The sequence below is a fragment of the Hippoglossus stenolepis genome, chromosome 23 (assembly GCF_022539355.2).
Source record: "Hippoglossus stenolepis isolate QCI-W04-F060 chromosome 23, HSTE1.2, whole genome shotgun sequence".
Lineage (NCBI taxonomy): Eukaryota > Metazoa > Chordata > Actinopteri > Pleuronectiformes > Pleuronectidae > Hippoglossus > Hippoglossus stenolepis.
Window position 1 is genome coordinate 8,344,852 of NC_061505.1, and position 288,358 is coordinate 8,633,209.

General features: G+C 43.3%; 8 protein-coding genes and 1 long non-coding RNA gene across 18 annotated transcripts; 2 read left to right on the top strand and 7 right to left on the bottom strand.

Moving 5' to 3' along the window:
* Positions 1–8,093: 8,093 nt before the first annotated feature.
* Positions 8,094–8,730, bottom strand: LOC118102802. The gene is made up of 3 exons (XR_004694754.2): positions 8,474–8,730; positions 8,309–8,381; positions 8,094–8,157 (listed from the first exon to the last, which is right to left on the bottom strand). It is a non-coding gene; the product is annotated as an uncharacterized LOC118102802 (long non-coding RNA).
* A 2,697-nt stretch (positions 8,731–11,427) lies between these two features.
* LOC118102641 (inactive ubiquitin carboxyl-terminal hydrolase 53) lies at positions 11,428–44,089 on the bottom strand. 3 transcript variants are annotated; one of them, XM_035148972.2, is made up of 17 exons: positions 43,615–44,089; positions 35,016–35,690; positions 33,802–33,894; positions 33,469–33,603; positions 32,115–32,225; positions 31,022–31,104; positions 30,791–30,875; positions 30,483–30,629; positions 28,383–28,532; positions 25,435–25,579; positions 24,151–24,297; positions 22,233–22,379; positions 19,271–20,051; positions 18,331–18,386; positions 13,785–13,827; positions 12,972–13,699; positions 11,428–12,883 (listed from the first exon to the last, which is right to left on the bottom strand). In XM_035148972.2, the coding sequence occupies exons 2-17, from the start codon at positions 35,157–35,159 to the stop codon at positions 12,807–12,809; spliced, it is 3,072 nt and encodes a 1,023-aa protein (XP_035004863.1). In that variant the 5' UTR covers positions 35,160–35,690; positions 43,615–44,089; the 3' UTR covers positions 11,428–12,806. The 3 variants fall into 3 exon arrangements, with proteins under 3 accessions (XP_035004863.1, XP_035004866.1, XP_035004865.1); XM_035148975.2 differs by lacking the exon at positions 43,615–44,089 and adding an exon at positions 43,453–43,500; XM_035148974.2 differs by lacking the exon at positions 43,615–44,089 and adding an exon at positions 42,556–42,728.
* Positions 44,090–50,805: 6,716 nt separating this feature from the next.
* On the bottom strand, positions 50,806–57,836 carry myoz2a (myozenin 2a). Of its 2 annotated transcripts, none has more exons than XM_035148880.2 (6): positions 57,645–57,836; positions 56,847–56,936; positions 55,917–56,083; positions 53,902–54,043; positions 51,901–52,087; positions 50,806–51,337 (listed from the first exon to the last, which is right to left on the bottom strand). In XM_035148880.2, the coding sequence occupies exons 2-6, from the start codon at positions 56,926–56,928 to the stop codon at positions 51,109–51,111; spliced, it is 807 nt and encodes a 268-aa protein (XP_035004771.1). In that variant the 5' UTR covers positions 56,929–56,936; positions 57,645–57,836; the 3' UTR covers positions 50,806–51,108. The 2 variants fall into 2 exon arrangements, with proteins under 2 accessions (XP_035004771.1, XP_035004770.1); XM_035148879.2 differs by having other exon boundaries at positions 57,616–57,836.
* Positions 57,837–60,716: 2,880 nt separating this feature from the next.
* LOC118102267 (synaptopodin-2) lies at positions 60,717–63,625 on the bottom strand. Its single transcript, XM_047338916.1, has one exon. It carries the CDS (start codon positions 61,793–61,795, stop codon positions 61,277–61,279), a length of 519 nt encoding a protein of 172 aa, XP_047194872.1. The 5' UTR covers positions 61,796–63,625; the 3' UTR covers positions 60,717–61,276.
* A 145-nt stretch (positions 63,626–63,770) lies between these two features.
* LOC118102266 (synaptopodin-2) lies at positions 63,771–80,074 on the bottom strand. Its single transcript, XM_035148335.2, has 4 exons — positions 79,952–80,074; positions 72,444–72,595; positions 70,579–71,360; positions 63,771–68,897 (listed from the first exon to the last, which is right to left on the bottom strand). Exons 1-4 carry the CDS (start codon positions 80,057–80,059, stop codon positions 64,939–64,941), a joined length of 5,001 nt encoding a protein of 1,666 aa, XP_035004226.1. The 5' UTR covers positions 80,060–80,074; the 3' UTR covers positions 63,771–64,938.
* A 2,540-nt stretch (positions 80,075–82,614) lies between these two features.
* On the top strand, positions 82,615–98,666 carry sec24d (SEC24 homolog D, COPII coat complex component). Of its 2 annotated transcripts, none has more exons than XM_035148902.2 (23): positions 82,615–82,691; positions 83,641–83,848; positions 84,289–84,391; positions 84,729–84,865; positions 85,063–85,347; positions 85,725–85,846; positions 86,182–86,293; positions 87,224–87,351; positions 88,790–88,928; positions 89,072–89,187; positions 89,831–89,955; positions 91,597–91,788; positions 92,038–92,131; positions 92,872–92,988; positions 93,167–93,337; positions 93,889–93,985; positions 94,088–94,233; positions 94,322–94,460; positions 94,991–95,109; positions 95,263–95,442; positions 95,735–95,926; positions 96,305–96,394; positions 96,751–98,666. In XM_035148902.2, the coding sequence occupies exons 2-23, from the start codon at positions 83,698–83,700 to the stop codon at positions 96,889–96,891; spliced, it is 3,096 nt and encodes a 1,031-aa protein (XP_035004793.1). In that variant the 5' UTR covers positions 82,615–82,691; positions 83,641–83,697; the 3' UTR covers positions 96,892–98,666. The 2 variants fall into 2 exon arrangements, with proteins under 2 accessions (XP_035004793.1, XP_035004795.1); XM_035148904.2 differs by lacking the exon at positions 82,615–82,691 and adding an exon at positions 82,727–82,962.
* Positions 95,828–210,272, bottom strand: kcnip4a (potassium voltage-gated channel interacting protein 4a). 6 transcript variants are annotated; one of them, XR_007032386.1, is made up of 10 exons: positions 210,095–210,272; positions 209,197–209,351; positions 110,301–110,425; positions 104,387–104,456; positions 103,837–103,907; positions 102,880–102,987; positions 101,542–101,646; positions 101,349–101,411; positions 99,891–101,229; positions 95,828–95,911 (listed from the first exon to the last, which is right to left on the bottom strand). XR_007032386.1 is itself a non-coding variant. In XM_035148906.2 (9 exons), the coding sequence occupies exons 2-9, from the start codon at positions 209,333–209,335 to the stop codon at positions 101,182–101,184; spliced, it is 729 nt and encodes a 242-aa protein (XP_035004797.1). In that variant the 5' UTR covers positions 209,336–209,351; positions 210,095–210,272; the 3' UTR covers positions 98,957–101,181. The 6 variants fall into 6 exon arrangements, 5 of the variants coding, with proteins under 5 accessions (XP_035004797.1, XP_035004800.1, XP_035004801.1 ...); XM_035148906.2 differs by lacking the exon at positions 95,828–95,911 and having other exon boundaries at positions 98,957–101,229; XM_035148909.2 differs by lacking the exons at positions 95,828–95,911; positions 209,197–209,351; positions 210,095–210,272 and adding an exon at positions 183,133–183,839 and having other exon boundaries at positions 98,957–101,229.
* A 17,247-nt stretch (positions 210,273–227,519) lies between these two features.
* adgra3 (adhesion G protein-coupled receptor A3) lies at positions 227,520–256,757 on the bottom strand. Its single transcript, XM_035148992.2, has 19 exons — positions 255,755–256,757; positions 247,177–247,248; positions 242,026–242,097; positions 237,295–237,366; positions 237,128–237,199; positions 236,716–236,876; positions 235,937–236,150; positions 235,655–235,819; positions 234,847–235,048; positions 234,537–234,686; positions 233,871–234,029; positions 233,612–233,779; positions 233,244–233,448; positions 232,913–233,121; positions 232,587–232,711; positions 232,155–232,278; positions 231,018–231,163; positions 230,037–230,132; positions 227,520–229,345 (listed from the first exon to the last, which is right to left on the bottom strand). Exons 1-19 carry the CDS (start codon positions 255,967–255,969, stop codon positions 227,878–227,880), a joined length of 4,095 nt encoding a protein of 1,364 aa, XP_035004883.2. The 5' UTR covers positions 255,970–256,757; the 3' UTR covers positions 227,520–227,877.
* Positions 256,758–258,909: 2,152 nt separating this feature from the next.
* On the top strand, positions 258,910–263,240 carry gba3 (glucosidase, beta, acid 3). The gene is made up of 5 exons (XM_035149659.2): positions 258,910–259,106; positions 259,784–260,008; positions 260,123–260,922; positions 261,856–261,979; positions 262,972–263,240. The coding sequence occupies exons 1-5, from the start codon at positions 259,052–259,054 to the stop codon at positions 263,175–263,177; spliced, it is 1,410 nt and encodes a 469-aa protein (XP_035005550.2). The 5' UTR covers positions 258,910–259,051; the 3' UTR covers positions 263,178–263,240.
* Positions 263,241–288,358: the final 25,118 nt, after the last annotated feature.

Consider the following 288,358-nt stretch of genomic DNA (forward strand, 5'->3'; position numbering starts at 1 on the left):
TGGCTACAGCCATAACGGCGTTTCTTAACGTCAGCAGACATTGCTCTGCTCATGAGATTTAAAAGTATGGCTCTGCAGTTTCTACGTTAACAAAGCTAAAACACACACACACACACACACACACACACACACACACACACACACACACACACACACACACACACACACACACACACACACACACACACACACACACACACACACACACACACACACACACACACACCACTGCCTTGAGGCATTGGGGAAGATGAATTGCCACAGAAGACTTTTCGGAATCATATTACAGTCCATAGATTATGACCATTATAGGTAAACCTCCTGGCAAAAAGATTAGTCTAATTAGTTTTCTCTTCAACTAAGCTCGTCTTTGGTTGGACACGTTTCGTGATGCATTGCCTCTTTAAAATTTAGAGAAGCGAGTAGAATGCCACTTTAATCGAGTGTTTTACATCTTCCAATCTGTTTACCCTTGTCATCCTAATGAGACTTGAAATGCTTAAATGGCTCTCCAGACGATTTATTGATGGCGATTTGCTAAATATCTGGTTGAGGAAGCCGGGGCCGCGAAAAAAAAACAAAAAAAACAAGAAGGAAAAAACCCGGGAAACAGTCGAGCTGCTCTGACTTTTCTACATCAAAGACATCTTCCATCAACTCTGAGCCATTCCTCCTCCTCAAAATATGGATTTGATGATACTCATCTCTCACGCCTAAAATAAGCACAGACAGATGCCTGACAAATGTCCCGATATCTATCAAAGCACTATCTCCTTGTCTTGTTTCCCCTATCCATACAGCTGCTGGAAATATATCACTGCCTCTGATCCCAACTGTCGACATGTCTGCCGAATGTCACACAAGGTTTCAGACAGGCTGTCAGTGTGTGTGTTGTGTGGGCAAACACTGTGCGCGATGCATGTGGGGCTGTTGTATGATTGCCTACAACACACACACACACACACACACACACACACACACACACACACACACACACACACACACACACACACACACACACACACACACACACACACACACACACACACACACACACACAGACAGAGAGAGAGAGAGAGGAGCAGGGAGCGCTACTGTATTTCTGTGTGTGTGTGTGTGTGTGTGTGTGCGTGTGTGTGTGTGTGCACGTCTGAACGCGAGCCTTATCCAGAGAGGGATAAATCCAATCCATTACCTGGCGGGGCTCAGGGCAGCTCAATCGATGGCACTCTCAGTGGCTGCTGATGAACTTCCCTCTCTGACAAGGTGTATCATTCAGACCTGTCGCAGAGCAAGACCGTCTGGAATTTCAAAGCACCGAGGAAGCCCAAGGCCAAAAATTTGACTGGAGGGAAACTCGGCGCAGAGTCCACACACACACACACACACAAAGGCACATGCACACGTTTGTGTTTATAAAAGATAGCTCCCCTCACCACTTAGTTGAAAGGCTGCAAGTAGAGCTGTGTGTGAGCATAACGTAAAAAATTGCAACACCCTTAATTCAGCCCTCAGAGCTACTGAGCGCGGGCATGGATTGAATTCAAACTGTAATTATACTCGCACACAGGAAAACAGGGAGCAACAGTCTTTGTGCACGTCAACGTCTCCACTCTCCTCCAAGTAAGGTTTTCTTATCGTCTGGCTGCCACTTCCCTCTGCTCTGAAAGGGGAAAAAAACGAAGGGATGGAGCGATGGAGGAGCACTCAGTGTAGAGGAGGAGGAGGAGGAGGAGGAGGAGGAGATCAAATGGCAGGGCGGTTATGAGATGTGTGTCTGATGCCTTTTCAGACGGCGTTGTTTTGGCCGCCGCACCAGTCAATCACGATTACAATGGCGAGGAGAGATGGGAGCAGTGGTGCAGAAAGAGCAGGAGTGATAATTACAATGCAAGGGACAAGATAATGAGAACACGCTGCACTCTCCCAATCATTTCATGTATCAGCTGCCGAATGACCCCCCCCCACCACCACCACCACCACACTCCTCCGACAACCGGCAATCACAGGTCATATTTGTGGGATCCAAAATGAATTAATTTGATGACAGCGGTGGGGGTTGTGATCCGTTTCTGTGTACGCACGTGTTGGTCTGTGTGCACGGTTCTGTCAAATGTCAAAGAATATTTACTCGTATACTTTTCCCCCATGAAATAAGCACATGAGCGTTCTCATTGTCGGGCGGAGGAGAGAAGCTGGGAGCAGGTTGTTGAGGGGAGGACACGAGGAAATTCCTGATCGCCGAAGGGATTCATATTTGTGCCGTTGCATTTTCAATATTTTAATTCATTGCAATAATAATAGATTTAAATCAATACATACTATGTGACTCCATATCCACGTAAACATCCAGCTGCCGAGTTCAGTATCAAAATAAAAACTTCCAAATCTGGTGATAATTTCTTTACTTTTAACCAAAGTTTCTTTCTCCGGTGTTTATCACAACAATGAACCCCCGATTACTATTCGGTGCATTCCCTCGTTGGGCTCAGAGCCGTGCACGCTGTCCCACCGCTCCACTTAAGCACAGTCAGCTGAGAACATTAATCAAACCATGGTATGAATTACATTTAACAAAGAGCATAAAGAGGCTTAATGGAAATTAAGTTGTTTATAATTGGCATGATTTTCAGGGTAACTTCTCTTATAACTGGAGGAACTTGAGATGGAGCTTTGAGCCATTTGGAAAAAGACAAATCAAAAAGAATAAAGTATAAAATGTACGACTGGAAAATGTTTTGCGTAACTCAATGTAGATATTTAACAAAACAAAACTTTTATTTGTCAGTGTTTAGGCCTTTAGTCCACATGCAAACAGTGTTTTAAGTTAATAAAACTAAACAACTCACGATATCACAGCTAACTTTGCACATGCACGCCCCGGAAACAACAGCAATGGCGGCTATATACCAGTGTCTCTACGTTTGGTTAGTGCCAGGTCACTGCACCACATCGCCAGCATCACAGGCGTCTGTCTCACCTCATATTACTCGGACCACAGCGTTCTTTCTCTGGATTGTTGATGTAGACTTTAGCGCCCCCTAATGGCCTGGTTTCTCTCCTGTTCGAGTTGTTTTTGAGATATTTTGTAAAAGCCAAAAGGAGAAAATATCCATCTCAGAAGAATAAAACGCAGAAGTGCAGACGAGGCCTGAATGTTTCTTTGTGGTCTTGTTGAGTCTTTAAAATACTGGGTCAACTCCATTCATTACATCATTTGGTCCCGGCACAGAACTTTATTTATGACTTCATATTATAACCCTAACAAGTGAAGTGCTCGCAACAACATTTCCAGTGGTTGCTGTAAAAAAATTAATAAAAAGGAAAAGCTTTGTACTTTGAGAACAGCAGAGCCATAAGCTCGATGACTTGCAGCGTGCAAAAGGAACAACGGCACGGGGGGAAAAAAACGGCGACTCTGAAAACCCAAAGTCTTTGAGAGCATTAATTGTGTTTGCTTGCACAATGTCAATCAACTGATCCTTGCAACCAAAGCTGTTCACACAAATGCACGAGGAGAGGATGAGGGAGATTACAAATTATATGCATCCGTGGTCTGTTTAAACAGGTGTCAAAGATAAGGTTGCGTTTCCTCCTTGGCATCGAATGAATGACAGAGTTGCAAAGCCCCCCCACCACCACCACCACCACCAACACACACCCCCCGGATGCTTAGCAGGACTCAGCATTACCTTGAGGGGCTGCGGAGTAGATTACCTCGTTGACCTCATATTCAAGGTTCCACTCTTGCGCGGGGCCTTTGCTGTTCTGCCTCAAGGTAAACAAACTTCAGAATCAATCTATTAATTAATATCAGGGCAGCCGAAATATTTAGTATATAAATAAGCAGTGGGAAAGACCCGGATACGACACAACAAATATTATAAAAATGACATTTATAAAAAAGGTGAAAATTCTCACAGATACATTAGCCCCATTGCTCTTTGTGCACACGTGCATTTCTACATAGTGTGAGAACAGACAAAAAAAAGGAGGAAGGTTGAAGAGAAAGGGACCACACAGTTAAAAGCTGCTTGAGGGAACAGGCAGAGCTAATCCATGGTTATCAACACTTTTAAGCCTGCAGACTTCAGAGCCATTTGCAAACGCTCCCCCCCCCACCCCCTCCATTTCTACTTTGCCTTCCCTTTTTTTTTCCGCTGGCACACTGAGATGCTCGCGTTTCCACCTGAATCCGTGACAGACTGCACGCGAGCGGCGGCAGCGGCGGTGCGGTAATGGTTTCCAGGGAGACGGCGGCGGCGAAGGCTCCGAGGTGTGCGGGGAAAGGGGATACAATGCGTTTCGCCCCCCCCCCCCCAATTCCTGCTCCCAGGCACGAGCCACTGAGTCCTCTATCCGGCGAGCTCCTACTTGAACCCATGTTTAAAACATCATCTCGGGCAGTAACAAGTGAGGATTGCAAACCACTGGTGTGTGTAGGAGTAATTCCACCATGCACGGGGGCCATTCTGACCAACAATGCAGAGGCTGGTATTTAGAACTTTACACATGCAGGAGATTACTGAAGGTGCTCTTGTTGTGCTCCGATTCTGTAAATCCTCCTCTTACAGATACGAGGGGTGTTTGAAATTGTTTGTCCTGCTGTTGCAATCGAATTCTTGTCATCGGGTTAACGTGTACGGCTCCAGTGACAAAAGCAGGAAATGCAACTTCTTATTTTTTAGCCTCAATGTCCTTTTGAAGAAGGTAAACAAGGCCCACGACTGACCTTAGATGTCAAACCTTTTATTTCCATCAATTACCTGGTGCAAACAAGCAGGGTCATACGTCTTGTTTTTTAAAGGCATTTGTGGAATCGTTTTGTGAGAAACGAAAGTGTTAAATTCTTTGGAAACACAAAGCTACACGGTAAAAAAGAAAAAAGGTGGACGAAGTAAAAACAAGGATAATGATGGACAGATGTGATATGATAGATATTAATAGAAACCTCACTGAGCCCATCAAAGTAAAAGTCACTTTTTCCATTCAAGTGACAGCTGACGTCAGTTTTTGTATGAATATTTGGTTTAATGTTAACTAATGTAGGGGGGGGGGGGAGCTTAGCGACCCCGGCAAAAAAAAAAGGGATATGAACAGTTTCTCAATTAGTTTGAAAAGAAAACTATCAGCTGGGGTCAAACCCCTAACATGCAATCAGCGTGGCCTCTGTGCAAAATCAGGAAGATTAGGGAGGGCACACAAAAAAAAAAAAAAAAAATGGTTTCTCAGCTAAAGAAAGGATTAGAATGATTCAAATTGCAATTAAAAAAACACTCAAAAGTCACAGGGAGGGAAAGTTAACGGGGAGACGCGCTCGAGAAGTTCAGCGTTGTCTCGCTCTTGTGCTGCACGTTTTTTTTTTTCCATCATTCTAATCCTTGTAATAGCTTCCAGAGCATTATGGAGTCTAAGCTTCCGTCTTGCATGATATTGATTTGCTGCAGGTGAGGGAAGCCGATAGTGGTTTTCGTTGCAGGGGCGGCAAACGGAAACAAACAGGGCGGCGGGATGGCGTCAAAGGAAACCATCTTGGGGAGAATTGGACGTACGGCAGAGAAGGAAGATGCAGAACAGAGAAAGACGGGAGGAACGTGCAGCGGGTGGAATATAATTCATATCATGCTACAGATCCATGTCCATGCCAAAGCCTCTGTCATTATAACCTTTTCGAGGGGACTAATCTCAACATGTGTCCTGCTGGTGAGGAACAGAGTCCCCTGCTCCACCACTACCAGAACCCCCCCCCCAAAATAAATAAATAGAAAACTGGCTGCCATGTTTTTTGTATTTCCCAGAAGACAGCTCTTCCCTCTCGATCTGGTGTGCGACCGTTTTTCTCTGCGACGAGCCGTCATTACGGTGATTTGGTGTCATGCAGGCGAGTGGCAGAGGCTCACAAGTGGAAGTTGTGGAAACAGCCCTCAGGACGGATTGGAGCAAAACAAAAAACAAAAAACGATGCTTCAATGCCCCCTAGTGGCGAGTTATGATAAAGCCAGAGGAGACTTCCCCATGTGTCAGGTGTTTCATCTCAAATCATGTTTTTAAATTAAACCAACAAATATCAGCATATATGCGCCGTTGCTAAAACTTACCACACTATTATTTTGTGACATATAGCTGCTGAATATTTAGAACCAAAACAACAAAATATGATCTACTGAGTTAACTGTATTGAATTACCCCAAAAAACATTTAGCAGGAGCAATTGCCATCTATGCACCGTGCAGCCGCTTCTCCCTGTCCTCTCTTAAGCCAGCCTCTCAAGTTGGAAAATTTGGTAAATCCCCGGAACAGACTACACCCTGCTGCTATACTTCTCCGGCGTGCTCATATTTAGGATTCCACCGACCTCACAGGGTCCCATTTTTTTAAATCTTCCGCGGCAATCAGATTTCACACTCTCTTCTGCTCCAAGTAAGAGGGCCTCTACCCGTAATCCTGTTCCTGCTGCTTGTCAGGATGACAACAAGAACAGAAGCCCTGTGGGCTGCGTGTGTGCACACTCGGTGCCTGTGTGTGCGTGTGTGTGTGTGTGTGTGTGTGTGTGTGGTTGCACGCATATCTACACAACTGGGCACAGGGTGGTTTGCTGAGCAAGAAATACAGACAAGATAGGAAAATCTGGAAAAAAAACTGCTGAGGAAGAAATTGTGTGGGGAAGGAAGAATACGCGCTGATAACAGAAATACAGCACATATATACGATTATGTTTTAGTTTGAAATGAAAAATACATATCCTAAGTTTTAATCATGTGTCCCTATGTTAATTGAACTCATTATTTCGCTAATATGTCAAAATATCAATATTGTATTTTACATCGAAATCCTTGTCTTTTCTTCCACTGCAAAACGGTTTTAACTGTTCCAGACTCATCCTGCACTCGGGGGCCTTTACTCATTTCATGTCCGGTGATAATGCTTGCTGGGATTTTTAGCGAATTTACATTTTTTTATCTCCCTCCTCGAGGCGACGAGTTCTGCCATTTCCAACCGGCCCACAGGGACCTGCCCCGGTCGGTTCGCTGGTTAAATCTGCAGACGCTGGCCAAGGTGGCAAGAGAAGACCTTGACGACAGAGACGCCTTTTTGTCGAGGACTTTCCATTTTGAGCTGCTAGTTACTTTCACTTTTATTTGTGTAGGTTCATCTCACGGAATATTGCAATGAAAGGTTGAGACCTTACAATATTATATAAAGAAACCCCACAATTTCCACACTCAGTGACATTTAGTCATCGATAAAAATTTTATTTGAGGTGTAAAGACGATAATTCACCATTTTCCAAATGTTATCCCGCCCTTCAGCAAGAAACAGAAATACTGCAGCAACACCTTCTGTGTGCAAGCTACAGGCCAATATAAATTTCAAACTTTGTACAAAGCAGAACCCAACATCACAGTGTGAACTACAGTCGTATCTGCACTGGACAAATCTGAGAAGCAGCAAGTACATTTGCTTTTATTATTATGTTCCCCCCCACTTATATCTACGAGAGTATCGGCTAAATAACAGAGACACGTCTCTGCATGATGTTACACAGGTAAACAACGACACCAACTACTCTAACTACTCCAACTACTCACGCTAAATCAACACCAACAAAGAAAACAACTTACTGAGGTAGAGCAGTTACACGGTTTACTTATGAACTGACAACTGAGTTTTCAAACAGCAATCATAGCTAAATAAAGATTGAGTTCATCAGTGAAAATGTCAGAGTCACAGGCTCTTCACAAGACAAGACAAGATATTATTCTAAGAAGGTTCGTAATATGACCATAGTTCATCTAGTTCATGACAATAGCTTTCATTTGTTTTCAATTTAATATATATTTATATATATAGATATAGATATAGATATATATATAGAGAGAGAGAGAGAGAGAGAGAGAGAGAGAGAGAGAGAGAGAGAGAGAATATATATCATTATATACAATGATTAGCAAGCATCCAGCTTTCAAATTTCATCTAACTTAATTGTTCTTGATTTTGTTGTTGTTGTTGTTGTAAGAGGACTATGACACAAACTTTGATTGTTGACTCACCAGTGGAGGACACTGCAGAGCTGGTTTCTGGTTGTTTTCCATTTCCTGGCTCCAAACTGGTTGAGGGGCCAAAGAACTCCTCAAACTCGAACTCATTTACTCTTAGCTAAAAACAAAAAAATTAAACTCAATGAACACAAAATTATCTGGGTTCAAGTTAATAAATATATTATTATTATTATTTAGATATTTACGTGATAAAACTCCACTTTAAAGAAGTTTATCTTTGTCCATTGAGTTGGTGTCGTTTGACTCACCTGGTATTTCCAATTAGCAGCCGTGGTGCGTTCAAGGACTCCTCGTCATTTTCCCACGAACCCAATCGACGTCCTGAAACAAACAAAACGTCACATTCGCGAGATAAAAACGAGATAAAAACGCGTGGACGTCATTCAGAAACCAAACAAGTATTTCCTTAGTACCTATTAGCAACGCACATAACAACGTTCAGGTACAGAGGCCATGTTGTCTCAGATTGTGGTGATTTGGCACCTGTCAGGTGTTTCTGTGTAAATAAAGGTTGTTCATGGAATAATCGTGGAGATTAAAACCCAGCAGGCGGATGATGAGCTTCTCAGCGTCGGTTGAAGACATCGATCTGTGGTTGGTGATGATTTAAATCACATTTAAAACCTATTTAACGTCCAACACGTGCCACAGTCATGTTGGTCAGAGGCTTTCTGCTCAGTGCTGCCATCTGTGGTCAGACACTGTACTGCAACTTAAGATGGATGGATAGATAGATAGATAGACAGACAGATAGATAGATAGATAGATAGATAACAGACAACAGATAGATAGATAGACAGACAGACAGACAGACAGACAGATAGATAGAGATAGATCAGTAGATAGATAGATAGATATGCAAGACCTAATATCTACCTTTTTTATTTTCAACACTTCAAACCACAATATTGTGTGATCTACAATATAACAGAGAACACATATAACCCTATGTTGTATTAAAGTAAGTGTATTTCGTGTATTTTACTTTCTGTACCAGCAGGACACTGTGCGAAGACAACAAAGGCACTGAATTGGATTATTATCTGGAATAAAAATCATGTGCAACCAACAGCAACACAATTATTACAATTATGTGATATCTCTGCAAGAACATCGAGGCACATGTAAGTGTATATTCTGAAGCACTGATTTAAAGGGGGGATAATAGGAGAAAAATCCCTGAATAGAAAGAAGTAGGAGCTCGACTTTAAAAAAAAAAAAGAAAGAAAGGAAGGAAGGAGCATGAGGAGAGGAGACGGTGCAGAGCGAGGACATGGGGGGGTTAGCAGGGAAAGGAAAAGACTGAAGTGAGTTGACAGAGTGAGAAATCATATGAGGATGAAGGATGTGAGTGAGCTTGAGGGACAGTTAGTGAGAGAGGGGTGGGGGGAAAGAGAGAGAGTGAGAGAGAGCAAAAGGAGGAGGAAGGAGAAAACAGAAGTTTGACTCTGACAGTGGAGCACTGAGCTCAGCTGATGGCCCCTAATGAAGTACGGCAGCTGCAGAGGAGGAGCCCTCACTGACAGGCCGAGTCCCAGTCTGACGGATGGTGGAGGAGACACACACACACACACACACACACACACACACACACACACAGGGGGAGACAGCAAAGATTTAAGCTCACTAAATCTGTGATAGACGTGCCATGCAGTGAGGAGCAGAGGGTTGAATGGCAGAACATTGTCAGGATTGTGTGAATACAGTGAATACGATGCATTTCCCCTATTCATCTCCCAGTGAACACTGGAAGAATTATTTTTCTGGTCCGGGGCATTTCAAGTTCAGGGAGACATTTCTTTTTATTGGAATTTATGAGTTCTCCTTTTTACAAGTGGTCTCAAATTGATTATGAGGGCGAGACTTAATATTTCTATTACTAATAACCACTATTGCTAGTGCTTATATTGTGCTGCTGCCATCTTGGATTCAGTTTCATTGTATTCCCACATAACCGTGTGTGTTAGAACCAATTTCTTTTAATATTCCCAGCTCTGGTGATGAGTCAATAAAATCCTGAAACACCTGCAGTGAATCGGATTCGTTGTCTCTGCTGAAAGATGAAAACAAGTCGGGGTCAGTGTCCTAGAAAATTAAAAAGTGGTCCCAAAGGGAGATGATGCTAAAAATATTTTTTTTTTTCACACCTGCGACACCGACAAATTAAACCATGTAGAGAAAGTTGCTCAACATTGAAATTAAGTTCAAATCGTACAGTGCACATTCCTGCAGATTTTCCAGATCAAGTGGTAAATTTGACTGTTTGCAAAGTCCTCTACTTCCCTCTGGAGGCTGGGGGAAGAAAAGACTATAACAATAACAACATTCCACAGAAAAGGTTTATTCAAAACAGACATTTTGACTCGTCACAAACGTTCCTGATAACATTAATGACGGCTCTGCTCTATTCAAGAGTCACAGTAATGATTTGTATTATTTTCATTTGTGCTTGTCCTACTGTGACATGCTATTAAACATGTTTTCATCATTTTTGAAAATCCTACATAGTTCAATCAAGTTCATCAGAGAAAGAAAAAAAACATTAGTTGTATTTAAACCGTTGAGTCATACAACTGCTCGTCTGCAGATTCTGTCTGGAAGGAGCTCATAGAAGTGTCAGCATGGTCTGATCATATGATACAAATAAATAATAAAACAATACAAATAACTTCCCATCACAACATGATATTTTTATTAGTTCAATGAGTCGTTTACGTTGGTCAAATATTCTGTGGGAAAATCATATAATGCTCAAAGAAGAAAATTTCATGTTTATTGTAATAATGTGAATTCCACAGCAGCCACATGTGATCATTTTATCAGAGGAGGCTCGATACTAAAGCCAAACCTTAATTCATATGATTAGTAAAAACCTCTGTTTACATTCATAATGGCTGCCGTGAAAAAGGTCTATAGCCAAGTGAAATTAAAAAATATAACATAATATATAATAACAGGTCACAAGGAACTTACCAAAGTGAATATAAAAGGTAAGAGGGTTTTAAACCACATTTCAATGTAGTCAAAGGTGGAAAAAGTCTGTTGTGTTCTAATTATTATCTAAACATTATTTCTGAATAAGAGCAGTTGATAATTTACAGCCTTAATCGTAGACAATGCATTTCTGATTTTTTGACAGCAGATGGCAGCAAAACACCATATTTCCTGGCATGCGCTGTAAACAATGTGCTGCATGTGTTGTTCAGTGGAAACTGTTCATTCAGTAAAAACATTGTATTTTATCAGAGCTCCATGAAGATACTTTTAAAGTTTTCATATTGATCAGTTTTCCTCTTCCTGAATCATGAGGATTTGAGGTTAACACTCGACGCTGTGCTCTTGAATACAACATGACTGGACACACATGTATGGTTAAATAAAATTGTTTATTTAACTGTTAATCGTTAAAAAATAAAATAAAATGTTACAAAAATTCTTCTTAGGTCAAACAATTGTACAAAGCATGGCTCCAATTCAATCTTGTCTTGACATAGAAAAATACAAAAGGCACTGTGCATTCGAGTCTGCTGCATATAGAAAACATTTGAAACCAAGAAATAGTCCAACTACTCAGGTTTAGATCAATGTTAATAATAATGACCCTCAAAAAAAAAAACAGCCGGCCCTGTCTATTTCTAAATGAAGCTTATAAATGTCCAAGTCGTCGCAGTGCAGACTTGCTGCTAATAGAAGTTACTTTAAGAAGCGAGACGGGAGTCTGTTGATTTCGATAAAGATAAAAATGGAAGGATGTAACTGTAAGGAGTGTGAAAGGAGAAATAAACAGAAATACAGTGTAAAGACATTAAGAAAACACAGTGTATGTGCAGGTGATGGAGTGTGCAGGTGTGCATTTGAGGAGAAAGGGACGCGTCTCATGCCGCGATAAGAAATCAATTTAACATATTTACCGATCACGTTATAACCCCCGGGAAACCCACACTGGTTCTTTTAGACTTCCTCTTTTCAGTTTGACAGAAGTGTGAGACCAAGAAAACCCTTCGCTTGTTATTCGCAGAGGTCATTTAACACCGCGTGCCGACAAGAATCGAAGTTTTGACCTTTGTCGCCATAACGTGCCAGAGAAGACCAAAGAAATAACCAATGTGGGTGTCCCTGCTTCATATTCCCACAGATCCTTGGGATCCATTTTTAAGTCGTGACAAAAGAGTGCCCAGTGTTTAAGATGCACCGAAAATATATTATAATATCACTGGAACCTTGTCTTCTTCAAAATCCAATTCTTAACAAAATACAGAAACGGGGCAGGCACCTTATAACACTGACATGGGAGAAGCTAAACAAATAGAATCAATCCCTAGAGAAGGAGGAAGTAGAAACTGCAAGACATCGGATAATTCTTCATGTAAAATAAATCTTGTAATCTGTTGTGTGGTAAAGTGACGTTTTGTGATACATTCTCTTCTAACCCGACCATTTGCCCCGGAGCACACAGCCCCAAAACATAACAGCAATCTACCGTCGGGTATGTTTCTGTACCTTTATGGTGCCGTGTACTGTGCAAATTCTATTTTCATTCAAAAGCTTTTCATACCGAAAAAACGGCCACATGGCTATTAAGGACACCTGTCGTTCGTTTTACAATCTCTTTGGCACCCACTTCCCGTCCAGCTCGCGGTTGGGAGCAGCTCATAAGCGAAGACACATCCCAGTTGGAAGGAGTCAAACTGTGCGTGACGACTCCTCGTGGCGTCCGGTCAACGTCCATTGATGCTTTTGCTATAATCATAGGAAACCATGCTCGTCGAGTCCTTTTGGAGTAACTGGATTCCACTTTGCGGTCGTCTTAGTGGTGGAGTAGCCTGCGAGACAAAAGACCAAAGAATCAAACCATGCACATATGAACAAAAGAGCTAAAAGGTACAGTACTAACACTGCGCTGTAGGGTACCTGATTCTGATCGGGTTTTGGAAGGCTCCGGTGGTTGAACATCTGGCAACGTCAGCCCCCTCCCTTCGGCATCACTCTCCCCCGATGACGCAGGCTCCTCTGCTTTCGTGTACACGGCCGGCTTCTTGTGGTATTTGGCCCGGTAAGTGTCTGTCATACAGTTATCAACAGAGAAGTAAGTGGTGGGAAGAACCCTTTCTGAGAGAGAGGGGGAGCGCGTACCATCAGCGCGTCTGGGCTTGGGACTGGGTAGCCTCTCGTCGCTCTCGCTGGCCGACAGATCGTTCCGGTCCTGGTCCGACGACCCCGACTTGGAGCTGGCCCCGGATGAAAGCCTGTGCTCGGCCGGTGTCTCGATCCACCGACGGAGGAAGGTGTGCGAGAGCGGGGACGAGCCGTTTTTGGGTTCGTTGCGGGCGCTCGACCACGTTGGCACCTCCGGTGGTTGCGAGTGGACGGCAGATGGGTAATTGTGACTGTTGCCAAAGGTCTTGAGGGGCAAGGGAGGGGGATGGTTGTGCATGAAAGGGTCGGTGGCAGTGCCCGTCTCCTCTTGTTCAGAGAAGGGCCCGGCGAGGTCATCGGAGCTGTTCCACTCGGAACTGCTGGTCTTTGCTAAGTAAGGGGGCACGGGACTCGCAGGGCTGCCGTCGACATTTTCCTCGTGTTCGCTGTCCAGGTCAAGGTTCTTATCCAAGATCCCGGGAGTGTAGCGGAAGGCTCCTCTTCTGTCACGGAGCAAAAAACACAACCGTCAACTGTTTAACTTGCACTTATGCCACATCGGCGGAGGAATTGTACTTAAAGTTTTACCTTTGTATGAGCTGAGCAGTGAGGATGTTTGCATCTTGCAGATCTAGAAAGGAAGGAATGACACCTTGTGAGCATTTTGTATCACTAATGTGTAAACTCATGATCATCACAACCAGATGTTAGAAAAAAATAAAATAAAGCTAGGTAACATCTGTCATGGGGTTTATATTTAAACACAGCTAGGATATTTTTTTTTCTCTTCTTCCTCCGTGCCTCTCCAGCAAAGACATGTTATCTAACAGGGTCACGGTGAGGCCCTTTGCCCGGTGCGGGGAGAGGAAGTATCAAAGCAGCCAGTCTGGCACTGCGCCCTAAGGCCCCCTGTGAACCACCCTGACTGTCTGATCCAACCACAGAACGTGGCCCCTCAAAGGGGAATTCGGGTTCATGTCCAGGCCCTGTTAGCTTTGAGCTAATGAAACAATAAAAGGACCCTGCGTGACCTCCTGCTGGTTTAGAAGCTGGAACATGCACACACCCCTGAAAACAGAGTGAAATTCTATTAACCTATTAAGTCCAGTCGAGCCGTGATGTAACACCCGTGAAATTATGCTGCGGATAATAGGCGATCTCGCCCATTAGATCAACACAAACACATGTGTAAAAAACAGGTGCCGGGGATGGGGGCGGGTGTGGAGCTTAGCCAAGTTAGCGGGGCGGGTGTGATTTACAAGGCCCGAGACAGACAACAGCTGACTAACAGGACGAGGAAGAGAGTGAGTGGTTGAGGACCATCTGTGATGTGTCAGCATACACTCGTTTTTTTTCCCCCTGTGCTCTCTCAAAGCATTAGTGGCTAAATCCTTTGTGCTGGCATGCAATTACACAGAGGTCAGACTCCAGACTCCAGATCCCCTCCACAACACTATTGCAATTTTAAGCCGCTAAGTCCATGTGGCGATTCACAATTTGATGCCGCTGATCTGCGATGTTGGCAAGCAACTGTAACAATATCGTGTGGGAAAAGAAAATAGGATGCGGTCGGCGGCGTGTTGTCCCCCTCGACTTCGTGGTCGCGTGCGCTGTTTTCGAGATAAAGCTTGAAGGAGACAACAGCTGGACATCGAAGAGGCGAGGCTGTAGGAATCATAGAAAACGTTCTCAGAGACAAGCTACTAAATAATCACTATATCTCCGTCTAAATGTGAGTATTCTTCAGGTTCAGGGTTCGGCTGAGATCCAGAAAACATTCATTGGAATTCTTCCTGTGAGCGCCAAAAAAACATGTACTCAAGGTGTCCTGCTGTTTACACGGCCTCCTGCACTTGTCTGGGAAAGCGTCCATGTACTGCAATTCCATGGATTACGCTGTGATTCAGCAGCCTTCAGTGTACTAAACTGCATCAAGTGCTGTGCAATAAAATGTCCCTTCCTTTCCCATGCGAACAGGAAAGCATCGCATTGTTAAGTAGGATTAAGGAAGGTGAAGCTGTTGCATATGCGGGTTTCTCCGCACTTCCCGAAAACGTGTGAACAATCAGCGGGTGATTTATGAAGTATTAGGATTCTCTGCTGATGCAAATCGCTCACAGACCCGTCCCTGACCCCGTTCCAGCAGGATTAGTCTGAGAAAGTTCAGGAGAGACACCTGTTTGTGGGCTGTTATCCGCCACAAAGTTATCCAGGACTTTAAAAGCGGAGGGAAGTGATTTGACATCATTTCAATTATTCCAACTGTCAAAATGAGACACTCCCAGAGGAAACGGAAAATGTTCCCTCCACGCAGACCATGAAAGCAAACCCTTAACTAGGTTTTGGGAGAAATTGTACATGCAAAATTTCCTGACAGCCCTTTGAAGTTTTGTTGATGTGACAACAACAAACAAAAAAAAACTCTACACACTTCAGTTGCTGTCAAGTTGAGATTTGTAGTTCTCTGCGTTCTGCTGTCTGGGGTATTTCAAATTTGTGAACATCAAGCAGACCCGCGTGCATATTTGCAGTTGAGCTTTTCATCAGGACCCGAACTCCTGGGTGCATCCTGAATGTGGGGAGGAAATACGTTTCAAACTATTTCATCTGTGGAGTCCAAAAAGTTATTTAAATAATCAATAATTGTTTGGAACAGCCTTTGTGTCTCTCTGCATTAACCTGTCATCAGTCACTGGCTTGCTACATATAGCATCAATGCAACAACTATGCTAAGCTAAGACAACTCCATTTAAGATAACGTTTATCTTATACCAATAATTTGGGTATGTACAGATATTAGGGCAAAGTTAAGCACACAAGTCTTCTGTACATAGACGCGTCTCATCGTGTTTTATAGCATTAAATAACTTAATAAAACAGAAGAATAAACACTTGGACATGAATCAATCTGATAAGGAATTAATTATTATCAGAGAGACAAACTTATTTGACGTGGACTTCGACTTTGGTCCATTGTCCCATCAACTGACATGGAGGAGGCAGGGTTTCGGACCTAGGACACTTTGGCTGTGCTTTCGGGGAACAGTCATGTTGACCAAATTAATTTACAGTCTGTCTGTAAAAAGAGCCTTAATAGCTCCTCTAGTGTGTTTCTATTGATCTGCAGGAGCCACCAGGGCCAATCGGGGGAATTGATGAAAAGGTGGGCTGACGTGTCTGGAATTCTCTTCCCATCTCCTGACAGCTGTGACCTTTCAAAACCACGACACGTTCTACTACCATCTCGACTTGGTCCGATGTAAATCAGTGAGATTCATCCACAACGAGATCCAAAGGTCACCACTGAGCTGATCAACAACAGGACCCCACGACCTTAACTTAACTTCAGATCTATTCTTTGATGCAGCAAACCATCACGAGGGTAAACGCCTGCGGTCAAAATGTCAACTGTGCTCATCACTGCTCCCCTCCCACATGAGTGTTTTTAAAAAAAAGGATTTGGGACTTTAATGGACTCCTGGAATCTGCTCAGGCCTCTGCCGAAGCCTCATGCCAGACAGTCACAGCTGAACTCGGGCCAAATTGACTTTGGACACTGCAGCTTGTCGATACAATTTGCAGACAGCGTAAATATCCAGCACTGATTTTAAAATAGCCACCGGAGAATAGACCTCAAACGGCCCACAGAGATATTTTTAGCCAGGTTTGGGTTAAACTACTAACAAGTCAGCATTTCAAAGTAATGCACAGGAGCGCAAAGCACAGCTGTGGATACTTTTAAATGACGTTTCAGATATTTTGCAAGTCAAAGAGGAGGCAAATGAGGGAACCTGGTTTAGTGTGTGTTCATTTTCCCTTAAAGACACTAGAGGGCAAACAGCTTGAGTTAGTAAATGAGATAAAACATAAATGTGATTTGTTCAACATACATCTGTCAAGAAAATGTAGATGTGGGGAATCAAATATACACAGAAAAACAATCACGTAAAGAAAAGCAGGAATAATAACAAAGTGATAAGGAAGGAGAAGGAGGAGGAGACTTTTGAGACCTCGAAATAACTGCAGTGCAACAAAATGGGATTTTATTTGCTATGTGTTTGAACACCACATTCTGACAGTCCCGGCGCTGGAGGTTTCTGGCCGACTGGGCACAGCTGGGTTGCCCCTACAAACTCACTCCCCCTCTTATTCAGGATTAACTCAGTATTCCCAATGCAGGAATTCGTGGGGTCATTTTCGAGACATTTGTTGATTTATAAGTTAATTTCTTCACTGCTGATAATGTGGATCGCAAGCGAGCATGTCCTAGATGAAGAAACGTGGAGGGTGTCTAGGCAACAAACCACCTCGCGCTATTCATGTCATCTAATCTCCCTCCTTCCCGTCTGCAAAATAAAAATAACACCTTCAAAACACGACTAATATTTGAGGCTCATCGTTGAGTTTCTTTTCTAAAAGTTATTCCAACCGCAAGTGGATATTATTCACTGCAGCTTATGTCCTTCAAGTTCCTTCTCACAATTTCCCCTTTGTGATGTGTAAGGAAGAAAGAAAACCTAATACAAAATATTAAAAGTAGTTCATACATTTAAATAAGTTGGAGAAGTTTAGATTTTTGTTTCCATAATACTAACAATTGTGCAATTCAAAGCCTGTTCATGACTTCAGATGACTTCAGGCCCCATGTACTTTTTATCTGCGTGCTGCATACGAGGACGCTACTCAGGAAAAAAAAAAGGTCAAGGGCAGTCAGTGAGGACCCACAGCACACTTATTTCCATGCCGTATCCCTTCAATCAGGCTGTGACCTTAACAGTACTGATGGAACAATAAATCAAGGAAATTGCTGAGTACTATCTTAATGTTTCAGATCCTTACAACACACGGAAGTCGGCCAGAGGAAATTTCTTTAATGTCAGGGCCAAGCCTTTGTGATGGAATGATACTTTACTTTTGTGACCCCTTTATACTGGATGTGGGAAATAATGGCTCAATGTCCGACATGTTCCATACTTATTTATGATTCGTTATTTTTAGTCCTTAAATTGCAGGCTTTAAATTCTCCCTCTCTCTGCCGGGGGGAACCCACATGCAAATAAATATGAGCAGACAGTGTGTGTGTGTGTGTTTGCAGAGATAAAGGACAGGTCAAAGTGAGACTGATTTTACTCACCAGTGGAAAATGTGGAGGGCAGAATGTCATCGCTGCTTCGGTGAGGGAAGTGATCCCTAAAACACAAAATAAATTGAATTATTCACGCAATGTAAACAAGATATGCCGGAGCTTGAACTTTTTTTCCAACCACTTAGAAGGACCGAGTTGGACCCCTGCTCTGAGCAAAAGCCTAAATATACATTTATGTGATGAATGATTTATAATGGTGTAACTTGATGCCAATCCCTGTAACGTTATTTCTTAAATGTGAAAACAAGACATCTTACTGTCAAAACAACTCGTGTGAATTTTGTTTTCTTCCCTTGTTATGCTCGATTACTATCTGGCACCTGCTCTTTAAGTGCAAAGCTGTGTATCTCCTGTAAAATATATTAAGATGTTGCACTAAACTTAATGGAAACCGGTGCATAAGATGTTCTATATATATATATATATATACACCCAGATCAAAATAGCAAATGTTGCACAGTGTCAGCGAATCCAGGTCTGAACCCAGTCGACATCGTAACCATATGTTAAAAGAATTAATAATTAAAACAACACTTTACTGATATACTATCAGGAGACCGGCTTGAATAATGCACCAGCCGTTGAGGAAGTTTGCTATCTGCTGGCTCCGAGCACAGGAGTTGTCAGCTGGTTGGGATCATTATTTCCAAACAAGACCCGCACTACAAAGCCGACAAATGACAGCGCGGCATAATAAGATTGGCGTATCTGCCTTGTGTGCATTTATGTCAAATGGGCCCCGCTATTCTTAGAACAGTTTGTTTGTAGTGTTTAATTATTTAGAGATGGCAGCACTTTTGAGACTGGAATAGGGAAATGAGCGGGCCACGGGATGACAAAGCATCACACAGCAGAAACTGTGTCTATTTCTGTTTCCCTCTTCGCAGTTGTGGGATTTCGAGTCCTCAGATGCAACAGTGTATTTTACCTCGTCAGATGCAGCTCGGGTATAGGCCGCAGGTCCATGGAGGAGAAGTTCTCCACCACAGGTGAGTCGAGATTTGCTGAGCCGTTGCTTAGTCTGTCGCTGCTCTCGTATCCAGATTCTGTTCGCTGGATCTTCCAGTTGTCACTCCGCACTTTCAAAGCCGCTGGGCCCTTCGACCTGTCCTTGTCACTGTAGCCGCCCCGGCCATCCGAGTCCAGCGAGCTCCGGCTGCCACCGGTTTCATGCCTCTGCTCATCCTCGTAGATGGTCATCAGGCTCTTGGGTTTGCGTTCCTCCCGGCCTCCCCATGTGAACTCTCGGTCTCGCTCGCGGTCACGGGACGGCGACTGACTGCTGGGTCTTCTCCGTGGGCTGTGCTGCCTCCGCTCTTGAATTGGCGAATTTCCATTGCCAGCGCCACTCAAAACACTGTCCACATTTAGCGCCTCCCGCATGGGTTTCCACGGGCGACTGGCCCTGCTGCGACTGTTCGCTCCACTTCCAGGACGCTCTCTGGACTCTTGGCTGCTGTCTGTATCATATCCGTTGGAGACCTGGTCAATCCGCCGGCTATGATGGCCACCGCTGACACTGGGAAGCACTTGGACTCTGGAGTGAGAGCGAGAGGGTTCTTGGGAGGATCGTCCACCCAAGTGGGGCGTCCGCTCAGTCCGTGTGGGACCTTTTCCTTGGCTGCTGTACAGGCGAGTCTCCACGTGCTGTTTGAAGCCATTCTCTGGAGGGGAGACGGAGCGGGAGTAGGTCCTGTCCTGGGCTGCATCTGAGGACAAGTCAGATAAGGTTTCATGAATGGGTTGAAACATGAGAAATTGAATGGCAAAGTATATTCTATAAAGACACTTCAAGTCACAGATTGAAGAATACTTTCAAAAATGTAAGGTACATTAGGATAAGACATTTATCCAATTAACCAACATAATAATAAATAACCAGTTATACTAATCAGATATTCTCACCCACATAGGCTGAGGTTCCTTATCAAGTATAAAAAGATTTATGCATCAAATTTGTAAACAAGTAAATGAACCAATTACCCCATACACAAACTCAGGCAGCAATCGAAAAAGCCATTTTTCTCCAAGACTAGAGCGGATTCTTCCCTGCATGTTACCTGACCTTTCTGTCTTTCCTGACGCACCTGATGCAAAAGGACAGCATCATTAATAACGTGGCCCGAGAACCCAAAATTGCCTTTCGCTGAAAGTCAAAAAGCTACGACACCAAGACACAAAGCTGTCGTAAAAAAAGAATAGAGCAGGTCGGGTGGAGCGCGAGGGCACAACAACAACAGGGTTACAGGTGACGTCTGCACATGACAGGGAGGTGTGAATTACGACCAATGTGTGCTGTGCAGACAGAGGCTAGACAGCTTGTATCGAGGACACCATGTAGGTGTCATTGGCAGAAAGGTTGCACTGTGGTGTTTTATGTATGCATGTGTGTGTGTGTATATCTGTGTGCATGCATGGATTAGTTTCCCCGTTGGACACGTCTGAACATGATAGTGAGGGTACGGATGTGCGTTTGCTATTCCAAGGACTGTGCGAGCGACTCTCAAAATACATCCGTCCTGAAACCTGGTTCACTATATAGCTATAGGTGCCCCCGCAATATTTATTTAATTCTCCATCACAGAGAACACACGTAAAAACCATGTCAACAAAATCAAAATAATGTTTTTTTAAAAGGTGGGAAAATAGGTAAAATAAGTAGATTTCCCTGCATGTTAGCAAACCTTAAAGACAAGGCATCATTTAATGTACAGGGTTCATCAATACAACGTTATAGTCTACAGCTGACACCGCTTTAGTCAGAGGCTGTGTCCTTTGTCCCGGAGTCACCATCTAATTCACCACGAAAAGCAATCTAAGGTAACGTGTTTTCAGGTGAAAACAAAAAACTAAATTTAGTACTACACTAAACTGTCAGTGCTTTGGACTTAAGCCCAAACGTCCCTGTTGCTTGGGATTCTGCTGACTGTGTGCCAGAGTTAAATCACAACCAACATCCCTGTCTGTGTTTTTGCTTGTGTGTAAGATACCAGCGTGTTTTCTGCCAGCTCGGTGTCGTCAGCTCAACACGAGGCTGTGGATCATTTTTTTTGGGAAGAATGGTATCAGGTCTGAATCGATCCAGTCAGAGATCATTTAGAAATTCCTGGGGTTATCCCATAGTCCATTATGGGTAAAAAAGTTGCTTCGGCTATTATTTAAGAAGTCCTTTTTAGAAAAGTGCTGTCCTGGGCATGATCCGTGCTGTGGTCGTTTACATAAACTGTGGTGTCACCTCCCGCCTCGCCATTCATCACGGCAGTGACACTCGCCCTCCCTTAGTCTCCCTGCATTCAATCATAATGTGCTGTGAGCTCGGTGCTAACCCGGGCTACTGCTGTTGACATGGCGGATTTGGGAGTGTGTTAGAATTGGGTCCCCATAATCCCCCTCACTGATACTTAATTGAAAGTACTGATGTACTAAAGGAGTCTTAAAAGAGCTGACCAATCGGCCCCCTGATTAGAACAGACACACAAACTCAATTTGGGAAGAACAAGGAGGAGACGTAAGAAAAACAGTGGCACAAATATGAGTTTTTGGAGTTAAATGCATCCTTTGATCAAATCAAACAGTGTTTATCACTACTTGGGTTGACCTGTTTAGTTTATTGTGTGTATTTGCTGTCCATGGTCATGCACAGCACAGCGAGGGGAACCAATGGCTCTGAATATGAGAGAGTGGGATCAAGGCAGGCTCCAACAGACGTCAGCACTTAATCCCCTTTCTGACACATTGCTCCCGAACCGAGGGTTACGTAAGGGATGGGGAAGCGGAGGGGCTAGCCTTTTGTATCACACACCCTTGAGGTTCTCGTGCGTTTGTGTTGCAGTGTGTTAGTCTGCTCTTATCAATGCACATGCTGTACAGTGCATCTGCAACCTACGTACCTCTGTAGCGCGTCTCCACCCTCCGTTGACCGCTCCTGTCAGGCTCTCGTCTGGATGGATGCATCCCCCGCACCTCTCCTGCTCTCTGGGCGACTTCCCGAGAAATGTCCCTGAGGCGGCTCTTGGGATCACTGGTGCCAATGTTCACTACAAAACAAACAAATGGCAGGTTTTTACCATCGGGAATCTGGCACAATTGAGAGGAATGCAGCCAGTATGTAATTAATGCAACTTCTGCTGAGTCAGGAGGGGATTTCCACCAGTGCAGACACCATTAAATGTATTTTTATCTCAGTGAGCATATAGATGTGTACCCTCCTTTTCACTGTCACTGTTTTCCACCTCTTAGTCCCAAGCCCCCCGCCCCCCGAGGCACTGAGCACTTGCTGAGTGTGTAGACGGAGGCTAACTTTACAACACATCATTGTGCTGATGTATACAGTACATTTTGTGCTCCGTGAAGGGAAAGGCAAAAGGGTGGAAACGTGGCCGCGCGGAGAGTTCATCTCCTCCGTGTCTGGCAGACATTCACTTTGAAACGCAATGATTAGTCACGGCCCTGGAAAACATGATCATGCTGTGGTTCTGTTAGCTGTCTGAAATGTCAACACAAACAACTGTGGGCAGAGGCTGATGTGTTTGGAAAAAAAACAGCTCTTTTTTAGACTGTTTTTGTACCTCAATATTCACTCCAGCACTAAAATAGAGAATATTTGGTCGTTGACAAAATGCTGAATCACGACTTAATAATTTCCCTTTTAACTTGACTTCAGTTTCTTACTTTTATTGCGCTGACTGCAACACTCCCTCCCCACACCGCAGATTAGCAAAAAAGTTTCCAAAGCTGTTTTAACACATGCACTGAATTCTGGGTATTTTCCTGATATTTCCAGAGGGGCGGTATGTGAGAATGAAAATGTCCAAGTCAGTTGCTCCAGATATTTCTAAAAATGTGATAGATGCAAATCTGAGACAAAACATACACGAAGAAGACACGGACAAAGGTGTCAACTTGGAAAGACAATGGCACTTTTTGCCGATAAAAGCCGACACCGGTATCGATGTGCTGTAAACAAGCAGAATTAATATGTGATGTTTTGCCTCCTGTATGTTCTACCCGGTCACCACCCCTGGCCTGAATGTTCTGGAAATGTTCCAGTTGCTGTGAAAGCGTCTGACCCGGCCAATCTCCTGCTGTTATCCACAAGACAAACTCGGGTCGTGTCTGAAAACAGCTCAAGTGAAGGGAAACAATGACAAAGACCTTCACAGCTTCATGCAGACAATGAAACTTGCAATAATATCAAAGGAGATTCAATTTCACCCGCTTTGTGTCATTTTCTAGAGCCACTTCCTTATCTTAACAAAATCTCTCCTCCTCAATTTACACTCTTCCTCTACTTGGGCTTAAACATGTGGTGAGCAGGCAGCTCTTAGTGACCTCTCTCTTCAGCAAGGGTCGCTAATCCCCTTCTGTGTTACTAGCATAGCTAGGTTTAGTTTGACAGCAAAGACATTTAATCATCTCTTCCTCTGTCTTCGTCTGGTCGCTGTACCAGATCTGTGTCACCACTCTCTGTGGACAGAAATATTTATAAATGAAGCCGTCTTTCAAGGCCAAAACTACAACCAGTACAAAAGGTGACTTATCTCTCTGTGGTTTTTATTTATCACTGCAAGACACTCCACTTGCACATGGAAATACTGTGTTTTATTTAGGCTGATACTGGTAATGTTGGAACAATTTCCTTCCTTATCCTGCAGTGGAAAACAAAACCTTGAGCACAACAGAGTTTTCCAGTCCTAAGCCCTTAATTAAACGAAATGTTATAATGGAAACTTTGATGTGTGTTCCTCCACATGTTGGGTTTTAAATCTCTCACTACCACTTTCACCGTTTCCACCATTTCTCCCTTACCTGGTCCCCGTCCTCCGCTGGTCTGAGCGCTGCCCCTGCTGAAGGTCGAAGGGGTTTTCTGTTTGAAAGAGCCTTGGCTCAACAGAGCGTTCAGGTTCTCCCTGGTGAGGTCCAGTTTCTTGGGGGCTGACACTGGAGAATCAAAGCCTGCGAGGGAAAAAAAGGAAATATACAGGATTTTTTTTTCAACCATACAAAACAAATATACAGATACACATGAGACCAAGAAACAGAAATTACTCAAATCCACATAGTGTTTTTCTTGGTTTTTTTGCAGGATCATCTAGTTTGGTCCGGCGCCCTGTCAGCTCTGATGGGCAGTGAGCGGCTGCCACAGCTTGGACCTGGGGCTCGGCCAGCATGGAGAGTTGAAGGAGGATCTTTAAAGGGGATAAAAAACCTCCCCAACCAAACAAATCCAGGGATATATAGTCCAACCAGAGGAGATGTTGTCATCAACAAATTTTCATTACTGCCCTGCGAACGCAACTAATATGATCTGGGATTATACACGTCCTGTAAAGGGTTGTTTTTGTTTCTCTGGATTGCATTTCTATTTAAAATGACTTGTAAATGAAGGGGAATTTTATTTATAGTTAATTATATGTTTGCTGGGGGAGTTCTGCCCAAATTAACCAACAGCATTTTAATTCTAGTAAGTTTTACATTTTTTTTTTACATTCGGTCTTAATAAAACACTCAACTCCAGCTGGGTATATAGAGGAAAATCACACTTTGACTCACCAACGAAACATTCAACTCAATCTCCAGCCTCTGAATTTCGATTACGACGCAGAACACTTTGAATTTAACACCAGAAACATTTTGGCTGCTGTTACATTCGACCAGCCTATAATGCCAAAATCCACTTCAGTTTTCTTTTATTCCCTCCATATCCCGCACTGGTTTTTACATCTATAAAGATGAAACAAAGAGGTAGCTGCACACCTCAGCGTCATATTAATGAGTGTTTTATGATATAAAATTATCATTAAATGGGTCCCTCGGGAGGGGATTATTGTTTCGCAAATGCAACAAAACAACCCATAAAGCTCAACAGCACTAATAAGGCTGATAAATGCATCTCAAAGGAATTTGATGTTGTTATTTCCAGAACAAGACACTGAATCAACTCTCCATCTGACCCACTGTAGTAAGGCTGTTTAGCTAAGAGAACTTCTTCAGGGGCACAGCGAATATTATTCATGAAGAGGATTTCTACCGTGAACAAATACAGAACAAAAACAGATTCTGTAAAGACCCTGATGGTTTGTTATATCATACCTTGTCCTTGTGACTGGCTGCTGTTTGGTCTCGAGACATCATCCGCGGTGATAGCACTCCCGTCAGGGTTGGCGTAAAAGAGGAGGAGAGGCTGGAAGTGGCCTTTGATACATTTGGTGACAACATCTTTCCACCTAATGCCGATCTACACCGAGCAAAACAAAGAAAAGATGATCAACACACATGTAGAAATCTAGAAAAGAGCTTCCGCAACTTTATGAGCGATAATAAAACATAGTGGAAGAAAACATCTGTCATCTTTATGCTTTTGGAGGATTAGTAAATTTGAAGTTATTAAAATGTTAAACAACAAATTTAGCAAATGGGAAACATTTCAGCTTGTTTCACTGTCGGCCGATCGAGGATGTGTGCAAATCAAGTCCGACTCTTGTCCAATTTGATTTGGAAAAGCAGATGGTTTGTACGGATGAAATGCGAATGCACTTTCTTTCTTTCTTGTGACTCCATCTGTTTTCATTTTATAAAGAGGTATCAAAAAAAAGCTTTGTTGAACAACTGATTTGAGTGAACAATTTCTTCGAAAAACCAGGTCTACTGACATCACTAAACCAATTTAATCAAACAACGTTTATGAAATCCACTGGCAACTTTGAAACCAATAACCACCTTTGTTGTGCAATGTCTACTTTGTACATGAATACAACAAACCGAGGTCAAATTGCACGATCACAATTAGCTACGTTGTGTGAGGTGTGCGTCTCGCCACAAAAGGCACCACAGAGGCAAGCTGCAGGCTAACAGATGCTTGTGTGCTCCTTAATTAAGCAAATGACGGGGGGGTGGGGGGGTGCGGGGGTTCGTGGGAGGAGGAGAGATAGAAGACTAGTAGATGAAGTGAAGAAGAAATAATACTGAGCAAAAAAAAAGCTAAAGAAAAGGAAAGATAGAAGTGACAGAGCTGCAGAGATGGATTACAAAATATCATGGAAAATGGATTGTAGTTGAAGAAATATACGTGAACACAATCTTCAGTATATGCTGCATGTTTTCTTTAAGTAAATTCATTAAAAAAAAATTGATCTGAGTAATCTATTCTAGTAGTTTGTACTGTAAGTAGTTAACCTGGGGGCTCAAATCAATAACTGTGCTATGGGCAAATGAGGATGTACTGATCTTTGCGCCTGAATGTTTTCTGTCCATAGACTTAATGTACAGCTATGACACAAGCTTCAATCTATCTAACTTAATTCAAAAGCACAAAGACCTGAGGCATTCGCTGCATCGCTGCTCTCTCCGTCTGGAATCCTCCTCCAAAACAAATCAGAGACAGCACCGACCAGTCCACTTTCAAAACATTACTCAAAACCCACATCTGCAGAACGGAATTAAATCTGTGAATATTTTTAGTTATTGACTTTCTCTGTGTCTTTGAGCATTGTTAAAATCTCCTCATGAATAAAATGTAATATTAATATTATTGTTATTATTAATCTGCTCCAGTTTTGATGTTGTCTTTACCTAACAATGATGCATTGATTCAGAATAACAAAACACCTATAAATCTGTGTCAGAGGTGTATGGATATTCTGTCAGTTACAAGAAAACAACACCAGTCAGCCACTCGGAATCGAGAAGACTCAGTGGCCATGATATAGGTATAATATATATAAACCTCACTATTGCGAATGTTTTGTCATTTTTTTTACTGAATAATGTTTATGCGTTTGGAAAAGCAGAGATTAGGTGACACTACAGTCACCATTTTGCAGCTGGGATTTGGGGAGTTACAGAAATGCTGGCAAGTTTCGATCCAGGTATGGACTTGGCAGGCGCTGAGCACTGGGGCTCCTTCATCTCAGCCGGTGGTGGCGGGGAGTAGGGGGGCCGGGGGGGGCTGCACACGCAGCACAAGTGGCTGATGGATTGACACGGAGCCAGCCAGCCGCTGCACCACAGTCCCCCGGAAAATTGTTTGAATGCGAGACAAAAGGTTTGCGCGCATGGTGCACCGCCACAGAAATGAACCCATTGTTGAGGATAAGAGGAAGAATGGATTCGCAAACTATATACCTGTACGTACACACACACACACAAAACCACTAACCTGCAAAAACACAAACACAAATAAATCTTTCTCATGCACACACAGCACATACAGTATACCGTGCATCTCAGCATTCTCACTGACCCTTTAACTTTTACCCAGTGAGAAGAAGGATCTTTACTGGTTTAGCTACACTTCACTGCTGCAGTCAGGGTTGGGGAAATTGCATTGGAAATCTGGGTGGGGGGTTGCGGGGAGGGGTTAGCTGACTGTTCAGTGCCATAGAGGCTGATCAACCCACAGGATTGTGAAGGGGCAATCCATGTGGTCCTCTTTGGGAGATAAAGAGAAGTGGTGATGGAGGGAAGTGACAGAATCTCACTAAATTCTGTTGCGAGCCATGATTTATAAACTCACGATAGAACGTTTTTATGAAAACAGATGTCCACGTTGTCTGTAAACAAATAACCTGATGCCCAAACTGTGAAAATTGTAGAAAAATATGGACATATATATCTCAACTTTCACGAAAGGTTTACTGTGACAAGATGTAACACGGCAATTCAGGTAAAGACTGATGGCTAAGCATTCTATTTTCTCTTCACTGGATCTTTATATTCCTGTATAAGAACATTAAAATATTTTGTTCTCTTTCGTTGGAATAGTTCGATGTGATCATAATAACTGTGTTGCTTCTTAAAACATTATAAATATTTTTTCACAATACATTTACAAACATTTTCACAAAGTACTTGTAGTGTTTCCCAACGCACACTCTGTGATATATTCAGATTAATTGTACTGTGAGTACAACAGTCCAAAATCAAAAGATAATCAATTTACTTCACCAATTATTTGTTTCATTATAATAGTTATTGGTTCACTAATCTGTCAATAAACCGATTAAACTGACAATAACTTCTAACATTTTAAATTTTCTGACCTCTTTTACGGTTGCATCATCAAAGAAGACCCATTTGGAGGACTTGGTGTGGAAGGCGAAGGCACAGTAGTGGCGGCTGGAGTAGCAGATCATCCCCACGAGCAGCAGCTCTCCCTTTTTGGCATGTTCATCAGTTACCCTGTAGAAGAGCTGCTCCCATACACACACACAAAACACATAAATACATACTTATCAGCATCAACGCTGCAGTAAGTGGGCAGGCAAGTGAGTGATGTTGATAGCTGGGGGAGGATCAGTTACTCCATCGGTTAATAGATTGTGGTCTGAGGGAATGAACTGACAATCAGCGTGAATAAGGGCTGGTTTAAATCAGTACTGTCATAGCAACACTTAATATCAAGACTTATACAACAGTGTTCCAAAGTTGTCTTGGTAATGACCTAAATTCGAATACACGGGGATGATTTCTAATTTTAATTCTTACGTAATTTCAGAGAGAAATAAACGAATTTGTAAAGGATTTAGCAGATATATGGTGAAAGTGTGAGTGAGACTATCACTTGTTTCTCCCTCACACATTTCCTGCACAGGCAGTTCTCCGTTTCCCCCCTTTGTCAAACAATAGATTTCAAAGCAGATGAAGGGGTGGGAGGGCTCCCTTTAATAAAGAAAAAAAGTCACATGAAACGCTCCCATAATGAATCAAGGCCTTTGTGCCACACTAGAAAGGGAGGTGTGTGGGGGGGGTCGTCTGACAAATTCTTCTGATGGCATGGCTTTGGAAACACACAAGAGGGAGCTGTCAAGTAAACTGTTTGAATCTTTCAATAAAGACATTATGCAACATGTGGAGCAAATGAGCATGCCCTGATCTGAACGACACCGATTGATTGTTTGGGGTTTTTTTGCACAATGGACTGATGTGATCAGGCTACTGAGGGAAGTCATGTGGGCAGAGGAGTACACGTGGTCACATGTTTGCATACTTCACACTACGGGTGGGATTCTACAGGCACCTCAAGATTTGATTCCGATTCATTGGGCAACGATTCAATGATAAAACGATTATCGATACACAATTTATTTTTGTATCACTGTGTGACTACTAGCGGTGTGCATCTTCACTAGCCTCCTGATTCGTGCTTTAAAAAAGTATTTGAGACTCTTATTACAAGTGTCTTTCTGTCGCTATTTAGTTTTTGATCAATGCCAGATCATGAATCCAGATGTTCCGGTCACTTTAACCCTGATGTCCTGGCTGTGCACATCTCGTGCTGTGTGTAGCAGATGAACTACCTGCGCACTTGTTTTAATACTCAGACAGGAGACTGACACTGTAAAAGATGACAAGACCTCAAATGTGCATCTGTCCTGATCCTGAAGCAGCGATTATAATTATGCAGCGACGGGACATCGCTAAAAAATGAACATAGCGGCAAACAGGAATGGATTATGTTCCGTCTCTGCATCGACGCAGTCGTCCACATCCGCAGCGCGATGCATCGAAAAAACGATTCATTTCCCCACCTCTACTTTCACACCAACAATAAGTGAAAATGAGCAGTGCAACAACAGCAGTCTGGAATACATGCTTTTTCCTCCCTGTCTCACTGACATCTCTTCTGCCCACATGTTCCTTCAGGCAGGCATTCACACACATGCCCAGGAAAACACAGAGACAAGGGGAGGGGCTTTTTTGACCAGCTGACCAAGGCCAGCAGGGGCTTTTTGATCAGTGGTGTGGGCCAACTGGGCATGGGCCGCTGACTGCTTATGCAACAGGCCCGACTTACAGAGAAATAATCCCCACTTTATTTCCCACATATGTTCGATTGCACCAAAAACAAACTGACCCTAAAACCCGCACAAAAAGCACAAAATGGTAGCTGTGTGAATGGCTTAATTCCAACAAGAGCCACTGAACCATGTCTGGAGGGAGTTATTTGATGATATGTTAATTACTTCATCTAAAAAGATATCAAATCTGACCATCTATTCTTTTTGTGAAAACATCCTCTCACTCACAGGAATGTTCATACTGATATTACAGTACCTTACAGGTCACAAAATATAAAAAGGGAGTAAAAGAAAAAGGTAAAAACAAAACTCATCAGTAAATTATTTATAAATTCTACTCACTGCAGAGAGACTGAGATGAGGTCCCAGGGAGCGGATAACATCCTCGGTGAGGTCTGACTGGTCAGAGTCCCACACGAAGCCGATGGTCACTATTTCTGGGGAGTTCATGAGGACCCGTCTGATCTTAATCCTCTGACCACAGTTGCTCTAGGAAAAAAAAACAAAAACAAAGACTACGTTTAAGTAAATAATCATACACAAGGAATATCGAAAAATGTAATGTTTGAGATTCTGAGGTCTGCCTAAAATGGCTCATCTAATTTAACAGCCATTCAACCACCATGAAAGGCTTTTGCAGCACAACTTACAGGACAGTTACGAAGGTCCCCTATCGTACTCGCTGCTTGTAACAGATCCCCGAAGGACTCGTCTCTGCGCTGAAGCGTCTGTTGACTGAAGAGATGCAGAGTGATTGATGTTTGTTGGGAGAAAAAACAAAAAAACCCTGCTGTGTGTACATACAGAAATATGCAGGACGTGAAATGCAAAAACAGAGTAGAGCAAAAAGGAAGGAAAGTTTCACGTTGCCTTTGCCTTACCAGAGTGCGGTGGTAGAGACATAATGCACCAGCTCAGTAAACGGCAGCGGGTCGGATGACGCCCCACAGCTACGGCACACAGACTGCAAGGGGGAGAGAGGCAGAGAGACCGGGGGGGGACAGACACAAGAAAGAGATACAAAAAAAGATAAATTGGTGTGAGTTCAGCAGCCACTGCCAAGGACTTCGCCAAGTCAGCATGTCATCAGAAAATGTTACGCTCCTACAAAAGTCTTTTAGTTGTATAAATTATGGCAAGAGATTAAGACATGCCGGTTTTGCTGCTTTTCCTTGTGTAATAAACTGTGGGTTTATGATTGGCATTATCAGGCATTCAATTTAATTTCTGAAGTTATAAATCTCATCACTGACACATGCAATCCTCATTTAGGCCTTTTATATTTGCTGGTGTTGGGAGCCCTGAAGTAACGGTGGAGCAGAATCCACTGAGGGATTTAGTGCACAGGCACATTATCTGCTTGATTCAGAGATAGAACCGGTTTGGGACGCTGACAGAGTCGGCGATGGGCATCACAGCCACAGGGCAGGGTTGTGTCTGAGTTGTGCTGGAATTTATGTGTGCACCATCTGTGATTTATCTGGTAGTGCTGCTGCTGTAGCACAGTGGAATCTGACCAGAAACACCCTCCTTATTCCACTGGGGCAACCCAGTATCAAAACATGACGGATTGGATTTCTACTGTCTCAGACAGTGATTCATGCACCTGTCTCTCTGTGTGTGTGTGTGTGTGTGTGTGTGTGTGTGTGTGTGTGTGTGTGTGTGTGTGTGTGTGTTGTGTGTGTGTGTGTTTGTGTGTGTGTGGCTGATGTGTATTCAGCTTTTGCAATACTGTAGGGGCTGTGCAAAAACGCCAAAACAAACACTGTATGAGCAAAAACATCGACAACAAAAAAGACAGGCACATTAAAATCATAATTAACGTCGCTCCCTTACATTAAAATAAAACACATCAGGCTTAATTAACACATTCCTGACATCACTTTTTTACAGAATGATGCAGCAGAAAAAAAACATTACTATGTTGAGTAAAATGACATAAAATACTTATACGAATGCTGTCCCTTCACTGACCTGCTCATAAAGTGACATAGCAAACTTCTGATGCGTGATGCAAGACTTTGAAGTGCAGGCATCTGTCTCCTCAGGCACAATGTGCAGGTGGATCCTCTCCAGTATGTTTTCCTACGACAGAACAGGGGATCTATCAGGTATGAGGCAAATATTTCCAACTCCTTTCTTGGAAAAAGAAAAGCTCTTTACAATTACCACAGGCTATTTATTTTTTTACTCCAATACACACATTACCCAGAGCTAAACTGCAGCGCAATGGGACACAACAATTTGAGAGTCTTTCCGTAAAACCTAACATTGCAAGGAAACACATTTAAAGAGCAACACCATTTTAGCTCCCTCTTGTTTCTATGGAGCACTGGTGAGTTTATAAAATATTAAGGGCTGCAAGGTAGGCCTGCAAAAGGTTACAGGCACAACTTCACAGCCTGTTAATATGGCACCGGCCAACTCCTCATATTAATTCTCCCCCGGCGTGCTGCAGCCAGTGCGTCACATGGCAAACACTCGAGGCAAAGATCTTTGCCGGATTAAGAAATAAGATTGTCGGGAAAAGATAACAACTTTGACAAGTTTACTGGTGATGTTTTGCAGGAAGGGAGCTTGCAGACAGAAAACACATACATAAGTTTTCTTTGCATTTAAGTGGTAGGTTTGTGGCTATTCTCTTCTTTGGAGGGAGTAAATGCTCACACTTGTTACCCAGTGTTCACATACAGTACAGTGCATTCCACTTCTGTTCCAGAGGAATAAGCTGCTCGCCTTTGTTTATCCATTGCTGTGTAATTGAACTTCCTAAGAGGATAAACAGTGGCTGTGGGATAAAATCAGGATACATCTGTGCTCGCTGGGTCTACTGTCATTAAGCAGAAGTTATCAACGTAATTAAGCCTGATGGACAAAAGAAGACATGGATGGAGAATAAAGCTGCAGCGTCTGTTTTGTGTTTGTTGGTTGGACTCGAAATAAAACTGGAACAAAAAAAACAACAAAAAAAAGAAAAGAAAATTAAACTGCAGAACAATGCTTTGCTTTGCCAAAAAAAGAGCCGATATGTAAAAATGATGAAGGATGCATGAAATCGACTAGTGCCAAAAAAAAAGGGGGAGATTCAAACACAGCGTCTTTGGCCCTTATATAACCTGTCATGATAATATTTAGAGGCAATGTGGCAGGGGTTGATGAGAGGGGAAGGGAGGGACAGAAGCTCTTTCAGTGACCTCGCCAAACAGTTTGTTGCAGCGCATTCCCCCGAAACTGTGTGGCAGCGTACCGCATAAACATACACACATCCCCTCCCCATACACTCGTCTCACTCCCCCCAGGAGAAGCTGGGGTTGCCACAGGAACTTACAAAGCACTCTGCGGCATCATCCATGAAGCCCAGCTGGAAGCGCTGCTCGTCCTTAAAGGTCTCTGCCAAGGCGTGACGCAGGTTGTCAGAGGGCAGGGCTCGCTCCCGGCTGTGCTGGAACTGGGAGAAAATGCCCTGAAGAAGAGAGCAAGGACTTGTTTGCACGTGGACTGTGGGACATTGTGTTTGTTAAAAGCATTTGTGTCACAATCGCTGCTGAATACACAATGGTCTCAATAAGTGACTAAACAAGTTGCAGAATCTACAAAACCAACAGACTACACAGTTTCTTCTCAGTGTTGGCTCCTATCAAACATTCTGACCTCCCCTTACCTTTAATGCACAAAAGATGCACGACTCTCCTAAACAGAAGTGTCCAGGAAGCTGCCTCAAACTGCGTCTGAAGATGTCCAGCTGCCATAGTACCTATACAAAGGAAAGAGGAGGGCGTCAGGAGTTTTGTAACTAACATATCTTAATTAATACCCTTGTATTGGAGCGTTTCTTATAAATATTAAAGCAAAAAAAAAGGCATCAAAACATGAGAAACTCCAAGGCTCATCTTTTTAAACATGTTGCCCTTTTAAAAATAACAAAGAATAAGTACAGAAGCATTTTTTAAGCGAACGGATGAGGCGGTATTTCTTATGTAAGGCATGTGGACATTGGGGAAACATCTACAAGGTCACGAGAATGAGCACTGGGCGACAGCAGCAACTTGCTCACAGAAACAAAGCCCGGAGGTAACGATCATCTTCACCCAGCTCATCGTCGGTTGTCTCACCCACTGAGTCACAGTCTCAGAGGGTGACTTCACTGTGTGGCTGACTGCAGTGATGAACTAACTCACCAGCCAGTATCCCACTAGTCAAAAGAAACCTTCAAGTGCATCAATAAACTGCTGGGAAGCTCTGACAGATTTGGACAGTGACTAAGCTTCGAGCGGTCTCTGAATAAGCGATGGTCGAATCTTAGAGGGTGGAACGTGCACCGCTCCTAAAGGAAGGGAGCAACAAGTCAATAATTACAAGCTTACGAGCGCTAAAATAAGTTTGGAGCAACTTATAATTTAAAACAATTAAATATGATACTTTCTGCAATCATTACTATTTTGTGCAGCTTTGAATATTTTAAGCAAAGAAGGTATATTTGTACAAGATTATATTCAAAATGATACATTCAATTATTACTGGTTCATGAAGATAGGGCCATATAACAGACTCTGGCCTCACTTCCTTTGTGTTTTTGCATTGAGTTTAAGATTTTATTGATCCACTGATTCTTTTGAAACTTTACACAACCAAGCCCCTATGTATATAAAGGATTTACTAACTCCCTGTGAGTTTGCGTGCCATCTTAGATCAGTGAATAATGGTCCTGTGGAGTCTAATTGGTGCTTTGGCAATTTCATTTCATTGCTATTTAATTTCATTCTTGTTTTATCTTTTATCACATTGTAACTTTGTTCGGAAAAATACTTTACAAACCAAGCTTATTATTTTTTATATAATTAACAATACTAAGAATAATTGACAGAGCAGACCTACCTGCACAGCGCTGTTGAGGAAGCAGCTGTTCTGGCCCGGCTCGTTCAGCAGTCCTTTGGTCGGGGCCAGAGACAGCATGCTCCCCGGCTGGTAAGATTTCCCCAGATTGCCCCCCGGCTTCCTGAAGAACTTGACCCATGCCATTGGATAGCGGGGTCTGCCTTCGGACAGGTGGGATGGTCAGATGACAGGGCAGGTCGGGGCTGGGATCAGATCCCTTGGGCCCCCCTGAGGAAGTGAGTCCCCAACAGTCTGGGGCTACGTTATTCCACAAGCTGTGACAGCTGTCCTGCTACACATGGGCCTCTAGTCCATTGCTGCGGCTCATGTAGAAGATTCTTTTACTCAATCTGCAATTCGAAGGTCGTTCCCGTGCAAAAAATAACAAAATAAAATAAAAGTCAGTAAAAATAAAATTACAATCCAAGTCTTTGTTTTGGGAAACCTCTGATGATCGGCGGTCTGATACTGTTGACGAGATGTGTATTGACCACGCAGGAAGACACCTCATTCATCCTGTCGTCTTGATGGCTTTGCACAAAGCTTTGCAACAGCTTCACTAGAGATGGTGAAAACTGTATCCAAATGTTGGTCCTGGTGCTATTGAAGATAATCAGCTGCAGTCAGTCTTCACTTTAAGAGGTTCACCCATGGTGAAGTTGTATCCAGGCTGGGCTGTGTTAGAGAAAGAAAGAAATGAGATTAAATAAGAGTTTAACATTTACAGAGATGATTTTCAGATTCCTGCTTTTCCTGGCAACCCTTTATTGTCTTTTTGTCTGTTTAATTGCTCTTTTCACTGAATGTTTTCATACAAGAATGAGGAAGTGGTTTTACAATAACAGAAATATATTATGCATCTCACAGTGCTGCTTCAGTGTTCTGGGTTAGATGTCAAACTGGACCTTTCAATATCCTGTCCACAAAGCTTATACATTAACTTTTGCAAAACACCCTTTGCACTTGAGGTGTGTCAAGTGTGTCAAAGTTGCACATCAACATAAACAGATATATTTCAATTTCTTAAAAAATAGGGACAATAATACTTGCAAACTGTACATTAGGAATACAGAGAGTAGAAAAATACAACACAGCAGTAACACTCAATCGACAGTGAAAGTGCTGTTAGGTGCAGCTTGACTCCATTCGCTTCCAATTACTGGTGCTCAGGAGAAATAAACCACTGACAGTACCTGCTGTAAAGATCCGCTGTCACTACTGACAACGGTCTTCCCAATCTCTCGGTATTGATACATGCAGAGCGCTGTCTATGCCAGTTCTCAATATTGATCGCTCAACCCACAGTGCTACAATCCCCAATTACACCAGATTTTCAGATTCATTATTTAATCTCAAATACATCAGCTACAATAACAAACAGCCGTCACGAGTCATCAGAGGCTCAAATCCTTAAAAAAAGATCAGATAAAAAATAAAAAACAAACTATGTAGCCTTAGATCTCGTAGGGAAGTTTGGGTGTAAAGTTGTTGTTCAGCAACTCACTGTGCCTGACATTGTCATTCTTAAATAAACAAGATAACAAAAGAGCAACAGCCTGACCTAATTCTTAACACAGGTCCAGCAGTGGAGGGAAAATATAACAAACCACTGAAGATGCAGTTCAATTTATGAAACCTGCAGCCCATGCATCTTTAAACAATATAATGAGTAACACCGACAACATTTGCAGTGAATGTGCACCGTGCACCGATGAAAGCAGCGCTGAACACAAACGACTCGGAGGGGTTTGATGGATGAATATGCTTGTGCTGAGTGAGGTGGAAGGATGCTGTGTCTAGCTTATTACATTAGCGAATACCCCGAGAGGCGCATGCAGACACAACGTGTATTTGGATTTTTATAGGATATTCTTTTATGTCATTCTAAATGATTACAAAGCTGGAAGTGTGAGTATATGGTAAGCTGAGGTTGTGGCAAAGCAGATGTACTTCAAGCCCACGAAAAAAAGTACAAAGAAGCAACAATGAGCCATAGTTTCGTTGTGTGATACGCGGTGATTCATCCAGCTTTCGTCCCTCACACCTAAAAAAAACAACCTCAAAGAAAATAAAGCCTCAAACATTTTGTTATTCGGAGTGAGGACAAAAATACTGCCCTACTTTGTAAGAACAATGAAACTTCCCTCTCGTAACAGTCTCCAGATTAGAAACCAACAAAGTTTCAGCCAAAACCAGTCGGACAACATTGCCATCCTGGTATTTCAGGAATCCTCAATGGATGGTGATGTCGCAACACTGTAAAGTCACAGTAGCTTAATGGTGCAACCTGAAGTTCCGTATTAACATGATGCATTCACAGGCAGCTCTGCATGATTTGTACAACAACAACATGTGCTCGTCTGTACAAAAAGAACTCCATAACAACAGCATTCCTCTGAGCCCAGTCCAACTCGCAGTTGCCCAAGAGCAGTTTTTTTCGGATTAGTTTCGGGGGTGGAGGGACAAGTGGAAAAGTGTAGACATCCCAACTTTACCTGCCCCAACATGTTGGCACTATATATACATACGTGTCTGTTAAAGCTGTCTCCAAGCACGCATGGACACATCCATGTAGGCATTTAATAAAATAGAATCAATATTACTCACATTTCTTTGACAGGAGGAACTGCTTACAAGTCAGGAGCTTGAATACATTTCTTTAATCCATCATTCCTTTATCAGAATAGGATTATTATAACTGGAACTTACTGCATACCTCCGCCATCAACCCCCTTTTAATTCAATAAAGTCGCACCAACTTGCACAAACTCAAAAATATCTCCCTTAATGTGGTTGATTTGTTTTTATCATGATCTATGGATTATTACCTGGGAATGTGGTCTCAATGCTACATAAAGAGATTAAAAAAATGCCTGGATACGCACCAAAAAGTTACTGGGTCTCCTTCTTGTTCCATTCCCCACTCTTCCACCAAGTCTCAATACAAATCGGTTCTGTAGTTTTTGCGTAATCCTGCTAACAGCCAAACAAACAGCAATAAAAAACATGACCTCCCTGGCAGAGTATCTTATCTGTTCTTATTGCAGGGTGTCAACAATCACTGCGGTTTGCTACTCACTCCAGGTCAAACTAAACACTGATCCAGGATACAAATCACTTATACCTACAGTTAAAGAATAGTATTTACTACCATGTTTTAAAGAGCAATACCACACAGCCCCAGGTCCCCCAGTATTCAACGTCTGTCAGTCTGATGGCACAGAGAATGAAGCATCCTTTGCATTGCGACACTGCTGACAACGGCGGAAGCAAATATTTAAAACTGTATAAAACTCTCTGCTCCTTGATTGCATTACGGCGGTCCAGCTGAAAAACTGCCAACCTCACTTACGCTAAAGTATCTTTTAGTCTGAATGAAATTGCTGACCACAATTCAGTGAAGTGATTTCACAAGATGATGCTCTGTGGCTTTGAGGCAAAGGGCATCATTTCTACACAGAGGGGGGAAACCATATCAGTTTTCCTTTAAGCATGTTTGCTTGCAATTAACAATAACATTAATGTCACTGTCACTTAGTTTTCATTTGTGATATGATCAGACCAAGTTTCTCAATGTCAGCATGTCGGCAAACACATTATTACTGCAGTTCATATGCAGATGTTTTAGAATACAGAATTCATTTAAAAAAGGTAGAAATAGATCATTCATAATGAATTGCAAATGAAGACAGTTTCTTTTGTTTACAAACCCAGGTGGAGAAAATGACTCAACTGGTTGGTTACAACATTGTCCAGGAGCCAGGATTACGTCACCGACTCATGTAACTCAAGGTGGCTGTTGACACCCTTCCGTTTCAAGTGTTTGTGGTGAATATTATAATTTTCTTCAGGAAAATCTTTACAAAATTCAAGTTGTTTTTGTTTCTTTTTTACTTTAAACCCACGTGGCTTCATTTTGACAGGTAACAAACACGAGCCCATGTTGATTTGATATTGACACTGAGGAGCAACGGACTGTTGACCCTTTTTCAACTCAGTTATATGCAGCTGGGTTCAGTCACATGCAACATTTTAATATGAAGAGCAGTGTATTTGATATGAGATAAGATGTTATCGTAAATCCCTGTGGGTGAAATGAATACTCAGAGGTTAAATATATATATATATTAAAATATACATAAATAGTCTAATCACAGCAAAAGGCACCATTATAAAGAGCTTAAAAAGGGCAAAAATCAAAGACCAAAAGGAATAGAATGCTAAGTGTGTGAAAATATTACATGTGCTTTCTTTTTGTCATTTTAGTGGAAACATAACCATAATTAGAAGTATTTTTAAAACATTTAACTGTTTGCTGGAAAGTTGTTCTTTTTTTAGTGCACTGATTATTTTCAGAGTATAAATATCCATTCTTTGTTTTGTTATTTAACAGTTAATCACTTCCTATCATTAAAGGCATGGCGATACTTTGTATTTACATGATTTCATAACAGTAAGTATATAAAAAGTATTTTCTGATCACAAAGTCACTTCAGGTTCTGAGGGGCTGCGCTGACAGAACTGTAGAGCAACAGGCTGCACTGAATCATCAGAGACATAAAATAATGAAATTAATATGTATATTTTATGAATGAATCACTACTCACTGACAATTTGGTAATGGTCCTTTTGTATGTCTGACAGTGGGACACTGAATATATCTCTGATTTCCATGTCTCTGTATCTGTTTCTAAAAAAACCTGTGCTCCTTGAGAATTCAACGTGAATGTGTTATTTTTCCCCCCGATATTTATGAGTTAGTGGAACAATTCAAACCACAGTAAATTTACAAAATGTTACTGCTTCACACTGATCCTACGCAGGGACAGAGCCTGTATCTTTACAATTTAAAAGCCAAACAACTTAATGTCACTGTCACCCCTGACCTGCCCCAAAATAAAAAAGGCGACAAAAACATTGTAATATTGTCCCTGGATAATATACAGAAATGAATTACAGGTACAAAACAAAATCTACGTCTCACTGCATTATGGAAGTCTGTAGTATAGATCTGACTAGAGGCCAAACAAAAGAAGTCATTTCACTTTTTCCTCTCAGGAGCACCAGTACAGGAAGTCCAGTCTTCCTTTGTAAACAAAGGCTTGCTCGGTCTTGTCAAGCAAAGTACAAAACTGATTTCTTTTCCCTTTGTCATAAGGGAAAAATGCTCGGGCTAGCACCTCGGAGCAATCAGCCAAACAGTGTGTTGTGCCTCAGCAGCTCTGACAAGCTCGGGGAGCTGGTGAGATGTGGACGTGCTCGGTGTTACGGCACGGGGAGCCCGATGCTATAATTTATCTATTAGTGATCTGTTGATGGATAGCCTCATTAAGAATGATTCAATTGATCTCCTTTATATGGTAATGCCAAGAGCAGTTGATGAATCAATCCGTGGGAAATTGAGTCACCCTAATTCAGTGTCTATAAGATGTAAAATTAGAAACACGTCGTGGGAATGGCACACGAACAGACGGAGTACTTGATACATATAAAGAGGCCTTTGTCAGACTGATTAAGCTTGAAATTTCACTTCCTAAAACACAAAGTTGGTAATTCCCTCAACCCTTTCAAATAATTATTTTAATCCAACTCGTTGAGCAAACACAATGTGCTCCAAAGCACAGCAAAACTTTCCACCTCTCTAAATATTCGGAGAATTTATGAGTTAAGTCGAGGTGCAGTCTTCCCTTCACTCGAATGCAAATCGATGCCATCAAGATGGTGTATTATCCACCTGCATGACAGAAGAGTGTTTCTCCTCATCTGGTGTCTTTTAAATAGAAAGTCTGCTGTGCTGTGGCTTGGCTTGTTAACACAAAGCTGGTGTATAGCTGCCACAGTGTGTGATTTAAGAGAACATGTCTGCGTTCAGAGGTGTTACGTGTAACAAAACAGAATCGGCATCTGTCCCATCACGGCAGCGCTGCCTTTTACACAGACATCAATTGGGCTCTGTGTCTACCTCCACTAATGGCTTCTAGATGGAAAAACAATGTCCATCCATTCTGCGTTTGTACTTTTTACACAGAACCGCAAAGTGATATAAGAGCGCAACAATTTCGGTGTGAAAAAGGCGGCTTCTGACTCACTGTTTAAAAATGGCTTTTGTTCCAGGGAATTAGGTTCAAAGTCTGGCCTTTTCAAAAAGTTTTTTAAATGCCAAACTTTTAGTAAAATAAAGATTTGTTTCCCTGTGCATGACACCATCAGCTTACAACAAAACAAAAACACAATTCTTGAGTCTTGAGACAAAACCTCAGCGCTTTGTTGTGTCATACTGTGTCATACCTTGACAGTTAAATATGAGGGGGAGAAAAAAAACAACCTATTTCTACTTCTTTCACACCTCCAGTTGAAAAGCCCACGCAGTTTTTTTGGGGTGAAACACATGAACTTGAATGTCTGCCTGGCGACATAAATAGATATGTAGAATCAAGATAGACTGTTGCTAGAGAAACGAAGAAGTTTGAGATACAAACTTGTATCGAAAAATAACTCTATGAGCGACCTTTTCGGGTGATTTCTCAACTATTTGTAACGTCAGAAAAAGCTGAAAGAACTGCTGAACAAATTAACTGATTATATTTAATTTGTTGTTAGAAATTGCATTTTTAAGGTTCTGCTCTACTTCCGTTCTGTTAAATTTTCTCTTGCAAAGTTACAACCGATGAATAGAAACCATTCAGGCCGACACTAAGATTTAACAAGTGGATGATAACTGACTTTATTATGCCTTGACTTAGCCTTAGTTCTCTATTTTGGGTGCAGTCGTGCAAACTTCTCAGAAGACTGACTCATATTTAGATAGAATGAAGTCACGTCTCTTTATAAATGTTATCTCACAGCATTACTTTGTTTGGAGTTTTTATTATAAAGTGACTAGCGTGTCTGACAGGAGAACGAACATTTCCTCTCCACCGTTGACATCATGTTTACATTTTCTTGAATTTAGCGGACCGGTTTTCCCCGATTTCCCCCCCAAGTTATTCTGTTTAACTTGATTTAGAGTTGAGACAGGGTAAACAGGGAGAAGTCTGAAAATACTCAAGAGTGTTAGAATATGCAGCCACTGCACAGGGGGGGGAGGAGGAGAAGAAGCAATAAAACGTGACCCTGCGCTCCAAAGCCCTGAAACAACACTGAAACTGTAAAATTCCTTACGGGCTGCAGACATGGTTTTAAGCCTCGGGGCATCAACGCAACGGCCGGTTCCTGTGTGGGCTTCCTGCTCGGAGGCTTGCCGCTTTTTCAGCACATGGTCACCACGTTCAACTGCGTGCAGCTTAAGAGGTCACCTACACTGCACTGAGTCACCCATTATTCCTTGCAGCGTCCAACAGAGGAAAAGGGAGAACAAAAGCGCATGTTCCTGGATCCCACACTGAGTGAAATACAACATCCGCCTCTTAGCCCTCAAAATTGCTTCCTTAATTTCCTCCCACTTGACTATGATGATGATGACCACCACAATCATCGTGTCCTCTCCAAACCCCTGAATCAAGCCTGATCAACACAAAAGGGAAGAATAGGCCAACGATACCTCATAAAAGTGCACTTCTTCCAAGTTTGCTCCTTGACACGCTCGCATACAAACAAAACAAAAAGAGGTGACACAAGGCTTTTCCTGTCCAAACTGGTTCTCCGGCATGCCTCCGTACTGACTTCGCCATCGCCGGGTCCTGGAGGAAATGTTCCACAAGCATGACTGTGAAGGATGAGTGTGCATGATGTTTATAGGGCTGATGAGCTCACTCCCTCGTCATCGCTGTGCTTATGGGGCTGAGGTCTGCTGCTCTGGATTGGGGGATCTTATCACTGGAATGAATTAAAGAGGGTGGGTGGTGGGGGAACCAGTTCACTGGGTGCAGTGGATGAGGTGAGGTGGAGGCTGCCAATTAGTTTCCAATGAGATCCTATAAACTTCAGAGTGGTTTTGGGCAGACGTACAGAGGAAGGGTGTGCAGCAATTACACAACCTCTCAGTCCAAGTAGCAAAACATGGCAGGAGGCTTAATGTGGTTGTGATACAACACTAAAGAAATATGTATTTTTTTACACAATAAAAAAAAAAAGAAGCATGTAAATGTATTTAAGAGTTTTAAAAAAAACAACACACAATTCAATGAGAGTGAGGTGGAAATAAAATGTAAACACAGGAGGAGCTAGCACTTTAGCCTTATTTTGCTGTTAGCTAGCTACACATTAATTTTACATGACAAAAACAACACAGCTCGACTTGTAGCTAGCTGTCAACAACAACAACAGTGGGACCAGGGGGTGGGGGGGAGACTTTCACGAGAAGACACCGGCGGTAAGTTACACGAATGTGTTTTTAAACATGTCGCACAACACATCCAGGAACTCCAGGGGGGGCTCGGCGAGGCTACGTGACCGAGGGGAAGAGGCTAAAACTCGGCCTACCTGGTTTCCGACTTACCTGAGTCTCCAGGTTCGGCGACATTTCCGCCCCCACGTTCACTCTCTCTCTCTCTCTCTCTCTCTCTCTCACACACACACACACACACACACACACACACACACACGTAAAAACCAGGAAAGTTTTGAGGAAGTCAAATGAATTGAAAGGAAACAAACTCACCTCAGTTTGTGGATTGTGAAATAATATATATTTTTTTTAAATGCCGGTGTGGGGGTGAGTTAGTTTCCCGGTTGAGTTTCGGTCGAGAACGCGACTTCAGGCTGGAAGCGGCAACACCGAGAGAAGCAGTGAAGCGGCGGAAAACTTCACTCTTCCTCCTTCACCTCCTCCTCTTTCTCTCTTTTACTCTCTTTTCCCGAGTCTTTTCCTCCTCCTCCTCCTCCTCCCAGGAGATTCCCGACTTGTTCCTCCGCAGCAGCAGCAGCTGCGTACGTCCACTTGCCGTAAATCCCCCCGGTCAGTGGCGGGCGAGGCGTGCGCTTCCCTCCCCGCTGCGGCTCGCTGGTGCGCGGCGGTAGTGGCTCGCTCGACTTCGGCACCTGAAATACTGGATTAGAGATGTTTTCTGCGCCGAGATGTCAAACCCCGCCTCTTCAACACTGTATTTACTGCAGTCTGCCATGCTACTGTACAGCGCGCACACACACACACACACACACTCCAGCAGTGGTTTGCACGGTGCCAACTCTGCTGGCAGCCTCGTTAATGTTGCTTTATGGTGCAGGGGGCTTGTGCAGCTCGCAGCTTTTTGTTAGTTTGCACTTCTCCCCAGCGAGCGATGTTTGTTCCATCGCTTATCAAAATCCACTGAGGAGGTGTGTGTGTGTGTGTGTGTGTTTGCAGAGAGATGCAATAGAAACGTGCTGGGCAATGATTAAGCAGAAGGTGTGGATGATTCACCTGCAGCCACACCACCACCACCACAATTATGTGTTTGGTAATAATTATGAACTAACTGGGAAGTGATGTAAGGGTCGAGTTGAACCCCAAACACCATCCAAATCATTTTCTCCTTCATTCTTATTTGGAGTTATTATATAAGTCAAAAATACGTGGTGTGGATTGAATCTTCAAGGAGGTTTATTACATAAGTTAAATGTTTATAAGTATATTTTAGTGGAGATATTCATTTATTTTCTAAAACATTCCTCAGTCGTAACTTTTTAACTTTTGACATGACTCACAAATGAGAATTATATTATAGCATGTGTGTGTGTGTGTCTATGTGGAGGCCCAGTTTTAGTCTAAATAGACTTTGATATATTGTTAATTATCACACTGTATGTGATGTAATGTCCCATTAGTATTATTTCTGTTGGGTTTAAAAGCTGATTATTTTTTGGCTCCTGAGTGAATGTTGTGGTTTTAAACTCTTCTTGATGAGCAGAGAAGGACAAACACTTGATAAACAGCAAACAAAAATCTACAAATGTTTTATTGCCCAGCCCTAATTTGTAATCAGCTCAGCTCAGTCCACTTTCTTTTAATTTTAAAATTTTCTCAAATTAAACTAAATATTGATTGGATTCTTTTAGATATACTTTATACTTTCTATCCATGCTACTTTATATTTATACTAAATATTGAAGTAAAGTTTGTGCCTTGGACAATGTTCTCTTGTAAAGTCGTGCCCATGGCATATGTCCAATGAGATTTATGTTCCGGGGGGGGGAGAATCCTCTGCTCTCAAAATAATCAGCGCAGTCGCTCGTCCAAGTTGAGGAAACCGTGTGCGGTGATTGAGTGATCGGTGAGGGGTCACAATGTATCAGCGTTGTCCAGCCTTTCCTCAGGAAGTACTTGAAAGGGCCCATTGAGGAGACAATGCCATTTCCCTCCACAACATGTTTCCTCGGGGGACACATAATGCTTCCTAATAAAATGTATTAAAAAAGTTTTTACCCATCACATTTAGGGGAATAAAAATAACCCAACACACTTTTTTCAGCGGGGTTGACAAGATTTTCTTTTCTTTTTATTTACAGAACCCGTATTTTGTGCTTGCATTGGAGAGGTCACACATTATCATGGTGGACACTGGCTGTAGGGCCTCCTTGCTTTGAAGCGCGTGCAGCCACTGAATATCTTATACTCCCTGTAAATTATAGATCAGACGGCTCAAACAGATCAGGTATTTAATGAATTCCACAGATGTTAAGCTTTTCTTCTCTGACCTTGGTGGACAGTTTGCAGAAACCAGCCGTCGAATCTGACAATATGTGCCCACTCGGAGCGGAATTTTTCTAAAAATGACTTTAGTTTCACTGACGCATCGCTGGCCGGCTCGGAATGAACTTCGAATGACTTCTGCAGAACGGTGGCTCATTGGTTTCTGGACATTGTTTATTCATATTCAACCCTCGCTACATCTCTCTAAGTCCTCTCTACTTTCTTTGTATCTGTAACTCTGCAAATTCATGATGTATTTCAATCAGGACTGTCCTTGATATCTCGCTGAATATGAAATTCAATTATTCATGCCTTTAAATGTAACAGCCCGCCGAGCCCCTCGTCGTACACAAGTCGTGATTCTGCCGTGAAGGACATTCGAATTTGGGATTAATTAGCGAGCCTTTGCCAGCTCTGCAAAGAGACAGTGCACATAGTAAACGTCCCACAGAGAGCTGGTGCCACGGCCCTGACTTCTCACCTTGAGAAGCCCCAACGAGCAGCACACGATCTGCTGAACAGTGGATAAATACAGCTCACATGACAAACCTGTGTCCTCCCTCTGTCTTTGTCCTTTTCAACAACAGCTCTATTGTGGTTCCGCTCTTTCTTTAGACCCGGACAAATTGACCTGATTATACCCAAATAATCAGTTCCTTGACTCTTTTCTATTAGTATAAGTTTAAGTAAATATACTCTTAAATTAATAGAGCTACAACTTCGTCTACTGCTTGTCTCCTCTGTAAAGTTGTAAGTGTCTTATTAAAATGTAAACTTAATCTGCCCCCTGTCTCAGTCTCGGTAGTAATAAACGCCCTAGTTTGCGTGCACGTTTGCGTACGTGCACGAGCGCTCTGATGTGCGCGGCGTCATGGGAAATGCAAATAATTCAAATGGAACAGCTTGTACTGATGAAGCGATGTGAGGACGCGACTCGTCCCGACCATGCACATCGACACAAACAAATATGGGCTATTTGTCAAGAGTGGATTCTGTGAGTTCAAAGTTACGGCCTTTTGTCACTCTCCGCAGAAAATGTTCAGATTCTTGGAACAGCTGAACAAAGTGTGAGCACCGTCGATATTGAATTACTATTAATGAGGAGCCACACAGAGGAGCCTGTTGTTAGGTAAGAGGTTAGACATGCTCTAATCCCCCAATTGGAGCCATGGGAGGTGACGCCCCTGAAGCAGCTCTGACTGTATTTAACTTGGGATTAAAATCAGGTAATGATGAGGTTTGTTTCCTGAACGAAACCGCTCCTCAGGTTTCAGAAAGAAATATGTCAGAGGTTCTTCGCTGAGAGACTTTCCGTTCAATCGCCTCTCAGCTGAGGCGTCAGGTCAAATTTCAAAATAAGAGCCTGCGGAAAACTCAAAGAAACACTGATTCGATTCAACAAAATACCCAGTAGTACATCGTGTCTGCACTGTGCATTGCTCACTGAAATGGTATGTGTGTGCTATCATGGTGACTTAGCATTACTGCAAACGCAACGTGATGTCCCAGCATGTGGTGTATTTCATAATCCACCATGGGAGGCGAGTGAGAGATTTCGTCGGTCCAAAATAAAAAAAAAAGGACTCCTCTGTTTTTACTTTGTTATTCATTTGTATTCATTTACATTTTCCTTTCCAACCCTCCAGGGCAGAACTGGGCTCGCTGTTTTACTGCAGAAAAAGTGGATGACATAAGCATCATTTTTTCTCCTGGCGATTCACCAAGCTGCATTAATTCTGGAGAGCGGCCAAAGTGGTGACGGTGATATATTTCGCTGCTGTGTTTGCCATATCCGTGGTTACCGCAGCTCACGGGAGAAGCATGCTATGGCCTGAGAAGTGTGGGTCAGGGAAAGAAGTACCCTTCACGGACAGAGATAAGACACATGAATTATACTTTCCCGCCGCTGTCACCACATTAAAGATATTTAAAGCTATTTTACATGACACAGGAAGGTCTCATTGCTTCGTGTTGCTTATTTAACAGGTTGTGTTAGCAGTTGTGAGTTAATAATTCTTAACTGACGATGAACGAAACAGGAGTGTTTAACATGTATTGACCAGTCAGAGATACAGATGAGTCCCCTGAGGTAAAAGTCAAAGGCGGGAATACTGTGAGACAACAAAGCAACTAATTGGTCTCGAGGGATTTACCAAATACATAGGAACACGATCTTGAATGTTCATTTGTCCAAATAGGCTAATGACTGTGTGCATCCTTCCAAACAGTGGATTTTTGTGTACTTAACCTCTCTGCACTTGATGGAAATGAGCGCGTTGCTTAAAAGTTGTTTGCACCTAAAAGATGAGAGATTCATTCACCTCGGGCTCCTGTAATGCTCCCAAACTCTCACACACTGAAACTGGCATGATCACCACCGAACGTGCACGTACGCACGCAGGCATCCGCCCTCTCACACACTCTGTTGACATTTGACGGACTGAAAAATGTTCTCGACCTGAAACATAGTTCAACCCGTTGCGTCATTTCACCCCCTGTTCCACAATTGGAATGCGTGCCCTCCCGACACCTTTCACCTCACCTCGCTGGCAACCCAACACCACCACCACCCCCCCGGCGCTTCCTGACCCCTGGGATGTTTTATTCCCGCTCGTATTTTTAGATATCCCATTGAGCTTTGCACTTTCCTGTGAAAATAACCACCTGCTGCGCACATCCATCAGGCTGAGCGAGTCCATCATGTCATCGGACGAGAGAGTCGTGAGCTGAAACATTAACACTCGGCGGATTAGCCGTGCTTTGCGGTAACCTGTTTTTCGTGTCAGGGGGTCGCTTTAACACAATACTCCAAGGTTAATCCCAGATTTCCAACATGTCTGGTGGAAAATGTTGAACTCCACCTATAATCTGTGAAAAAAAAAAGGGTCTTTAATGCTAAAATCTTACTGTATGACCCCCCCATCAAAGTGCAACTCAGTGCCCTTGCAGTTTTTAAGTTTGTTGTCTCATTTGACCCATGCATACTTAAAGAAATCCTCCTGGGATATTGCCCGGTCATGTGGCACAACCTTTAAGCGGTTGTCTGTGTCAGCAGCGTGCGGCAGACCCTGTGTTCGCTGCTGTGTGTGCAGATGGAAACCCGAGGGACCCGAAGGTTTAAAACATGACAAGTGAATGCAACAACAGCAAGAGAGTCCATCGTTTAACGCTGATAAAGACAGTGAGGACCAGCTGCTCGGTTGCGGCCCCGGCTCGGAGTGCAAAACAGAAGATGAAATTTAATCAAATCGGACTTCTGTCTGGCTCCGTGCACACTTTAAAAAATTGGCATGATCCCATCTTATCAGGCTTTTTCTTTCTTCCTTCCTCTTTCTATAAGCACTGCACTGTATTTGAGCTCACAGCACGATACCCCTACACTCTCCCCGGTGCTCTTCCCCAGAGGGTCAGAGTAAACCCTGCACCTCACAGCCTATAATCCAGTGTCCAGGGCCGAGTGTGCCATCCCATGCCAAGGCAAACACGCCTGAGGGGAAACCAGTAGCAGTTACAGACTAATAATTGAATTGTCTGGCTCCCCGACCCTCAGCCCACGCCGCACTCCCTGCCAATAATATTTCCGTTGCTGCATTTTGATAATGGCCACAATCAAAGTTCAGATAGAGTTCATGTCTGCCCTCGATAAACAGTGCTCAATATTTACAATGGTGCTTGGCAGAGCGACGAGAGCCCCGCTGGATGCTGGGTCACATGGGGCGGGTGGTGCGGCGGACACACCGTTCTCCCCGATGAGGCTGGGGGAGAGGAATTCAATAGGGCTGAGAAAGGGAGTGGCACCGGGGGCTGCGCATTCCAAAGGGTCTCTCCGACAGAGGCGAGGAATGCTGATGCTGGACTCGCTCACATGGCTGTAGGAAATCGGAGAGGCATTTCCCTTATTCATTCTTGGAGACAGAGAGGACTTACACGAAGTTAAACACATCCCCACATCCTTTAAACAAAGATACACACACTTCTAGACAATCAAGATTTTATCAAAAGAGCCACGCTGCCGATATTAGAAGTAATATTGTCACTTTCCACTGTATTTACTCGGGTGGAAATTTTGCACATGGCAACTTTTTGTATTTTATGACCATCAATATCTGACAGCACAACACAATGTGGTGACAGTGAATCACTTCACCAAGCATTCTGGAACAAATTCCAGATCCATCTTTTAAAATCAATTTCTTTCATCCACATCGGCATCACGTCTTCAAACCAACTCTGTTTATTAATATTAATATATTATATTATATTATTAACGTTATCTAACATATGACACTTTCAGAATGATTCACAGCTTCACCTACAGTGAGATCTGACTCCTCCTATCTGGTCCTTCATTTTATTTGATGCATGTATCTTCCTTTATTATATAATATTATTATATTCATATTATATTCTGATGAATACATGCACAAACTAACACTGTGGATGTCAAAGTGAAATATTTGACCTAAGATAAACATTACATTTACAAGTTTTAAAGAGACAGTAGAGACACATTAGTGGTATGAACTCACTTTTATATTCCTCACTCAGGAAAACATGTAGAAGACATCATCTGACCCCTTAACTGCAATTGGCACTGACAGCAAAAAGCTAGCATGTTAAGATGACGGCACAAACCAGTTTGTGTTTAATTAGGAAATAATAGATAGATTATTACACTATTATAAATTACAAATGAGAGAATACGAAAGACTCAGAGTATCTCTTACTTTAATTAGTCCCGTGTGTTTGCTTGAGCCGGTTGCTGGTGCTGTGGTACAATAAACACACAGGCAGATAAGGAGTGGGCCAGCTCATCCAGCCGCTCTCCCATCAATCCCACTCCTGCGACTGGGCATTGCCGAAAGGTGAGAGACACATCACTCAAGCCGCCCGTGTCAGTGAGGCAGATTTGATTTGTCAGGCAGTGTAACCTTGAGGCGTGTTACAGTGGCTCGCGTGTATCTTTGGCCTCTCGCACGATGCGGTAAGTGATGGGTTTGCATACGACTATGGCACGCGGGCGAGCGCCATCATTCACTCCAATGAGGCTCCGTTGTAGCTCAGACCCTCTCAATGTGAAATGATTACCTTGTGGGGGCTTGTCTGTGGAATATACGTCCGTAATTTTGTTGGTAGGCAAATGAAGCTCGAGCATGAAAAATGAAATGCTGAGAAGAATAATGAAGGACTTGTTGCATGACACACCTTTTTATTGTGCAAAACTTGTGTCTGCATGATAAAATACTCTTATGCACATTAATATACAACAAATTCCATTTATTACAGTAGTGTCTCTATGTGCTGCACATTAACTCATGATTTATGCGTCCCAGTGAAATGAAGGGATGCTGCACACACGATAACCTCAACCCGGACACTTTCTCTCACCCTGACTCTGTTCTGACCGAAAACGTTTCCCCCCCGCCCTCCCTAACCTTGGATGCAAGGAAGTTGACAGCATCTCTGTGTGACTTCATTACGGGTTCAAAGGTCGTCTGACTCAGGGATGAGCGTGGGCTCAAGGGAAATGGTGAGGAGGGGGACCGTCCCGCCCGTCGACACCCACCCCAGAGCGGATCTGTTGAAGGAGGATCGGTTGATCGGTGCGCCCCCCCGGAGCTCAGGGAAGTCGGGTAGGGCCTCGGCCTGTTCTGGCTTGTTGGGAGCAGGTCTGCTTGGTGTCTTGCCGAAGCCGCGAAACGGGGTCGCCACCCTGGATGTGACAGAGCGATAGTGTTAACGGTAGCTGTGGTGTGTGCTAGGGACTGCAGAGAGATTTTAAGTGACACAACTAATTAAAGTCAAGCAGAGAATCAGACCACGAGACACAGTCCAGGGGACAGCAGCTCAGAGTGAGATGCATATGTACATTATATGAAGGATGATACTTTGTTTGCACAGTGAGCACTTGCATGCATGATAAATTAAAACTAGGTAAACTCTAAATATTAAATACAAAAACTACCTTCTGCTGCAAAGGAAAAGTTGAAGTTATAAAACACTTTTTGCTGCTGTCAGCCTCTAATTTAGCTTACAATGCCTAATGCAAGCAACCTGAAGATCTAACTATACTTTCCAAATGTGTTCACAGTGGCCACTGTTTACCAAAACTTATAGTCTTGCTTTAAATTACAAATATTCATCCGTGTTAGCTTCATGACATTTGGCTCTTTACAGCCGGTGGTGTTCTATGACACAATCCTCCCATTATGATCCAGTTTATCATGACTTGTTATATTTCATTGATGACCTGCTGTTCATCTGTGTGCTCGTTACCTGTTGAAACTCTTGTACCCCGGTAGGTCTGGCTGGGCCTCGGGCTCGGGCATGCAGCTGGTGAGAGCGCTGCTGGCTAAGGCCGGATCACTGTTGATGGCCTGGTCCCAGGGTGAGAAGTAGGACTTTGGCACAGCCGTACAGTTGAACTTCTCTGGAGGGATGTCTTTTAAAGGACCTCCGTACCCTGTGGTGGGGTTACACAAAGCAGACAGAGATTGAGCAGGGGGCTTTTCTGTGTCAAATAAAGAGTAGACAGTAGTTTTTCTTTTTTAAATACACTTTTTCCCATCATTTATTCTTTTTATTTGTGCAAAATTAACTACGTTGAGGTCTTTAAACTCAAACTCTCTCTCTCTCTGTGCTATTAAAATGTAAATCTTTCAGTCTTAGTGCTTAACATTGTAAAAACCCTCCACAGTTTTTTTCTTCAGCCCTTTATTCCTCGCTCACAGCAAAACAAATAACGGCGCAGCCAGCGTCCCTGTGTGTGTGCGCGCCTGCGTGAATGTCTCCCTGCATAGTCTGTGTGTGTTGATGGGAAAGGCCGATCCGAAGCACTATCCTTCAAACCCAGCGCTTCACTCAGGGGGGGCTCGCAAGCTGAGGCCTTACATAATGCGAGGTGTCACGGCCTAACCTCTCACAATGAACAATCCCCCTTCCTGAGTTTATGTTTTGCCCTGAGGAGGAAGCAGAAGAGACCAAACAGACCTGCGGGGGAAGTTTACACATTTTTGGGGGGAATCTATTACAAAACATTGTATAAAAGATTTTTCTGAAGCCCGGGAACATTGTTCTTGCAGTCGGACATTTGGCTGGATTGGATATTTTTGTGGGTTGAGGAATGTCCCACACCGTGATCTAAGGCGTATGTGTGCAGATAAAAACATGATCCCAAAAAGACAGCAGGCTGGGATTTTGTACATTTTGTACATGGTTTTCTAGTTTTTATAAAAACATTTAAATGCTGAAATATAATCCTATAAAGACACATTTAACTTTTCTGTATGCTTTGAATAAAGCAACTCAAGTGCATGAAACAGTATATTTTTGCCAGTTGTACTATGCTTTCTTTGCAAGACTATACAATGTTTTTCCCATATATTCCCTGCCAATTACAAGTTATTATAAGTAATATAAGTTGTTGTAAGTTTTCTCTGTATATCAATCGCCTGGTCACATATTTTGCCGTCAGTACACGGACATAGAAGACGCACCCCTGGGTGATGAGTGTGCTATTTTAAGGATTCTTACAATTCGATACCTAATGCACTTTGGCCTGATTTCTGCTACAGCTGGAGTGACTTCATTCAGACAGTTATGGGTGGCGTCTGTTTGCGTATGCTCATCCCTCAATCAGCGCCGGATTTGTGTCAACTGGGCACAACTGAGACGCGAGGGAGGATGTGTGTGCAAAGCTGATGGTATCAGTGGCACGGGAGGCACAAAGGAAACACTTCCCGTTGGTAAACTCAACAATTTCTCCTTTTAAAAAGATAGCCGTGGCCGATTGTGACGAGTTTGGGAGAGGTGGGGGGTTGGAGGAGTTGCGATAATGATAGAATGGGAGGGGATAAGACAGGCGGGGAGACGGAGAATAAAAACGAGAAATCATATTCCGCTCTCGTCCAGCAGATTCCAGACGAGAAGAAAATGTTTTCCTTCATGATCAGAGCCTGCGTAAGTGCAAACAATGAGAAACAGTGGAATTCTTATCTAAGCATGAGAGGAGAGCACGTTGATACAACAAGAATACCACTTCTCCTGAGCTGCACTGTACATTTAGTCCATGTTTAACAAAATACAAAAGTGAGACAAAATCATACCAAATGTACTAAAAGACACTGGTCAGGACATTCTAGTGCATCGTGGACCAAACAGGGACCAAAGAAGGTCACTTGGTTTGTCAACTCAGCTTTACTTTATCAGTGCCGCAACAGTCTTGAGTCCTTGAAATGTGTTGGTGTTCCAGTACAGTGCATCACCAGCGTTACCCACCCGGGGCAATGCTGTCTGGATTCGGCTCCGCTCTTCCATCTGGTGTGTCACACGGCTCCTCTTTGGGTGGCTGGTTGTCCCCGGAGTTGTTTTCGCCACTGTGGCAGTCCGCGGGATTCTCCGTCTGAGAAACCACTCCGTTCTAGAAGAAAGATCGAAGAGGTGAATCGAGCGCAGAGGTAAAGTTGAACTCAAAGTGTGTTGAGATTAAGAGTTCACGATATTGAGCACAGATATTAAAGTTTCCATTTTTCTGAGCAACTCATAATCTGCATTAACATGAAAATGTGTTTGCCCATAGACTGTATTTAAAGATGGATGACATGACGGCTCCTCAAAAGTGAAGCCAAATTGTCTCAATCGCCACCTGGTGGTCAGCAGCAGTTAAGGTCCTAAATCGTATTATCGTATTAGTATTAGAGACTCCCGATTGGTTGAGTGCGCGTATCGGTGGAACCTCGTTTCCACTGCTCCACGTCCCAAACTCTACTGCAAAGATTCTGTCTCCAAATGGGCAACAGGGCAGCATTCGTATCCAGGATGATTAACTTCCTTTCTAGATAGTGGAGACATGTCGTCCATCTTTATATATAGTCTCATCTTTTGGCCATTTTGGGGCTGAGGAAAGAAGTTGTAAATATGTGATATTTATAGCGAGGGGTCCTTCAAGTGCTTTGAAAAGTTGAGCGTACATCTGCAGTTGCACTAAACAAGAATCTATTTTTCCGAGGAAGATTGTGTAATATGATTGAAAGCTGCAGGACAGACAGTATGTGAACCCTTGGACTGTTATTTGACAGACCGCAAAATTAATTAACAACAGTTTCCATTTTTTCCCCCTGTTTTATGGACACACAATAAATACAAAAGTGATGCATGCACAGTAAATCTGGAGCGTGGCGGATTCTTATTGAAACCAAATGTTTCACTTTTCAACCCTGCTTTGCTTCATGCAGTAAATGTTTTTATTTCTCCAGCAGCAGAGAGACTGTCTGCCTGTCCATTTTCTCTCTCTCTCTCTCTCAGCACAGGAGACATTGTCTTCTGGGCTGGGACGAAATGTACCGCAGCCCGAGCATCCAGCTTTCATCCCTCTGAAAGATATTTATGATGATTTACTGCAGGACTTCCTCAGGAAATGTTGACAACTTGAAACAAAATCCCTCCGTTGCCCTGAGCAATAAACAAACCAGAGATATGCGAGTCCGACTCACTTCAAAGATGAGGAGGGGAAAAAAACAAAACTTCCCTGGAGCATAATAATAATTTTATCTATGGGCTTCAAGACGGCAACGAAAAGTACACAAGGCCACCGCAAAACTAAATGAAAGAGGATTTAACCAGTGTTGCGAATGAATTAAGAATATAACACAGAGACACTTAGATATTTTAGCGTGATTCAGTTTTACTGACAGATCAGGCTAAGCCGCTGGGAAAAGGAAATGCTGAGTTGGCACACTGCCCATGCACACACAAAGGGCAGCTGGAAGACTTTCACTGCTACTATTCTGTGCCACTCCACGCATGTAGCACGAGTGGTGGAAACACCTCAAGTGCTTAATCTTTCCCACATATACTTAGTCAGGATGTAAGGTATTGTGCAAATATTGTTCATGTGATTGAGAGCAAAGACGTGGTGACAATGAGTGACAGCACATTACCACCGTATGGAATTCTTACAATAACCTCTTCATCAAAGTGAATTTCATTTGCTTGTTATGTCCTTATCTCGGGCACTATAAATTTGTATATATTAAAAAAAACTGAACTTGTAACCGCTTCCCCTGCTTCCAGCCTGTATGATATTTTATATTTTAACCGTACCTTCCTGACTCTCAGACATTTGAGTGCTATTGATCATCTCATCTAAGTTTTAGTCAGCGATTCAGTCTCTATCTACTCCTGTAACAAACAATTTAGACAGGAGTGATTCGATTTCATGACTCGAGAATGAATTCCGAATGCTTGTGTGCTTTTGTGTTTGCCCCATCACGCACTTCATTGTTTCTGCTTACACTGATCTGGTTGTTGTTGTGGTTCTGGATGCTCTCGAAAGTGTATTTCTCCGAGCGTCGCTGGCGCATTTTGAAGAGACGGGAGCCCCGGTTGGAGGCGAGCGACAGCTCCTCCAGCATGATGTCCTTAGGCACGCTCACTTTCTTCCCAAGATCCATCTCGATGTCTAGACACAAAGAAACAAACAGAAGACTGAAGAGAATGTGTGTATTCGCTGTTTGCCGGTCCACGCTTGATCAGACTTCTAACATATTTCTTTTTTCGTATACTCCCATCGATCAAACTTCATTCAACACAAAAAAATAAATTATGGTCGTTGAACACGGTAGGAAAAGTGCTGCTGCAGCAGAAGGGGCCTACTGCACGGCAGTATAATGAATGAGGCATCATCTCCCCACATAATCCACTCATGTCCAGATCTTGTTTTGTGGTTAGCGCCGCTACTGCATGCTGATCACGGATATGTCACAGGCCTATATCCGAGTGTGAGAGGTGTAATTTGCCAGGATATCTTTCAGCTGTCAGTAGCCTTCAGACGCTCCCTATCCCACTGAACCACGCAGTTGTCCTTGCCCAGAAATAGCTTGTTCAAAAGGACAACGACAAAGGGATTAGTTTCTTTGGCCCATAAAAGTATTCATTTGGTTATTTATAGTCAGGCAACTGCTGGACTGGCAAATGTTGAACTCACACCTTCCACAGTGAGTGTGGCAGTCATATTAGACACCCCAATATGTGTGTGGAGGGCAGGGTGTGTGTTTACAGTGAAGTTAATATGTGTGTGGATTACATACTGTAAGATATAAAGTTTAAATCCATCTTGATATGTGAAATAAGACAGAGGGTTGTAAGGAGCAGGATGTGAGGAGGTGAGATGGAAACCTAGCGGATGAGAAAAAAGGCAGGTGAAGAGGAAATGATTCATCTACCTTCCTGCGCTAGAACCTCCCTGCAGATCGCTGCCGCCTGCATTTTCCGCTCGCTGGTCGTCATGGTGGAGAACTGCGACATGGCTGCCCCTGGAGGGGGTTGGGGATGAGGCAGAAAGTCTCAGGAGACAGTGCACATCAGTACAACCTGTTCAAACGCACAACAAGACACAAAGGCAAGACAAACGCGGCCGCATGTTGGCCATCGATCGGCCAAACATCAGGCATCCACGCCACGCACAAAAAACCCACCCAAGCAGACAGAACCCATCGGGGCGGCGAAAAGGGCAAAGTTAGCACATCCCTTTAAATAACCTTGGCCTGTTAAACGCCAAGCACATGCTCTTCAGACATGGCAACCAGCTGTGTCAGGGGGTCCGGGAATCAATATGTTTGAAATTACCCAAGTGGGCTGAAAGGACACAGATAGAAACATGCCGCTGTCACAGCACACACGTGACGACGGGCCGGATGAAATAGCACAGCGGAGGGTTTACACCAAGGTATCAAGTGGACACAACTCAAGTGTTATATTCCATTCCAAAAATAGTTTTCTTGGGGGACGGGGATGGAACAAAGGAAGCCACTAGTCACCAAACATGTCAAACAGGTAAGTAGACTTTAAGCAGCTTTATGCATTGCACTGTTAAAACCAGGTTAGGTTCTCCACATAAAAACATTAAGATAAAAGCCATTATGGAAAACACATCAAGCTGAGACTCAGAGAAAACTGGGAAGGGGGACGAACGTAAGAATCCTGGACACGTACCTGCGGAGAAGCCCAAAGCGATGTCTTACCTGTCCTGAGGGACCCTCGGGGAGTGGTGGCGGTCTCAATGTGTGCCTCGGGGTCAGAATTCAGAAAGGGGGAGAGGCAAGAGGGTCAGACTGGTGTGGTTTGGGTGCTCGTGGCTCCCCGGCACTGGGGCTCGTCGTGGGGAGGGTGGGCAGAGGGGGCTGCGGCCGGACCCGTCTGCCTGAGCGGCTGAATGAGTGGGTGGGTTGGTGTGAGTTTGTGTGTCGTCATTGGTATTTAGTTCACAAGCGGAGGGGGGGGGACTAAATTTAGAGCCCTGTCAGGATGGCTTGTAGGCTATCAGTGATTACCAACCAGGAATGAGTTACTTCTACAGTTACTAGTGTATGAGGAAGGATTGTAAAATAACTCATTTGATCAATGAGAATTAACGATTTGATTCAAAATAAATATCCACACTGAGAAAGCTATAACACCTGAACATTATTATGATCAAAAGTGTCTCACAACTAGTTATTAAGGGGGCAGAAACACAGAAATCACATACTATGAGTAAACAGTTTTATCGAAAAGTAAGTTAAAGATATAACATGTTGTAAAATGTAACTTTGGCCACTAGGAGTCTCTTAATCAAAACAACATCAGAAGACATAATTTTATGATGTTGCAAAGCAGCGTGGGATCATGGGAGTTATTGTCTTCACCTCCATTACTGATGAAAATCTACCAGATGCGACTCAAATGGATGAGTAAATTGCATATATGATGGTAGCAGAAATGTACTCTTACCTAAACCAACGTAAACATGTATTATGTAGTATGAAAAAACAATATTACATCATCTGTGATATGTTTCTATCATTGGCAGTTAAATAATATGCAATTCAAATTAATTCAAATAAACCCGTTTGTACGATGATGGGAGGTGTTAATTAAGGGGTACTTGAGTTTTCTGACGAAACGAAAACAACACTTATTGATATGACTACTGCTTCAGCTATTCTATATCCCCCATGACTGCCTGAGCTTTATCTGTGGCAAAAGACAGATAGTGACGTACAGTACAAAGGCCAATGATCTGTTTGCAAATATACATGAACTCTGAAAGCACCACGGGGATACAAATTTTTTTTAAAAAAGCACCCTTGGAAAACACTGACAAAGCTTTAGCATCCAAAATAAAGTTGATTCAGCTGCCTCTGTATTTATCAGCTGCTGTGGACTTGCAGTGCACAGCCAACAATAAATACATTCAGTGACAGGCAGCACGGGAACATCGCCCCCTCAGGGCCCGCAGACCAATCAGATACTATTTGCTTTAAAGGCCGTCATGTGATATAGGAGAGACAGGGGCTTAATGGGATGCACTCACCTTATAATCCAGTCACAATGTTTTAATTGACTTTGCTGAATTTAATTTAGCTCCTATATATTTATTTATTTGGCGGAAGAGACAAATAAAGGGAGACAGGGGAGAATCTGCTCAAGCATAATGCTGGATGTTCAGGGGTGCAGTGTGTTTCCTTCCATACAGGAAACTATACCAGACGCCTCATACACAAAATGAAATATCGTCCCTATTGCGATTCACGCTTCACCATTTGAATACTCTGAAGAGTCTCTTCCAAATCTAAATTGCCGGTGGGGGGAAATAATTTCTGTTTATCGTCTCCCTCCCTGTGCCCTTATCTCTCATTCTCTAATGGTGCGGCTACAGTAAGCACCCACTGTTGTTATGTAACATGTGGTCACCATGGGAACAATACCCCCTACCCCCTAACCCAACCCCTTCCAACCTAACCCCCCCCTCTGCTGGATATGCAGCCAGGGACTGTTGAAGACAACACGTCGCACAGAAAAGCTTCCTGGGACGGCACAGCGAGCAACGAATGGCCCGGAGCAAAGTATTTCACGCTGGGAATAAAAGAGCAAAGAGCACAGAGACACAGTGGAGTTGGTGAAGAAGTGTCATTTCCGTGTATTTATTCTTGAAAAATGTGAAACCATATCGGAGTTAGGTCGGAACAGATAGGTATTGATTATTGGAAATCGCATCAGAACCACAAGTCATGCTCGTATGCAAGCGATACAGTGAAATGATCACAGATGCACAAAAACACGACAGGAGGCTCAACACACACAATGTTGTGTGAGGAGTCGTATTTGTATTTATGAGATTATGTACACACTGTGGGGGGGGGGGACAACCTTGTCTGAATTGGAAGAGATGATTGCAAGTCGCTAGCAAAAGCCCAAACCAAACTCAAGCCTCAAACTCATTAAACACTGTAAGCAATCGTCCCGCTGCCACTAAACCATAATAAATCATAAAACTCTCTTCTGCAAAATAAGAATTCAGAATTCGATTAATAACCAGTCGTTGGTTCTACTTTAAATCCAAACTAAAATACTACTGTCCTTCTACGTGCTAGTTTTCCAGGCGGCAAACCAAAAAAAAAGTGTTGGAAAACTCTTCTTCTCATCTTCCCTCTCTCTGAGTAGTTGGTGGCTATATGCTAATGCAATAATTAAAATGAACCAGGTAAATTAATCTCACTTATTCACACTTACGTAACCACACGTCTCGCCCACAGCGAGTTAAGCCTCACCTCTAAACGCCATCCTGACCTTGGAAGGATTTTCCCGGTCTGAAAACACCACCCCTCGAGTTTCGTGGATTGAAAAATCAAAAAAAACAAAACCAGCAAAAACACGAAAAAAGTCAAATGTGCACGTTCACTGCAAGAACCAGCATGCTGAATACATACATCCACAGCAGAAAATGAAACCGGGATGAGCCACAAGCTCGGGACAATTCTAGAGACATTCTGTAACTTACTAAGGGGAACGTAGGTTTCTTCATTTTCTCTGTCATCATCCCCTCATATCTCTTTTCTCAGGACACCATCATTACCTCCGCCAAGGTTTGTTTGTTTGAGTTGAGGATTATGGAAAAAGCACAAAATGGAATACCGCGAAACTTGGTAAAACAATTGAATGTGGAACAAGAGAGAAGCCATTACATTTCGGGGAGGATCCGGAAAAAGTCAGGAATGTTTTATCACTTTCTGTAACATTGCGAAATAGGGTGTTTGACAGTTAAAAAAATATCTTTGAGTGAAATAAAAAAAAATCGGGATCGAGATGTACTTTCATAAGGCGACTGTTGGACCTTGGCGGAGGTATGCGCTCTACTGAGTACTTCGAGTTACTCGTCTTCCACATTCTGAAAGTTTAACTGAACACTCAGCTATCGTCATCTCCAGACAAACTGTTTCTATATAATCATCCGAACCCTCCACTCATCCAGCACATGATTCACACTCAGTGCGTCCGTTCCATAACAACATGCTCACGGCTTTTTATGATGAACTAACTTCAGTGTATCCACCAATCAATTCACCGAGTAAACTCTCCGAACATTGTTAAAGTCATCATCGGTCTTCACATTTGATTGCTGCATGCAAATATTTCATCTAAATCTTTTCAAACTAAAGATTTAACAGGGGAAAAAAAGGTGAAAGTGTTTTTTTAAAACACGTAGTAGCATGAAAACCAGGAGAAATTCAAACAAGCCTTTCCAAATGTCCATATCATGTTTCGCTCACTGCTCACTCAAAACTGCGATGACGCTCTAACTTCACTTGATTGCGTCACAAGGTTGAGTTGTATCCTACCGTCTCCAATTCCAAGTGTTGCTGGTGTACACAGACTTGTAAGTTCCCAAGGGCCTCTTATACTCAAAGGAAGAGGCAGAGGGCCCAAGGCTGGCCTCTGTCACAGGCCTCCGAGGCTGCCACTGTCTGGGCAGAGACCGGTACCCGGCCGGACCAGCGACAGAGGAGACAACGCTCTTTGCTGGGGACACAAACGATGGCAGGGGGGCCTGACTCTGACTGCGGCTCTGGCTCCAAGTCTGGCTGCCAGTTTTCTGAGGGGCTTGGTAAGAACTCCCGGCCTTCCATTCCGCCGGCGGCTCGGGCAGCAGTTTGCGCTGGGCTGCCAAACGGACGTTGGAGGCGAGGGTTTGGTGGAGGTTCCGGAAAGAGAAGGCATCATCCACCAGGCCCAGGGGGTGTCGGGAGGCCGCCTCCCAGGGGGAAAGGGGCTTGTGGCCCTTCTCCAGCCGGGATCCCTGCCTTGCTGTGGGAGTTGCGAAGGCCCGAGTCGGAGGCCTCGGGGAAGAAGTCATCGAGGCGGACGTCTGGCCTCTGAATGGTGTTCTGGCTGGTGGGGAAAGAGAGTAGCTGCCAAGTGCCTGTAAAGAAAGATCCAGACATGTTTGTTTTAGTAAGGGTTCAGGTTTGTTTGGTTGACTGGCTCCTCCAGCCAAACCAAATCCGCTCGGAAAAAAATGATGGAAAACAGAGGAGCACTACGTCAGCACATTTCCAGGGCGATAACATTCTCATATTGTATTAAAAGGAACTCGGCTTAACATTGTATGTTAAGAAAGAAGGCAAAGATTTGAAATAGCCAGAAAAATAAACTAACAGTTTTATGACTTATTATTATTAAACCTATTGAGGAGCTAATAGTTCATTCCACCTTAAGCCTCCTCAGTGTGTGGACTATACTTCTCAGAACAACTGGCTCCATGAGAGTATTACCAACGTAAGCCACATTCAGCTTATCGTCACTGGATCTGATTTTCTACATGGCAACACATCTGAAGTAAAGCAGTGAGATGGTGAAGCTGCTAAATGCTTAATAGTAAAAACCTCCTCAGGGCTGCCCACAGATCCCAGGGTTACGTGGGGTGAAAAAGCACCTCTGACAACACAGTCTGTGGGGGGGAGAACAAATGCAGAAAAAAGGCAGTGCTGCCATCATCTGGCCAAAGATGTGTAAAATCAGCAGGTGGAAATGGAAAAAGAGCAGAATAGAAAAGAGTGCAGACATAAAAAAAAAGAAGTGTAGCTGAATGAGTCAATAGGGGGAATTAAATCTACGCTGACTCAGGTATCTCAAAGGCCTAGAATGCTTATGCCTATCCTGGAGTGAGGCAGACACTAGAATAGATCAGTAGATTAGCAGACAATCTGAGGTCACATATTTGCTTTGTGCAGTTTATGCCTGAAGCGCATTCAAGAGCGGAAGGTTGAACTGAACTAGGATCTTAATCTGATTTTTACAGAACATCAGCAACTTCCACGTTGGGGTTAAAACAGGTGGCGCACAGAATTGGTCACATACATATATTTAAAATTGAATGTGGGGTACCCATTTTGTCTGTTATCTGCAATTTGATTTTCCATTCATTGTTTTTATATGCTTCATTTAATTCTATGTACATGGTTATCTGTTAATACCAACTTTTCTTATAATGCTATTACATTTTTATTGACATGCTTTTATTTTCATATATTTTTTTATATCTTTATGCATCTATCTTTGTGTGGAGTGAAGCCTCTTGTTATTTAATTGCATCTAAGTATAATGACGAGACTTTTCATTTATTTATTTCCTTTTTAATTCAGATTTCAATTCAATGTCTTGTCTTCAGAACGCATTAGAAATTAAATATGGTTATTAAAAATGTGCGTGTAAACAACCAATATGGCGATATCGGGGGTCAACTCCAGCCATGTGAATAGGGATCAGCTTCCTCCAGATATAGCTGCAGAAATCTCTAGAATTAACACACCATTTGATATGAAAATTTCCACCGTACAAATAACTGCCCTTTCTCCAAATGCATGACATGACATGGATATACATTTCAGCAGGGGGCCCACTCCCTTGACCCACAGTTATCCAGTGAGGTCTCCTCCCTGGTGAGATCACCGGTCTAAGAATACCCTTAATGAATACATCACCAGGTAGTCATTCTGCAGGAATGTGCTGCTCAAGCATTCGCCTCAATCTGCTGAGAAAGTAGGTGATTCCTGTAATGAGGTGTTGGAGAACTCTTTATTGCGTGTCAGCTGTATTTTTGTTTTACTGTTAAGAAGTGATTGGTTTGTGAAAGACAGTGGGTGCAAGTGATACTTCAGTTGAAATCCATTTTGTCTGTGCTAATGCAAACATGATCTTTATCCGTATTTATAGTGCAGGTGAGAGAAAGTGGTGAAAGTCAGCGACACAAAACTATAAAAAGAAACCAGAAATAGAAGAAAACCGTAAAAAGCATGCAGAGGTGAACAGAAAGAAAGGGAGAGGAGAAACAAGGATAAAAGACATTTTAATGGCACTGCAGTGAATCATACAGAAAGTGCACTATGAAGAGAAACACACACGGGAAAAAGAAAAGAACACAAAGAACAGAGGCAGCCCTGTACCAAAAATATATAAGTGAACATTACTGGGCTGGTCATCGTTTTAACAATCCTCCTTTTTGGATATTGTCTATTCATATAAAACAAAAAAAAAAGGTGAAGATGTATTAAAGAGTTAGACGAGGACAGTGGGCAATAATACTACATTACACTATACATTTTTCTGTATTTTTTTAGAAAAATATTATAGGGGTCCAGGAGATTGTAGCTTTCACTTGAGGCTTTAGTTGAAATTCAAGCCGTCTATTCCTGGACCTCGGCTCTCCCTCTCATGAGGCAGTTTAAATATAGGACCTAACATGATGCAACAGTTGGTAAAAAGCTTAAAATAAAACTAACCCACTTCAGCGGGCGCTATGGGAGAGAAAGCACTGAAGAAAAAGTGTTTACTAATCAAGCATTTAAGCAAGCCACTGTTTGGTTGTCACTTTAAAGGAGTATTGCCGTTTTCTCCAGTGTCGTTACATAATCCCTGTACCTTGTACCAACATCACTAAGATTACAAACTTATAGCCCTCTGCTTACCATCCCCCTCCACCACTTTATTACTATTTTTCCACTTTTTTTATTTACTGTTTTTAGGCACATTTAGTGTTTTCTGCTTTTCAAAAATCAACTTCCTGTTGTCACAGTCGAGAACCATTCACCGTTTTGATTTCTTTTTTTCTTTCAACTTGCACTGAGTACTCCCCTACATCCTTTCTTCCTATTATTCTTTTGCATATAATTACATTTATTAATAGTTATTTCTTTAGTCAATTTATATAGTATATATCCATTTCTAGTGAACTATCCATATGCATAATCTTATATAAAAATGCTCCTCTGTGTCTAAAGAGCTATACTTACATCCTGTTCTTATTCTTATGCTCCTAATATTTTATGACACCATTCACATTATCTCTTTGAGAACCACCAAGCTCTGTCCAATGTCAAGAGCAGGTGGAAGTGTACAATGTCATTACAGCACTTTTATGTGCTCTAAATGCTCCACATGCCAGTGGACTGTAAGAGCACCAACGTTGCGATTCAAGCCGACACATTGCATGTAATGAAATCACTCTTTATCAACTGCTGTCGGCTTCCACACCTGAGCCGTGCTCTTTTTGGCTGTAAATCTAGGCTTAGGAGCAGCTACAGGGTTGCCACCTGATGCAGATTCAGGCCTAGCAGCCACAGGGAAACTAGGAACCACAAAGCTACTGGGAGGCAGCGGCTGGTAAGGCACTGAAGGAGCCGCCATGTAGGGAGGGCTGCTGGCCGGTGGGTAAGGAACCTGCGGTGCCTGTTGGTAGGAAGGGTTTGAAGGTTGAGGAGCTTGGGGATGATAAACAGGTGGGGCAGGTTGTTGATACTGTGGGTTATATGCTTGCTGGTAAGGGCCAGCAGGGGGTTGCTGATAAGCAGTAGGGTTGGCATAAACATTAGCTGGGGTTTGCTGGTAGTGGCCCTCATGCATCATTGGCTGCATGGGCATCCCATAGGCCTGCTGGGGGTATGGAGCATTAAGTGGTCCAGTTGGCTGGATGGGAGCCATTTGCTCATAACTAATTGGTTGGTTTTCAGCAGGGGGGTTAGGAGGGGAACTGTCGGGCTTAGGCGCAGGGGGCTTGGGAGCCACCACTGCTGGACCAAAAGTAAAGAGTGAGGAATCAAGTTGATATGGTTGATGCTTCATCACATCTATAACATTAAGTTTAGGGGCAGGTTTCCCTTTGGCTTTTTTCTTATCTTTGGATGCAGGACTAGATTGAGGGAGCTGCTTTGTCGCTGCTGGGGGATAAGAAGGGGACTGCATAGGATTATACGCCCGCGAAGGTGGAGCACGTACATTAGGACTATATTTCCACTCATTTGGTAAGGAGACAGTTGGTGATGTTGACCGGCACGCCTTGTTCGCTTCCACAGTCTCGGAGTCCACAACATACTTCTCCATACGAGACTGTCTCTTGGCAAACATATCAGCTCCCTTCCCTCTTACAATTGGCATCTCATAAGCTGGACCTGCAGAAGATGGGTTTAAGATAGTGGCCATCGGGTTGATTGGTGGTGAATCTCTTTGACGTATGGTAAAAGAGTGCATCCGCTGGGGTGGAGAGGGTGGAGTGCGGTTTTGTGGGGCATTTTGTGGTGGAAGCCATGGTTTTGGAGAAGGATGAGTGTTCACCATTGACGTGGAAACATTCACAGGTGTTTGCTGTGACTCTGGTGCCCAATGTGTCTGAGGCTGAGTCTGAGCTGGAGGCCAGGCTGTATTCGTTGATGGCTGTGGTGGAGACTTTGCAGTGGCTGGTTGCCAGTTTGGCTGTGGTGTGGACTGGGGTGGAGCTGGTTGAGCCCAATGTGGTTGATGTTGGGCCTGGTTTTGCTCTTGAGCCCAAGAATTCATTGAGTGCTGTCCATGCCCTAGAGGTTGCTGGGGCCATGATGGTTGGGGCTGAGCCTGGGCAGGTACTGGTGCCCATGGATTCAAATTGGCTTGAGGCTGCACTTGAGGTTGTGCTTGGGCTGCTTGCATCCACGGTGGCTGAGCTTGGGCTTGAGCTTGTGATGGTGGCCATGCATTAATTGAAGGCTGCTGTTGCTGCTGAGGCTGAGCTGAAACCCAAGGTGGCTGTGATTGACCGGGTGCCTGGGCCTGTGGCCAAGCTTGTTGTGGAGCCTGGTTCTGTTGTTGTTGAACCCATGGCGACTGTGGCTCGGATTCTGGCTGAGCCTGTTGAACCCAAGGAGGTTGTACTTGGGATTTCTGCTGGGATGGTTGCATCCATGGTGGTTGAGGCTGTGTATCTGCCTCTAATGGCTTTGCCCATGGGGCCTGGGTCTGCTGCTGCACTGGTTCTTGAGGCTGACCCCAAGTTGGTTGCATTTGCTGAATGTGTGGCTGCTCTAGAGGCTGGGCCCAGGGTGGTTGGACCTGTGGCTGAGGCTGTGGTTGCTCTAGAGGCTGGGCCCAGGGTGGTTGGGCCTGTGGCTGAGGCTGTGGTTGCTCTAGAGGCTGGGCCCAGGGTGGTTGGGCCTGTGGCTGAGGCTGTGGTTGCTCTAGAGGCTGGGCCCAGGGTTGCTGAACCTGTGGCTGAGGCTGTGGTTGCTCTAGAGGCTGGGCCCATGGTGGTTGGACCTGTGGATGAGGCTGGGGTTGCTCTGGAGGCTGGGCCCAGGTTGCCTGAGCATGTGTCTGGGCTTGTGCTGGTTCTTGAGGCTGACTCCAGGATGGCTGAATTTGAGGGGTCCAAGTGTTTGTGGGGGGTGGAGGCTGGGCTTGGGTCTGAGTATTTTGTCTTGTCACCCAAGGTAACTGTGGCGGGGACTGACTTGGAGGTGGTTCCTGTGGTTGCACTTGAACTGGATGCCAGGAATTGGTAGATGCTTGTTGTGACTGTGATTGTGCTGGAGCCCAGGTGGTTACAGGTGCAGGCTCAGGCTGCGGATCAGAATTAATTTGACAATTTTCTTCTTGAGTTGTCACTTGGAGAGGCTCTTTTTGAGATTCAGGCTCTGAGAGAGTCCACGTGTGCTGCTCTTCTGTATTGGTGCTGGCAGCAGCCTCCGCGGGGGCAGGAGGGGGAGAGGGCTCAGGAGCAGGTGCAGGGGTTGGCTCTTGCTCTGGAGCAGGAGTAGTGTCTGTGGTGGGGGCAGCAGCAGGTGTGGAAACACTATTTTCAGCACACTGAGCCATGTCCTGGTTGTTCATTTCTATCTGTGGGGACCAAGGAGGAGAGCTGGGGTCGATCGCAGGCTTTGGAGCCACTGGTGGAGGATTCTTTTGTTTAGCTCGTGGAGACTGGAGGAAATTACAAGCCTCAGCCCCAAGGCTGAGGTAGTCTTCCTCAGGTCCTGACTCGAAACCCAACTTCTTATCACCCTTGTTGAGGAGGTTCAGTAATGCTGGGTTAGGTGACACTTTTGGGGCTTCCTTAAATGTGAACATTTGCTTGCCAGTATTTCTTTTCCTTGCATCCATCAGAAGGCCAGTCCTACTAGCAGGGGTAGCAATGCGCTCATCGCGGGATGCTAGCTCCTCTCCTTGGCCCACAGAATCTTCATTGGCCCCACACATTGCGGGAGAAAAAGGGGTAGCCGCCATTTTTTCAACTGAGAAAGGCTTTGCAGTGCGATTGCTGAAAGAACTCTGCATTTCATTGGCTTGATGTTGGACTGTGCCATTGACGTTTGAAGAATACTGCTGCATTTGCTGGTGCTCTTGGTGATATTCTTGCTGCTGCTGATACACTTGCTGCTGTTGATACACTTGCTGCTGTTCATACTGCTGTTGCTGGTACTGTTGGTATTCTTGCTGCTGTTGGTAGTTCTGTTGCTGCTGTTGATAGCTTTGTTGTTGCTGTTGGTAGCCATGTTGTTGCTCATGGAACTGTTGTTCTTGATACTGCTGGCACTGGTGTTGCTGTTGGCTTTGCTGGTGTACATTTACATCCATGTAAGCATGGCCCTCTGTTGTTGACTGCATATAGGACTGCTCCATTGTCTTCTTCTCAGGCTCCGGCACTGCTTCCACGGGAATCCCCTGGCGCCTAAGCTCATCGTGCTCAGCAGAAATCTCATCCATCCTCTGACGCCGCTGGACAAACATAAGGGCACCCTTTCCCTTGGTATCAGGCAAACACTCCATCTCTGCTTTGTTGTTCAGGTTCCTTTCAATCTCAAGGAGACCCTTGTCCCAGTTGATAGTCAGCACACCTTTGCTACTGTGGACATTAGTAAGGAAATGCTTATCTAGGTCAGAATCGTTCGGAGCCACAAGGGTGAATTCAACAGTATGGGTTTCTTGTTTTTCGTCTTCCTCGTCCTCGTCGTCGCTGTTCTCTGGTTCGTCCTCTCCTGTGCCGTAGCTCACAAGCGTGTACTTCTTGGCCCTTTGCCGATGTTTCTTGAACATCAACACCCCTTTGTTGTTGGGGTTGGGCGGAGCAGCCGTGAGGAGGAGAGCAATACGTTTACATTTGGACTTGTGGTCCTTCACCTGCTTCTCGGACAGACTCTCGCTACGCCTGAGCCCTGCGTAGAGAAGGAAAAGAGAGAATTCAGTGTTTAGAAACAAGGGTCCCAGACAAAGAACAAAGACTTTACTTTGAAAACAGCTTTCTTTTTATATGTTTCATTTATTTCACTGAGGTTGTAACAAATGGTAACAGTTTTGTTTTTACATTTCAGTTCTTTGATCACTGAGTGAGGCACAGGCAGTTGTTGCGGACGGTATCTACACTGATCACAATTGGAGTTCACTAAATTACTTTACATCTATTTTTGTTATATGCCTATGAATATCAATCTGAAAATAAAATCATATTACATTATATAACTCCTATTGGTTCCAGCATTCATTTGAAGATAGATCATGCACATACAACATGGTGACAAGGTAAAAAAAAGATTAAGTTAAGAAAGTAACAAAGCTTTTATTTGTAAAAATACATCCTTTGTGTCCAGTAAAAGCAGAAGCAACAGACTTTTATATAACTAGTAAATGCTAAATGTTATACATTCTGTTGTTGATCTGATATGATTGCACGACAAATAAAAACTAAGCTATAAACTGATCCCTTCACAAGGAAGAGAAATACGTTTTATATTCTTTGTCCACACAAATTCTATCCAACCATAGCCGTGTACTTTTCCTCATTATTCCAAATTTGCTCATTCGGTCGAACATAAATCATCTTCCCACAAAGCACTTACAAAGTTCTCTGACCCATATCTAATATCCTCATTTGTTCATCGAAAATTGCGCTGCATTAAATTGGTTATTAATCCCCATAACGCATAAAGCCGGGAACAGGACCTGAGAAAGATTAAAGATAGGCTCCATGCAATAGATTCACCAGGACCAGAGCATCTTTGCCAGCCAGCTTATCTACAAGTTCATAAACTGTCACCTCAAAGCTGAAATCTATCACATACACTCATACTTAAGCCAATTTGATAACAGACACCACACTACGAACACACTCTCAAACCAATCCAGCAAGTTAGCGCTGCGATACAATCACAAGTAGCCTTACTGTTTTTATATTGCTGCAAGACTAACCTGAAGGTGGAGGACACAGCGGGAGTGAGCGACGGACTCACTTTTTTAGCTCAGTTAAAGCACTCAGTATGAAAGGATCAGGTAACGGGCTGGGGGGAGCACATGCTAGTGTCTGTCAAAGGGCCACTTCTGCAGGCATCATCAGCGGGCTGGTGTTATATTTATGTCTTCTACACAGCCCAGAGGAATGCCTCGGTATCCATATTCATCATCGAGCCTCTTCAAAAGTAACATAATTGGTTTATAAAGAGCAACATATTCTCACATATGATCGATTCCACATCCTTTTGTTTCTCTCCAATCAGATTCTGTAAATTTAACCTGCGTCACCATTCAATCCGCTCCCTGCTGCCCTGCCGACACTTTGTGTTGTAATTCAGATCAGACCCGGATGTATCTGCTCCCATTCAAAGGAATGAGCACCCTCCTCCAACTGCACTGAGAGATAAATCCTATTTTGAGGGGTACACACACTAGACCATCAGGCTTTGGAATGCACACATGCTGTTGACAAATGCAATCCAGTGACCTATTGGCTTGTAGAAGATCCCTTAAAGAGTAGATGCTTATAATCCACACACTCAAATGCATTGAGGAAAAAACAATGCACACACGATTATGGTACGTAATACAAATGGAAATGGTCCTTACTGGAGTGCCTTGCCCGATGCTTGTTAGGTTTGTCTGGATCCCCCTCAGAGTCAGAGTCCTGCTCTGCTGCCTGTGACGCCTCATCTGTGGGAATTCCAAATGAGACCGTAAAAGACCCAGGGTCTCCCTCGCAGTGCCCTCCTCCTTCTTCCCCTTCACTTTGGGATCCAACGCTTCCACTGACCCTGGGGCCACCCACGCTCAGGATGCCCCTCCCTGCCCCGGATGCTGATGGCTGCTGCAAAATGACCTCCACCTGCCCCAACACCGAGGGGGAGCCGAGCACCACCCCATGCTGGCCCAGTGGCTCTCTCACGGGGCACGGCAGACGGTGCGATATGGTGGAGGTGTGGATGGTCTCGATAACCTCCCTGTTCGAGAGTCCCCCCTCGACCCCGAGTGCACTCCCAAGAGAGGAGCAGCCCGCGCGGTCCGACGTTTGCTCAGACAGGGAAACCTGGAGCTCCACCACGTTCCCAGGGGAGAAGCACTGTCGTACTTCTTTCTCCCTGAAAACAGGCTCTCGGCCTCTCTGACCATCAGACGGGGGAGCATCGAGCTGGGTGCAAAGCAGCTGGGGTCCCTTGGGGGACTCTGAGTTGCTGTCCAGCTCCCCATAGTAGGCCTCGTCCTGGGACTCGGCTATGTAGAGTTCCCTCGGGCTTTGGGATCTGTGCTTTGGGGAGAGGATGTGGAGGGTGGTGCTCGCTAAAGCATCAGACGAAGATTCCCTCTCACCACAATATGTGTCTGATTCATCGTCTTCAGTAATGGAGCCGTATCTGTCAGAGAAGAGGGGGGAAGAACAGCAATGAGTAATAAGGACAACTTCTCTTAGTTCAATAAATAAAATTGATCATTTAAATATGAGATTATGCCATTTTGGGTCTTGGTGAAATTGTGAAAGTCTGATTTTACGGAAATAAAATATATTTCTTTTAGTTTTTCTTCTCAAGTAAGACTTAAGAATCAAATCATCACAGAGGATTGAAGCCATAGGAAGGTGAAGCCTGTCCTCCACGGCTGAAGTTGTTGTTATAAAGTAGATTTCATCTTTAAACAGCAAGTGAAATGAACGGGTCAGGCCTCTGAAGTGGAAAATAATCACATTTCAACATCGCTCGACCTAACATTTACGTTCAAGGTAAGGAGGAGCCTGAAGGCCATATAATGCTATTATCCGTGACTGGTATCATTGAATTTAGGCCAATTACATCAGTGACTAATCCTTTTTTAGCCACAAGGTCAGCTGCTCTCCATGTCTGAAGAGATCCTCGCTGTCATAGAAACACTTTGAATACAAATCCTGCGCTGAGATCATAGTCCTGTTATAGCCACACTAAATTAGATTCAACTACTTGGTTCAACTTCAATGCGCCATCAAAAAACAACAGTCTCCCCCTCTGTAGGTTTAAATGCGGACACACTAGGGCGCATGCAGCAATATTTGAGGAGATCTCACCCTGGTAAACACACTGGCAGTGCCCACTGAGTAATGGCTGAGCAGCTGCACGTCAATCACGCACACAAATCTGTTGCACCTTGGCCGAGCCAGCGGGAAGGTCACCATGGCTGACACACGTTCAGTCACCAGTACACACACACAGGCATAAATACCAGTGTATGTACACGTATAGGGTCACTGAGCTGTGCAAAAGGATGCAGGCCATAAAAGAAAGACAACAACACGCTATCTAAATGCTAATACAGTGCTGCTGTAATGATTTCTGCACTGCTGTGGTGAACACCAAGGACCCACTGCAGGGCCCATTTGTCACGATACACAACATATTCCACGGTTATTGATTTTGCATGTATACCCTCCTCCAATTGTGAATCTATTGGGGCAGCATGCGGAACTACACCTTTTGAGAAGCAGCTGCAGGCAGTCGATTGACGTCTCGATGAGGGCAAGGGCCCGTAAGAGGGTGAGATCAGCGCACGGCTCTCCGTTCAGCGACACCACCTCGTCACCCTCCTGCACTCCGGCCGAGAAGGCGCGGCCTCCTTCTTCCACCTGTGGACGACAGTGGTGAAATTACTTAATAGAAAGAAAAAAAAGCATGTCCATTACAACCACACATGAGCTCTTCACAAACAGCACCGGAGACGCATCAGTTAATCAGCTTGTGACCCCAAAATGCAAATGTAGGCCATATATATATATATAATATATACACACTATGACTGCTGCTATTTTCAGGGAGTCACAATTAATGTTCTTACTGAGGTCATAATACAGAAACCCGCCCCCTCCATTTTGATCTCGGAAAACAAGAGGACAATAGTATTTTTTTTTCAATGGAGTTAAGATGGATTATGCATTTTCATGAAAATAAAAGGAGAAAAACATAAATCAGTGTTATATTTAAAGATAAAACGAGGCTTTCTAGTCATGGCAGTCGGGCAAGAAACAAATAAAAACATGTTAGACTGGATTATTATTCTAGAGCTATAAAAGGAAAACAAGGGAGATGTAGTTGTATGTGCATTTTATATTGAATGAATTCAAAACACTTTACTCAATAATCTCTGCAACAGTTTGCACCATTCACACGAGAATATACACTTAGGGTCACGACAGCATCGAAGGCGTACAACAATAAAGGCCAGCTCTGCCCGGATCCATGTAAAGGGCACCTCCTTGCACAGTTGAGCTAATGATTGATGGTTTTGTTCTCTTGTAATTGGTTCCCGAGTCCGATAAAATGGTTCATTAATAAGAGGATTTAATAAGGAAGAAACACCTCATACATTTTTGCACAAAAGGCCACTTATACGAAGCGAGGGGATAAATGATTACTTCAGTTCCATGCAATTAGCGGATACGCTCTCGGCGAAAGATATTTAGCAAATGCTACAAATAAACAGCTTTAGGTGGGTTTGTAAGGTCTGCAGTGCTTTTCTTACTTCTTGAGCAACACTAGAGGGTGTTTCATGTGCTGCGTGACATCTTGTCATAAACAATCCCTCCCACTCTTCTTCGTGTTTCCTAAATATTAACGGTCAAATAAAGACAAAATGCCAAAAAAATATAATCTTCAAATATCGGTGGGGATAAGGCACAACCTCACCGCTCAATTCATTCCAGCAAGTTCCTGGTTAATTCGCCCTGTAGGATGAATCTGCACATTGACCCAGTAATGTTTATGATAGATCACAGTCAATACAGTTTAACCTGAGGCGATACTGAACATGTCGCTCTGCCATCGATCACACTAATGTTCTCCCCTGCTCTTCAAGTTGAGTCAAACAATAACAAAACCAAAACAGTCTCCTTGGTTTCTCATATTAAAGTGACACAGGAAGACATCCTGACGAGCAGCAGTGCACGTTCATTGTGTAACAGCTCAGAGAATTTCAAACTGAAAACTACCAAGGTTTTCCAGCTCTCTATCCTTTAACAACACACGGAAAGATTGTGTAATTTGTTATTATTCCGTCTCCTGCCTAAAACAAAACAGAAACTAGATTTGCAATATCGATTTTAAACAAATAAACCATCCTGACGATATAGAAGGTAGCCAACTTTTGAGCATTAGAATTAAACAACCATTCCATTCTGTCGTCGTCAGTGCACCACTGGATTTCAAACATATATTTCATGCAGTATAGATATTCTTAACTCATCATTATAGGGGCAACGTAGAAGAAAAAGCGATTCTCAACCTCTCTTCATTCACACAACCAGGGATGTGTTTAAATCGACCCACTTTCAGAGCCAGAGGAAAGATCCCTGTTCTCAGCTCCTCGATAAGTTTGCTGTAACATAAGATTCAAGTGTGCTTGATTTAAATATAAATATGTTAACGTGAATCATATATTTGTTCTATGTTTATTCATGGGAAAGCTATATTTTTAAAATTATAAACCAAGTTGTTGGTGTTCAAACCTGAAGCCACTGGAATGAAATCTGGAAAAATGATGCCATTCTTTTTACTATAAATTTACTTTATTATACTGTTCTATTTTGATATTGGAATTTGACCCTTGCTGGCAGCTGTACCACCTCCATTGACATGCGTTCAACTCTCAAAACCTGCAGTACCACAATCTTGTCACTAGATGGCAATGTCCACACATACATCTTTAGTTGCTGATTGAAGTAGAGGAGAATCCATGGATAGACACAAGAGGAAACCAATGCAGTTTACATCCCAAAATATCCTAATGTTTTGTGATACAAATCGATGAGCATACTAAGCAATTAACTCTGCAACTCTTTGCATCCAGGTACTCAAACACAAATCTTGAATTGGACAAAAAGCCAGCCGGGACAAACAAAGCGAGACTACATATACAAACAGATTTTATGAGTTACTTTATAGAGCTGGTAGCTTTCAGGTAAAACCTCCTGTGAGTCCATCCCTGAGTTTATAAGAGTGAACCAGCACACACACAGGCCCTATAAGGCAGCCTGGGAGCCCGTCCATGGGGGACGCACACCTCACAACAACAGGGACGCTGGGTTCGCCTGCAGGGCCACACAGCAACCAGCCGTGCTCCAAAAAAGGAGGGGAAACATTTGTCGTCTTCTCCCCCTCGCAACACACAGAGACAATCGTGCAACGCTCGAAAGGAGGCGAATACCACCTGGTGTTTCGATCCTGCTGCTCGTAAACTGCTTGTAAAGGGAAACCCCAGTTTGCAGTAATTGGGCTGGAGAGGAAAACAAACGAGCGCTACTGTAGGTGACGGACGAGAGGGGTCATAAACAGTGTTGGAAAGTTTCAAATTCGAATAAAGTGCTCTCCCCGAAAATTACCACCAGAACCCCGATCGTCTGAATTCACATCATGTGGGGGTCACAATTAAGACAACATTTATGCCCGCATTATCCTGGGTCGGCCATTTTCGAATTATCTATTTAATGGGCTTAAGCACAATGGAAAAGAAATCGCAGGAGAAGCGGGACCCGAGTAATGTGTTCGTGCAGCCCCCGGCGGTTCCTGCCCTTCGCAGCTTAAAGCAATTATGTAATTTTTTTTTTGTACATTTGAGGGAAATATTTTCCAGCTGTTTACAGGTACCACTTACACCGTGTAGGGAGGAGAGTTGTGTCTAATGTTTTCATTCACTCATCCAGTCCTCATTCGCTCGGGGCACAATACTTAATGGAAGGCCAGAAACTGGACTGATTGAAAACATATTGCATTGTATCTACTGACTTGTACTGTAACAGAGAAACCCCAGATCCCTTTATTATTTACTTTAATTTGGGTTCAACAGCTTTATCTAAACGTGTCTTAATTTGGGTTTTCTAATGTAGATTCATTTTGGAAAGAAGCCTACATGGATAATAGGTTGACAGCATGGATATTATCAGTTATATTGACGATTGACAGCACTGATATTTACTTTAACTCATTTATATAAGCTATATTTGAATAGAGTCAAACTTCAGTTCCTCTCCAAAGAAAACAATATCTGACATTTGGGGACACATATGTCATATTAGAAATATTAAGGATCATTGAAAATGCCATACATACTATATCCAGTCCATATGTGGAAATTGTGTTACTAAATTATCACTTGTTCCTTCAGCTGAGAAGGAAAAACATGAATAACCCATGTTTTAAAGTGTTAAAAAAGAAGGCAATGAGCATCCACAGCCAGGAGCCCTGCAGCTCGTTCCTATATAATCCAAATGTTTAAGCTGTTGGCCTTAATTTGCATGAATGATGTGAGAGGAAAAAGTCTCACAGTCATATCTGCTGCCTCCCTGGACTGGGACGTTAAAAAAAAAGAAAACCAACACAATGCCAAACCTCCAGTAACTGTGGAGCACTTTGTTTACTCCGGGAAAAAAAACTGCACTGGATGAATGAGGCAATGGCATTTTGCTGATTGCTTGGCAGCTTAATAAGGTTCCTATGGTGCCGTGTTAGAGCTGAAACATCAGCAACAAGAGTCCTCTTTACTCCGCAAAAGCCAGGATAATCCAGGCAAGGAGGACTCCTAACTCAGCCTGTGAATACGATTTAATGGAATTTAGATAGGATTCTCATTAGTTGCCGTAATTAATATCAACGTGCAGGCTCCAGCCCCAAAAGTTAGAAACTGTGCAGACTTGCATTAAGATTACATGTTGCTATTCAGCGTTCCAGAACTGACCTGATGCATGTTGACATTCCACATACCAAGATGACATACTTTGGTAATTAGGAGGCCGAAAAATGTCTCCTGCTCTGATTCTGATGATTAAACAATTTCTAATTCTGAAAGTCTGTCTCGTACCAATGCATATGACATCACCAGGTCTTTTTACTTGATTTCTGTAAGACGTCGAAAAAGTGCGTACGATAATTCTTCCATGTTTTCTTCTGAAGGTGTGTTGGTGAATTCGCAGGTCAGGACTTGTAAAAAAAAGTTGCAGTTTCTGTAGCTTTAAAAATAAGGTGACCTCATCAACTTTGTACTCGGGCCATGACTCCAACTAAGAAGAAAAACACAGCTTCCCTTATATGGAGAGAACCTTTTAAGAGTGGATACCCCGTGCCCCCTCGCACTGCACCGCCTGTCAACGCGCGGAACAATCACTTTCTCCCGGGGAAACAAAACAGTTTCTCTCTTCGCTGCATTCAACAGAAGCGTTTAATAGAAACGCACTTCCATCAGACACACACGGGAGAGAAACTGTGGCTTTACAGGCCTCCATCTTGGCATGTTCTCCTCTTTCGACTCTCGGCAAACACACTCTGCTCTCCCTCCAGAAGAGTTTGGAGGTATGTTCAGAGTTATGCCTTCCAGATGAGGTGGACTAAAGCCCCCAGATGTCCGAGAGTGAGGCAAACGCATCATATGCGGCTACCACTGCCTTAACAGGACAAACACTCAAATCCAGTGTATTTACAGGAATCTTGTGTGGGGGTGTGGAGAGAAAATTAAAGCTTAAACGGGCATTAGATGTAGGGGGTATTTTCCCATCAGGGCAAGATGACTGTTACAGTTGGTGTGCTTACTAGAGCTCACGGATGCTGCGACCTTTTGGCAAAGCCTTTCATAAGGGTCATGTTGACTCATGCAGAACTTCTTTGCCCTACAGTGAACATAACTTAGTGGGGGTATTCGCTCATCGTACATTAGAAGTAACAGGCTTGTAAGATTGCCCTGAAATCAAGGGGAATAAGTTTGTGAAAAGCATTTGATTGGTCCTATTGTTTTAAATAAATATTTTTGGGCCTTTATTGGTAGGACAGAAGTTAAGCATGAAAGGTGCAGAGTAAACGGGGAAGACTAAGGCCTATATTGTTGATATACTTTAATATAACTTATGGAAGTAACTTCAGAAACAGTGAGTATACGGGCATATACTTCTTTTTTATGTTGTTGTCTAAATGCCAGAACTCCATGATAAATTCATCCTTTCAGTCCAGATGTTTCTGAGGTGGCTTTACATTCACTTATTCAGTCTGCAGAGACTTATGCAGTGAGGTGTGGAGACAATATCTACAGCCTTACTCAAAAAGAAGTGTATCATTATGTCGTTAAAATGATCAACGGATGCTTTCAGGACGCTTTCTTCTGCCGCAGCTTTGATGTCACAGGAATGCAGCTGAAGAAAAACATTTACATCTTCAGTGCGCCGACGACAAGCTGATGAGAGACGTGTGCGACCCGAGTACTCGTGAACATGCATGACTATATATAGGCTCCACTGCTCTTCAAAATAAAAGCACCTGGCTTTACCTTCCTTAGTGCGCACGTACAGTGCATTAAAATGAAATGTCCTGAAACTTAATCATTCTGCATCACATGGGAAGAAAAATAAGAGAATGATGGTTTTATTGGAGCATTTTATCTGCCTTCAAAGTTAATAGTGAACATGATTTAGAGGTTTATACAAATGCTCATTAAATCTAACAGTAGATGATTAAAGTGTCATAGCTTCAAGAGAAATAGTGACATTGTGCATAGTTTAAATGTATAATGTAATGCTCCTGAGGTCCAGAGGATGAAGTTGGATAATGTCATCGGAGCCAACTGTAGTTACAACCCAAAAGCAGCCTGTTACTCTTAGAAATAACAGTCACACATTATTGCCTGTGTTAGAACAAGAGGAGCAAACGACACGAGTTAACACGGAAATTATTTGTCCAACAGGATTATCAATCAACACTAAAGTTCCTCTTACACCATGTATGCAAATGCACCATCACAAACGTGGCTTCATCACTTGCAGTGTGCAGATGAAATCCTCTGTTGTCATTTCTAAGGTTTATTACCACACTATCAGCCCTAAGCAAACGCCATTGAGCTGATATGTTGATATAACAGCACCTACATTTGTCTAACCTCCTGTAACCATCTGCATGTTCTTCTTGCCCTTCTTCCTACATTACACACGTACGCTTCACTCTTCAGGTCGATTTGCACGTCCGAATGATGTGTTGCCTTCCTGCTGTAATCTTTGTGAGTGATAACAGATCACACTGGCCTCAGCTTCACACTCTCCCTCGGCCTTGACCATATAAGGGTCCAGAGGAATCTCGCACACCAAAACACAGCCAACGCACAAAAAAATGCAGGGACACACACACACACACACACACACACTGCTCCGAAGAAAAAAAAAACACTTCTCCCACCGGGGACTGTTTCACTTAAGATTTCTCTTTTCTCCAGTGAATGGCTCAGAAGGAACTTTATCCAAACTTAAATAGATAACGGCTCTCGTTATCCAAACTGAAGGGGAATTTATACAGTCTCCAATATCCAACAGTTAACACGAGGAAAACTTTCATCATATTTACAGACAGAGCCAAACTTGCTCAGATGATACATTTAAATAATAACTTCATATATCAATTATTGATATAGATATATAGATTTATATATTGAGATAAACAGAGGAAGTTATATCGAGAGAGATGTATATACAAAGAGAGAGGGAGCTATATCAAGATAAAAAGTTATATGGAGAGGGAGACATACAGAGAGAGATTGAGAGAGTTATAGAGAGAGATAGAGAGAGTTATAGAGAGAGGGAGAGATATAGAAAGAGACAGAGAGTTATAGAGAGAGGGAGAGATATAGAGAGAGGTAGAGAGAGTTATATTAAAAGGGGGAGATAAAGAGAGATAAAGACGGAGTTATAGAGAAGGGGAGAGAGATATAGAGAGATGGAGAGAGTTATATAGACAGGGAGAAAAACAGAGATAGAGATAGTTATACAAAGAGGTAAAGATGTAGAGAGAGGTGGAGAGAGTTATATAGAGAGGGAGAGATATAGAATTATAGAGAGAGAGATAAAACTATAGAAAGATATATCGAGATTGAGATAGATAGAGAGAGATAGAGGGTGATAGAGAAAAAGATGCATATAGAGAAACCGAGGCATGGGGATATAGACAGACAGACAGACAGATACCTGTGAAATGAGGAAAGGTCTGTAGGTGTCTCCCTCTCCCTCTGTCAGGGTGAATCCCCAGGGTGCACCCCCACGCAGCGTCACGCAGATGTAATCCCCGGTGCCCATGATGCTGCGCGCCGCTCTTCCTCATCCACACAGCAGCGCTGCTACCACCGAGCTGACGGCCGCGGCAGCACTTTGCACGAACCACCTCTCCACCGCCGCTCTGTATAATCCCCATCATCCCAGTTCTGCCCGAGTCCAGCCCGCTGCTGCAGACGTCACGGCGCAAGGACCCGCCTGCAGGCGTCGGCGTGCAACTGGTGGTTTGAGTCCTGCATGGGGGAGGGAGAGAGAGAGTGAGGTGGGGGCTTGAGTTGGAAAAAAAGTGAATATTATTGTGTATTAATACACATTTTTTATACTTATATTACTATTTTATTCACCCACATACATTATTGTTTTACTCCTATTATACTCTATGAATACTGGCAGTACTCAGAGTATATTACTTCCCTTCCTCTTCGTCCATTATATACTCGTAATTCTCTTACTTCCTCCTCTTCTTCTATTACATATTCTTATTACCTAAATACTATAGTACTTTCTCCTCCTCTTTTATTACATAGTGTTAGTACTCATATACCCTATTACTTCCTCCTCTTCGTCTATTACATAGTCGTAATACTCATATACTACATTACTTCCTCCTCTTTTATTACATAGTGTTAGTACTCATATACCCTATTACTTCATCCTCTTCGTCTATTACATAGTCTTAATACTCATATACTACATTACTTCCTCCTCTTTTATTACATAGTGTTAGTACTCATATACTCTAGTACTTTCACCCCCTCTTCTTCTGTTATTGTACTCACAATATTTTTCTTCCTTCCTTCCTTCCTTCCTCCTCCTCCTCTTCCCTACTTCTTCCTCGAGATTAAAATCAGGGGCGTAGGCCTATGGTCAGTGTTATGACTAAATACATAATTATAAATAAAAATAGTGTTACAAATAAAACCACAACCCTATTACAATGTGGACCTGTACAGAATTTTTACAAAATAAATTAACTTTTTTTTTTTAACAATACACAAAAAAGGCTTATTTGTGTCATTGAATCTTGTCTCTGTACTAAATGTAAATTCCTCCTCAGCTTGTGTCAGAGCCAAACATTTTAGGCCCCAATTTAATTTGATCATCATTACATTCTGATGTTGTCATCCATGTTTTATTTGATTTATAAAAATTTGATATGTTTCTATGATAACAGAGAGTGAGGCCTGCTGGTGAACAGAGGTGCAGCTTGTGAACAGGCAAGGCAGGCAACTTCTTGGGGCCCCAAGCCAAGAGGGGGCCCCCCGAGGGCTGACACACTTTACTCCACAGCAGTGTCTCATAAGGTGGCCAGTGACTACACCCTCCCCTCCTTCTCTCTCTGACAACCAATGGAGTATTTGCGATGACATCTCAGTAGGAAACCTCCCTATAGGGGCCCTGTGTTATTCTCAAAATTTGAATTGAAAATGAAAGCAAAGGAAAATGAAGAGGAGTTGTCAATCTGGAAGTGAAAAAAGAAAGAAAAAAAGATCAGGAAAAATAAAACAAACTTAGTAGTACAGACAGTATTGAAACTTCAAAACAATTAAGCCCGGGTGAAATTAACATCGTCTCCGAGAATAGACTTTTCATATGGGACATCAGTAATTAAAGCACGGGCCTTATAATGTGGGCTATAATTTTATGTATATTCATATTTTGTACTATATTTATATTGCATTTATTTCAAGTTATTTATGATGTTTTATACATGTATATTGTTAAGTTATACTTAAAATATTTGTATCGTGAATATCTGCTTTAGCACATACTTCTACGACTAGAAGTATGATACTGGATGCCTAAATTTCCCTCAGGATCAGTCTATATATCTATCCATCTAGATTATTTATAACATAATGTTGATGAACGCTTTGAGGGGGCCCCCTGCATGAAAGTTTTGCTAGGGGCCCCAATAGACTCCAGACTCGCCACTGCAGGTGAATGTAAAACATGTGTGTTATAGACTTACTTACAGACCAATATACAGACTTCTATATAGACTTTTATACAGACTTATACAGACATATACAGACTTATATACATACTTATAGACTTACATACAGTCTGATATAGACTTGTATACAGACTTACATACTTATCTATGGACTTACATACAGTTTTATATAGACTTGTATACAGACTTAAATACATACTTATATATAAACTTACATACAGATTTATAAACAGTCTTATATACAATCTTCTAGACCTTTATACAGACTATGGTTATAGATCAGTGACCTGTGCTGACGTGTATGGGATCCCTCTGCTTCACGCATGCGCACAGCGACATGCACTACTCGGTGTCCTGTGAAGTTGGTCAGAGGCAGATGGAGCAAAAGCAGCCACCTGGATATTGGCTTTTCAACATAAAAGCACAACGTTCCATTTTACCGAGATACTTTGACGCACAAAACGCAAAATATTTTTTTGCAGAGATGTAAAAAATGCAGTTTAAAGTACAAAGTTTCTGTGTGTCTCATTTAATAGCGTCCGAGAACGTTTACTCGTCTGTAAGGACTTGTATTTTGAAATAGAGCGCCGGAAACTCCGGGTGTTTCGTTTCCCTCGTAACGTAGCGACCGGCGCTCCGGTGGAGTTTGACGTGGCACTCTGCTTCTTCCACCGAGGAGAGGACCGCTGGAACATTCAGGTAAATCACGCTGCGACACCGTTCACAACACGGACATGTGGACCCGGCCCCTCGCTCGGCTCCACCAACAACTTCCTAATCATTCTCTCGCTTCCGGTGCGGAGTTGGAAGAAAAACGGAGAGAAAAGTTTGTGTGTTGATTTCCGCGCTGCTAGCAAGATGCTTTCCGTGATTAATAGACACGTCACGTCGTCGCACTCCTCTGATGTAAAGCCAAAGGTGAAATGTTAACCTGCGATGTGGATACGTGCGTGAAGCTGGATGTGAATCGGTAAAAAAAAACACACACAAAAAAACCCACGTAGGGATGCTTCATAACGGTTCCTTTGACGTGGCAGAATCTGGGAAGTGGCAGAACGACTTCACTATTGAGCTGAACAGTTAACAGCTGGTATTGATTTCTATCCATGTCTTTTTAATCAGCTGGGGGGGGGGGAAATGTGTTGTGTAATTGGTTTATTGGGTTGTAATAAAGGGCGTCAAGGGTGTCGAGCACAGCTGTTGTTGTTGTTGACCCAGCTGTTCCTAGAAGTTTGTAAAAGACTTGACATATAAGTCGATAGTCTCCATGTACTGGGTGGGAAATGACAGCAAAGCTTGTAATCCACTGTTAAACACTTACAACAAGTGTTTTTCAATGGCCGACAGCAAAACAGAGAAGTTGACCCGCCACAGATAACTGCCTTATCTCTCAATAAGCAACACCAAAGGTCCATGTTACACCAGTAACGATGATTGCATGAGGTCAAACATTAGCTGTTGCTTATTTGGCTTGTAAACATCCCGGATTCATTCAACGAATACACAAACTTAAATAAGAAATGCCTGATGCAAACTGTACGTGGGTCCTGTGATCTTCTTCCTTAACTGCCCACGCCCCAAAGAAAAAACGAGGTCTTTGTTTTGAAATGAATTCTTGTCTTAACTTTTTATCTTTTCCACTTCACAGGCCGTCGAGGCTCATGCGTCTTGGAAGGAAGAAGGAAGTAACGGGCGTTGCATCGAGATGAGTCAGCAGGGTTATGTCGCCGCACCCCCGTACTCCCAGGCCCAGCCAGGGATGGGGGGCTACCAAGGTGGATTTGGGAGTGGTCCTACACAGCCCCTCTATGGGCACTACGGGGGGCCACCTCAGGCATTCACCGCTCCACCAGCAGGTAGAGGCCGTTTGCCATTATACTTCGAATGGTCCTCAAATTACACGGTTGTCAGGCTTTCAATTAACGGGTCTGCTCTTGCCAGTGGAAGCTGTGCATTACAGCTTATCAGTTGTAGTAAATTATACTTTTTTCTCCATAATAGCAGTAGAACCTTACAATTTCCCAGCTCTCAGAGATTACATTGGTTGTTTTGTGTGCATGAAAGAAACCAAATAATATGTTTTGCAAACTATGGCTCATAAGATGTCTTAGTTTTTTGCAGCTTATAATTCATCTGCTACACCACTGTGATAGAACGCATATTTAGAACCAACGGCACGAGCAAATATAGATACAGTCAATTTCTTGTGTATATTTCATAACTGTACACTGAAACAAGCTCTAAGTCAAGTGCAAACACGAGCACTGAAATGATGGTGTCATCTCACTCACTGCAGGAATGATGAAATCACCGGTTTCCTCTCCTGCCGGCATGCCTCCACCTCAAGTCGGCAGTTCGTACAATCCAAACGTCCAGCAGAATGGCGCTCATCCACAAAGGTAACAGCGAATCTTCTCTGAAATCAAAGCAAATAGGTTAAGAATGCGTAAAGTTACAACTGGATGTTGTTAGATCACTTTGTTTAACTGGGTAAGGAACAAGTACTGGCTTGCTGTGATGATGCTCCACAGGCCTTTAAATTTGTTTTTATCTTTTTATTGTTAAAATTGTCTTAACAGATTATTTCAAAACAGCAAAGTTTACAGGCAACTGTGCTGCTCGTTTTACTGACATCATCCAACGTTGAATGAACTGTTATTAGCAGCTGTTAGCATGAGACACTTAATCAATATGAGACCACAGTACCCTTGCTGTAACTGTCCTTGTACTCCTCAGGTACCCTGCTCCACCAGCTGTATCTCCTGCTTATGGACAACCCCCACATGCCCCATACAACAGCATGGCCTCAACTGCCCCGCCTGCAGCTCAGCAGCTCACCAATCAGATGAGTGCTATGAACATGGGCAGCTATGGTAAGTTTGCTTTTTACAAATTTACACTGCTACTCATCCTACAGCAACATATGTTCACTTTTTGGAGGATTATGACTTTGGACAGGATCTCTTCATGGCTACATTACTAAATTATTACATTTACTATGAAAAAAAACTGGATCCAGAAGTACCAGTTCTATGATTAATATATTGTTGCAACTTTCCTCTTTGTGTAGCCCCAGGGCCCATGCAGAGCCCTCCTCCACCAACCGGCTCTGTAGCCCAACAGCCTTTCCAGGCGCCTCCTCCACCAGCGATGGGCCATCCACAGATGCTTCCTGGCCAGCAGTCACTCCACTCATCCCAGCAAATGCCCCCTCAGATGGGTCCACCGCAGTCACCCCAAATGAGCATGGGAGGCATGGGCAGTCCTTTTCCCGGCCCACCGCCTTCAGGCCCCGGAGGTTTTCAGCAGCCTGGTCCTGGACCCATTGGTCCACCAGGATACCCACAGCAAGCTGGTAACTCAGACTCTGCCACCAAACAAACAAAAAGAAAATGTGTCATTCAAGGGGTATTAGAATCAGATTGTTTTAGTTACTTGTTTAATTAGTTGTAGAGCTGTAGATACATGGTCAAAGTAGTAGTGTGTCTGTGATGTGTATTTCTTTTTTGAAGTTGCTCTGCATAATAGAAATATTTTGTATGTCAAATAGTTCTATAAAACCAAAAGGATGACAGGAGAATAAATATTTGTCTTTCTGGTGAAGAAGTATTTGAGCAGTCAGATCAGAGCTTATTCTACAGCTTACAAACAAAGCTTCAAGCACAGTTCATACTTGACACCTAAGCCAACAAATACCCTCTAATAGCCAGGATGTCTTGTGTCCATGTGCAGGTCAGTTTGGGGGTCACATGGCTGGGCCCCAGCAGGGCATGCAAGGGGCCTTCCCCGGAACACCGGGCGCACTGGCTGGCCCACCGCAGAAGAAACTGGACCCTGACTCTATCCCAAGCATAGTGAGTTGACAGCTAATCCCCCTGGGACCTCCTTCACATACCAACATACCACATATGTCATATTACATTTTCTGTCCTGAGCTAGTGGCTTATAAAATCCTCAAAAGGTGTGTGACAAAGGCATGTACTGTACATATTTTCTTTTGTTAAAATTACAGGTAGTTTTTTAATAATTTCTTATTAATTATATTTCAGGTAATGGGATAATAATAAAGGAAATGATCTAGATTTACAGGAAAATGGTTGATGATCAAAGAATGTCATGTAGCTAGACTCTCCGCATTAATTACATATTCATTTAAAAATATGGTATTTACATACTTTGTCTGTTTTAGACTCAGATCATACAAGATGACCAGGCTAACCAAGGAGGACAGGTCTTCAGCACAAACATCAGAGGACAGGTTCCACCTCTGGTCACCACTGACTTCACAGCACAGGACCAGGGTAACCAAATTAACCCTTTAATTGCTAGATGTTTTGGGCTAAAGCTGCTTGATTTCATAGGGAATATTCACTTTTTGTATTTTTGTCTAGGCGGACAATCTTTCATTTATGTTGCGTTCCCAACTTAATTTAATCTGACCTAGCAACATCTATACTGATGCTTACACCTCGTAAAAACCTCACTAGTGTTACTTTTATATAGATACCAAGATTATTCATATTTACCATGTTGTTGGAGAGATATACTCTATTCAAGGTTCAGTGTGAAGGATTTAGTGACATCTAGTGGTGAAGTTGCATGGTGCAGCTGAATACCCCTCACCTCACCTCACCCTCCCCTTCCAAGCATGAAGGAGACCCCAATGGCAGCCTTCAGTTGTCATAAAAACTCAAAAGCTGTTTAGTTTGTCCAGTCTGGGCTCCTGTAAAAAACATGGCAGCCTCCGTAGAGAGGAGCCGCTCCTGATGTAAATATAAAGGGCTCATTCTAGGGTAAAGACAACAACAATTTGTACAATTTAGGTGATGACACTCTAGTGAAAACATCGTTATGATTATTTTATATTCAATTCCTGCCAATAGATCCCTTTCACCTAAATCCTACACACTGGAACTTTAATTTTGGTCATGTTATTTGCTAAAGCTCTGGATATTTGTAATGGATGGTAATCTGTTGCAAATGTAGGTGAAAATCCATTCATTTCTATTAATACGCTAAATGTCTGTGTTTTTGATAAAAGTTGAGCACATCAGGTTCAATAGTTTTTTATGTGGATTGGGGTACATACTTTAAGTTCAAGGCTTTTAATAGGTATCTCCTTGAGGATTATAAATATTGACTATTTGTTATTATAATAAATCTTAAATGCAGAACTATGTGAAAAGAATCATAATATCCAGGTCATTGAAAGTTGTTTTTGCTGATCCCAGGCAATGCCAGTCCCAGGTTCATGCGCTGCACCACCTACTCCCTCCCCTCCACCGCCGATCTGGCCAAGCAGTGCCAAGTGCCCCTGGCTTGCATCATTAAACCCTTTGCCACTTTGCCAAAGAATGAGGTAAGTTGTGGATATATATATATATATATATAAATCACGTGTTCAATTAGATCAAGAATACATAATCACTTGCTAATGTCAGTCAAAAAAAAAAGAGATGAGAGTCCTTGCAGCTTGGCTGTGAAAGAAATAAAATCATATTTGCCTCATGTCAAGTTATCCTCCATATCCAACTCTTGCAGAGAATGATAAATGCTAATATATGCCAGTGTCTTGACCACAGATGGAGATTTGTGGTGGTCAACCTTGTGTTAAAAGCATCCACTAAATGTAACTCTCTGATAGATGTCTCTTTGTACTACAAAAGTGAATTTGTCCGGTGAATGACCCTCCTGTTGGATCACGTGTGGTCCAAGAATCCTGTCTTAGATACTTTCCCCCTACACTCGCCGTGTCCCAGGAACCAACCGGCCTTTTTAGGCAATGTTGGCTTTCTCTCATCTGGCTTGAGGCTAATTAGCTAATGTCAGATCTGCAGAGACCACTAGAGAAGAAAGGAGGTTTTATACAAAAGCAATCAGATGTAAGTGTCTTGTACTTTTTTGCCTCGAATCCAGCCAGTGCAGCATGGAGCAGATTCCCACCCGAAATACAAGAGTGAAACTAAATCCCAACTGAGTTTGTTATTCTAACTCAAAGGAGCATGGTGTTGTGTTTGGATGTTCAATTGATTTATTCATCATCCACCATATTTTGTTTACCGCACCGGTTAAACAGCTCTTAGACACTGTAGTGGTTCTCAAACTGGGGGGTGGGCTCCTCTAAAGCCGCTGCAGGAGGGGTGTGGACAACCAGGATTAAAATACAGAGTGAAACTAAGTTTAATGACCTTAGACACGGGGGAAGAATGAACTAGCAAAAGTGTGTATATTGTTGTTTCACCAAAAATATATTTGGATCCTTTTGTTACGTTCCATATCATTGTTAATGGCTGATAAAAAACAGTGGTGGAGGACATGACAGAAAAAGTTTGAGCAGGACTGCTGTAAACACTTTAACTCATTTGAAGCAAATACTTTCAATTTGTTTTGTGTCAAACCACGCAGGGAACTTTAAATAGAAAGTGTTACATAGTGTTTGGTTAGCGAACTCTGTAACAGCGCTGTGGTTTATATATTAAACAGCTTCATGCTCATCATTCTTATTCAATAAGAGACTAAATGTTCTGTATATGAAAGTGCAGTGTGTATTGTTTGGGTGCCATGGAATGGAGACAGAGCAGAATTTAGTATGGTCCATGTATGGTTAAATGTTGCATTGCTGAAAACACGGGCGGCATCAGAAGAAATAAACCATTATAAATAATCTGTGTATCAGATATGGTTTTCTGTACACACTGAAGAATTTAGTTTAGTCATCGATTTCCTTTTAACAAACCTAGAATTAATTTGGGTGAAAACTTGAATTGAACTTGTATTGTGTACCTGTCTGTGTCTAGACTCCTCTATATGTTGTGGACCACGGTGAGACGGGCCCCATCCGCTGCAATCGATGCAAAGCCTACATGTGTCCCTACATGCAGTTTATCGATGGCGGCCGTCGCTACCAGTGCTCTTTCTGCAACTGTGTCAACGAAGGTACAGTACTACTATTTCATCCTGAAGACTTAGGCAAAAAAAGAAGAGAAACATGCGTTTGATTTAAAGAACAAAAAAGTTAAAAACTCTATCAATATATTATGCAAACTTTGTGATTCACATATTTTGTTGTCCTACCCCAGTGCCAGCCTTCTTCTTCCAACATCTTGACCACATGGGCCGTAGGGTGGACTTCTACGAGAGGCCTGAGTTGTCCTTGGGATCCTACGAGTTTACAGCCACCATTGACTACTGCAAGGTACAGCACTTCTCAATACACACCACAGAGTGCATTAAGTTGATAGTTTGAGTTTATAGACAAGAGAGAGACAAGTTGATGAATTCAGGGTTTGTCTACTATGCACTGAAAAAAAATAAAAATAAAAAAAGACATACAAATCAACTGTGTGTCCCCATGGAGGCTGCGGCTGTTGAGAACAACATCAGAGGGTCAGAGTACATTGGCAAAGCTGAGTCACTCCACTGGCCTACTTTTTTTTTGCTCTGTTTATTGAGACTTATAAACACTCTCTGTGGGCCAGCGATTAAACAAAAGCCTGCAAGGTGAGTGTCGTGTCGTGGCTCGTAACTGTGGAAACATAACAGTGTCTTACTGACACACACTCCGCTGCCATTAACCTCCATTAAGGAATTCATACCTGGCACAGTCTTCTTACAGCTACACCAGCTCTGGTTGTTTGGGAACTAATAACAGAAACTTGAGGTGGAAGACTCCAGGGTTTGCACTCTAAGACCCTCAAAAACTGAATACAGGACTAAAAAGAGGAATCATTTGTTTGCACCAGACACTTATTTCCTCATTTCATTTTGAAATAAGGTATTTTATGCTGCATTCCTGTCAAGTCAAAATTAATCTCACCCTCTACCTTCATCTCCCGCAGAACAACAAGCGTCCGAATCCTCCCGCCTACATCTTCATGATCGACGTGTCCTATAACAACGTCAAGAGTGGCCTGGTCAAACTGATATGTGACGAGCTGAAGACTCTGCTGGAGAAGCTGCCCAGGTACACGATAACACACACACACACACACACACACACACACACACACAGTACAGGTAAAAATATATTACTACATGTGCTTTATTACTTATTCCTCTTTTACACCAAAATTAGTGGGTATATGCAGGTTGTAAATGCAGAACTATATGCTGTTCACACTCAACATGCACTTTGCCAAAATAGGACATCCCTAAAGTCCTAAACATCAAGCCAACTATTTGTTCTCATCAGCTGAATATTCCTGCATGACGTTTTGCAGATGGTCGGTATTGGTCGAGGAGGGCGCGGCGGCTGCCAAGAACGGAAAATATTATAGTGCAGGCATGTGAAAGAAAAACAAAACAAAACAAAAAAGAAATAGCTGTACAGATGGCTCCGGTATTTGTGGTAACGGTTGTTCCGGAAGTGAGTTTTTTTGATTGATCGTGGCAGGAGAAGATGATTTACCTCACCTGGTTCCTTCGCTTTGCTTTATTAGCACCAGCAACAATATTTCCATATTTGTGTGATGCCATGACATCATCTCTTCAGCTGCGTTTGAATCTTCTCTTTTGTTTGTACAGGCACTAAATTAAAGGCATTAGACACACTGCAGTTTGATATGCTTCGTATAATTCTGCAGTGTTTGGCACGTTCACTCAAAATAAAGCCCGCGTCTGGTTAAAGTAAATGCAGATGTTCATTGTTGGTATTTCTAATCTCTGCCTGGTATTAGAAAGGATAACATCAAATCTGAATCTATTATTTCCAACAGCACCCATGACTAATGTTCCCATAGGGGTCTGGGATCGCAGTTAACCAGTGGCATACGTTCTGCTCCGAAACCACATTACATGTTCCCCGGTGCGTCTGCGTGATTTAAGTAGAGCGGCTGACAAACTGCAGTTGGCAGTGTCAGTGAGGAATGCTTTTAAATTACTGTGATGGTGAAGGGTTTTGATGTATGGTGCTGGTTCAGCGGAGCTACCAGTTCCACACCCGAATCCAGAGAGTTCTGGTAAACGTCAGAGGTTTTATTTTTCATTATATGTTGCACCGATACACACAAATGAAGCATAGTTGGTTCACAGACTGTATTCACTGTATATATCTTTATATACACAGTCTATATATAGATAGTATGTATAATGATAATCTATCGCAAGTTGTAAGAGTGAGAAACAGAAAGAGCAAAAGAAAATAGCAGGCATGGGTCAATGGGCTTAGTTGTTTTCTTGAAGAACCAAAAATTACTTGGACATGGACACACACACATAAACAAGTCCATATTGGATGTTCTTTCAATCCTGAAAGGATGTTTATACTTGACCATGTACCATGGCTGGGAAATGGACTTTCTAATAGCTGAAATGGTGCTTGAAAGTCATGTGCAAACCCCGATTTTCATCCTGTGTTTTCTCTTGCTTCAAAGTACCAGTTTCCTCAATATTTAAATAACAGCTTCTATTTTTTCCTGTTATGTTGCGTTATTGCGGGAGGAAAAAAATGTAGTAGACATGCAGTGGGATCCAAGCAGTGAACTCAGGGTGACTTGTTTCGAACAAAATTGAATTTATCCACTGCACACATTTGAATAAACATTTCCAATGATGTCCCAGAACACACTGTGAAGTTCACAGACCCTTGTCTCTTCTCCCTTACCAGAGAGGAAGGTGAGGAGAGCTCGGCGATTAAAGTGGGCTTCGTCACCTACAACAAGGTCCTGCACTTCTACAACGTGAAGAGCGCTTTGGCCCAGCCCCAGATGATGGTGGTGTCGGACACGGAGGACGTGTTCGTCCCGCTGCTTGACGGCTTCCTCGTCAACTTCCAGGAGTCGAGGGCTGTTATCGTAAAGTAAGAAGCAACTCATTGGAAAATGTATATGTAGAGAAGTTAAAAGTTGAAAGTTTCTACATAAGTTTAACTTTTTGCTTAGAGGTTAACAAGGCTTCAGTTGAATATTTAAAGAACAACATTTTTTAAGTAAAAGATTATGCCCGAGAAAGACAAAATATAGAAATCAATATTGGAGGTTTTTACTTAAATACTGTGAAGTACAGGCAAATTGCTGAGCAAGCCATAATCCTGTCCCCTTGTCTGCAGCCTCCTGGACCAGATCCCTGACATGTTTGCAGACACCAACGAGAGTGAAACGGTCTTTGCTCCCGTCATCCAGGCCGGCGTGGAGGCATTTAAGGTCAGCCCCCACGCGGTGACATCTGTCAGCATTGGGTGGAAGATTAGGAGGCTACAGCAACCTCCTCGAACTATGAGAGGCTGCTGTAGCTTTAGATATGGAAGAAATCTATTAGGTTGATTTGACTGTTTGTTAATTGTATCTTTGTACCAAAGCCAAAACACACAATGGTGTGTTTTTCCAGAGAAGGTCAATTTAAAGCTAATCGAAAGAAAAAAAATACACTGCAACCACCCCCACAAGATTGTTTCAATTTGTCAAAACATATCAGATGTGTGGAACGACTTCGGCACTTGTGTCTGAACTCGATTCAGCAACTTTCTTTTTCCTGATGTTTGTGTTTACGTTCAAGTCCGGTAAACTTTCCCAGTGATATGAGGTCAGTGTTTGGCGCAGACCAAAGGAAACATTCTCACAGCTTTTTATTGGAAACAGTAATATTACACACTAGCAAATAGCCTTGTTTATTTTTCTATGCCTCTTGGTGTTTAATAATACAAAATAAGAGTATTGCTCACGTCTTTATCTTCTCTTTAATCAGTTTATTTGACAACCACAAGGTAATGCTTTAAAAATAAAAGATGATTATCATTAGAATTATTTGAGTACTGCCCCCCCTTCATGGTTTCACTCTATTGCTACAAACAACACATCAGGAAAGAACACACTACACACCTTTTAGTTTGACCTTCTTTTGGAGATTTCATCTTTCCCCTCTCTCGTCACTCTGCCACCTCCAGGCCGCAGAATGTAGCGGAAAGATCTTCCTCTTCCACTCCTCCATGCCCACGGCCGAGGCTCCTGGCAAACTCAAGAACAGGGATGACAAAAAGCTGGTCAACACAGAGAAAGAGAAAGTGAGTCGGTTTTTTTTTTTATTGTGTTGAGTGGACTTGACTGGCGGAATTTTTTTTATTTTTTATAACATACCCTCTTTTGTCAAGAGGGTTTAGACTTTATTTTGAAAATGATTAAATTTACACTGATCTGAGGGGACTGCTGACTTACCCAGCAGGATTGTCTGTTTTCTCATAGAACCTGTTCCAGCCTCAGAAAGGAGTGTATGAGCAACTGTCGAAGGACTGTGTGGCACAGGGCTGCTGCGTGGATCTCTTCCTCTTCCCCAGCCAGTACCTCGACTTGGCAACCATGGGTGATGTGCCCTCGCACACCGGAGGCTCCGTTTACAAGTACAACAACTTTCAGGTACAAGATACAGTATATGGACAAACATTTTTTCAGTTTTTATTTCTTGTAATTACGATATGAAGCAATAACTTCACGGGCGAAGGCATTTGCAGCTTATGAAACCTTTCTGTGTTCACATAATAACATTGGCATGGTACCCACAGTTTAATATAACTGCCCGAAAGGAATAGTGCAACAAGCATGGGAAACGGCTCCAAGCTGTACAAACACACCACAGACCAAAGAAGTACTGTTCTGTTGAACACGCACATTGTCTAAACAAACACTGACATACTTCATTAATAACACTGCAATGTAGGCATTACACATAAAACACTTACATCTTCAATTCTAGTGTTCATTTATATTTCTTACTTTTGTCCAGAATGATGTTTCAGTAAAGCTTTTCTTGGTTTTAAATTAAATTACTTGTATTGAGGTTAATTTATGAGCCACCGTGTCATTGACAGTGTAGATCAACTATTGACAATACTGCCACCTGCTGGTTAGAGCTTATGCAGATCACATGCCGGATCGGCTGCTCACCCAAGTGCACTTCTTCTTTCCAGGTGGAGACAGATGGGGAGCATTTCCTGAGAGACCTCAGGAAAGATGTGCAGAAGAGCATCGGATTTGACGCCATCATGCGTGTTCGCACCAGTACAGGTAAGGAATAGTGCAGGATTTTCCATCTGGTGTCTTAATTAGACAAGATTATCCTTGTGCTATAAGGTTTGACCTCCCTCTTCTTCACGTTTCTGTCTTCAGGCTTCAGAGCCACAGACTTCTTCGGTGCCATCCACATGAACAACACCACAGATGTTGAGATGGCGGCCGTGGACTGTGACAAGGCCTTGACCGTCGAGTTCAAGCACGACGATACGCTCAGCGAGGAGACCGGAGCACTCGTGCAGGTAGCTTATGTCTTTTTCCTTTCTGTCCGTCAGATATGAAATCTCCAAGGTCTGCTTCTAACATCTGTTTGCACGTGTCTTTTCCCAGTGTGCCTTCCTGTACACCACCATCAGCGGCCAGCGACGCCTGCGTATCCACAACCTCAGTCTGAACTGCAGCTCGCAGTTGTCAGAGCTGTACAAGGGCTGCGAGACGGACTCGCTCATCAACTTCTTTGCCAAATCAGGTGACTGGCCTTTTACATTTAATGAGAAAAGGGAACTAAGATAGTTTCCCCCACACGAATGCTATCATTTTGTCTTTCACGTCAAGTTTGCATTTAAAGCACTTTTTTTTTTTTTTACGGCCAAATGCAGAAATTCTGTACTTTCCATCTTATGATCTATGAACAGTCCATTATTAAAGGAGGCAGCCTTCCTATAGAGTCAGCGCTCTTTATTTTGGGGGGGTGTAATGTAGTGCAGACGTAGCCTGCTGATGCAGAGCTAATGCTCACCGACTTGTGAGGAAAAGAAGAATGAGCTGTGAAAGTAAGGAACACATGTTTCAAATTAGGAACAGATAACACAAAGCCTGCCATAAAACTTAGTTGTAGTCCTGATGTCGAGTTGCCTTCTTTCCCTGCTAATCTCCCTTGTACTCCCTCTTCCCAATTTAAAATCCTCCTTTTTGCGGTTTATTCCTCTTTCTTATTAACTCTTTTCTTCCCCATTCCCCCTCTCTCGTATTTTAACTGTTTTTCCCGTGCCCACTCAGCTTACCGTGCCATATTGAGCCAGCCTCTAAAGAATGTGAGGGAAATCCTGGTCAACCAGACAGCCCACATGTTGGCTTGTTACAGGAAGAACTGCGCCACCCCTTCCGCCGCCAGCCAGGTCAGTGCGGAGCAGCACCTGTAATGCAGGCAGTCTTTGATTTGACGTCACAACAAGATACGTTTAGGTTTGACGTGTCTGTAATTGTTATTTCACAAGGACATCTATTATGTATAAGTCACTAAACATTGTTATGCATGTGTCCATATTTAGCTGATCCTGCCGAGCACCATGAAGGTGTTCCCAGTCTACATGAACAGCCTGATGAAAACAGCCCCCTTGGTGTCTAGCACGGAGCTCTCCACAGACGACAGGGCCCATCTGAGGCAGTCGGTCATGGCCATGGGGGTGGAGGACACACAGCTGCTGCTCTACCCTCGCCTCATCCCACTGGTGAGGGTCACACTAACTTTGTTTTCATGCTTGGTTTTCAGTCATACTGTCGAGATAAGGCCCTGCATACTCTATCTCATCCTGAATATTCTCTTAAACAAGACATTTAATGATTTTTCCTGTTCCATGCTGTTGTATAGGTTTTTGTGTTGGTAAAAGGTTTGAAAGTTAAAAAGCCCAAAAGTCAGTTTCCCAAGTTTGAGCAAAGTACTTTGCGAACTTTACCATTTCAGTGGGAAACGTCAGACTCTGTTGAAATCTTAATCAACTCTGTGTTTTTTCTTTTTAAAAGCACAACGTGGACGTTGGAGGCGATGCTCTGCCCGCTTCGGTGCGCTGTTCAGAGGAGTCTCTTGCCGACTCTGGCATGTTCCTGCTGGAGAACGGCCACTCCGTGTTTCTGTGGTTGGGCCAAGCAAGCCCCCCTGACATCATCCAGAGCATCTTCAACCTGCCCTCCCTCGCCCACCTGCAAGCAAACATGGTCAGAATTCATTTAAATAGCACTTAGATCTCGCACACACTTATAAACCAGATAAAACAGTACAATATGAATCCTTTGATGCAGCCAGGAAGTAGCTTCACATGTGTAACCTGTAAAGTGTTCTACCCTGATGAAGGCAACAATAGTTCTAAAATATGTAAACCTCATGCCGGGTTCAAACAGAGACATTTATTTTTCCAAGACAAACGTAAAACATGTTCTGGTCCACGTGGGGAAGGAGGCAGAAAATCATTAACAGCGTTTGAAGTTCACTGGTGTTAATAAAATAAGTAAATAAAAATCACAACTTGTTTTCCAGCCTCAAATTTAAGATATTTGAATTTTCATTGACAAACCTTGTAATTGTTCTTTTTTCAGTTTTCGCTGCCAGAGCTGGACAACCCACTGTCAAAGAAAGTCCGATCTATCATCAATGGCCTGCTTGAAAAGAGGCCGAACTCCATGAAGGTAAGCAAACGATTATTGTAAACCAGCAACTTAGTCCATTTTGTGCTTTAAAAAACTATTTGCCCTCAGACAGTTGAAGTTTATTCAAGACGTAACACTTTGGTAGTGGAAAACCGCCAAAGATAAATACTATGGAGCTTTTCCATGACCTCTGCCTCCCCCTGGTGGATTTAGTATGTAAATACAAGACGCCCCAAGGACCCATTCTTTTCCCAAAGCACAATTTGAGGATCCATATTTCAACCACATTAACTTTGTCAAATGTCAACAATGCAACTTATATTTCTTTACGTCCAAAATGTCATTGTGCCACTAGTAACTGCATTTTAAATGGAATCTGTTTCCTCTCCGCTCAGCTCGTCATCGTGAGGCAGAAGGACAAGCCCGAGCTGTTATTCCGTCAGTTCCTCGTGGAGGATAAAAGTCTGCTCGGCGGCGCCTCCTACCAAGACTTCCTTTGCCACGTTCACCGGGAGATCAGGCAGCTGCTCACCTAATTTAAAGTCCAAACGCCCGTGTCCTCAAGTGTCCCCATGTTTTCTACCCATCCGGGTAGAAAACACAGGATCTAATGGACCGTGCACAGATCTCACAGGGTCAGTCCATTTGAAATTGTCAGGACAGTGCTTTTTATGGGGTTTTATAAAAAGACAAGAGGGAACAAGGATCCGGGAGATTCCTCCTCCAGTGTCCACAGCTGCCTTTCACATACACACACGGTATGATCTCCAAATAACGACTTGTCGCTCGAGGAGCTTCCGAGTAAATCTGTCAGAATTAAATGGACAACACATCTCGTGTTTCCCGCATTGGATACTTGGCGTGATGGACAGTGGAGACGGTAATAACATCAGTGCCTGCGGCTGAAATGCATTTTGGCAGAAAGCCCACTGGCATAAGCAATAGAGCATCTATCTCCACTGTGTTTAAGTTGATTTAAGCCCTTTTTCCTTTCACTATGTAGATTTACAGCGTCTGGATAACACGAGGGGTTATTTGTAGATGTTTGCCAGTATTCGTTACCCTCAGATAAAGACTTAATATTTAAAGAGTTCTCAGAATCTCATTTTAAAATATTGATTTCATTTTAAACAATAAACTCTGTAAGACAATTTATAATATTTAATTTCTTTTCTGCATTTTATCTCATTATCTCTCATTTCATTAACCTTTAGTCAATGTATCTGCGGTAGTCAGTTATTTCATAATTTAGCAGAAACATTGGCAGGATAAAGTGTTTTTCCCCGTCATTACACCGTGAGTAATGAGAAGCATTTGATTCACACAGGCCCACACCAAAGAAAAGAGAAAAAAGATTCTTTGACCTTTTATGGCCGAGACTTGATCTTCACAATGTGCAGTGACGCAGAAACTGTTCTGGTGTTCTGAGATTACAGGGAAACCAACGCAGCTGTGGCTCCACAAAGGAAACAAGAGAAACTCCACTTTTCCCTGTAGAAGAGTCCGAATTGGTCGTAAAAAAAACTAAAACCATTTATAATGGTATCGAGTAAAAGGACTTAACATGATGCCCAGAGAGAAGACGATGTGACAGGGGCCACGTATCAAGCTTTTCCCTCAAACTGTCACATTAAACTTTGTTATTTATTCTTGTTGGAGAGATATATTTTGACAAGCAACTTACAAAAATACGAAAAAAACAGCGCCAGCGATTTAAAATCTTCTGTCTGGACTGACAATCAGACTTCAGCTCACGGTTCAAATGTAGTAATTTACTTTTATTACTCAAATAAACTTGTAAGATTTCATAGTTAACGAGTTATATCATCATTCTGCATTGCCTTGCTTGTTTTTTTTTATACCGGTTGATCATTTCTTTGCAATGCAGATTCTTCATTTGACAAATATCGGACCATCTTGTGTGTGTGGCCCACGAGGTCTTTTTTGTACATGAAATGCGCAACTTGTGTTGTCAAAGATATTCCTATCTGCCTTAAGTTGATATAATACATGTAGTTGTGGAAAAAAAAATGATGTCCAAATGTATATGTCCCTTTTAACGTCCGTGGCTGATTTAAGTCCATCTTCAGTATTTGGTTTTATATGCAAAACGTATCTCAGGTAATTTCAGTACCTTTCCATTTTTTAGTTGGGAGCAATGATTCGAGTTGAACTGGAAAGATGGATGTTCTGGGTTTTGTTTGTTTGTTTTGAGTGGAATTGTGGGAGATGATGGATTGGCGTGGCCCAGTACTTTCATTCCAAACCCTAAAGAAAACTTTGTCTAATTAAATCTTTGCTGTTGCAAAAACTGTTGCTGCTGACATTTGTTTTTAAACGTTGACACCTACAGTTTGAGATAAATGATAAAGTTACAGATCTGTAAGTATGAATATGTTCTCCTGACATTATCGAATGAGCTCGCTAACCATAATTTAAACGCTCAAATTGCTGATTGGTGGATATTTACAATTAGAAACCCATTGCACACTATCCAATAAAGTATATACAGGCAAAACTACAAAGACCTGATCTTACATGAGCAATAACCTTAATATTTACTCTTTAATTTCTCCATATACAGCAAACATACACAAAACGTCTGTAGATGTAGAATTTATTTTTGTTTTGTTTGTTAAATCCAGTCCAACTGGCAATATTTTGCCTCAGCGTGTGCCATCTTCTTGTCGCCACAAGGGGGCACCAGACAACCGCTCTTCAGTCAGACACAAAAAAAAAAGGAACAATGCACTTTTTCATCCTCACACATGCTCTGCTCTTATTGGGTAATAAACTACTTCTAAAAGGTCATGGACGAGCATACAAAAGACATTTCGGAATATACAGTCGAGGATTAATTTCAGTCAAACCCAACAATTCCACATGCGCCATCATAAGAAATGCACAGCCGAAGGAAAAGCTGCGGCCCGATCACTGTGGTCTTGTGAGATCTTAACGTGACAGATGTTTTGTCCATTTACATGAATAAATACTGTGTTTTCCCACCTATCACAGTACTACAAAATATTCTCTAAGACAAACACCAAAGTGTGTGACCAGCGCCTCGGATGCTTCGGATCCTATTTACAGAAGAGATGTAAAAATGTCCTACAATTTACTTTTTCAGAAAATAGTATCTGCATCCGCCGGGATGTTTTAAAAGTGATTTGTATCCCCCCCTATTTTTAATACAGTTACGTACCGAGAATAAAAACATGAACTTACAGTTTTACAAACAGCAAGGCACACAAACACAAATAAACAGAAAGTCAGGTTCGATGCTATTTCTTGATGGAAATATACACATCATCTCATCTCCGGGAAACACGAGTTAAAAAGAATACAAATGGGAAGAACCTGCCATTTTCTTTGCTGAATAAATTAACCAACATGACTTTCCTTTAAGTTTGTGACTCCGATTTCTGCTCATACAGTGTAATGATGAAAAACAACATGATAAACTGTCAAATGCATCAAACTGATTATCAGGTGTAACTCAGATTTGCGGCCGCAGCCAGAAACACTCATTACTCACATTACATCCAGACACTTGCAGTTGGCAGTACCTCAGTAGTTTCCCATGAGCGAGTCGGTGAACTCCTGCCCAGCATGCCTTTTGTTTTGCACACATTTGGGGCCAATCAATGCTTTAATCAAAGGCAGCAGGAACCAATCAGGCTGAATGGTCGGGGTTCAGGGGGAGCTGGACCCGAGCCCACAGGAGAGTTGGAAAGCAGCAGGAACCCAGAACATGACGAGCAAAATAGTTTGTACCCACCAACCGAACCTCGCTGCTGTTTGTCTTATGAAAAACAGTGAATTATGTGAAAAGTGAATTTTCATTTGAATACCGTACAACTGACAGTGTTTTTTTAAACAACGGCCAAAACACCATATAAATAACCTCGGACACTCCTCTCAGTGTAAACTCCTCTCAGTGCTTCAGAAACTGAAATAAAAAAAAAAAAAATGATAGATGGTTTACTTTACAGATCATATACATACACAGGGTGAAATGAAATACACTGGAAGCAGCATTTATTTAACCCGCCCGATTTTATACTCATGGGTAAATGGAGCTACCGGTGTGCTTCTGTGGACAAACCGCCCGCGTCATGGTCCGATTTTGACATCAGTGTCCTCGTGTCGTCTCATCCTCGTTGGCAAGTAAACATGAACTAAAGTTTCTCATAGAGTTCATATATATATATTACCTATAGTATATACAATTTTAAAATGGTACAATGTGTGTTTTTTTCCTTCAAAAGAGCAAAGCGTAGGAACACTCTGGAATCAAACCCCCAGTCTGGAATGTTGAAACATGATTTCCTGTTTGTTTTTCCTCTTTTTTCTGGTGATGCCGTTAAAAGTCACAGTGATTTCACTTGGCAGCACATAAAACAAGTCAAAGCTGCGACGGAAAAGAAAACCAGCCCAGACCCTCCTTATTCCCAGTGTGTTTCCAACATTGAAGGCTAACACAGTTTACAGACGGCAAACAGAAAGAAACAAACACGACTCCGGAGACAGATGGTGGAAATAAACCTTGAAGTGAAATTTTCAAACCGGAGCTGCAGAAAACCGTTATTTTTTTCTGTCCTTTCAATTAACTTTTTTCGTCGTTAATTTTTCCAATATCGCGTTCGGAAAAGGCGACTGGATTCCAGAGTGTTCCCCAGCGTGCTCCTGCCCATGGCCCCCCAGTCGTGGACAACAGCTTAGTCTATGATCAAAGGTTCTGCATAGCACACTGTACACAGTACGAGTCCAAGTCAGTTATTGGGCCGAGCTAAAGATGGTGTTGTTCTCCGACGCTCGGCCGAAAGCTAGAGAACGTTTTCAAAGAGGTGCATTGATCTCATGATGTTTTCATCCTGCAGACAGACGGACAGAGAGAGACAGAGAGAGAGAGAAAGATAAACAATGTAATGAGAAGTGTGCCAGCAGCGGTGGGAGCAGACGTGTCGGGGGGCGGGGGGGGCATCCAGCTTACATTTTGGCAGCAGTCGATGAACTCGTCTATGGTTACCACTCCGTCTTTATTCTTATCCATCTTCTGTTGTCGGTGAGCGAGAGAGAGAGAGAGAGAGAGAGAGATGAAAAGCGAGTTAAGTTCTGCTAAAGCCTCTTCACTGTGACAGCCATGTTGTCTGTGTTGTCTGTGCTGCTGCCGGCGCCGCACTTGCCTGAAAGAAAACTTCCACGTGCTGACGAGGCGTCTCCTCCCTGAGGGCGGGGTACGTGCATTTCCCCATCATGTCGTAGATGGCCTTCATGATGTCCAGCATTTCCTGTGTAAAGCACAGAGGGGGGGTCAGTGCATGCACATGACACAGGAAACACCCCCCTCACCCACCGCTCACCAAGATCATTTTAGTTTTACGGTTCTTGGTTCAGGATCTATTTCTGTGGAGTTTGGGGCTTTTAAGGATAATTGGAGACTCTGAATTGACCGTAGGTGTGAATGGTTGTTTGTGTCTATATGTTGTAACCAGCCCCCCCCCCCCCCCCCCAGCCCTCAAGAGGATAAACTGTAAAGATAATGGACAGATGGATGTGGTGAGGTTTTTTATAGTATCCCTGTGTTCCCGGCTTTGGCTGCAATTACAGTGGAGTGAATGGAATCTCACATGTGTTCAAATGAAGAGAAACATTGGTCCACGCGGTGGTTCTCTAAAAGGGGGAGGGGCCACTACAGGGTGGGATGCGGGAAAAATATGAAGTGAAACCAAGATTTCTGACGCCGCTGCACTGACCTTTATGTCAATAAAATTCAACTTGGATCATTTTTATTACGTCCTTCCCCGTCACCGCGAACGATAAAATATTTACAACGAGTTTGTGGATGTGGCTCCTTCATTTTTAAAATGTAATTTTTAAAAATATCTGCTACCGTGGATACAACAATTTGTTGGTCAGACCATCGCTTTAGTCCAGACTGAAATATCCCAACAGTCATTGGATGGATCGCCATGACAACGCATGACATTAAGGCTGATTCTACCTACACCATAGACTGTATGTAAAAATGGACGACACATCTCCTCTTCCTATCTAGAAATGAAGCCAAAGTATCCAAGATACAAACAAGGGATTAATAAACTATGCTGCGGCCAGCCACCAGGTGGTGATAGAGACGCTGCTGACCAATCCGTCTTTACATACATGATCTCTACACTATCACGATGACAATAAAGACGGGAAAAGAAAATTAGATGGAGAACAGGACATTCATTCCACTTAATGAATGAAAATGTAATTAAGAATCATCAATAATAATAAAATATACAGTTTATTGTCATGTCTGGAGAAATAAACAAAATAAAATTTGATTGATGGATTGATTGATTGTTAAAATATCCATTTTCCCATGGGATGAAGGCAGAAATCTCAAACAGGCATCTGATACAAACCACCAGAGTGAACTCTAATTGCAAAGCTGGCTGAAGCCTCTTATGAAAAACACCTTCTTAATCACGCCTGCATAATGGAGCCACCTCTTATCAGCGTGTGAAGAGACGAACCTCTTTGGTGATATATCCGTCTTTGTTGATATCGTAGAGGTTGAAAGCCCAGTTGAGCTTTTCCTGGACGGTGCCTCGCAAAAGGATAGAGAGGCCCATGACGAAATCCTGCAGCGACGGGTGAAATACACACATTTGTAAAAGTAGCCTTTTGCAGATAAAATAAAATCACAGAGTCACAACAATATGCGGAATCCCATGTGATTTCATACATTTTTACAGGTATTCATAAGAGCCAAATGATGAAACAGCAAGAGAGCAGACGCTGTAAATTAGAATAACTCATTATTCACATTATTAGCCGTCTCGTAATGTTGCGTTTTCCTTCGGGGGGGATCCTCGGTACTTTTGAACAGACATTAGTTAGTGAAGCTCTGGTTTGGAGTAACGACAGGTTTTCTGTTCGTATAAGCAAATGCGTGCCCCTCATGAATATTCATCACGTGTTGACGGCTTCTCAAGTCGACGCGCTCGGGTTGAATTAAAGGGATTGTGGTGAGCAGGTTGTGTAATGAGGCGGTGGAATGCATTAAGGGGCCTGAGGTGACCTCTCTTGAAATTGTTGAAATGTCCAACAAGAGAGTGAAGTTAGTTCGAAGTTATGTGACAAAGAATTTCCAGCTCTCTTGATCATTGTGACCCTTTACTGTAGAAACTTTGGCGAAAATGAAAGGGAAAATCAGCTAAACTTTCATTATATATTATTGTAGACATTTTAAGATGGTACAGTGTTATAGAGGATATTATTAAAAACTATTATCGCTTGGTTCTGTAACTGTTATTTAATGCGATACTACCATAATGTTGCATATCTTTTAGAAGATGTGTCCAAATCGCACCAAATTCGACACCGCAATTCCTTGAAGCGCCAACAAAACACACACTAAAGGTGAAGCCGATCAGATGAAGGGTTCTGGAGATATGCGTTCCACATACAGACAGAGTAGATAGACTCACCTCAAAACTAACAGAGCCGTTGTGATCCGTGTCAAATGCATTGAACAGGAAATGTGCGTACGTGGAGGCGTCTATGAGGGAGAACAAACACACACAAGTCAAGTTCAGAAAAAATCTACCACAACGCTGACGTTACACCTCCACAGCTGCAAGGACAATTTTTGTAGCTTTTTCTAAAACAACATCCTCAGATCATTTTTTTTCCGGTGTGCCGAGCCATTACATGCACTGGTCTGCCTGAACCTCTTTCCCCAACAGATATATCAAAGCCTCCCACTGTTTTCTGTCCGGCTCCTCGGGTGGAATCTTTGCATAGTGATGAGAACCAACAGCGAGCGAAAACCCTTGGCGTCATAGATAAACGCCGCTTTCTTCCACCGCGTCTCCCACTGTCCCTGCGTTTCCTTTGATGGAACTTTAACTCTTAAGTACTTCGGCACTTGATGGGAGAGAGTGTGTGTGTGTCGGTCCGGCACACAGAGGAGATAAGAGGCAGCTGAACGAGGCCGGCGACACGAGCGGGAAGAAAAGAAAAAGACGGGCAACAAACCTCCTTGTGGGAAGAACTGCGAGTAGATGTCCTTGAACGTGTCTTCGTTGACGACTCCGCTGGGGCACTCCTGCAAGACAGAGCAGAATCACACAGGTCATCAGCGTCCGTGTTCACGCTTCCCTCAAGTCTTTGCATCGAATCGGAGTTTAAGATGTGCCAATCACACTCCGATAAACAACTTACACAAGTGGAACTGAAACTTGTGCACAGACTTTACTGAAAAGTCGGATTTCAGTGTAGATGGAGAGATATTGAGGCCCTTAGCTAAAATGTTAAATCGTTAAATTTCGTATATTCTTGAATTTTGAAGTAAATATTCAGGTCCAGAGGAAAAAATGTCACTCGAGCCATTACGTTTGTTCCCAGGATAAATTCTGAGACGTCAGTATTTGTATCTGTAACTGAATCAAGCTCGGTTTGGTTTTTATTAAAACTGCCTGGACGGATATCGTGTCTACAGCCAGTGAAAGTCACCCACTTGTGGTTGCCTGGCAGCATCGAGTGGAAATGACTAAGACGCTCTTATGCAACACTTGCTTTGTGTCCTTTCAGAGAAAAGTGCCGTCCACAGACAGGGCGGACGACCTTGCTCAGACCGGCGTGGTGGTGAAGGCAGGTCGTCGTGCGGCGTTGAGTTTCTGTGTCTTTGCGAGGCTGCAGCTATGATACTGAATCTAGCAGGAGAAGGGAAACGCTCCACTAGTTTAGACGATTCCTGGACCAGAAGGTGTTTCCTGGCTGATCAGAACCGGAGCTGAAGGTGTGAGAAAACAAAGATGAAACCTTGTTGTCTTGCTTCAAACGGGCGCCTTATGTTTCCTGCTAAGAGGAAGCACGAGTCCCCCGGCGCTTCTGTTGCCTCGCACACACACACCCGCACCCGCACATATTGTCGGGTGAGCTGAGGTCGGGAAAATAAGTGATTAGACGAAGTTTGAAAGTTTTCTTCATAATTAATCACGGATATAAGTGATGCAGCAAGAAGAAAACTCTCCTCCTGAGCTGACGATTCTGGCTTGAACTATGCAATCTGTTTGAAATTCCTGATTTGAACATTTTGTGGTATATTGCTTTGAAAGGGTTTCGTTCACCACTGTCATGTCTGTATATCAAATATGAAGCTCCTGCTTTTCTTTCTCAATTCAAAAAAAAAAAATCTAACTTTCAACTGAAAAAGCTATAACTCATAAAAACAGAGCAGATCTTTATTTAGTTTATTATATAAATTAACGAGATAATTTCCCTTAAAAAAAAAATCCAGTCCGTTTTCCTGAATTAACGACTTAATTATCATTAATTCAGAAAAACAGCGCCTTTCTCAAGTCAATGCAATACTCTTCTGTATAAACCAGTGCAACGCACTCGTGCCATTCTTTCTGCAACGGGAATTTAATGTTTTTCAGAAAGTTTGTCCAAACACTGTTGCAGAAGTTCCCCTGAATGCTTTGCACTTTGCTTTCACCTTTTGTGCAGTTCATCTCAAACCAGCATCACCAGCTTGAAGTCCGGAGTCATTTTCTTACCACAGGATGAATCTCTAACCAACAGTCTGCCTCACTTTATTATTAGTTTTTTTGAATCACCATAATGAAAGCAATACACAGTACTAATTCTGCAGTACAGTGTTGTTTTAATGCATGAGAGGGTGTAGTTACACATTAACACTTTAAAGGTGGAATTCATTGACATTTCTGCAATAAAATTAAATAAACCAGGAGTTTTTGGTGATGTCATATTTTTCCTATTTAATAAAATGACCATGAAAGTCAGAAAGTGACTCATAGTAACTTTTGCAACCAATAGAATTAAAGACTAGAGACAATAGAGATCAACCAATCCTTTTTCCTTACAAAGTATAAATGATGAAGACGTGATGAAACAGTATTATTATAATATTAACAAATCAGCATTGCCAGATTGGGGAACACAATACTAGAGCATGTGCCGGCTGCTTATTGCTCCTCTGACGCTTTTCATTTTAAGCATCCTCACATTTGCTAATTAGACTCATCTTGCATCCTATCACTCGGTAATTGGGGAAAAAACACAAGCTTCAGCCGAGTCTGATGGAAATGTCCCAAGGTTCCATTGTCTATAATTATTGAAATTTGCAACACAATTCTCATTTGTTTAATCTGTGCAGGGATGTTTGAATATTACACATTTTAAGGGGGGGGATTATGTGCTGGATTTAGGGCAGCGACTCCTTTGCTGAATGATAAACTAAGCAGATCAAGTCCCGCCTGAAGCTTTGCATTCATCAAACAGAGAGGAAGAACTTTCAAATGTGATATTCCAGCAGACAGTGCAGAGATGTCAGCACTGGGAGGAAATATCAAATTATTTCCCTGCTCAAAGTATAAAGTTTTATCCGCAGCATCTTTGTACATTTGAAACACACCATTTTTTTTTTGTTTTTTGTTCAGCAGAGCTTCTGTTAATCAGCAGTCGACCTTTTGTTAAAGCAGCGCCAGGAAACGTCGTGTAACGAAGCACAGGAAATGAGGAGAGAGATCATTTCTCTTCACTTGTGGAGTCAGTGCACGCCTGCCTGTGTGTGTGTGTGTGTGGGTGCGTGCCCGTGTGTGTGTCTAAACACAGATGGGCAATTACAGCTGTCAACCCTAATAACCGACTGATGAAGTGGGACAGCGATAAACCAATGGCTTTGTTCCAAGCGCTCTTCTAACCTCGTTAAGTCATCCTCACAAATTTGAAGGAAAAATTAAAGGGCAGTAAAAATGTTGGTGATTGTTGAAGCAGGCCTCACACCGACGGCACAATTCATCTAATTGTAGTTTATCTCCTCTTGTCAGCCTCATGGTGACATCGGCGCCCGAGGCGGTTTTTCAATTGAGAGTAAGGCCACCGTATAAAACACAGTTTGCACTCACTTGATTCACGTCTGACGGTCGCACCGGGGGAAAGGAAAAGCTGGAAATCAGGACCCCAGTCACACTCTGTTCTTTAATATCCAGCTTTTGGGAAATATGTTTTGTTGTCTGCATCAGTGAAGCGCAGATAAATGAATAAAATTATCTCATCAAGGACATACAATCCTTTAAATTCCACATTTTGATTTTAAAGACTTTAACCAGGCATCTTGGAAAACATGGAGACTGCTGGAGTTTGTGCTGATCTCATTCTTAAGACTGTTTATAAAGATGGACAACATCAAAAGTGAAGCCAAAGTGTCACGATCACCCCCTGGTGGCTGGCTGCATAATAGGTCATTAATCCCGACTCCTCCGTGTTAGTGGAAGGGACGTGGGTGAAACTAAAAAGTGAAAGCACACGTCAGAGCGCTCATTTGTCGGGCAAGTTTGGTTTTAATTAGTCGTTGTTTTGAATCTATACATGTATTTATATACTCCTAAATGAAGACAAAAAATCAACTGGAATAATATAAGGTATCGTTATAAGGTAATATACAAATGAAGCTGCACTCTTCCCCTTTTTGCACATTATTCAGTGGTAGTCTCATCGCGAGGGGTCAGAAAATATATATTTGTATTCATTTGATATGCTTTTAATATTAGCTCAGCCATTAGAATAAAAATCACACATTCAATCTGTGAAATACAAAACCAGTCGGACGTGAAATTTCTTCATGAGACTTCACGAGGCGCTGCAGCAATAAGCAGAGCTGGGGTGGGGGTGGGTGGGGGTGAAATGAACCTGCGAGCAGAGGCATCACCACTGATAGAAAGAGTGTGAGATCTTAATCTGCAGGCCCGAAGCGATGCCCCGCACTGTGAACTGTGAAAGCCCAGCAGATTACGCCAGACAGGAAGATATTACCGTGTTATTTCCTGTAGTCGAGGGTCAAGGATTTTATGAAACACTAGGTCCTCTCATACCTTTGGTCTGACCTTTGCTCTAATACCACCTGAAGAGCAACACCCGGAGGCGGAGGTCTTGTTCTGGATATATTGCGGATCTGAGACAAAGGTCCGCCTGCGCTACAAGGAAAGGACTCGTAAACTTTGTTGTCAAGACACACAACCTCGGCCTGCCGCCTGCGTTCGAGCCATTTGATTTGAATAGAAAACCTTGGACGTGAAGGACGAAGGAGCAGGTTTCTCATCATGGGACCGATGCCAGCTTCAATTAGTCTGGCTGGCCTTAAAAGCCTGTCTTTATTTCCGTCTGTGTCACTGGGTTGGGCCGAGGCAGAGATGAGCCGTCTGACCCTGGCTGCACTACGGACGTCTGATGGACAAAAGCCTTTTTAGTAGCTGCAACTTAAGAGCCGTGACTCTTTCTTTGTCCAATCTGGACTTCTGGCTCTTCAGCGTCCGTCTTATTACACAGAAGAGATAAGTAACTTTGAATTGAACCAAAGTTTCGTACAATTCATCCTGAGGAGAACTCGGAACGCCTGCAGCATACTTCATTGGACGGCAAACGCATCTGCTCGACACAGCTCTGCTCAGTCCTGAGTCTGGTTTCAAGACCTCGACGGAGGACCTGACGCTTGCAGAATCATTGACATCTTTTAAATCCCCTCTCAACCCTCAACGAAATCCTTTTACTAATTCTAGCACGCAGTGTTATTGTAAGCATGTCCTTGCTTTTTTCCCTCCTCAAGGATGTTTTGTCCTCTTGTTTGTTAGTTGGCGGGATTACACAAAAACTATTCCACAGATTTTGAAATAACGCCTTAAATATATTTAAGGAGGATCCAGGAACTTTTTCCCCCTCTGATTTTATCATTTAATTAAAAATACGGTGGCATGAGGGGATGGGACTGTTGGGCCTTGGTGGAGGTACGCACTCTACTGAGATTATTATTATTCAGCATTTATCTTAATTGTTAGGTTTTATGATTTCCTATTTATTCACTCTCATATATCATTTGTATCTGAATTGCTTGTTCTACCCTTTTTCAAACCTGGAAAGCACTTGTGCTGTACAAATTAGGTCTATTACAATTATTATTGAGATATTTCATTGGAACAGTTTGACCTGCTGGTGGCGCTACAGTCATTAGGCTTCATCCTCTCAGGACCATGAACGTCTAAGTAGGAAGTTTCCTGTAAATCCATCCTGTAGTTGTTGAGTAGTTGCGGCTGCACCAAAGTGATGAAGATCCCCAGAGCTGCACGTGCATGTGGCTAAAAATAAAATCCCAAATCTCTACTGTACAAAAAAAAAAAAAATGGTAGCATGTATATAAACATGTGAACTAACCACTCCCTCATCGTTACACGGAGACAGGCAAAGTGTGGGGCAGGAATTAAAGGCCTCATTAGCGCACCTCTTACCTCTTCGTCTCAAGTGGACGCAGCCTAATGGGCAGGCTTTGCAGGGACGTGGGTGGAGCACAGTGCGGACTCAACAGGAAACTGAGGCCTCTTGGGAGTTTCTCTATCACAGGACTCTCGCCGCGCTCCTCTCTCTCTTCCATCGACAGGCGATTTGGGTTGAGTTAATTCTGGGTCAGCTCATTACGGCCGGGGCGACGACGGAGCGAGGTGATTTTCTCGGGGAGCGTGAAACCGATCGCTCGTCACTTATCTTCCTGGATCGGTCCGGGGTGCCCGTACGACCTAATTACCCCCAGCACAGTGAACAATGTACAGGAATCCCTGTTTTGCTGAGGTGAGCGCGATTCGCCTTGATAAGATTTATTTTTGCGCAAGATGCAGACGACTCAGCAAAAAACAACATTTTATCTTAATGCCACACGAGCAGAGTGGAAGCGGAATAGCAATGAGAGCTCGAGGGGAAGGGGAGTTGTTTGAGGAGGCGCCAGTGGGCACACCCCTGCTGTAAAGGAATAAATCAAATCAAATCAAAGCCAAACAAGATTTATTTTATGTCCAAGAGGGAGAGAGGTGTCCAGTGGAGAACAACACCCACAGGAGGTGTACATTATAAATGGTGCCCGAGGCCGTGTGTCACTTACGTTCTTGAAGCCGCGGTAAAGGATCTGCAGCTCCTTGCGGGAGAAACGGGTCTGGGCTTCGAGCTGCTCCAGGCCCTCGGGGCGATGGCGGACTGCGGATAGTTCAAGCTCATCTTCAACGCTGTCTGGAGAAGAGGAGGAGGAGGAAGGTCAGGCGTGAGCAGATGCTTCAAGTTGAAAGTTCAAGTTTTTTTTTTTTTTAAAGGTTGGAATTAGAGACATCCCATTAGCCCTGCAGGTATCACAGAGAGATGAGTAAAACAAACAACTCTATTCAAAATCTTTCTATTTGCATATGTCACCACACAAAACCCAACAAAAGTCAGAATGGCCCCTTCCTCTAAACACCAAATACAACATTTAGTGTTTCTGAGACCCCAGACATCGAGCCTGGTCTTGACGGAGGGCAGCTGAACGCTGGGTGACCCCGTAGTGCAGAGTTACACCTGTCGACACTGGGCCTCTCATGTACCTGAAATGTGACACAGCGTTTAAATGCCTCATTAGCACCAAAGGGTGTTATTGTGGCCCACAGCCAAGAGATCATAATTCACCTGCTGCTGTGGAGCTAACGCTTTCTGTAAAATGACAAAAGAAATAGTAATAACCCATCATTTCACATTTTCAGAAAACAAAAAGAAGAGCTAAGAGGATTTCTAAAATTGATTTTCAGCTCGTGCACGTGTGACTAAATCCTATATTGAGTGTCCTCCCCCCGGTACCAGGAAATGCAACAGAAAGTAAAAGCATCTTAAATAAGAACCAAAGTCATCACCACTTGCTTTCATTACTGGACGACAGCTTTTTGGTCGTGGACCATGGAAAGAGCCTCATGAGTCGAGCTCGCACGCCGCCCTTGTGGACAATCTGAGGGTAACCTGGGAAATACAGCATTAGGTCTTACCCAGACAACTAAGTCAAGCCTCAGTGCATTCTGGGGGAAAAAAATCATGCAAGTGGGGAGGGTTTATTAAATATAGACATGAGGCTACAGCTCGTGGTTTGTTCTTCAGGACAACAACTTGGGCTGCGAGTTAAAATCTGCATCAGGCAGCAGGAGATGAAATATGCAGAATTAAAAGTAACATAACTTAGAAGTTAAAGTATTAAGTAACCTGAATGCAACCAAATATATGTAGAACTTGTACTTCTGAAATATATATATATATATTTTTGGTAACATTTAAGCATAAATGCATTATTAAGTCTGTAAAATAAAAATGTTCATATCGGCACATATCTGCAAACATAAATGCTGATACTAATGTGTCTGTCAGTATTATTGACCAACTGTAGTAACCATGTCACCATCAGTCATGTAAAAGTAGTGCAGTGGGTTACATGACTTATTAACAAGTCTCCCCCTGCACGTGCGAGGTCATCAGTGTCAAAGACGGGCTCTGAATACGATACGGCGCCTGCGACCTCACCTCAGGATGTAATTTAACATCTCATCAGGTGTCATACTCTTCTGAACGCATCGTCACACTAAAGCGTGTCCCGCCCCTGTAATAAAGGTGGCCCCAATCAGAGGTTAGAATAGATGACCACATCACAGGAATCCACTCTTATGGTATATACTGTATGTAGCACAGCCATTGGGGTATGTGAGCTTTTAACTGAAGCAGTTCGCAGGCTCGCCTCGGAGCACGCGAGACCACTTCCCCTCTCGCTCCCGGCTATTCTAAAAAATTCAGTGTGAGGTTTGACGGCGGCGGCCGGCGTTCAGAACGAGCCCCCGAGTGCTGGAAACCATTTGTTAATCAAACCAGCACTAATTCCGAGGCCACGGCTGCAGGTAAAAATAATAGCAGAGAAAGGTCTCACGCCATTTTTCTGAAGAGGAAACCCAACGTCGAAAACGGCCTCAGTAAACCTGGGCTGTAAAGGAAAACGAGTGGCAACAATTACATCATTGAATAGAGAAGCTGTGAAAAGTGCCTCGTTTATCTGCAGCTCGGCCCGGCATCGTTAGGGAGGTCCAGCAGAAAAACTGTCTGCGAGCGGGAGAATAGCCCAGTGTGAGACGACTGAGCAGGAGAAAAACGATCCCTGGAAGTGCATTGAGAGAGAAGATGGAGTTCACGCAGCGGGGCAAGTAACGAGGCTGCGAAAGGAAAACACACACGCCAGCACAGCGAGCTCTTGAGCAGGGACACAAATTCACTGCCTTGTTCACATCTTAGTTCAGCATGTTGGGAGGCAAAGAATTGCGGACGTGAAAATGATTGGTGTTCTGTTATTTAGATTATCAATATCTGTACCGAATTCTGGCAACATATCAACTGTTGAATACTCTGTCATTGTTTCTTTAGAAGGTTTTTTTTTATCATAAGCTGGGTCTCAATCCAGGGGCTGCATCCTTCAGAGGCTGCGTTTGAAGAGTGATGGCAAAACTAGACTAAACTGTGACTGACGAATGCGTTTCTCCATCCCCGAGAAACGAAGGCCAGAATCCCAGAATTCATTGCGCTTCGGTGATAAATCGCTTTTCAAAGAGGTAATGTTAATGAGGCCGACACCTGATTGGCCGAGACCTTGTATCAGCAGGAGCTCAATACCGTGGCTCCATCCCTCAATCGCTACTGGCTCCAAATGACGTCATCGGCTCAAGATGGCAGCGGGGGCATCTGGGATAATTTGGCTTCATTTAGAGATAATTGGAGTCTTGGGATAATTTTACAGTCTCTGGTTTTGAACAGACGTTAATTAATGTGAAACTTTGCTCAGTTTAAGGCTGAAGGCAGCTTCACCATACTTGGCCCAAAGCAGGATTTCTTGTTTCACAGTCTTGCCAAATATTGTTTTTGCAGCAAGCTGGCAAAGACCCCTGACAGAGGAAGTTTTAAAGTCAACATCTGCTGTGGGCCAAGCTTTTTCTTTCTTTTACCCCCAATCCCAGTGTCTGGGGTTAAATTCTGCACAGACAAAGAGCAGATGGTTGAAGGCTCTTGGCTTAAAACCGGCACCGTGGACACAATGACAACTATGGTGCAGAGAGAAAATCCTGAGCTATAAAAGACACTCATATAATGACACAATAACCTGACAATTCATTTATAATAAAAAAAGAATCTGTGCAATATAAGCGGTTAAGTGCAATCCAATCACTGTACATATTCTGACACATAATATATTTCTTTACACTGTACATACCGGTTTAATTACATTTAGATTTTTTTCAATATATTGTTGCATATTTCTATTTCTTTCTATTCCTTCACCCAAGTACTGCATGCTGCTTATGGGATGTCTTTCTGCTGCTGTGACATTGCAAATGTCCCCATTGCGGGACTAATAAAGGACTTCTTCAAAAACTTGAGGGTGAAGAGGTTCAGCGAAGCTCTCATCTTTTGTCGTCACCGGCCAGACACACACACACACACACACCCTCCTGAAGAAGTGCCCTCGCTCAGGTTAATATGACAGATGCTGCTTTTGTTACCGAGCTTTATTAGTCCTGACAGCAGGCTGGCGTTATTTGGAAGTGTTACTGTACGACAGAGACATGCTTCCCAGCTCAAGGGCAGCGCGGTGAGCTCCGGTGCCTCATTCAGCACGTGAGCGACGAGTTCGGGACGCGGCGCGGACTCTGATTGAGAGACAAACCGCCGCCGTCGCTGATCGGATTGGAAACGCGGCCGTCGGTTAAAAGCGAAAGCATCGTGGGGGGGCGATACAAATCTGATCTCTCAAATGGAATCAAGAAGAATGAGTGACACGGTGCTTAATCAAGCAGGAAAAGAGCAGGCAGTCACGCCTGTCTGATTAATGTTTGCCCTTTCAGTTCATTGACAAAATCGATATGATGCTGGAGCGTGTGTACGTGTGTGTGTGTGTGTGTGCCCCTCCTTCCCCTGCACCCTGTGCCACAAGGATCACTGTTTTGCTGGTGTTGCATCACTTGTATCCAAATTATTAAAAACCCTACATGGGTGTTGTTGTCCTGAAGAATCAAAGCAAGAGGGTTCTGTAAACACGTTACTGAGTCAGTACTGTTACTAGTCACGTGCACACACACACACACACACACACACACACACACACACACACACACACACACACACACACACACACACACACACACACACACACACACACACACACACACACACACACACACACACACACACACACACAAACATCGCCATGCCATACTTTTGCCTTCTTCGAAAACAGCTCGTGGAGTGACTGACAACAATGGCAGGTTGAAGCCGGAGGAACAGCTCATCAGAAATGTAATTCCTCGCCACACAGAGCCACGTTTGCCCTGCAGCCTTACAAGAGAATGAAATTGAACGGCCCTGTGAAGGTTGTAAACAAAGACAAACACCTCAGCAAAATATAATTACCAAGGGACAAGGTGCCACTTGTAGGCTCTCACAATAAAGCGCTCGACTGCACGGTGGCGTCCTTTAACAATGAGCTCACAGAGCCGAACACTGCGAATGTGAGAAGATAAACCCTCCCGAAAAAATGAGTCTGGACTGATCAATCACGGCTGAACTGCTAAATATCCTCAGGGTTTGGGACTCGGGAGCCATTTATCTCAAAGGTAAAGTCAAGCCAGAGGGGTAAAAAAAAACCTCTCTAGCCCCGAATCAATTGGATCCATGAACTGAAGAAAGTGGTTAATAAATATTTGATGAATCCGTTACGTGCCCAAACTACAATGTCTTCAGTTACATGCGGATGGCTGTGTAAAAAAAGAAGAAAATCAATAAATCTCAGGTCAATTCTTGTGCCGAAGCGCACGGTTTGATGAACGGCGCCGCCGAGCTCGCCGCTTCTTTGTTGTGTTGCGGGGGTGTATGTACAGAAAGTGTTGACGGCCCGGGGGACCACACAGGATCTGTGGATTTAATAGGCTATAAGTACCAAAGCCCCGTACTTCAAATGAGAATTATTAAAAACAGATTCATGATGGCGGAGCGTCTGAGTTTAATCTTTGTGAAATTGACTGAGATCATTTCTGATTCCAGGCTTTGATATGAGCCACTGGATTCGAGCTGTTAGAAGCACAGTGTTATTCTGTCTCCATCTCATGTGCTAATGTGTGTGTTTCTGTGTGTGTGTCTGAGATGAGGTCTTGACTTTTCAGCGCCTCTCTGACCCCGAGGAGGCGGGGCTCGCTAAACTAGGCCACGACTCCAGCGGCGCACAACTTATCTTACCTTACAGTCGCCGTGGTAGTGTTACGGGCGGCGGCACCCAGCGTGTGAGCGCGCACAGCTTCCTACGCTGGTCTAAAGATCTTCAGCCCCAATTAGCTCTGTGTTACATTTCGTGTAATTGACTTGAGTGTCAGTGAACTTGATGCTCAGAATAGAAAGGTATTTTTCAAAAGAGGTAACAGGAAAACTCTTTACATAATAAAATACACATTGTTGAAAACATTGCACAAGCTTCCTCCCATCATTCTGCAAATTCCCACTCCACAAGTGACACCGATACCCAGAAAGACCCACTAACACACTTATTTTTCTCTCTCTCTCTCTCTCTCACTCAGTGCTGCTACTGTGTTTCACCACTGGTGTGACCGAAGTGATCCCGACACTAAAGATTCAAACCCTCAGTTTGGGAGGATGAGATGAAGAGTCCACAGCCATGCTTCACTGTGAGGCTGTATTTACACATAGAGGTGCTCTGTGCAGTGGCGGATCTAAGATTTGTTTCAATCGGGGGGCCATAAAGGGGCCACAATTTACACAGAGGGGAAAATTACACATCCAAGATCTGTGACTAATTCCTTATTTTTTTTAAAGGTGCACATTAAATATATTGTTTATATGTTACCTTGCTAATGTTTAGCAAGTAAAATGTTGACCTTGTTCAGCACCATAGTTTAGAGTGGCAGCAGGATAACATGTAATTCTTAGCAGAAACTGGGCTTCACATTTAACACTGGAAGCAACATACCTGGAAAATGGACAAGATAAACCATTTGACTCAAATGCACTTTGAAAATCTTTGAGTGTACAGTACATATACCAACCTATATACGAGCACCCACACAATTAAACTGGAAGACCGATCCAATAGTAAAATTGAGCCTGTTTCAGTTATTTGCGATAGAACCTACAGACCTTTTTTAGACATGAAAGCAAGAGCAGGCGACAACTCATACATCCCACCACCTTCCATCAGTCCTCTCCTCAAAGCTACACCCCAAAAAAAACCCAGACTTTTCCCTCTTCACTCTGTGACTTGCTGTTTGTCTGCCGGCTGAAGACTATTGGGGCATGAAGAGGATTTCAGCAAATGAGCTTAAAAGTTTCAGAAACAAATTACCAACCCAACTTCTACTTGGCATATTTACTCAGGAACAAAAGACATTTACCAGTTTGATTGTTCCTGGTTCCAGTTTTCCTGGTATTGTGTTAACTTGACATTTCTGTCACTTTTACGGAAACACTGCTGTTAAAAGTTAGTGTGACACATCGGCACGTGTCAAATAAGTCACCGCTGACCTGATAAGAACGCTTCTCGTTCGCCCATAATTTCCAGCTGATATGTAAAAGCATTCCTCTTTGCCACGGCGTCCCATCAATACCCTCCTGCAACACCATCCCGACTTCAAAACCTTCCAACCTGATCTTATCTCAGCCTGAGCTCTCTCCTAATATAGGCCAGTTTTTCAGCCCGGGCCAAACAAATCAAAACACCCAATCTGTGGGTATCGAGTTCATCAGGAGGCTGCTCCGTGTCTCCTGCTGTCCATGTACGGGCAAAACATGTACACATCCATCAGGTGTGGATGACTAAAGCATGCATTTGGTAGAAATGACCAGAGAGCTACTTGCAGGGAGCTTTGAAGCGGAATCTTAATATTTATTATCCCAGGGAGAATCAAATTGGAATTTAAACTCTTGGGTTCATCACTGCTTAAGGCACATTACAATCAGTGGCCATTTCTGGGACATTTCAAGTTATATGATTGGATTTTATCTGGAAGTGGGCCCCAGCATTTCTCTGCCATCATTCCGCATCTTGATTTGTCTCTTTGGTTCAAAAGAGAAACTGTCCGACCCCATTTGAAACTCCCCCCCCCACTATACCCACGAGTATTTGCCGTAAAAAATGTCTAAATTAAAAAAACTGATTAACAAATTAATTCAACACAGATTTCTGAGTCTCTTTCTGGTTTAACGGGATTGATTTATTGAAGAGTGAACGCTCTGGGGGGGGTGACGTGTTCAGCGCTCTCACACCAGGTATCAAAGATAGTGGCGGCCAGGTGTTAATCTCTTAACACCTTAATCTGTCTCCTGCAGATGTCGACACAGATGGTATCAGGGTAAAATCTCTCAGAACTGCGCCGAAAAGAAACGCAATGTAATATCAGGATTAAACTCATGAATCGATTGTATTGATGAGGAAGAATAAGTTTATACATACCTTAAACTATCAATTCATCTTTTACACAACTATTTTTCCGTGTTTAGGCAGATATATTATTCCATTAAAAATAATTGATGGCTGTAGAAAAACAGAGCTTGTTTAATTGATTGATATTTATTTAGTGCAAGTCAAGGCCAATGATTTGCCACATGCTATGCCGAGTGGTCAATGCCTCTTTCGCGTTTGGGTTTAAAACCATTTCTCGAAAAGGTCACCTCAGTATTAGCAGCAGTAAACACAAAGAACATTTACAGAAGGTCACATCGTGTCATGTGGTCCGTTACACGAGTGCAAATGCAAAATTCAATCTGAGCCAATCGGGGGAAAGAGCCAGGAGGCAGGAGGCTGCGTTTTAAGCCCGGTATTTATTGTGTCAACGTTCAAACAGCGGATTCACTGCAACACCTCATTCCAGTGTTTGGGCCCCGAGGCCGTGCGTTGTTTTTTCAGCACAAACAGGGACAAATGTGGCAGTTGGCCACTCGCGATTAACTGAAATTACACCCGGAGGGCGGCGAGGACGGCAGACGAGCAGCGTCCGACAGCCTCGGCCCAGTTGTGGATTTTTACCAAACTGACCTGCTCACTGGAAGCGTGGCACTCGTCACCTCCCAGCAAAATACCAACAAAATACCAAGTGCTGCAATGCTGCTGCTTTTTGTATTCATTGCTTCAGTTGAAAATACACCTGTTGAGGCCTCTGGCTCTTGGAAAATTCAAAACATCAGGACAATTAATTGATGTGATGCTTATAGACCTAAAATGCATTTCATATATGGTAAAAAATGGCAGTTATAATATATATATACCTATTATTTAGGGCTTTACGAACGTTTGGTTGATTTTTTTATTCCAAACCTTGATAGTGCAGACTCATTGTTTCCCACAATGCATCATGAAAATAACATTACAACCACTGGTCACTAACCAAACAATAAATACCATAATGCATTGCGCTCGCTGTGGGGTTCATGAATGAGCGGTTGATGTCAGACACAGCCAAGGTAAAATCAGTCAAATGTGAACTTTTAGACTCAATCTCGGTCTTAACTGGAAGGCAATGAGCAAAACTGTGAGCTCAGCATCTTTTACCCCCAAGTTTTCAGTCTGGTTTGTTTACAGGAAGTTTAGACATCCTCACTGTACATGTGGAGTTACACCCTCCTCCTCCTCCTCCTCCAGAAGTAAACTCCCTGTAGAAATGATATTGAATAAGTGAACTGTGAGGGTGAGTGGAAGTGCAACAGGATACTATGTAAAGTCTGCATATCCAAATTTGCCTGAAAACACAAGATAAATCATCTTCGCAAAGGCCGACTTCTCCTTCCCTGAAGTGCAACAAATTCCCCTTTGTAGCACAGAATATTTTCTAATGCTCCCAAACAAATTACAGCCGACATCCAGAATACCAGCGCTGCCAGCACTGGACTTCTGCAGGTTGCTGTTCAGCTCCGTGCGGGTCTGAGATCTGCACGTCTGAGTCAATATAAGAAATGTAATTCAAACACGGTCCCCGCTGTGTAATGACAGAGCCTCATTTTATGTCCGACAAATCACGAGGGAGGTGGATACAGATCCGCCATTTCCTCCCATTTAGTGCAAATAAGCCTTTAGACTGAAGCCGAGGAGAGCGATGTGTCATTCCTGTTATTTAATAAGAACAGCCTCCAGTTGCCTGTGGCCGGCAGTGAAACCGACAAGCAGAAAAGGAAACGGCAGGGTCACTGGTCTGTGTTCGAACGAAACCCAAATGGGCGCATCACTGAGACCACAATCCCCAACTGCCTGTGAGACGGTGCTTGAATGACATCACGTATTTGCATTTTTAAATCTTCAGTTCTGAGAAGTGTGTTTACTTTTCCTGGGACGTGACAAGTTTTGTGACAAACTGCCAATGATGGAAGGCAGATCCAAATAGATCTGAGACTGGGAATAGACAATGTGTAAACAGCCACAGGAATAGAAGCCTTGATGATGCCCTTTATGATTTTTGGAGACGGTGACTATTAGCAAAAGCAAGAACTGGAGAATTTGTGTGTGTGTGTGTGTGTGTGTGTGTGTGTGTGTGTGTGTGTGTGTGTGTGTGTGTGTGTGTGTGTGTGTGTGTGTGTGTGATGAATGATGGGGACTTCTCATAAGCCTGTGTACAGTTTGCAGGTTCTCTCGCTCTTTCTCAGCCCTTTTAGAATAAACTATCGAGTCATTTTTCAAAATAAAAGCTCATTCAGATGCTCCTCTACTAGGGTTCCAAATTTCTGACGAAGACAATAGGATTGACTGGTTTTGTCTCCACAGACCAAAACAACATAAGACAACATATGTGCCACTGTTTGTGGAGCCCCGACGTTTGCGGTGAAAATAGGCCGACTCGACCCCAAACTTTAAAAATGAAGCATGCACAGCACAACAGCAGCATGAGGCCTAATACTGAGCAGACTGAATTAAATTAGTACTTAAGGCCTGTTCTAGTAAACTTGCTGCAGTATCTGTAATGCAAAGCTACTCAGCTGCAGGTTAGCCCGTCTGCAGCCGGCAGCAAAGAAGTCGAACCCTTCACGATGAAACATTAAGGCATCGACGGCTTCATCACATAGTTCCTTATTAATATGTTTGACTAAAAGGAGCAGAGGTGCAAGACCAGATCTTTAACTCAGGTAAAATGCAGATAACAAAAAAAATTTATGAATTCAAGCAAATAAACTTTGAATACTAGAAATATTAAGTGTTTAAGTTCAAGAGGCAACATTTTTCAGCCTTAAGAATAATATTTCACAAACTTTTTTAGGGTTCTTACATGAGCTGTGGCATTGTATTTTTGAAGTACTCTCGCCTTCACACTGGCCGTAATGACACACCATCAGAGGACTGAGGCATTTACTGGGATGTGAAAGACAGGGAAAGACCCGTCTGTGCCTTTAATCGCAATCATTTGTCACTCAAGTGTTTCAATACGTCTGTGTCCATGAAAAAAAAACCCACTTTGCTCTGCACTGGGCAGAAAACCTGTCTGGCCTTTCTCCTCTTATCATTTTAAAAATGATACGGGGGAACAAAGGAAGGAAGTTTGAACACGATTCGGCCTCAAAAGTGAGAGCTTTCCAAAAAATAAAAAGGCCTGAAGGGGAGTAAGTTTTACTGATACACTTTCAAGGGAGTCATCCGTATTCACACCAATGTTACCTCACGGATTTATCGATTGTATTCTGACAAGATACTTACATCTGCTATGTTTTTGTTACAGTCATCTCTAGCCACACCGGCGTTTTGGCTCCGTATCGCTTTAAATCCCCGTCCACACAGAAATAAATCAAATATCACATTACAACTCACGTACACTGGGGATGCACGCGGCGGTGTACACAGGAATTGCTTGGATAATAGCTAATCTCCTTTGCATATAAGCAATTGTATTGTAACGCAGAATTTAACTGCACAGCTGTTAGCAAAGACGACGAGCTCAGCAATGCTTAGAACTGATTAATGGTCTGCAACGCTTACTAATTTCATTAAAACCGGCCGAGTGGTCCCTCTTTATGCTTTTTGTACTGAATTCTGTGCATCCATTACTTGTTCGATCATCATCTTTGATACCTCAGCAGAGGCTAATTATTGTTCCTAGAGATGAGACTCTTAACCCTCGTCGCTAAGCTTCATCTTCACCGCTGATGACGGATGATATTTTATCAGACTCGTCGCAAATTAAAACCCATCCCTGCGCGGCGAATGGTTCCACTGCACCATTCAAGTCGCCGGTAATGAGATCGCTTCACTTTAGCGACGAGTCAGCGGTTTTTTTTCTACCGCGATCGCTTTCCATGAGTTTCATCCGAGTGAAGCTTCGAACCACTTTCCGACGAGTCTATGCGATGAGGGCAGAGTTAGAAAGTGGGCAGACTTCACGAGAGAAACACTCAAACATCCTTTTCAGCCATGGAAATTAGAGGAGACTATAAAGCCTGGTACAAAAAATGGAATTCAAAAAGCCATACTGCTGGAGAGGATCTCCTGCATTATGCATGAGAAACCTTTGTCCCTGGCTTAATTATGGAAAATATTGTTACTGGCTCCGTGTGGCAACATGGATATTCATTTTGTTGACTAATTAAAGTCACGAACATGCAGAACGAGCCGAAATAGCCTCGATTGAAAATTAAGCACCACGTGTGCAGCGTCAAAGCTCCAGAGACGGACGCAGGTTTATGAAAGACTCGCAGTTCTTTTCTCCTCATAACGACACTTAAGCTTTTAACTGCGTCCTTTAATAAGACGAATAACCGCACGTGGCTTGTGCGAGGTTTGAATTAATGACGATCACAAAACCCCAACGAGCTTCTATTCACGTTTAATAATAGTGGAAAATATCACAAGCCGGGCTGCTTTAGGGACACTGTGCATTATACTGCATCCCTGCACCGAGCTCATAATTAAACACATCTTTAAGAACACAACCTGCCACGCAGCTCCTTTTCTTCCACCTTTTAACAAGCGCAATCATCCGTATCTCGTTCGTGGCTCCGAAGCATCTGCAGTCCTCCACCTATGGGGATTTATTACCCGTGATGTTTTCGTCTGAATTGATTGCTCGAGCGATACTTGCCCTTGCTCTCCTGACTCGAATTGACAGGTCAAGTCCTCTTACTTCTGATAAGCTCCCCCGCCTTGCACTTTTTCCCCCCCCCTCGAAAAGAAGACACCAGAGGGACCAATAACTTAGGGCGCCCAGGCAGAAGGTTAAGTCAATCATGTCACCGCTCTAAATAGGCACCATGGAAAATAGCCAAAGGGTAATTGGACCGGTTGATTGTTGTCCTTTACATGTATCGGTAAGTGGATGAACACTTACAGCTCGCAGGGGGGGGGGGCTGCTCGTAAAAAATATCTCGCACTCCGCTACCTGGAACCGAGTCGGTGTTTCCATATTTTAATCTTTTAAACCCCGGTCGACTCGCTCGAGTATTAATGAGATTTATTTCCACTAGGAGTGTCGGCAATTAAATTAAGTGGTCGGAATGTTAAATTGTATCATCCGAAGCAATGACAACACTTAAACTGACTTCCTTAATGGATGCGTGTCTCGACAAAGGAAACAATCCCATGAAGATGCAGTTTGTACCGCACACATGAAACACAGTGTGAGCGTGTGTGTGTGTGTGTGTGTGTGTGTGTGTGTTGGGGGTGAATGTACACACTTCTGCACTTAACAGGAGGAACACACTTTTTGACTGCATCACACAACACCGGATACACAGCAAAGATGGTTGTGAGGAAAGCAGCGATTCTCCGGCTGCAGGTCAGCTGTGCCCCCCCCCGCTCGCTGGGATTATTATGACAGGCACGTCGCGACTAAATGCCACAAAGCAACAGCGGCAGAAAGGTCATTTATAATTTTGTATCAGAAAGATTACACAGGTTTGTTTGATGTTTAAAAGTCTCCAACTGTTTCAGACCTGAAAGCATCCCCCACGCTCCTCCTGTGCTGGAGGACGTTTCCTGCATCGGATACCGATCAACAGGTTGAGCTCGATCATCGTTGACCCTCAGCACCAAACTAAAAAAATCATAAAACATTGCAAATGCAGCACAGTTGTGAAAGACGTCTTAGATTCTTATGGGGAGGTTTAGCCTTGAATAAACAAGACATGGAGCCTTAAAGAGATAGTTCACTGAAAAATTTAAATTCATTCAATATCTACTCATCACTATGCCGATGGAGGGGTGGGTGAAGGGTTTGACTCCACAAAACACACTGGAGCTTCAGGGGTAAACTTTGCTGCTTTCGGACACTTGGATGACACCACACGAGCAGTATGGAGGCATGTGATGGGTTTTCTGTTGTTTTATTACGCCTGAAGAAGAGGACACCCTTTACTTCAATTGTATTGGATTCTGCTGCAACCCGTCTGTTTACCCCTGAAGCTCCAGTTTGTTTTGTGGACTCAAACACTTCACCCACCCCTCCATCGGCATAGTGGTGAGTAGATAATGACACAAGAGAAACTGATTGTGTAGGGCAATGTTAAAATAACCAAGATTGATTGTTTTCTGCCTATCTTGACTCATTACACATTTCAATAAAGTATAAGAAACCCATAAAGAAAGGTTTGGATATAATCATCTAGCGCTATCAATATATCTGGTAACAATGTAATAATTTGTGCTATTTTACAGTATAATTGGATGGACGAATAGATTAATAGGAAAGGAAATCACAGGAAAATCTATTATCATAAGACGGTCTTGCCAATTGCTTTACTCACCACTGGTTACAGTTCGCGGAGGTTAAACCAGCTTAACAGCTTGGAGCACAAGTCCAGCAACTTCCACAATTCACACTGTGAAAATGAATTGGCACAAACATGATATGTGAAACAACAGAGTGATTAACTTGCTCTCAAGGTTCATGTGCCAGTTTTTGCTAATGTGGACTTTCACTCCAACCCTATAAGGTTTATCTGCAGTCGTCTCTGCGTGCACATCAATCACATTCCTGGGGTTCGGCTCAGCTGGCCCTCCACAGCCGTGACCTGCTCGTCCATCACTGCAGATACTACAACACTTTACCAGCCAGTGAAAACAGACAGAAAGAAAAGATAAATAAATAATGACGCTGCTTAGTGCAGACGCCAACTCTCTCCGTGTGTTGCCAGGTCATAAATCCCCATCAAGGACACAGAGAACATAAGAACATTGTTAGATGAATATCAGCCACTGAGACGCTCTCTGGGCTCCCGCACGATAATAACAAATGACGTGTCCGAACTGACGCAGCGTTCCATTGTGGTTGGGGTAATGGTGTTATTGTGAAAGTGTGTGTGTGTGTGTGTGTGTGTGTGTGTGTGTGTGTGTGTGTGTGTGTGTGTGTGTGTGTGTGTGTGTGTGTGTTGTGTGTGTGTGAGAGAGATTTACGGGGTATGGGGCTGAAACAGAGAATTACTTGCAGATGATTAGTCTGTACCCCATGAGTCTTTGCTCAGCACTTTGCACTAATGACAGTTTTGTGTCAGTGTAAGTAGAAATGTATGTGTGGAGGGGATAAGTACGTGTGTGTGTGTCTTTAGGAACTTTTCCAGTGTAAACAGTAACTTTGTCAGGACCAGTGGACCTCATGGGGACTAAAGCCAAGTCCTAATCAGGCAAAACGTCATTTCTGAGGTTAGGGTTTTGTCCACAACGAATGTTAGTCAATGCAAAGTCCTAATAAGGATAGATGCAAAAACAACCTGTGTGCAAGTATCACAAAAGGTAAATAAGAATATAAAACCAAGCAAATCAGACTAGAAAATGAGATGATAAATTACGCCAGACTTGAAATTTCTACAAAAGCAATCAGATCTCTAATGTAGTTGTTGTGCAGCCGCAGTGAAACTCTAAAACCAGCCTTGGCATATTAACATAGTTTGCAGAAATACATGCCAAAGCCTTGGCACACGACAACTCACACCACCATGCTCTGGTCTAAATCAGTGATCTGTATTTTCTCCAACAGGGAAGCCTGTGAGTGGCAGGTAGGAGCTGCTAACAAACCATCTCCAGGTCTGAAGTCTTTACAGTCTGTGCAGTAGAGAAGAGAGGAGAGCAGTCCCCGGAGAAGCGGGGGGACAGAATCGTTACAATGCCTCTTTGTCCTGGCAGCAGACTCCACTGTCAGATGTGGAGCAGAGTAAAAAAAACAACCGCCAGACCAACTTCAAATCTGCAGCACAGCTGAGAAGCTCCCTCGGCTTAGAGGCTTCTAAAGCGAGACCTTTATCCCCCAGTGGGGCTGCTCAGGTGGCCGGCGGCGGAGGGATGTGATCGCACTGGGCAGCTCCCAGCTGTGAACACGTCTGACGGTATGAATGTTAAGCAGAGCGTGCACGCTCAGTGGAACACTTTCCCGAGAGGTTTTTTGTTTAAAAAAAAAAATTACAAAAAAGGTAGGAAACAAACATTTTCAGTTTTTGCAGAAGACAACAGTGGCAGAAAGGGATTTGTTTTACAAAACTGGAAACACAACACGACTGTTGGGTTTATACATGAATGAAGCTGTGGCTCAGAGGTCAGGACTGAGACTTTAAAGCCAGAAGGCCCCAGATTCAAGTGCAACCCTTTGACCTTTATCTTTTTCTATAATGATTAGTTTAACAGAATGAATGATGAGTTGAGAATGAATTGCCAACAGTATGAATTATCTATCTATCTATCTATCTATCTATCTATCTATAGGTTTGTGGTTGGTCAAAACAACTGACTTTTTTACATTAAAGCTGAAACAAATCATCTGATCTCAGTGATGGAAGATGAAAATGGTTCCAGCCTCTTAAATGTGAAGATTTGATGTTTTTCTTAGCTTTTTTTGTCCTTGTATCAAAGAAAAAATAAATGTTTTTTAATGTTGGTTATGTTGGCTTTAAGAAAACAAATCATTTATGCCATTTCTCACTATCTTCCTTCATTTTATGCACAAATGCTTTAAGATTTTAATGGAGAAAATGATCAACTCATTAATCAAACGTAAAAACTTTGGTAGTAATTGTTAGTTGCGCACTATAGTGTGAATTCAGGTTTACTTTAAGTTTTCTCGAAGCCCAACAGGATTTTAAGATTCCATACATGTCACTTCCCTCAGCTGAGAACTCCAGTGTTGACACAAACAACTGTGATCCCTCATTTTCAAATCAATTCCCATCATCGTAAGAAAAAAAAGAGACGTACTCTTGACTCTACTCATCTTTTTCTCTCTATGCACCGAATCGATATCTGCATCGACTGCTCGTCAGGAGACACGAGCTCTGACAGCGTCCCTCTGTAAACAGTGACAGACACCTGAGTGGCATACCGATCATATCAAAACTCCTCTGACGTCTCTATCGTCTCATCACGGTAAAAACCATCAATATCACGTCGTCGGCTGCTTTTGGGAAAACATGGCCAGACTCCCCCCCCCCACCTTCGCACTGCGCTGTTTACTGAAGCATGTAAACTGTTAAAAAAATGAAAACACTGCTCCCATGTGCCTTTTGAAATAACACAGTCACGGCCAACACGCAGACGCTGACACCTCCACCCTGTGTAAACACTCCCCTCGGGGTCATGTCAGCTTTTTCCAGCTACTTGCTTTCACACATGGCCGCTTCTTTCTTTTTTCTGCTGAATAGGGATGCGGCTTCGGAGACGTTTGACGGATGATTCTAATTAGAAGATAAGGCGTGTTTACTAAACAGCGATCTGATGAATAGGCTGGGTTTTTCAGCTGAAACTGCTTACTGTGCTGCTCCACTTTATTTAATGAGACAACCGCAGAGGATCCAAACCAAACAGTTTATTTAGGCCCCGGCTCGTTCTGCGCACCGCAAGCCAGGCGGTGCCCTGAATTCCCCCCCTGGGTCCACAGAGAAGACGTATATACACACGAAAGACACTGTGAGATGAGTTACTAAAACACGCCTGTACACACATCCTCTTAAAACATATGCACAAAAAGGAGAGATGGAATTGACCTCAGAGGCTTTCGAATGACAGACGTGTCTTTCATTCCCCATCTTTCCGAACCCAGGAAATTCAAAGTCCTTCAAAAGCTTTTCAAATCTTTCTGAACTGACACATTTCTCCCGACTCAAAGTTTTCCTGCCTCCAGTCACATCTCAACCTCACACTTACTTCGACTTCCACTCAAAAAAAGACAATCCAGTCTTCTTCCCTGCCTCAATTAACCTCAATTAACGTTCTCAAATAGCCGTTTTAGAAACTTCAGGTCAGGAGTTAAAGCAACCGAAGAACAGAAGTTGGAAATTCTCCATTTCTCTCCTCCTTCTCTCCCTTCATACCCCCCGTCCCTCCATCAGCGCCTTACCCTCCGAGAAGCTGATGAGCCCCAGCAGGTGCAGCAGCTTGATCGAAGCGAACACCAGCACCACGATTCCCACCGTTTGCAGCCCCTCCGTCTCCCAGATTGCATTTATCATCGCTCCGCCCTCGGACAACTCCGTGCCACCATTCCCTGACCCGGACCCGGAGCCCGAGCCGGCCTCCTCGCCCTCGGGACCCCCGCCAGGACCAGCGCTGTCACCCGGCCCCGCACTCCAGTTCCCCTGCACCCACTCCAGTGCTGCACCGGCCCACACCTAGGGGCCGGGCGCCTCCCGGCACCCGCCTGCTGCCCTGTTTAAATACGAGGAGGTCGAGGATCAGAGAGACGAGAGCCGGTGGCGGGTTTGTGAGGAGCCTGAAGTCATTTAGGGTCTCTCTGGTCTCAAGGGGGGTAAGGGGGGTGAAAGAGAATTTAGAAAAGCTGGCTCCAGGTGGAATAAAGTCCAGGCATGCTGATCTCAAAGCTTCCTCCTCCTTTCCTCTTCTCACAGATGAGGAGACAGGTGAAAAAGCCAGGAGAAAAGAAAACTCCGCTCTCGCCTGATAGTTTGCGGCTCCCTCTCGCTCTGACTGCCTGGCTGCAGAGTAAAGGGAGGGAGGATGAGAGGGAGTGGATATGTGTGAGGGAGAGGGGCGGGTGGAGGATGGTGAGACAGAGGCGGAGGGGACGTGAGACGCTGGAGCTCTACGCGTTCACATTAAGTGCAAACACAAATCCAGGAATGCAAATACAGCACTGACACAATCAGAAAAATGAGTCAATGAATTGTGTTAATGTCTCATTGTCGAGTTACTGTGGGTGTGTGTGTGTTTACTATTGTAAGATATGATTAAATCATGAAAATGACACAGTTTTCAAGCTGCAGAAAGAACTGAAGTTGCAGATGAGGGGAAAATAAAGCAGGATGGATGGAAAACAACAGCTTTGTCATAATACACTGGCTGTAATCTACTTTTCAGACAGACAATATCAATCTGCTGCGCTTTTCAACTACTGTTGCATATGCAATATGCTAATTTTCTCCCCAAAAAAGGGGTTAAAGATATGAGAAAACTCCATTGTTTTCATGCATCAAAACCAGATTAGGAAGAAATAAAAAAATGCATAATCAGCCACGTGACTGTTAATTCTGCCTCTTCTAAGCTTTTACATGAGAGGGTTTTATGGGTAAAAGCAATATGGGAATGAGAGGAGTCAATATGTCTCAGTGGTTTTTATACATATCAATGTAAGTGTATGTTATTGATTACACTGCTTCATTAAATTTAACCAACTCTTTTCCAAAGGGATGTTAATGTGGCTGAGATGAAGTGGAGTGGTGTGTGTGTGTGTGTGTGTGTGTGTGTGTGTGTGTGTGTGTGTGTGTGTGTGTGTGTGTGTGTGTGTGTGTGGGGGGGTGATTAAGTGTTTGGAGCAAATGAGTGAAGACACCACCACCTACTGGCCTTGTGCAGACTGTCATAATCCTAATCAGCCACCTCGAGCCTAATTAATGATCATTAGAAAAGAACATTGAAATTAAATTCATTGAACTTAAAATGAAATATTATTCAATCGATGCATTACTGCACTCAACAATACAGATATAAAAAGCTCAAAATATACAAAAAACAACCTAATTTAAAATAGTTTCAATACTAGAACCGCTTTTACATCTCCTCTGCTTTCATTCATCTGCATTGGAAATGAACTCCACCATCGCCGCCTTGATTGCAATCATCACACCTCTCGATGATTTTGAATGAAATTTTCACTCGCCACTTACTCCGCAGCCCGAAAGCCCAATAAGAAGCTCTCATATGCATTTACATTTACTTCAACGTTCTTCTCTGACCGGGCAACAAAATGCAAAAAGGACACGTCTACAATTCTACCGGAAGAAAATAAATAAACAAATAAAGTGAATAATTGAGCGCTGTGCTGTTTGAAAAAGAAAATATTATTCAGCAGACACATCCAACTTAATCTGACTTCCCCCCCTGGATATGTAAGGACTCATTGGTATGTGAGGCTCATCCATAGAGGATGAGAAACCCCACCGACAATATGACTGTATGAATCTGTGCGATATATATGATGGGGGGAGCGTTTTTGTTAAAATAGAATTCAATCTATTATACAGTGATTCCTCCTTAGGGGAATTATATTGTTTATTAGCTATTTAAGCCACAACAATGAATGGTATTGTAAACCTTCGGAGACTTAGTATACAATTGAAGAATTACCATTAAATATTAAAGCAGCTATCATAAGTATTGTTCCATTAATAATAGATCATATTAATGTGTTTATAAAAGGGGTCACGACTAACGATGAACCCAACTCAACTCTGCATTTTTATCATCTTTTCACTCACTGTTTTATGTCCCACAGCTTTTCGGTTTTAATTCATTCTCACTGATCTCGACTGTGTAATTTCCAGCTACAGCAGTCGACCGTCTTCAGAGGAAAAGCTTTAAAAAGGCTTAAATTCAACTTAAATTCAACTTAAATTCAACAGGTTTTCAGAAAAACTGCTCCAAATGAATGGTAATGCGTCTGCAAATCTGCTGAATGTGTAAATAAGCAACCGTTTAATAGCATCTACACCACATCAATCAGCAAGTCTGCATTCCAGCTTGTATCTGCTGCCCCTAAGTCGCCTTATAACCAGTTACTGCAGATTTAACTCCTTTAATACGTCTCAAAAAGCACCAAAAGCATCTAAATGCCGAATAGAACCTGCCCCACTTTTCAATAATAGCGTAAGTCAGGAACAGACTCCTGTGGGTGAGGTTCTGGTTTGGTTCAAAGCACTACCCAGCTGTCACGTACAGTGGAGTGTACAGAATATCAGCTGACCCAACTGCCTCAGCGTATCCTAGGCGACGGCAACATGTGGGCAACTGGCACGACATCAGTGATTCCCCCGGCCACATCACACATCCATTCCAGCCACGTGTACGTTGGCCAGCGGAGGCTTCGTTTTCCTGAACGCGGCCAAGTTTCTCCCAGAGCCACGGGGATGCATGCCCTCAGGCCTCACACCATCCTGGTTCTCCACATGGTCCCTGGGAGCCTGATGGGGGATGATTGACCAATCATAACCTCTTCCCTCAGCCTAGTGATACAATATCCAACCAATGGATTATTGAAGGGGAGAGGGTGGAGGTGAGAGGGTGAGGGGAGAGTGGGGGTGGGGTTTCTGTGCCACAGCTCATCCATCCAAACTAGAGGAGGCATTATTCTATCAACGCCTCTGACAGGTAAATACTACATCACACATCCTGCTCCATTAATGTCACACCGATTCTGGACAATAGCCGCTACAACACTTTTACAGCACAACAGGTCTGACAGATGGACAGCGTAAAATAATTCTGCATTTGATGACCTGGCAGGGCTTTTTTGTTCCGGACGATTCAAATTACAAAATGGTTTTGTGTTGAAATCTGAAAGGACAAATTAGATGTCGAGAGTCGACGGCGCTATTGTGTGAAAGAGATTTGAGTAAAAAGTGACTATTTGATCAAAGGTTCTGTAAAACACTGTCTCCTGTCTCCTGAAATCACAATAAATAAAGTATTTTCTTTTTAACAGAACTACAAAACCTGACTGTTGCCAAAGCTAATGATACTGAACCTGAATAAAATGCTTACCTAGACTTAAATACTGGACTTTGATATTATACTCAGCAAAATACTCATAATTTACATCCTGTGAGGTGGAAAAGCCTGTTATACAATTATATACACACGCTTGTTCTACTTTCGACTGTTTCAGGTTCTATCTATTGATATGATAAAGTAGGTCTATACTGTGATCCTCTGGAACTCTGGTGGTCTCATCTCAACCAGATAAATATCTTTAATAACATTGGAGATGAAGCTAAAATCCCCCAAAATGGTGGAACAGACAATATTACTGGTATTTGTTATCATTAGATTTGAAGAAAAGCATCTTTGCAATGTTACACAGGAGAGTAAATTTATCATCTTATGACATTTCTCTAAATAAAGACAGGGACATTTGTGCCTTTAAAAATATATATTGGTAAAACATTTGTTTTTACATGGTTTATATGTTTAGGTTTTATTAATTAGAAGAAAGTTGCATTTTTTTGTTAAGTGAATTCTTATACATATTTAAATGGTAAGAATAAATCAGGATAACTTCTCATAACTACACAAAATAGATCCGATCACTTCATGACGGTTCGCACCTCCCAAATCACTACACACCATCATGTCTCCACTGAAGCGCCCCTCCTCCGTCACCTCTGACGGGCGACGTCTCTGATTGATCCGAGTCGGAAATGTCAGGCGGCTGCTGTGTCACCAACTCTGTCGTTTCTTATCTGTGTAATGAACAAGTCTGGGTGACAAAACTCCAGCTCTTTGTGTTCGTCTGCCTGTGTCGACCGATAGACACCGATCTCGGGAGAGATTACACATTTTCTCTCACTTGTCGCTGGCACCTGTCTCGCCACTTTCCGTCCCTGGTATTCACAAGGGGACGGAATCTCCTCCCCTCTGCTCTGAGAGTTAGACGCAGAGGACACGACCATCAGTAGAGGTCAATGAATCCGCCTCACTATCCATGGGTACATTAAATATGATGTATGTAGACAAAGAATGGAGTTTGCATCTTTTCCTGAGCTGTGTCTTAAGCGGTCTCATGTCAGGGGCTACATCCGAATGGGTTTGGTCTATGCACCCGTGTAGGCTGCGAAGGCTAAACCGAAATAAGACGGTCTGGTCTACAGAGGATTTCCCTGATCAGCGTCACCAGCTTTGTTTGTCACTGAAGCGCAGTGAATCCTAGGATAGGTGGGGCCGGAAAAGGATCCACCTGTTGCAGCCTTCGTTTCTTGGGTATGAAAGGATGTATTTGTAGGCCGCATTTGAAGAACCCTCTCGAAATGGTACAGCCTAAATGCTCTGCTGTGATGCAAGCGGTCTTTAAAAGCAGCCTCCATGGGATGCAGCCTCGACGACAATTAAAGTGGTTTAGATAATCGATGGATGGATGAAGACAAACAAAATCTGTTAAATCTGTTATATTCCCGACGAGCCTTGACGATGCTTTGATAATTTCCGCTTGCTCACACTTCAGAAACACTGTAGAGCAACAAATAGTCATAAAACTAAATTGAACACCACGGGTGCAGGAGTAATCTCAATAAATATTTTGCTGTGAATCTAAAATCCTCATGTTCTAACCAAAGAACCCTTGAGAGCATTTTCATGAAGTGACAAGTGTTCTCAATCTCTCTGGAGTCCTTGTGGAAGTACAGGACCAGGAGAGGGGGGGGAGCTGGTTTCCGATGCAGCCATCATCAATCATGGCGCGGCGAAGATGAGATGGTCCCGCTGTTTACAGATCGGCTCGGGGGTACAAGTGGGTGATATAATTAGGCGACACCTGCAGCGATGTGCTCAGGCATGCAAAGCAGCATTAGTGTTTGGCTTGTGTTTTTTTCCCCGAGGCACATTAAAACCAGGCCGTCGTATTTACTGAAGCGGCGCCTGCGAAACGGGGGAAAGGCAATTACGAGCCGTGAACCGGGGCGACCCTCGGCGAAACAAGCATGAGCAATCAACCGCACAGTGCCACGGGGTGATTCTGATACTCAGGACTAACTTTGTGGCCAGGTGCGTGTGCATGCATGCATTCAGGGGATTTCGCCATCGACAACCCCTTCATCGCAAATACGCATCGACAGGTATGAGTCAACAGTTTCAGCTTGTTTTAACTCCTCAGTCTGTTTTATGTTAGATTATAACAAATATATGTTTGCACGTCCTGAATGCACAGTATTTAAGGTTGGATGGTAGTAAACACATGAGCGAGCCCTCACTGTGTGGATCGATTTTCCACCTGAATTACTCCTTTTAACACCAAATGTGAGAGCTTAGAAATATCAATTATAAGTTAAATCAATTAGATCTATCAATTAAATCAATCTGCAGAAATTTGTATTCATAATTTCGGTCAATTTTTAGCGAAACAATTGTAAAAATGTTGCTGTATGGTTTGATTCTGACTCGATTGTGATGATTTGCTGCTTTAAGGTAGGTAAATAGCTGCTATTCTTTGTATTAGTCTGACGAAAAAATTCACTTGAAAACGTGACCTTTAAATAACTGAGAAAGGCATTTTATATGTCAAGGTTGAAAAGGTACATGTGTAAATAGCTGAGAGAATAATGGCTGAATTCCATTTAGCTGCATCAGTCTGAGTCTTTAATTAGCTCCATATTTAGCAATCATGTAAACCAAAGAGAAGAAGTGTGCATTTCTGCACCCAGCAGACGTCACATTCTTTTCAGACACCCCCGAGTTAAACAGAATTCAACTGTGATCACTATTTGTTTTTTATCAAATATTCTGAAAGAGACTGAACTCCACTGTGGATAAGTCAACCTTGGTAATATAACTGTACCAGGTATGATGCACTGCAGGAGGCAACCACACATACATACAACTTAGTAAACAGCCTTGAGGTGAATTCCTTGTATCTGGTCCAACATGGCTTCTCTAAAGAATGCCAGTACGTTCATCACGAGACACGTCAGCCATCACTCTTCAGCACGGCCCTGAGATTTTATCATCACCCCATTTCTTTCCGTACGATTAGTTGTGGCGTAAAAAAGGGGGAACGTCAATTGCCTTGTCTGCAAATGGACAGTAGCACAAAGCTGAGGGGCAGCGTGTTCCAGCTGATAACATTGATCCGCTTTCCTGCTCGTCTTGGCCATATTAGCTGCGGCGTGACGGCTCATGTAGAGGACGCGGTTTGCCTTGTGCAGCGCCGGGGCCTGTCATCTGATTTACGGCAGCGAGGTGCCCGTCAAACCGAACTTCAAGTGAAAAGGTCAATAGGGAGTATGCATTAGTCGGAGGAGTAAAAAGGAGAGAAGACAAGCGGGGACATAAAATGGCAGACGGAACACAAGACGGCTGGAGCCACTGTCCGCAGGATGAGATACGGCAGAGAGGGCGCACTGAGGGGAAAAAAAAATCGATACAGGTGTTTATTTCTTAAAGGAATCGTGGATGTGGGGATGAAACGTTGCAGCAGAGGTTCCTGATGTAAACAATCTCTTATTTACATTTAATTGCGTGGAGACGTCCGTCAACGTCTCCACAACAGTTTTAAGACGAGACAGAATCATTGCCACGAGCCGTTTGGTTCACAGACGTATGAAGCAGATCAGATACGACTAAGCAGCAGAGCAGGCACCAGTTTTTTTTAACGACCCCTGAAGGGAAACACCAGAGAATTCAAAGTAAATCTGACACCAGCATTTCATATCATGGGATTAAAGTTCAATAAAATGCATTAAATCCAATGGTAGAGACAAAAAACAACTCTTGATATTCAAAGAAAGGTTGAATTTAATATAGTTAAGTGTGCATTGTCTTTTAGAGACGTAATTAACCAACCTAAGATATGTCATACAGTACAATTTGGTACATAATGGCCCATCTTCTAAATTAGGTGAACTCCAGTCTAATAGCAGTCGTCTCTAATTTAGCATCAAACGGGATAATCATGCCAAATACTGCAATAACAAATAGCAGCATATTTTCTGTGTGGCACACACTCAGGAAGAGCGTTATATTGGGAGGTGGCAAAATCATGTGTGAGGATTTTGCACAAATACAGAAACCGAGAAAAGAATTAGAAGAAAAAAAGAAAAGTTTAGCAAATCTACATTTTCCACAAGATTAATACTCGTCGTGGAGAAAAATAGTTTCTGTGAGAGATCGCCTAACCCGGACAAATCCAAATGTTAATCAGATTAGAAAAACAGAGGCTTGATACTTCATCTAATGCTCGATTATGTCAAAAGTTTCAGGTTGTTAAATACTTAAAGCACAAGGTTAGAGCTTGTTGCTTTTTGTTTGAAGTGTTCACTTCAAAAGATGCACCACACAGAGCTTTGTTCATATAAAGCTTTGTTCCCTATTCAGTCGCCTTGAAAATTACCTTCCCCGAACGCAAATCAACAGCGCGGCTTTACCGCGGAGAGCTCCACAGCTCCGACTCGGGTGATTCTCAATCAAGCTGCAAAACAATCTGCCCTTTTAAAAGTGTGTTTCTGCAGCAAGCAGCTAAAACAAATCACAGCTGTGCAGACGCTGATGCTGGGAAACACTCGCCGGTGGCTCCCTTGTTACTGCGGTGATTGATGACGGAGGGGAGCTAATGCCCGTGGAAACGCCACCGACTGGGTTTAATTCGGTGGAAAGCTCTGAATGTGCCTGTAATACCTGTCTGAGACCCGAGGCAATTATCAGAAACTGTAGTTTTCAAAACCTCATTCAAGAACATGCAACTATTTGGTTTTAAGTGTAAAAGGAAGGAAATGAGGAGCATGTGAACATGAATGGGAAATGCTGCAGAGGCTTTAATGCAACATCCACAACCAGGTTGCTCAAAGAATCCACGGTTAAGCCCTACACCAGATCATAGAAGAAACATCAGGCTCTGCAGAACGCTGAAGCCAATGGCTCTGGATCAGGAGGAAAAGACCCCAACTGGGCCCCAAGGTGTTAGGGACACACACCCAGGTCACCTGACATCTGATTTTCTATTGAGCTGTACGTTGTTTACAATGACACTGCTTCATAATCCATTTTATTTCTTTGACAACCACTGCGCAAGAAGTTACAACACTGGAGACATTATTTAGTAGATTTATGTCATTTTTAAATGTCTACAACAAAAGGTATTTATTAATTTGCTCCTACTTATTGTCAGTGTAAAAACCCCTGTTAACTTCTATTCAGAACCAGACTGGCAGCTGGTGTTGCTGGTTGATTCTGATTCTGACAGAAAGCTTTGGTTCCCTCTGCTGGACAAAGCCTGGTAACTTTCATATGTACTCCAGTCCACAGTGTCTGCAAAGTTCATGGTTCAATGTTATATCCTTATAATCAAGTCAGAGGTTCTCAAATGGTGGTCCCAGGACCCCTGGGGGGTCGGTGGCATACTAGTGGGGGGCCCATGGAAAGTTTTCAATTCATTCAGTTTGATCCATTAAAATGACCATGACACATCAGAAATCTGTGTGGACATGACATTTCTAAAAGTGTAAAATGTCAAACTATTCCATGAGAGGGTCCCCAGAATATTTTCTATCTTGTGCGAGGCCCTTGGTTGAGAAAAACATTGAGAACCTCTGAGCTATGCAGCTCAAAGGACATTATGAGTTTTTAATGTACTCTGACACATGCTGGTATTCTTTATGCAAATGTTCATAAAATTAAATCGTTTTTTGGTATTATGAGTCACGTGATGGAGTAAAAGCTCCCGGCTCTGTGTTCACTTTGGGTAGGATCTCAAAACTATTGTATTATAAAAGTAGCAGAACTTCAGTAAATGTCATCATCAAACACAGACAGGTTCTCAAAGCCACTTCATGGCAGCACTTCACCAGATTTATTTCATCTGCTGCTGCTCCGACTGTACAGCACACGTCTCTTACTCGAGGAAATCATGTGTCATAAAGCACCCATGTGCATTAAGACATCCTCTTAGCAAATATCATTATGATGCAAAGTACATTCTCAATCTATTGTGCATTCACACCGGAATACATTGAGAATCCTTTATGCATCCAGAACATGTGCTGTGTGTGATACACCATGCACAGCCTTTGTGCAAAACACCACATATGTTTTTGAAGTGGATCCATTCAATTACAGCTCACCGTTTAATAACAGTAATATTTAGCATGTTGAATCATGGCTCTGTAACACACACACACACAAAGGATCTATAGCCTGATCCCTAAACACAGCCAAGTCACTTCAGCTGAGATTTACTATAAAGTACGTAAAACCTGCAACAATGGGAGGATAGTGTGTTGCAGTCATGTCTTTGGATTTAGTGCAGCTGTACAAACACAATACTATACAGTCAGGGGCCCATGTGTGCACTGTGCTTGAAGCATTTGGATGCAAACATTAGTTGTGTTCCCACTAAATTCTATTAAAGTAAATGTTAATTTGTCTCATTGGAGAATAAGACAAAACGATATGAACGACATAATTGCAAAAACATAATGTTGTGCAAGTCGGAATGTGCCAATGTGCATTTGGCTATTTCTTCTTGGAATTATTTGTCCTAAAATCCTGTCTGATGTGTGATTGAACTAATTTGCAAAAAAACGCCGTATCAAACAAGCTGCTCCTGTCGGCCGCCACGTGCCCGAGCACAGTCACTCACTGTCACGGGGACCAAAGAGCCATTTGCGTCCGGCTGTGTTGCAGGTCTATTTTTATCCAGGAGCCATCCAGTGGGAGAGCGCACCACAGAGCAGCTCAACAGACGTCTGTGTTGCTTCAAGTCTGATTAGATTTGGGGAGAGATAGATTTTCATTCATCGGCAATTTGAAGATAAACATCTAAATTGAAATTGAAAATTAAACCTCTCTGAGAAGGCCTCAACAGATCTAAACAAATACAGAACTGTACGTGCAAATAAACCTTTAAGATCTCACTTCAATAAACACATGTATTTAAAAAATCCACAAATTTGTCACAATAATTAAGCTGTCTCCTCTTTTTTGAAGTATTTTAATAGTTCTGGATTCAATTAAATAAATTAACCCTTGAATAAGCACATGACATTTATCAAAATGGTGATTATAATGGAGCTGATTTAAAAATGGGGGAATTCCTAAATGCCAGACATCAATTGTGTTTTTTAACATAAGGGCAATTAAGGATTTAATCAAGATTCTTTTTCTCCCCCCATGAATAATTTGTTTAAATATCTTGCAGCTATTTTAACTTTTTCAAAAGCTGACAACTGGAATCTTTTTTGTCATTTTTTGATGTAGTCGCAAAAATCTTAAGGGAAACTGAAACTTCAAATGTAGATGTTCAGTCTCCACTCAAGCAGATCCTCGCCATCCACAAAGAAACTGCATGCATCTCTCAGCAGGGACCGAGCTGAGGGAAAGTGGCGTTCGTGGAACTTTCACAATCCCACGTGCGAATGCCATTGTTGCCGTTTGCGTCTCTTAAGTGGGCGTTCGATTCAACATACTGTGGAAAACAGAATAATATCGCCACAGTAGAAAAAGAACATTGTGACTTTACTCTAGAATGAATCTTAAGACGCGTGTTCGCCTCTCACTTGTGGAAGCCCAACCTTAAGGCACACAGCTTGTTCACAGCACAGTTTATAAATAACAGGTGGTGCCAGAGAGACCCAACTCCTGAATATTAGATTCACACTTTAGTGGGAGAGAATCGCTTAATGGCACCTTGACAAACCTCCTGTAGGTGCAGCAGCTTCAACCTTTATTCTCTTCTAAGCTACAAAAACATGAGAAAGAAAGTGAAAAACCACCTAAAAAAGTTCCACCACGGAGGAGAAGACATCAACTTTTCATCATATCCTCACTTATTAACTTTTTAAACACAATTGAAAAGGTTAATTTCCAGAGGGGCAGCATGTTTAATATTTCAATCTCCTTTTAATTTCGCCGGTTTCATGCCAAACGCCACCCTGGCAACACTCTCCGGCTCTAAAGCAGCAGGATCTCCAGGTTCCAGCTGCTGCAATCGGTCCTCAACCGTCCCCACTCTCATTTGGATAAGCAAGTTAGCCGACCCACAGACGCTGCGAGCTTTCCCATCCAATCCAATTTCATTCAAATCGAATAACCATCAAAGTACAGAAGCAAAGTGTCGAAAGATGTGACTGGAGAGTGAGATGGAGAGAACACTTCAAAACAAAAGGTAGCGTTCAAGAAAAAGCAGAAGCGTCAGATTTTATAATTCGGACACATGTGCACTGACCGACTCATAACTGTGGAGCCAATTAGCAGCGAAGTCCAGTGAATCATGCAAAGAGGCAAGATATTAAAATAAAAGCCAGGACGGATCCAGAGGCTGACGACGACTTGAGCGTCAGACTGAAAGATCATCGTACTATGCAAAGACAAAGTGAGGAAACAGGTGCACGAGGCCAAAGAGTTCACAAAATAATCTCCATAATCGGATTAGGATCTATGATCCTTTTTAATGTTTGCATATCTTGTGATCCTGGAATATTTGCAAAATAAATCAGCTGTGTAGTTTTTCTTGGTGCACACTATATTTTATGTTTACCAGGTACATCCAAAGAGATGCAACAGATGGAATCCCTGAATCTACACACATCTCCTTCACACGTTTGTACCACAGGAACTCACAGATGGTCCTTCACGCCTCAGAGACCCAATGAACCACTTGCTTTTGAACTTGCAACCAGTTGGAGATTGCTCCTTAAAACGAGAGAGTTTCCAGCTCAGCCGTCTCCTTACCGTCATAGTCGTCTTCTAACAAACCAAACTGCTCCAGCGCCTTGACAAACAGAACCACGACCACCAGCACGGCAATCATCTCCAGTCCCTCCAAGTTCATAGTCGACATGTCAGGCGGGTCACACGCTGCCCGCGGCCAAAGACGCGTACAGAGCTCAGCACGCACCGCCGTCAGCGGGCCATTAAACGCCACTTAAAAGCCCCCTGCATCTCCGGCTCGTGTGAGGAGGCCGGCACAAAGTCATGGAGAGAGAGAGAGAGAGAGAGAGAGAGAGAGAGAGAGAAGGGAGGGGAGTGGGGGGGAGAAGTGTGGAAGAGAAAGGAGAGGGAGGTAGGTGGGGTGGCGAGGATAAAGACGAGGGGGCGTGAGGAGGAGAGAGGGACAGACTGCTGGAATAAAACCAGGAGGATGAGAGATGGAGGCGATCCACCGGTGGCTGTGAGATACCGAGCACTGACATGTGCGAAAAGGTCAAACGCATTGAAGAAACACAAAAATCTTAGATCGCCTATAAATTATATGAGAAAATGTTGCATTTTACAAGTTTAGCCGTGTCAGTACAATTCCGGTCTGTCGCAACAATGATGGTCAAGACTGAAATATCTCAACTATGTCTTTCTTAGAAACAGTCATCGGAGTAGGCTAAAGGATTCTGTCTGTCTCTGAAGACCCTTGTCCTCCACTGAGACCCTGTAGCGACCTGCACCGGCCCCACAGTCGGTTCAGTCATTTTTTTAGTAATGCTGCTAACTAACAAATTGCAATGAAAACACACTTGTGAACCTCACCACCGCTGATAAATGTCCTCAGGGGAAGCACTGACCTGTTTACCTGCATTTTCTCTCAGTTACATCACATTTAGCTTCAGTCGGCTTGTTCTTGGAATAAAACTAATAATATCCGTGTTGACAAGAGATGACATCATGCATTAAATTATATATACACTGTATACTGTTGCAGTAATAAATTATAGGTGGTTTTCATTTTACATAAGATTTGACGTTCACAAAACAAAATAGAATTTATTTCACACACTAAATTGTGTATTCACAATTGGCCAGATGTATAACATGTATGCAGATGTGAACTAAAAAGTCTTTGGATATAATACAGTGTTTAAAGACATAGTACTTATTATCTGTGTGATCCCAAGAGAACAAAATGGAAAATGGAGATTTTAGTCCGAATAAGAGCAAAATAAATAGCAAAAATTGCTGTTAGAATTTCGGTGACAGGAATAACTCAAGTAAAATCTTGAATATTTTCCACCTTTTTTCCCGATATCTACTCTTGAATAGAAAATGATGGTTGTGGCTGGAGAGTCCAGACTCGACAAAGAAGCTGTGGGCGGACAGATCAGCGTAAAAAAAAAAAAATCACAGCTCGAGCCATCACCTGCATTCGCGACCTCGCCGTCACCCGGACTTAAAATAAAGTGTGACCCCTTAAGGGAGAGGTGGCGAGGGAGAGGTCAGCGAGAAAGACAACACGGTAGAGAAGAAAGGACTCGGAGGGAGCGGGCGGAAACGTGGCTGCAGTCGGCAGCAGGTGGCCGCTGGGGACAAAAGGATACCTGTTCCATGTGGTGGCTCCTGATTCTCAGCAGCAAACAGTGTGGACATCGATGATAAGGTTCATCATAACGTGTCTGTTCTACCTTTAGAATTCCCTCACTGCCTCGCTCACATCCCATCGATACAGAAGCTGGCGTTTCCAAGATTTATAGCGTGACCTGAAAGTGTCTACGAAATGGGCCAAGTAAACTTATGACATGTGTCTGCCAGAAACGGATGACAGGCGCTGGTGGCTTCAATCAGATTTTTAAAAAATGAGCCAAAAACAGCAAACCACAGCCCTTTAAGAGAGGGCGAGGATCCTTCCAGGACGCTCTTTGTATGCTTATCAAGAAAAAATAAAGTGACATTGTAGCTTATAATTAAAAAGCTGCCCCGGAGATAAGGCTCCCTTTGCAGATCCTCTCAGGGACGGGAAGTGATCCCACACTCATCCTCACAGTCTGTCGGCTCAAAGAGAATTTTTAGGACAGAGGATTTACCATGGAAACAACCTCTGCGCTGTGAACGCGACTGGGCGGCTGATTTAGCCCACTATCAGTTACTTTTCTTTTATTTGTGGCAGCTGAGCAGGAGCCAAATATAGCTCCTGAGCCCCCAGGAGAGAGAGAGAGAGAGAGAGAGAGAGAGAGAGAGAGAGAGAGAGAGAGAGAGAGAGAGAGAGAGAGAGAGAGAGAGAGAGAGAGAGAGAGAGAGTGTGTGTGTGTGTGTGTGTGTGTGTGTGTGTTTGGACAAGACAGGACAGGCAGCTGTGTAGGAAGCCTTGAGAGAACAGGGTTTTATAAAGGTGAAAAGAAAGTCTAATGGAAGTTTCTCTGGCAAAAGAACCTCCAGGTGTGTTTTAATTTCAAGCGATTTCAAGATGTGGTGTTTCTCTTTGAACGCTAACGTGACCTAATCTCGCAATAAACCGCAAACACCTGCTCTCCAATCACCTCAGAACCTCTGCATAGGGTGTAATCAACCCTCCTGGCTAATGGCGATGACAATAATCAAGGTTTGGTGCGTGTCATCAGCACACAGTATGCCGTATCAATCAGCGCGTGATTGGTGATGAAGGTAATTGCCAGCGTGGAGGTATTGTGGCGCGTCGGTTAAGGCTGCGAGGTCGCGTTGGATCGTAGGGGCCGGAGGACGTCAGCAGCGACTGCAAACCGTGAGCAGTGATTACGTATGTTTATACCTAGATGTATGTAATTAGCAGACAGTTATTAATGCCATAATGAAACTTGAGCTAACTTTCCATTTGTTTTTCTCAGAATTTCTAAAGTAAAATCTCTTGAAACTTGACCTACAGACAGTGAGGGTCACCAGGAACAAGAGTGAAGTGAAAATTCTATGTCAGCTCTTAGGGATTTTTTTTAATTAATATTTAATAGGAGAAAGTTCTTAGTGCCAGTGAAAATTGAGCTACTTTCTCAATTTCTAGAGTAAAGTAAGTTCAAAGTTCTATGTGATTTATTCTCTGTATGCATTTGTTTTTCCAAAGGGTTTAACCTGAGCCAGGCCATACAACAATGATGGCAAACATCACTTTCATACAGAGTTCGTAGCAAAAAGCCATTATTTGAGTTATTTATTTATAAATGCACTGGTGACAGACTCTGTATCAGCCGATGTGCAAAGTCCAGGTATTAGAATTGGTATCAGGAAGGAAAAAATGGCATCAGATATAATTTGTGTTGAGTGTTGCAGCTGAAAATACATCCCACAAAATCACCAGATTGATGCAAGTTCGGGTAACATTTGTCCAAAACTACAGTGAAAGGAAAAGGAAAAGATGAGGTTATGTACATGAGGTCACGTACGATTACTCAACAAGGGATGATCCACTTCATAGCCCTCCTCCTCCCAATATATAGGCTTATTTCAGTTATCGTGATTGCTGTAGTGTGATGAGTGCACCTGCAGGTACAGTCAAATCCTCCTCTTATCGTAAATGAACAAACACAGCGGAAGGAAGGAACGAAGTTTTTCTTTGAGGTAAATGAAGTTACAATTGAATTTCTAATCTCCAGATAAAACGGCAAAGCTGCAACGTGGCGTTAAAACAAATCACTGTCTTCCATTTGTTTTGGGGATATTGCAAAAGCCGGCCCCCGTGGCCTGCAACCTTCAAACAACGTGGTTAATTGCAAATTAATGTGATTGGGGGCCTTGTTAAACTCCCAGTAATGGATTGCGGGTAGAATGAGTCTGCAGTCAAATTTGTTGTGCAAGACATTTTCCTGGAAGAACATAACCTAATATAAAACACTCAAAAGCAATGAAAGCAAACGGTACCTTTGTTGTAATGGAAGCGATAATGGAGGGCAGCCGGGGTCCAGCTCCTGAATGAAGAGTGAAATATGGAATTGATATAAAACTAATAATCTAATAGATCTGCTTGGCTTGAATGTTTGTTTAAGATGATTTAAATCCTGATTCTTATCCTGGTTTGCGACCAAAAACAATTAGATGCATCAAAAGAAATGACCTTTTTCTTTTATTATTATTTTAGTTTCCACTATGTTGATAAAAGTTTTCAGTGACGAGACCCGTGTGACCCTGATTCCTACAGTCAATCATAAAAGACATATCACAATCAACAATATATTGTTGTAACTACTATTACTACAACAATTATAAGATTGGCAGTTGTAAGGGGAATAAAATCCATCGAAATACACCTTTTCTCAATGTTTCTTTGATTTTGCTGCCATCAAGTGGCGACGGCGAGAATGAACAAGTCAAAGCTCTGGGTAAAAAATACTGATAAGGTTTAACATTTATCTTCATGATCACCATATTGAAATAATGTCTATAATACATGTATTTTATATTTATTAGTTATTAGTCATATACTTTATTATATTTATAATCAATACAATAATTGATTTGATTGTCTTGAATACATCTACTGATGTATGATTTATTGTTTTTTTATTTTGATATTTTAGTTTAAATTATTATTTTACATTGAAGATCAAATAATTAATAGAAAAATAAATCACTTTTTTTATATGTATGATCTATTAAAATATATTTTATATTAGTCAATGATGTGAGTCTTTGGTGTTTGTGATTTTCATTCCCCTTATTATTGGCCTTTCGTTTAAAGATGTGTTGTTACTCATTCTGAATTTTATGCCTCAAAACGTTTTCTATCCTGTGATTCACATGAATATAGATACATTACAAACACTATCCTGACATTAAATCAACTGCATCATTGGGTATTATTATGGATTCAAACACTCTACATTGTGGTTAGGAGTGAACCAGGCCTGCTCCCTGGGGGCGTCAGTAAATAACTTGATTCGCTCTCCGTGTGCGCTGCCATGATTCACCATGAGCCACACCGGTGTCCGTGCACGCCGCAGACCACTTCTCTGCCCCTGCGGAGCATTCCCCGAGCAGCACCCCCACCCCCCCTGCTCATTCATCCAGTTCTGAGTGAGCCCCTCTTAATACCTGGTCACCCTGTGGGCATGGAGTGATTAATTTCACAGAGCAAAGAGTGCCACCCCACGGAGGGAAACCAAAAAAAAACGAGCTCGCAGCACCAAAATCCAACAGATGTGCCTTTGCTTTTCAATTTAAATGCTAATTTAGAGATCTGAACAACCAACAGAGGATAATGACACGGCGACTTTGAGCAGGGTGGAGATTACATGTTTCAGATAAAAGAAAGAATAAAAGGGGGAGAGGGGAAGTGAAAGCTGCACAGGTGACCCCTCCTCAATCCCTCATGTAAGAGTGGCCTTTGCACATTTACACAACACAGAATAGGGACATCAGGAGTATTTTACATTCTATGTTATGTTATTTTTATACTTTTACAGCTGTTAGGAGAAGAAAAACATGTTTCCAGAGGGTGACTTACATTCAGAAATCCGCCTTTTTAAAATGCAAGCTGAGCCTTATATCATGTCGGAAAGTGCTTCTCTGCAGTTTCAGGTGGTTATTCATAAGAGACAATTATCCTCTGAATGTCATCTCCCCTATAGTAACGACCACTGGGCATTTACCAGAGTCCTTGGAGGACCTGTCATTGGCTGCTGGTTAGTGCTGTGATACGGTCCACTACTTGTACCTAAGGTGAGATGAACAGCGCTGAAGAAGCACGCGAGCGCTAAATGTTCCCTCGAAATCTCCGTCACGCTGAGACGTCGGCCCGACACTTCAGAAACAACACGAGCGGCTCGGTGAGAAATGCTTTACGTGACAGATGGGTTGCACAAAAACAGACAGTTTACACAGTACAAACAGTTATTATAGGGTTTTTGAGGCTTAGGAAGATTAGCAATAATGGAAGGTTTTAATTTAAACTGTTTTCAGAGTGATACCGGAGCCTTCAGAGACATTTCACTTGAGCTTCAGCAAATTGTCTGTGTCTTTAACTCTCAGTCAGTGAATCCGAAGCTTGGAGTCTGCTCAAGCCTGGACATGTGGCTTGTGAAAATTACTGACCTACTTCGAAATGACATTTCATCACCTAAATACTCGGAAGAAAATCGTTTCCAAGCAACCCCCCACCGCTGTTATGGAAGAACCATTCTTCTTCCTTTAAGGACCTATGATGCTGGCATCTGCTCTGTTCTTGCACTGCTTGAGTCGAGAGCTGCTTTTGATGCAATCGTGGCATTTTACGAGACATACTCGAGAAACGTGTGGGTGGGTATGTCGGGCACTGCACTCAGTCAGATCCATAGACTGTAAATAAAGATGGAAGAAATGACAGCTCTCGAAAAACGTGAAGCCAAAGTATTGGTCATAAATCCACATAGGATTCCATAAAAATCCTTGTATCCATTAATCACCATTTTTTCTTTTTTTGCTACACTTCAGAATGGGGCACCTCAAGGGTCAATTTCGGGACCAGTTAATTATTGTTTTTTTATGCGTTCCTATTTGGTCATCTTATAAGTGCACATACAGTTTGCTTGGCTCTCTACAGGTGAGCTTGTGGGTTGATGCAAGAACCTGGATGTATAAGAATTTTAACCAAAACAAACAACACTGTTCATTTAAACTCTGACATTGAAAATACTGCCATCTACTGGGCACTTGTTTTAATATGTTAGGCCTGTTGCTAGAAATCTCGACTGTAATTTAATCTTTGAGCAGCACATTTACAAACGAAAGTTAATTTAAAGTCCACTGCCAGAATTCAACCTATGTTCAACTTTGAATACAAATAAACTAACAAGCCTTTATCTCACCATGCTTTGATTACTGTAACAGATTATCTACCTGCCCAAATAGTAAAGCTGCACTTTTTAGATTTTTAAAAGGTCCTTTAAAGCACTACATGGTCTGATATCTCAGATCTCTCATCCCAGGAAGTCCCTGTTCACACCTTCAGATCCTCGCTGAGGGGACGTCTTTTGGTTCCAGATCTATCTCAGCTGAAGCCCTGAGCCATTTGGAATACGCTGCTTTTTGAAGAAATACTTTATCAGTTTCTAGTTTTCTGTTTTGAATGTGGTCTATTTTGTACTTTTTGGACTAACTGCTGTGTTTTATGTGTTTCTATCGTTTATGCCGTCTCGAAGTGCTTCAGATAGCAAGTAATGGTGATCAGCTGCAAAGGTTTGCTTTTCAAACAGAAAATATCGTATATTTTTTCGTGTGGTCAGATTTGGCTGGAGGCGAGCATGGTGATTGGGCACGGCTACCCCCAAAAATGACAGCTGCTCTCCCTGTGGTCGGCTGCAGTCTCCGCTCAGGTTCGTAAACACCAGAAGGCCTGGCCGGAGACGGGGCCAGAAGTACTTGCGCTAATGTGACGAGAAAAACAGCTTACACCTCAAGGCAGCTGATTTAAAGTTTTTTTAAACAAGTTTTAATGGTGTTTTGTACATTGATTTACCAGTTGGTAGCCTGAGTCATGCTTAATGTTGTGCTGTTTTCGAGCAGCTCTCCTTCTAAATGATCCCAACTCCTACACAGAATCCACTCATCCCAACTCCCCACGCACACGACACAAACAGGCGACACGTCTGAAATGATACTGACAGGCGGCACGAGGCCAAACATATCGGCAGGCACCACGACAATGAAGCCGGCACATCTTTTCTCCCGGGTGACATTTAGGAACACGGCGGGGACACTCGAAGCCGGAGTTGGGCGTCAAAGTTGCACCGTCACCTCTTGTCATGTAGATGAGCGCGGCTATGAAAATTAATGGAAAAGCATTAGAGTGGGTAGTGGAGTAGCACTAAGATCTCTTTGACAAAGCATGTTTTATTATTTCGTCCTCATCTAAAGAACCCTACATGCTGTGCGTCAGCGTGTTGCATAATTTGACAAAATATCAGGAGGTAATTTTGGTATAAAATCTGTACTGACATTAATTAATATGATTGAATTTGATCCTCGACAAAGATGGAGGTGATGTTAATGTCACTGCTGCAGGTCAAGATGAGCATAACAACGAATTCATCAACCAATAGGAGGAACAACAACTGTCATTTCTTTTATTTTATTATTCTTTTATAATGTTGTATTTGACTTGTTGCTATATTCAGTTTTTCACCTCATTCATATGCCATAATAACTTCAATCTATTATTCAACGATCTTATTCAGACTCTTAGTGGGTTTTATTTCCATATCATTATTTCTATTATAATTATCATTTTAATTATTATTGTTCAATTCGATCATTTTTTTGGTCTATACACTGAACTTGTCCATTATTTGCAGGAGCTCAAGATGATGTTCCAATCATTTCATCCAGAAGAGACACTATTCATAGTTATGACATTGGTAAAATATATTTTTGATCACTTTTAATTTAGGATTAAATCACCAACAGCTAATTAATTTATCAACCAATCAATGAATCAATTGTCGCTCAGCTAAATTCTTTTTTGACCATGTGACCATAGCTTAGCAAACAAGATTAGGCACAACATTATAGGATGATTTTTGCAAAGTAGATAACTAGCTACAATAATAAGCTTAACCAGGGATTCTTTGCTTCCACTTTAGAATCTTGTAGAGCTACAGGTTATTGTACAATAAAAAAAGTTTAGGTCTAGAGCTGGGGAATAAAACAATATCAACAATCATTGCTGTATAATCATCAAGATTCATCAAGGTTTGTCAAGTTTAAAACCCGAAACTTCGCTCAGGAGCAAAGATCTGTCTTTAAACCTAAATTTCAACAATTACGTGATATTTATCCTGAAAATTATTGACATTTATTGATGTGAACATTTTTATCTTGATATAATTATTGGTCACATCACCACAGCCACGGAATCTCATCCCCTCTATGGACGGATGCTTTTCTGCAGCACTACGAGTGTAGGCAAACCATAGCGGCTGGGCTCAGCTCTTTATTGGATTTAAGGACGATTACAAACCAGCGACTCCTGCCAAACTCACTATCTGACGCAACACAATGGTCGCCAAACGCATTTGTCAGCTGCGCAGACACACAAGCGTAGCAACAGTAACCGAGAGGACGAGATTGTGGCGGAATGCGATGAAGTGACAGCATTGTTTGGCTCCTGTCAAACACAGAATGAAGAGCTGTCACAATCTGTTTCATCACGAACCAAAAAAAAACGACACTACTATACTTTGGTGTAGAGTACATGTACACAACCTGGTGTAAGACTGTGTGTTCCTGATCCCATGTTCTGCTTTCTAGGTCCCTGTGAAAAGTGCTTACAGTGCACGTGACTGCCCGCTCTGTGATCCATTGCCTGAGAAAGTCACAGAGAGACCCTCATTCATTTTGCTCTCGAGCTTTTCTCAAAGTACCCGAGTGAAATATGACTTTTTGTTCGTCGTGTGTCACCCGTTCTGTCTCCGTCCCGCGACACACCACTAAATATAACCTACCACAGTACGCCGGGCCACCCACTAAATATTTCACCTTCCTTTAATATAAGTCAGTCATCTTTCGTGTTACGAGTTGTGACGCCGGGGCTGATCTGCACATTATCTCCGGGACGCTGAGATGTAACATAAGCTTGTGCGAGTGTGTTGGCGGAGAGTCGATATGGCATGCTGTGTGTGCACGTGTGTGTGCATGTGTGTGTGTGTGTGTGTGTGTGATGCCACTGTAAAATAAATCAACGCAGGGCAAAGCAAATGGGAAAAAAATGAGCGTGTGAAGTTCAGATGGAAATGTTCAACCAAGAGGTGGCTGACCTCCAGTCAATTTCATGGACTAGTGAGGTGGCAACGTGAACTCAAACAGCAGATTGGTCAGGAACGATGTGACAAGTCCAAAACACACACACGCACACACACAGACACACACAGAATAAGACAGGAAACTCACAAACACAGAATTTATCTGTAAAAGTATCTCATCAATAAGACGACGTCATGAAAACTCTATCCACTTCAACCTTTTTGCTAGTTTCCAAACATTTATTAAAAAAACATATCAAAATAAATGTCCTCCTCTGTCCCATAATGCCCTCATACCTGTCGTCTTGCGTCTCTGTTTCGGCTGCAGGGAGAAGATGACCATTAGAGCCCCCATGATCCAGACTTTTCTCGCTCAGTGATCTGGAAGTCCTGCTAGATTTCACACACGCCCGCACTCCCACACGCTTGAGAGTGAAGAGGATTGAGAACCAAAGAAAAAAGACGATGAAGATGAAGAAGGAGAAGAAGAGGTTGCTGGGAGCTGCCTCACATGAAGAATATCAAGTCTGGCGTCTAAACTTCTCCTTTATATTCACCCCGGCTGAGGTGGGCAGCGCGGCGCTAAGTGACGGGGAGTGGGAGTACAACATGCGCGCCTCTGTTGGGTTTTGAATTTTGACGCGCACCCTCCGCAGCCCCCTCCCTTCCCTCGTTCTCCTCTGAAAGCTTGTTGGCTGAAAAAAATTAAAATACAAACGCTACTTTGCACCAGTTGAGCACCAAGATTAATTGAGTGCTCGCAGAAGGAAGCCAGTGGCCACGCTGGTTTTCAGCAGACCTCTCTCCTCACGCGGGGAGGGAGAGAGTGGAGGAGGCAAAAGAGAGCTCCTGTTGTACATTACCATTACTCCCTCACCGGCTTTGCCTTTTAACTGCTCATCCTGCAGAGGACGGGGGGGGAGAAAACCACGCGGTGTCGGAGAGTAAGAGCTGAGGAGTCAGGCGGATTAATATTGAAGTTCAGTGAGCGTCTGTTTTACCTGCTTACATGCATTCAAATCATCAGATAATAACTTCAGCTATCAAGAACTATCTGCCTTTTATGAAATCATATAATTACTCATTTCTCTATGCAACTCTTTCTTTTTTGTATCCTCTTGTGTTGCCTCTATAATTTCCATATTTCATGTAAAGCACTTTGAATTGTTGTGGAAATGTGCTGTAAAAGTAAAATGGCCTGACAGGATTGCTCTGAATGTCCCAATACACATTTCAGTTCAGCTCCATAACAACCTCGTGCCTCTGATAATAATCTCAGTTATAAGCAGAGAAAAAAAAAAAAAGGAAGTTTGACCTCGGCACCCTTCAAAAAATGCAACACTAATTCCGTATTCGTAGCCATGCGCACAATCCCCTGCTCTTACAGGAAGGTTATTTTTCCATCATACACCCTATGGAAAAATAGTGATTGCCTCTTCAGAGTTGATCCCGCCGCTGCTTGCGTGGCAGACTATCTCTGAACCACTATGAAGAAGATCCTGGGATTACAGCGAAGGTGTGCAGGTCAGCATCACGCCAAGAACCCTCATCTTTTCCCTTTTTTTTCTCCATCTTTCGCTCAGACCGAGTTAAATGCTCGCCTGATGTGACACATCTGAAAAGAGAAAAAGAAGAATAGAACGAAAAAGACTTCCGCCCCCCCCCCGATGCCACCCACGGGCAATTCATTCATTTCTTGAACAGTGTGACGGCAGCGCGATTCAGAAACACAACGGCCGACAATCAGGCAGCAATTTGCAGCCACTCCATTAAACCCGCTTCCTGTTGGTCGCCGTGCTCCGAGGTCTCAGACAGGAGGTGAAAAAAACAGCCAGTGTAAACTCTCCAACTCAGTGGGGCAGAAGCAGTAAACTGTACACCTGCGCACGCTGTAACAACAAAACACACACACACACACACACACACTCACACAAAGACGTTGCCATGGCTGTTGTGAAGGTCAAGCACCTTTGAATAACCGACTCCCTGTTTCTGCTGTAATTGGGTTCTTATGGAGGAACCTGACCGGCCACGGATGCAATTACTGCAGGGTGACACCTGCATCATAATTCAAACCACCTCCTTGTAAAACAAATTTTTAAAAAAAGAAATGTGTCAAAACAATATTAGTGACCAACGATGTGTGTTGTGTTCTGTTTCCTGCATTTTATAAATGATCAATTTTATCTCAGCAACCACAAACTCACAAGTTTCCATTTGACCCCAATATATCTATCAGTCAGTCCATAATATCAGTCGATATGAGCCTTTCTTGGAAATATGGATATTAGTGTTCATGTTTCCTGATATGAGTCGATATGGAATGTTTTATTTTTTTAAATAAACAATGCAGAAAAGCATCTTTACATTTGACACAAAGAAATAGTTTATTGTCCAAATGCAAGTTCTATATATTTAGTGTTTTCTTTTCATATGGTATTGTTGCATAGTAGCAGCTACAGGTAAAAGAACGTCTCACTTCATCCGCCTATTGTTGATGTATTTACTCGATTGTCTCACTCAAGTCAAATTTCATGCGGAAAAAACTGACCTCAGAAGATGTGATCAGCTGTGATGCTACAGTTTCTGGAGCAAATCATGAAAAATCGTCAATTTAAACCACAGTTTTACATCACAGCTACAACTCATTATGATGCGAGGACTGGGTTGTGGTTCTAAAAACCATCCTCAACATACGTGAGGAAGTACAGCCTCTTAGCATGAACCCCTTAATCTGCGGCCCCGCTCTGAGAATCGGTCCGAATCAGCTGAGCGTGTCTTGTCAAAGTGTAGCCTCATTATAACGGTGCGGTAACGACTTTTCATTAAATTAGACACTCACGGAGAACATGGCGGAATAATCAAACGTCTCTGGGGCAAACCGTCTCTCCGTACATACTGAGGATTATTCCACACGCCTTGAAGCAAACCATTTTAAAAAAAAAAAACAATCTGATTAACTCTGTGGGATTGGAGTGAGGAATTACAACAGCAGCACAAGTGGTTTATAGAAGTGACGTGAAGTTGAATTTGAGAGCTTGTACTTGAATGTTGGTGCTCCGCTGCCCGCCGACACACATGAGACGTCCATTATCCTGAGTGGGGGGGCTTCTGGCTCTTTCCCTTTTTAACTCCCCCATCACATTTAACCTCTCGTTTTCTTTATGTTCATCAATTCAATGCCGCATACACCACTTTATTTAAAGGAATTATATCAGTCTGTAGGTTTAAGTGACTCAGTCCAACGTACTTGAGCACCATCACCACAGGAAGCTGATAAACTGCAGCCGCCCGCACACGTGTTCGAGGTGAAGACATTGCTGACGGTTCTAGTCTGGAACTCGACTGAACTTCAGCCACAGAAAAAGCTGATTTAAAGGTTTGCAGCTTTTCTGCTTCCACTAGGTCTCTGTTGACTTTCTCTCAGACATATGGGGGAAAAAAGTTGTAAAGCCTAAACTGCAGCATCAGATATTTGGTGGATGTTTCGCAAAATACTTAATGCAACGAGAAACCTTTTGGATTTTCCAACCAACAGCCTAAAACTGATTTTATTTTATTTTTTGTACCACAATAACTTAACTATTAATTTGCATATTCAAATGCACATTGTATATTGAGTATTTTTGACATGTCCAACATTTGCATGACAGTTTACCGTATGATAGCATGATGAAAAACAAGATGAAATGATACAGGGGAAGTACTGTGAGCGATTTCAGTGTGAAAAATGATTGTAAGTCGAAACCCTTTTAAATGAAAGTACTAATTTGGAAAATATTATGTACATCCAAAGCCAGTGTGTGTAAATCACAGTCTGTAAGGTTAATAGAAAAAAGAAAAAAGTGTGTATGATGAGCCTGCAAATAGTTTTCCACATATATTAAAACTGAGCATAATTATTGTACAATAGAGATAAGACCCTACCAGACAAAGATTATTGAAGTCAAATTCATTAAACCCTACTGCAGAAGATTCTGTGCATCTTATTATTGACTGTACATTTATTAATTATTCTTCTTAGGATTCGTGGGAACTCGTCTCTTGCACATTCTGCACATCCATGGTCTTATACTCTCTTCTTCCCTCTGATTCATATTCCAACTCCAGAATGCTGTAAATTAGAAGACACACGACCTATTGTGTATATATAAAACTGGTGAGACTACTTTTTCTGGCTGTGTATGTTAATGTTCAGTTTTCCTGCTCACTGTGTAGTATATTTATTGTCCACTAAGTGGCAGCAAAACAGTGCAAGTACATGTATCTTTGTCGGCTTTTGCATTGAGGGACGTCAACACGGCCTTTTTCTGCACACTTGTATTGAACAAAAAGGTCGTGAGTTAACTTCGCAGTGTGTCTCAGCTCAAGTGATTCAAGAGAGTCAAGCAATGAAGGAGTCACAAGAGTCCACGGGTGTGTTTAAGAGTGACACATTCGAGCCACGGAGCCGACAGCTGATCGATAAAACTCACGTAGGGGTCGTGTTCTTTGAAAAACAGAGGAGAGGCCCTGTCAGGTAATACATTAAGAGCCAGGAGTTAAACTGACACAGCAGGTTCCATGTATTTGTGTCACATTAACCTCACGGAGCACGACGGGCATGACCACATGGATTTAATCCAAGCTAGAGAAACAAAGAGGTTACACAGAGAGACGTAGGTCAGGTTCACTTTAAAAAGATGAAATACGTTACTAAGAAGGATATAGGGTGCCGTTTCAGCTCCTATTAATTCATATACATTTAATATACATAAAATCTTTTCAAACTATTTCAATAAAAATAAAAAAATTAAATCAATTCAGCTTTTTCTTGAAAACCTGCTTTTTGATCAATGACACCAAGATCCAAAATACACAGTATAAATAAATATATTCCTACATGTGTGCTACAGAGTTGCCTTCATTCTTTATTTGCCAGATGTGAGGCCCAATACTCAAGTGCACCTCAGGATCTTTACCTTCTCTGTACATTATATCTGACACACATTTGCGCAGCGCTGCTCTAATCATGTGACACCCCTCATTTCCCACAACCCTCGATCATACACACCCTCCCAACGTGTGCAAAGATCCACCTGTAGGCTCCGACACGGGGATTAAAGATATTTCCTCAGCACTCGTCATATCTACGAGACTCTAACTACGTTCTGCTGATGCAATAAACATTTCAAACGTGAAATGTAACTTCTCTGCTTTAGCTTGTTCAAAATATTGGCTTTCCATTTCCTAAAGAAAAAGAGGGAGAAATTACCTTAAACATGAGACTGTAGGTTGAACAATGACTATTAAACTATGGTCAATATATCAGTGAACAGATGTATTCATGTAAAATAAATGAAGTTGTTCTATAGGATACAATGTGACTGAAAACAAGATATTTATCTTTTAAAGGCATCATAAAAAATATATAAATTTCCTATAATAGCTGTATTTTTCCATCTGATTGCAGTCGACAAGATACGGAAAGTGCACTGTCACGTTTTGGACAGTAGAGGGTGCAATTGATTTATCTTGAAAAACGAGCCAGCTCTCACGCAGCCTTCTCCATCTGTAAATACACGCGGGAGATAAACTTCAGCACTGTGCAATTCAGTTTTACAACAATCTTGTGTTATCTCGCTAAGAGCGACCGGGCAATTCTTCCATTTCTCCAAAACTAAACAGCATTTGGATCGACACCACTCTGCCTTTCAACATGCGCACACAGACTTTACAACAAAGATTAGGGGCCCTTGACAAAAAGAGAAATGTAAATAATAGAGAGCAGACGTCCCCCCACTCTTTTTTTCCATGACGTTACACAAAGCAAAGCCAGAAACACACGGTGAGGTGTCAGAGCTCTTTCTCAAACAAACTATAAATCCTTCATTTTGCAATACACATTAGAGTTTATATTTGTGGTCGTCCAGTTTGTTTGACGGCTGCAGAGCGCAGAGGAAAACCTGGGCAGCAGTCTGTGATTTCATGAAACATTTTCAGAAGTGCAAGCAAAGCAGTGCAGCTTAAAGGGGAAATTCAATGGAGAGAGTGAAGGAGCGCGGTGCAAAATTAAGCCTTTGCAGTGGCAAATCATCAGCAGAAGAAAGAAAGAAAGAAAACTGCTAATGAAGACTTCTTTTGTTCCTGCTTAGGGAGGAGGAGAGTGGACGCAGCAATGCAAGAAAGGGAATTGTCTGGTTGGGGATAAAACAGAAATGCAGCCTTGCGGTCATCCTCTAATGCTATAAGCACTTTTCTGAGTATTAATAACAATAAAACAGTCACTGATCATGGGTTAATAACTTTAAATTAAAAAAAGAAAAATTCGATAAAAATACAGAATATGTACAAAATATACATCTTTCACTACTGATGAAATTGTGATTGGACTTGACTAAAGTGCATGATTGCACAAGGATGTAAACTTGGGCAAAAGTATAAGTATATATTGAAACAGACATATCCATATATATGAATATATTGACCTTCTATGAGTATAAGGCAGGTATGGTATATAAAAGAATGAGTATACAAATATATAAAAATGGGTGATATCCACAATAAGAGTTATACAAAGCAAACCCCCCATCCAGATGACCTGCTGTTTGTAATTAGTGATCATTACAGATTGAGACAATACAAGAGGCACAGTGTGCACAGAGGTTGTCATGAGGCATATTTTCAAAGTCGCACTGCAGCAGGAGGAGACACGCGAGAGAGAGAGAGAGAGAGAGAGAGAGAGAGAGAGAGAGAGAGAGAGAGAGAGAGAGAGAGAGAGAGTGTGTGCACATCCATGCTTTACAGTTTAGTTAACCACATACAGCATGAAGGATGGCTTGCAATTAGGATGCAACAATATAAACGTCAGCACACTCAGCACTTTCTCTCCAAAGCCCCCGCCGCCGCCAATATCTCACACACCACCGTCACCATCATTCTGGCACCGGTGGCGTAATCGTAACACGTTGCCGCGGTGACGACGGGCCGCCCTACCTGCCCCACTACCTGCCCAGATGGTCTGAATCGGTGGGCAGCGGGGCCTTGTGGCGCTCGCCGCACCTTGCTGCCATCAAACGATCCACAAGCCAAAAAGGTGACTTGCTTCCAAAGAGGTGGCACAAAAACATTACACAAGCCTCAATTGCACAGTGCGGCCAGGCAGGGCAGCTCGGCCTCTTTGAATCGACTGTTTGGCACAATATCTTGGCTAATTGTCGGTTGTGCAGGGACATCTTGAATAAAATTATGTATTTATGTTTGTTTTCTTGTCGTTTTCCTCTTTGTTCACATGTATTATTTCCTTTTGTTTATCCCCCTCTTTTCGAGGTGTAAGAATCAGCACCACCTTCAGCCTGGAGCCACAATAAAAAGCCCAGGAGTTGGCCAGTCGTGATTTTAATCATGTTGTCCCATAGCGCACCACCCAGAAAACTCACAGAGAAACAAATAACTCGTCTGTACTGCAGTCGGACTGCATCTCACGTCCTGCACCAGTGGTTACACAGGCCTCTCCGACATGGACGCCGGCCAAGCGGATACAGTCGGGCGCGAGTCTCGGCGGCACCGGCCCCGAGTCGATCTGTCATTAGCCCCACCTGCTGCCATGCGCGCCCCGTAGACCCGGCTCTTGTCGCATTCTTTTATTACACGCTGACGTGTAGCTGCTGTCGGCGTGACACCGAGCCCGCAGTTACAGATCAGCGCTCGCTGAGGCACGCACGCACGACACGGACAAGGAGCAAGAGATTACAAATGAAGCTGCAAGATCTGGGTTTTTCTACTCGGTCAGCTGTGAAAGGTACTCAGAAAAACATAATCAGGATCAAACTTCTCACAGAGCGAGACTAGAGAGGAATAAAAATCGTCACAGATGGTCGAGAGGACATCAAAATGCAAACCCCCTTCGTCTTTTCTTATTGCGTTAACGGCAAGTGCTCACTGAATCATAACCCCTCATTTCAAGTTCCTCTCCAAACAGAAAACTATGGAGCTCACGCCGAGTTGTGAAGAGGCTCCCAATAAAACCATGCGGTGGTGTGATTGCCGCAGTTATTCGCAGGGCACAAATATTGCTAAATAAGCAATCCAGACGCGAGATGAAAACATAATTCAATCTGCCGTTTAATCCCAAGACGTCCCCCGAAACCCCGACAGCAATAAATACAGCTCCTGGGCCCTTCCATGTTTTAGCAATACTGTATAATGGGCATTATCATTCCACACACTCCTATCTGTCCCAGTTCAGACAGAAAGGGAGCAGTTAAGTCCTCTGCCAGAGGAGTGATATTGAGTTTGTATTTCATAAGCACAGTTTAATCAGCGTGCTCCGTTTCAGTTTTGTTCAGTCGAGAGGGTGGAGGGAAGTTGAAGCCATACGGGAGAAGGAGGAGAGCGGGGGGGGGGGCTTTAATGTTACCTCTGCACCACCGGACGACTAAATGATTGAGTCCTGATGATTGTTCTGGTCGAATTGATTCCAAACGTGAGCTGGCAGCTCGGTGTTGTGTCAATATGCTAATTGCAACTGGTGGAAATTCGTATTTTTCTTAGTTTCGGCCAGTGTCTGTGATAGTTTGCAATCACAACAGATTTTCTCATTAACTTCTTGTATTGCAAATCAATGTTACTGTTTCATATACTTGTATAAAAGCAATGAGGAGTAACGTGAAAAAAAGTAAATGCAGAAAAATCTACGAGGAGGGATTCAAACACTGTCTTCACAGGAGAAACGGGTTATAAAATGCAACTGTATTGATATTAATAAACTGTATATGAAGATGGACGGCATGTCTTCTTTCCCAAAGTGAAGCCAAAGAGTCTCCATCACCATCGGGTGGCTGGCTGCGGAATAAGTCATAAATCCCATCTCCTCCATGTTAATGGATGGGACATGGACCAAACTAAAGAGTCAAGCTGTCGTCACATACAGTAAAACGTATGCAAAGTGGTAAATTCAAGTAGATCATCCAGGTCTTCAGATATAAAGTGATTTACAGTCTACTCATGGTCAACCAAGTGTTATGTGGAACAGTCTGAGACTTTTACAAGTTAAATCCTAAGTGTTTCATTAGTCTACAGTGTTTTTACTCTGCCGTATATGGACGAATTAAAAAAAAAACGGCTGAGAAATGTGCATCCTGGGATTGACGACCTGCACTTGGATGCACCAGGGTCACAGACAGAGCCATGAATGATGCATCCACCAACTACCTCGGACCATGATCTCATCTCAAATCTATTTGGCGGCCTCTGATGACAGCTCATCAGCTACGGTGACGGCTGAAACACGGGGGAACCGTACGTCAGCTCCTCAATAATAAACCATAAAATGGAAGGGGAAGTCCTTTTTCCACGGCTAAATCGGAAGATGTGCTGCGAGTCCGACGCGTGCCCTGTAACCGCTATCTGTGCCAGAGGCTATACGGTGACACTCGGGTATCACCGTCCCTCTTATGTTTCACACATCAGGGACAGATTGCATGTCAGCGCTGGGAAGATGCGGCGCGAGCTTCATCATGTCGCTGAGGAAGAAGTGTGATGACGTTTGGTGGAAACAGTCGATTTACTTTGTTATCATCAGAAGTCTGATCTGATGTACTGTCGGAAGGCAGGCAAATGATTAAAATGTAAATAGCAGCAGTGCAAAATGAGATTAGAGGCGGATTCCTCGAAAACATGCGCCGACGGTTTAATTTAAAAGCCGAAGCCGAGCCAACAGCCTTTGGTCATTAATCCTCGCAGATCGAGGATACTCGACTGTGTGTGTGTGTGTTTCATGCCTCTTCAAATCACTAAAGTCTGCCCGCATTAAAATACTTGAATCTGTGGTTCCCTGCTTCTTTGAGCTAAAACTGGAGGACAATCAATATGGACATTCAACAAGTATCTCTGACAAAGTGCTCAGCTCACATGGCCATGCACTTTCATGTGAAGGGCCTAAGACATTATACGAACACTTCAATATACTCCCATTGGTTTCTATTGCCCTTATGTGCTTATTCTGCAGAGACAGGAACAAAGGCCGAGCACTGAGTGCATTCTACCATACACGTCCTGTCAGGATAATTCAGCTACGCTCATGTTGCATCTACAGTGGGGACATGTTGTTGGTGTCTCTTCACAAGCTGAGACAAAAGGAAGAACAATGTCTTCTCCAACAAATGCATACAAATAAATATCTGTGGAGGTGTAGTGGGCAACAAAGAGGACGCGATCTACCCGAAGGAGGTGGTCTTCTTTGTTTCTGGGGGATGGAAGGGTGCATTTGTCAGCCATATTTGAAGGAGCCTAAGAAATGGGACTATCTAGTCACGCCGCTGTGACGCAATCGGTCTTTAAATGCAGCCTCGGAAAGGAGACTGCTGTATTTCCTTACAGATAGACAGAAAGTCAAAAAAACCAAAGTCATTTTGTGCAGCAGAAATATTGACTAGTTTTTCTCTCCCGCCTAGAATCTCAAGCTGTGCAGCCAAAACACTGTTTGAACCCACATAAGGTTTTAAAATTCATTTTCTGGTGCGAAACTAAAAGTTTACAAAGTGCTAGTTGACACTTTGCAAATAATGCACAATACATCCTGGAGATTTCCATTCGATGGAATGGTGCAGCCATAAAAAAAAACATGGAGTGTTGAATATTTTACAGTTGGAATAAATTGATAAGGAATAATATTATTTTAGGATAGTAAAATATTTCCAACTTTAAATCCAATAGGGGACAACTGTCAGTGGATATGGCAGATTACTTCTCCTGATGCTTGATTTAGTTACATCCCTATGGTGTGCAACATGATACAGCAAGCCCCTTATGCATCCTATACTGAGCCATGCATAACCAAACACTTTGAATTAATCACACAAGCAATCCTCTGCTGCCTATCCGCTAACGTACCCCCAGTTTCCCCACATCTACCGCTGACCTCGGCCTCTTTTTCTCACGCTCAAAGTCAAGATAACACTATAACCTTTACGTCCGCACATGATAGCCGGCGACCTTTCACCCCGTCGGAGCTATTTTCAGAACCGCTCCATCTACGGTGCACCAAACAGATCAAGGTTTTGTTACCGCTCATAAAAATTACATGGAGTTAACTTGACTGGCAGAAACGTCCGTCTGAATTATGCATCGCGCGGTAAACACTGCGCTCACGTCCCTCCCCGAGAGGTTTCAGTTCAATATAACGTGAGCATAAAACACGGAGCTTTCCCTCAGGGACGGCAGTTACTGGTACAGAAATCACTCGGTGGCTAAAGGTGGACAACGGCGTTTTGATATCGTTGCTGGCAGCCGGTTGTTAAAGTGACGTTATGAGTCGGGTCTGTCTTTAAGTTATGCAGTCATGGCTCATTGATGATCCATACGGGGATGTGAGGGAGCATGCGGTGGGAGCGATTATAGCAGTGAAGAGGGTTGTCAAATTGTGAATTATGGATTTATTAATAGGCCCTTTGGGCACAGACACCAGGGCTCAAGGGGTCAGGAGGCATCTAGAAGCAGTAATGTCTGGATTGTGCACATTTGTTTATGGTTAAATCCGTTTTTTTTAAAGGTTGAGTGCCAAACAAAACCAATCAAATGTTTGGCTCAGTCCATTTTTCCCTTTGTATTACAGCTGCACTGCAAACTGAGGCTGAAGTTACATTTTCAGGGAGACTGATTATTTCCAGCGTGAACTGAATACTAAAGTACAGCTGCAGTTCTTTCACCCAACAGTGGCACAAAGACACAAATCAACTACAAAGACACACAATATTTTGGTTAACAGACACAAAGCAAAAGCAAAGTGACACAAAATGACTCTAAAGTGACACAAAATGACCACTAATACACACAAATTTACGATAAAGAGCCTCAAACTGACTTGAAAGAGACACAAAACAACTACCGAGATACACACTTATATGATTGAGATGCTCAACAACTACAAACACACACAAAAACGACTACAAAGAAACATAAAATTACTAAAGTAACAAAAATGTGACGATACAGAGATGCAAAACAACTACAGAGAGATACAAAATGGTAAAACGAAAAATATAAAACCGAAAAGATAGAAAACTAAGAACTATATAGAGGTTTGAAATTACTAGAAAGACGTCAACAAAGAAAAAAGATAAAACACCGCTACACACAGAGAAAAATATGCTTACAAAGAGGCGTAAAAAGACAGATGCAACACCTACATGTGTGATAACGACAACTAGGAGACCTGGAGCGACCACATCTAGATGCAAAAAGACTATTTACTACATAAACTACTCGCTTTTTCCTCTCTTCTCCTTTAAAAGAGAGTTAATGGGCCTTTTACATGTCAATGCTTCGGGGCCAGCTGATCGACCGAGTCTCCCCTCATGGTTCCCCTCCACTCGTCAAGGTGGCGCACACTCTGAATCATGTGCTCGGCCATCAAATGAATGCAGCAAATGCAAATACACACACGAGTGGGACTATCTATAGTGTATTTTCCCTCAGATTCACCGCTCCACTCCTCCACTCAGCAACTCGGTGACAAACACAGCAGGTAAATACATTCCAGCATGCCTCCACTCTCCCGAGGGATGGATTCATTTCCCCCAAACAGGCACCAGGACATTGTGGGACCGCGGCGGCACTCGCTCAGTCGTTGGCTTTTCACGCTTTTTCAGTTTTAAATTAGAGCACAACGTTGGAAACCATCCCGATTCTGTTTGCAATTATGCAACCAAATTCGATTATGCTGTTGGCAGGAGTCAATTATAGTGGCCTGTTCTGCAAGGTTTACAAGCCTCGGTGCGTTCCTACAGAGTTGAGCGTGCGCGCGTCTCAGCGGTACCAGTGCACGCTGCTCGAGTATTAACATGATAATCATTTTCAGGGAACGGGCACATTTGGTTCAGGGAAAATTTCCCACCGTGGTGAGCAGCAGCGTAAACACTGTTGTCAAGGGACCAAAATACAAACATGAATATGAGTACACCAAGAGCTCAGTTTTATATGAGTTTTAGGGAAAGAACATTTTATAATAATTTGGAAGGTTTGGAAACTCCCGAGTAGCGTGGACACAAGGCGTATCTGTAGCAGAGTAGAGGCATGTGGTAGTATGGATGTCTGTCATTAAGCATTAAGCAGTTTTCTGATTAGTCTATTAGATGGTAAAGGGTAAATGGACTGTATCTATTTGAGCTTTTCTACTCATCGACCACCGTACAAGTCGCATTCACTCATTCATCCACCTGTTCATACAGCGCTTCTTCTATCACATACTATTCATACACTGTTGGAACAGCTATCAGGGGAAATTAGGAGATCAGTATCTTGCCCAAGGGAACTTTGGAATGCAGACTGCAGGAGCAGGGGATCGAACCACCGAAATTCGGGTTACAGGACGACCGTCTCTACCTCATTTTGCCTTTACAATGTCCTAATGTGCACAACTTTGTTCACCTGTAACTTGTTTAACCTCTTTCACATTTTTTTTATTTTCTTTTCTTCAAGTATTCATTTCCTTATATCCTCATTTCTAAGATCAACTATTTTGAAATGGTCTCTTTTGTGATTGTAGATTCACCTGAATGCACAGGCCCACTTTCCCTTCATGCCTCATACAAAATCTCCAAGCCCTTCCCCGTCTGGTTTGGTGTGTGAGGAAAAAGAAGAGCAGCACTAGTATTGAGTCATTTGAGTCAACCGCAATCTGAATCTTCACAAGTTCCATGTCGCTCTTCTTGTCTATTGCAGCCGTAAGCAGACGGCAATTCGAATGGAGGAGTCCCAGTTGCGGCAGGTGTCTGAAGCCGCAGTAATATTGAACAACTACCCTGCAGACATCCATAAAGCATCGCAGCAACTCCTGCTCCGAAATGCAATTAACATCCTCATCATTTCTCCATCGCCCCTGCCTCGGCTGGAACGGTGCAGAGAGGGTTAAAGTCTGCATCACAGAGTGCAGCCGCCTGCCAGCATCATAAAATCCCATTTCATGGTCAAGCTGTGGCGTCACAGCACTGTTCTCTATCTGGGCTCGGGGTCATCAGACAATCGATGAATTTCATTTTCCGTCTTCATAGCTCAGCAACGGATATTGACCAAATTCACTTGAGAACGTACAGAGACTGGTGTGTGTGTGTGTGTGTGGGGGGGGAGGGTGATAAGCACCAATTATTTCAGATTTCAACTTTTCAATTAGCACGTTTGGATGCATTCACAAAGAATAGTGTGAACAAGGAGTAAGAAATGTGCACGGAGATATTTCTGTGTGTGCGAGTAGATAACAAGACAGCATCTCTGAGTGCAGCTTTAAATTATTAGATGCATGTAGAATATGCAAATCTTTTTCTTTTGACGTCCCTCAAGGAGGAGAATTTGTTTTTGCTTTCTGAGATGTGTTATATATTTTATTGACTCCTAAGAAAAAAAGACGGTGAAATTGAATGCCTTCTTCTTATAGATACAATTAAGACTGATTAATTCCTTGAAAGCATTTTGTCTCCTCAATGTTTTACACCCGATCTTGACACTATATTTTTAGGTTTTAAAAGAAGAAAACCAAATGTATAGCTCAAACAGAGCCAGCCCATCTCACAAGGAGCCAGGATTTACACCTCTGGAAGAGTGTTGCACAGCGAGATCTCCTTTACCACCCGCAGGACTGTAAACCTTTAAGCTGCAGCCAAGACCACCTTTTAGTCTTGCTCAGACATGACATACGCATTAATTATTCACATCCCACCGTTTGCCAGAACAGGGGGAATTGAATTTAAACCCAATAAGATCCTGGCGCGAACACAAATCGTCAGTGATTCATGGCTGAAGTTACTCAGTGTGTCAACGGGAGATGGTGCGAAGAAGGCGAGGGCCGAGTTTCGTCCCGCATTCTTATGTTTGTTTGTCGAAATATGAAATAGAAATGAGAACACAACAGTCTTCGTAGTGAACATGGAGCTCTGTATGCGTACGTCGAGGTTAGATTAATGGAGTCATGCTGAGGTCATGAATGAGGAACCAGCAGAGGCACTGGCAATGGTCTCATACATAAATCAAACTAAATAAATATGGTAATGTTCACAGGGGAGTGGGGGGGGGAAACCAAGCAGCCCAACTGAGGTGTCTGGTAGTTATTGATATGATCTAATGACCTCAGCGTTTTCCACAGAATTAATTTAGTCAGTGACAGTAATGGGGGTGCACGAAGATCACTCACATGCAAGCTCTCACGTGAAAGGGTGAAAGTGCACCTGAAACTATGAAGTCTGACTGACTACGTGGACGGTAAAAACATTACGGACCATTCTACACTCACCAAATTAGAGATGCGAGTTTATTATGAAAACTGTCTTGGGAAAAATTGGAATATGACGGGCCGCCACAGTCTAGATAATTAATGGGGAAACACTGGACCTGATAAAGTGATTGTGTGACTTTCTCATTCAATAGTTTTTTTCCTCACAACACCCAAATGCAACAGTTTCTATGTGTATATAAATAACCCATCATCTCCTGTGCTGGTGGTGCGGGCAGGCAGATGCAGTGCGACAGCCCACACATGCACGAGTCCCCTTGAAATGTACAAGTATGTTTTTGCACCGCTGTGACAAAGCAGATGCTCCAACAACCAGCAGCACCACCACCAGCAGCAGCAGCAGCATCCCTGCCACAGTGACATGAACCGAACCCACTTACAATCCCAGGGAAAGGCACTCTGAAGCCTCTGCACTGTCCACCTGCTGAAAAAAGACGCACCCTGACAGTTCTGGGTTAACAGAGGAAATAAGCCACGGTGTGCAGGGATAACACCAAATGACACCGGGAAAACCCACTGTGGTCAACTTACACACATGCACGCGCACAGGGACGTAAACATAGATCCACTTTCAGCGCCTTTCTCATCACGTTTTGAGATCCCATTATATCACCATAAGGTCGACTGATCAGACTTGCAAAGCGAGGGCATTACCATAGGTTGTACCAGGCTCGCAGACATAAGCAATCAGAGCTGCAGCATGTGAGGCGTCTCCATAGTGAAGCTCCTGGAAGTTTACAGTGTGGTTTAATTTTCCAAAGTTGACGAATCCAATTATTGATTGGTGTTTCTTTTTAATTCTTTCCCTTTTTTACTCAAGAACTGAGAAAATAACCGCAACACCCTGAAATCAGTTTTTGGGAATAAGCAAGGGATAACACCTTACCTGCATTTCGTTTTTTTTTTTAATTCATCTAAAGAAATCAAAATTTAGCCCGAGGACATTTCGAGCACCAAGGAGGCTCCGACTACTTTTTCTCTTTCTGATTATTTCTCCTTGTTCCAGAGCAGCACCCAAACAGAGAGTCTGTTTCAGCCTGTCCCAGCTTGAGTCGCGGCACATTGATCGTTCTGTTTAAAGGACAAGTAATTGTGGGCGAGTGGTGCGCTCTGATTGCCTCTCGGCTTCTTCAACACCAATTTGTCTGCTTGTCGGTTGAGGGCAGGGACCAGAACTCGGCGTGTGGGCCGGGGAGGGGGAAGCCTGACAGGATATGTGATCTCGTTGTGCCGTGTCCAGTGCTTCCTCCTTGTCTTGTTTGTGTGCGAATTTGCTTGGTGATGACTGAGTGTATTTTCCCACCGTAACGCAACACTGGGGAATCGATAACGAGGCCCCCTTTGTGTTGGAGTTTTGCAGCGTAGCGGGCTGTCGCCGCTTTCGAGCACAGAATTTCAGATGCGACTCGGCCATCGTAGGTTTCCAGGCACAAAACTTATTTTTTCCTTTTCTTTAATTATCAGGTGAACTCATTTGGCTGCTGTAGAAATGTTAATTTGTACTCTTGTAGAGTAAATGTGTAAATCACTGCAGTAAACTTAAAAAATGTATGACAATGAGTCTCATTATTGATTATTATTATTGTTAACATATTGGTGAGGTAATGATATCGGTAATGATTTATTGTTTACGGTATTCTATATATGTATATTGTGTATTAATAAACTTTCCTTTTCCATTGATTTATTTATTCTTCTCCAAGATTATCACTATTATAATTATGTAATATTATTGTTATGATGAGATTAATCTTGGAATAACATTATATATATATATCTCAAACTGGCCCGTATTCACTGTTATTGTGCACCTAAAAAAAAAAAACTTGAATAAACTAAGAGCTCGATTTCCTAGTTTCAACAGAAAGAAAAGAATATACATATTTGATTTATAATCTTTGTTTCAAGGGAGAATTAACACCTTTACTTTCCGAGGCTAATCACTTATTAAATCAGCATAAGTTAAAGAAAAGATCATTCAACAAGCCACACTATCCCTTCATCCAACGACATGAACAATCCAGAACAAACCCATCTGTTTCAGCCTTAATGGGATTTCACACATCCTATCGCTTTCTTTCTCCACAAACTGTGAGTGTATTCTTTAGTGTGGCACCGCCTGCAAACACAAAACTCTGGTCACGTCTTTAGCAGAGAAATCATCGCCTCCACCGTGTCTTCGATCTGTGGAGCATTTTCTGTGCGGCCGCCCCAGGCTCTGGGATTTAGCCAGCCATTAAAGAACAATGCCCATTTTTCATGTGCAATGGGGGTCCTCCATTAGACATGAACCTGGAGGTGCCATCATTTAACGCGGCGCCATCGCTTCTACTACAGGAGATATGAGACACAATGAAAAAAAAAAAAAAAGTGAAAATGAGCTTTAGAGGGAAATATCAGCAGAACAAAAGGCACAGTTTTCAAGCTGCTCACATTCCACCTCTAGTGTCCTGCAGCGACAAGGCTCCCTGTGGTAAACCTACCACAGGGAAACCTAATTATACTCTCCCATTGTTTTCTCAAGGTGAGATGTTAGGACTCTTTTCCTCAAGGCTTAAAATACCCTGAATCATTTGTACTCTACTTTAAGTCACGAGGCTTTTTTATAGCTTCCAATTTTAAACTTTCCAGCCCTCAAAACACACATCTAACCCATTTGTATTGCACAATGCACTTGTGTGCACAGATTAGCACAGCAAAATCTATCCTACCTCCCCATAATATCTTGAAATAGAATATGTAGAGATATTTCTGGTATTTACTTGAACATTTTTATATCAATAGTATATTCTGAGAGGTGCTGCTGCTCAGACAAAACAACTCTATGCTCCCTGCCTCTATAAACAGATTCTACATGTGAATATGAAGGCGAGGGACAGGGTTTTGTTGTCGGAAGCCGTCTTGTTTCCGTTTCTAGTCGGACCAATCATGTTTGAGCAGGGTTTGGTTGTCTGCAGGTTAAGCGCCTGGAATTAATCTTAAACCTTTACCCCCTGTTAACTTCTAATCTGTGAGAGCAAGGAGGCGAATAAAACGTTTGCTTCTGGTGGTGAGGCAAATCGAAACGTGGAGAGTGGAGTTCAACCTGGGTGAACCCACGATATTCGCTTTGCATTCACGTATGTGTGACCGGACGCAAACAATCCATGTGGACAGCAAAAGAACCCGTTGAGGCTGAACCCATTGACTGAAATGCATCGGCTCTATTTATCGACATTCATATGCAGATAGCTGCTAATAGAGATTAGCCAAACTAAAAAAAACAAGAAGATTTATTGCTGTTTGTGTTTTGCGGTGAGAAACGTTCGTCAGAGATTGGCCCAGAGCCAACACAGGTTGGTAGAGACCAAAACAGAGCTAAAAAGAGTCAGTATTAGAATGAATGGATGTTTAAGAGATAAATAAACTCTTAAAAATGACATTAAAGCAAAATTCACAGATATCCCATCGATTATCCCGGTAGATTATCCTTAATATCTGTAGCTGAGGTGTAAGATATCAGATATTTCAGAAGAGCCGGTTGCAAGCGACTAACCCTTTTCCTAAAGCCTTATCAAAACGCAGGAGTGTCTGATTACACAGACAACAGCAGTGTGAAACATGGAAGAGAAATCCTACTGCACCGCACTGAAACCCCACACCGGCTCCCCGGGCAGGAGAGACAATACCAGCCTCCCACAGAGGGCCTTGTCTTTGATGGCACTTTCCATCAGCACATTGTGGAGTACACTGCTTCAGTTGCAGCCACTCAGAGCACACTGGCACTACAGTGTCTGCCCCTTGTGCACCGAGTCATTCCTCATCGGGCGACTGAGTGAAGTGACAGCCTCTAAATCAGAGAGCTAATGAAAAGTTAAAGAGGAACTCTAATACAAATTCACGAAGGGCAATCGGAGGTGGGAGAAGTTAAAAGTGGGTAAGTATGTTAATTTGATTCTACCTTACACAATTAAGGATCTCAGAATAAGGCAGAATGAGGGTATAAGACCTTATCCCCAACCTGATATCATTACAGCTGGGCTCATATTTTCACAGCAGACACGTGCATACATGCATGCGATACTCTAGAAATCAGACAGCTGTTACAAAGTCGCCCCAGGCAGGAGGTTCTATATTAAAAAAAAAGGAAAGTGATCATACATCGCATGGTGAGTTGAACGTCATCTCAAAGGCAGATGGGTGAAACTACACGCTGTGACGTGATGGTAATGAGGAATGAAGTTGTTTGATAAAACTCGTGTATCCTGCTGCTCAAGCCTATAATTCAAACAACTTAAATCTCCCATCTCGTAAACTACTCAGCGGACCACATGTTGGCTTTTCTCCAAGATCCAACCAAGGGTTATAATATTTTTTTGTCAGGCCAATCAGCTGCTATAGGCACAAACACATATGCTAATAATATATCATGCAAAATACAGTCATTAATTTTTTTTAATCATTTCAGTACAACAGATGCATAAATCATAATAAAAAAGCAGCTTATTGGTTATGTGGAGTAATTGTTTGAGGGCCATTCCCATTTCCCAAGGACATAATGTTATTTAATGTCCCACTGATATTATTATATTGTATTTCTGTACTTCTTGCATTTGCAATTTGCATTGGGAATTGGGTGGGAGGGGATTCACTTTTTTTTCTTTGTACGCTTTATTTGTGCATCTATGTTCTCTTTCTCTAATATATAACTTTTCATAATATCCTATGTATCTTTCCTTGCACAGTGCATATATATTTGTTTTAAATAACGCTAAATTAAACCTGTTTCAAAACATGTTGGGGAAGCTTAATTGACTTTCTGAACGTGGTTGGTGGTAGAATAGCATTTTGCAATTAAGTTTAGTGATAAGTTCAACAAGTAATAATACATGCAAGCTGTAAGCATCGGATATTCTTACAACATTGCCCTTGTGCTGCTACTTTCCTTGTGCTGCTGTGTCAACTGTGAATTTCCTCTACTTGGATCAATAAAGGTCCATCTCATCTCATCTTTTCTTATATAATGAACTGACCACTATGCCTAAGAGAAAATGGACTATATCCATGTGTTTCTCCAGCCTGATTGAGGGGAGTAACAGTCATAACATGATTAGAAAGCAAAACCCTCTTGAACCGACCCTGAGGGCCTGTTGATGCCAAAGCTCTAATTTGAGGCCGTCACAGAAGTCTGGGCTCAAACTCCTCTTCCGCCTCAGTAAATAAACAGATTCATCTGATGTGGGGACAGATTTTCATTGGAATGATGCATCAGCACAAAGATCAAGGAATGTGTATTTTAGGAATATTCATTTTGTAGTAAGGTACAATTCTAATTTAATATGGATATTTTCTTTCTTTCTTGTCTGTTACCATTGGCACGGATGAACGGTTGGCTTCTCCGGCGAAAACGGCCACCTCAGAGAATTGTTTTTCTGGCTCCTTCCCTCGCACCACGACAAACAGAAATATAGAAAGCAAATATTGCTTTGTCTGCATCTCTGTTTACTTCTGCAGCTTTTCCATCTCTGCTCCACAGACTCCACTCAATTTACTTTTGCAAAGCTCAGATTACACTCTTTCCTTCTGCCCCCCCCCCCGCTCAAACTGGAAGCTGTTTTTATTGTCTGTAGGAGATTCAAACTGTACACCAGGAATCCCCAGGATGAACAAGAGGAGTTTAAAGCAAAAATACCAAAATGTGATAACCTTACAGAGGTGTATAAACTTTCCTCCTAGTATTATAAACTGGTTTTAGACTTAAAATAAGTTTATGTTACTATAATTGGCAACATGCTTAAATAGTACCCCCGTGGCAATGTTCTGATATCGTTTTTCACGTCGATTCATATGTTGGAACTCAGGTCAAAGTTCACCAAAGTTGAACTCCACGCGAAGTCACTCTGCGATTTGCCTCGCCACAGGAAGCAAATGTTTTATGCATAGGGAAGCAAAGGTTCTCCCCAGATACATTTGCGCATGTCACTTGTTGGACTTTCCAGCATGGAATATTGACAAATAGCTGACATGTTAGCTAGCTCTGGCAAATGCTACAGTACCGGAAGTCACTTCTTTTACGCCGCTCTAGTGGCAGGACAGTGCAACTGCAGTTTTGGAGCGACGAAGAATGACTGATTTTCGGGAAAAGAGCATTGCAGTTTTATCTAGGTAAAACTAAAACTTAATTCTTTAAAACTTTACGTTTTTTAAATCGTTACATGGATTTGCGTACTCGCACGTTTGGCAGTATCGGAGGCGTTTCTGATGCTGGTATCTGTATCAGAACATCTGTAATCAGCTGCGATGGTCGTTTTGGCCTGAATCCCTGATAAAGTTACAGCAAAGCATCAATGCGGTATTTTCACAGACTGAGTCACAAATATCTCCCTGTGTCTTCACTGTCCTCAGGCTGTCTGAACTGACCTGGTTATTACAGGCTGTCAACATTTTACTGCAAGTGTCAATGACGGAAACAAAATAACTTTCTACACACTAGCGTTTGTCCTTTCTAATGACGAGATGAATCAGAATTTATTTTCAATTGGCCCCTCAAAAACTAATCCAAAAATCTAAGCTCTACCATCCATCATTCAATCCAACCAACTCTTTATCAATATGTTAAATAGCAATTGATCATCCGCAATCATTATTCGACAATGCCCTATAACAAATCATAAGAATCAGGTGAAAGAGAATCACAGATCAGAGGAGAAGGCACATATTTCCTTTGTGGCCACGGTTTAATCACGGAGGAGAAGAAAAATGACGGCAGGAGGAAAAATAGGCCAGGGGACCTGAGAGGAGGGACAAGAGCAAAAGGGTGATTTATACCTATTAGGTACAAATCTAATGTATCACGGAGCCAGTCGGAGGCAATAGAACGGTCAGTGTGATCTGTGGAGCAGTGCACATGAGGAGATACGGGCCTCATAACAGCGCTGGCTGGAGCTCTGCTGTAAATGGCAAACACAAATATCTTTTCCTCCGTTGCTTTGCATTTAAATTGAATCTGCGATGCTTTCAGCGGTGTGAGGAGACTGAAGGGAAGATTTTTAAATGACGCAGCGGTTCCGCGGAGGACGCTCCGTTGCCCGGCGCGTCGTACATCACCTCGTTGCTGCATTCAGCTGCGGCTGCTTTATCGGTTATAACCCGTTTTATGTGTTCTCAGCAACCGGCCTCACCCCTCGGACAATCACATGATCTGTAAGGAACTCTCTGAGAGCTGTGGAATTCAGCTTAACAGTAGATTCAAATCACCAAACATGCGAGATGCTCTCTCTAAGTGACCTGGCACAGATAAGAACTGGCTGCTAGTCATTGCAAAAAAAGACACTATTGGCAGTCTGTAAAGTCATAATGATCTAATTCATCATGGTGTCTGAGGCTTCAGTTTCTTTCCAATGACAAACTCATCATTCAATGTGCAACATATGTGGCATCGTGCTATTTTTTTAAGGTCCAGTAAATACACCAGATGTCTGACAAGAGATGAGAATATAATTTAATTATTTCGGCTGAGATTATTCAATGAGACATGCAGGGGGAGGAGACCTGGTCGAGAAGTGCGATGATAAGTGTGGAAATGCTCGTTTTGCGGAGTGTGAATCAGTGATCTCCTGGAAATTGATTGTATGGGTTTTAAAATGAGTGACAGCACGGGTTTTTTACCCATCCATCTTTAGTCAAGAGCATGGTGTTTCAGTTTGAGAGCAGGACTTATTGAATTCAGAACTTTGTGATGCTTTCACTCAAAATCCCTGCACTCGCACTTTGCTTTGCTTGTTCTCAAATGTACGCTTGCACTCAGATATTTTGTTGCCTGGACCGATTTCCAGCGCTCCAGCTGCTTCTGTGCACGCATGAAACATCTGATCTTGGATTTCTTCTACTTGTGCTTCTATATATATTTTTTTTTTTTTGCAAAAAGTCTGTCAAAGTTCCTAAACCAATAGAACGCCAGGTGTAGTGTAGTGAACGCCAGGTGTAGGATCCTTAAAATTAACCAACCAACCAAACAATCCCAACAGACACTGGAGCGAGAGGGGGGGGTCACAGCCTGGACAGGTCCCCACAGCATCACAGGACCAACATACAGACAAAAACACCCATTAGAGTTTCCAATCAAACTATTTAAACTGTGGGGATAAACACGAAAACAAAAGCAGATCTCCTGACACAATGTTGAAATATGAACACTGTATCTGACCCGCCGTCATATGGGTTAATACGTTCTAAAACACTAAAATGACCATTAAACAGAGCAGTTAACACAACAGACAACACTTTACACTGCCTCCCACTAATTTATCAATTAACACGTGTCTTCTAATGGAAGCATGCGCCCCTTTGTTATGCTTTACACACAGCGGGGAGTCCTCCTGTTTAACCTGCCAGGCGTTGACACAAGGTTAGCCGGGTAAGTAATGGGGCCAAGGGTGGATCTGGCTGCAGAATGATGGAGAGGGAGCTCCATTTTCTGCTTGGCTGTCCATGACTGGCTCTGCCCCGGAGAGTGAGTGATTACCCCGGTTAACAACAGAGGTGTGGAGAGATGATGCTGTGTGTGTGCGTGTATCTGGGTTCAATCTTGCCGCACACACAACACACACACACACCCTGCCAGACCAACCATGTCTCTCTCAGACCGGGCTGTGAGTCGTTAGGTTGTGGTGTCCTTGACATATAGCTTGTAAAGTCATGTTTTTCAGACTGAGGTGCCGAGGATGCGCTGACACAACAACATGCACATTACATTTCTACAACACAAAGTAGAACTTGGTAAATGTTGCGATAACACTGAGGTTTTACAAACTGGAAACAGGCAAAACAAGTGATTATAGTGTGACACAACACGGAAATGAACTTTTACTCCATGACACCAATGTGAGAAACAAAGCTTCGCCACGGCGACAGAAACTAAAAGCAATTAACAAGTAAAACACACAAACACACACACACATTTTTCCTGACGCACTGCACTTTATTTACTTGGTTGCAAAAACTCTCTAGAAATAATAGGTTTTTTACAACCCTATTAATACCCGTCCAAAACTATAGAGAAAAGCACTAAAGTGGAAAAACCTTTCTAAGTAATACTCAAACCAATATACTCTGACCACAGTTTTGATCATAAGTCACACAGGGAAAGGCGCTGCATTGTGAAAATGTCAAAAGCTACAGTTTACGGGAATAAAACGTCATCAGTTACCTCCCTCCTCGTGTCCATCTCCCCCCCCTCCCTCCAACCATTTGACATTTCTCGCAAACCTCCGCTTTCGGTGAGGGAGATTGATCTGTTTGAAATTTCAATCTGCCAACAATCAAATGAAGACACGGGAAACCATTTTGGGAGACGGCCAGTTTTTCGAGAATGAATTATGAAAAGGAAAAAATGGTAGATTCCTGTGGGACCGCGGCAAGAAAAGTCTCTAAATAAAACATCAATACGAGAACTCCTACATTTACTTTCATCACTTATTTGGACATTACCCTGCAACGCCAGCGACATGATTCCTGCATGATGTAAAGGTTTATATCTCAAAGCATATTAATGACACTAAGCTTCCCTTGTTTCCCTCTAGTCTCCACTCTGACCCTCAAAGAGGTATTGATTCTGTCTTTGTTGGCAGGGAGCTGGAGCAGCGCTGCAGCCACCAGTAATTGCCGGCTAACGGTGCGTGGAGAGGACATCGTCTCTCATATCGCGGAGGGCGACTGGGGAAGAGGGTTGGCTTTTTTGTGAATACCGAGGCGAGTGATAGCGGACAACGCTTGAAACAGAGCGCCTCGACAGGACCCTTTAAGTGAAGTGATTGCCAGCGTGAGAGAGGAGGTTGAGCGGCCGAGGACAAACGGGGACACAAAGCTGGAGAGAGCGAGCGAAGGGAAGATGTGATATCAGACGGGAAGGGAAACTTTTTAATTTAAGTTAACAATAGCAATGATCACTTGAGGGAGAAGATAAAAAAAAAAAAGTGCCGGGGTAATAGAACAATTCTCCGAGGTGATAACAACAATGGGCAATGAAAACAAATTAACGCTCCTGCGAATATTCTGTCGTCTTGAACGGCCACAACCTCGTTTTAGCAGTTCTTCGGTGTTGAACCAGTGGTAAAGGGTAAATTGACTCTACTTAAATAGAGCTTTTCAAGTCTTATCAATGGTTTCTGTAGCTCTATCGTTTCTTTTTTGGGGGCCTTTTTCTTCACTTATACCAACACACTTACTCTCCTGCTGGATTCAGTGAGCGCGGTGAGACACAGCAGCTCGACCAACCCAACTAAAAATAACCCGGCTGTTCTTTCCACTCACAAGGACTCCGGTGGACAAACATTAGTGTAGATGGGAAAACTGATTACATGGGCTCGCGAGGGTGAATTTGAATGGACCGTGTGCAGGAAAGACCACAGGCCGAACGCACACACAGAAAAATGGGGAGGGAAATGCAATCCAGGCCACCAGGAGGGATTTTGTGGACGTGGTGGACGTAGCACCGATCAATACAAGCACAAAGCTGCAACTTTTGCTAATATGTCAGTGTGAATGTTGTTGGCAATTAATTGTATTATTTGCATGCAAGTTTACTCGTTTTCTTTCATCTCCACCCAATTCTCAGATTGATTACGGTGGCAATCCACCAACTTCACACATAGGTCAGTTTCATCATCATATCGATTAGTTACTCTCTTTATTAAACCCTGATGACGTCGTCGGGGGTATTTTGACTTTGGTTTGTGGAGACAACAAAGAGTTTAAGTGAAGTTTAAAAGATGTGCCCATTTATCAGACACGGACAGTCGAATGAAAGATGCTACAGAACTGCATCGTGGGAAATGTAGGATACAGAGTTTAGGGAGATTGACTTGTCTAGAGCCCCAAACTCAGTGTCGACTAGGAAAGATGCTGTGGTGGTCAAACAAAGAATTGCAAGACACATTCCTTGCAGATATCTTTGCAAAATGATCAGTTTGATTAGAAGTAAGGTAAAATAAACATTAAATGTGTAACATCCCATTTTAGATATCTAGCAACCACGGTGCAGTGCCTTGGCATTAAACTTGTAATCTATGGATCAGCAACACAAAGTGGACTTTCTGGATTAATGCCTCACAACACACACAACACACCACTCTATAAACCCCCACAGTGTTACTGTGCCAGTTTTAATGTTGACTAAAGTCTAAATATGCTTTTGCTGCTCTGATATTAATTCACGTCTTTAATCGTTCCAGACTTGATTGATGCACAATACGAAATAGGCTGAGAGTCGTTTTAATTGGGTTTGTATCGTCTCTGCCAAATCATCCTTTTGATGGAAAATGCACACGAAACAAAAAAACCAACAATCCTCTCAGTAAATGGGTCTTGTTGGTGTGCGGATTCGTGAGAGTACTGTACAGTCCCTTGACACACAAAGCTTTAATCACACTTCAACTAAGAGGGTGACCTTTCGATAACAAGTTCATCATCGCTTAATGATTCACCTTACATCGGGTAATTAATGACAAGGAATCCGATTGCAGGGGCGGTGACGCACAGAGGGATCTCTCTGCGACCGCAGCACTGCAGACGCGGTGACGGTTTAACCTTGTAGCTCTTCCATGTGCGACCAGCCAAGCCGATTCCTGACCTCAACAACAGAAAGGTCGAAGAACATTTCCACAATGGGGTTTTACAAAGAGTTACAGGCTGAAGTAGATGGTGACATTTATTTTCCACTGCAGTAAGCACACTCTCGCTTTTCTCCTCTTTTAAATAACACTGGGCCACATTGTCCAGCAGCACTTAAAAAAAGGCATCGACAGGCCGTCACTCGTTTTCAGGCAGGCAGAGGACGACCTGGCGGGACAAGGCTGTGGTTTAGCTAATGGAGGACGCCGAGCACTGCGGAGGAATCTGTGCTGCTCTGGTGTTGGAAGGCAGAAACCAGAAACCAGAAGAAAGCTGGGACACTGTGAAACAAAGAGACGTTAAACTAAGCCTGCCGGGAAACCTGATGCGCACACAGACATCACCGCCGAGCGTCACGTGCAGTGATCCTTGGGAGAGGGGTCATGGTCAAAAGTCACATTGCAAGGTTAAACGAGAGCTGTTACTGATACTTGCTGGATCGATGCGGCGTCCTGTTCTGTTGCTCCAAGTTTGGCTGCGTCAACACGTCAACAACACAATGTGCATGCTCCTTCATTTTCTCTCAAATATCAGTCTTTTCTGATTTCTCCCACGGGATGATGGTAGTTTAATTGTACCAGCCTCCGTGTTTTCGCCCAAAATAATGAAAATGCTGAATATGCCGGGTCGGGCATCGGCCAGTATATATTCAGTCTCTGTACTGTAAAGGGTTTCACCTGAGCCAAGCCATACACCATCACTCCCATAAAGAATCAGTAGCATACAGCTGTTAAAATACATTATATATATATTTTTTTTTAAATTTAAATGCTCTTGTATCAGATTGGTACTCTGTATCAGTCGATACACAAAGTCCAGGTATCGGAATTGGTATCAGGAAGGGAAAAATCAACATCTCCAATGCCAGTAATTTAGATTTTTCATAGATTTCTCTACAAATCTTACTCGCCAGATGGGCATTCAGGAAATATGGGAGCATTATACAACAAGTAACAAAACCTCTCGCACAGCATGAACACAAGCATCAAACTTCAGACTGTGATCCACACAGATGCTTGTCAGGGGAATCAAACAGACTCCATGTTAGTTCACTGGGTGTGAAAAGGAAACATGACGCAACACGGACGGACCAGCTGTTACTGTTGCACCTGTCCAAACCTGATGCGGGAGAAACGTTCGGCTGCAGATAGATTCACTATTTCATTGAAATCTTAGAGAAAAAAAGAAACAGCACTAAAGCAGCTGCAGAACAAACATTGGATGTTCTCTTGGTCCATAAACTTTATAGAAAATAAAATTTCTACGTCACAACTGCATCGTCTTATCTAAACCACCGCCGATCTATTGCCGTTTCAGACTTGGGACACCGTCGCACGGACATGATGCCAATTGAAACTGCCTGCAGGTATCAAATATTCAGTGTTTGGTCAGGGATTATGGGCTTTGAACGTGCTGTCCTCTGGGGACGGGTGGAACATGACCTGCCGATTGCCATCAGGACACCAAAGACAGGGAAACAAAGACGGGGCCCTCGTGTCAGCGGTCAGGCCCACGCACGTGTGCTCAGTAAGTACATTCTGAAAAGTCGCAGAGTGCATCGCGTCTCCCAAACAAACAGGCACCAGTGAACTGGAATTATTCAAGTACCGAAACACGACGAAATCCCATTTAGCTGATTTAGCAATAAAAAGGACTTGGGGGGGGGGAGAGGGGGAAAATGCTTAGTCGGCATTTCCTGCAGCCTCACACGCTCGAGCTGGGCGACGTTGCAATCATTCAGCGTTGATCCATTATAAAGAACACAGGGAAACATTCATCCTCTCTGGACTCAAAATAACTGCATTGAAAAGTCGAATCTAAACACTCGAAATCAATGAACGCTGCCTGAAATATTGATTGCCTCATCAAAGCAGGACTTTTACCGGTCTCGCAAGAAAAAGTCGAGAGGAGAGGCTGAGTCGTGATGTCAAACGATATGCTCGGAATCAGTTACCAGCATGTGAGCCTGTCCCCATGTGGTTTTAAAAAAAAAAAAAAAAATGGATGATGCATTACCCAAGTTGAAAAGCCTGACAGCCAAACACTCGGGGAGGAAACCGGCTGTGACGATGTGGAGGAGAGATTCCAAAAAGAGGGTTTCAGAGCGAACGGCAGATTTGAGAGCGCGCTGCAGTGCAATTCAACTAAACAGAGGTTGAAAAAGACACGTTTAAAGCCAATCCAACTGCACAAAGTAAGGGTGTTCACTGGATAATGAATGGGCACTGAAAAATGTGTCTTTTGTAAGGAAGCGGCTAAATCATAGAGGTTCAGGATGACTCAATGACCCCTAATGGATACTTTGGTGGACTGGAAGCGGAGGAGGTGAAGATCCCCCACCCCCCCCCCGGTGTGACCATAGATGGTATATAAAGCTGGACGACGCGTCTCTACTTCCTCCCACTATCCAGAAACCAAGCCAAAATATGCCGTAGTCTGCGCAGTAGCAATCGAGGGAAGGAGCCACGGTAGCGAGGTCTTGTCAAACATCTTTTAGTTTGGTCCAAGTCCTATCCATTAACATGGAGGAGGCGGGATGCAAGCCACCCACCAGTTGGTGATCCAGGCGCTGTGGCTTCACTTTTTAGGGCCCATGTCGAGTCGTCAATCTATATTTGCAACTACGGGCGCAAACAACAAATACATCTCTGCTTTTCCATGTTTTCAAAATGTGCTGAAATTGCTGTTTCAACCTTGGAGCCTGTGCATCAGTGATTTGTGTCCCCTCCCGTTTACCCTATAAGATCAATTCCAAGGCCTGCTGTGCACACAGCAGTGTTAGCATGAATAGGAATGATGGTTTCACATGTGTGTCTGAGACAGACGTGCAAGGGCAGTAAATCTGTTTTGATCAATAAGCAACGGCCCTGGCTCACCGAAAAAACACCAGATCAACTCTTACGATGATAACGACGCTAAATTGGCCCTTTAACATGCAGCACAGCTTGTTCATAGATCTATATAGAGAATAAGCATGTGGACAAAAATCACCCATGACATCACAGTACATCACGTCATATCTGCCCAGGCCTGCTGTGACATCACACACACACACACACACACACACACACACACACACACACACACACACACACACACACACACACACACACACACACACACACACACACACACACACACACACACACACACACACACACACACACACACACACACACACACACACAACCCTCGACCTACGCTCTGCGTGTGTGCTGGTCTTGGGGACTAAGTGATCAATGAAGCAATGAGCGCGAGGCTGTTCGTGGACAATGAACATCTCAATTAAAATCGCATTGGTCTGCTAACTGACTCCATCCATCACTCTCCCCCACCCCCCAGTAACCCAAATAAGGCCGAGCCAGCTCCACTCTGGTCAAACTCAATTTATATTAATCTGCGGCACAGGCTGTGTAAGATAAGTTCATACGCTGTGTTTATGGAGAAATGGATCCACTCAAGTGGAAATTGTCAAATGAATGACTGGTAATGGGTTTTATAATTATGCCTCTGTGCCGAGGCCGGTGACGTTATGTTTTCGGGTTGTCCATCCGTCTGTCCCATTACCGTGAATGTGATATCTAAGGAACGGATTGAAGCAATTTCTTCAAATTTGGCTCATACATGCATTTCGAGGCAATGAACTGATTTTCGGTGGTCAAAGGTCAAAGTCTCTGTGGACTCATGTCATAATACTTCCTGTGAACCTGAAGACCAATTGATACAATACTTGATATTTTATATTCAAAAAGGGAACAAAAGTCAACTTCACTGTGACATCATGTCCTGCTAATACACCTGATACATGTTTATAGTAGTAAGTCTACATATATTACATCACAGGTACACATTGGTCTGGACACATGGGAATTTAAACAGCAGCTTGGCTTGTTGACAGAGTCATACAACTACAAGGTGGGAAAATGTATTTCAGTTTCCCTTTAATCTTTGAGTCCAAGTGAACGTGTGTGGCAAATTTGAAAGAATTGCCTTCTTGAGGTACCGCGTTCACAAGAATGGGATGGAGGGACAACCTGAAAACATAAAAGCCACCTTTTATCACATATATATATATATATTAAACATACTGGTGCAGCAACCCTGTTTATCTCTATACTTCATTAGTCTAGTTTCCAAGGTTCAGGCGACAACCTAATATTCTTCTGACAATGTGGTCAATAACAAAGACTCTGTTTATCCACCTCAGCACATGCACAGTAATTGACCCGAGTCCAAAGGGAAATATGTCCAGCCTTGTGTTTAACATGATCAATAATAAATGACTGACACGGACATTAAAGATCCGAATTTTGCACAACAAAAACCCGAAGGCAATAAGGAGGCATAAAGCAATACCACATTTATATTTTATTCAATCATCCCTTTGAGGCCACTAAAGGTCTAAATCTCTCCTGAATATACACTGATCGTGTTACCACCATGTGGGAACTGCAACGTGACCTAAACGACCCATCCGTCGCTATGGAAACAAAAGGGTATTCTTCCTCTGGCACATACAGTAGATGGATTTCTCCAAGCTTGGTATCTCCCGAGAGCATGTATTTGTAAGTATGATCGGGGGAGCTGAATCTATGTAGCTTTTAAAAAGGGCAGCGACTTCTATAGCCGTCTCCCATCCTCCCCACTCGTTCTCTCGGGGTCTAAGGTCAAGGAGAATGTGGAGAAGTAGGCCATTGCTTCCCAGAGACGATGCCTTCCCTTCAACTGATCCTTCCTCACAATACGCGAGAAGGAGTGAAGAAAATGATGTACGTCTCGCATGTGCAGAAGTACGCTGGAATTCATTAGCGTGTTCGTGTCGCACCTCTCTGGCGCCCGACACCATCTCACCCACACGGCGTGATAATCAACAACCTTCTCGACGAAGCGAAGCTCGGCCGAGGCAGGAAGGAGACGGGAGCCGCTGGAGGCAGGGGGCGTCGAGGTGCGCTGCCAGTGTAGTCACATCATCGCTGCAGCTCACCAGCATAAACAAGCCACGCGGGACCGAGAATAAACCATCACAACACGGGTCCGCATGGCATAAGTAAATAAGGCTCATCTGCAGTTTGATGCACACCAGCGATGTTTGCCAGCGATCAGCCGCAGCTCATAACCTTTATCCCTCAGTGAGCCCTTCATGGCGTAATCTGTCGGTAATCCACTGTAATCCACCATTAATCTCGTTAAACCCTTTGATTTACTATCTGCCTTATTAAGCTCTCGGTGCGTGCACACTGAACAAAAGGGAAAACTAAATCCATTATCCACTTGCAGCATGATACAGGTTGTATTGCAGTGTGTGCGTTCACTGTGCGCAACAACCTTCACTTATTCTCTTTTTTATTGGGGGGGGGCTGTTCAGGAAGATTTTGCATCTGCAAACAGCTCCACATCATTACCCTGTGCGGCGGCAGAGCTGGAAGCAAGATATTGTTTTCACCCCCCGTCCGTGTGTGTGTGTGTGTCTGTGTACAAAATAACCCAAAAAACGCCAGGATGGATTTTCAACAAACTTGGTGGGAATATTACTTGGGAGGGTATCACACATTCTTCCACCATATCTCTGCAACAAATAGAGCGAGAGAGACGAGCTGAAGCTTCTATTGATCAGAAAGATATTCCTAATCACATGATGTCATGTGTTAAAGTGATGAGATGTCAGAAAATGATATCATGCATAACTCAAATGCATTTTTTTTTTATATCTCTGCATCCTATTGGACTACAGGCACGACCTTTGGCATAAACCGAAATATATATATATATATAGATAGAAAAATAATAGCTGATCATATGGTAGGAATGATGTCATGATGTCACCATGGAGTCAGAAAATGACATCACATAGTGCAGTAATGCAACCGTAACAGAGACAAGATCTACAGCTTATGTAGATTAACCAATAATTGATCTTCATATAGTATAAATGACAAATTGACATAAAATGGCAAAGAGTAAAACATAAAATATATACAGGCAGCAATGTCTGATTTGTATATACGGTTCACACAAGGTGTTTTGTCCCTGCACTGCTTTTCATTTCAGACTGTTGTGTTTTTTAAGGTCTAATACAAATAATCAATCATCAATCATACATTACTTGTACAGCTCATATTCACAAATCACCGTTTCCCGCATAGGACTCAACAAGTTGGGACATTGTCTCCCCTTACCCTCGACTGGAGTGAGGAAAAGATACCAAAAAACAATCTTTTTTACATTAAATGACACAATATACTTAGATTAAATTCTGTGGTGAATCATAACAAACCCCAGGACAAAGCTGACAGACACAAAACATTTTGCTTTTTACAGCCAATGCAGAGGAAGCTGTTCGGTCATGATTTCTTCCAGTCAAAGCCTGTCCCCGTTTCATTTCATCCAAACACATGCATGCACACCAAATAATTGGTAATAAATTCAAAACCATATTGGAGAACTACACAATTCTCAAGCAAGGTCTGCAGGCGTCACTGTACACAGAACCTAAAAACTGCTGAGGATGATGATGGAGCACATTTTATCCAGACATGAGCAAAGTGGAGAACTTTGTCGCTGAACTCCCGAGAGGATGAAACAAACATCTCAGAGAATCAAGCGCACGTGGGAAAGTGAAATCTGCATCTCAAAGTCCGACCGGGAGTCTTACCGGTGTTGAGCGTGCCCGTGATGAACCTGAACAGGTACTGTGCGAACTTGAAGATCTCTCGCTTGCACCTTCTCCTGCAGCTCATCTTTGCTCCTTGGGCAGAGGGGGGGAGGGGGGGTGCTTGGAAAAGGTCAGGACTCTGATTTCAGGGTTTTGAAAGAAAAAAACGAAAAAGAAATCCAGTGATGCCTTTTATTTCAAAAAGGGAAGAAAAAGAAAAAACCCTGCCGGTGCTAGTGTCCTCTTGCTCTCTCCTCCGCTCCTCTGGCTGTGACAGCGTGGCCCTCGCGTCTGGCGGGAGTGATGAGCATGAGTGAGTGGAAAGCGCGTTGTGCGGCTGAGTGTGTATCCGTGGGTCCAGGACAAGCTCTGTCTGATCAACGCTGGGGACGTGTGACATTAATGTTTGCTTACCGGCCGTTCACCTCCTGCTCTCTGGGGGAAAGGTGGAGAAGGGGCTTCTCTCAGTCCCTTTAACCTTCCTCCCAACACTCGCTCCTACTCCTCTGGACTTTTCCCTGTCACTCCTCTGAGCAAACACCTCCCCTCTTCCTCCCTCCGCGTTACTTCAGATCACACACACTACTCGCTTCACAATACAGTGGTGATCCAGCGAGCCTCTCCCCCCCTCTCTCCCTGAGACACACAAACAAACACACACACACTCCCACACTTGATCTCGTAGTGCGCCTGCTGCTCGCTCTACTCAGCACCATCTGTGGATGTTTTACCCTCGCTGACGGTTGCCATGGAGGTGTGGCCTGATTGGCCTGAGAGGAGGAGGAAGAGGAGGAGAAGAGAGATAGAAAACACACACACACACACACACGAGGAGGAGGAGGAGGAGAAACAAAAGGGAATTAAGGGGAAAGTGCCCACCTCAATGAATCAGAAGTGACAGTACATTATGGCTCATGTGTAATTGAATGTTATAACAATGAGGGACGTTAACGACCTGTGGTAACGCTCCACTTTGGGGTCGCGAGACACAGATGAGGGCGTGACAAATGTGCTGTAACAATTTTTTGAAAAAGAGAAGGGAGGCGGAGAGAGAAAAAAGCGACGGAGTGGGTGAGATTTCCTCCGTCGAAATCGTCAAGGTCGGCGTTAATAATGACTGACAGGCTTCGCCCGGTATCTGCGATGACACGAGGACGAGCCAAGTGCATCATCTTCGCCGCTAATTAGCCGGCACCGCGCCTCGATTGCACTCATCTATCAATGCCAAGTCGCCCCGTCTGAAAAACCCGTCATTAACTCAAACCTTTGGCCGCTGCCATTCGTAGTGCTGCGGTGAATTTGCTGGGGAAACACTGTTAGGGTTTCTTTTTTTTACCTTCTCATTAATACACAGCCATCAGGCCGACAGGTGCAAAGTATGAAATGAGATTGGACTTGTATAAATCGGCTCTGAAAGCCGGGCTGAGATTCTACAGGTCACTCCGCGGAGAGGCAGGTCTATTTCGGTGAATCCTGCTCCGTGTGGAGTAACTGCAGACTCTGACCTTGGAGTTCTTGTCAGTGTGTTATACGCACACACACGCACGCACACACACTCTCTCTTGATGGGAAAGAGCAGCGAGGGGATTGTTCAACAGGCGGGAATAAGAAATAAACTTGGCTTCAGGTAAAATAAAGACTTCAAGGACTTGACGCGCTGTGAGAAACTTCTTAGTGGGTCAGAGCAGAGAACTAGTGCAGTGTCTCAATTAGGTGAATAATTTAAAAAAGGTACCTGTGGGGCTCAGCGGTGTCATTGCGACATGATACTGGAAGTGGACCAGACACACGTATTTAAAAGAACAAGATTGGAAGAGATGCTTTTTAATAAACCAATATAAAAACCCTGACCTCCCTGGTACCATGTAGTTTGCAATGAATAACTGAGAAGTCAACTTGTGGTTATTAAGTTTTTTCATACATATTGGTTTTAGCCAGAGACAGTGGATTTTGTTGGCTAAAATGATGACTATCACTATCACAGATATCAATAGCAGCAATTATGTTTGCCAATATGATTTTTCTTTTACAGAACAAATGATGCAGAAAAGATGTGCGTTTTATCTACATTTCACATTGACTTAATTCAATTCAAGTTTTATGTACGTATATTAGTTGTTTTTGTAATTATGTATAATAGGGTTAATTAGTGAACTGTATAATATCAAGCCTCATTTACATTTCTTATTTATAAGGTTTTATTATGACATCTTATAGCAAATATATTTTTACTCCCCAATAACGGCCTGGTGCTAGTTCGTGCCACAAGTTGGATGAGAAATCTGTATCCGGATTACTCATTTATAAAAAAATAAATCTGTAAAATACTAAGAAATTAAAGCTTAAGAAGGGCGAAGCTACGATGGAAAATTGGAATCTCCAATAACAATGTATGAAGCTGATATGTATTTCCTGCAGATTCCAGCTTGTTAGCCCCAATACCACTTATCATACAGTTTTATAAAAGTAAAATGTTAAGATAAGTTATTTTGTTGTGAAGCGTCTTTACCCATGATCACATGTTCAAGTCTTTCTTTAGAGGACATGGCAGCTCCAGTTGTTGCCACAGAAAGCTCTACAGACTGTATCCGGATACACATGCAATCCCCAAGTGTGCACTCGAGTCTGTGCGCACATGCATTCACACTTACATTTAGTCCGGTACCACCCACTCCCTGACCCCCCCCCCCGTGAGAACACTTAACATCTGTGCAACTCCATCGCCTGTCACCTAGGCCCTCGTTTCCATTTCTGCTCATGTTTCCGATAAACAAACGCACCCCTCAAGTCCCTGCGACTTCCATGGGGGCTCCTGGGGGCAGCGTCATCTTGAGCTAAATGAGGTTTGTCACCTCACTAGCTCTGAGGTGAACAGATGGCCTGCTGCTCACTTGAGCGAGTGGCAAACGGACACTGACCGAAACACCACCGGGTTCACGGCGTTGCTGGTAAACACTGCACTTGAACTAAGGGTTGCATTTTTTTTTTTTTTTCCTACAAGTAACTCAGGCCTTTCCCCGACCACTGGTGAGCGGGAAGTGTGATGTGCGGAAACAAAATCGCCACATTCCAAGTCCATATAGAGTCAGGAAAAACTCCCCGACACGAGTCCTGCTTACCTTGATGAGTATGGTCAAGGCAACGAGCAGTATGGAGCCTGAGGTCAAATCAGGGTATAAGACAAAACATGTCTGTCATGTCAAGCTCCGTAAACTCGTACTAAACATTTTACAGGGAGTAAACCAGGTAGGATGAACATAAACTGTTTTAACTTCACTTTGCATCATAGACTGTTTATAAAAAGCATCTGCATGAAACGTCCAGCACACAAACAATAAAAAAGTGACAGGATATTGTAGAACTGTCGGAGGAGGACTCACTAATGACAAGGAATAATCAAACACACATTCCAAACAGGCAGGTTAAGAACAGGCACTGCACTAATTTACTCAAAACTGCGGGAAAAAAATGTTTATTCATATAAAATAACTAAAAAGCATCTCTTCTACATTAGAGACAGATGTGGCCGATGAGCTAAAGTGTCGTCTTAGTACTCGTAGCCTTGACGCACGATGATCTGGCGAGACGCTCCGTTGTTAAGGACCCTTGAGTCAAACAGACGGGTTTACTGGATGAAGTGTGAACTGGTTTCACCTCCGCTGCTGCTGTCAGCTAAAATCAAACTTGTGCGCCATATAATATTAACACCGTGGACTTAGCCTCCTGTAAAAGCTGGGTTCAGTTGAAAGGGAACAAGTAGAGAGGGAGTGGGAGCTTCAGGTGCTTTGGATTTTTTTTTTCAATTTACAAGCAGAAAAACGACAGAAAGCAAATTAAACATCGAGTCCTAGATGTATTTCTCCCCCAAATCTTTTTGCCCCTTCAGCATTTCCCCCCCCTGCCCCGTCACCTTGAGTATGTATATATTCCCAAAGCCTTTTCCAGATTTTGATAGAACATGAGCTTTTTGTGTAGCACCCCGCGGCAATGACAGGCATAACATGAAAAAGGCTCCAGTCACGGAGAGGTTGACAGGTATATTGATCCATCTAGAAAACAGTGACTGCAGGTGCCTGAGGCTGAGAGCCACCATTTCCACCTAGAGCTGTTTCTCCCCCCCCCCCTACTGCGTTAAAGCAGCTTGGTCGACCGGAAAGAAGCAGAGAGGAGCTTGAAATCAAATATTGTGGGGGACAATTTACAACCAAAGACATCTCTTGCGATTTACGCAAGACAAACAGCCGTAAAATGTCTGCCCGTATCCACACAGGCTGCAGGATAGAAAGTGTCGGCTGGATCTGCTGTCACACAAAGCACATCTGAGGAGACAAATGTAAAAAAGCCCTCTCAGGATATTTCAAGTCCATGACACGTCTCCATCAGGCAAGCAGGCCCGAAAGCTGGAGCTTTGGGGTTAAGTGGCCACTAAACTGAACATCAAGAGCTGAGCCACAATCCATAAAGTGCCCATCTGCAGTCAAGTGTACTTCGCTGCGTCTGACAACTGTCGAACGGCATTACACATGACAGGCTGCTGACGAAATCCAGAAAAAGGGCCTGAAAGTTGTTGCGGTGGATTAGGGTGCTTGGTGTTGTGGCCATGCACAATCTGAGCAATATAGTGTTTTGGGGGCTGATGCAGTTCCCCCTGCCAAAAAATTCTGATATCCCTACATTGGCTAATATACGTTTTTAAATATGCAAATGAGCGGTTGCGAATACATGGGAACATCCAGGAATTTCTCTTTCCCACAGACTTCAATTCAATTTAAATTAAATCCCTCAGGACCAATTAGAAAATGCTGGGCCGCCACAGATAGTTAAAGGGAAACACTTCTTTGACATTGGCTAAGGTATATGCTCTTAAATGTTTTATATCAGCGAATATCGGCAGAGATAATGGCAGATACCGATAAAACTATGAGAGACTCATTTCAGCTGAAAGATTGTTCGGGCTCTGCTACAGTAAATACCAAAGGATAAATTGTTAAAAACTTTTGGGGGATTTTTCCTAACTGTTATGTGCAGAGAAGACAGGACGTGCTAATAGCTTGTGCTGGTACTGAGTGAATGTGAAATTATCATATTTTGAAAATAATTAGTGTAGGTTATTGCTGAGTCGTGAATTATTAAGTGGTTTATATTGCAGACACTGATTCTACTTTCTAATTATTACAAATAAGTTGTCGTAAATTTACACCTCTGCTATTTGCATCCTGGGAGAAACAGACATGAAGGATGAATGGAGACGATTAAACTGTTGTTTCAACTGATGCATAAAAAAAACAACAAACCTCATTAACGGCAGAGCAACAACAGCGCGGACCTCTTCAGACCCTACAGGTTTGGTATCTGCAGAGCGCCGTTTGACGAGCTGCGAGCGGAACGTCTTCCCAGTACCTGAACATGTCACCGAACAGCAGCGTGCACAGAGATTAGCCATATCTGCAGTGCTCAGCACCGGCGGCCACCTGAGCCGAGTCCTGGTAAATGGAGCAAACGCCGACATGCCATCAGGGAAGAATGACGACCTCTGAAGGAATGCACGTGAAAGTAACAATGTCTTAAATCATCTCTACAACTTTACCAAGGAGCAACAAGAAATAACTTTAAGACAATTAACTTACAGCTAAAAGATTGAGTTTCATAACGGCTCTGACCAAGAAACAGTGATGTGGCTGATCCACAACCTGCTTAATACTGTGCAGACTGCTGCCTCCCGACCAGTATATGCTACAGTACTGCGTATTAACCAGTTTAAGTGCAGAAGATACAACTTTAAAGTGTTTTCACTCAATACGTGGGGTTACTAGACTAACCTGAACATGCAGTACTACACTTAATGAGAAAGCAACTCATGATTCTTTTAATTATAGATTATAGACAATTATTTTCTCTATCAGAACCAATTATTCAGACCGAATAGATTTCAACAAAAAGATAATTAAAAAAAGATTAAAAAGAAACCATGACGTCCCCAGACCAATTCCCACATTTGCTCCATCAGTTAATTCAGCATTCCCGAGCAAACCACAAAGGGGAAAAGTGCAATTAAGCTTTTGTTAAACAATCAAGCACCACACCGTTTACTTAATAAAAAAACACAATAAAACAAAAAAGCTCATCAACATGAGTCATCCCACTGCAACACTCTGCTGAGCACACAGAAAGCTGCTGGTAGGAGGCTCTGACTGCGCCATCAGTTGTGTTTACTGGTTTGTGTACAGAGAAATCCTCGCAGACCTCCTGCATTAACATTTCCACTGCAGCAAGTGAGAGGAGCACGGACTGGGAGCCGTAGATATACTGTAGATTCAGTGTGCTGCATTTAATTTCACATTGAACAGTTAGGTCTGGGCGCTCTGCCCAGGAGCTGCTGACTGAATACACAATTTTATGAGCCTCAGAAAAGAAGGTGGTAATGTGATGCGTCGCTGCCAAACGCGCACAATGACAGCAGAGGGTCGGAACAGAAATAATACACAAATAACTAAAGATATTAAAAAGGATTTTCAGGATCTGCTTCAGCAATGATGGCCTGGATCAAATGCTGCGAACACAGTTTTCAGCACTTGACCTTAAATTACTGTATTATAGTGACTGTATCAACATTGTGAGACCTCATTAAACACAGCTTTAATTCTCCGATATAATTAAAAGGAATATTTGATACCGTAGAGCAAATAAATAAATATCAACGCCCTCAGAATATTTATTTTGATACACAAAATCCAGATCATTATCCGGATCTGCACCAAATTTCCCCTGTACATAAATATTAGCAGAAAAAATACTCAACCGATTCTCATGAATTTATGTGGAGGCATGACCCAAAGAAGGACCATTTAATTTGAACCCATGATTTATTTTCTTTTTTAACTCCACACTGAGATTTTCAATTCTTTTCCTCACTTTCGCAAAGAATAATTCATGAATCTTGATTTTGAGGGTACTGACCTTCTAGTTTGGTGCAGATCCAAATTAAAATCTTGTGAATTTCAATGTGGTCTCATGAGGGGACTGTTGGGCCTTGGCGGTTTCTGGTTTATCTTTATAAATTCAAACCTTCTGTCAGGTTTAAGCCAGTAAAGTCAGTTCGAGTCTGGATTGTAGGAGCAAAGAAAAAAGAGACAGACAAAAGCCATCGAGCCAAACAGCCGCTGGAGCAACCTTTATAAAGCGCCCAGATGCTGTCATTAGGAAAAAGGTTAGACCATTTGTTAATTATATTTGGAAGAAAGAAAACAACTTTACACACAGGTTTCAGGCAGCATCCTCCTCGGCAGATAAAGACTCCATGTGGAGGGCTGCAGTCGCATCAAAGCTGAGGGGGGTCTTATTGGATCCCGTCTGCGCTTCACACAATATGATCACCAGCAAATAATCAATAAGCAGTGAGAGATAATCGTCCCCCCCCCCGATGAACAGGACCCACTGAACAGCTGACAGAGTTAACATGGTCACGCATTATTGCAGAATCCACACTTTTTGTCTAAACAATTAAAATCATCTAAATATTTGATGCAAATCGAAACTACATGTGGGCATATTGACGTAGATGTATTACGTTTTATTTCCTTGTGTTTCATGTGATTAGAATTTTTCCTAATTTTCTTTAAGCGTTATTTTCTTTCTCAACTATTCCAGATCAACTTGATATTCCTCTTGTGACGATTTTGTCTGTTGTGAAAAAAGTAAAACTAATCATGAAAACATGTATGAAATAAATAAATTAGAGACAGATCTAAAAAAAAGTGTCTTGATTACCACACACAAAAAAAACATGAGGAACCAGCAGATATTTGCCTTTTTTGGCAGAAAAATCTATTAATTAGAGTTAATTTAACAGCAGTACAATTAAATGTCTTTCTCTCCACTAATAGTTTCATTTAAATATAAGCACACTAATGCATATATAAATAATAAGCTCAACTGTAATGTTGCATGCGATTAAATATTGATGCAACATCCAAAACAAAGAAGGGAGCATTAAATTCAAATCAACAAATGTGGAGTTGCCGCTGCCAATCTACAGCTCAGACCACGACTCTCAGGAGTGGCAGATGACGCTGGCGTGATGAAATCCCAGGTTTGAGACGTCACAGTGTAAACACAGAGCTCCGTAAATGTATGACACACACATCAAAGTTGACGTCTACTTATGTATTTAGCACTTGTTTTTTTTACACATGCATGTCTCAGTTCCACGTGTCACCTTCTGACAGACAACACCCTCAGACACCGATCACACAGTCAGCGTCCTGGTGATGAATGAGGCCGTCAGCCTGTTTTCTGCTGGTACAAACACTTCTCTGAAACTCGCGGTTGACGGTAGCCGTGACAACGCAAGGTGTCAATGCAGATAAGAGCCGAGTCGATATCTGAACACGGCGATGAATTGCTTATGACATCAGTTTACTAATGTCAGCGCGACTGCTCCCTTAGGATGCTGCAGGAAAAACATACACGGGATGCCTCCACGTATGAAAATCCATTTCCCTGCTTTGCACTTTACAGACCAACAGTGTATAGACTCTGCATTACAGCGGCGCGATGGATCATCAAACTGAACATGTAGCAGAGTGAAAATGGAGCTAAATGCTTTACTCATACTCATTACCAGCGTTAAGAATGAGGCAGAGCTGGTATTGAACAGGTCATTACGGAAAACTGATTCAATCCCCTTCATTATAGATCTACTGATGGGATGCGAAGGCACAGGACGACGTAAAAAAAAAAAAGAAGCTATCTCACTTTCCGGCTGGAGAAGACAACACACCACTGTGTATCTCTATCATTACTCCTCCACGAGGGAAGCAACGTTTTTTTATCTACGCTCAGAGGTATCTGGGCCGAGGTGATTTAAGTCGATGAAGGCTCTCGAACAAGACGCAGATAACAGTGACTCGCTTTGTGCGTGCAGCCGAGCGGGGGCCTGAAATGGAAACCCCTTATTTTCAGAGAAACTTTTGCCCCCAAACAGGATGAGCCTCGGCTTCAAAGACGAGAGCTTTATATCTTTTAGACGGCATTTTAATTGTACGCTCTGAAATGATAAAACAGACTTTGTCCAGGCTCTTTTTCCAATGGGGCATTATTGGCTCTTGTATTAATGTTTGCTGACAAAAGCTTTAACACTGTGAGACTTAAATGCTCGATTGTGAGGTATTGTTGAGATCTTCTTTTGTTTCTGTCAACACACATTATGATTTCAGTTCTGAAAAGGTCACGTCCACACAAATCAGCTACAAATGCTGCTTTTGTTGAAACTCTTTAGAACCAGTCCCGAAGGTTCTTAAGCCATTTCTCTAAATCCTTATGAGGTCTAACATCTCAGTATGCCTCCATTGAACAATGTCCTTCACGCTTACTCGCTAGTACTGCCAGTGTTTGGGGCATTTACCCACCTGAAAGTCCAGCTCAAGGTCCGAACCAAGGCTCATGTCGTGGTAATCTCAATAAACAGATACTGCATGCGTAATATGACAATTCTGTCATATTACCTCTTTTGGTTGGTCTAAATTTTGGTCTGTTGGTCTGGACCAAACAAGGGAGGTGGGAAATCCCCCTTATTCATTCTGACCATTCTAGGACTTTTTCAAGCGCATAGAACTGAAACAATTCTATGATGTAAAGGCACCTCTCCACCCCTCTGAGCCAAACACAGTTCTGCCCACACGTGCTAGGAGGGCAGGTGACCTTCGGAGTAACGGGTGGGCTTACCAAACACCAATGGAGGCTGTGTATCTTATAATGCGAGGGAAAATGAGTAAATGCATGTGGTCCCTGAAGCTAATGCATGCAAGTGACCTGAAGGTGAACGTCACTGAATGGTTATGCCCCTGCTCTAGTTTCACCCAGTGGACAGCAGTGTTTAGTGTTGGTCGGCACTGCTCAACTGTTCACTGTTGTTTGCCCATGATAAAGCACTAGAATACATTAGAATGAATGCAAATGTGTTCCTGTAGGGACTAAGTGCTCGGGCATTCACTCTCCATTACGCAGTTTTCAGCCTGAGTCAACGTCAGACACCCCGAATACATATTATACAACTAGTGGCTGAAACAAAGATTATTTATCTAATTCAAATATTAAATTTGTTGGCATTTCTGGGATATTTTAGCTGTATTTCTGGATTGGGGAAAGAAGAGATGCGTCCTCCATCTTTATATACAGCCTATGAGACCCAGCGAGGTCTTTCCTATACTACACACAGCCTCCTCACCCCCTTTCAACCGTGATCACATCCCTTTATTCTTATTGTTCACGACAATAACTTAGTTCACTTTTCAAATTGAAGTCTCCCCTGATTGAAATGGTGATTTTTAGACCAACGTTCCGTTTTTGTTGGTTCCATCGTTGATCCACTCGCCGCATTTCCCTCCAACTTGAGCGTGCATCCGACGGTGAAGGCGGGCGACGGCAGGAGGGAATGAAAAATGAGGGAGTGGAGGAGGAAATCACAAAGTACCAAACCAACCCATCAAGCCCAGGGACAGTAATGAACTGCTTCCGCTTTACCTCAGCCTCATCACTCAGCGTGATTGAGTGAGCGGCAGGCATTGGATCTCACAGGGAGCAAAAGCAACAGTGATCAGGAAAGTGTCACTCCGGCATATTTACTGTCCCTCAGGCCGGCCGGGTCTTTGAATATGATGTCACACAGACATCATGAATCTCGAGATATTTTCTGCAGGCGACAAAGAGGAGGGGAAACGGGGGCAGAGTATGTCACCAGGGAAAGGTAGATGTCATTTAAATGATGGTATATACTGGAGAGTGCTGCCGCCGCTGCTGCTTGAAATTGAGTTGGTCCAGAACTGAATGTGAAGGTAATATCTCACGACATCAGTTTTTTTTATTTACTCAATCTGAGACCTTTCCGGTTCCAGATATCAATTTCAGGAACTCTGTTTATCTGCCAATTCATTTTAAAGCTGCAAAATGTGCCCTCACATATCCAAATGCTCCACACACTTCCAAAACGACATCATATGAAGTAGAGGGCTTCTCGCCTCCGGAGTTTTCTGACGGCCAACGTCGATAGATAGAGAAGGAGATATATAGATGTATATAGAGATATATGGTAGGGAGGTAGATAGATAGATGGAGAGATAGCGAGAGAAAGATATATATAGATGGAAAGATAGAGAGAGGGAGAGATAGAGATATATAGATGTATATAGAGATATATGGTAGGGAGGTAGGTAGATAGATAGGTAGAGATATAGGAACATAGATAGAAGAGAGATTGGAAGACAGAAGATGGGACAAGAGATTGAAAGAGAGAGATAAAGTGAGCGATAGAGTGAGATAGATAGAGAGATAGCTGCAAGGTCCAAGAGGGTCTGAAACACTAGGTGGCTTTCTGATTTGTGTTCATTGTATGAAGAAAAGCTAATCATAATGTTGGAGATATGGTAAACTACTCTATGAGGGCAGTGTAGTGACTTGCAGCATGGCTGGGCCGTGCAACACGATACTGCATCGACAACGTGATGAGCTATGATGTCTGAGGCCACAGCTTTATCCTCAGATTCTCATTCCCAGCTTCGGGAAACGCTCACAATGTTGTGGAATTACAGATGCAAATCTTGGGTTTGAATAAAATCACACATTTTCTGGAGCATCGATTTTGATGTGCTGACGGCCAGGCACCCGGCTTAGACATCGGCCTGTTTAGAAAGATGCAGAAAACACAGGGGCGTCGCATTCTCCACACATTTGTTTTAAATACTGAGTTACTTTGATATATTTGAAATAAACATACACACACACACACACACACACAGATCCAGTTGTATATGGTAATCTTAGGGGAGTGGGTTATGTAAATCTGTGTGAGTAGGAGCCAAACGGCCGTCTTTCAATCTCTCAGGAGCAGTGAGTGTGAGGCTAAGCAGAGCCAATGAGGGAGAAGAGTGCTTGTTAACAAGATGATGAAAGCCAGGAGAGACCACTCGTACATGCACACGATTCACATCATCTCCAGCACGGCCAGGAAAATGTTGTCGCTGTTTTCGAAAACTGAATTTAGTTTCCCCCCCCCCCCCTCGGACAAAACCTGAAAGCACAGAACCAAAAGGACACACTGAGCATCTGGGTGTATCTGGAGTGTGACCGTTAATACTGACACACTACATCATTGATAAGGTCTATAGTGTGCCGGAGCAAATTCACCAAGGCCACCTTAGGTTGGCCGGCTAATAATGTGGCAGAAGCAGCCCTGAGCTTTGATGGAGGGGAGGGGGAAATATGAGAGGAGAGCGGGTTTACTGCTGTGTGGCTGCTTTTTATGACATGATTCAGTGCTCAACCATAAAGGTCCACTAACTGCCATTGCTATGGAGCACGCAGGGACTGTGGCAAGTGACGGAGCACTTGCTAAAAGGACTGAAGGCAGAAAGACACAGCAGAACATAGATCAACCAGGGGTGTCTGAAAGGACAAGTCGGACTCAACAACAACAACAACAACAACAACTCGAACATCTTCTCAAGGAGTCGACAGCAGTGCAAGTGGCTCTTTCTTGTTGTGGGCACAGCAGTACTTAAAGGTGCAGTGTGTAGAAAGTAGAGACATCTAGTGGTGCAGTTGCATGTTGCAGATGAATACCCCTCACCTCACCCTCCCCTTCCAAGCATGAGAGAAAACCTAGGGTAGACTTCCGTTTGGACTACTGGAAAAAAAAAAACATGGCTGCCTCCATAGTGAGGACCAGCTCCTGATGTAAATATAAAGTATTTAAATACAAAGGGCCCATTCTAGGGTAAAGAAAACCACAATTCGTACAATTTAGTTGAAACATACGAGTGAAAACATCAGTAGGATTATTTTATATAAAATGTCTGCCAACAGATCCCTTTCAACTAAATCTTGAACACTGGACCTTTAAAGCTGAATGTGAACATCGATAAAGCGAACACGTTTGTTTAATAAGCGTGTGCATCATGGCTGCCTCGCGCATCCTGTGTCTGTTTTGTCCGTCGGTGTCAGGAGTGAACACAAAGTGTCCAGGAGATGCAGTTTGGAATTATATTTGCTACCATGCTTGTTCTTTAGAGCATGACTCCACCTTTGGACTGTTAAACACATGGTGCCGCGACAGGAAAAGTCCGTCACCTCTCCTGCGATGTGGCAGGAAAGAAATACATTCCAGTCAAAGTATGACATGCTCATCGTATCTCCAAAAATTGTAATGCTCTAATTCTGCTGCTACACACGCAGGCTTCCTTTGTGGCGGCACAACGCCATTCTCTCTTGCAAAAAGCCATTTACTGAATCGCTGCCTTGAAGATGAGAAAAATAAAACTTAGTCGCTGCCGTGGGAATGGGCAAATTACACCCACCGCCATGCAGTACAAATGATCATTAGTACTGTAATTACTGGGAGGCCATCAAGTTCGAAATTCATCAGCAGAAGTGGATTGCCAGAAAGCACTCCAAGAAATACCAGGAAATGCATCACATGGGGATTAAGTGGTGGGTTAATTTCCTCCGTTTGACAAAATGTGGCGCTCCCTCGACTGGGGAAGAGTCCGTGCGTCTTTGGAAACGACTGCAGATCACTCAGCACTGTTTGCACGAGTTTGGATACGTGGATGATGCACTGAACGTTTTTAGAAACCAACGACTTGACGATCTAACGGTCTCTTTTAATAATATAAAGATGCAGTGCCAGTCCGGCCCGCGCGTACTGAAGTCTGACTCCGCGATGAACAAGAACCGTCACTCCAAAATAGGAGTTACTTAAGCAGGTTCCACGAAGTCAAACAAACACACAGCGAGAACTCACGCCGACAATTTATGCTGGTGAGTGACTCTGTTAGTGTTGAGATGGAGTTAACTGTCATAACAAAGCGTATATTGTGCCACGCTAAAAAGCTCTGCAGGCCAGGAGAGAGCCGTCCCTTTTCCATGACCTCATTTTATGTGGTTTCGTGCACGAGGCCTTGTTGACCTAATTTTCTGGAGGGTCGCTCGCGCCTGCCGATGGACCGACATGCACAAACTGCAGCAGTTACTTACGCCGGGAGCGCCGACACTCTCTGCTCCCCCCCCCGCCCGCCCCGCACCCCCTACCCCAAAGTGAGAACAAATGGGACTGGTGCATTTTGCTGCCCTGCAATTATAGAGGTTGCCCTTAATGTGTCGCTGCTTATGTGAGACATCCCCGGCCTTGTTTTCCTGTGAAAGTGAGAAAAACCTAGAAGTGTCTTTTAAAAATAATGCTCTGGATTGGGCCGGTGCTGACGTGGGAAAAACAAGACACAGACTTCCCATCTGTGAGAGGGACCGTCACGAGGACAACAAAGTGAGCTGTTTGTCTTCTCCAAGGTCCAAGCAAACTGTCCAACTGTTTCAGTCTGACAAAGGCTCCATCCACATTTCAAACACATCACCTCTGTTGTCCGCAAAACTCCAGACTTTTCAACTGCCAATAATGGAGAACTTAGGAAAGGCTGCAGGTCCTGGTTTAATGTGACAACTTTGAGGAAACCGATGTTTGGAAATGTCCTTGGTCCAAGAAAACAAATGCCTGCTCTTCCTTTACACCATCGCCGTTTTATCACATCTCCGCAACTGAATGCAGAGAAGACGATCCGCTTCCTGTTCACACCTGCACATGAATGCCCAGTGTGTGTGAAAGGTCATGTGGTAGTTTTCAGGTGTGTTAATATGGACTCAGAATCTGACGTATTATGTTACAATGATATTAAGATTTAAACTACATACTACAAAATACACAGTAAAGTTTAACCTGTATCTAATAAATACCTCGGTACTGTTGAATTTTCTTTTTGATAATATTACCAATAATTGCCCTAATAAGGTCCCTTTCTTATCATTTTTTCTACTTGTGCCATCGTCAGGTTTAAATTTCTATTTGTATAACACTTTAGTTAATGGCCAATACCCTGCAAAACAAATGACATTCACTTCAGCCTCTGTTGTACTTTGTGTTTGTGGCTCACGAGCAAATATATTGATTTTGTCAAATGTGAATGGAAAATGAACAGTGTCCAAGTAAAGCCTCACAAACTCATATCCGTTATCCATACCCCTTCATCCTTGAGGGTTGTAGGGGGCTGCAAAACCACGTGACGTCGGGCGAGGGGTGAGGTGCAATTCAAATTCAAATTAGAAACTGTATAACGAACATGGATGGTTATTGTCATAGTTTTAGTGGCGAACACATCCAGGTTGATCAGAACAGCTGCAGCAGATTGTTCAAACAGATTTCTGCTGGAGTCTCGGAGGAGCTGGTGTTTCGTTCTGCCAGTTTCAAGCCGTAAAATCTAACTTCCTCTGCCATTTTGGATGGAGCCTCCACCTTCAGCCATCTGTCCCTCCACATTGCACTGTCCTCATCTATCCCGTCCACCGTTCCTCCCGCTAATTACTCCACGCTCTCCCTCGTCTTCTCCCTCGTCGTCTCCATCGTCTCCTCTTCACCTTCTGCCGTGTATCTGCTCACAGATACCCCTCTTGGCCGTGTCGCTCTGCCGGGCTTGAAATGTTGTTTTCACTTCCACAGCACCTAATCTTGCTCGCCATTCTTCAGCTCCACTGCAGGATATTGGCATCAGCGGCACATAAACGAAAAAAATTGGAGAGTATTCAAATGGCAGAAAACATTAAAATCCCCCCGCAAGGTGGGAATTACTCCCTCAGAGCCTCCCGGAGTGAGATTTTAATTTTAATAGCATTTCTGACTTAAAACGTTTGCCGTTTCACATAATGACACAACTCGTGCTTTAGTTTCTCCTGAGTAATGAGTCCGACTTAACTTTTTTCAAGTTTTAAGTCCAGCAAGAGGAGTGTGTACTGGTTTTCAAATGGAAGAGCTACAATTGAAGCGCAAAGAAAGAATAAAAGAAATCAATAAAGCCAAAAGGGAAAACAGAAACAAGCCAATACTGTACGAACCGCTCCCCGTCACGCTCGTGTGTAATGACCATCTCCTGTTTTGAATTCTGCATCAATATCACTGCAACCAGACCTTTTACTTCCTAATGGGTTGTTTGCGCTGCAGTTATTGCTCCTCATTTATCATCACGATCTATTTGAGCGAAGCTGTAAATGTCAAACATCTCCCTCTCTTATAACCACTTCTGGCCGGCGTCTTAACACAAGCAAATATGAAGCAAATTAAACCTCTCGCAGCCAGACAGTTAATTCGGTGTTTTTCCAAGAAGTGCACCGTGACAAATGAGTTCATTAAAACAAGGAAACTCAACTTTCATTTGAACCCTGCTGCTTGTTTAACATGTCTAACCTACGTTTCTTCACAGCTTTGTCGTGTCTGCATGTATGTATTAACTTTGTCACTGTACAACTGCATGACGTCACAATCAGGGGAAGAAATACTGCTCTACAGTTGTATGCCCACGCCAACCCATGCAGTTTCATTCACAATAATATGACATCACCATGACCCTTGAGCTCTAAAATCTATTCAATCCATCTTTGAAAAAATACCTAAAAAGGAAAACTCTAGAAATCACATTCAAGAGTCCAAAAACCTGTTTTGTGAGGCCCACGTGACCTTGAGCGTTGACTAGCCTGTTGCCCATAAAGTTGTCACCGTCCACGCAGACAGTCAGAACTCATACTTTCAGCTGCAGCTGTGCACGTACATGCAAGTGGGTTGCACTGCACACACGGAGCTTCTTTCTCACTGTGGACCGGTCACTGGGAGTCTGTTGCGTTTGAGAGCTTGCGCATCCCCAGTTCCAACATTACATTGAATATATTCTGTGGCAAACGCTGTAAAGAAAGTAAAAAAAATCCTGATCCAGATCCAGCTCCTTTGGTTCCTCTAGTTATGCCCCACCCCTCCAAAAAAAATGTATGGAAATCCGATCTGTAGTTTTTGTGTAATCTTGCTGACAAATAATCAAACGCAGATGAAAACACAACCTACTTGGCAGAGGTGACAAATGTATTTTGTAAAAGGTCACAGCGACCTTGACCTTTGTACACCAATATCTAATCAGTTCATCCTTTGGTCCAACTAAAACTTTGCGCCAAATTTGAAGAGATATTCCCTGAGAGCGTTACTGAGATCTCATCTTCACAAGAGTGGGATGGACCAACGCCTCCGTCGCAGATACTGAGGCATTAGAGTTTAGAAAATGTCAGCATCTATAAAGAAGCCACTTTAAATGGTTTATTATTCAGGCAAAGGACAATTTAATGCTTCAAACTCTCCAAACTAAATTACAATCTGCTTGCAAATTAATATCACAAAATGTCACATCACCACAGTAGATTTGTTCTGCTGAGCAGCCCTGACATACTGTCTCATCCAATCCCAGGCAGACAGGTGCACTCTCAGAGGGCAGCTTCACCGAGACGCTCCCAGTAGGACTTCTCAAAGTGACAGGTTGTTTCAGCCATCTGGGACTGTACCGACACCTCGCTCCGAACTTGTCACCAGCGCGGCATGTGACATGTTTGTCGTGGCAAAATGCAGCATGAGAGTCATGGTAAAGTTTCCTAATAGATTGTGTCGGGGACGTCTTGTCACAGCTCATTTTTAAAGATCAAATCAGCAATAACAGAAGTTTGGATTCGGGCAAATCCAATTTCACTGCACCAGTCATAAAAACTCTGCATTATGGTTTTGCTTTCCTCACATTTCCAGGTGATAAGAGTTTGAATATATTTTGCCTACTACTGCGGTTTATGGTGACTACTGTTCTTCGATTGACTCCAAACAGCTGTCCCAGCTGCAGCAAAGATAAAATGTAATTTCCCACGTGACAAAAGTTCCAGTGAAGACACAAACAAAACCAAATCGTTAGAAAAACCGAGGGAAGAAAAATCATGGACTCGAGGGGGGGTGTTGTAAAAAACACTGAATAAAGCAGTTTCACATAAAATTAAAATAAAAAACAAAGCTGCAAGCAACATGCGGCGTGCTTCCTGTTGCCTGTAGGTGGCGCTGTGACTGAATATTGGCATGGAGATTGGGGTGCAAGCCCCTGGGTGCAACACAACTTGGGCCTGCAGGTCTACTGGGGACAGTGAGATTGGAGCACTCTTCCATACAATGTGAAAAAGATGGTTTGGCATGTTTCCCTCTCTTCAACCATAAACCTCCAGAAATACCTCATTACAGTCGGTGTGAGTTACTCATAAAATACATCACAGTCTTATTAGATGCTATCTCAGGGGGGAAATATAGAATCATTTATATGGTCTTTTTTTAAGATGCTGCCTGACAAACCGGGCACAGGAGAGAAATGGGACGGTGGCAGGGACAGGTGTGTGAAAGCCGACTGACGCAGGAAAGTCGTCTCTGCCCTAAAGCCTCCAAAGCCTCACAAGGTTTCACTGCACCGAGCATCAATCAGGAGGGCCTATTTATAGTGGGCCCAGGCCGCCGCCACAATACAAACACTTCACTGAAGTAGGTTACGGCAAACAACTGCATCACCAGTCGACATGAAGTGAAAGGAGGACGTGAAGAAAAGACGGCCAGCCAGGTGAAGGGGAAGCAGCTTCACAAACTTGGCTAAATTAATCTGAAACTAGTGTCGGAGCACTTTGTGTCCTGCTCCACTAAACTTCGAACAAAATCTTGATCATGGGACTTTCTTGGCCACAACCACTTCTGAAATGAATAATTCATTAATTAACTGATTATCGTGATAGCTGCCAATTATTCTGCAGTTGATTAAAAAAAACTTTTCACCTAAAAATTGTTGTAAAAGTTGTATGAAGCAAAAGTAAAAATGCAATTTGATGTTTTTTATGAGTGAAAACTACCAATTTAAAGATTTTAGGATTTAGTGGCCTCTCGTGGTAAAGTGGGAGATTGCATCTAACGATATACTCTTCCCTTTACAAGCATGGAGGAAAATCGTTACAAAAGTTACATACAAATACCAAAGGTCTTCTCCATAGTCACATTTTGATTTGTTCATTCTGGGCTACTGTAGAAAAAAATGGCAGCAACACAGCAGATTATGTGGATGAGGACCTGATTAAACATTTATGAATCACCATTATTAATATTACATTCCAGTTCCGCCAGTAAATCCCATTAAACCCTGCACAGTGGACTTCTTTTCTTTAACTGGGTTCGGATCACATTTTATAGACCAAACTATCAGTTGATTAATCGAAATAAACAAACATTTGATTTTAAATGACAATCACTGGTTGTAGCCCCATTTTCCATCTCCGCGTGATTGTTAAAACATCCTATTTTCTCATGACCATAAGTAATCGATCACTCAGCTAATGGTTTCAGGGGCTACAGCAGGTCACAGGCTCACACGCGGCTCCCTCTCAGAACGGACAGTTCCCGCGTCTGTGGAAAAACACCTGCATGCGGCACCAGATGCATCTTTAATGGCGGGTATAGAATGGGTTCCCGGTGTAGCTCTGACAAAAGGAGGCGGCTTGGTTACAGCGGCGACCGGTCCCGTGTTGCACCGCCCGCGCCGTGTCCAATTAGGGGGATGGAGTGTGAGTGTTATTGACTGTCAACAGGCTACTTTAGGGCTGTTGTACAAACAACACGGTTCGCTGGGGGTTGCCTATTGTCGACTAATCCCTCGCTGTTAGCCGCTAATCCCTGTTTATCAACACACGGGCGAGGGTTTTAGCCAAGTCTGAGAAAGAGAACGCCGGGGTCACCGATGTGTGACACCATGGAAAGTGCTTCTCCAGTCATGTGTGCTTCGGCTGCGTGATATTTGAGCCATTTATAAATTTGTCATGGAGAGCATTGACACTGTTGCATGAGTTATGATTTAAACATGTTCAAAATGTTTGTATTTTTATAACTTAAAAGTGCTTAAATAGTGGAAAGTGGGCTACCGTGAAAATTCTACCAAAAACATCCTTTTACTGAAAAGAAGACTTAAAAGATCCATGATGTGTTTAGTCAAATGCAGTGACCAGAATTTATTTCTAATTCCAACTGTTGTCTATTTTGATATATGACATTAATAACATAAATGGCTACTACGACGCAGGGACATGATTTTCTTGTGCAAAAAACAATACATTTCTTATTGTATTTCATGCAATCATCCCCATTCAATATCATCAACATATTTTCCAAAAAAATTAAGTGTAATCATACTTACATTTTACGTTCTAAGGTGAAGCAGAGGAACATGTCAGTGCTCCTCTTAATGCTCCTTCTCATTGGCCACGCACACGCACACAGAAATCCATGGAAAAGAAGATGTAAACAGGATTCCCTGGTCATGTGCTGAGATGTGCATTTGTAAAATCAAAGAATTTGCAATATGGCAGCAGCACTATGCAACAGAGGGTTAAGCTGCAGCGCTCAGTCAGTGGAGACCTTTTGTGCGGCTGACAACAAAGTGATGACCACTACAAACATATTCTCTGCGCTGACAAAATATGAATCTTATCACTGGTAAAAACACACACACCAACGATTTATCAGAAACTCCAACAGAAGACGATCCAGCTCCTATGACGACCGTCTGCAGACGGGCGATATGAGAAACATGCCGGCCAATGCATTTCTACACATTCGCCGTCATCTCTGGGCCCATTAGCTGTAAACAGCGTGTAGTGTTCCCTCTCTGGCTGTCACCGGTCAGAGCTATCGCGCAGTGAATAAGATTAATGTGAGGGAGACGCATCCCTGTTGGATCCTTTCTGCAGCAGCCATTTCAACAACGTATGAATCAAACGCATGACACCAGCGGGACACGTCAGCGCCGCAGCCAGCCGACGGTCCCCGGGCGATCGCTCCCCTTACTCCATCCTCCCGCGCTGAGAGGCCGCACGCTGCCTCGACTTCCCCTCCAATCCATCACTGCCCGTTTCCCCCGTAGAGCTACAGAGGCCTGCACTTTTGACCGAGGGGGAAAACAGATTAAAATAGATTCAAGCTGGTTTACTGAAGATGCACGCCAGATACATGTCAACATGGGTTTCATGTCTGTAGAAGAAAATAATCTCCTTTCCTAGAACCACTCTTCCTTGACCCGGAGGGAAAACATCAAGGGAATGTCAAGGAAAGATGTGAAGGAGAAGGCGGAAGGAGTTAGGGAAGGAGAGCTGTGAAAATCAGACTTCACTTACACCTTTTAAAAACCCAACTATTTACAATAGAAGATTACGTTTCCTGTCCGAAACAGAACGACGCCTCGCAGAGAAAAGATGTCTTTAGTTCATACAGACGGAACATTTAACCATCACTTCCTCACGGGAATCAACAACTCAATCGATTTAATTTTGATTTATGACTTGGTTTTAGGCTTATGGTTAGAATTAGTTTTAAATTTGTATTAGGGTTATGCATTAGGGAATAAAGTACGTCAATGAGTGTCCTCACTAAGATAGAAGGATCACTGTGCTTGCGCTGTGTGCTTCCTCAAGGTCTCTCGCTCTCATTCAGCTTTTTGGCACAAACAGTCATTTTTCAAAATAAAAGCTCACACCGGCGCTCCCGTTCCACGACTGTCCCAAATGTCTGATGAAGAGAATCCAGACGACCAATCAGCAGGTGACAAAGTAAAGGAAGATTCTCCAGGTATTGTTCTTTGTGGACTCGACTGAACACTTTAAAAATGAAACCCTCATTAAGCGCGACAACAGCATGAAGCATAAACTATGCAGGGACAGATGCACTGATGGGATTGGAGAGTCGCTGCCAGCAGCACTTCTGTCTGCAGAGGGGGCTCAAATAACAATACGATTCAATACCCATCATACTAAGAAGAGCTGCTGTTCACTCCTTTGTACACGTATCGATTGGTGTCTACACTTACAATAAATACTATTTAACTCGTTGATTATTCTACTTCAAGCACAACTTCACTTTGAGACTTTTATCTTCAAATTAAAACTCTGGCTTTAATTAGTTAAAAGACCATGATGGAAAAAATCTTTTATTGTGCTCCTAAATTAAGTAAAATTGAGAAGAAAGGGTGAGAACGACAATCCAATTGAACCAATTGAGTCAATTTTGAGAAGCTTGAGTTTTTAGTCCGACAACAAAAAAAAATTATACGAGGAACAAATGCAGCATATTGAATTTTCATTATTCTGGATGTTTCTGTGCTCTTTGAAGGACGCCACCCTGAAACGCTGAAATCTCCAGGTGATGAGATTCTGCCGCTTTCTCTCCAGTCGGTATCGGGCCCAGCAGAGCAGTGGGGCATGCAAGTGGATATGCAGAAAGAGAGAGAGGTGGGAAACAGCATGTCCAGATTGCACGTCTAAAGATATGTTGATCTGGCGGAGCTGAGGAAAGTATCGACTGGAGAGCGCAAAAGGTGTCGGGGCTTAAATCGGAATTAAAAAAGGTTCTGCACGAAAGATTTCCCCCTGAAATATATACGTTTTGTTCGGGTGACATACCAACATGTTAAAAAACACAGTATAAATACGTGTGCTGTGATATCCACACTCAAATAAACAGCTATGTGCAGTTTTGCAACATGTGGCATTTACTTCCATACTTTCTTTGTCATATACCGATACTGTGCCACCATCATCAAAGATCCACATCCACAAGCTACAGCGGGTGCATATGGGGACGTTGAATTACCACTGCAGTGCAGACATTCAGAGAATTTATTGTTGAGTGTTGAGAAACATGTGATGTATCCATGGCGACTGCATTGCTTCCTTTTTTGCATTGCGGTGTATAGAACAGTCAAATTTAAATATGATAAATCTTGGTGCACATCTGCAGCATCTTTGAGAACACGCATTTGTCATCTTTAAAGTACCTGCAGGCTGGAGTTTGGGAGTTTGGGAGTTTGGGAGGCGCTGCTGCAGAAAAAGTTATATTCGTATCATGCAATATTCTTCCATACAAATAAAATGATTCATTTGTCATTTAGCAGTGATTGTTGCAGATGCAGGATTGCGGCTGCATGCGTCCACATTGTGGATGGTGGGACATGGGGATTGTGGATTATATACAATGATGCTACTCACTTACATACTATCATTACCATTACAGGCACTACCACTATCATAACAACTATCATTCCGCTCCCTTCATCTCTTTCTACTTTGAACATTGATACAGATTTCACCAGTAAAAGGGTTTTATTTGTTTTTCCTCTCATTTAGCCCCATTAGGCAAATTGGGATTTATGGTTATGGGCTGTTCAAATGTAATTGGACTGATTAAAGTTCCTTTGGATTTAAACTGGTGAAATTCAACATTATTTGAGGCCCTGCTGCTGAACTGATCCCCATGCAGCAAACTGTGGATCCTCTTGTTATTCTGTAGCTTGCTGCCCTCTGCTGGTGGTAAAAATGAGGTGCAGTGGAGGTGTCAAATATAAAAGCGTCACAATTCCTGGTGAGTAAATTTAAAAACAGCGTCACGACTGCAAATCTATGCATCAAACTGCAAAACATTATCAGGGAATAAATAACAAAACTCAATTTACTCATCAGATGAATTAAACAGTTGTATGAGAGTATGATTTACAGGTAAAATCTCCCATATTGAGTAAAAAGTCCACTTTCCCCTCTGTAATCTAACGTTAATAAACTTGTTTCGTACAAATGTAATCTCCAACTACTTCAAATCATCAATCTCCTCCTTGGGTAAAACAACTGACCCATTTGCATGCGTCACAGAGACAGCAGGGATATGTAAAACACTCTCAGAGCAGCCGTCTGTCCCGGGGACACAACACAGGAGCTTGTGTATTTCGAGAAACACCTGCTCTAGTGAGCCCGCTCATTTTCTGGAGGCTGCTCCAATATCCGGAGGGCGCTTACTGCCACCTGGCAGGTTTATGGTGTGATTATCTGCACACTGGGAGGTTATTCTGGGCGACGCCAGGGAATTAAGATTATTAGCTTGGGACGCTCCCCTAAGAAAAAGAGGCACCTAACTCAACTTGTGTAAAATTATCATTACCCTGTGCACTCAAATCCACATGTTTCTTAATGTATGTATTAAAAAGAGACGTAAAATGTTAAAAACTGAAGTTTTGGCCTAATTAGTGCTCTTTATCCCTGTGTTCCTGTTTCACCTATCTTGATTTAAAGTGGTATGAAAATGCAGGAAAAAGAGGCTTCAAATTGAAATGATCTGTTGAATCATCAATATTGTGCATTACCTTGTGCACTTTCTTGACGTTTGTTGCAAATACAGACATTACACAAAGAAAAACTCTCTGTTCCTGCAGCCACGTCCCGGGACAATGGAGCCGTAAAAAAAAGGTAAGTCAGCCCACAAAGACGCTCCATCTACTTCACAAGTGTCTGACACAATCACCTGGGTCCTGGCGCGGCTCCAGCTGCGGCCGCCAGCTTGCAGGTTATTAGTGGGACGGGTTCAAGTGACATCGGTGAAGGTGCACACGCAAACACGTAGTAGAAAAAGGCCAATCGGAGGCCAAGTAAGAGAAATAACACTGATTGCGCAATGTAAAAGCAACATCTGCCCCAATGACACTGGTCTAATCAATACTCAATGAGAAAAGCTTTCTTTTATTTAATGCTCACGTCTCTTATTCATGAAGAGACTGTATTTTGGAGTTGTTGTTTATTCCCCCTGCAGGAGAATCTTCACTGCAGACGTCATTTAGGAATCCCTACAGTGAAACTCATGACTGTTTAATAGCCTCCTAAATCATGACACAACACAAACCCTATTTGTCTGCACGGCTGACAGGCCACATCACTACCTGACATTTTACACAAAGCTACGGGTTCTACGGTTACAGGTTTAACTCACTCGTGGGGATTAAGGATGTGGAACCGATAAAGGGAAACGATTACGGCTGATGCGGAAAGAACCGCAATAACATCAAGATACAAGAAAAAGTGAAAGAAATAGAAAAGTGGAATTCACGTCACTAAACAAGAGAAAATAAATCCAGATTACGTCAACATTTCACCAAAAATCTGTTATAAAACTCGTATAAAGTTAAGTGAGCATTCATATAAATGTATCAGGGTTCAATTCATGCTTGAATGTATCTAAATGTGATTTAACAGCATCTGCCCACTGTTTTCTCTCCCTACAATACTTTACCGTCTCCTTCAGTGGCTGAGACACTCGGCTGTAAATCCTTTTCTATTCCATAAGGCCATATGGCTGTTGTGAATATATAACTCGAGAAGTAATCAATCATGATCTGGGTTTAAAGTGGATTCATTTCCTCGAGCTGCAGACTGTGACTCACATTCTGGTCATTTCTCACCGCAGTAAAATCAAAAATTCTTGTTTTCCATATCTGACAAGAGGCAGAATGATCGATACGTTAATGTGCTGTAACACAGGGTGTGTGGGGGGGGGGGTCAAAGGTCAGGGTAAAAAGTGCAGTCAGCAAGAGGATTGTCCAATCTTACATATGTGATGAGATAAGTTTCATGAGACATTTGTTTGTGTACTGCACAAGTCCCATTCACACAGGTAAGGACTCTTCTATATCGCATTTCTATACGCAGCAGTTTTTCTATGACACACGATTTAAAAAGACACAACTTGGGGTTCGGGTCTCACCCAAGGACGCTTCAGAAGGCAGAGTTGAGGAGCCGGGGATCGAACCGACCCTCTGGTAAGTGGGTGACCCTCCCTACCTCCTGAACCACTGCCACGCCCAGTGATGAATTAAGCTCCAAGTATGTGATAAACATTGACACAGCATTCACGGTTTGCCCCCAGTAATTCACCCATGGCTAAAATTACCAAAACCACCAACAGGTATGTTGATAGTTAATTATTTCTTCTGTTAACTGCTGATATTTGATGAGTATTTGCTTTACACCTCGGCTGTTACTGTAAATCTAAGATGATAGATTAGTTCTCAGCATGAAGCCACTTTTGTTTCACGGCAAAACATTTTAAATTAGTCCTTCAGTCTAAATGTCAAGGGACCCGACTTTTCATTATTTAAAAAGACACCCGATCTAATCTCCATCCGAAACATCTCATCTTCTAATTTCACTTTATCAAGCAGCTACAGACCGGTTGACCAGGTATCTATCAACGAGAAGCACAATGCAAACTCGTGGAAGAAATCGCCTTCGCCGTGCGTGGGCTCATATCTGCAGCCGCTCGTCCGTGTGGTTGGTTTGTACCTTTGGCGCTCGGGGAGGCCCAGGTGATGAGGCGCCGCACGAGGCAGCAGTTGAGCAGGACCTTCCTGGAGAAGCGGGGGTCTTTCCGGAAGTGCTGCAGGTCCTCCCTCCACTGGCTCCTCTTGGACGGTGAACACATGGCCGGGAGCTCACTACTGTGAAATACAGCGTGGGGTCACTAAATAAAGTCTGTGCACGGCCAAGCCTCATCATTTAGGCTGTAAGACTGCAGGAGATGTAATTCTACATCGTAAACACAGACGTGATGATTATTATAAACCCCATTATTCAAATGATGACCCCCTCTGGTAAACATTCAAATACCTACCAGCCACTGCGGCGCCCAGAACAACGTGTCACAAGTTAATACACTTGAGGAGTTATGCTAATTTGGAATGTGGTTTTTGTGCCTCGAGTTATGCACGGCTATAATGAAATGCAAGACATTTCAACTTGCCCTTTTGGGACTGCTCGTCTAATGTGTCCCGAGCTGCTGTTTCGAGAACGATAGCGATGGAGAAAACTTAATACTCCACAAAAAGCAAAGCAGCCTGAAATTATCCTTCTGCTTCCAACCAGCCTCACACTAATGGATTTTTAAATTAAAGCAGCAAACGTTCCTGATTGTGTCCAGATGATCGAGAACAAAAAGAGGATTTTATGACACTGGTAAATAAACCATGACAGACTGATACCCTGCAGGTCAGTGCTATAATTACAACCCCCCCCCCCCTGAAGGTCCCATTTCAAGAGCAAAAGTTTCAAACGTCACAAGATCACAAATCATTCAGCTGCTCTGACTGGAGAGTTTTTTAAAAAATCACAATTTCTCATCCTTCCATGCGCACGGATACAGTTCCAGCTAAGTGCTACAAATCGCCCCCGACCATCATCTTACCTTGAAGACTAAAACACGACGTGCACGCTCCCTCTCCGCTCCCTCAGTCTGCCAGTGATCCTCAGGTTTCAAACAAGCACTTTCCCCTTTTCCTGAGCTGATCAACAGAGTGTGAAAGGGGGTGGAAAGAAGAGGAGGAGGTGGAAGAGGAGGAGGTGGAAGAGAGCGAGGACCGCTCTGTGAGAGAGAGAGAGAGAGTGGAGGAGTGAGAGAGGGAGGGGATTGCTGGGGGACAAGCAGGCGTTTTACTTTCAAGATAAAGGACCGTACGTATGTTTTATTCAAATATGATAGGAGGAGGAGGGCAGAGTCAAAGATGCTGGTGGCTGTGTGTTGACAGTGAGGCCCTTTGATCGTCCTTCATCAGCCTCTTTAGACCAATGACGTCCTTCAACACACACACACACACACACACACACACACACACACACACACACACACACACACACACACACACACACACACACACACACACACACACACACACACACACACACACACACACACACACACACCTCCTTCCAACAGATCGCTGTCAGACACCTCTGTAAGACGAGAGCTGGATATCAAACAAAAACGACCTGTCGAGTACTGAAACCGGTCAAACTGGAGCGTGCGTCTCTTAAGATCAACTTAATGTCAAATCATCACTCTTCATGAACCACGCATCATCGCAGATCTGAATGAAATTTGCTAATATCATTTAAAATGTTTAAACAAAAAAAAACAAAATAAAAACACATTATGAGTCATTGTAAAAGTTAAATTGCAATAAAATATATAACTTTCACCAAAGTTAGTTTATCCAGATAGATTGGTTTTGATAAACACTTATCACTTAACACTTGAAGAAAACTCCTTACAATTATGTCGTTGAACAGCAGTTAGTCATCAGTGCACGGTCACTGCTGTTCAAGTAGATTTAAATAAAATATTTTGCCAATTCTAGAATATTTTTTGGTCTTCAAAAGATGAGGGATATGGTTTTGAGGGTGAAAATGCCCTCCAGCTGAACCCGCCCTCTGATCCGTGTGTGCACTGAATGTTTACACTGATAATTAACAAGACACTTATTCATGTCAGATACTTAACAGATAGATAAAGTTATTTCAGACAGAATTGATGAGGCACATGAGACTTAAACTGGAAGACATTTGTAGACATACATCCCTCCCCCCCCAGTCCTTTAAAAACTACTGAGACGTGTGGTGTAAGATGATGCACACCATACCACAGCCATTACCACATACACTTTACTGCCCTGGATTTATTACTGGACTGTTAACATCTTCCAGGATATGTCGGTCGTCAGCTCTGCTCCCAGCAATCTTCTTATTCATATGACATCGTGCAGCCCAGTAATGTGTCATGAATTTATGTACATCATATGCAAATGATTTGTCCCGGGTCATCAGCCAAATGGGCTTCGGCTTACATTTAAATGCACATACCATTAATTACAGCACGGTGATGGATGGCTACGCTTGAGGGGCGACAGCACTTCTAAAGTCTAATGACTTCCCCAGGGATGAGCAAGGCATATTCTGTCCCCGAGAAGACAAAGGGGAGCTGGGACAGTGACAGGAGTAGAGCCGTCCTTTGATTTTTTTTTTCTTCTGCGTGCCGAGATGCACGGCTGAGGGAGGCGGGTGAACAGATCGGTCGCAGTGTTACGGGATGATATGCTTTCTGTGGTGACACTTGTTAGGTCCCGAGGTATGTCCACATCCCGAGGGAGAGGGCTTGAAGACATCGTCCCCGACATATTGAATTATTTATCATTCAAGAAGCTGTTGCTGCTTGTTATATTCATGTCAAGTCAACTCTAAGACCAGGTACCAGCTGACTTTTGAGTCAGGAGCAGGTTTAGGGGGAATCAAGACAAGTCAGTACTTAAAAGCAAAACTTCACCAGCACATAATCTAACCACTAAATACACAAACGTGTGTCCACATGTGGAATGTATTTCTCAAGAAACATTCAACTTATCAGTTTCACACTCGGCATTTGTCTTGTTAAAGGAAATGCAGAGTGGGATTTAGTGCGATTTGGAAACACAATAGATTCCTAACATTTGAATAAACAGGCAACCAGCGCTCTGTCAGCGGGGGCGGGGCAGCGTGTCTTCAGTCTGTGGACGGAGTTGAACGTGTCTTCTTCCGTGTCCCCAGATAAACTATAGCAACTACCAAAAATCACAGAGGATGAAAGTCAAGTTTTATAACCTGTCTGCACCGTCGGCCGTTTATAAAACTCTGCACACAACGTCCAGCACACAGACAATAAAAAGTGACAGTATATTGAAGAACTGTTTGAGGAGGAATAAATTTGAGGTAGCTCCACGGCATTTACACAGACAGAGCACGCAGTCCGTTCCAGAAAGTCTGGTTTACACTGGACACTGCACTAGTATAAATAACATGCTTATAGAAATGTGCTCAAAAAAAAGAAACGTTTTTTACCATTAACAGTTTGCATTATCTCAACTCAGTTTGCCCGACAGTGTGGTGAATAGAAAATAATGACAATCTGCAGAGCAAAAGCTTGGTAATGATGAGGAGTGAGATCAAATTCCTCACGACTACTACCCCGATGTCTGACCACGGACATAGGAAAACATGTAAATGAGAAACTCAATATCCTGAATTCAGCAGCATCAAAACACAGCTCTGAAACGAGAAGTATGCTCCTGTCTTTCAGTCTCTTTAATGACAAACTAAAAACTTACCGTGTACCTCTATGTGTGACATGTTTCATCTACAGTAATACCCTAATTGTGTTGAAGTAAAAAATGCGCAAGCTGCAAAATAGAGTCAGCCTCCATGATGCCTTTCCCTCTCTTACTGAAGCTGGCTTATCAATAAAAGGCAAGAACATGGCTATAATATATTTAATATATAGGCAGCAGCTAAGAAAGCGATTTAATAAAACCAGAGCGTCGTCTATACACAAATAAATGGCAACGATACATGTGCAGACAATAGCTAATGCACACAAGCAGCCTCACTAGTAACTGATACCACCAAGCATTCACCAACTGAAGGAAGAAAAGACACACACAACAGGATCGTTAAACACAAGCAGCAAAACGCTTTGCCTGTTTCAAAGCAAAGACGTGATAACAACGCGTCTCAGCGAGCTTTGGAGATTTCTGGCTGGAGTTGTTGTGGTTCGGGGGGGCCGTCAGCAGCACACACGGGAACGTTCACTCCGAGAAGCGTTTAATACATCATCAGCAAACGGCACAGAGACGATTGTATTCCTCTGAGGCGACGACGCATCTGCTGGCAGACGAGGCCGCTTGGAAAGCAGCAGCAGCAGCAACACCGAGATAACAAATGCAAATAAAAGCAGGCACAGTATTGACGGCTAAATATAGACATTAAGTTGATTTGAGGGCACCTATGCTATTAATTGTTTCTCCATTAAAAAGACGTCCATTGATTAAGTCAGAGGTTAATCTGCTGAAATGCAGTTTGAAATCATTGAACTAGAGTCAGTTAATGGGTTGATGAAGTCATTGCTGTGGTTTGGTACGGCTGCTGTGCATGAATACAAATAATGCTGCAGAAAACAACTTCCTATTGCATTTCATCATGCACAACGATCTCCTGCTTTCCACGCCATCATTCCTGACCCCGGCTGCGGTCAGAAACCCTGTGGCTCAGTGTTAGCGGGTCAGTAACAGCAAGGGCCTGCCAGAAGACACACTGAGCAGGGTGCATCTAGACTGTCTATATGTCCCCATGTCCAACACACACACACACACACACACACTTTCCAATTTCTCACTTACTGACCTTGTCCTCCAAAAGTTGCGGCTAAAATTAGCAGAGTGCATGAGGGGAAATGACCCTGTGGATTAAATACTGCACTGCAGTATTTACAGATAGACGGAGGGATGTCGGCTCATCGTGGTGAAGCACTGCACGTATCGCACGTCAAGTTTTAGTTCTCAGTTTTGAAACACGAGATTTCCATAATGGCGTTCATTGCGGATACGGCGGTTGTTCACGTATTTATTTCAGATGAACTGAAATCGATACAACTCGCCTCTTGACCCGCCTCCAAGTAATGCGAGAGGAGGGAGATGACCGTGGCCATGAGAAACCCAAGATCAGATCAGAGTCAGATTTACAAGAAGAAGAAAAAAAAGAGGTCTAACTTCTTTATAGAGGAGAAGCTTCTTTCCAAGGATGGTTCAGGAGCGCTAAAGCCCCAGAATGCAACTGGTTTGTTGGAATTACGAGCACCAATAGCCCCAGGTGGTAAGTCGAATGGAAAGGTCACACCAGATAATACAAAAATGGCCAACCTTACAATTTTGCTGATGCAGTTACATGTCAATCACAGCACTTGTTCATTATCATGCTTTAATTATGCACCAGTATTAATTATTGCGTAAATACGTGTTCAGCACTTTCTTAAAAACGGGTAATCGACGGAGCTCCTGAGAGACGGCGACTCAGCGTAATGAAAATGAATCGTGCGGACAGTCCGTCAGTTCGCATTTTTCCCGGCCTCCCTCACACTCGATCCCTCTTGCTCTTGTTAAATGGGCTGTGGCGTTAAGGCCAATGTAGCATCCAGACTCAAAGAAAGAAAAAAAAAAGTATGACAACTTAACCAAAATCTGATCCAACACACATGTGGGGCCCGTCACCATTTGCCTGAACCTCCGTGGGTGTGTGCCGTGTGTCTGAGTCGATGTGTCGGAATGGCCACATCCATTATTCAGCTGCAGCTCCTGCTACCTGAAGATAACGGCCGCTCGCTTATCGGTCAGCGTGTGCAGAGACACTGGTGACTAAACAGGCACCTGGAGGGATTTGGAGGTGTCTGAGGATGCGTGTAGTGGCAGCAGCCAAGCATACACAAGTACACAGCCCTATCAGCAGCCTGATGGTGTAAGGTCCCTTTTCTTTTTGCCATACTCTCGTTTTCAGCTCATCTGACAAAAGGTAAGCGCAGAACTAATGAAGACTAAAGATCAGGAAAGTTTTCTGCCATCTATTCGATACTTGTGCAACAGGATATCAATCGATTCATCTATTAAGGCTGGGCAATAAAACACAATCAATAATTATCACAATGTCATTTTCAATAATAGCAATAGAGCAAAGGAGTCTTACATTTATTGTGATAATTATCGACTGATTTTTTGCCCAACCCTCCTATCTATCTTAAGAAAATATTTTGAAAAGAATATTAAAAAATAATACTAAACATAGTGTCCATTATAATATATAAGCTATGTATTTTGTTTATTTTATGTCAAATCAATTTTAAAGCACAATTTCTCACATTTTTAAATACATTAATATCACTTCCAACAATGACTCTGTACAACCACTAGGTGTCAGCATTGTACAGTGCACAGCTGCCACAACCGCCACACAGTTGACAGATTCTTTCCACGATCCATTCTTGTGTCGAATGTTTGCTGACATCGTAGAACAATCTTCAGATAATTATTTAATCCACTGCAAATAAGCCCATTAACAGTCATTGGTATTAGATGCAAACCAATACTATCGGTCCCGTCTATTTTCAGGCGGAGCCAAATGAACACGACGGACTCAGGCTGGCATTTGGCTCATATCCGTGTGCTCTGCGTGTCATCATCTCCCGTTGGGACTGGACATGTTTAGTATTGTTGTGGAGTCTATATAAAGTGCTGGCAGCACCATATAGGACATGGACTTTTTTGGAGGGAGTAAAGTCCCAGAATAGCCTCATGAGCCCACCCAGTGGGACTCGGAGGAAGACAGGCGGACCCTCCAGTTGGGCGCTCGTGCCTGGCCTGCCTCCACATATGGCCCGTGTGATGTCACTCTGACACCATTTCATCTCGGAGTCCTTGGAAAGACTCATCCTCACTCGACATACGGACGATTCCTCGACGCCGCTTCATCGTCGGTTTTGTTTTGTTTGTTTTTTTACAAGGCAGCTCACAGCGGAGAGTAAAGAGAGATGTGATGAAGTTCACAAGCCGAAAATGAGCTCAAAAGCACATTTGTGTTTGTGCCTATTTGTTGAATGAGACAGGCACAGCGAATAAATACCAATGATTACTACAGTCATTAGTGCAGGTAAGACAGAGACAAAGACTGCAATCAATCCCATGAGCCGTTTCCGCTTCCTTTTCTTCTTCTACTGTTTAACGCCGTCTCAACTTCAAGGTCAGAAGGTCCAGACAGAATTTCAGGTAACCGTCCTGAGCACCAAAGCACCTTTCACACCTCGCATTTTGGTTCTGACGAAACCGAATGGAACCGTCCACACCAAACAAGGTAGCTGTCGAAGTCCTAGAGAAAGAGAAAACCTACGGGACCACGTCCATCCATCCATCTCTGGTTTGGATTATGCAGAGTCACGAGGGGCTGGCGCACATCCCAGAATGCACTGGAAAACAGGCAGGTTACACCTCTAACAGGTCAGCAGCCTGTCACAGGACATCAGTTGCTTTTTGTTTTCATAAATCTATAGATACACTTATTGGTACAATGACACAGACGGTCCACAGTGAGAAAGTAGATTAGCCAACATAGAAACTCTCACACCTGCCAAGTGACAAGAGATACGATAAAAACGGTTCAGGAGCTTTGTGAACTGTGACAAAAGGAAGCATGTCAGACGAAACCGAAGTTTCTTTCTTCTAGGAAACGAGGTTTACCCTCAGCGTGACCTCGGCACAAACAGAGAAAGGGACAGGTTTGCAGGCCGTGGCCAAACGTTCCCGCCCAGTTGGCATCGGCGGGGTTTGGCGCCCGATGCAAGGAAGTCAAACGGAGTGAATCTGTGGCACAAACAAGCCTGTGGATGTAAAACATGAAGAAGGACGGCCCACTTCTTTTAGCCTCCAGCCATCATCCACAAGCACCTTATGCTGCCACAGCGCCGCGCCCCTCCTCTCACAATCGCTCGCCCTCTATTTATCCATCGCTCTCTTACTCTCTCTCTCTCTCTCACTCATTCCTCTGTATCCTCACTTTACTCTCTTTTCATTTCCACATCTCCTTCCTTCCCGAGTCTTCTCTGGCCCGACTCCACAAGGCAGATGGTCCATGAGAGAATATGCCCCACCCCCCCACACCCAGTCCCCCGAAAGGAAAAACAAACACTCAGTCCAAAGCAAACAAAATCTGTCGGGGGATGAGGGGGCAAGTTCACTGTGCAGTTAGTCCTGGTTTGGCCAGAGGGCGGCTTTTTATCGACAGGTAGACGGGAAGCACACAGGTTGTTTAAAGAAGAAGAGACATTTCTTCTTCTTAAGGACTTCATTAACTTCATTTCAGTTTGCTGCCGATTCCATCTGAGGAGCCAGATCTGACTGTTTAACAAGTCCAATGGTTAATCTGTTTATAAAGGGAAATTAAAGCTGGAGAAAAAGATCCCAATTAAAGGGATTCTTGTTGATTTCTTGACTGTGAAATGCAACGATGAGTCTGAAACTTTGTTTGTGTAATAAGTTATTTAACTGTTATGAGTATATGAGTTATGAGTATTTCTACAGTAAAGTAAAAAGTAGTTTCTGAGGTGAAAATTCTTTGTTTTTTTTCTGCTGCTTTCTGTTGTGACAGATTTGGAGCAGTGATAGCTGATCTCAGGACCCATGGAGGAAACACATGTCACATACGAGTCTTGATGCTGTAAAAGCTCAAAACTGATATTTAAAAAACAGACTAAATACACTGGGGTTGTTACTTAACAGATTTAAAACCTGTACTTAGATAATGCACATGAAAATAACAACCTCGGGTTTTCCAGACAACTAACAAATTCTATAAAGTAATAACATTTTCAAAACTAAAAGAAATGATTCCCAAAATAAGTTATGTTACAAAGTGTTGCCCTTATCAATAATCTAAAAACTGCAGTAACTATCGAATTCGCTACAATCCACGCTGAGATATTAATGACTCAGTGGAAACATTAATAAAAGCTGCAGATGGATTCGTTGCACTGTGTCGCATCAAAGCCAAAGTGCATAACTCACTGTCTCAAACATTAAAATCCTGACTCAGCATTGACGTCCTCATTATTGATCATTTCGGGAACGTCCGTTTGTTCTCAGTGTCATTTGTTAGGTTGTGCATATGTGAGCCTGACCTTCTAGAGATTTAACCCTCCACATCCACTCATTAATCACTTTATTAGGAACACCACACTTTGCTCTCGAAGCAGCCTCAGTCGTTTGTGGTATGGAATCAACGTGGAAAACATTCCTTTGAGTTTTTGATCCATTTTGACATGATTTCATCACGTTCCCCACATCATTACAGCCCCAGCAGCCTTGACTGAATAAATGATCATCCTTCCACCTCTTCATCAGACCAGGCTTTGTTCTTTTCAGTCATCAACTATCACGTTGTGGTGAGCCAGTGTCCACTGCAGCCTCAGATTTCTGTTCTTGGTTGACATCCTCTGTTAAATCTCTCTTAAAGACACATTGTTAACTGTGATTTCTCCTTGTTATGATCTTATAGGCTATTTTAATCTTGGCATAACATTTTATTTCTATTTATATCCAGTTTGTATTATTTTCTCATGTGTTACAATACAGATGTATTTTTGTATCTGGGCCCTAATGCTGTGTGATCTTTAAATAGCTTTTAATTGTTTCCTTTGGCTTGCCTTCCATTTTGAATTTCTAACTTGTGACTTGCTACGTAAAAAAAGATTTATTATTGGTGGTCTTTGTAGTTCATCCACCTCTCCGCTACAGAGATTATGTTTTCATCTGCGTTGGCACAGTAGTAAAAAGTAGTTATCCAAGTTATCGTAGCCTTTCTATCACCTCCAACCAGTCTGCTCATCCTTCTGTGACCTCTCTAATCAAACAAAGCACTTCTGTAGACACACTCGCACTCAGTGGACATTTGAATTAATCTTTGGCATCATTCGGAGTAAACTGTTGTGCATTAAAAGCCCAAGAGATCAGCACTTTCAGAAATTCTCACAGTAACAAAAATCGTGCCAGGGTCAAAGCCACTGAGCTCACATTTTTTTCTCCGATTCTGATATGAACATTTATTAAAGCTCCTGACCTATGACATTTATGCACAGCACTGCTGCCACATGATTCTGACTGGATAAGTGCAGCTGTAATCAGGTGCACACACACAAGGTCAATATCTTCTTTGTGAATCTATGAAGTGCGCCTTTAAATCCAAAACGTGGAGCTGGCCGTGGTGCTGAAAATCTGCTCAGTCAGAATAACAAACCTCACGGGGCTGTTTTTCAAAACGTCCTCCATCTGAATCTCAGGGACGAGGTAGTAAAGGAGGAAAATGTCTCTGGGAGCCTCTGGCAGGCACCGACAGAAGTTACGAGCCAAGAGAGCGTCGAGCTCAAGGTACTGATCCAAAGAATCGCTCCATCAAGGAAGCAGCTCTTGGGAGGATCCACCCACGGCTGGGTGAATGTAGCATTTTTGCGGGCGATCGTTATTATTTATAAGATTATTTCCCCCAAGGATGGACCAGGATGTGGTAGCCCCCTGGTGGCAAAGTGGTGGGGGGGCTTTAGAGACTGAGAAAAAAAAGCATACGAGGTAAAAAAGAAAACAGTTGTGACAGGATTTTTTTCTCTCTACAAGGAAATGGACACAGGGCAATGCAAGTTAGAGCATTATGGGACATTTGTCAATGTCCCATAATGCATCTGTGTTTAGGGTCAATTATCCAGATGTTTTGATAAACATAGACCTCATGGTACAGAACTGGACTGATCACTATAACCTATATCTACAAAACAGATTGGTAATATATCAGACATAGCAGAGGAATGCATCCTGCTGAACTGGAACCAGCAAAGACCCCCAATATGTGATCATTCTTTATGCAAATGGTTAAAAATGAGGAATCAAAATAAAACATTTCCTGAAGGAGTATTAAGTTGTTATCTCCACAGTTTACATCAGTTTAAAATCTTGAAGGTATGACTCGTCTGCTAAATTAAAAGTCAATTAGTTGTGAGCAAATGAACGTTAACCTGAGCCAGGACTGACGAGCAGTTAATCGCTCCTCTGGCAGAGAGGAAGTGAGCAGCCTGAGGGAGAAACTGTGGACTCTAAGTGAGAGATCATTACTGTGGATGCTGGCCAAGTTGTGTGGAGGTGGGGAACTCAGGAGAGGATTCGTACGACTGAATCCATAAAACTCGTTTTTCTTTTACTGATGCACATTTCCACGTGGAGGCTGCAGCTGCAGACAAACATGAAAAGGACGAACTTCACTGCCACAGAGATCGTTACACCTTATCTTCATAATAAAAGTTTCATGCCCTGTTGGTAAAAAAATCATTGTGCAATAACGATGACAGGAAAAAGGAAACCACTGCTGTTCAGCTTCATTTCTGACAAACTGACTAAAAAGCCCAAACCATGTTTTCCTTTCAGAAGAAGGCAAAAGTCAGGACATGACTCTTCAGTTACACAAACATGCAAAGCTCCACGTTGAACATGAAAACAAAAATAATGCCAAACTCCATTAAAAAAAATACCAATTTAATGTTGCCTTGTAACAAACAGTCACTAAAGAGACCACGTGTCTGCTGTAAATGGATTTTGACAAGGAAAATAAGCAGCAAGGATCATGGTCTGTCACTCATCCAATTTGAACTTTTTGAACTTTTTAATTAAATTGTTGTTGCATCAATTACAAGCCGAATTAACGAGCGGTGCCATGGCAACACTCACTTTAAAGTAAAACTAGACCACGTGTGTATTAAGCGAGGCAACATTCAATTGGCAGTTTTACTCACGGACTTTTACGCACGTTTTTATTTCTCCAATGCAATAAATCAGGTAAATTAGCGGCGGACGCAACAAACCATGCGACCACCGTCCTACCAGGTGAGAGCCCAGCCGCGTCCACCCGGGCAGAGACGGTCTCCACTCTCCGATCAGACATGGCTTCCTCCGGAGATTCACTTTCCCGCTGGACGGAGACACTTTGCAGGCGGATGCGACTTGTTGTGGATCCTGCGACTCCCAAGTTCCTCAGAGAGTGAGAGAGAGAGAGGGAAAGAAAGAGAGAGAGAGAGAGAGAGAGAGAGAGAGAGAGAGAGAGACGCAGCAGCGAGGGAGGGAGGGAGGCTGCTGCTCGTGCACACGGCTGAGTGGCGAGAGCGAGCACACGTGGGTCAGTGCTGCAGGTGTGCGTGTACAGTAGATGATCGTAGATTGGTCACATGCCATTGGCTGTTCAGGTTTAGAGAACAGAGTCATGATCGATCATCTATCAATCATATTATCAATAATCATTGGCTGCAGAAACTATTTATATGATTGACAAGGGTCTTGGAATTTATTTTATTTTATTATTTCACTTTTGTTCTGTATTTACTGCAAAGCAGCACAACAATTTTATTCTTTTAATTTTCTTCTGTTTTCATCATTTGTATTTAATTTGGTTACTTCTCTTTTTGTTGATTTTTATAAAGATGTTTTTATTTGTATCTATTCTGTATGTAAGACCCTTTGAGCTGCATTTCTTGTGAAATGTGTTTCATAATGAAGTGTATTCTTTTTACTCTCTTCTCTGTTTTATTGCACAGCAGCACAACTCTTATTTCCATTCACTATTTTATTCTTCTACTTCTCTTCTGTTTTTACGATACAGCAAATATTTATTATATCTATAGTAACTTTATGATTTCCCAGTGTTAACACTATGCAAAGAGCCATTGATGGATATATGATTTGTGCCAGTCCCCCTGCCTGCCCATCATGGATCATCCCCACATTTTACACAAGAGGCACAAACTGGAGCAAGGCTCAGACCAGTTCATTTCATTGATGGTGAATATTAAACTGTGTTTGTGGCACAGAAGAGCTTTTGACCAAACCCCCATCTGACTCAACCCATATCCTTGCCCGACTTCCTGTGGATCAGTGGGAAGATATTTCTGCAGCCAGCTTCCAGAAGCTTGCGGACATCTTTCCCAGAAGAGCGGAGGAGACATTAATGTGAACAGTTCAACAATCACATCTGATAAAAACCTTTCTGGTGTCCACATTCTTCTTCATGTAATAAAGTCAAATCATCTCAGACCTGCACTTTACACACAACAGCACTTCCAAGCTCATAATGTAGATTTTCCATCCACTGAAATGATGGCGTCTCTTTTACGATGTGGTTTGTCTGGCAGGCCACAGGCAACATTACAACTTTTACACAGCGGATCCCAAAGTGGGCTTCAGAGATCACCGGCGGTCCTCCACCGTGTTTTCATCATAAATGTCTCCACTTGACAGCTCACCACAAACAGTTTAGACAATCCTGCACCGAGTCTTTTTCTTCCTCTATCTTGCACGATCCGCTGGGGTTAACAGTTTTTCATTTCACATAAGCACGTCTGTAAAACACCTCGGTAAGAATTGATTTTTTTTCCCGCACATGCCGTGGCTGCACAATGAAACAATCCCATAATAGCCAACAATAAAAAGCCAGGATGAAAAGATGAACCCAAAAATAAACCAGTCGGCTTCTCGGCAAGTCAGGACGACTGTCAGCTGTTGTGAAGATTAGAACATTTTTAACAACAGAGAGAGTTTTCAAACATTTCCTTTGACGGTCTCCCAAGAAGACAAAGAGATTGGAGTTTTCCGTCGCACACTTTAGTTCAACACAATGACAGCGTCAGACAAATCATCAAACAGGAGGCCACTTACACAGCTGGTGTAAAAAGAAATTGCCGACACTTCTCAAAAACACGAGCTTCACGTTAAACAATTCTGAAGAGCGAGTGTCATCTTTGAACTTTGGTGTGATACGTTTTTAGACTTATCTATGTATGGAGTACATATCGTATGCAGCTGATTGAAGTTACCTTCTGGTGCTCACGTTTCTCACACGTGGATTTCAGCAGATTTATGAAAATAAAAGGGAATCAAGGCGATTTATAAACTGTCAGTGATTCTTTGATCTTCTTCATCTTTCTAATAAGATTTACTATCCTGAAATAAAACCTGGGTGGTCCTCAGTCAGTCAGTCAGTCAGTCATGCAAATGCCATGAAAACAATATCACACACATAGCAAAATGCTTTTAAATGTCCTCAATTCAACTGAGGAAACAACAAAGAAAGAGAAAATGATGAAGATAAAAATAATACAATTTAAAAAGACATGAGACTGACAAAGTAAAAGATATAACAATAAAATTCCAATTAATATAGTGGATTTTGTCACAGTTGAACAGAATCTTTGACACAATTGATGAAATATAAAATAATGATATTGTTGTAATAACTTCTATTCGCATTGACTCATTGTTTGAAAAGCTCATCCCCACGTCCTGAAAGCCTCATTTCGAGCCCAACGGTGCGCAGACAAGACGAATGCTTTCCAATCGACAGCCCTCACTTTCCCAGTTGTGTGTGTCAGTGTGTGCGTTTTGTGTGAGTGAGGGCAACTGTCACCGCGAACAATGATAGATGCCGTTTTTTTCAGGCGCCTATAAATAACGGAGCGCCTGGACAGAGGGATGAAGCCAAAATGTGCTCAGACAGACTGGCACAGGTAGACGGATGGCAATGCGAGGGCATTAATGAGAGGACGGGTCCGCCAGCACATGGGGATGAGAGCTCTGCAGATGGCTTGATGTCATCATTATGTGGCACAGTGTGTGTGGTTGTGTGACTTTGTGGGGGAAAGATGGGACACAGCATCGGAGAGTGACAGAAATATCATTCGTCCCGATTATTATAGGAGGAGATTTTAAGTTGAAAGATCCAAAACAGCAACATATCCAAGTGGGTCAGCTGTGAACTTTGCTTTCACTCTCATCTTGGAATAAGAATCTATTTCTGTCCTCCTCTCTGAGAGGTTTATTAGAAATATTTATAGTTATAGTATATACTTGAGGAGTATTCAACTGCAATATGCAATTTCACCAATAGATGTCATTACATTCTGCACACTGGACCTTTAAACACACAGCCCTATATCAAGGCTTTTTTTTCTTTAGGAAATATGTTCCGTGTCCCACCAGCTGGACAATAAGGACTAAAAGCTGAGACGCCTTTGACTTTGAAGTGATTGTCAACTTTGACGCTTTGGATGTAAAGCGGAAAATCAAACCTGAATCCGAAATGTGTCGCGTTCGCCCCCTGAAAACACAAACTGAAGCCTGGCTGGAACATTTTAAACAACCTTCGCTCTCTTTAGAATAAACAGCCTTTTCTTTCCTCTTTAAATCAGATACATAACGTTGGATATGTGCCTTTTTAGCACTATCAGCATTAAATCTCGGCAGCATCACAAAAATGCAAATTTGCAGACAATCATGTGCTTTGGCTCCGGGGAAGATGTGACTAAGCCAGGAAATTAAGTGCAAACATCCGAATTTGCAAGTGTTTAAATTCAAACATTTGCAAATTCCCTGACCTTAGCACAAACAAAACTTGCATACTGATTGGACTTGGGCTCATATTTAAATAAAGCCCATGCAAATTTACCAGACGACATCAATTCAGCATTTATCTCTGCAGACAGCTGCTGGACAGTGACAGTGATCATCACAAACTCTGGGCTGCTAATTCTGCTCAAATCTATAACTGTCAGGCCTGGGAAGTTTATTTTGGACGATAAGCACAGGTAAGAAAAAAAATAGATATTTCTTTCCCTGGACAGCCAGAGCCACATAATTACAGTCGGCACAGTCAGATGGCTTCACTCTCGAGAAAGTATCAATCTTCATTCCAGTGGCAAGTTTTCACAACAGAGCCAGATGCTTCCTCCGGGCGCCACGAGCAGCGATTGGAAAATGTAAACAACACATCATTCGTCTGAGGCCGCTCGTCCCTGGGCCTCCCGGTGAGGAATCGCGCTCACATATGCTCCGCAGAGCGCACCAAGTGGCAATTGGGCGTGAAAGTACGAGAGGAATCGAGGAAAGGATCATCTCGGTGTCTGAAAACAGACAATTTAACGTTGGGCCTCTGACCGATTCTCTCATTGCGGATCGAGATGTGGGATCTGACCCCCAAGACTCCTCAATGAGCCTTTGAGAAAAGATTTAAATGACTTGATTTGTTTTATCTTAATTCATTATCGATTCCTGCCCAAGGTGTCCTCGTCATCTTAAAGCAGGAGATACCATCACTCCATTTGCCTTGACGAGCCCTCCCCCCCCACGCTGCACAAACACCCTCCCGCCGATTGTCACCCCCGCCTCGCTGACAGCCCCAGATGAACTTTATAACAGATGGCGCCGCTGAAGAACCTTGGCGATTATTTGAGGATCACTCTCTCGCGCCTCGAGGGAATCGGAGAGGCTGCCACCGATCAGGGCGGAACTGCTCTCTACATAATTCAAAAGTCTTATTATAATTTGTCACATCCAAGATGGCTCGGCGATACATCTTTGCCCGAGTGAAATATGTCTTTTATTAATATGCCATTAATGAGAGATTGGAGCGTTTTGGAGCGGAGCTGTCTGCTGCTTCATCTGTGACCGGGATGAGCAGGAGGCCACGGTTGCTGATTATTATCAAGTGTCGAAATTTATTTACTGCGTGACCTTCGAAATTCAAGATGGCGGTTGGTGGCATGTTGTAAAGATGGAGTGATTATGTGACCACGTGCAATAGGTACATAGAAATACTCGGCTAAACGGCTACTTTCTCGTTGTGTTTACATAAAATTACCCAACCACAGGTGAAAAGCAACTTCATTCATACAAAAGAGGTCGAACCAACCAAAAGTGTCACGTTTGGGACATTGAGATTTTGTGTCGTTTGCACAAAACACAAACTAGAATGATTATTTTTGGAAGCTACAAACACTGAAGCTGTGGGTGATGTCATCACTGATATAACTGAGCGAGACATCAGTTCAGTTGACTCATGACGGGGAATTGTCAATACCACTCAACTGGATGAATCATTCGTAAACAGTTGAAGTCAACACGTAACTGTAAGAAGTCATTGCCATTTAATCGACTGAATATGGAACGTTGTCTCATCATTTCATTCGTTGTGTAACAACAGTCGTGAGTCTTTCATTTCACAGCTTCCATGTTTCACCAGAACCTCTTTTTAATACACATTCACTGACACTAAAAAGATGAAATAAAACAATCAGACTAAACAAATCTAACATATTGAGCTTAGTCGTGTCCCTTTGTTCTTTCAAACTACAACTTCAATCTGTGCTTGGCTAAATTGAAGTCTGAGTGTCACCAATACTGACATCCAGTGCCGTTTGTTGAATGAATAAAGTGCTTTAGTACCTACATTGCAATAACATCCACTAGTTTTATTCTTCACTGACTAAATACTCAAAAGGATTTAATGATGCAGACAGTAACCTGATGCTCTGAATGTCACCGAGCTGATCGCAGACATTCAACATGGATCCGGTCAGAACATATGCAGCACGGGAGCCTCAGTGAAACAGATCGAGAATATTAACGTAAATATTTAATCCGTTAAGAGAGTAGACGCATTGTGAACTCTAAATAAATATTATTTTTGCTTTTATTTTATGTTCGTATCAAAGCTATTGGTCTCCATCTTTGCTGAAGTCATTAAAAAGGGAAAAGGAGTCTCTGGTCAGCTGAACAGTGATGTGATGAACAGAGATGGTCTCATTTGATCTGTTTACACCTCAACTTTCACATAATTTACCTTTCACAATTTAATCATCCTTCTAAATTGGAATTTAAAAAACAAACATCTTAAAACTGATCTATATTAATTGTTGTTGATCCTTTTTAACTCACGCTTTTGCATTGTTTTGCTTGTTTCTCATAATTTGCTTGGGGGAAGATTTGTGTTGTTTATCTTCACTCCGTAATGTTTGTTTTGAAAGGATCTATACATGAATAAATCTTCACTTCGTAACAACGTCAAGCTTTGAACCCTCTGAGGCTGTTGACACAACCAAATCGTCAGATACACGACACTCACGCAGCAAAGAGTGATGCTAATCCATCTCCGGAGCACTCAGCAGTCAGAGCGTACTCTGATATATTCTCGCTCCCCGGCAGCGACGTCAAGCTGTGAGTGGGACTTGAGTTCGGCTGTGGAGGAAAACACAGACTGGAAGGAGGTGGAATAGCTGGAAGACACACTTCTCTCATTATCCTTTCTTCTCGTGGTCGCTTCAACTTGCCCTAAGAGTCGGCTGTCAATCACGAACCGGGCATCAAGTCGGCAGGAGTCCACAGTGAACACCGCGCTCATCAAATCTGCCGGCGGGTGGGAAGAAAACGCCTATAGAGCCCGCAGCCACAGCCAGCCGCAATTAAAGTGCTGCTCCGTTGTGGGAGCAGCGACTGGAGGCCACCTGAAGGTCAGCGAAAAAGCCAATTACCAGCTTGTCATACAGTATATTGTCAGCTAGGAAACACCTTTGCACTCGCAGCACAGAACCCCAGCGAGGAGTCTGGGGTGTTCTCACAAGAACAAAAAACTTTCAATTGGGAACTTTTGTTTTATTATTGTCGGGACAAACTAGAAAATGGAGGAAAACACAGCCCCGAGGTAAAACGTATGCACGGGGCCGCAGCTCAGACCATGCAGTTTCATTTACACAACTCTCAAATGGAATAGAAGAGATTGATTAAAACTTACAAAAATAGAGCATTTACAAAAACATATCTACAAAGACAGTTCAGTGGCAAAAATGGGGCTAGTTATTTTTTTCCATTCATTCATTTCAAAACGACTCTTTCCAAGAAAGAAATATACAATGGAAAAACAAAAAAGAGACATTTCACAGTTTAAAGACGGGAGCATGTCAGTTTGCAGTCTTTGGGACGGAAACCATCGCTACACAGTAGTTTCATGTTTCCACAATCCGGTCTTAATACTGGCCGCACTCTCCGTGTGTATTAAAGGCACCGCTTGTCCATTTTCTTTAAGTGTGCCGCCATTTTGCGTGATGAGGTTGAGTCCGTATGACTTGGGTTGGCTTTCTAATTCAGCGCCACTCGGCTGGATTACAGGAACAGAGTCTTTACTTGAGCTTGAAGCTGCAACAGCAGCAACCTGCTCAGTCTCTACTGTCACCACTGTCCCTACTGTCACCACTGTCCCGTTCCCCAAGGTGCCGTCGCCGCCTCCTTTATCAGAGTAGCGGGAACGCCGCGGCAGGCTCGCACTGTCACTGCTGTCCTGCTGCAGCTGGCTCTGATGCCGCTCCCTGTACGCCATGTACGCCGCCCGTCGGCTGTTGCGTGCAGCTAAGTCATAGTGGTGGTGCCGCCTGTGGGACACGCTCTGCACGCTGCCGTCCACGCTGGTGGGCACGTCGTAGGCGTACTCTCGCAACACCGTGAGACGACTGGCTCTGTGTGCTCGCGCTCTGTTTTTGTGATGTCTGCTCGTGTGTCCGTTGGTGGCAGCTGTTGGGATGTTGATGTTGTTCATCGGGCAGAACTGCACCTCAACTGGTGCCACGTGCATTTTAATTTCATTGTCTACTGAATGCTCAGTGAGGCTGTTGTCCAAAATGGCTGCACCGTTGGCTGTCACAGGTGCAGAGGGGGACTTGCACTGAGCTGCCTCTGCGTGCAGATTGGTCAGCTTGCTGCCGTGGGTGGAGTTGCGCACGCTCGGTGCGCTCTTATTCGTGTAGGAGGATTCTGCACTGCTGTGGCCGCACTTTGTGGACTCCCCGTCTGCCTTATTAGCGGACCCTGCAGTGGATGTCATCGCCACGTCTGGCTGAGACAGAAGGACGTCCTCCTGTGCAGAGTAGGCTCGCCTCCCAGAGCAGCAAGCCTGGGACCAATAGCGACGCATATCCTGTCTGTTTGCGCAGTGATGTGCCACCATGAACGCGCCGAGCGCCAGAGAAGCCACGCCAAATAAGCAGGTAAAAGCCAAGTTGTAGGGGTGGTCCTGCGATACAGACATGGCACCAAACACCCAGAGGGCTGCATACAGCCCTAACGCCCCCGCCGCACCCATCAACTGGGCAGAAAAGGTGTGCTCGTTCTCCAAGGCGGACAGCGGCACGGCGTGGGGAGCAGACATCACGGAAGACGACGCCTCGTGAGGGGGGAGCTGGAGAACGAGTGGGTGGCAGTGGCCGCGGGGGCCGTCTGCCGCTGACTCCTCGTTGGCTGGAGTGAGATGCTGCTGCTCTTCGGTCGGCTCCTTGAGCTCGTAGCGGCGCTCGGGGTGGCGGCGCAACTGGAGCAGGATGCTGAGGAAGTACATGCAGTCCACAAAAATGATGAATCCGACCGGGCCGTAAAAAGCCCCGATGCTGGGCTCCCATGCCATCCAGCAACTAGAGAGGGAAAAAACAGACAAGACAAATTAAAGATTTTAAGATTCTTTGAGAGTTTTATTCTCATTATATCAAGATCTTTGAATTCTTAAATGTCAGCAGTGCTCATTAAAACAATACTTTGCCTCCTCGTCTTAATTTGCCACTTTCGTTATTTACTTCACAAACTTATGGTCTGCCTCGGAGAAACTTTTGCCTCTCATCTTTACAGTGGCTGTCCCATTACGTTCAATAACACAGGCTGGATTCGTCCTGCTTTGCGAGAGAAATTAATTAAAACTCAGAAGACTTCAGACAGACACAGGTCCAGATTTCTCAATTAGTCAGCCACATTGCACAGTCCAAACAGCTGCCACTGTAGAGAGCGGGCGGGGGGGGAGCTCGCTCTAAACTGGCAGCAGTTGCTCGTTGCTTGGATGCACATACCATTAATAGGCCTCCGTAATCAGAACTTCAGGGAATAACATTTTTCTACCCCCGTGAAAGTATCCACTATTCACTAAAACAGCGCGGCCTGGCCGGTCAATAACGGAGCCACTCTGTCCTCCTGAGGGCAGAATGTAAAAGTTCCCATGGGCTCGGACGCTGCCTTATTAAACGCCATCGTCTGGATAAAAATGATGAAGCATTTTCCTGAGCACAAACTGAGAAGCAGGAACTTTAATTGCTTCTTAAACAAGAGACTACTTACTAGGGCGCATTGGTCCGGCTTCCATAGTTTTTTATGTTAGCTGCCGCTGTGATGCCGCACACAATGATGGGTATCCCTCCGCCGATTAAGTAGAACCTTGCAGAGGAAGCACAGAGAGGTATTTCTGCATCAGTCATTGTGTTTGAAGGACAACAAGTTGGCATGAACTGGACACAGAGGTTCAGTACTGTCTAAGGCCTCTACACTGACACCATGTGGCCATTTTAGCAACAAACATGGACAGGTATTACAAATGTTGCCTGCTTAGTCATACTAGCTCATAAAGAACAAGCATTGGTGTCACATTTATAAAGAAAATATTTGATATAAATAATCTTTAAACATCCCCAAAAACATTTCTGTATTTTTTGTGAGCAGTTAGAAGCTACATAGTAATCTGCTGTCTGTCGGCATTACATGAATAAAACATGTGAATCAAACGGCTATAGTTTAAATTGTGCTTTAATATTTAAGCCGATCCAGGTCTGCTGCAAGAGAAAGAAACACTTGAGATTGGAATTACAATAAAAGATGTTGGTTCATTCACAAAGTGGTGTGAAATAAATACAGGAGCAAGAAAAGACTGATAAAACTGTAATGAACATTACTAGATCTAAATATATTTGTGGTGTTTCATATTAAGTCTCACTTATAGGCAGAGTTAGTTAACAGAAGAGCATGATGTGCAGTTTAACGATAACAAAACATGATGTCTTCATGGCAAAGTTGAGAGAATTTGAATTGTTACCTCCCCCTGCCAGCAGGTGGTGCCAACGTGCGGCACTGACGAGAGCAACTCAGGATAAATTCTGGAGGTCACCAGATGGTTGTGGATAATAATAAATAATACATTCACACTAAAATTGTTTTTCCATTAGTTTGTCTGTACCAGTGGTCAGATCTGTCTTCCTTTGTCCTATAAAGTACTTGATTTGAAAATCAGTAGGTCCAGAGTCAGTGGTGGTGGTGGTGGTGTCATACCTCAGCATAGGCCGCGGTGGTGGCGGAGGCTCATCCAGCTCTTCGTAGCGCTTGGCCTTGCGTGTCACCTGTTTGTAGATGTTGCGTGCGGTCACGCCGATCCACAGCGCCGTTGCCAGAGTGGAATAGTGCAGCAAGATACCAACCTACAAGAGACCACACCATTGTATGTATGACGTTTACTAAAACAAATGAAATGTTATCAGACACCTACACTAGAGTCGATTACGCTCCTGCTGTGTTGATTGATTTTTACCAACAACAATACACTGGAGAATTTTAATTGTTGATCTTTGAGCATTTTTCAATAAGCCATATTCAAGCCTGACATCAACATGTGTGTCTCAGGTGATCCGATCACAAGTGGACGGCTCCAAGTACAGGTGTGAATGTTCCCAAGATGCATTGAGGTACGATCACTCAGGTGGTCTGGGAACGCAAATTTGTCCTGGGCCACATTTTAAGACCCCCTATTCCAAAACAACATCCTGTCCTGCTACAGTTTTATAAGGAACTGGAAATATTTGTACACTTATGTCCCAGACATTGATATATTTGTGGCAGCTCAACACAATATCAACATTGATTTAATTGATTCTTTTTGCCATTTCTAGTTGAGCTGTGTGCCGCACAATGCCCTCATCCCCACCTTCTATCTCTCTTTCACACACACACCCACAATAGAGAGTGAAATACCAGGTGTGAGCTGTCATACAAAAGTCTGTTCCCTTGTGATTGGATCACCCAAGACGCATGTTAATACCAGGTATGAGCAGGCTTATTGATTACGTAGCCATCAACCTGAGTTGAAAATCACTTTATGCCAGAAGGGATTCAATAAATAAACAATAATTTTTCCCTCCAGGTACTTAAAGAAAGAATAAGTAATGTGTCTCAGTGCACCACAAACCGTGAGAGGTGGTGTACAACTGCCTCTAGCTATGGAAATGATCGACTGTATCTTTCCTTGTATCTTTTACTGAGTTTCTCCCACTTTTATGAGTGGAGTGAACTTAGCCCAGGGCAACTTCTACAACTTTTTTTTCCCCCCTTGAAAACTTCCAAAGCACATGTTCCCTTTCGACTGAGAGCAGACGTAGCAGGGGTGTTGAGGTTGTGCAGGCGCTGTACACTCACTGCTTGGCAGACGCTTGCGTAGCGCGTCTGATTGATGCCGCCTACAAAGACCCCGCAGGTGAGGGAGATGTGGAAGCAGAGGTTGACCAGCATGTGCCAAAACTTGCGGCTCACACGGACAGACCTGGAGATTAACGGACATACAGCACATCACAGGATTAACAGAAAATCGTTGGTTCTAACAAATTTGAGTGATTTTTTAAATTGTTATACTTGTGAGTCTGAAAGAACCAAATATTCTCAAGCTTTATTTAATTATTCTGCTTGTTTAGAATTTTTGCTCCCATTTTTTAGTGGGAGCAAGTTGTAATGTTTTTGCTACTCACATTAATTACTAGAGTTACGTCAAGTGTTTTAATTAATTAATGCTCTCAAAACAGTAAATCGTTTTGTGTACTTGTATGAGTAACTAGCAAAAACATAAATAATTACCTGTGGTGATAGATGTAACTAACAATAATGGTGGTCAGACAGAGGAGGAGGATAATAGTGGTGGCGTAGATGACTGGGTGAAGGGGCTGGATACTGGGAGAGAAATGCTCCACACTGCTGAGGTCCTGCAACGGAGATGTAACTTTATTACACCACAATAAGACTCAAAATCCATTCATTATAATGCTGATCAACAATAACAAACCAAAAGGCTCATCTGGAGTAACTGAATTGAATCCTTTAAGTTCTTTCTATAAAAAGTTATAGTGCTGTTCCCCCAATGAACACACGATCCCGAGGAGGAGCGGCCCGGTCGAAGGTCTTACCATGAGCAGGCCGTAGTTGCCGAGGGAGTTGCAGGATATGGTGGTGAAATTGTCGTGATGGCCCAGGATGTGGCAGCCGTCGCTCTGCCATGCTCCCTGTCCTCCCACCAGGCTCACGTTCCAGTTAGCGGACACGGGATCTGAGCCCCGGGCGAACCGCCGCAGGGTGACGTTAACGGGAGTCCGCAGAGCATGCAGGGACATGCCGTCTACATGCCAACACAGACAGGGGGGTATCAGAATAGACAGAAAAACTAATTTTCAAGATATTATCTGAAAGGCTATTTGGTTTCAGTGGCTTTATGTCTCAGAATATCCTCAGATTTCTCACCTATTTTGGCCATGATGACAGGGGTTGCCACACTCCTCTTCCCTCCATCATCCAGTTGGGAGGAGTTGCCAGTAGAGGGGAAGAACTTGCCATTGCGGAAGGCCAGTAGGTGGAGCTTGTAGACTGTGTCCTCTGCCTGCCCGGGGACTGCAGCCTCGATAAAGAGAGACTGAGGAAGCTGCAGGGAAGCCTCCACAACCGTGCTCTATAGAAACAGTGAAGTAAGAAATAATATAATAAGATATTTACAATGTCTTCTTATTTTTTGATTATGATTTGCAATTGAGAAATTTTAGATTATATGATCCTATCAAACAATCTACTACTAAAGTGCTAACAAGGTGTAATTATCTCTGATGGGAGCTGACCTTGTGAAGGACGCTGGAGAAGGCGCTGGTGGTGTTACATTTGAAGGTGAGCTGGCGGTCCTGGTTGGGCGACCGCTCGGGGCTCGGCCTCTGGAACAACATGCAGGTCATGCCGTTCCAGTCGTTGGCCCTGACTGTGTGGGCCTCGAGTGCTATGTTGGGCGATGGCTGGAAGGACAAAAGGGAAAAAAGTGGATTATGACCCAAACCCTCGTAAAAAACAAAAACGTTCAAGGGCAAAACCATCGACGAGACCAACCAGGGAGAAGGCTTGTGCTGTGGCCAGGCGGTAGACGGCGATCTTCTGGAGGCAGGCAACGATGCGGGAGCAGGCCATGGCCTCATGCTGAGCCATCAACAGCACCCTCTCGTCGGCCAGCATCACGTTACTGGCCATGCTCAGCATCACCTCGCCGAGCTGGGATACAACAGAGAAACTTAGCAGGAAACTCAACACGACATACGCCGCATTATTCGAGTGGAAACACGAGACATGTGAATGTGCTCAGCCAGCATCTTGTTTGAATCAAACGGCACTTAACACATGCTTGAGGGAGATGCTCGACACGGCTCTTGAGACGATTGGAAACACACGTCGAGCCTGGTGCCGCCCGACTAAACTTTAAAATCTCAGCGTGACTTGCCCGTGGCACTTACAACACGCTAGCTCCTCGCTTGTTCATTAAAAAAGATGTTGCTTTGTTTGAATTTGCTGACCTCCAGCTGTGCCGGAAGTCGTGAAAAGACACTCGTTCTCATTAAACAACATGACATCAAACAGATGTCGAACATTAATCTGTTTGTCTTTCGACAGGGAAATAAATGCATCACAACGTCAATGTAGACTCGTAAAAAGTCTGTTACACAAGTTTTGTCTCTAATTTTCCTTTCACGGTTAGCGAGGCCACCGCACCGCAGTACTTACATCTTTAAACTTCTCCACAAACTTGCCAAACTTCTCGATCATCTCGGCCACAAAGATGATGTCCATCTTGTCTGAGAAGTTGGCGGCATCGATTGTGCAGACCAGCAGACGCCGAGCCCTGTGAACCACGTTGGTCTCGTTCAGAGGCATCTAAAAAGGAGGATACAGAAAAAATACATATTAGGTTTGAATGCCAGCTTTGCAGTTAAGGGCAGCTTCTACGTTCAAAGACGAGCAAAAGATAAGACAGAAAGCTGAGGAGACAATAAATAAAGTTTCATGTTGGAGAACAACAAGCTGACTAACAGACCTGGTTGATGACGTAGAGAAATCTAGTGACATCTTTCTGGAACTGGCAGCGGGAGTAGTCGTCCTCGGCCCACAGCCCCTCTCGATCACAGAAGCGCCACGCCCGCTGCTCTTCGCCTGAGCTGCCCGAGTAGGTGCCTGCGCTCGATGGCAGTTTGTTGCAGGGGAGGTAGGCTCTGATCCCCGCCAGGGTGCGAGGCCACCTGGAAAGAGCCCAACACAAATCAGTCCTGCTGTTTCTGATCCACTTATTTTCCCCTGAGTTTGTGTCATAAGCTGTTTTCAGACATGCATTGAATGTCCCATGTGAGAACAAGGCAGGAAAGGGCGTGTTGATGGCGTTTCTCACATGTGTGGAAATTCTCTGGAGTTCCTGTCTAAAGACGGCTATAATGTGCATAAAATATATCACTAGCAGCAGAGTAATGTTATACTGGCTGAAGCCATGAAGAAATTCTAATGTTCAACCACAAGGGGGGGCCACAGTGCTTATTATGACAGCAGAGGAACGTTCAGCAGTAGATGAAATGCATTAAATATCACTTTTGAGAGAATGGATGAGTATATACTTTTAATTATTCAGTTTGGAAAAACATTCTTTATGATTAAATATGTTCAACAAGCTATTTTAATTCAAAACAAATAAAAGTGTGAAAATGTTGAAACTGAGGGTAAAACTCTGTATTTACATACAGTGCTATTGGATGAATTGTCAATATTAAATCTAATATAAAATACAGGCTTTTACAAGGGATGGAGATACACTCAGTTCTAAAGATATTAATTGAGGAGCTCTTTTTCTGGCTGACCTGAACTCTCCCTTGTTGTTGGAGACGCGTTCAGGATCGCAGTACTTGGCAGAACTCTCCAGCACCACAATGTGGACGGTCCTGGTGGTGTTGCCCCTGCTTGTCCGAATCCGGCACTCCCAGTTCCCAGTGAAACCAGGCTGGATGTTCCGGATGGTCAACTCACTGATGGGGGGAAAAAAAACAAACAGAGAAACTTCAGAAATGTTTGCCGACCTGCCGAATTTCCCCACATGATCACAGAGAGCACACCCCACCTAAGATTAACCAACGTTGTCATACCTAGCAATCAACGAGCAGTTCTGCACCATGCGCTTTTCGATGAGGATGCCCTGGGAAGCGTCAGACTTGACCATTCGGCCGTTCTGGTACCACAGCACCTGCATGTCCTCGGCCACGAATGAGGCCTGACACTGGAACGGCAGGCTGTCGCCCTGGAAAACCACCTGACGCTGGGACGGAGTCAGCTGGAAGGAGGGCAGCTCAAGCGGAGCATCTGAGGAAACGAGGGGAAAGAGTCACATTTTGTTCATATTTGTCACAAGTCATTTTCGACGCCTTTAATTCTGGATGCGGTGCCATTTCATTTCACAGTTGGCCCCTTTCGGACACAAGGGAAAGCAAAAGCAGCATGTTGAATTCTTGAGTGCTATTTGTCGTTCATGTCAGGCCACTGGCTCCCGCTGGATCCATGCAGTGTATTTCATAATTCCTCACTGTGGCGAGTGCCAAACTGATAAGACGTGAGCAAGTACAAACAAAGGCCTGGGCAGCCCTTCCCTTATCACTCGTGTCATTGCACAAGCCCCTGTTCTCCAGACGCCCGCCTCACTGATACCAAAACAGAAATTAAAGAGACAGTGCAACATTTCTGACACCGCAATCTGTGGAACTACTCCACATGAATTATTTTTAAAATGTCTGTGACTGGACAACCGGCAAAGAGATCTGATGAAAGATAAAGTGTCAGGGGGGTATATTTAGGCTTCGTTACATCTTTGTGTGTATGTATGCAGATTTAAGTCTAGCTCAGGTGTGTATGTGTGTGTGTGTGTCCGTACCGCAGGTAAGGAGCTCCGGTCTGACGGAGGTAATCTGCTGACCCTGAAGAGACTGCGGGTAGGAGCACTTGGTGTTCTTGACGGCGATGTTCTTCTCCTTGATCCAAGGCGGAAGCCACAGAAGGTTGCAGTCGCACAACAGGAAAGGTGTCTGAAACTCCCTGTGGATAGATGTAAAGAAACACACACACACGAACAAGGGGGATGTCAGTTTGTGATTGGGCGCTAACAAATATCAATGTGGGTTATTAGTTTCCCTGATGGATAACCCTAATTTTCCTGTCATGTTTTATGGCTTAATCACAGTTTTATTTGCATTGCTGACAGATGTTAAATATACAGATGTCACATACACACTGACGCCTGCATGTGATTTGAGCGCACAGCGAAACTGGCTCCATGTCGAACTTACAGTGACTTCAGAGACACCAGGCTGTCAAACGTCCCCTGAGACAACGAAGAGAACATGTTCCCGGAAAGGTTCCTGGAAATACAAAAAGAAAGAAATGTTGTTTCTTTCAAGCCAGAACATGACAAAGAAATTATTACATTATATCTATAAAATGACTCGTGACTTACAGTCTGATGAGACTGCTGAGGCCCATGAAGATATCGGTGTTCAGACAGCCGATGCTGTTGTTGGACAGGTCTCTGAAACACACACAGAAAAAAAAAAGGTTTCCTGGTTTATTTCTTCTCCATTTCAGAAATCACACATGATAGCTATTAACTTTTAAAACACCAACAATTAGTGAGCAATAATAAAGCTGAATATGTAAACAGCAAAATGTGGTAAAAGTTGCCTGGACAAAAAAGTTTAACAGAAGCAGGTTGAGGCAAAGAGCCTGAATATTACGCTGACAGGTTCACAGCATTCAAGGTGATTCTCAGTAATGTGTGTGTGTGTGTGGGCCTCAAGGGGAACCTCCGCATCAAAGACAGAGAAACACTGACGGGAGGCAATTAATCACCTATTATTAATGTCAAACACGTCAAAAGGTGTGTGTTTCTCCTCTGGATGTGACCTGACATGATGTCTCTGGCAAACATCAGACATCAGTCGGAGGCTCCTGACGCTTCGTGATAGGACCGAACACGGAAAAGACTGATCTTTCCTCTGTGAATTACACCCGGTGTGCAAACATGAAGTGAAATGGTTGGAGAGAATATTCACAGGAAGCTTTGATACAGTGGTCCCCCCCCCACCCGCTGAGGAGCCAGGACCACCCAAAACCCACAAGCAGAAATGTTTAAGTCCCATAATGAAAATGTGGCTCGTGCTTTGATATCTTTTACGATTGTCATGATGACAATAATGATGTGATTAACACAAAAAAAGAAATAATGAAGAAACATTTCAGATACACATATTGCTGATTCTATAACCTTTGCTTTTTAATTTGTAAAATGTCTCTTCCGGTCTATGAATAATCAGTAAAAGACCTTTTTAAGAGCAGATACATCTACAAAACACGAGGGTAATAATTTAGCCAAATATAAATATGTATTCCATGTAGAGACCCTTCTGCTTTTTAAATGAATGAAGTGATAATTATCTTTTTTTTACCCTATTATTATTTATACATTATTATTTGTAACATTGACTTACAAAACAATAAGCTGAAAGGCTCTAAAACCCTATGAGGAGCTGTAGATGATAATTGCCTGTGGGTTTGTAATAACAAGTGATTCCTTTCATGTATTCATTTGATCTAATCTTAACAAAAACATTAATTAGTACAGCTTCAGAATTTGTGAGAACTAAACCTAATTAGCTTTGATAAGTTGTAACTTGTGATTTTTATCCCAAAAACTATTTTAAGATCTTAAAATGAGTATGACATAACAGAAATGATCTACACTCCGAGACGGATAAGATTCAAAGCATTTTCAAGAAAAGTTGCTGCTGCATTCTCACATGAGCTAATTCGAACATCTTCCGGGCATTTTATCAGGCGAGTGGCAAGAAAAGTTCTGCATAATGTCCAGAGTTTATGTCTGAAAGCAGCGATGACAATTCCAAAATTCTAAAGGGTCAAAGCACCTCGACAGTAGCTGCAACACACGTCCCTCTGTGATTCAACAATTGGAAAGTGCCCGGAAAGGAAACAAGAGCCTGGGAGAAAAGACAGAGCTTCACCTCACACTACCAGATGAACTGTATCCCGCGGTGTTCCAGGAATGCGATACTGACACAAAGTGTTACCAGGAAAATCACTGCCTGGCATATGCTAACATCCGAGCATTTATGTAATTATTGGCGTTGGTCCTCAAGGTACCAGCTGCGGAATTTACAGTGTGAGGCTATTAGTTCCACTTGGAAGAAAAGAAAAAGAGGTTTCTTTGCAGGCTCGCCAAATAGTGCAAGCGTTGTGTGTCAGACGAAGGATAACACAGGGAAAAGTGAAGGGTGGAGGGGGCTCCCCTAGCTAGAAGCATACTTTAATCTAACTTTATCGCCTGGATTCAAATACTGGAGTTACAGCTACATCAAGGGACTTAAGGCAATATGGTAAATGCTTAATTTCAGTGATTTTCATGTATGGCTTTGGAGCTATTACCCACAGTACTATCCACTTTCTATCTGCCTTTAATGAGTATTCATGACCAAAGACCCAGAAACTGTGGCAAGTTAACAGCACAGAGGACTGCTTCACTGCAGTGCTTCAGTTGTTGTGGAGGATACGAGCAGCAGAAGCAAAAATAGCCCCGATGTGATTAGGCTCCAGTCTCAACTGTTCAGCTGTTGGTGGAATGCAGAGTAAAGACGGCCGAGGCCTGAGGGATCCATTGGATTTGAGTGTGTTGTGTGTTTTACATCTCAAACTGAGTGTGAGGTGAGTTATGGGAGACACAGGTTTGTCTTCTCCCTGAGGGTGGAAGTACACCTTATTCTCCAGCTGACAACTTCTCTTATATTAGATTTAAACTGGATATGGATATTTTCTTATATTGATCCAATGAGGGTTTGCACACAAATCTTAATAAAAAAATGCACTATCGGTAAATTTTATGTGGCATTTTTCATTAAAAGCACGACCCTAGCCTTATATTTGACATGTGTATTTATATTCACATTTGATCTGTCCTACATATTTGGAAGTGGGTTTGTGTGGGGTGTATAATTATTAATTAAGTTTATGGTTAAACTATAAAACATCAAGCCACATTCAAATTTCATGGTCATTGATAAGGGTTTGATACATTTTTGGAATCATTGCCAAATTTCTTGATTTATAATCTGAAATATTTTACTGCCCAAAACATCTATACCCGTAGCTCTAGTTTACATATAAACTTTAGGCATTTAAAGATTTAGTTATTAGAATTAAATCTGTGTGTATCTTGCTCAGTTAGTCAAGAGGTGAGGAATCTAAATTACACACGTCCCCCTCAGATGCGTTGATGCAAAAGCTGTTTAATTCAAGAAGACTAATGTCTGATGTGTAGAGCCCATATTATCCCAAAACTTCTGAAGCCCTCTCTTTAAAATGCCCCCTGTCACCGCTCTGTGACAACACACAGAAGATAAATGGGTTCTCCAAATGGCATGTCTTGAAAGGAGAAGAAAACTAATTAGGCAACGCTGAGGAGGGAGGCGGACGCACAGATGGAGGAAAATTAGCTTGGCGAGACTGGAGTCCAAGACAAAGACAAAGAGAAAGGTAGAGGAGCAAGTGCCAAAGATATGTCAAATAAATGTGACATTAAAAAAAAAAACACGCAAATGTGTACTTTTTATTCATTCCAATTTTCCAAAAAAGGTTGAAGAATTAGGGTGGATGTGCTGCTGCAGATGCCAGCCCCTGATGTAGAGCTTCTGTGTTTACATTCCCATGGCCCAGGCACTACCTCATCATCTCCTTTGCTCGTCTTATCCACTCTGCGCTCTCCCTCCCTTTCACGGTCGGGTGAGTGAGCGACTACCCTTTGAAAATGAACCGAGCTGGGTGGGGCCAATTAAACTTTAGCCTGTAGGCAAAAACCAAACCCTGCTCTGGAACGAGTATCGAGGAGTCGCAGATCAGCGCGCGGCGGTACAGTGCGTCCACGCCGCCGCACACAGGCTATTCATGATGATGTTAATATGCGGAGGACACACAGGCCGGCAGGGATCCATCTGAGTGTGGAATGAATATGCATCGAGGGGGAGGAGGAGAGGGGGGGAGACTGAGGCCGGGCCTGAGCCAAGAAGCTGACTGCCTTCCTGTCTCGCTCTTACTGCTCCACAGCAGCAGCCAAGCTCAAGTTTGTGTTGGCAGCGGCCGGGTGCTGTCGGGTGATTCCAATTCATGCTGTGTTGCTGCTCTCTCTCTCAGGCACACACACACACATACATACACAACTGTACACTTAAACACACAGTCTCTGACCTCCCACACTGACACACCACATATCTCAGATGGTCTCGAGCTTTATGTATTCTCTGCAAATCAAAATTATTCTCGCATGATATTCATGGTCGCAACACACACGCGGTTACATATCACCCTCCTCACACAGATTTTTCCAAGTGTGTGAAAGTATATAAGGCCTCATGGTGTCTGCAGTGGTCTCTGGCAGAGCTCCAGACAAAACAGGGCTGTAGAAATAGACTGCTGCTCCACCGTGATCCCTTATGGACACTGGATACACTCTCGACCTGCTTCATCACGCACAGCACATTGCGTATAGATAAAAAAAAAAAACAACAGCTGAGTCAAACACATTATCTGCAAAGTAAAGTCTTGGGCTCCGACCAAATCCTATGAAAAACAAATTGTACACATACTGCCCGCAAAGCCCAGACACTATTTTGACTATTTAACTGTGGAATTTGGGGAAAGCTTTCAAATTACTGCATGTTTTGCAAAACAACAGTTCTACCAGTGTACAATACCGAAAGGAAATGGCTCTAACCACATTTCCCCATGACAAACAACACAAGTCGAACAGAAGAAACTAATTTAACAAAAGATATATTAAGTCGCAGCTTTCAGAAACCAATATTTTCTTATGGCAAATAATTAAAGCAAGAACTACAAACAAAACAAAAAAGCTGGAATTCAGCACTTTTGGATGCAATAATAATAAAAAAGGCAAAACCACTGTGAAATCCCAGAGGAGCTAAATGTGTGAAAGTGGAGCACACACACACACACACACACACACACACACACACACACACACACACACACACACACACACACACACACACACACACACACACACACACACACACACACACACACACACACACACACACACACACACACACACACACACACACAAAAAAGAGAGCGAAGCTGCAGAAGCTCCAACACTACTCACAGTCTTTTTAGTGCCGGCAATCCAAGAAAAGCGCCTGGTTCAACACGACTGATAATGTTACTCCGCAGGTCTCTGTGGGGGAAAGAACAGAAAGAGAATTGTAGGTCATGAACAGTTCAAGCAGCAACAAAACTGTGAAACTGCAACAATTTAGCTTTAACGTTGATTCATCATTAGAACAATTTGAAACCAAAAATGTTCCAGTTTCTCATTTCTTACTCTGCTTTGACAGTAGACTGAATATCTTTGGGTGTCGGGCAGCCGATCAGTTTAAACAAGTAATTTGTAACATCACACTGAACTCTGGGAAATGTGTGATCTGCATTGTTTCCCTATTTGCTGACAAAACAGTAGAAACAGAATATAGCTGCTGGCAGATATGCACTGATCACTGCACATTTTCCTGATATTTTCCAGAAGTGCTGTACTGTATGTGAGCACGCAAATGTCCAAGTTAGTTGCTCTGGATATTAGCTTTTCCTGCCAGTCCCATGGATACATATCCAGAAAATGTAGATGTGTCAATGTGCTGTAAAAACGCATCTGACCCACAGAATCTCCTGCTGTGTTCTTCATATGTAAAATACAAACTCTGGAAAATGTCGGGAACAATCTTCGGGACATTCTCTGGAGTTGATGTCTGCTTGTGATTCCAGTTTTTTATGTCTTTGCATGATTTCTGCCAGATTACAGCCTCAATCTTTGCTCACCTTATCGAAACCGACTCACGATTAGAAGTTATGATACGGTGAACACACAGGTGAGTGTATCTTGCACATGCACATTTTTATCCAATGAAAACATCCACCCACCGATCATTACTAATTGCTGTCATTGACAGCCTGGCCATTAAAAGAGCTTTCAAGCACACGCACACACGCGCGCGTGCCTTGAGGTTCAAAGGCTTGCGGTCATAGAATTCCTGCAGTGCTCACCTGCGCTGGCACTGCCTAGTCACTCATTACAGCAGAGGTTCAGGAGGCTTTCCAGTCGCCACCTGAACCCACACAAAAGGCCTCTGGGCAACTCTGACCGTTTGATGTCGAGAGGCTGTCATCTGAAGGTGGGTAGGTGGCCACAGATAAGTCATAGACAAAAAATGTTTTTAAAGCTTTTGATGTGAGCGAGCAGAGTCTGGCCTCTCTGTGCAGGAGTGGTGAGAGAAAGATGAGAAGGCAACAAGACCTTCATAACCAGTTAGAGGCACTTTTAGAGAAACAAGTTTCAGTTTAGTAATTTGCTAATTTCTACGGTTGATGTTATATTGGTTGAGGTGCTTTCAGACAGTCAGGACATTTTCCTGAAATTGACCTGCAAGCCCCCTAGTGAAATATCGGAGTGGGTCCATGTGAGAATAAAGTTTACAGCGAGTCATGATGATGAGGTTTCTAAAAAGCAACAGATGGAAAACTGGGGATAAAAATATCTTTAGATTTAAAAAGAAAAAAGAAATGCCACCACTTGTGCAAATGCTCTGGCAATCTTCCTGTTGTTGGGAACGCGTCTGACCCGGACCTGCAGCATTCTTGGTATATCAAAGGCAAACTCCGGATGGTTTCCGACTCATTTTCCAGAGTTCATGTCTGAAAACGGCTTTGGGGATGCAGATGTTACAGGTGAAGCACTTTCCCTGTGTCCGACTTTAACAAGTTTCTGGCTGAGGAGTCAAGAGAAAACTCTTCTGTTGAATCACTGTTTGACTCACTGGTCAGATGTACACGCCACAAAACTTTGACCAACAGAAAAAAATGCTGCTAGTGATGAAACTCTTGACACATTATCAAACTAATTTCTGTTCACCAAAACTGAGAATTTTATTCATCTAAATTAAACTTTAGTGCTATTTTAACTTTAAAAAACAAACAATTTCCAACACAAAGCTTTAAACAATATGAACAGATATGCGTGGGTGGTCTTCACATATCAGAAGTCACTCACATAGGTAAAAATGAAAAATAGCCCTAAAAACCCACTACTACCAAAAACAAAAACACTAGTGAATAAACTATGGGGAGTCAGAGAAGGCCAGTCCATGCTTAACCGTCCACAACTGCACCTAGGATCCAAAAACCGCTGACCACACAAGACTTGGCACCTTCTAAATCTGTTTGCAGAGAAAAATGCCAGCTTTCCCCCAACATGCTCGAATTGAAATATCTCCAAGAGCTTTCCAGAACTGCTCTTGAACTGGTACCAAACCGAAGGGTGGTTTTGTAGCTGCTGCCATTTTTGAAGGAGCACACTGTCTTCCAAAAGGTATTGTTCATATTAAACTTCAAAACCGTGGCACGGGATATAGTTTAAATGAACTCCTCCATTCCAGGTTTGGGATCCACACATATATATATATATATATAAACTAAAAAATATTTTGGATTATACATTGAAGATAAGACTCTCTGGTAAAGTCAATTAGAGACTCATCAACAATGTCCATCTTTCAAACTTACTCTGTCTCCAAGAACTACTGTAAAAACTTGCATTATATCCATGTATAACTTGCTTAAGCACTTACTTCGACACGTATTATGCAATTCATGAATAGACAACAAAAAGTTCTTCAGAAAACACTACACACTAGTGCCGTTATCCCCGCTCTGTTTTCCACAATAGACATTCCTCCACAGCAGCGGATTTAGCGAGGAATTAGCATGTGATGGTGGCCTAGCTTGGCTCCTATTTCTATGAGCTGAGTGATAATGGGGATTCTGTGTGGCTCATTTCCAAGCAGGGACACCTTTGGCCCCCGACAAAATTCAGCGGTCCCCCCAGTTACTTTGCAATTTCACACAGAGTTCCAGATAGGTGTAATCGATTCTCTACCCCTCTCTCTGGCACTCACATCCTCTGTCTCCGTCCAAATGAGGGAGAGTTTCTTTGTGGACCAAGAAAAAAAAACGCTGTAAAGCTGAGAAGGCGGTAGGAAGGAGGGGGGGGTTAAAGATGCAGAGCCTCGGCACATTCAAACGGACTCATGCAGCAGGTTTTTTTCCCCTCTTTCAGAGTTTGAGGGGGAAAGAGGGGGAAGTGTGATTGAAGGTGGGAGGGAGGCCATAGGAACATTTGAAAAAGGGAGAGCCTTCAGCATGCAATGTGTGTGTGGGAATCATGGTGTTGACACCTCTGGCCTTGGCTTGGCCTCATTACAATGACAAAAGCAAGCAAGCCATCTAGCAACCTCGCTTCACTGGTCGAGGGTGGACTGGAGAGGGGTGGGGTCTGTGGGAGGCACAATGGGAGCTGCTTTTGGAGGTAAACTTGCCTGTGGATTGATGCAACGACAGGCAGGGCCCATTTTACAACCAAATCGACTGGCCGTTCACAGACAAAGCACATAAGTGCCTTAAAGGCTTCCTTGGTGGGGGGAGATCAAAGCTTTTTTTTTTTTTTAAAAGTACATTCAGCACATAGCCTCTTGTTTATCCTGCAGGCCTGAGCTCTAACAACATCTGAGCCCACAGGGGATTTTCTAGCAAATCTATAAACAATCTAGGCTTATCTGGCCGTATCAATGCGGGAGTCAACTTGGGAAAAGTCATGCAGGACAATTTTACTAAACAAGTTGTGAGCACAAAAGGGAAAGAGGAGGAAATACGCTTGTTACTGATAATGAACAAAAAACAAAGCAAGCGAATAACAGCAGGGTCCAAGGAGAATGGCGGCTGTAGAGTATATGTGATGTGCTCGTAATGTTGCTTGCCAACACTGACAAACAGTGTGCAAAACGCTGGGGAGAATTTGCGAAAATATATTTTTTTCTCGCCCGAAGCGTGTGAATAATCAAACTTTTTAATAATCAATTGAATTCTCGAAATCTCCTGTTTGTGGCTAGCGTATCCCGAGAGCCTTTTATCTTATCAGCTTCACACTTGGCATATGTATCGTTAGGTGCACAAGTGTATTTCGATTTTGGTACTATTTGGACACACTTTACTTGCTACAGTCATTTACTGCAGGTCACTTTTGCAGTTTCAGAAAGAAAGGTAAAGTCACATTACCACAGGCCAAGTAAACAGCCCAACATTGCACTTGAAAATGAAATAATAAAATCACTACTATCTAAATTACTACCACAAGGCTAAATAGCCAATATGGCCTCATATAGCATGTAGATTTCTGGTCTTCTGAACCAGGGGAACGACAGGGAAAACATGCCCTTAGAATTCCATATCAGTGTAGTCATGTGTTATTGTAGCCTTGGGTAAAAGCACGGCCATTAACGGTCTGGTTATTTTATCTGCATGAAGCCATTCCAAAGTGATAAATCACCCATGGCCCATATGTGCAGGGCCCAGAGCCACTTTCTCAAATTCTCGGCAGGAAGGAAACACGAGTGATGACAACCCAATCTCCAAAGGGAAAAATCCCATGACATGAACAACATCTCTCTATTGTTAAAGGGGAGCCCAGAGAACATACACATGTATACCAATAAATGTATTCACTGTGTACTACTTATTTCCTTCTGCTCTCACTTGTTTCTTCCATCAAAGGTTTCTACAAGTGACGCGACTTCACAGATTTGTTATATACAGGCGTCACTTAATCCTGGAGACACAGTCAAGTTGTCTGTGTGTTACTCCTTGTGCAGACAGTGGGCCCCAGCCCCAGAATACCCAAGCAGCTGTATGTTGAGAGTATGTCACCAGGCAGACAACAACCAACCCTGGGGGCTATAACTATAATTAGCCTTTTCTCGTAGCACCTCCAGTCTTCCAACATAGGCCGATGCACTTGGCTAAAGGGGAAGTGCTGTTTGGACGTCTACACGTTTTCTATGACCTCGATGTTCATGGCATGACGCCAAAGTGTGTTTTACAAACGTCTTGCACCAGAAGCCGAGGTGGAGAGATGGATGGCTCCTGCTAATGCACTGGTGGATATAATGTGAAATACGGAGACTGTAACATGAAGCCCATGAACTGGTGATTTTTCATGGGTAAATAGAGTCTAAATATTTGCTTTGCAAGTTGGAAACAAGGACTTTTTAAAGCTAAGATTAATAATTTTTAAGTCAAGCACCAACTTCAACTGCAAAGGTTCGTTTTACATTAAAAAGAGATGTAAACAAATAGCTAAGAAACAGTTATAAGGAAGGACTGAAAACACTAACACATACATGCTTGAAAAAATGAAAATATTTATACTTACAATTTTTCCAATGTAGACAATCCAAAGAAGGATCCATTTCTGAGCTCTTGAATCTTATTGTTGTTTAAAATTCTGTGGAGAGAGAAAAAAATGTCAAGCAACCGGACAAAGCACTGAATCTTTAAGTACATGATATAATAAGGAATAACATCTTCTCAGTGGTTGTATCATATGAATGAATTAGTCACCTAAGGCCATTTACTGTCTGAAACACACTACTTTCTGCCGCAGCTCTAAAAACAGCCGCCAGGAATGCGTGTTAATTAAATTGTGAAGGTGGATTCAAAAGGATCTAGTGTCTTTTTCAAAAAGTGGAACGGGGCCACGCTGTTACTTGTTGACAGATAACAATATTAATTCTCACTGTGTGTCCTCTATAGCCACACTCAGCTTCCAGCCACAGAATGTTCCTCGCTGCCAGGAAAAGATCAGAAGAGGGGAAAAAAACAACAACTTAGAGTTCAACCCAGCCGTCTCTTTTCAAGTTAAAATGCAATCAGAGCAGTCTTCAGACAGGTCGCCAAATGAGATCAAGTGATCTTTCTGTGAAGCCTCTTTTACATTAAATGAAGTATCATGTTCTGTAGCAGCAGTGACTCACCGATGATACACTTTTTGTTAAAACATAAACCGCCACATTAAGTTAATTTATTTTCACAATAAAAGCCCTCCTCCACTGTTTAAAAAACCCACTTGCACACATACTAACATCTGGCTAGTCCGCATTCACTCCCGGGTCAAATGACTCTGCCGTGGCACAGATTGGCAGTAGTGGAAACACTGGGGTGAACGCGCTAATTTGGCCAGACAGCGAAGTGAAAGAGCTTCTTGGTTTTTCGTTTGTGAAATCAAACATGACTCACTGGGGGAGAATAAACGAGAGGCAAACTGGAGTGGAGTAAAAGAGCAAAAAAAAAAATCCATGTTTTGAGTTAACACCAGGTCAACTTCCACCCAGCCACGAACTGGAAGAATATTAGTGACTCTTAATTGCGTATTTACTGCAATCAAATCTTTAATCACCTTCATTGAGTATTTTATTGAATGGAATCAAAACGATACAAATACACAGTATACATTTTCTACTTTCTCACTACAAAAACAAGAATTGAGAAAACCTTCAAGTCCAAGTGTGAATTCTGGATTGCTTCCTCCCTGGGCAGTAAACCAGATTTTATTATCCAGTTGAATTCCTGGTGCACAGTGGGAGTCGATTCACTGCAGCGAGCTGCTTAGTAAAGCTCCACTTTCTGTGCCCATGTCCCTCAGAGTTCAAGACTTTCTCCCAAACTAGTCCTACAGGAGCTGGAAAATCAATAGCGCTCTACTCCCAGCAGAAAACTCAAGCAGGGACTTGTGGTTAGCATGTTTCTGGCCAGCAGGGGAGGGGATGTGGTGGGTGACATACATGCTAGTGGCACCCACAACCCGGGGCCAGATTGGAGTCATTATGGGGTGTTGAGGGGTTGTTTTATTACAGGGTTGGACAGAGGAGACTCGCTGGAGATTTGCTGCTTGGCTCCCTGCCGCTCAGAGAGGGAGAAAGACAGACTGCGTACACAAACACTTCCTGTGTTTCGCTGCTTGTGTTTTGCAGCCTTCTGGATGCTGAGACGGCAGATGTTAAAACACCACGATGTACAAGACTGCAAATTCTATCACTGCCTGTGTGCACACATGATCTGATAAGGGCAGAAACTGTGGTCACAAAAGTCTTCTTTTATATTGAAGAATATTTGGCATACCAACTGGATGGATTTAACATGAGGGCTCTCTGAATTTAGGAATGTATGAATATAGGGGGTGGACAACAACATTCATGCAGTTTCACTGTTTTGTTGCTGCTTGAACTACAATTCTTTTTTTTACAATACAACAGTAGTTAAGGTACATATAATTTGTGCTGCTCATAGTATTCAGGAACTGATGCACAAGATATTAAGGTAGAATCTTCAGATCAACACATAAATAAAATGCAGCTACAAAGCCAACTCTTCCATTTCGACGAATGGGCCCAACAACAAACATTTATAAAGGAACTGTAAACCAATTTATAGTGGTGCAAAAAAAACAGACAAACAAATAAATTGTGTAATGTGAAAGTTAAGTATGCCCAACTTTGACACTTGCCAAATAGTAAAAGCATACAAAGACATAGAGTAATCACAAGTGGACTCATCATTACTGATATTAAGTTATTTGAAGTAGCACGTGGCACTAACAGACATTCCATCTTCACAGGAAGTTGTATAAATTTACAGACTAGAAAATGGATTTACAACAACATCATTTTAGTCTGGCTTCATAAATCCCCATTTCTGGCCCCGTGACTCGTGGGCTTGTAAAAATAAATCTGCGAAAGAGAGTTCTCTTGAGAATCATGAGCCCTTTTCCTGCCCTCCCTGTCCCTCCCTCTTCCTCATGACAGGAGTGTGACCTCTGCATGTTGGAAACTTGCTCTCGCTCCACGGCTGAGTCTTCTTTACACTCCTGCATCAGCGAGAAAGCAACACCACAGCTACTGATTTGCATATAGAAAAGCCTTGAATCAGCATGGATCACGGCCGTTTAACTATCAGCATCTCCACTGCCCTCAGGGCGTCTATAGCAAGACCGTCTGCTTCCTAACCGCCTGTCTCTGGACGTCGGCCTGAGGACTCCAGACTAGAGAATGGTCAGGAATTTCTTTAGGCTAGGCCTCAAACGACGCAGGAGAGGAGTCTCCGTTATCTTGATGCATAGATAAGACCTGCTTGAGCTTGGGCTAGGGACGAGGTGCAGTGGGGGGCTCCTTCAAAATCTCACATTCTGTTTCCTGGTACAGATGCTATAAATCTCTGACATTCACGGCAAACGCTGCCTCTGAAACTGGAATTTCGACTCTGAGTAATGCAAAATGAATTGGCCTAGATTTCATTTTGCATTCAAAGTGAGTAAATATGACACCATTGGAAATAGAGTTCTTTTTCAGTTAAGAAACTACACCTACAAACAGGTATGCCTCTGGCTGAAGGAACATTATCCAGAGGAGGACTGCAAATGGCCAACACTGGCACATAGTATTTTAAAGGACAAAGCTGACTGGTGTGCGCTCTCAACACCTGCTTTGTGCTCAGGAGGCTTTTAGACAAAGAACTCCCGAGAGCCGAGAGCTGTGAGCCCTCAACAGGTTTTCAAATAAGTTTCAGGCTGCAGTTGAGCTCATAAAAATCCTTCTAGAGTGACGTCCTCTGCATGTAGTGGATGGAAAAGTGGGCCTCGGCTCAGGTGGAAAAGGGAAACGATCCAGTGGCTGAGGTGGTGCAGCTTGCCATGGTGATTCATGTGGTTATCTAACACTTTATTGTACTAAGTATGAAGAGGTTTCTGCAATATTGGGATTTGGGAACCAAGAGGTATAAAGGTTGTGCCAGGGATTTTAGTTTGAAGTATTATTGAGGTAATATCGTCGTTTAAAGTAATTCACCAAAACTGGCATATATGCTTTTGGACCCTTTAGTTTTGGAAGTCGTAGTCATTGCAATTTCCTCTTTCACCATCCAACAGGCCAAGCTTAAAGCAAGATATGCACCCTATAGCTGTCTGGCTGAATAAACAAATGATCACCCACCATGCAAACACCGGGATAAAAGAAGATTAGTGATAAAATGAACAAAGGCCAGACTACAAGGTATCAACATGCCTGAGCTCATGTCAAACAAATTAAAATGAATTGCTCGTGCGGGAATCGCTGACACTTGGGGCAACTTGGCAAAGTCAAAGCTCAACAGGTCTGTGAAATGAAAGGCTGTGAAGAGACTAAATCTGCAGCTGTCGGTAGCTCGCCTTTGGGATTTTGCTTTCTTCCACAAAGCACCGCGGAACTCCTGTGAAAAACACGGGAGCATTCCTTCAGACCAACTGAAAGCAACAAAGACACTTCCTCTTAGGACATGCATGACAGCAGACACCTGTGTTCTAGTTACACAAGCACTTCAAAATGGCTCCCAGCATGACATAGTAGCTTCTCAATGCTGGGGAGAATAAACAAATGGGATGATTGACAGAGGTACTGATCGCACATTCCAAACTCATGTATCTATGTCGACTGACTTTTCAGATCTGACATCCACAGTGAAACTGCTCCACAAGCCGAACCTGAAGGAAGCAAAGTCTCACGGAAACCAGATGAGAATGCAACCTTAACTCCCAGTTTGCAGTGCCGTAAAACAAGACACTTTACTGCACTCCGCCGTGTCATCGAACTCAGCGCGCTTCTCCCGCAGCGAGGGAGGAAATCCCTGCTTTCTTCCTGAAATTAATCCCGTGCTGCTCTGTAAAGGCGAAAGCCAGGTGTGCTTATTTGCACTGTCCACCCCAGGTGCTCCTGTGAATGAATCCTGGCTACACAGAACAAGCCTGGCAAAGAAATACGAGCTGCATGAGCACAGAAAGCTTAAATTTGGACAGTTCCTGTCCTATGTGGGTATGTAGGATGAAACTTTGACCGACTCGCACTCATGTACACACCCGCACAGACTGCTCACACATCCTGATTTATCTCCCCATGTGAGGCAAAGTTTAAACTCAACTCCCTCTGTATTTTAGCCGAGGCCTACACTGACATGGGGGGGCAGGTCAGCTGTAAACACATTTGTGTCATTTCCTCTCGGATTACTTAGGCATGCGGTATCATTCAGAGAGCACAAATGCAGGAATGCATCACTCATTTTTCCCCCTACAGAGAGGCATTCAGAGCAGAACTGCACCGAATAACTACATGCATTCAATCCCAGGGTATGCTAATACCGGGCATCATTTAGTTGTGGGGAAATAATAGCCCCTCAGCTGTGTGACTGCTCATGTATAGAGAAGCATGGTTAAAATAGAAGTTGTGGTAATGGCAAGACCCACCATGTGACAGAATTCTGGGGTAAATCTTCTGGCATGTAGTCAAAACAATTATCCACCGGTTCAATGAGTTCACCATAATAGTCGAGAAACCTCTCAAAGACGTGTGCTTGTGGTTCACGTCTTTTTTTAACTCATCTAAAAAGCCTGGGTTTCATGTTTAATTTGTTCTCAAAGCCCCAAAGAAGGAAAACAGGAAATCTCAAGTACAAAGAAGGAGGTTAAGTGTGATGAATGGAATGGGTCTGTAATCACATCTAGCGTCTACTGCCGTTTCTGGTGAAGGCCTTTAATTAACAAGCACAACAAGGTGTGTCGACGCAACAAATTGGAAATCCGCCAGATGGAAATATGTGAAATAACATTACCCCCGAAACTGAATGGTGGAAAAAGATCCACATCTGTTTAGATCCAGGGGTGTGTGTTAATCATGTTCATAGCCACAGACACCCAAAGGACTTGGTACAAAGCATTCAACACATTTCCAACACTCTGGGGCTGGTCTTGAAATTTGACTAAATTACAGCATCGTTTACGTGTTGCATAATTCAATATTGAGAAAAGTAAGTCAGTGCCAAATAGGGTGGATCTACTTTGGCTTAAGTAGGATAATTAATGGCTGGTAATGTTCCACTGCAGACCAGACCTGCCATATCCAGGCCACAGTCAACCCCACGGCCACCACACTGACTGAGGGGGCTCCTCAATTCAACCCAAGAAATGCCACTATGGTCAACCAGGAGTTGTGATGAATGTGCATCTTCAAGTAGTTAGTTTTGTTGTTTTCCTCCAGTGGACGACAAACAAGTGTTCAGAAATTCAAAAGTGGAAAACTGGAAGGAATTCTTGAGAGTTGAAACTCTTTGCCCTCTGTGCTCTCTAATTACATCCATGGTCGTCTTTGGAGGCTATCCTCCACATAACAGTGCTTCAAGCTCAATGCTAAATCATGCGGTGCCACGCTCGTCCTCCGATCCATCACTGTCAGAACAATGTGACTCCGGGATGACTGAAAACACGCGGACAAGGCATGAAAACTGAAAACACGCAGACCAGAGGGAAGGCAAGCAAAACGACTTCAGAAGAGATCAAGACTAAAAGAGAAATTCTAGAAATATCAAAGAGGACATTGAGGTTATTAAAGACCACAAAGAGGAAGAAAAAAGGGATGAGGATTCTTTTTTTAAAATTTTTTTAATAGAGATTTCAAAATCCAAGTTCCCTCTATGTGTTTCGCCTTTTCATCAACACTTATCACATCCACGTGTCATTACTGCAAGTTAATATTAGTCAAGGTAAGTCAAAACTGATTTGCACACACGATACCTGGGTGATCCAGGTAGAGGGTGTCTGCAATTAAAGTTAAATTCAAGACTTTTTACAGATTTTTAATGCAACTTGAAATTAAATTAAAGTTTAAATTTAATTTCCCACTGCCTTAATCCAACTTGACCCAAGTCAGAAAGAAATAAAAAGTGATTCTAAGACTTTTTAAAGGATCCGTGGTGACCCTGCAGGTAGTCATCACAGTGAACTTCTGTTTATTCCGTGGCAATGCAGATGAGTAAGTCTACTTCTTTTAAGTTTTAATACTCAGCTGAGTGCTTACCAGGTGTTCGGCTACACCCAGGCTATACCGAGTGTGCCTGTAATTTCAATGCTAAAATGGTAACATAACTGATTAAAAAAACTTTCTTCAATATGGATTACATTAGTTTGTCCTGTCCTGAAATGACTACAAATGGACGGACGGTGAAGTGAAAGATCTCGTAAACCCATGACTTTGGACAGAGCTTCAAAGGATGTGATTTGTGGTAAACAGGTTAAAACATGCAAACTCACTGCAATGCTCTTCTGACTCGTAACTTAACAGCCAATCCTCCCCCCTTTCTGTCTTTCTCTCCCTCCCTGGAGTCCATTATTTGCTTTCTACTCCTGCACCAAGCCCCAGTATTCTCATATCCCCCCCCTCCCTCCCATCACTCACCACCACCAAAAACACACAAGTGCTCCGGGTGCACAGCTTTGAATTACTGGCCTTGGTTTTTTGTTTCTATTGTTGTGTTCTTTGAGACACTATGATACATCAAAAATCACAATAGAATTTAATCAATTCAGGCTGAAAGCTTTCAAAATCTGCAGTAACATTCGATGACCTCAACCCATGAGGTCATAAAAAAGTTTGTGAGGAAACTCTACTTGGGCTCAACCACTTGAGTCAGAATGAGCATCTGTTTTTTGAGGCCACACAGAGACTCACAGAAGCAGATTGATAATAACAGCACGGGTGAAAACTGACTCTAACTCCATCCAACGGTGTATAGTCCAGCCGGGGGGGGGAGGCACCACAAGGGGTAATTCATAGCCCTCAAATCTACTACAATGCCTCAGAGATATGGCAAGAGATGTCATGTCGTAGTAGCCAAAATATCTTCCTGCGCATGAATCACGACGCTACAGAGAGACAGACGGTTAGAGTTACATAGGGTTTACATTTACACTGTAGCAGTATGCACCTGTGAAAGCATGATATACGGCTGACACATATAGCTTTAGTGTACGACCCGTCACGGCGTATATATCTTTTAAGAGATTTACACGTGTGCTGATAAGGAATTTCCCCTAAATCATGAATCACTATATGTGTAGAGGTGAACGTCAATCTGCTTAGGTTGTAATTAGGAATACAATGATGTGGCCAGAAATTATATCAAGATAACGATTTTCAACTCTTTTCACTTTGTCTCCACTTTGTTATATTCAATAAATCAATATATAGCTTTTGTATTGTGTGCAAGAACATTGAGGACAGGCTGTATAAACCAATAATTGGATTACCTCAGATTTGTCAGATGTTTTGCTGTTAATCAAGTTTAAAACAGCAACCTATACACTATATATCAAATTGTGATATTTATCGCAATAATTAGCAATATCGACAGATATGGAATTTTTTATCGAGATAAAATGTTTGCCCGAATCGTCCCTTTGATTAGCTGATATGGGGTTTTGACATCGTCACGATGACTGTTCTGTCGTGAGTTTTCGACACTTTTCACAATAATAACTCATCTCTACTCCATCTAAACTTTTTTATCTTGATATAATTTCTGGTTGAATCGTCCTTGTGGTTAGGTGATGCAGTGTTTTTGACAGAGAAAGATGAAGCACCTCCTATATACTCACGATGACTATCCTGTTGGAGAGCAGTACATTTACCGCGATAATTACCTATGTGAAACTTTTAAATATTGATAGGGTTACGTCAACTTCCAGCCTCACGTTTAGGTAAGTGTGTGTTTGTCCTAGTGTAAGATGATGCACCTCCTGTCCTGTATACACACCATGCTGTCCTGCTGGGAAAAGAGTCCGGGACATTTATCGCAATAATTGAAATGTCGATATTTCAGATCAATCGATATCGGTAATTATTGCGATAAATGTCCCGGACTCCTTCCTAAGTTTTGACTAAATCCTCCAGCCTAAGGTTTAGTGGATTGGGTGTTTGTACTGGTGTTAAGATGACACACCTCCTGCCCTGTTGGGGAAGGAGTCCTGGACATTTACCCCAACAATTACCTATAATAAACTTTTTATGTCAGTATAATTTTTGGACTAAATCCTCCAGCCTTAGGTTTAGGATGTTTGTACCAGTGTAAGGTGATGCCCCCCCCTCCTGTATACTCACAGTGTGACTGTCCTGTTGGGGAAGGAGTCTGGGGGCAGCACCTGATGGAGCTCCATGTTGCTGCACACCACCTTCCTGTCGCTGCTCGGGCTCTTCCCTGCGCCTTTCGGGCGATCATCGTACGATTTGCAATCGGACGCGAGCAGCACCGAGCCGCCGCCTCCTCTGCTGCCTCCACCCAGCAGCAGGAGCGCAAACAACACGTCCACCCTCATGTCCACACGCGACCGGGTCCGAGCCTGGGATCGTTTCGGTCTCTAAAGACGGATCAGTGTGGTTTGACCGAGGAGGGAAAGGTTGCTCGGCTCCACTGAACCTTCCTCCTCCATTTCTCGCAAGGCTTCTTTCCCCCTTTCGCTCGGCGGCGTTCACTCCTCCTTTGTTCGCCGAGCCCTTCGTCTATAATCCCCGTCCCATAGTGGCGAGGTGTTCACTCCCTGCAGCTTTTTTAATAATCCACGGTTGTTTTTTTTGTTGAAAAACTGCTCGGAGCTTCCTAGACAACCCGCCCGGGAGCGGAGAGGGTTTCTTTGTTGCCCGGAGCGTGGGTCCCGGTCACGGTGTTGTCTTTTCCGCGGTGGGAGGCGGCGGCGGCGGCGGCGGAGGTCGTCATCCCAGGTTGTCCGCGTCAACTTCACCCTTTCCCCGTGTGAACACGTATCCTCGCGTCCATTACTCCGGACTGTGTCCCGAACACGAACCACCAGCGAGTAAACTTTCCACTCTCTTGTTTTCCACACGCCGACAGGAAATTACTCTGGGGGTGGGTGGGGAGGGTGAGGGGGGGGGAGAAAGGTGCCAAAACAACAACCTTTTCAACTTAAATTGGGCTGGAAATGCCCGCAAATACAAAATAAAACGTCGCGCGTCCGTTGCAGAAGAGTCCCCGCGGTGTCCGCGTCTCTTTCAGCTCCTCTGTGACTTTGGAAAGTGTCCATAAAAACTCTGGTCCATTGAGAAAAGTCCTCCTCTCTTCCCATGGTCCTGCCCCGGGCTCCGACGCGTCAAGTCCGCTGGAGCGAGGAGCACATCCGGGCTGCGTTTCACAATAAAAGACACCCCCATCAACAGTTGACTTCCGTTGAGAAGTTCTGAGTTTGCAGGACTGGTGGCATGTGTTTATATTTAAATAAACATAAATGCAAGAAAGAGTTGAGAAGAATCATGTAGACACCGTGCAAGGAAAGCATTTGACAGAAAAGGACATGGGGAATATTATGACAATGAATGGATATTCAGATAGACGGACGGGTGAACGGATAGATAGATGGATGAATGGATGGATGGAAAGATAGATTGTTGAAATAAACATAAATAGAAGAACACGTTTTGAAGAATCATGTTGACACTGTGCAAGGAAAGCATTTGTAAGAAGAGGACATGGGGAATATTATGACAATGGATGGATAAACAGATAGACGGACGGGTGAACGGAGAGATAGATGGATGAATGGATGGATGGAGAGATAGATTGTTGAAATAAACATAAATAGAAGAAAAAGTTTGGAAGAATCATGTTGACACTGTGCAAGGAAAGCATTTGTAAGAAGAGGACATGGGGAATATTATGACAATGGATGGATAAACAGATAGGCGGATGGACGGATAGATGGATGGATGTTTGAGTACTTCCTCCTCGCAACTCTATTCAGGCTGCAAAAACGGATGAATACATTTTGAAGGCTGCTGTATTTTTGTACGAGTACTTTTGAGTTTTTTCATTTCATTCTATTTTATTCCGTTGCTTATATTTCACAGTAGATGCTGAGGCCTTATCAGGGAGGTAGTTGGACCTGCCTCGACAGTTTATGTATTCTCACCTATACCTAAAAACATTGATCTCAATGGGCTTTGTATGCTTTTACTGAGCAAACAACAAGCACAAATAATCTAAGAGGAGTAAGGATCAAATAAATTATTTCTGTTTAATCAAAGCTCCATGATTGTAGACTTCAGAGGGAAATAATAATATCAGGTTTGCAGAATAAGACACAAAACCGCATTTCACAAGTTTATATAGAACTTGAATCATAGCAAATAATTGAGAAACATTCAATCACATGAGTTTTTATACTTTTATACTCAATATGTGACAGATGTTGTCTTTGGATACTTTTACTGCTGTATTTTACGTTCACTGTCAAATACAGGAATATTTAATGTAACCTTTGAGTGTTGTTACCCTTTTGTATGGTATTGCTGCTATTACTAAAGTAAACAGTCAGAATTCTTCCTTTATCTCTGGTCTCAGTCTTGTTTTTCTCTACACATACAATAGCCATGATTTGTTTACCCGCCCTATTCATTTTCTTGTGTTGTGACCAGGTCGAGTGAGTCACTTTATCCTTGAGTACATTGGACCAAAGGATAGCATTGAAGTGAGCGATCACAGGTCAGGGAACACCTCCAGGCTAAATGCATTCACCTCCACTTGTCTTTATGTGTTCAGGATATGTGATGCTTGACATTCATTGACGAGCGACCTTTGACCTTTTTTGTCAGTGTGCACGATGTAACAATGTTGTCATGCAGCAAACGGCTGAATGGAACATATTTGATAACTTTAATGTAAATACATTTTTTTTAAATCTGAGACACAGAAATCATAAAGATGAATAAAGATGAAGAAGAATAAGATGCATACAGAAGAAAGGGGGAATAAAGAAGACTAAAGAGGAAGAAGAAAAATACAAATAAAGAAGAGGAAGAATAAAGACGAAGAAGAAAATATGACCAAAGAAAATGCATTAGATTAAAAAAGATGATGGATATAATAATACAATACATAATAAATAACAAAATGATACATACAATAATTAAAATAGACTACGACAAGGTTTACATTTATCGGAAAAGTATTATTTTAAATGAAGAAATAAAAGTTGACGTCCAGGACCTGGTGGTGACGTGGTCACGCAGCCGAGATGTGTTGCGTTCAGGGCTCCTCAGTAGATTTGATAAATCGAGACGGAACCACAACTTGTAAGCACAATTAAAAGACCTAACTTTGTGAGAGAATGAGTTGTATCTTATTTTTAGCAGTAAAAGAACGAATGGCTACTCTGGGGGTATAGAAACCAAACAAATACTACATATGGTCTGAGTTAGTGTTCCCACCCAATTTCAACTTGTCCGAGGTGCTTTAAACACCACATCCCGGAGCGGTCCCTGGTCGGGAGCATGTTTACGGAAGAAGAGCGTTTCAAATCTAACGTAATTTAGTTTTTCTAACATAAGACTCAACTTAACACGATAAGACGTTAGAGCAACTTTGATTTAATGTTGTGATTCTGGAAAATGTTCCCACGTGGCTTTGCGTGGGGGGCGGCCACCGCTGCGTATCAAATCGAAGGTACAGTGAAGTAAACACAAACAACAACACGTGTTCAGTCTTGATGTAGTAAACAGCTCTATAATAGTGATTTAAGCTAAATAATATTGAATTTGTTAGGGCAATAACTCGTTTAAAGTCTATTTTTAATATTTCAATACTCTTGTGATAAAATATCTTAACATCTGTTGTTATATTTTAAGTATTTCCTATTGTGTTATTGTCTATGATAGAAATAACACTAACTTTTAGTGTATTTATTGTAAACATTTTGTATTAAAGGGCATTAGACTGCACAGGTTTTCATTCACTCCCTAGCAGCACACAAAGTGCATTAATGTTCTCAAACCAGAGACTTGATGTCCGAATATCATGGGATTTTCAATTATGACCAATAAAGTACAAGTATTGTTAACTAAATTACCACTGATATATTGTTAAGCCTGCACCATTTCAATCAGCTCACAAGTCACATATCATGAAAATATGAATTCAAACATAAGGCAGTTGATTTAACAAGAAATCACTGGAAAAAAATTAAAGCAATATACACTGACTGGGACATCACATGATTATAATCCTGCAATAAATTCACAGACATACTCAAAGTCCCAGCAGAAACATTACAGTCATTTTTCTTTCTGTAAATATACATCCTACGTTTATGAAACCCTTCGTGTGTGTGTGTGTGTGTTTAGGTGGCTGGCAGGCCGACGGCAAGGGACCAAGTATCTGGGACACGTTTTGTCACGAGGAAGGCAGAGTGTTTCAGGAGCAGGACGGAGACGTGGCGTGTAACAGCTACGAGCTGTGGGAGAAAGACCTGGAGTGTATCCGGCAGCTCGGACTGACGCACTATCGCCTGTCCCTCTCCTGGGCCCGCCTCCTGCCTGACGGGACCACCCGGCATGTCAATCAAAAAGGTATTTCCATATTCCTGTCACGCCTAAATCGAAAACAACACAATGGAAGAAGCTCATGTGTTGGTTCTAGTTATGTTTTATCATTAACAACAGTGCTGCCTCACTGTCCGACAGGTGTACAGTACTACAACAAGGTGATTGATGACCTGCTGGCCTGTGACGTGTCACCCATGGTCACACTTTACCACTTTGACCTGCCTCAAGCTCTCCAAGACCAGGGGGGCTGGAAATCAGCGGGTGTAGCGACCATCTTTGACAGCTACGCCAAGTTCTGCTTCCAGACATTTGGTGACCGTGTCAAACTTTGGATCACTATCAACGAGCCAAGCGTGTGCGCCAAACTGGGCCACGAAGACGGTGTCCATGCTCCAGGGTTAAAAGAGCAGGGGACTGCTGCCTACCTGGTCGGCCATAACATGCTGCGTGCCCACGCTATGGCCTGGCACAGCTACAACTCCCTCTTTAGGCCCAAGCAGAAGGGTGCGGTGTCCCTGGCCATCAACAGCGATTGGCTCGAGCCGCTCTGCCCTGGCTGCGAGGAGGATGACGCTGCTACTGGACGCGACCTTGCGTTTACGCTAGGATGGTTCGCCTGGCCCTTGTTTGTCACTGGAGATTATCCAGAAATAATGAGATCTGCCATCGACTCCCAGAGTGAGAAATTGGGATACACTGGCAGCTCAAGGCTGCCCAGGTTCTCAAAGGACGAACCTGCCCTTTTAGGCACTGCAGACTTCTTTGCATTGAACTACTACACGTCCCGTAAAGTCAAGGCTGGAGGAGGGCGTGGACAGATGTGTATGAAGAGCGACCGAGATGCAGAAGAGGTTTTGGATCCATCTTGGTATATCTGTGGGGTTTCCTGGCTGGCTGTGGTGCCCGACGGCTTAAGGAAACTTCTTAAGTACATTAAGGTAAAATTACAACCAAAACTCAGGTTCATTTTACTGAAGTTAGTCTCAGACATGCACTGAACTCTGGATAATCTGCTGAAATTTTCCGCAGTGGCTGTATGTGAGAATGCAAATGTCAGGAGTCAGTTGCTCCCGACATTCTCCGGAGTTTCTCCTGCTAGGCACCTCGTAAAATGTCTAGAGAATGTACGAGTGAGCCCACGTGAGCCGCAGGATAATGTATGGAGGATTCACAGCGAGCAAGCGGGCATGCTAATGAGGTTTCTAACACCTGACGGATGCGAAATTGAAAAAACAAACAAAACAAAAACCAATGCAAATATAGAAAAAGAGGAGCCATACATGTAGAGGACGCTGGCGAAGATGTTAAAATGGAAAGACGAGATTCGAGTGAATGCTCCAGACATTTTGTTTATGTGAACGTGTCTAACTCGGACAATATACTGCTGTGTTCTTCATATGTGAAAGGCAAATGTTCACACATGTCCACATCAAAAAAGTGCCCTCACAAGGCTCAAACACATTCCCACATTTTCAGTTGAAACAATTGTGAAGTCATTTTTCTCTGCTCTCTTAGCATCAAACCGAATTGACCGACAAGACAAATCACCTTCAAGCAAACAAGGAGAACACTCTGACATTTGTTTAGTGTCTTGCTATTGATTTCGTATGCAGTAATCTCCTTTTAACACCTCCAGAAACACACTGATGCTTCATTAGTGCTGTCACATTGAATGAAACAGTTACTTTGCTGAAAAGTGTTTGCAAACGAGCAATTTCCTGCTGTTGTGACTTGTCACAGGCCATTAGTTTGAGCTTGGCACCGTCGAAACGCAGCTAAACGGCACACTGTAGACCAATCTGTCTCTCCCCGGAACGTCTGACAGCTGTGATGCCTTGTTTGACAATAATATTGGCCCTGTGACTTCACAGGACACGTTCAACAACCCAGCGGTCTACATCACGGAGAATGGCTTCTCTCAGGTGGGGCCGGTGCAAATCGAGGACGTCCAGCGCTGCGAGCTTTTTAAAGACACCTTCTTGGAAGTGGCTAAAGGTAATGGCTCCTAAATCCGTGCGGGAGAAATAAAATATAACAAGCAGATTGCCGTTAGCAAACAGTAGTAAAATGTCAGTCCAGCAGCTGCCAATAAAAATACCGGCTCTTGTAAAACGAATGATATTTAGCAGGACCAAAGGTAATGTGATGCACCACCAACCCTCTTACGATCCGGGGTGTGAATTTTGATCGTCAAGCACCATCTCACAAGTTCGGAATGCAGAGATTGGTTTCTGTATCTTCAGGGATTTTTGATTATACCTCACTTCCACCTTGAGGAAGACAAGTGAGCTAAAGTGTGCTTGTTGTAAGATCATATTTATTCTCTCTTTATATATACGCAATATTCACCCATCCACATGTTGGTGGATCAAGATAATCAAGATATAAAATAGTGATTACAGATGTCACTAAGCAGGTTTTGCTTAAAAATTCAAATATATATTTACCTTTGAATAGCAAACCATATATGTGTCATCTGCTTTTCTTCTAAAGACAACAGAAGAGAATATTTGTATTGTTTTTGTTTGATTTGGCGCCACCATCTGGCCAGCCTGTGTATTTTGTATTGCTAGAGATATGAAAACGCTGGCTCTTAAAAAGGCCATGATAGAACAGTGAAACCAAAACAGCTAAATGGAATTAGGCCCATAGTTAATTTTATTACTTATATTAGTGCTTTTCTTGCTGTGACATGTGACATTGTCTGAGGAAAATCCCTGAATCTAGGGATACAAAGAAGTTGCAGGCTTTTTCCAATCATAGAAATCACAGTTAATGCACGACTTGCTGAGGTGATAAAAACAGTCTTTAAACCCTAAATAAACCCTGCTCTTCATTTAAAATACCTAATAATGATGCTTATCTTGTCACGTGTCATGTTTGCAGTCGTGGTTTAATTCGATGGCCGTAGCTATCAGAGCAGGGAGTGGGAGCAAGCACCAAATTACAACTCATTCTCCATGTTTTCACTCTGTGTTCTTGTGCAGCTATAGGTGAAGACGGGGTCGACGTGCGTGGATACTTTGCATGGTCGCTGCTGGACAACTTCGAATGGGCTGACGGATTCAGCGTCCGCTTTGGATTGTTTCATGTGGACTTCTCCGACGCAGAGCTGAGGCGAACCGTGTACCGGTCTGGACGGGAGTACGGCGAGATTATCATCAAACACAAGAAAGCGACTGATGTACAATGACTGAAGATTTACACAACCTTAATAAACAAGCAGCGTTTGCATAGTTGTTTTGTCTGAACCAAACTTGAAAGCACCATCATCGTCTCTGAATGTCTTTTCAGTTGAGAAATTGGCAAAGGAACAGTCAGAGTGAGCTAACTCAGCCGTCGGGGGCAATTTGGCGTTTATTATTTTTGCCCAAGTAGAGACTGGAGGAGCTCGGGATCGAACCAGTGACCCTTTGGTTAGTGGACAACTCAGTCTCCACCTCCTCAGTCATAGCGCCCCACTTAAATCGAATTTAATTTGTGAATTTAAACATGCCCACATGCCAATAACAGTGCCTGAGGGAGATGCCTGGCATGAATTAACGGTCTGTAGACCAAAGAATCTCCCCTATTTACATTTTTAAGCAAAGAAAAGTGCCAGGACAAAGAGGCATAAGCTTAAATAAGATTTTTGTTCATCAAATAACTCAAAGCACCGGTTCTTTTTTTGGATCAAAGGTTCTGATTAATCAGTGCCATTATTTCTTTGACTGTTAGATTCTGATCCTATTTGAAATACAAGAGGAAAATCAAATCACATAATCCTGCACATTTAGTCATCCTTTCTGTCCTTCAACACAAAACGGCTCAACGGCTGCACCTATCACACGGGAACGGACCCATAATAAGATAAACTACAATAGTCAGCTCAGTTATTATAATGCCAGCAGGCTGCACGGAGCACACTTGAGTTGACTAAGAAGGGGGTGCCAGCTGAAAGCAACAGATGTCCTGCCACAGGAAGAGAGCGGGACGCCACTTGTGTTTCCCCGCGGACAGCTGTGCAAACTCTCCACTTGAAGGGAGGAGAGAGGGGGAACAAGCCGAAAAGCCTCCTGCAGGATTTCTCTTGATTCCTCTGTGCATACTGCGGTTGAGGTGGGATTATTTATATTGAGTGATGAACAATACACGGTGGATTGTGCACGGCAGGGAGAGCCATACCCATCGTTAGGCTGTAGCACAGATGTGTACAGATATGTGTGTGACGGAGAGGAGGATGTTGACAGATGTTTGACTTTGATGGAAAACCAGTAAAACATAGAATGAGAAGCAGACTCAGTGAGGAAAGCATGTTTGGAAGCATGTTTGTGGGCCTACAGTGTCACCTTGTGGTATCTTGCAGAGCTACACTGTTCTCAGCTCAACGGCCCATGTTCTACTGTACCCACTCCTCAACAATGAGCCGTCACGTGCTGCATTTGCTTTGATTAATAAAACGCACACTGTTGGCGTAACAATAAACAACCAAAGCAGCTCCCTAACCACAATACATCACAGATTTAACACAATTAATATTTATGCTCCGATGTGAAGGAAAGTGTCATTTATATTCTGCGTTGGGAGACTTTGTATGCATTAATAAGCGTGGTGTATCGTGACATCCAGTTGGCTGTGCATACTGTTTTCAACAGATGTGAATAATACCCTCGTGGCCCTCCTCCATCTATGTCAAACCGAGTGAGATTCTCCTTTGTCTTATGATGAATAACAAGCTATTGTGAAAGCATGAATAATGCTGCCGCTTGCATTAGAACTTCTTCTTCGCCTGCTTTGAACACAAAGTTGAACCACATCTCACACGATAAACACTACATTAAAGGGATAGTCCACCCCAAAAATGAAAATTCACTCATTATCTACTCACCACTATGCAGATGGATGGGTGGGTGAAGTGGTTGAGTCCACAAAACCCTTTAGGAGTCTCAGGGGTAAACAGGGTTGCAGCCAAATCCAATACATTTCAAGTAAATGGTGACCACTGCTTCAAACGTATAAAAACAACAGAAAAAACAACAGAAAATTCCTCCATACTGCTCCTGTGGTTTAATCCAAATGTCCAAGAGCCCCCGACAATCAAATTCCACTCGAAACGGCATTTACACTGGATGACAACACAGGAGCAGTATGGAGGCAGGTTATGTTTCTTTCTGTTACCGCAGTGCTGTTTACCCCTGAAACTCCAAAAGTGTTTTGTGGACTCAACCACTTCACCCACCCCTCCATCGTCATAGTGGTGAGTAGATAATGAGTGAATTTTCAATTTTTTGGTGAACTACCCCTTTAATGAACTTCATTTAATATCTGTGGCTCTGTGGGAAAGGGTGCTGCTGCTCTTCGAGTCTCCGCAGAGCGACAGTGACTGAAACAAGAAAACAATTCCTGAACAGCTGTAACTTGTCAGGGACACTTGGTCCAAAGGACTCAAATCAAATATGTAAAAGAAAAAGAGCAGCGATCGAATGTTGGGAACCCAAAAAAAAAAAAACTTGAGCGAAAGCAGGTTTTGAAGCGCGTTTTCCCATGATTCATCAGTGCAGCCTATGGGCAGCTGAATTCCCAGCTAAGAGTTGATTAGTAATTCCACCGACTGTCTCCCAGTATTGATGGATTCCATCCTCCCTCCATCAGTGGCTCGGGGTAGCTGCATGGGTGAGAGAAGCACCGGTGCTGCCGAATTGATTGAATGAAATATGAGCGGGAAGTTGCAGTGCACTAAAGCGAATGTTGAAATCAGCCACTTGTGGGGACCTGGGGAATAATGTGCGCCCATCGCAGGTTAGGAAAGCTTAAAACATTAATTAGCATTTAAATAATTCACTCTCTCCGTCGCTTTAATAACGCAGACGACGAATATTCAGACTTTTTTTTTTTCCTTGCTGATTGGACCGCGATGTAGGGAGTCGCAGAAGAAACCATTTCTAAATGTGCTTTCCAATTAAGCGCCAAATATATCATGTGTATAGATAAGTTGCTTTTGACAATGAATTAGCACTTTTAATTGTAACATTCAATCACACCCACTGGCGGAGATTTACCCCCGAGGAACGGTGTGGCAAATTACCAAGAGGGGCCCATTTGTATTTGACCAAACTTTACTCATTACATCTTGACGGCCGATATGAAATATTCAATAACCAGCAAATTAATCGACTTATTACAAATTAACTAAATAATTCAGCCGATAATAAAGTATCTCCATTGTGAATTATAGAGAAATAACTATCTGCTGTGTCGTGCGGTGCTTACAGGTGCAAAAGGGCATAACTTCTGGCAAATAATTACCTTTCTCTATTTACTGATTACCCTCACACGCATATTCCCTGGAGAAAAGGTATAATTAGATTGTTGCTTCGGTATCGAGATGAAGAGACACCAGCCACTCCCTGCCTCTGGAGCGCAGATACAAATCTCTCTTCCCTTTTTTTCCGTCTCGCTCGCTCTCTCCGTCTTTGTCTGGGTCTCTCTTCGTCAGCTGGCGAAGGGACCCGCGAGAGGCCCGAAACCACCACTCAGCCAGTCCTCTGTAGTTTTCTTCCTTGCGTTCTTTCCCTCGCTCTTTTTTTCCCCCCACGCTCACTCTCTCTAACTCATCATCTTCCCCTTCTCCTAATCGCATTGCTCATTCTCCATTGACAAGAGAGTATGAGGAGAGAGGAAGAGAAGAGGCAGAAAAAAACACACACACACACACCACAAACTTTCTAAATCCCATTGACCTACTTAGGCAGACATTTCACTGGGAATTCATATTAGTGCAAAAGAGTTAGAAGAAGAAATGTTTTCTCATTTCCCTCCCCCCTCCGTCTTCCTCGCAACCCCCCCCTCCTCTTTCTCTTTCAGCTGGAAGCCATTTTCCTCACATCCCATATTTGATCCTGTGTGAGCACTACAGTGCATTATACAAGTGGATAAACGCCTTACCATGGCATAACCAGCGGTTTGGAGCTCTGTCACCACTTTTGACAGTGGCGTAAGAAAGCGCGACATCGCAGTTCTAAAAAAGCACTCTGCGAGGCCCCCTCTTTTGATTGACGGATTTGGGCGGCGGAGACGAGATTGAGAGGGATGAATATTGCTGGGGCCTTGAAGACAGGAAGTGGAATTATGACAGCCCCACACAGAGAACTAAAGCGTGGGGGAGACGAAAAGAGAATAAAAAGAGGTGAAAGCAATTGAAATGTTTTATTTTAAGTCCCTCCCTGAGGGACTGCGGATGACCCCGCTAACGACTGTTGAAATTCTGACTCCCTTGAGAGTGATGGCGCCACGTGATGGGAGGGGGTTCGCGGACCTGTCTGAAAAATTGAAAGCTCCTAGAATATTCAGCTAACCCTGTGCGCTCAGCTGGGTGTCGTGATTGGAGGAGGAGTGGTGGTGGGGGGGCCATGCAGAGATTGGTATTCCGGCGCTATATGTGTGTGCTGGGTAAGCCCAGCGGTGGCGGCGAGAGAGAACCCCCCTCTGCGTGCGTGTGTGTGGTGGCCAATGAGCCGAGCGCAGTGTCTCATGGGAACGGTGGCAGGAGCGCGAGCGAACATAAGTGAGGACGGGGGAAAGAGACAATTTATGGAACCTTTAGAACCGAAGTGAATAACTGTGATGGCGGAGCAGTTATCAGGCCTGGATCCAAGCAGAGAGACTAATGATGTGAATATAACCTCGTGCTCCCAATATGCAAACACAATGTCATCAACAAAGAAAGAGGGAAAAATCCATCTTCTATAAATCTCCTCGGAAACTTTAGAGACAAAATGGTTCCTTGTGGGTTCTTATCTGTCCGACAATTATCAAAGGGGGGCGAGTTACAGTAAAGCTTCATTCTACATTTACCTCGGCCTTGAATGTGAAACTTCAATCAAATATTTAAGGCAGGATTCCTTCATCCTAATGTATTTTCATATAGTGTGGGCCATCATTTCCATTGGTAGCAACTTAAATGGCACGTAGAGCGAAGACCTCCACTACGGCCCAACCGTCCCTTTAAATTCAATCAAGCAGCACCAAAATGATCACTGACAGAAATCAGAAATTGTCTGATCACGTTATCGTTTCTTTAGAAATCCAGAAAAATGCTGAAAAAATATTTTTGCAATGTTCAAGTAAGAGGAAAAGAAATTCCTGCATCTGCCCCCTGATCCAGACACGCAGCAAATATTTAATGTGCTCTTCCCTGAGCCATCCCACATCCTTCCACCAAATTGCGTGGTAATCCTCCTTGACTGTGGTAATTACTTTTTAAATAACTTTTTCTGTTACTTTGAAATTGGAGTGATTGCTATCTTTCCAAAGTGCTATAAGATGTAGTTTGAGAGTTTGTTTGAAGGAGGTGGGAGAAACTAAAAGTCAAATGTGTTTGCTGTAATATTCAAAAATTGGTTTGGAGAATTCCTGCTAGTTTTGAATCATTATCCAGTTTCAGATTTGACTAAACTTTGAGCTTGTTTCCAGACAAACTTCATTCTAGGTCTTTCGAAAGTGCTCCCACATGGTTTGTTGAATTTTAACCAAACAAAATTGATGTGCGAATCAATAAAAACACCCCCCCGCATTACAATTCATCTCACTGTTTCCGAAAGTGCACTTTTTTTGGGGACTTTGGAAAAAAAAAGTCTGCAGTCCGTTTTCAGACATTCCCTGAAACAACAAGTGGTTCCTTTGCAAAAACTCCACAGCTCATCTTTGATTAACTGCAGATGCTTTCGGTTCAGGCCGTTTCGCGAGGAAGAGGAGAGAGAGAGAGCGTGTACGCACGGGGCGCGGAGCAACAGTGCACGCGGACTAATTAACTCTAAGTGTTGTACGACATGCTCCCTCCTCACCCGCGTTGTCACTCAGGGTTTGAGTGGCGCTAATGAGAGAATTATCTAGCCTCGGACCCTCGTAATGCATTCAAATGAACACCAGCTGACCTGACCTATGAGATGGCTTTTTAATCTCACCACTTAATACCAATCAGACCTGCTTTCTCATGTGCCCACACTGGGAGGGCCCTCTGCTCCAAACGCCGCCGTCCAATTTTTTTTTCTTCTTCCCTTCTCCTCACTGTTGATCTAAGGGAGAGTATTTAATTGTGTGTGATGACTCGAGGGCCTCTGCTGGTATTATGCGCCGAACCTCAGGTGTGCCGGATAAATCAGGTGCATGTGGCTCCCGCAAGTGTTTGCCTGGCATCAAAGTGAAAGCGTTTTCGGGTGCATGTGCGCGCTTGTGTGTGTGCGTGTAAGCCCCTTATCACGAGAACCCAGTTGAGGATTAAAAAGGTTAATAAGGTCACAAGTTTGCAACAAAAAGTCTGCGACATACAATAGGGCTCTGGCATTGTTGGATTTCCATAATCATCGTCCTTTGGTGCCCAAACCTGCGACTCAATTGTTGTGCTCGTAGTGTTTCTAGATGCTACACAAATGTTCTGCAGGGAGGGGGGCGGCTTGGGGGAATTCAATAATTACCTGCTGGTGTTACCAATTCAAGCATTTATACTCAAATAAGACAGTGTCTCTAATTGGATCAAGGTATTTTCGGTGTGATGTCTTGCAAGCCGAACTGCGTTGGGTTTTTCTTTCGGCAGCACGGCGCTGAACTTGTGGGCAACGTGAGCAATAAGTCCTCCCAAGTGTTTGGGCCGCAGCCGGTTTTTGTTTTTCGCCAAGCGCTCGAGGCAACAAATAGCGGATCAGTCGGAGTTCAAGGCTGCTCGCGAAATGGTTGCTGGCGCTTCAGTGTCTTTTGGGGAGACTGTTATTGTTGTAAATCTTGCGGCGCGCCAGGGAGTCAAAACACGAGCTCAGGTGCAGCATCTGCAACCCTCCCACACTTGCAGCATGCACGAGTGTGTCGGGAAACGGGGGGGGGGGAGAAAGCCAGTGATGAGTCTAATATGCAGCGGTTTTCCACTTCCCTGAAGTCATTAGAATCTATATTTTTATATTGTTCACAAGCAGTCAGGATTTGCCTGAATGGGGCCCAATTAAAGGGGATTTAATGGGATTTGCTTATTGCTGATTCAAAGAGGTGGTTGTGATAGCGTTGGTAGCAATTTCACTCTGCAATAAATATTTTAGTTGTAGTTGAGGCATTAACTGGGGAATAATCCTGCTGGAGAACGCTGTCATCTTGAAGGAAGTGTTGGAAGATGTTATGCTGAAACTGCAAAAAAGGCTCTATATAATCATTACGATGCTGCTTCCCTTTGTTCCCTTGCTGTATGGATTTACTTTACCTTGATTTTAACTTGTTCGGATCGATGCAGACAGTATTTTGACTGTGTGATCAAACCTCGCGTCAAGAATATTGCTCTAATTACAGCAGGTGAAAAGTTGTTGTAGTGCTGACTTGTGTAGATTCACGCATGCAGGATTCAGGGATGTCCTACCAGGCCCGGATGCATTGTGTAGCGCATCTTTACGTGTTGCTCGCTGACAGCTAATTGTAAGAGGGGACAATAAAGACCAGCTGCTGCGTTGTGTCATGTGTGTGTGTGTGTGTGTGTGTGTGTGGCGGAGCTGCAGCTTTTGTCTCTCTATCACAGAGCAGAGGCCCATTGTCATGCAGGCGCTCAGGTACCAGGGCCCACTCGTCGCTCATCCGACTGACGGCCACTGCTATCTGCCCTGACTGTGACTGATGACGGGAGTGGGTATGCGTTAGCACCAGACCGTGTGTTCTACCGTAGGAAGGGGGGCTGTGGCAGGCAGGCAAGAAGGAGGCTGGTGAGATTGATACCACCCTGACTGGCTGAGGGCTGGGTTAGAGGCCAGTGGGCAGCGCTGCATCCACTGACCGTGCCTGCGGGCAAGGCAGGGGCTATTGGGCGCAGCAGCCAAGCAGGCAGAGCAGTGTAAGGGAGATGGATCAGTTATCACCATGACAGTGAGAATAAAGTTAGGGTTCATAGACCGGCACTGTGTGAATATATGCAACGGAGGGCTGACAAAAAGAGGTGGTGTGGTGCAAATTCAGAAGTAGATTTGAAGACTTGTTATATGCAGCTTTACTGTGACTCGGAAACAGCTGTAAAAACTGTGTAGAGGTTCACTTGGGGCAACTGAGGAGGTGCAGGAGGGGAACGTGAAGGAGAAGGGAAATAGAAATTCATCTTGAAATCATTCACGTTGGAGCAATAAGCAGACGGGTGTGTTCACACCGGCAAGACGACAAGACACAGGAAGCAACAAGAAACAATATGTTAAGTAGAATGGTCATATTTTCACAGGTGGATCAAGAAAAAGTGTACTGCTCAGAATTTTAGCTTTCAGGTTAATTAGAGGAGCCTTCAGTCTTTCATATCCCAAAAACAATATGTCTGTGTGGAGAAAATTCAGCTTCCCTTGTAATAAAAAGTCAGTTTACATAACGACAAATTAATGAAAGAAATAGGGAGCTGTTTTCAGATATTCACTCAATGAAAATGTAAGAAAAACTGGGTCGCTGACATTTTCCCGAGTTTGCCTTTCAGACAACAACAGGATATCGTCTGGTACATTCAGACGAGGGGCGGTGTGGATAGAGAAGGACATGACGTATACATTCTGCTGTTGAAATCACGTTTTGGTCCATTATCCCTCTTGAATTTCACATACAGCCAATCAGAAAACTATCCAGAGTTCAGATGCAGTGAGACCTACAAAGACTGCAGGCTACAGCGTTTACAGTAAAAACATCGAGGCTCAAAAGGTTAAAGGGTTTTCTCAGGTGAATATTTGAAAAAAACTTTAAGGAAGTCTCAAACACCCTGAAAGCCACTTATCTATTTTTGGTGGTCGCATGTTTGATCCATGTGCTTATCCTCAACGCAACAATGGAATGTATGAACCTGTGTCCTCGTGCATCTGCTGTCGGAGGAAGATCAATGTGTCCTCATTGATGTTGTCTTGCCCTCTGCACGTGAAGTGAATGGAGGGGGGAGGAGGAGGAGGAGGCGGCGGCGGCAGCAGCGGGTGGGACAGTGGGACGAGGGGTGCGCGCTAAATGGATGCGATGCAAATGGCACCAGAGGACATAAGAATCAATTTAGCTTATTGAAACAAATGAGACCAAGTCAGCCTTGCCATGGCGTGGGTTTCTCTTCTTCCTTTTTTTTGGCCGCCCCCATTGTTATTGTAATTAACCCACCCAACCCAAATCCCTGACCCTCCCTTTCACAAGCAGAGCCAACCCCCTCACCAGCCATGTCTATGTCTGCCTGGGGTCCCTTTTACCCTAATGAAAAAGCCTCAGAGGTGCCCAGGTAAAAATGTAGGGGCTGTAATGGTGATTCATGGCCCGGGGTGACATGCTAAAAGGCATGGGAGATCTGCCTAGGAAAGCATTTAGAAAAAAGGGTATTCCACGTATGAGCACCACACACACACACACACACACACACACACACACACACACACACACACACACACACACACACACAGACCCCCCACACCTCTAATGACTTACAGTCATTCCCTACCCCCTTAGCATGCTCTCATGTTTATAAACTCCCCTCTCCCCACATTCAAGGAATCCCAATAACCAAAATGGACTCGTTGGAATGACCTCAGGGGTAAGTGGCTAGCAGAATGCCTATTTCATATAGTGATGTGTGACGTCCTATTGAAAATTTGCCATTCTTTCCTTTAAGGGTAGGCCACTTTCCTGCCTGAGCTCTAATTCCCCAGTGTGGTGTGGGCATTGTATAGGGGTCTTGGGGGATGGATCAATAGTTAGAGAGAGCGATGGGGTCACAGTGGAATCAATGCGCTGGACAAACGACCTCCAGCTGCCGCCTGCACCTTCCAAGCTGCTTGACACCTGAGGCGATCTTTACTGAAATGTCCTCTGCTGAAATGCCACAGGGCCATGGGCTGCTGAGCAGTCACTCATGCAGCGCTCCCAAATCAAGTGGTGTATGCAGACCGGGTCTGCTGTCATCCACGGTGAAAGGCCTTGGCTCAGCGTTACTACATAAACAAAACTCATGCACCTGAGAATGTCAATTACTTGCCGCCTGCCCCTTTGGACGGCCCCGTGCATGATGGCCAAATTGGGATTAATTTGGGGAGGATGGGGGCCGGCGTGGAGGTGACACCATGTCGTTCCACCCCAAAGCGAGAGAAGTGGCTGTGCCGTGGAGAACAGGAGCAGCGGGCCGGCTTGATTGTTCCCCTATTACCCTGCACATCGTTTTGCATAAGTGGCAAAAGGCGCTGATGAAAACAAGTGGTGGTTTCAGGTCGGATGCAGACACCCAGAAAATGAGCTTTTTTTCCCCCTTTCCCTTCTTACCCTTCCGCTGGGCCGCATAATTCAGTAGAGCCATCTTGTGGAAATGTCATCGTGTGGCGGCGGTGGAGCAAACAGTGTGACAGAATGCCGTAACGCCTCCCGGGCCGGGGGCCTTCGCCACGCTTGCCACGCCCGAGTCGGCCTGACCTTGCAGGTGCTGATGTATGCAGCCACATTGGCGTCAAAAAATGGACAACGGGTGCCTCTTCCTTCTGGAAGGTTGAAGCCGCTGCCAGCATTGCTTTTTCTTCTCTGATTTGGGTTCATACAGAGGTGGTGCATATTTCAAAGAGGGGCTGTATATGTTTATTTGCTTGAGGATATGGATTTATTCTCATTTTTTCTGCTTTTCTTTTTTGAATAGAGGTCAATTCCCCACCGTGCTTTCCCTTTTATGCACCCACTCCCTATTCTTCATTCATCTTACCTGCTGACACATCTGACAACACGCTGCTGTATTAACATCCCCCCCAACCCCCAGCTCTATACCTTCCACAGCAACACAGGGCCGGCCCGACTCCTCCACCCCTTCTCTTTCTCCTTTAGAAAACTGATTATAAATGGTCAATTTGAAAATAGACTGGAAAGTCCCCAAGGCTGCTTGCCTTGTCAAATTGAAAAGGGACAAGGACAAGTCAGTCGACTTGCCCCCTGTCCGCCGTCCTGATGTTTCTGAGGCAGGTGTTCGAGCGGGAACATAACAAATTCTCCCCATGCGGCGGGCGGGCGAGGCGATGACGAGGGAGGGTGGGGCAGCAGCGAACTGAGGATCTTCAACATCTAGCCCTCAGCATTTATACCACAAGTCCCCACAAAGAGTCTATGGATCACTCCAGTGGGCTGGTGTTGGCAGTATCAGGAAAAGCCATAGGCTGTCAGGGAGTATGTGCCTTTCATATTTCACCGTAGACAGCCTTCCATTCTCCCGGCCTCACTCACAGCAGCCTTTGAGGATAATATCTTCAAATCTTTCCCTGCCATGCTGAGAGGCTATTTTTAAATAGATATTTATTTCATTCTCTCAATTTGTCTTCCTCTCTCTCCCCTCTGACCTGCAGGTATCGCTTTACTGCTTGTGACCAGTAGAGAAAACCTGCACAAAATGGAGAAAACGCTTGTGGCGAGGAAGGTATTTCTGTCAGCACAAATCTAACAGTCTTTTTCTCTCTTCATTTCCCTCTTCCATTCAGTCGTCTAACAGGGTCCTTTTTCATCCCTTTGTTACAAACCAATCTCCCCATTCTACCTTTAATTTATAGAGCAAGATAAAATAAAGGAAAAAGAAATACACTGAGGATGAACTTGGCAAAAAAATAAGCTTTGGCCCGTCACCCCATTAGTCTCATCTCATCACCTGACACAGTGACTAAATACTTGATTTTATGAGTGTGGAGTCTTGCTGTGATCTGCCGTGACTTTTCTGTGTTAACAATAAAGTCCCCGTCCGATTAATCTAACCGGCGAGATGGAAAGCACCCTTTGATATAGCCGCGATGTCCACTGCGGCATGATTCATCAGAGGAGACCTTGTAATCAGATGGGACGTGTGCCTTCTCCCCAACACGTATCTCCTCTCTCTCCAGAATACATTAGAGGAGTGTGAGCGACGGAATCATCAGATACCGGGAGGTGAATTGAAGTGGTCATGAACCCAGTGTCAAACTCAAATAGCTGAATGGCGATAGATAAAACAAACAAGGAACGTGGGCTGCTTGCAGAGGGAGGCGGGGAGCTGTGCGCCCGGGCTGTGGAGAACTTTTTACAGATAAGGCCCCGGCTGCAGCGCCGCATCGCAAACCCGCGCTATTATCGAGTGTGACCCCTGCTGGAACTGTAACACATGACCCCAAATTTATGTATTGCATGAACTTTCTCCCCACGTAGCGCGACATGAGTTATGTTTCATGTTGAGTTGTGAGCTGTCCTGCTTTCCCACAGGATGCACAGTCCTCCTGACCCACTGCAAAATAAAAAAATAAAAAAGGTGGATGGAAATTTATGTGGGGCAACGCTCCCTTCAGGCTGAATGTTGCTATTAGCAATGTGACCATGCTTCAGGTTGAATACTGTGGGGACGGAATACACAGTGATAGAATACACAATAAAGCTTGTCCACTCAACAGCCTTTTATTCTGCATCCTTCAAAGCAGGCTGCACAAATTGACAGCTTTTCTGTCTCAAGCAATATCAATATATTTGGCATAACAGACGAATATTAGATGAAAACATGGCGCTGAAGCCCTAAAGCTTCATCGTACCCTCTCTCCTCATTCCCTGACGATTGTCTCTTGCACTGTAAGCACGTTGGAATTTGTTGTCTGTTATTCTTTATCGTATTTCATCCTTTCTAACCCCGGCTAATAACAGTTTTCTTCCTATCTTCCTCTCTTTCAGGGCTAAGCCGGGTCTTAGAGCTGGCCCACCGTTTTCACAGAGGCAAAAAAAAAAAGAAAAAAGAAAACTGCTTGGGTAAGCAGAGGAAGGATTCCTCCGTTGCTACTTCAGGTTGTCCCCTCTCTCCCTTTAGCTGAGATTTCTATCCCAGGCCCTTATTATCACCAAACAAGCACTTTTTGATGATGATAAGTAATAGCTACATCCCTGTGTGTAGGACTCGGCTTCTCAGGGGAGTAAGGAGCGCATGCTGGTCATTTTTCTTGCCCGTTTTGGCGTCCAGCGATCCTGGGAAATAAACAGGGGGCTGCGTGGAAGGGTAAGGGGTGGGGTGGGGTGGGGGTTGATTGTGTGTTTGTGCAGCAGTATTCACAACAGGAGGAATGAGCCGGCGATTGTGTGAGAGTTATGCTTTTTGATGTTTTTTCAGTGGATTTAACTGGTTTTTGGGGGGGAAAATACAGAACAAACAACAGACTTATTACAAGGCTGAACGCCAAAGAGACCATATCTCTTAAGCTCCTTTTTCCACAGGTCAAAAAAAACCACTAACACCCACTAACATCTGGCTTTTGTCTGCAGTGGGAAAGGATTCAATCGGCATTCAGTCATATGACTTTGCAGTATCCAGCTCCGGCTCTGATCGGCAGTGATGGAAACATGGCACCTGGGTGAACGTGCTAATTTCCTCTCCTTCTTTAGTTTGGCAGTCACACGACATGCTGCAGCTTTTCTGGCACCACTTTATGAGTCGCATTTAACTTCCAGGCGTTGCGTGCTCAAATAGCCATGGAAGTTTGTGTACTCTTTTACGTCCCGGGAGCAACGGGCATCAGCGATTCTTTTTTCCGGATCGTGTAAGCTGCAACACTGCCAGGACATTGAGCTCTCCGGCGTGTGTGTGACATCGATCTTGACTCACCGTGGGAAGAAAAAACTGACATGCAAAGTCCTCTACTGGCAATGGGAAAGGACATACTTCAACTTTTTGGGGCGGGCTTAAAAAAAAAACATATATCTGCTAATTTTGGTATCAGAAAGAGATATGAGAAGAATTCAAGCAAAGTGAAGAATTCCTAAGTTTACCCTTCATGTTTACTGGTAAAACAAAATTAGATATTTTAACATGATCCAACTTTACAGTGTGGCTGTCAAGCTGTATGGATAATCTCTGTGATAAATCCCCGACTTGATTGTTGGGAGCAACAATGACAGAGGAGGATCACATCAAAAGAGGGTCACTGCTTCCTGACAGGACTTCTTTAGCCACTAATAGCGTGGTCGGGTGACAGCGAGAGCACGAGACGGAGGATGATAAGCTGCGGACAAAAGTGAAGATGCACTGCGAGCGAGCGGACACAAATAAACTGCATCTCGGGGCCTTCTAATCCCGCAGGCGAGCCCGACAGTGGCCTGTCAAACAGCGCCGACCAATTTGAATGCACAGCGGGGGGGAACACCCCCTTTCAATTCGGTGGGCATCTTGTTTATTTCCTGCTATAACTGCATCTCGCTGCCAAACACACCCCTTCACAAAAAAAAAAAAATCTATAATTCAGTCGGATTTGCGAGACAGTTTTATATTATGGACTGCTAAAAGAGGAAAATAACGGGAGGAATGATGGAGAGAATGAAAGAGACGGAGGATGGAGCTGAATGAAAGGGAGGCATGTCTATAGAGGGTATGGCAAAAACAACACAAGCATGTGGACAGGACGGTCCTTTGTTGGTTTGACCGCTATGAAAGCTGCGGCCTTGGGTGTGGTCTGCCAAGTACGCCACTCAACAGAAGTGGTATTCAAAGCAGGAGGGTCTGGGCCCTCCAGACCGTTATATATGAACAGCTCTATCCTCAAGCCAATGATGCCTTTGTGGGGACTACTGAAAATGTGGGCAATGCTTTTGCTTTGACAAATGTTTAATATTTTCTAAGCGGTTAAAATCCAAAGGGACTGAGAAGCCTTTGGCCGCCAACAGATGTCCTTGTTTGAGAACAAAATGTTAAACGTCGAACTGTTTGATAGCACTTTAATTTACACGCGTATTAGAAGCTTTTTCAAAAACACAAAAGCTTGGACGTGCATGAACACCGGCGTCCGGTCTAAATATAAAGACATAGCTATGGAGCGTGTGGTCACTTGAAGGTGGTGGCTCTCCACCGTCCTGGTGGCTGTCACTGTGAATCCCTGAGCTGCCACTGAGCAGCCTGACCTTTGGCTCTGCCTTTTAAGTGCATTGATCCGCTGGTCACTTTGAGCCAAGATGGCTACTCCCCCCCCCCCTTCTCTCGTTTGCTCCCACCTTGTTAACCTGAGTGGACTCTGTGAGTGTGGCCCCTGACGTGTGGTTGCCCCCATAATATAGAGTTCGGTGCACGGCTCAAAAATGTCTCAAATAATAATGTATTCAGAAAAAAAAAATATGGAAGGAGGAAAGCTTTTCTTCTAGGCCAGATGCACGCGGGTCATGCTGTCTAATTTTAGATGGTGTTAATTGTGGCCCTCTCAAGTGTCTTCACTGCCACCTTTGACAAAAGCACCATTCATAGGCAGAGTGGTCATGCGGGCTGGCAGGGCTCCCGCTTTGCCAGTTGCTGCTGACACCTCCTTGGCACAGCCGGGCGGCGGCTGTGGCTGAGGTGTCTGCCTCCCCAGTGAGCATGCCTGAGAGTTCACGTTCTATAAGCAGAGATTTAACATGCTCCCGTCTGCGAATGTCATACATGTTGGTTCCATGTATTGGATTACAAAAACAGCAGCAGGGGCAGGCGCTGAGAGGCGTGCCGTCATTTCTAGATAAAGCCCATGCGGTCAAGGGAAAAAAACGGTAACGGACCCTGTTGCAGTGCGTTAAACATTGCGGTTTGGATCTGAGCGAGGTGCATTTTGTCACTTAAAGGCCTGGGAGTTTACCTCTCGGGTTGGCACATGTAAACATGCTCCCCTGCAAAAGGCAATAGAGGTGCAGCACGTGCAGCACAAAGCAATTCAGCATTCTAACGCCCCGCCATCAGGCTCACATTTCAACCATTCTTTAGTCTCTGCAACAGTTCCAGCAGGGTGTAAATTGTGCTGTAATTAATCCATGTCAGGTCACAGAAGAAGAAGGAAAAACGAAGGGAAACGACTTGAAGTATGAGGGGCCTTTGATGATAACACCCCCACCCCCACACACACACACACACACACACACACACACACACACACACACACACGCCTGCGCTATATTGTTTTGCATTCCTGAAAGAAATCTGGGACCCCCAAGGAGCTGTGGCCCTCCTACAGCACTTTCATGCTTCTATAGCTCTATTTGTCCCATTGTACTCTTTCTCCACTCTAGGACAGAGACAGCCTTCGGGCGGGGGCGGAACAAAATATCTATATATCTTCAAAAGATAATTCATGCTGGGCTCATATATGTGACCACAATATAACCCCAATTTCAACTTGCACCATCAAATCAGTAGGGTAGAAATAACTGAAATTAAAATGTGCGATCCATATAAAATATATAAAGCGCCATAAAAGAAAATCCTCTCCCCTGCTACAAAAAAGTTCCAGCAAACTTATGATGTTTGGAGAATAAAAGGCTCTATCACCAATTTTCAGGTTTAATGGAGGTGAAAAGGTTCATTACACTCCCACCTTTGGTGATGGTTTCGTCTAATTCTGCAGCGTTTTGAGTCAGAAGGATCTGGTGTCAATCATGTCGACAAATATGAGGAGGTAAAAACGTTAATTCTTAATGGGAGTGGTCACATTTGCTGTCATGCGGTGGGCGACTAAGTCTTTTTTAGCGTTCAAGTGAAAGCGACACAAAAACTTGACTGAAAACTAAATACCAGATATCGAAAAGTGTAAAGGATGGAAAACAATATCCCAAATCTCACGTCTCATTTCGCCATGGCAGCTCTGTGTGGCTCCCAGGCAGGGGTCACCAACCCGCCGCCTCCGAGCTGCTTCCTCTCTAGTGGCTTCCTCGCTTTGTCAACATCATTCATCTTTATCCAACTGTAAAAGAACTGCAGCCCATGAATCGAAACAGAAAGAAAAAGTGTTCTTAGTTGACACTGTGTCAACTAAAAAGTGCGTCATATGCTACATCACGGCCTGATGCTTCTTTACCGAACTCAATCGTGTAGTGGCTTGAATGGACGTAGCTATAGATTCAAAATTCCCCCCAAAAAACAAACTCTCGGCAGAAAACAGAGAAGTTAATAGTGTGTGGACACATTTGTTTGCTCTCAGCACCGCTGCTGCTGGCGTATCGGGATGTTTGATCTGCGGCGAGAAGCTAGCAAACAACAAAAAATCGAATGTTGTAATGTAAAGACGTTTGCGGAATAAGCAAACTGCATTTGCCGGAAAGTGTCTGGGCTGGGGATGAAAGAAAGGGAGCGGTTTGAGAGGTTTTCATTCAGAAAATTAAAAGATTCGCCCCTCACCGCGAAGACCGTCAAAGAGTGGGGCCATAGAAGTGGCAACAAACACCAGTCAGCAAATCGAGGTCGTAAACCCAGCTCCAGCGAACTCTGTTGCCTGGAATGAGACATGGGATGTGGACAATGTTGAGCAGACAGCACTGCTAAACAGGTGAGTAAACTGGGATGGGCCACAGAAACAAATCATTGAGGAGATACCGTCCAAAGGGCCAAAATGAAATGTTTAGAAGCCTCAGAGACGAGCACCAGCCGCATGGTGTCCGTGGCTACAGATGGAGAACCGAGTACCAGAGGAATTTAAAAAAGAAGTGATTGGATCGAAAGCTCCTCAGGTTTTACAGCAACTTCCACAAACTCAAACATTCCTCCGCAAGTATATGAAGAGACAAACCTTCATATACTTCATATAAAAGGAAGAAAGAAAAAAGCAAAAGGCTAAAAACCACCTCCAGCTCTGTGCATTGCCACATGAGGTCCAGATCCAAGAAGCTCCACAGCCCTATTAACACGTCCGTCCAGTGGAGAGGTCCTGAAAAGATTTATCTTTGTGTAGAACATGTGAAGGCCACACCGATCCAGAACTGGAGGATCCCGATTGGTTTTTTGACCGTAAGTTGACAGTGTTGAACAGAAACCTGACAAGCATCACATCCGCCACAGCCATCTTCAGAAACATAAATCCTATCAAACCACCGAAAACAGGGATTTTCTCAGTGAAGTGAATGACACAGAGCTGATATCATTTTTTTTTTCGTCATTTCATTTGCAGAAACAGAGGGAAGACTCAAACTAGGCGTGCGCAGCTATGATGTCTAAGTTAACCCTACACATGCTGGATTTTTCTCCACCACAAAATGTATCCGTTTTGTGTTTTAAGAAGAAACAGCACTCCCCCCCCCAATAAAAACAGGTATCAACTATTTTCTCTAGTTCTATTGTTTCAGCTCCAGACAGATTATGTTTTTCTCTATGGTTAAAAATGGCTCTTCAGAGAGTAAAGGTTTCCGACCCCCTGCTCCAGGGATACCAGGGTCAGTGCGACGGCCCAGCACAGCTCCCACAGCAACGAATCCTAATCACCTCAGTGATTGCCCGACTTCTTTCCGTAGCACGTCCAAGTCATTTATCTTGTGAAATATCTCAACATCTACCGAATGGGCTGACATTAAATTTTGCACAGACATTTACGGTTCTGATACAGTGAATTCTAATGACTTGAATTCATGTCCTGACAACTGTCGGATAGGTTGCCATAAAATCCGGCACAGACTTTCTCGTCTCTCTCAAGACGAATTTTAAGAACTTGGGTGATCCCTCGATTTTTTATCTCGTGCCATCGTCATGTCAGAACTTAAAGGAGAAATATCATGCTTTTCAGTTTTTTCCTTCCTACAGTGTGTTATATGGGAGTTTTCTGTATGTTAAAGGTCCTGCAAAGTTAAAAAGCCGAAAGTCCCTGTTTAAATGGAATTCCTCTCCCCCACAGAAAACACTGCTCCTGAAACGTCTCATCAGTTGTCCGGATGATGCTGGAGGAAGAGGAAGTGACCAATCACCAACAGACTGAGCCAGCTGGCCAATCAGAGCAGCCTGGGTTTTATCGGGAGGGCGGGACTTAAAGAGACAGGAGCTAAGACCAACGTTTCAGTCAGAGGCTGAAAAGAGGAGCTGCAGCAATGGACAGTATGAGGACAGTGATGTGTTTTCTGAAAATTAGAGCTTGTAAACTTTTTCAAGTAATATCCCGAATTAAAATTAAGATGCAACTTCACCACTAGATGTCACTACATTCTCCACACTGAACCTTTAAAGTACATCCTCACTGAGCTGCTTGGTTGTACTCTGCCTTGTTGTTCAGAGAAGTAATGTCCTCCCTTGGCTTTCCTTTGCCCCCTTGCTAGTTGAGTGAATTTGTGCTTTCACTATAGTTGGGCCATATGTTTTAATAAATAAACCTTTAGGTACGAGAGAAATCTATATTATAGTCTATTGTAACTACCTGAATCAAAGATAATCTGACAAGAAGCTTGTGCAGCCAAAGATTGAATAGAGTTAAGTAATCCTGAAGGGCCTCATTTTATCTACTTCTTTTTCCCCCCACCCTCACAGAGCTTCTCTAGATTTGCTTCATTATTACTCCTGCTGAACATCTCCTTCTTAGTCTGGTGAACAGAGAGATGAGCAGTGGGGGGAAGTCGAGTCTGTCAGGGGGGAGAAATGAGCGGAGGAACCACGGCGTAGAAACTTTTTTCAGGCTCCATTTAAACTTTGAACAGACACGATAATGTGTTTCGCTCCAGACTCTCAAAGGATGAGGGATTTCGGGTTTCGGCTCCTGGCCCGGTGCTCATTTGGGCCTTATTAATCTAATTACTTGCCCAATTGTACATGTTTAACATCGCCCCAGTCCTCTCTGAACTCGACTAAGAGAAGATGCCTGAACTCAGTTGGATATACCTTTATAAGGAAAATTGCTGAAGCCTGCAGATAGTTTTGGGGTGGAAAAAAAAAGCTAAATGGCTGCAATTCATCACACGATTACATCAATTATGTTGCTGGAATCTGGACGGGCTCAGATCACAGACCTCTCCGTCTGGGATCCCTGGCAGCCAATCGCACGAGATGCAAAGGCCCATTTATCTACCTTTTGAGGAGTCTTAGCCAATATTAATGCCCCCGACCGTGATTCCCCATCATCTGCCTCACCCGGTCGGTGACACCAGCGGTTTACACGTGGGTTATTAATGGTCAATAAATATTCACTCGGTGTTTAGCGGGAGTTTGTGAAGCATTAGCAACATACGTTTGTGTCAGGGCGGGGAGGCAGCCGGGAGTTTTTTATTTCTTGACGTGACAGCGCAATGGTGTGGCTAACCTTGAAGGATGTGGCCTGATGGGGGATAGGACCTTGGTTCGAGGCACTGCTTTTATTCTCCGGCTTTTCCTGACTAGCGAGGCAGTGAATGATGAGCCGCTCGCGTCGGACCCCCTCGTTCTTATCTTCTCAAAACGCAAAGTTAGGGTGGAGGGGAGGGGAATCCCGCTCCCCTGCATGTGCGCAAGTACACCCAAAACTTAGATAAACATCCCTCTCCAAACAAATTTAGAAGAAATAAAGGTAAGAGAAATGAAAGTACATTGTGACAAATGACTCAGCTGTCTCTTTCTGTATATTTTTTCCCCACCACACAAGTGAGCAGCAACCAGATCTGCACAAATCCAAATATAATCAGACAGCTTCCTGGAACACGCGCAGCATTACATACACCTCGCTCACCGTGGATTAAATTGCCATTGACAAAGTCTTGTTGTTGCTCTCTCCCTCTCTCTCTTCTGGATGTGATTTGAATTGGATTCATGTGGACACTTCTGACACGGTGAAAGAGAGGAAGGGAAGGAAGGAAGGGAGGGAGGAAGGAAGGAAGGAAAATTGAGCTCAGAAAGACACGGGGGCAATCAGAGAGAGAAGGGGGAAAAAATTCTGACAAATCAGAGAACGGAGTTGAGCCATCGAGAACCAGAAGTAGAGAAAGGGGGTAAAAGAGAAAAGAGAGCGTGTCTGACTGTTTCACAGGTTCATTCTGATGCATGGAGACAGACAGGAGAATAGATTGGTAGCCTTGGGTGGATAAGGACAGAACCATTCCCCAGAGAGATGGATTAGACGAGGGAGTGGAAATAAATGATCGCAGATTTTAATGGCCTTTTGGCTTGCTGCGCCACTCGTCCTCCCTCCCCCGTTACCATTTCCTGCGTGGGGGGAAGTTTTACAGTGATGACATTTTCACATGCCAACTGTCTACCTTGTGCAGTTTAACTCTCAAAAAAACAATCATCACAACAGTGTTCGGCGGCGGCGCAGGGGCTCAGGGGACGCCGGGGAAGCGTGTGTCCTCCTTCCAGTCACAGATGCAGGACGTTTGCGTTTCATTCACTGCTCTCTCTTTCCACTCAGAGATCATAATACAGTCGGAGAAGAATCTAAAATTGACACTGTTCTATACTAGAACACACGTATGGGAAGACACAGCCGTAGGAAATTTTCTCTGGCTTATGACAACACTGTAGATAAAGTAAGTAACAGAAAGAAAATGACAGTTCAGTTTCTGTTTTCTCTTTCACATGAGTTTTGTGCCACATCTTTGCAGCAATGCAGCCAGGTTCTCAGATCTTTGCAATTAAATCTGCAATAATCAATATTCTATGTAAATATTGGGTCAAACTATGTGTAATGTCAAAAATGACACTTTAAAAAAATACTTTTTCCTCATTCTTGTTGAGGGGGCAGGATGTCACACCTTGTTAAGTACTATGGGACAAATTCTGGTTTGTGAATATGGGCGATACAATTCATAAAGCTTTTTCTTTTGTGTTTTACAGTCCTAAACTTTACTATTTTGAATTCATTCTCAATGCATTCCTCTGGTGACCCGTCCAGCATGCTTCCCGCCTCTTGCCCAATGTCAACTAGGATTTTATTATTATTCTATTTACTTATCCTCTATTTTTCCAGGAAGGATACACCAATATACAATATCTCCTCTGTCAGGGAGTTCTGGTCAATATGGGCAGCAATGAAGTACAATACTGTTTCAAATATAAATACAAGTAGGGACAAATTAGAAAAACACACACAAAAAACAGGAAACAGATTAAAACCAAAAGCGAATCATTGGCTAAACTGATTTTTAAAGATTTTCAAACTTAATCTAATCCTGCCAAATAGTTACTTTGGACTTTTATATTTCTGGCAGTGAAGGAAAAGCAACTTTTTAAACCGAAATAGAACCGACTTTGGTCTGAGTTTTTTTTTAAGAGGCTATCAATATGGACTCTGAAGGTCAACTTGTTAACAAGCCATATGCCAAGCTATTTATAAAACCTCTTTCACACCAAAATGTTAAGGTATATGCAGGTTTTTTATAAAATGCAGGTAAACCCCTTTCCCATTGCCAGTAGAGGAGTTAACCTCAGTTTTTCCCCAGGGCGTCATATTAAAACTCATGAACACACCAAGAACTAAGGAGCTCTCTCTCCCATCTACTGTTAAAATCGTATCTCCAGTAGATGATAAGGAAGCTCCAGCCCCCTCAAAGGATAGGTGGTAAAGATAATGGATGGATGGATCCAGTCTCAACCACATTTCCAGCTGTTTGCAGAAGAAAAGTTCAGATAAACTCCCTGACTGCCTGTACATAATTAAAAGAAATAAGCAAGAACATTAATTTAATGCAGTTTTAACTTCAGTGAGCGCAACAATATTATTACCATGGCTGTGTGAAACGGAAAGTTGGAAAGGTCTGGAATTCCTAATCGACGTCTTTTATTTGTATTTTAAATAAATTCCCGACTTGCCTTAAGCTGAACCATCGTGGAGTCACCATCAATGGAGTCACTACCCTACATACAAATAGCAGCTGGTCAATGGACTAAATCTCAGCGAGGGATGACAAGCTCAACCTATATCCCATTCACAGACAATGCCGGATACATATATCTGCTCCTGCAGTAATGTTCCCCCCGGTGTGAGGACACATGCGGCGACGATTATTCCCGTCTCTCGCCTCCTCTTCTCCTGTTCCAAGAGGTGCGAAGGGCATTGCACATTAATGACATACTGTTCATATTACCCCTGCTCCACTTTATCTCAGAATTCAGCAGCACATTAATCTTGGCAATTTTAAGATTATATATATATTTATATGTATATTTAAAATACAGGAGAGCCGGCACATAAGTCAGTATAGCAGAATAATATACTTGGCCATTAGTTTTTATGGAAATATAGCCTTGGGTTGTGGAATAAAAATGGGTCTCACTCCTAATTTCTGTTATGATAAGTTCCATACCTGATTGCCTCCATAAGAGGCAGATCTGTCTTCATAAGGCCTTGTGAGGCTCCTGACAACTATTTAGCCCTGCTAATCCATTTGTTTGATTTATTTCTTACAGTATGTGGCTAATGTCTTTTAAAGATCTCATAGCTACAGTACAGGGAGATGAAAGGAAACCGATTGCTGACAGATAGCATCAAATTTTGGAGCATCTAATCATTCTCGCATATCACCCTCTCTCCCTCAGAATTCTTTTTTGGTTAATAAATGAGACGCCTTGATGAGCACGAGAGATACGGATGCTATTCTGCGCCAGTCTCGACGAGATAGTGATTCCGAGGGCGAGATAAGCATCGTCTAAATAATGCAATGCACTACTCAAAAAATAAATTGATGACATGAAACAAATCGCACCACTCCGGCTGCTTAAACTCTGCTCGAGAAGAGGAAACAAAGCCTGGTGAGAGCACTGAAGGAGGCTTCGGTAAACTTTGTTTCCTCACTCAAACACTTGTGTCTCTCACTTCCTCTTCCCCCTTTCTGACTCCAAAGCGGCTTTTAGATGTACACTGAACTCCAGACATTATCTTGAATTTATCCGCAGGAGCTGTATGTGAGAGTTGGGATTTCTGCAGCCTCCTGGACGTTCAGGATATCTTCCTGCTGCTTCCTTAATATGTGAAAGTCAAACTCTGGAAAATGTCAATTTTCTGGAGTCCACATCTGAAAATGGCTCAAGTTACAGTTCCCTTAGAGGCCTTTCTAGAGGGACCTAGCTTGCAGGTTGAAGCCAAATCTCAGATGACTTTGGGTTGGGGGTGAGGGAGTGGGGGAGGGGGTCTCCAGCCCAGTCTGACCAGGAACATCTGTCACCGTCAGTGACCAACGACCAGAGCTCAGTGTAGCATATGGAAGGTGGTGGTGGTGGTGGTGAAGGGATTGGTGTGTGGGGGTGCAAAAGGGAGCGATAAAGACTGATGCGTGAGGGGCTCGCGCTCCTCTATCATCATTTCACAGGTCTGGGACTTTGAGACAGCAGCGTCTCACAGTGGGGATCACGGCAGCGTCGGGAATGGATGGGAGACGGTGGAAGACGAAGAGTGGGATGCTCCCGGAAAGAGGAAAGCAATCAGTTTGGTGGACGAGACTCCAGTCAGCAGAGAAGCACCTCAATGGAAATGTATTGGGAATGCTTAGTGACATGCCACGCGGCTTTTCCTCAACTTCCGTGCAAATACAACCCCGGTGCAGGCGTGCGAATACACGGAGCACAATGTCAGGGCTTATCCTCCCAGAAACATAAGGTGGGGCAAAAATATACACACATGCACACATGCAAATGCACTCAAAGCCGCACACGATTGACTGTCCCTTAAGTAAATACACAGCTACGCGTTTGGAGTGCACACGCCGTCGCGCACATACACAGGTGCTTTCGCTGCTCGCGTGCACGTGTGCACTCACACACCTAGGCACAGATTAGGCTACTGCTGGGACTGAGGAAAATGGCTTTAGGGGAGCCATGGCAGTGGCTGTGGTTCCCCGTCTCTGGCTTAGACACAGCCACGTCGATAACTAATCCTGACCTTTCCCCAGCCGCCAAATTGAAAAATAAGAATAAGAAAAAATAAAATAGATGGCGGATGCTATCGAGACGGCCTCTGCTGCTTCCTGCGGGTGTAAGACGCGGCCCATCTATGGATCGAGAGGAGGTGGGGGGGAGGGACAGAGGACAGAGGATGGGTGTTGGGTTGGTCTTATCTACTTCTCACAAGGTCCCTTCACATGAGCTGAGAGTAATTCTATCCTTGGCTTGCCCCACTGGGCCAATCTGAACCTGGAGAGCCGGTCAGGAGGTAGATATCATGTCCGTCTTTGAATCATGGACACAAAGCAACCTATAGAAACAGACAGGTGACCATTAGCTTATAGGTTATAGGTAATCTAAATAAATTCAGATGTTCCCCCTTGGTTCTCTATACGAGTAGACTAACCTCACACACACGCACACACACACACACACACACACACACCTACTCCTTGCACTGTCATACCTGTTAGAGCTCTAAATTACCTTTGCCACAAGCATGGCGAGTGTTGCCAAGCATCTCGCCGTCGTGAATATATTTAGTTACATGACCCAACCGCCCATGGTGCGGCACCGAGGAAGTGATGTGCTCCCGTTGGACTAGGAAGATATTTGATTTCATCACATATATACTCTGACGCCCCGGGAGGATGGGTCCAGCCATGTGTGTCCACCATCGGAATAATTGACACATAAACTCCATTTCTATTAAAGGCCATTACTATTGAGTGCATGTGGGAAGTCCAAAATATCAGCAGAGAGACACAGATGAAATTCTCATTGCTCCTAAACAATCAAGTGATTGTGCACAGGGGAAATCGAGGGGACGGGATGCGACGTATTGCATGTGGAAATGA

Bases quoted from the DNA above. Each gene is read 5' to 3' on its own strand.
- myoz2a (XM_035148880.2), bottom strand. From the start codon at position 56,928: ATGTCGCAGTTCTCCACCATGACGACCAGCGAGCGGAAAATGCAGGCG. The intron at 56,084-56,846 runs GTAGATGAATCA...CTTTGTGTCTAG, and splicing joins GGAGGTTCTAGCGCAGGAAG to ACATCGAGATGGATCTTGGG. The intron at 54,044-55,916 runs GTAAGCAGAAAC...TCTTTCTTCTAG, and splicing joins ACAACAACAACCAGATCAGT to AACGGAGTGGTTTCTCAGAC.
- kcnip4a (XM_035148906.2), bottom strand. From the start codon at position 209,335: ATGTGTTCACCGTCCAAGAGGAGCCAGTGGAGGGAGGACCTGCAGCAC. The intron at 104,457-110,300 runs GTAAGTGACACA...TCTGTCTTGCAG, and splicing joins TTTACCGCGGCTTCAAGAAC to GAGTGCCCCAGCGGAGTCGT. The intron at 101,230-101,348 runs GTAAGCTGGATG...GTCTGTCTGCAG, and splicing joins TCATCGACTGCTGCCAAAAT to GATGAAAACATCATGAGATC.
- adgra3 (XM_035148992.2), bottom strand. From the start codon at position 255,969: ATGAGGGTGGACGTGTTGTTTGCGCTCCTGCTGCTGGGTGGAGGCAGC. The intron at 247,249-255,754 runs GTGAGTATACAG...CTCTCTCCACAG, and splicing joins CCCAACAGGACAGTCACACT to AATTTTAAACAACAATAAGA. The intron at 235,049-235,654 runs GTCAGCCAGAAA...GGCTCTTTCCAG, and splicing joins AACAACAAGGGAGAGTTCAG to GTGGCCTCGCACCCTGGCGG.
- LOC118102267 (XM_047338916.1), bottom strand. From the start codon at position 61,795: ATGACTTCTTCCCCGAGGCCTCCGACTCGGGCCTTCGCAACTCCCACA.
- gba3 (XM_035149659.2), top strand. From the start codon at position 259,052: ATGTTCCCACGTGGCTTTGCGTGGGGGGCGGCCACCGCTGCGTATCAA. The intron at 259,107-259,783 runs GTACAGTGAAGT...GTGTGTGTTTAG, and splicing joins CGCTGCGTATCAAATCGAAG to GTGGCTGGCAGGCCGACGGC. The intron at 260,009-260,122 runs GTATTTCCATAT...ACTGTCCGACAG, and splicing joins CCGGCATGTCAATCAAAAAG to GTGTACAGTACTACAACAAG.
- LOC118102266 (XM_035148335.2), bottom strand. From the start codon at position 80,059: ATGGGCACCGGGGATTACATCTGCGTGACGCTGCGTGGGGGTGCACCC. The intron at 72,596-79,951 runs GTATCTGTCTGT...TGTCGTCCACAG, and splicing joins GACCTTTCCTCATTTCACAG to GTGGAAGAAGGAGGCCGCGC. The intron at 71,361-72,443 runs GTGTAGTTCCGC...CTTCTCTGACAG, and splicing joins CTGCAGCTGCTTCTCAAAAG to ATACGGCTCCATTACTGAAG.
- sec24d (XM_035148902.2), top strand. From the start codon at position 83,698: ATGAGTCAGCAGGGTTATGTCGCCGCACCCCCGTACTCCCAGGCCCAG. The intron at 92,132-92,871 runs GTCAGCCCCCAC...TGCCACCTCCAG, and splicing joins CCGGCGTGGAGGCATTTAAG to GCCGCAGAATGTAGCGGAAA. The intron at 93,986-94,087 runs GTAAGGAATAGT...TTCTGTCTTCAG, and splicing joins GCGTGTTCGCACCAGTACAG to GCTTCAGAGCCACAGACTTC.
- LOC118102641 (XM_035148972.2), bottom strand. From the start codon at position 35,159: ATGGCATGGGTCAAGTTCTTCAGGAAGCCGGGGGGCAATCTGGGGAAA. The intron at 31,105-32,114 runs GTCAGTGAAGGG...TCCCCCTTGCAG, and splicing joins CTATGTCACTTTATGAGCAG to TCTGTGTGCCGTAGCTGTGG. The intron at 12,884-12,971 runs GTACCCTACAGC...TTTGTCTCGCAG, and splicing joins CAAAACCCGATCAGAATCAG to GCTACTCCACCACTAAGACG.